At 39.1% G+C, this 288358-nt stretch overlaps 13 protein-coding genes and 1 pseudogene across 19 annotated transcripts in view; 11 read left to right on the top strand and 3 right to left on the bottom strand.

Annotated features, from left to right (window-relative positions):
* Positions 1–1205: 1205 nt before the first annotated feature.
* atp5f1d (ATP synthase F1 subunit delta) lies at positions 1206–9490 on the bottom strand. The gene is made up of 5 exons (XM_026929730.3): positions 9244–9490; positions 8211–8364; positions 5221–5309; positions 1477–1615; positions 1206–1313 (listed from the first exon to the last, which is right to left on the bottom strand). Exons 1-4 carry the CDS (start codon positions 9361–9363, stop codon positions 1493–1495), a joined length of 486 nt encoding a protein of 161 aa, XP_026785531.1. The 5' UTR covers positions 9364–9490; the 3' UTR covers positions 1206–1313; positions 1477–1492.
* Positions 9491–11645: 2155 nt separating this feature from the next.
* cbarpb (CACN subunit beta associated regulatory protein b) lies at positions 11646–30126 on the top strand. 3 transcript variants are annotated; one of them, XM_053237939.1, is made up of 10 exons: positions 11646–12993; positions 13952–14024; positions 15669–15814; positions 17612–17691; positions 19145–19307; positions 19778–19949; positions 21324–21470; positions 23360–23594; positions 25474–25654; positions 26187–30126. In XM_053237939.1, the coding sequence occupies exons 2-10, from the start codon at positions 13977–13979 to the stop codon at positions 27646–27648; spliced, it is 2634 nt and encodes an 877-aa protein (XP_053093914.1). In that variant the 5' UTR covers positions 11646–12993; positions 13952–13976; the 3' UTR covers positions 27649–30126. The 3 variants fall into 3 exon arrangements, with proteins under 3 accessions (XP_053093914.1, XP_053093915.1, XP_026783915.3); XM_053237940.1 differs by having other exon boundaries at positions 11646–11804; XM_026928114.3 differs by having other exon boundaries at positions 11647–12993; positions 25477–25654.
* A 26013-nt stretch (positions 30127–56139) lies between these two features.
* Positions 56140–62324, top strand: fstl3 (follistatin-like 3 (secreted glycoprotein)). 2 transcript variants are annotated; one of them, XM_026947079.3, is made up of 5 exons: positions 56140–56584; positions 57833–58018; positions 60120–60335; positions 60444–60713; positions 61076–62324. In XM_026947079.3, exons 1-4 carry the CDS (start codon positions 56509–56511, stop codon positions 60680–60682), a joined length of 717 nt encoding a protein of 238 aa, XP_026802880.1. In that variant the 5' UTR covers positions 56140–56508; the 3' UTR covers positions 60683–60713; positions 61076–62324. The 2 variants fall into 2 exon arrangements, with proteins under 2 accessions (XP_026802880.1, XP_026802121.1); XM_026946320.3 differs by having other exon boundaries at positions 56145–56584; positions 60444–60671.
* An 11432-nt stretch (positions 62325–73756) lies between these two features.
* Positions 73757–84256, top strand: bsg (basigin). 2 transcript variants are annotated; one of them, XM_053237941.1, is made up of 9 exons: positions 73757–74031; positions 78022–78372; positions 79218–79386; positions 79931–80016; positions 80224–80360; positions 81161–81428; positions 82578–82602; positions 82730–82804; positions 82926–84256. In XM_053237941.1, exons 1-8 carry the CDS (start codon positions 73968–73970, stop codon positions 82788–82790), a joined length of 1161 nt encoding a protein of 386 aa, XP_053093916.1. In that variant the 5' UTR covers positions 73757–73967; the 3' UTR covers positions 82791–82804; positions 82926–84256. The 2 variants fall into 2 exon arrangements, with proteins under 2 accessions (XP_053093916.1, XP_026769309.1); XM_026913508.3 differs by lacking the exon at positions 78022–78372 and having other exon boundaries at positions 73775–74031.
* A 2064-nt stretch (positions 84257–86320) lies between these two features.
* On the top strand, positions 86321–121329 carry hcn2b (hyperpolarization activated cyclic nucleotide-gated potassium channel 2b). Its single transcript, XM_026927396.3, has 8 exons — positions 86321–87210; positions 90193–90616; positions 94962–95123; positions 102929–103147; positions 110437–110583; positions 110703–110943; positions 114875–115039; positions 118412–121329. Exons 1-8 carry the CDS (start codon positions 86405–86407, stop codon positions 119299–119301), a joined length of 3054 nt encoding a protein of 1017 aa, XP_026783197.1. The 5' UTR covers positions 86321–86404; the 3' UTR covers positions 119302–121329.
* Positions 121330–122803: 1474 nt separating this feature from the next.
* On the bottom strand, positions 122804–171772 carry polrmt (polymerase (RNA) mitochondrial (DNA directed)). Its single transcript, XM_026924607.3, has 21 exons — positions 171553–171772; positions 170475–170573; positions 167963–168720; positions 167539–167672; positions 161555–161741; positions 158311–158460; positions 156389–156556; positions 155861–156031; positions 154703–154942; positions 150138–150929; positions 148978–149100; positions 148056–148178; positions 145489–145668; positions 143839–143925; positions 141825–141938; positions 130681–130733; positions 127155–127253; positions 126951–127023; positions 125206–125297; positions 124474–124547; positions 122804–123474 (listed from the first exon to the last, which is right to left on the bottom strand). Exons 1-21 carry the CDS (start codon positions 171692–171694, stop codon positions 123425–123427), a joined length of 3909 nt encoding a protein of 1302 aa, XP_026780408.3. The 5' UTR covers positions 171695–171772; the 3' UTR covers positions 122804–123424.
* Positions 171773–178979: 7207 nt separating this feature from the next.
* fgf22 (fibroblast growth factor 22) lies at positions 178980–207839 on the top strand. Its single transcript, XM_026925078.3, has 3 exons — positions 178980–180031; positions 202581–202684; positions 204120–207839. Exons 1-3 carry the CDS (start codon positions 179671–179673, stop codon positions 204312–204314), a joined length of 660 nt encoding a protein of 219 aa, XP_026780879.1. The 5' UTR covers positions 178980–179670; the 3' UTR covers positions 204315–207839.
* A 2911-nt stretch (positions 207840–210750) lies between these two features.
* Positions 210751–235620, top strand: LOC113538485 (granzyme B). Of its 2 annotated transcripts, none has more exons than XM_026933710.3 (6): positions 210751–210885; positions 232469–232551; positions 232807–232957; positions 233818–233959; positions 234769–235023; positions 235122–235620. In XM_026933710.3, exons 2-6 carry the CDS (start codon positions 232494–232496, stop codon positions 235278–235280), a joined length of 765 nt encoding a protein of 254 aa, XP_026789511.3. In that variant the 5' UTR covers positions 210751–210885; positions 232469–232493; the 3' UTR covers positions 235281–235620. The 2 variants fall into 2 exon arrangements, with proteins under 2 accessions (XP_026789511.3, XP_026789596.3); XM_026933795.3 differs by having other exon boundaries at positions 232474–232551.
* Positions 235621–250972: 15352 nt separating this feature from the next.
* LOC113538695 (kallikrein-7) lies at positions 250973–252763 on the top strand. The gene is made up of 5 exons (XM_026934012.3): positions 250973–251041; positions 251358–251508; positions 251593–251728; positions 251870–252130; positions 252221–252763. Exons 1-5 carry the CDS (start codon positions 250984–250986, stop codon positions 252377–252379), a joined length of 765 nt encoding a protein of 254 aa, XP_026789813.3. The 5' UTR covers positions 250973–250983; the 3' UTR covers positions 252380–252763.
* A 5531-nt stretch (positions 252764–258294) lies between these two features.
* LOC113532318 (kallikrein-7-like) lies at positions 258295–260033 on the top strand. The gene is made up of 5 exons (XM_026923653.3): positions 258295–258381; positions 258643–258793; positions 258878–259013; positions 259155–259418; positions 259510–260033. Exons 1-5 carry the CDS (start codon positions 258321–258323, stop codon positions 259666–259668), a joined length of 771 nt encoding a protein of 256 aa, XP_026779454.3. The 5' UTR covers positions 258295–258320; the 3' UTR covers positions 259669–260033.
* Positions 260034–266779: 6746 nt separating this feature from the next.
* LOC113527205 (piggyBac transposable element-derived protein 4-like) lies at positions 266780–268553 on the top strand (annotated as a pseudogene).
* Positions 268554–274860: 6307 nt separating this feature from the next.
* On the top strand, positions 274861–278712 carry LOC113533225 (mast cell protease 2). Its single transcript, XM_026925202.3, has 5 exons — positions 274861–276327; positions 276560–276710; positions 276799–276940; positions 277510–277776; positions 278182–278712. The coding sequence occupies exons 1-5, from the start codon at positions 276267–276269 to the stop codon at positions 278338–278340; spliced, it is 780 nt and encodes a 259-aa protein (XP_026781003.1). The 5' UTR covers positions 274861–276266; the 3' UTR covers positions 278341–278712.
* A 163-nt stretch (positions 278713–278875) lies between these two features.
* Positions 278876–282069, bottom strand: micos13 (mitochondrial contact site and cristae organizing system subunit 13). Its single transcript, XM_026922641.3, has 4 exons — positions 281893–282069; positions 280563–280719; positions 280280–280331; positions 278876–279355 (listed from the first exon to the last, which is right to left on the bottom strand). Exons 1-4 carry the CDS (start codon positions 281919–281921, stop codon positions 279258–279260), a joined length of 336 nt encoding a protein of 111 aa, XP_026778442.1. The 5' UTR covers positions 281922–282069; the 3' UTR covers positions 278876–279257.
* Positions 282070–283203: 1134 nt separating this feature from the next.
* hsd11b1la (hydroxysteroid (11-beta) dehydrogenase 1-like a) overlaps positions 283204–288358 on the top strand; it is a 5384-nt gene continuing 229 nt past the window's right edge. The window contains exons 1-7 of one of the 2 annotated variants that reach the window (XM_026927435.3): positions 283204–283327; positions 283802–283933; positions 284610–284740; positions 285470–285673; positions 286162–286255; positions 286335–286500; positions 287593–288358. The exon at positions 287593–288358 is cut by the window's right edge and continues 229 nt beyond it. In XM_026927435.3, the coding sequence (XP_026783236.3) occupies positions 283846–283933; positions 284610–284740; positions 285470–285673; positions 286162–286255; positions 286335–286500; positions 287593–287776 (867 nt within the window). In that variant the 5' untranslated portion in view covers positions 283204–283327; positions 283802–283845 and the 3' untranslated portion in view covers positions 287777–288358. Of the gene's footprint in view, positions 283328–283705; positions 283934–284609; positions 284741–285469; positions 285674–286161; positions 286256–286334; positions 286501–287592 lie in introns of those variants that run through there. The other variant, XM_053238378.1, reaches the window with a different exon arrangement.

Below are 288358 nucleotides of genomic sequence, written 5' to 3' on the forward strand. Positions count from 1 at the left end.
ATTGTCTTCAGAAACTCAAGTCAGCACATGATCACAGCTCTGTGAAGACAACCTGCATTTAAGAAAACCCCAGACCATTAAATGATAATTAATAAGAATTCCCACTTCACTGGACAGAAACACTGGTACTGCTAACGGATGAAATAAAACACATAGAACTATTAGCAGGGTGTCTAGCAGGTATAAAGTTAATTCTAATAATTTTTTTTTTGTAATGCTACTTCATGTGTAATTTAAGAAGGAATTTATTCAGACATTCCACATTTAAAACAGTTAAAAATAACTCATGAACAGAAGCCAGACCTAGAGTCTCTGGAAGACATAAATTTTAACCACCAAGTGTATTTGCTGTTGTCCAGCCACCAGTAAAAACAATTTAATTTTTTTTTCCGAAATTGCCAGGTCACTGCATATGCTAGCTCAATAGCTACGTTGTTGTCAGTTTAATGCCCCTTGAATAACCAGCAAAATTAAATGTTTTTAAAGCTGAGTAAATTGGATAAACGGGGAAATCAAATTATACCAGAGTAAGAATGACTGTTCCCTAAATTGTAAGACAATGCACATTCAACATTTCTATATTTTTGAGACAAACAAAATCTTTTAATGACCACTCCTGTATTAAGATTTTAAGAGTTGTGGAGAAAAACACCTTGGTAAAACTACACCTACACTGTGAGTCAGTTTATTAGGTACTATAGGGGTTCACCTATGCACAGGACTGGATTTCTGTAGAACAGTACTGCCCCCGTTCAGCACTCAAAGGTACTGCATGACCAAGCCTGTAAAGGTAAAGCACTGGAATTCACTGACCTGTGATTTTTAAAACATTTGTTACACTGGTCCAAATCACAAGCCACCATGTGGAGAGCATAAAGGCTGTTATATTTATGATTAATTCAGTTTGATTGGTCACCTGAATGGAATGGGTTTAATCTAAACCTCACTAATTGAAAAACAAACCAGGCTACAAAGAACATTTTGGACCTTTAGGAATTAAAATCTCCAGTAAATAGCCAGAATATTACTGTACCAAATCTGAACAATGAGCCGATTATTTGAATAGTTGTATTATGTTCATAAAATAAATCTGTACTGAGGGCAGTGGAATTTATTTTACAGTTAAAGGGGTCCCTGTTGTAGAGGACACACAACAGAAAACATGTCAAAGGGTTAAATGGGCAAAAAAAGCAGTAAACAATGAATTATTTCCAAATAAATTTATTGGTATATTCATCCACTGTACAAAGCAATCGGCTTGACTTGCGGTTACTGACTTCGTCTGGGTTCGGGAATTGATAAGAGCTTCTGACCTGGAGACAAACATCAATGGTGTAAATAATTCTACAAAAAATTCAAAATATTACAAATAAGCATTGTGCCTAAAGTATTATTTAGGATCTACATAGTGTCCTCATGATAGGATTACAATAAGGATGGAATAACACACTGTACAATGTTGATAGACAGACATACCATGAAGATGACAAATTTATTCCAGAGCTTTGATGATAGCTTCATTGGCTTCTATGCTGATCTGGGCTTCTGCCCTAGAGGCCTCATCTGAAGCGCTGACCAACTCGGACTGGGCCTTATCCAGATTAGCTTTAGCAGCCTGCAGGAGAAACAGACATCATTCATAAACTTTAAGAGCATTAGAGGTTTGGTTATATTGGTGTTGGGGGTGTGTTTTGCCATTAATTACAGTTTTTTACATGAACTTTAAAAAAAAAAAAAAAAAAAAAACCAACCACATCATACTTTTAACCATTTATAGTCATGTTTAATGCTGTGGACCAGCCATTAAACAAGTTAGTGCCTGTTACCACTTACAGCAGCTTTAAACAGTTGTTCTCTCACCAGACTTTTTTTGATGATAACATATTAGAACGAGCACTTGTGGTATAAAATCCAGTATCAATACTGATATTATGGATTTAACAATGCTGACAATACTGGTATAATTTTATACAGCTAAATATTATGCAGACAAAGTTGTTGACTTGACTTGTATGATTATCAATTTCCTAAACAGAAACATAATATGAAATAACCCCCGTTATAAATAACCTTATAACTTTAAAGCAAGCCATTAAAGAACTCCCAACATTGATCTTATCACTGGTGTTGTATGACTAATGTAAAACTGATGGTCAGGCCCTAGTTTAAAAGTTAACAGTTATGTCAGTGCTATAACAACTTTATTTTGCACCATGTAACAGATCAACTTAAACTTCCTTCCTGCCCCTATGTCCATAAATAACATCCTGCACATTACCTTTTGTTTTTAAAAAAGGTTTGGAGAGTCTCTTTTAGTTAAGGACTTTAAACACAAAACATTAGACCACAGTAGCATTTGTGTGGGGAGCGACATCTCTTCAATAGTCAAGCAAATTAACATGGCCTCTTTCCTGTGAGGGACATTTGTTATGGTGGTGATTACACAGCTGCAAAGGCCAAATATTGCTAGGAGTTAAAGGTCTCCCAGTGGGGATTTGACACATCCTCTGCACTTTAACAGGGACTGACCTTTCCTTCCTTATTAAGCACACAGACCCCTGAGCACTGCTATCACTCGGAAGAATAAAAAGTCATCCATTTCAATAGCGAACGAGACTGGCAGAAAAAGGTTGCATTAAAAAGGTTGCATTAAAAAAGGTCCAATAAGCATAATACACATAAAGGAGGAAATTAATAAAGGAGAAAAAGCTTTCAAATCCATTTAGGCAAGTTAAAATGGCACATCAGTCATGGGACATTTACAGCAATAGTATAGGTAGCAATGAAAATTTCTGTTCATAGACACTCAGCCAAGACATGAGTAATGTCATGAGTGATACAAGGCTTGTGTTACTAACAAGGGAAGGAGCCAGGTTTATGTTCACCTTTCATACATCTACAGATTACGTCCTCTGTCCACTGCACACTAGGGGGCAGATCAGAGCGACAACAGGCCTTACCAGCACCCAAATGCCTTCTTTGATCACATTTTGAATTTTACATAAGGTAAACCTTGAAGATGGTGGGAATTAAGGAGGCACAGATAATGTGTATCTTAAGAATTTAATAAACTCCAGCATCAAGATGGCAAATCAGGCCATCAAACTGCAAAACATCAACTGTCATCAGGACATGGAGAGTACATTTCTATCATGCTAAAGCAGAATTGGGTGAGACATGCACATCATTTTGTATGCTGCTTCACATACTTCCCCTGGTCTGTACGCTGGTGTTGAACCCTGTGCATGAGTCATGTTCATTTTTTGGATGCGCACAATCAATATACAGAATAACACACTATACATGCAGCAGCTATCTTGCATAAGATTAGTTAAAAGCAAGTATAACCCTGGGCATAGTCTCAGTTTAATATTAAAACACATTTCTAAATCTCACACACACTTGCCTGAAACAGCATTGAGTTGTTCAAACTGACTCAGTTGTGTTTGATATTTTTCAATGTAAAAATGTTACAAGACAAAAGAATTAATTTTGTCTCAGAGAGGAAGTCTAACTTTCTCAAAGGTATAAAACAGAACTGGACATTAAAGGTGTTTTGGATGATAATATAGTTACAATTTCATTTACATATTTAATTTAATAAAGTTGCATTTTGCTATAAACAGTAATACTGCACCAAGTATTGTATTTGGAGGCAAGCGTGTGAGATTTAAATGCAGTTTGCACAATGCCAAAGTGAAATCTATAGTATGTTTTAATTACATTCGTGGCTTCAGAACATTAATAAACAAAGAAACTTCAGAGCCTAAACATGCCTTGAGTTAAGAGAAAAATGTGTCAATTTAATTTTGATGGTACTATTAAATCCTTAGACTACTAAGACCCTGACTATGTAAGACCTGGATTAAGAACTCTATGAACACTGCATGCTATAAACAAACAAACAACCAACAACACTGATTGTTGCTGCCGTCTGTGTAAAACCCCCAAGCCTAAACAATGACCTGGACTTTCAACCTGGCAAAATCGTCTACTTTATGTTATAGCATAGTGGCTGTTTTTGATAAACCTGGTTGTTTGAGGCAAATTTGTAAGACAGCAATATAGTGCTAATATCTAGCTGCAATGCACAAAACTGAAATCTGTCATTCAAAAGACTAGCACAGTCAAACTGCAGGAAAAAGTGATTGAGTTTCTATCACTTCTATGCGCAGTTTTTACTGGATATACTGTTGTTCTGTAAAAGGCAAAGCTTTTGATACTATAGGGTTGTGCGGTTTCAGACGCTTTCCTACTAAAAGTACACCATGCCGCATCCACTTACAAGGACACAAGCACAGCGAGGTAAAGCACACCTGAGAATTGAGAAGCCTTGTAGGCTAGTACATAACATATAACACTATAAATGGTTTATGTTATATATTAATCAGTATCAGAGCCATTCAAGGCACACTTTAGTGAATTAGTATTGACTATGCTGATTAAATTCTGATCTGGGTACACTAGGGCTCCTTTCATTAAATGTGGTTAGGCTAGCTGTGTGTGAAATATGATCATATTTAAGGCAGAGAGAAAGGTGCAGCTTTTTCACAAAACTTGGCATACGAAGGAAGCATATTAACAATGATAACCATAAAAAGTTTTTCCAAAACAGTAGGCAGCAGCTGTGTCACACCCTGTACATTCTCCAAATAAAATGAGTTTATTCAGCCAAGCATATTATTACCTATATTTTACTGACTGTTGATGCGCAACATGTTTCGTATCACATGGCTGTATTATCTACGAAAAAAATCCTCATGAGCAACAGAAACTTTGGGGTGAAGCCATAGCAGACATAAGTGACTGAGTCCTGTGATTATGATATAAAAGTACCATGATGTAAATTAAAACACAGTAATCGGTCATCTTAAGCTTAAATTCTATATAGCCCTTATATTAATGTAAATTTGTGCCATATGAAACATGTACTTTTTGTTTTACTGTAAATAAAACTGTAAACAATAGAAGTGGAGTATTCGGGACGGGCAATTTGCTGGCTCAAAGTTTCAGAGTGATTCTGAAAAAGTGATCCTGGAGCCCTGCTGCATGGGTTTAGGATATGAGGAGTGTCTAATTTTCACATTCACAGAGGGTAAAAGTGCAGGTGCTGGTGTGTTTTTCTGTTGTCTTTTTTTTTTTTTTTTGTGGAAAGTTTTGTGGTGCCACCATTCAAATGTTTCAACAACTTTAAAGAAAACTTTGGGATGTGTTTCTTACAGAAAGGTCCAGGCTATCCAGAGGAACAGCCTCCTCAGCAAGCAGCTGCACCGAAGAGTCAGCATTGACGGTGACTGAACCACTGCTCACTGAAACACACAAAATACAACCAAACATCATTGCAGGGTCACTTATGACTTAACCGATAGTGTCATGTGCTTAACTCATGGAATATGGCGACCCATCTTTGTTCTACATCCTGTGGAACAGATTTTATTAAGTAGTTTTATTGCTTAAAGATAGACAATTATAACTGCACCTCTAAACATTTTCAGTGTCACTGAATTCATTGACTGTAAACTTCCATTCAATCTGCTGTTGAGGAGCACTACTCAGGAAGCACATTAAATGCAACTGTTCTAATTAAGTGCAAATGTTTTAATAAAGGGGAAAAAGTACAGCTACTTTTAGGAATGGGTTATTAGTAAGGATCAATTAGCAAACAGTTCCGAGAGTTAAATTCTGCAAACTCAAGAACAGAGTTAATACCATTTTGTTTCTTAAAGCATATAACAAGCTTTGTGCAGCTGTTTATCTGTGCATAATAAATCAGGGGCGGACAAATCATAACTTATCTCCAATATGATTCGCACTTCCATGTTTAGGAGCTAAAAAAAAAAAAAAAAAAAGTAATAGCTAATGTAATGTTACAACTAGAGAGCTAGTTAAATGCTTTAATAGAGACTAAGGAAATATATGATCGTGTAGCATTTGTGCCCCTAAGAAGTCAGAAAGTCCATGGCCAGAGTTTTGGCTATGAAATGTTGGGTTTTCTTTTCACATCGCATGTAAAATATGTTATTTGTGTTTGACTAGCATCTTTATTTTCTCCCTGCATATCTAAGCATGAGGTAACTCAGCAGGAGATTTATGACAGCTTCGCACCAAACTTTATTTAGCTCTCGTTTGTCAGTGTCTCCAAATGTTCCTGTGTGTTCTTGATTCTGAAATGATGGTCCATCTTCAGTGGATTAATCCACCTAGAAAAAAATAATTGTCAGCCAGCTCGTGCCTTGGACAGTGTGTGTAGTGCAGCAGGCATTGCGATTCAGAATGACCAGCTCGCTCAAAGTGCATTACGTTGTAGCAAATGAACACATTTGTTTTGCAAAAGTCAATAAGGAGTAGTTTTTTTTTTTTTTTTTAAAAAAAACAGGTCCTGGTTGTTGAACTTACTTGTCCATCGGGCATCTATAGACAAAAAAAATAATAATATCCTGAACATGCAAATGGTTGCCAGGGCTACTGATTTGGCCATGCATGATAAATTAATAAAAAGTATTCAGCACTTTCAACTACACAGCACCTCACAAAAAGAAACTGCTCCCTCAAAATATTAAATTTCATCTCTGCCACTGTTGAAGTAGTATACAGTAACTCACCTGGAAAAAAAAACCACATTATTAATTGTTAAGAAGGCATTAATAGTCATCAGGATTCAAGTCTGTATTTTGGCCACTTAGCTGGCCTATTAGAATTACGGCAGTTATAATGTCAGTGATCATTCAGACTTCAGGACACTGTTTTGAACAGTGCACCTGGGGAACAAACCTTCGAATGCTGACAGTAATGAGCTTTTTGGGGCAAAATGTGGTGACTTCCACAAATCTAGAGAGACTATAGCAAACTGTTTTTGTTGTAGAAAGGTTTTAACAGTTTTCTTCCCGTCATGCAAATGTCAGAAGTGCGGCTTGTAAAACTACTGCGGCTGAGCGTAGCGCTTTTTAGACTTGTGGTGATGTTCTCAAGTGATATTAGGCCTGTCACAATAATTCCTTTATCAACTTATCGTATGATAAATGGACATGACCGCGATCATTTCTGCTGACCTCGATATTCCCCATTGTGTTTACATGCATGTTTTTTTTTGTAAGAATGACATTTTAACATTTTAGCCACTTGCGCTGCTTCTGTCCTCTTGTCTGCTCTAGGACAGTCAAATTAAAATTCAAACTTCAAATATGCATCGAATTAAAGATAAAAATGCACAGTTGAATGCAGAAACTCGAATTGAATTCGAATTGAATTCAAATTTAAGATGTGTAGCAAGAACTAGCAATGATTTTACTATTACATACTATTGAAGAAAATGACGCTCAGGATATTAATGAAGCACTAACAATGTTTTTTCAAGAAGAAAAATCTAGAAAGAATAGTTCTAGTGTTTCCAGTCCTAGTCAATAATGTCAGAGATTGACCTGATTAAGCTGCGCGAGCTGAAGTTGAACAGTAAATGAACACCGCTAAACTTAAGCGCTTTACTAGCAGGTTAATTAACTCACCCAAACGCATCCTATACACATATGAGATTAATCAGGCATATATACATATATACATATATACATCATAGCCATAATATTATAACTTGCTTCTGCACAAAATAATGTGAACACACAAGTGAACTTAAAGTAAGGTGCAAGGTAGAATGCTAAATCATGTTGTGAATACACTCTTCCCGTAACAACACGCTAAAACATGGACAACAAAGAACTAAAGCATAAAAAATTCTAAATATTGTATTACGATAGTGTATTCATTGTAATATTTCAGGAGATCAGGTTTTCACAACAAGGGCAGTTTTCACATGTTTTTGTTGATACATGTTTAATATATAAAATGTGTGAATGTTTGGTTTAACTTTTGCATCTTCTCATCAACTAAAATGCCGTTGACTAATATTCGATGCTATTTTACTTATGTTTAATTTATTTAGAATATTTAATTTTTCTGACATGTCTGAATATTCTTAAGAATGAAAAGGTCATTGCTCTTTGAAAGACTGTACTTGCATTATTATGCTATTATATCATCATTAAATCAGTGGCACCAAATGGTCTTAAAATGACAATAATATCATTTGTTGCAATTATTTCAGGGACAATACATCGTCCAACAAAAGTAGTTATCGTGACAGGTCTAAGTGATACGCAAACTTAGCTTGAATCATGGAGATGAAACCTGTCAAAACCAACACTGCTGTGTAACCTTACCAAAATACTTAGCAGAGGAGCCGTCCTCGCTGAAGACAGTGACCACCCCGGGCCTCAGCACCTGCAGCGTGGGGACATGAGCTGGGAGGATACCGAAGGCGCCGGTCATCGTGGGGACATCGACCTGCTTCACACTGGCTCCATTGAAGAAGACCTGCAGAAACACATAACAGACCTGCTGAGTGAATACAGAATGCCTCCCTATAACTTATAATGTTAATAAAAACAAATACAGAATGAAGTGACTACCTTTGCACTTTATGTAGGGGCCAAGTTTTTCTTTTTTTTTTTTTGGGAGGGTTTGGGAAGGTCAAAGATTTTATTAACCTATTAACTGAAACAACTTCAAGGTGTAATATATACTTAAGGAAAATACTGCGAATGTAAACCAGAATGTAGAATTACTTCAGCTAAATGTTAAGTCAAGGTGAAGGGCTGTTAGCTTAGAAATTAGCTTGCTAGCCGTCAGTCTGCATGTCAGTGATAAACTGAAATGTGGATTTTAATAACTTTTAAACAAATTACATGGTCATAATGGATAAAACTGCTTCACATTAGCTGTAATTCATAAATTAGTGAAGTAAGAAAACATCTAATGTAACGTGGCTTAACTGAGTTCTAGCACGTTCAGCTAGCAGCACGCTAACTAACTAAAAATTATACGGGCTAACGCTGTTTAAAAACAAGCTTACAAAACTCTTTATACTGCTTAATAATATTATGCACAAATTGACTACTTAGTTATGTCAATTACTGAAATAACAACAACGGAATAAAACTCTCTTAAGTCAAAATTCGAGCTAATGACAGGATTAGCTAGCATGCTAGCTAGTTTACTAATAACAGCGCGCGACCACAGTTCACACACACAGTGGTTTTAACAGGTTAGAAATCGCAAGCACGCGCTATGTAACTGATTATATATTGAAGAGTAGTGTGGAGTGTGTGAATGTGTGAGTGGAACTGACTCCGGTGGAGTGTGTGTGTGGAGTGTGTGTAGTGAAGTCAGGCCGAGGCGGCGGAGACTCTGTACCTCATTCGGCGAGGCGAATGTGAAGGACATCTGCGGAGACCCGGCGGCCGCCTCGGCGTAAGCGCGAACCTGTTTCAGCGCAGGAGCCGCGCGGCGGAGCAGAAATCTCGCGGCCATCATTCTGTCTTCTAACTGTGAACAAAGCTCGACTTTCCAGCACACAAATAAACGAGCTACAGACCCCCGGGCCGAGCGAGCGAGCAGTCAGTCATTCAGTGAGCAACCGAGAGCGCAAGGGCACAGTGGAGTTACCCATAAAGCCACGCGCGCGCTTCCTCACGCATCATGGGAAATGAAGTTGTCTGTGCATTAACCCTTTCAGACCCTCTAGCTGGCTCAAAGTACATCACATTTTACTGTAATTTAAATTACTTAACAACAACAACAACAACAACAATAATAATAATAATAATAATAATCCAGATGATCTTACGTGTAACTTAAAGAAGTGCTTGTTTGTTACTGGGGAAAATTGCTTATGCTAATTAGCCTGAGTATTAACATACCAAAGACTACCAGAAACAAAACTCAGTGATGAATATAATACACTATATGGCCAAAAGTTTGTGGACACCTGATCATCACATGCATATTTAGTTCTTCCCCAAACTGTTGCCACAAAGTTGGAATCACATCTGGTATAGGACGGCTTTGTATGCTGTAGCATTACAGTTTCCCTTCACTGGAACTAAGGGACCTGTGCACAAAGCAAGCTCCATGAAGACATGGTTTGCCAAAAGTTGGAGTGGGAGAACTCATGTGTCCTGATCTCACAGAGCCCTGACTTCAACCCCACTGGATTCCTTTGGGTTGAACTGGAACACTGACTGCACCTCAGACCTCCTCAACCAACATCAGTGCCTGACCTCACTAATGCTCTTCTGGGGCCACTCTTCTGGGAAGGCTTTCCACTAGATTTTGGAGTGTGGCTGCGGTTATTATAACAGCAAAGCGGGGACTAAATCTGGACTGGGATGTTCAAAAAGCACATAATAGTGTGATGGTCAGGTGTCCACAAACCTTTGGCCAATAATTCATTCATTCATTCATTCATTCATGCTCTCATACATTCATTCATGCATTCGTCGTTAGCTACTGCTTTATACTGATCAGGATTTATCCCAGGAACACTGGGAACTGTGGAAATGCCTTCTGTATTGGATGCCAGTCTAACAGGGCACCACGCACACACAAATACACACACCCATTCACACCTATTAGCAATTTTTCAGCATAACATGTTAGGAGTTGGGAGAAAACATGAGAACCCAGAGGAAACCCACCGCTGAAAACGTGAGAAACCACACACACAGATGGTACCCCTAGCTCAGGATCAAATATGTGTTCATCAATATCATATTATTTATAAGAACTTCATTCAGGCACTTTTTTGTTTGAAGACAGAAGAAGACCAAGATGTTTGGAGAGTCAGCCATCAAGAGTTGTGTCTGTATAGAAAAAGAGTACTTGTTTAGGTACTTGTGGACAGTTTAATTGTTGCATTCAAGTGGGGGTGTGGTGGTGGGTCTGTTTCTGGCTGTGTAGGCAAGAAAACCATCCATCCATCCATGTTCAGCACCGCTTATCCTACACAGGGTTGCAGGGAGCCAGGGGACTCAGAGCACAAGGTAGAGGAGACCCTGGATGGGGTACAACTCATCGCAGGGCACACTCACACACTATGGACAATTTGGAGATGCCAATCTGCCTACAACACGTCTTTGGACTAGGGAAGGAAACTGGAGAGCCCAAAGGAAGGCGCCCAGAATCACGCAGAGACCATGCACACAGGGTGGAGGTGGGACTCAAACCCCCAACCTCCCCAACCAGCGTGCTAACCACTAAGCCACCGTGCCCTTTATAGAAGAAAACCTTTACAGGGAATACAGTGGAGTGACAGATGCGCTTACAGACACTGAAGACAAGTCACACAGACGCATTGTAGAACAGTGCATCCGGTTTACCAGAAGGTGGCGCCTGGTCACTGTCAAAGACTCCCAGGCAATTAGGGCTGACAGAATGTTGCTAAAATATTAAAAAGGTGACTGCTGTTTACTCATCATTCTTATCTACCCTTCATTAAACAGCCATAGATCAATATGCTGTGCCAGTTTGCTTTTTACTCTGACCACCAAATGCAGATGCACTGCACAGACTGACCATTATAAATGCATCATTACGTAACGCAATGACATCATCTCTGACTGATCATTAGGGTGTAAATGAATTGCGTGGGACTGCTTATAAAATAGCAAATATCTAATGTAATCTAATGTAAGATATAACTACTATGTTTAGTGTATTGGGTACTTACAGGGGGGTTATGTCTTTTCCATAACAGTGACAATGTTTGCATATGTAATTACGCATTCCTGAAGGAGCTCAATCCTCTTCGTCTCTCCTTCTACGTCACGCGGTGCTTTCCACAGTGGGCGTGTCCACAGCCGGCATATTTCATTCATAAATCTACTTAACGCCTTTACAGAGAAATAAAGGCGCTGCGAGAAGCTCGCTTGCTCTGGCTGAAACATTTTTACATGGATCCCGCAAATTACAACTAGGTAAGCTTGCACAGGAGTATCCTTTTAATGTTTCCGCATTTTGCACTGTTGTGATTTATTTGCTATATGCATTAGAGTAGCATTGTTATGTAATATATTTAGGCTATGCAATGGATGTAATGGGAGTTTTCTTAAAAACAGAGTTATTCACTTTATACTTGATCATGTGCATGTCAAGAATGTTAGAAATCTGGAGGCTCCTTATCATTGGTGCTGAACAGGACGGCATTAACCTCTAAAATAATGCCACCTTAGCTCATAAATCTTCTATATGATCAATATTTTTGGGGATCTGTGTGATTTCCATATTATGTAACATACATGTAATAGGATATGCCTTAACAGTATCTGGTTTTGGTTCCCCTGCACTGCAAAGCACTGCATATTTTAGTGATTTTATACAGATCTTATACACCTGCTTTAATACACTGAGATTGGTTAAAATGGGTGTGTTAGAGAAATAAACTCTGCAGTCAACTACAAGGAGACTCCAAAGAATGCAAAGCACTGCAACAAATGCAAAGTTTAGTAGGTTGGCCAATATTTACCATCTGACTGATGAGGTGGTTTTGATGTGATATAAAATTGACACAGTAGTTATGCTCAGATTTTACCTTTAAAATCACAGAACTTGTGAACATTCATGTGTTCAGCTCATTTAACTCATACAAGAACAGAAGACCTTCAATAAATAATTTCTGCCCCAAATCAAAACACATTTGGATTTATTAACAGCCATGGTTTTAATTACCGTTGGAAAATGTGCAGGAAGTCATTACAGTTTTTTTTTTAATATAACAGTTACATAATATTGTTTGATTAGATGTGGATCATCAGGCATCACTGAGGCAATAAAGCATCAGTCATTTTGTGTGTGTGTGTGTGAGAGAGAGAAAGAGAGAGAGAGAGAGCGATAATGTTGAGCTGTTATGAGCCTGTGGGTGGGCAGGGACAGGCTAAGTATGCAGCAGGAACTGAGAGCTTTGCTGCAAGACACACACGCTGAACGCTGCTTACTTGCACATTCACACTCACACACTCACACACACACACACACACACACACACACACACACATAAATACACTGACTTCAGACAGCATCTCAGCATTGAAGAAACACGGACTGCACACACATCGCTCTGCATGTTGCCTTTTCCCTGCTATATGAGAGAGAGGAAGTGCTTGGAAGGTGAGTTTATATGTGTGTTTGTGCTTATATCTATGTGTGCATACGTGTTAGGCAAATATAGAGATGAAAGGATAGTGCAAACCAAAGAGAGCGAGACATTTATGTGTTTTGAGCAGAAGCTGCAGCATTAATGGCATTATCTGATAAGGAACACATGCTGCAGGGCCTCAGCTGCAGAAAAAAGCTGGGATCATAATATGGCTTGTAATATGGAGAATGGGGGGGGGGGGGGGGGGGGGGGTGTTAAGAACAGGATTTATACATGATCATGCATAGCAGTAGGTTTCTTTTCTAATTTAATTTTAATTTAAAGCTAAATTCTTTAAATTAAAGCTTTTTTTGGCCACTGCTACATGGAGTCATAATAGGTCATGTGTTCTGTAGGAATCTGTATTGAGTTGAGGTGTATAATGAGATCATGTGTGATGCAGCATTACTATGTGCAATATATTATATATTATATGAACCTCATGATTATCTGTGATTGTTCATGATCATCTGTTTGAATCATATTGGAGAACTGGAAACAAAATGGCCCCATAGTATCCCTGCTAACCTTAAAGGTTAAGGTCAATGTTTTTTTAGTTAGAGCACTTTGGTAATGTTTGGCAAAGTTCAGTTTGCATAATGGTAGCTGTAAAAAATATCAGCTCAGAGACAAATGTCTAGTCCCTGTGGTGTATCAGACTCTGTAAATGGGAAAAAAAAAACAAGCAACGAGGACAACCAACAGGTAACCAATCATGACAAAGAGATGTCTACACTTGCATGTCAATCATGTTGCCTGTCAATTCAGAAAGCTCTCCCTCTGGCATTAGCATTCAGATGTTCTGTGTCTATTTCGGGGGTTTAGCCTTGCAGGGAACACTGAAGGCAGACATTTATGTATTCAGATTTCAAGTTTTAAAAGGTAGATTAAGTTAACTCTAGCTTTAAAGTGGCTGCATATCTTTCTCAGGAGGACACACCTGCTGACCTGGACCATGAGCAATGAGTCTGCCGTCTGGAAAAACCTAACAGAGGACCCCACAGTAAGTACATCTCTCTCTTCCTCTCTCTCACTGATGTGTCATTCGGTTAATCTCTGTCTCTGTCCTTCGTCCTGTACTGTTTTCCCTCATTGCTTCCATTCTCTCTCTAGAAGCATCTTCAGACATGCAAATAGAAAATATCCTGTTCTGTGTCCTCTGTAATTGAATTCATGGCCTGATGTAAACAGATTAGCCTTGCAAGACAACGTTCGGTCAGATTCAAGTTGGCTTAGATAGCCAATGTAATATACATCAATTGCAGGCTGTATCTTCAATTACCGGCATCATCTGCTTTATTTTATTAATGAGGGAAATCAGTGGCTGTGTTTAAGCTGGAGTTTGTTCAGTTATCAGGATTCGATGCCTATTGCTCAAGTACAGCACAAACACAGACTGTTACTTTATTCCAGTCTGTCTAAACGTTTGTCACAGACATTTTGACAGATGGTATCTGATTGAAAAATGAATTGATTAGGCTTATGTCATTTTGCAACAGCACATACAGTAGCCATCCAGCAACTTGACCAACATGATCTTTGCAGGAAGGTAGCCTAGGCAACATTAAAAAAAAAATGGTTTCTTAAAGATGTCAAAGTATATTACTGGGTGAAAGAAATTGAATCTTTACCAGAATTCAGCCACAGCAACATCTGATGGGTTTTTACAGACTGACACGCATATATTTTAAATGTTTCTTTGGTGCCTTTACACCTGCATTTTCATTTGGATAATCACAGCCTGAATAAAATCCTGACAGTCAAAATGCATTTGACCAGGTGTAAAAAGATCTTTTTCCACTGATCTTTATAGATATGTCCTGGAGCAGCCAATACTGAATCCATTTTTTGCACTGCATTTCTCATTAGAGCCTAGCTCCTTTCCCAAAGAGTCCATAGCAGTTTGGTGATTTTTCTGCTCAGAGACATGAGACCAGGTTTAGTAGGTGCATTAGATCAGGGAAATCATTAAATTATGTTGGAGTTGAGTACCTCAGGTATAAATACTGATTTTCATGCCTCTTCCTGCCTGATAACTATGTAACACATTCAGTTGCTAAGTTATCAAGGACATATTGTGCTATGAAATTGAAAAGAGGAGTAGGAGGGGAATTGAAGGTGTTATACTATATGTTCAGCCCAAAGAATTATTAATTTTCCAGTTATTGTGGCTGATTTCTATTTTAGTTACATGGGTACAGATGACAGATTCTTTTCTTTGATCCCTTTGAGAAAAGAGCCTTGTGTCTATTGTGCTCAGGTCTGCACCAGTGAATCTTCACAAACGCTGTCTCACCCTCTGGAGCAGCGAACACTGCATTTAACTCAACATGCACCTGTGTCCTCCTCGCTCTCTCCACCCACTCACACATGGAGAGATGAGACCTTGCCATGGTGCAGAAGTGCAGTGCTTTCATGCAAACTCTAAGTGACTTGTGCATCTCTTTGTTTTCAATGAAAATGAAAGTTTCAAGATCAAACAAAATCTACTTTTGAAGTTTGCAATTTAACAAGTCCATTCTGAGTTCATTTCCTGTGCTTTTAAATGACTGTTTGTACAGAACATCAAAATATCTGCATGTGGGAGTTTAGAGAAACTTCGTAAGATAGTCTGGTAGAGCAATCTTTCTCTGTGGTGTTCACTCAGGAGCTTCCTGTGGAGCGCGGGGTGCAGGATGGATACATACTCCAGCTTGTTCTTTTGTCCATCTTCCTCGCGGTGACGCTCGTCCTCCTGTCTGTCCTGTTGATTGCCTGTCGGCGCTGTTGCGAGGGGGATCGGAGCTATGCTCGGTGAGACAAAAGCCTCTCATATCTACAAATGCAAACATGTCATAATAATGATACTACATTTATTCACCATCGCAACAGAAACTTCCCAGCCAGTAATTAACTTCTATTTTAGTTAGAATTAATTCCAAATATTAATGACCTGCTTTTGAACAGGCTGCCTGACACTGACAACTGACTCACAGATTGACTGACTGACTGCTTTATTGACAGACTGGCTCACTGACTCTCTCACCAACTCAACTGACTGACTGACTGACTAACTCACTCACTCACTTACTCACTCACTCACTCACTCACTCACTCACTGACTCACTCATTCACTGCCTCACTGACTGAATGACTAACTGACTGACCTCCTCCCTGATTGACTGACTGAGTGACTGACTGAACAACCACCTGACTGACTGACAGAGTGAGTGACTGACTGAATGAGTGATGCGCTCACTGGCTCACTGACTGACTGAGGGAATGACTCACTGGCTCATTGGTTCATTGACTAACTGACTGACTGACTGACCTCCTCACTGATTGGCTGACTGACTGAACACCCAACTGACTGAATGACAGAGTGAGGGGCTGACTCACTGATTCACTGACCAACTGAATGATTCACTGTTTGACTGACTGGCTGGTTGTCTGACTGACAGACTCACTGGCTCACTGATACCCCACAGTTGAAATGCATATGTGCAGGGTTTGCTTGCAACATCTGTATTCTCAATCCATCATTGAATTCATAGAAGCTTGAGATTGGTTGGTAATTCTTATTTCGCATCCACTAACAGCATTCCTTGTATATAATGTCCATTGACCACACAGTCTTCTATGTAGACGATATGCATGGACACTGTCCACTTAATGGCTGGACTAAATACATGCATATGACAGCCTTGCAAAGCCAGTAGTGGAAATGAATGGTTGTGCAAAAACAATAGTGGCAAAGAAGGCAGGAACAATGTTGCTAAGTGAAAGAGCACAATAGTGAAGCAGAGCAATAGAATGACATTTTCTCTCCTTTTTCAGTCAGTGAAACACTAGCTGATCACGGAGAGATGTTAGACTTGTCCTCCCAGATCATACATTATCTGAGACACGGCTATAACATACCTTACAGTTACATCTATGGTACTGCAGTTTCATATGTGGTACCTCACATTTCTTTTATATGAGCAATAGAATGACGTGGTACATCACATTTCTTTATGTGGCATGTCATGGTTATTTATGTGGTAACTCACAGGTTTATATATGGTACTACACTGTTTCCTGTGTGATAAATTACAGCTCCAGATGTGGTATCTCACAGTTCTTATTTTGTTGGAGGCAGGAGTGTTACCGCCCTAAACATTTTCTTTTTATCCTTGTATGTTTGTATGTGTGTGTCAGTGTGTGATATCAGAGCGGTACTAACTGTGCCTGCAGTGCAGTCTCCCACAAATGATGAGACTAATGAGATCTCATAGCAGCTATCAGCCATGATTAATCTCTCCTGGCACGTCGAGTACTCTCCGACACTCTCTCTTTTGCTCTCTGTCTCTCTCACACACACACACACACATTGAGGAGTCACAACGTCGGGCTGGAAAAGCACCCCCAGTTTATTCTCACTGCTACACGGACCCATATGGACAGACAAACTGTCTTCTGTAATCAGCGTATCGTTTATGCAGATAGCACAGTGGGCTGAGTGCATCAGACTGAGCTCATTTGACTTGTCATGTAGACATGTAATGAAGGTGATGATAAAAATATAAAGCTTTAAATTTGGCTCTTTTCTTATTACTTGTCTGTATTAAGGTTCATTCCCTGCTTCAGGCGTAGCGATGATCCAGAGAAGACAACCACCTCCTATATTGAGGAAACGCAGCCAGTGCATGGTAAAACAGCCTTGGTTTCTTTAGTTTATCATACATAAAAAGCTGTTTTTGTGCTCAAATGGCATAATATTGTAGCACTATATTTGTGACTAGTGACATAAGCAATAACCTGACAGAAAGTGGTTTAAATGTAAAATTTTTGGGGGTGGGATGTGAATAGATGATATGCAAGCCTTTCACTCTACTTAACTGAGTTTTCACTCAGAGGTTATAATGATAAACAGTTAGATTTCACTGTGATATTTAGAATACTCTAGGACATAGCCTCTATATCAGCTAAATCCTTATCTCTGTGGTAGCATGAAAACTGGTGAATCTGGTACTTAATTAATCTTGTTAGACATTTTCTATTCTATTAATAAGATGATGATTGTTTAATTAGATATTCTGTACATTGTAAGGCATCAACTGTCTGATTCATATTCTGCAGCCTCAGATGAGTTGTTTATTTATATTTGTTATGTAAGAAATAAAACACTTGGGGCGTGTTCTTGTAGGAAAATAATCAAAGACGAAAAAAATCCCAAAGTGTTTTATTCCTCTTCTAATAAAGCCATTTGCCAACACTATTTATTTCATTTTCTTTCTTTTATTTATTATAGAATGACATCATATATTTTATACATCTATAGTTATATTTAATATTGTGAAATACCCCAAATTTTCTATTATTAGTTACATCCCTCACCAGCCTCTCTTTTTCTCTGTCCTGAAAATTTTCCCATGTTGGAAAACTTAAAGCTCTATCTTTACAAAGTGCTGACAATGAGGACTCCTTCCAAAAAAAAAAAAAAAAAAAAGTTAAATAAACAATTACACATGTTTTTAATCCATTTATATGGAGCAAACGCCAAACAAGTACCTGTGGACTTTGTTACTATAGAAACGATGACGTATTAGAACAAACACTATTAATAGAACTACTATCAGAAGTGCTGTTATAGAAATGAACACCAAAACCTTTTGACCAATAAGAATCGAGCACTCAACAGTGCAGTGTATAAGGATACAATCCATAAGTCTGTGGCAATTAGTTAGTTGGGATGAGCTTATTTATTAAAGAGGGATGTAAGATTGTAAGAAATGACACAGGACTTTTAAGGCTTCACCTGAAGTCAGATAAATAGCATTACCAGACAGGAATAAATTGTTTCCCACCCAACCAAATTAGCAATATGTTTGTGCCTGCATGAAACTAGAGCCCATATTGTTAGGTTATAATATGAGTTTATCAAATATCCATAAATACTCCTAAACCAAAATGAGAAAATAAAAACACGCATTCATCATCACAATGTTGCTGTTATACAACACACATTTTCTAATATCTTATTGATCTCCCCCTTTGCTAGGATTCATATTAAAGCAACAGTCGAGCACATTTATACATTCAGTATCATACAGGGTTTCATGCATAAATGAATCAGGGGGTATATTTGTTCTCCCCATGCAGAAATCACAATCCGTGTGGATGAGTCAGAGTGTTTGTCGGCAGCCAGCTCCCACGACATGGAGACTGAGCGCTTCCTGTCCACGGGAAGCACAGGTCGGCGTGTGTCCTTCAATGAGGCGGCCCTCTTCGACCACAGCAAGAAGGCACAGGAGAAAGGCCGAAGGTCAGTAACCTGCTCACACTCACCTCAGCAATCTCTGTTACCCTGTGTGTGTGTGTGTGTGTGTGTGTATACATATATATATATATATCAAATCCAAATATCAGTATCTATAATCTCATTTAAACCTGAAGGGGGAGCAGCCTAAACTGGAACAGTGCACCTCGTATTAGTATCTTTAGAACACACCTGTTCATTATGAATAATGTACACGAATACATATAAAATTCACTGATATATAAAAAAAATCATCTGTGCGTAAGAGCTGGCAGTCTGTATTATGGTAGCATATGTGTAATATATGAATCACCATGCAGCCTGCATTTAAGAAGAAGAACTATATGAAACACACACTCACACAATACAGTTCACATTTCTCTCAAGCATTAATTTTTGCTTTCTTTTTTCTCCATATAGAGAACAATAATTTTATTCAGTCATACATGTCAGCCCCTTTGTCTTTCTGCCTTCAGGTACACACTCACTGAGGGCGACTTCCATCACCTAAAGAATGCCAGGCTCACACACCTCCACCTCCCGCCGGCCGCCCTCAAGATCGTCACCATCCACGAGTGTGAGTCATCGGAGAACAACATTGCCATGACAACACGGCCTGTCGCTAAATCCAGCCTCTCCATCTTCCAGGTGACACATAGCAGGATTCAATATGACATATGTCACAGCAATGAAAACGCAAGTGGGTCAGTTAAAAGCAGCAGGTCCGTGGTTGCTGAAGAGGTTGTGAAGTAGTGTTCATTAAGAAGAGGAGTATTTGCAGTTCATGCTCTGATTATAGAATTACTCTGGGTGACAAAGGAATACTTCAAACTATATCCTCTACATTTAAAGTATATATATATATGTGAGTAAAATGGACAAAAATAAAGCTTTCCTATACTGGAGAATGAAATATAAAAGCTGTAGAGTAAAAATGACTTTATAATGGAAGTCTAAGGGTAGTTATTCAATTCCATCAGTGCATGTGTAAAATCTGAAATTCTATATGATGGGTGGCATGGTGCTGCAGAGGGTAGCGTCACAGCTCCAGGATCCCTGGTTCAATCCTGAACGTGGATTATTGTCAGAGGTGGATTAGCTAAGAAATTGCCTCAGGTGTGAATGAATGTGTGACTGTGTATGTGCGTGGTGCCCTGCAATGGTCCCCTCATGCCAACTTTCCCCAGTATAGACTCCAGATCCACTATGACCCTAACCAGGATAAAGTGGTTACTGAAGATGAATGAATGAACTTTATAAAACTACTAGGGCTGTGTTTGAAACAGTTGTAAAATCCTTGATATACACACATCTGTGACTGCATCACAATAGTTGAATGTTGTGTTAATGAGCAGGTTTTCAACCAATTAACCATTACACTACAGCTATTGTTCTGTCCATAAAATACCCTAATCTTTATACTGCGTAGGAAAAAAAAAATAGTGTTAACATGGTGGATGGAGGGTGGAAGGATTATTTATAGAGAATATTATTAATAATAAATAAAATTATATTTATTGAACACTGGATTTTATTGCATTGTTTTTGTCACCGTCTTATAAAAGCAATAACCCGTGAGATGGCATTATAGTGATTTTTTTCATCACTTTGTGTCATGCCTAAGAACACCCCCACACATCCTAAAATCACTATAACGCACAGCCTCTCGTGCCTTATTGTTTTAATATATGACTGAAGTATTCATGAAAGCATTTGTGTTCACATTAACATCAACAACTCTTCCAACAACTGATCTTAGACTTCCAAGTTGAGATGCAGTAGATACACTAGAGTATTCCTTGCATTTCATACTAAGGTTCTTGGAGTATATATAAGTGCTAGTATCCAGGTCAAATGCTGCTCATGTAAATTGGTAAAAACTCATGTAAATGGGTAAACTGATAACTTGGTAAAAACTCATGTAAATGGGTAAACTGATGCCTTAGCTACACAATTTGAGTGGAACATTTGGTGAGCTTTAGCTTGGTGTAAAACGCTGTGATGTCTTTTGTCTATACTCAGCCTCCAATGCGCCCACTGCCACAGACAGCTCTTAGTAGCCTAAGTCCCAGTTCAGCTCTGCCAGGTGATTCCTTCAACTCCACTGTGGATGCCAGCTTCTGTGAAAGCCCACCATCTCCAAGCCCAGAGCCTCCAAGACCCAGCCTGGTAAGATAAACACAAGGTCAAAGACGCATAACTACACCATTCACACACACCAACTGGTCCAGAACAACAAGTCTGCTATTTTAGGACATACAGTTAGGTCCGGAAGTATTTGGACAATGGCAGAGTTTTTGTGATTTTGCCTTTATACACCACCACAATGGATTTGAAATAAAACAATCATGATGTGATCGAAGTGTAGACTTTCAGCTTTATTTTAAGAGGTTCCACAAAAATATGGCATTTACCATTTAGGAATTACAGCCATTTTCAACAAAATACCTCCATTTTCAGGGGCTCAAAGGTATTTGGACAAAGTGACATAATTGTAAATATAACCATAATTTTAATACTTGGATGAAAATCCTTCGCAGTCAATGACTGCCTGAAGTCTGGAGCCCATGTTCTCAAAACTCAAATGCTGTGTTTCCTCCCTGGAGATGCTTTGCCAGGCCACCTTCAGTTGTTGCTTGTTTGTGGGGCTTTCTGCCTTCAGCGTTGTCTTCAGTAAGTGAAAAGCATGCTCTATTGGATTGAGATCAGGCAACTGACTTGGCCATTGAAGAATATTCCATTTCTTTGCCTTCAAAAAGTCTTGTGTTGCTTTTGCAGTATGTTTAGGGTCATTATCCACCTGAAAAAAGTCTTGAGTTGCTTTTGCAGTATGTTTAGGGTCATTATCCACCTGCACTGTGAAGTGGGGTCCTATCAGTTTTGCATAGCATTTGGCTGAATGTGAGCAGAGAGTATAGCCCTATGCACCTCAGAATTCATCTTGCTCTTCTGTCAGCAGTCACATCATCAATAAACACCAGTGAGCCCGTTCCACTGGCAGCCATACATGCCCATGCCATAGTATACCAGATGATGCGGCCATAGTATACCACATGATGTGGTATACTTTGGATCCTGAGCTGTTCCTTTCTTTCGCCATACTTTTCTCTTCCCATCATTCTGGTACAAGTTAATCTTGGTTTCATCCAAAGTCCAAAGAATCTTATTCCAGAACATGGGAGGCTTTTTTAGATGTTTTCTGGCAAAGTGTAATCTGGCTTTCCTGTTCTTGAATGTTACCAGTGGGTTGCACCTTGTTGTAAACCCTCTGTATTTACATTCATGAAGACGTCTCTTGATTGTAGATTTTGACAATGATACGCCTACCTTCTCCAGAGTATTCTTGACTTCTGTTGATGTTGTGAAGGGGTTTTTCTTCACCAAGGAAAGGATTCTGCAATCCACCACTTTAGTTGTCTTCCATGGTCTTCCAGGCCTTTTGATGTTGTTGAGCTTACCAGTGCTTTCTTTCTTTTTTAGAATGTACCCAACTGTTGATTTGGCCACACCTAAGGTTTTTGCTATCTCTCTTATAGATTTATGTTGTTTTTTCAGCCTAATGATGGCCTCCTTCACTTGCATTGAGATCTCTTTGGACTTCATATTGGTAGCTCCAATCGAACAGCTGCCAAATGCCAACTCAATACCTGATATCAACTCCAGACCTTTTATCTGCTTCATTTGTCTTGAAGTAACAAGGGAATGGACCGCACCTGGTCAATTGACTTCTTGTCAGTCAATTGTCCAAATACCTTTGAGCCCCTGAAAATGGAGGTACTTTGCTTAAAATGGCTGTAATTCCTAAATGGTAAATGCCATATTTTTGTGGAACCTCTTAAAATAAAGCTGAAAGTCTACACTTCTCTGTCATTGTCAAATACCTCTGGACCTAACTGTACATACCAAAATCGGAACAACCAGGAACCCAACAAGTTGGTCACAAATATTCTAAATGACTAAATTCCAAATAGGTTACCAAGTATTAATAGCTAAATTTTCCTAATTTGGCAAACTTTTCTTGTTTCACATTTTGCTGTAAGGTTATTTTTCTCACTCAGATGGAGGTTAGAGGTACAAGCTTGAGGAATGGGGGCAGCCCTGCCAGTGGCCGAGAGGCAGCACTCACTTCAGCCTCGAGTGTCTCTTCCTCAAGCGGTGCCCCTCAGGGTCCAGTATTGCATTTCTTCACCAAGCTGAGGCGGCATGCCAGTCTGGAAGGAGCCAGTCCTTACCTTAAGATCAAGCGATGGAAGTTTGACAGCAGCCAGAGAGCCTCCAGCCTGGACACCAGAGGTGAGATGCACAAAGCTCAGCTCAGGCTGCAGTTTCACTGCCCTGGAACCTATACTGTATTTAGAAACCCATTTTGCATTATGAATATTCAGTAGACTCAACGGAATGGGTGTTCAGGCACTGGAACACAGGGAATAAAGGGGATATAATTTTTAGAATGGCTGTATTATTTTTGTCCTACAATTTTTCATGGTGTTGGAGTAGCAGGTAATAAACCTTGGATGGACTTCACAATCGCACATGGCTACATCAATAGTTATATATAAATTCTTATGCATTATACTGTATAGTTACTGTAATACCTATATTAGTTTCTGTTATACCACAGTGCTGTTGAATTCTCAAATCTGAAGGTGTTATAATATATAATTTTATATATAGTAACAGTGGTCCCGACAGTAAGAGTAGTTCTGGCTGTAATTCAAATGACAGGTTTAAATTTATGCACTTGCTCTAATACTTTATTGTTTCTATAGTAACAGCAGTTTCCATTCACAGAGACTTGGTGGTGGACAATCTACATAATCTAAGCCTAATAAAAAATGGATAAAAAAGTGTTGTCATTTAAAAAGAAAAATGTATAATCATTGATATGGTGAAGCTTTATATCAGGAGATGTTTATGTGACATTTATGGAAGGAGTCTCCAGTGTCAGTGCTTTCTAACAGTCAGTTATTAATTATTAATTATTAATTAATTTTAAGAGAGAGAAAAAAAGGAGGGTTGTAAGGCAACCACAGTTTACAGCTGCTATAAAATAAGTGATAATAACAACAAAAGTGATAACCTGTCTAGTGGGCATTCCACAACATTAAATATACCTATAAACTGATTAAAAACACAATATGTGATTCATTAACAAATAAAAAATTGTAATAGTTGGCACATTGCTGTGGTACACAATCTCATCACACCACCCTGTCAAGGATTATTTTCTATAGTATATATACCCCATCATGTGGCATAATAGGAATCAGTGGCATAGTGTATTCATAAAAGAATTGGTGTTAAACATCTTATTGACACCATACTTTTACGAATGTGTTATAAGAATGTTATGAATGTTAAAATAGTAAGAAAAAATATTGTTTTAACATATTGTCATTAGTCACTGCACCCCCCCCCCATCATACTTTATCATACTGACAAATTTTTTATTTCAAATATTATTAATCTAGCCTTCAAATGATTAAATAATAATTAATTATAATTGTTATAATTATAATTGTTATAATTACAAATGTTATAATTATTTTATTATAATTGTAATATTTAAATTTATTTTTATTAATTTAAGAAATTAATACATATTTTAGCACAGTGACAATAATTAATTAAATTGATTAGATTAATGTCTTCCTCCCTAAAATAAGATGCAGTTCCTAAATGAATCAGATGAACTCCAGCTGAATTGGCCTAATGATTCCCTTTATTTGAAAGAGAGAGAGAGAGAGTGTGTGTGTGTGAAAGAAAGAGAGACAGAGAGAGAGAGAGAGAGAGAGAGGGAGTGGCTTTGGTCAAATGCCGGCAGATGGCCGGATGACTTCCTTCATTGGCGAACCAGCAGTATTGCTCTCAGCCAAACTGAACAAGAGAGACAGAGAGAAAAAAGAGAGAGAGAATGAGAGAGAGAATTAGTGAAACATTGATTTCACACAGTGAAATAAAAAGAATAAAGAGAATTCATTATATTGTCAGCCACTAATGAACTGCCTGGAGCACTAATGGCTATTTAATGCTGTATTTTTCCAAAACATTGTGATACAATAGAAAGGCTTTGGACAAACAGAATGATTAAAAAGAAGTACAGTAAACTTAGATTAACAGTGGGTCACGTAAAGGACCTGTGGCATGTGGTGATGACATGCACTCTGTCTAGCAGGCTCCCCCAAACGGAGGCCATTCCAGAGGCAGCGAGCAGCCAGTGAAAGCATGGACCAGGAGGAGAATGGTGCCCACCACATCGACCTCATCCAGTACATTGCCCGCACCAAGGACGTGGCCTATTGCCCACCACGTCTCCTTTCCCCCCCATCCACACCCCCACCGTCCCTCGGCAGGTATCTTTAATTCCCTCCCCCATCTGTCTGCTGCAGCAATCATCCGCCTCTCCTGCACGCAAAAACAAGTCATTCCATGCTGGAGCAATGTCAGTGAGTCTTAGAAGGGCACTCTGACCTTGCTGGCACCTATGATGTTTAGAAAACAGGCCAAATAGTCTTGTGGCACTTTTGAAGATTAAAGCTGCTTGAGAAGTGCCTCCAGTTTTCTCAAATAACCATAGATATCAGGGATATGTGCCATTGCTTAGTCCATGATGATTTCATAGGTTGCATCACTGCTTTTACATTGACACTTACTGAGACTGCTGGCTGTTTCTATTTCTCTCACATTAAACACTGTGTGCCATACTACAGTACACCATCTGTGCTTTGGCAGTAACATCTGCTTGAATCTCCTTTATGACTGTCTGAGGGACAATATTTACAGACCACCTACTGCATATCACCTGTATTTGTGCAAGCTCCCATCACACCATTTGTGTCAAGTGTGTGATTGTATCTGACAGGCTTTTTGCATTGCTCTTTGCAGGTTAGAGGTGGAGGTGATGGTGGAGCCAAGCTGCAGCAGAGCAATGGGGCCCGGGGTGATTGGCCTGAGTGCTGAGCCCCAAGACGAGGCTCCTGGCATGGGTTGTCGTCGGGAGAGCACAGATCACCAGAGCCTTTATCGTGACATCTGGAACTTGCGTGCTTCTTTGGAGCAGTACATCTCCTCTGACCAGAGCAGCAACAATGACAAAGACTCAGTGCATAGTGATGCAGACAGCGTGTCCTCACTTAGGCTTAGGACAGAGAAGGGTGGGTTGCCCAGTTATCCCTCCCAGGACATTGGGGATGGGATGGAAGGGGATGCAGATATTCCTGGGGGTGAGGGTCTGGAGAAAAGAAGAAAACAGGACAGCGTGGACTCTGAAAAAGGGAGCGATGAATCAGGTACCCGGAAACTCCTGCAAATGGATAGTGGCTACGCATCTATAGATGCCCCCTCTCGTGCTCCTGATGAGGTACGGCTGTTCAGGAGCAGCAGTGGTAGCAAGGAGGAATCAGAATCAGCCATGGAACGCAGATACTTCTTCACCAGCTCTGGATATAGAGGAACAGTGTGTGAAAGCTTTGACACAGATATCTTGGATGAAGAACTTGAAGAAGAACCTGGGGGAGCTAGTGGAGGTAGTGATGCAGTGATGGAACTGGACGAGGGTGGTTTGGTGTGGTCGCCCTATGGGCAGATGTTCACACAGTCTGATGCTCAGTCTCGTATTCCAGCCTTGTCTTGCCGGGACTACAGCATAGATGAAAAAACAGATGCACTCTTCCATGAGTTTCTGCGCCATGATCCCCAGTTTGACCAGCAGGAGTCACCGGTGCGCTCGAAGCATCGTTCTCGTGTGCATCTACGCAAGCAGTGGCAGCGCTCGAAGCAGTACAGTGATCCTGGCCAGCGCTTCCACTCCTCCTTTGACCGTTACCGCACCCCTCTTCGTCGTGGAGAGACTGTTAACTACCCTCTGGAAAGTAGCTACCACAGCACACTTCCTCGAATTGTCAGTGGTCCAGATGAGGAAAACAGTGATGGGACTGCCAACCTTGCAGAGAATCATTGCTTGGGAGCTGCTGAAAAGAGTCTTGCATCTCCAAAGGATGACCACATAAAGCACCCTTCCAGTACTGACACTAGTGGAGATTTGAAGGAAGAGGCAGAACTTGCACCCTCCAAACTCCCTCCGGTGACTGATAGTACTCTGGGTCAACCAGAAGTCCTTGCAGAAGAGTCCAGGCACACAGTCCAGCCTCTTGAGCCAACAGATGGGCATTCACCCCCACAGCTAGCCGAAACTGGGTACGGTCCTCAGACAATCACGGCAGAGCTGAGTGATAAACTATCTGTGACCCTTGAAGAGCGTCTGTATTCTGACTTACGCAGGACCAGGGAGCAACCTGAGTGTTTGCTGACAGCCACGCATGCCTCGCCCGACCACAGCCCAGTGTAGCACATGGCTCCACTCATCCCAACCAACTCTATGCTGATATCTCAACAGGGCTTCAGTGATCAAAAGTTCAGTGGAAATTACCCTTAGACACTGATCTGGGACCAGGTTTGGTTGTCATTTTAGGGTTAGGATCACAGCAGCAGAACACAGAGAGTGGATCCTTGGTCAGCTTTTAAGGGGAACTTCATTCTACATCATCTCCAGTGTTAAGTAAGTGGAGATCAAGACACTTACCTCACATCTGACATGCTATTAAATCATTTTTGAATGGTGTCTGTATGGTTTATTGCTTTATTCAGGCTCCATTTAGTTATGTGTTGAGTTCAAAAGCCAATATATTCTCTGCACTAGGTAATCCACTGTGAAATTGGGTGCTACTAGACTTGCGATTAATATCCTTTGGCTTTGATTTGCCATATTTCTACACAGTACATTGATTCAGACTCTTATTTTGGACACTACACTCCTAATTCAGAAGAGAGAAAGGACTAATCCATGATATAACCTTTGTCTCTGATATAACCTTCTCTTGATTTATGTGTGTTATAGATTCAGTTCCTCTTTTCCAAATCTTTCTAGCCCATTCTATCTGCTTGGCTTTAATCATGTTTGAATAATGACAAAATGAGCTATGTATGTTGCACTACAATGATCTGTGTATGCACTTTTCATGATTTCAACCACAGTGTTCTTCATTAAGTGTCCTTGTCGTAGTGTGGTGTGGTTCATACTAGAACTACTGGTATGGGAGAAAAACTGCCTTTTGTGCAATACATGTAATGAATGTTATGAGCTTTTGTTCTTAATCATACTATTTATTATTGCTTTAATATTTAATGCTAATGTATGTGTTTTTTTAAGTGTCTGAAGAAAGAGAATAGATTTTGTGTATGAGGTTTTAGACTGTAGGTGCCGAATCATTACGTCAGGTAAGCTAATTTTCACATTATAATTTAAAAAAAAAAAGAAAAAAAAGTATTTGTGATAAACAGAGGGTTTAAATGAGGCCTGTGCTCCAGTGTGTCTCCAGAGTCACTTGTGTTTTATTAGATTTGATGAGGGAGGCATGCTGCTTCCTGCATGCTTGTCACAGACCAACCACTATGTGTTCATTAACATTTCATTTTTATGTGAAGACAATGGGAGAGAAGCGTCCCCAAAGGCTAACCGCTCATCAGGCCTTGAGAGAGAAATTATAAAAGGGTTGTTTGTGGTAAATCCTATATCGACAAATAACCCATGCAAGTGGATCTTGCTACAGACGCCACAGTTCTAGTCAATATCAATTATCCAATCAAGGGGATTAAAGGCAGAAATTACAATTAAAGGATTCATGGGAAGAGTAGATGCGATTAGCAGCTGTTGTTGGTAAAAGCCATTTGTGGATTGTGTGGCAGAGCAGACTTTCCCAGACTACAGAACCTAAGTGATGTATTTGAACCTTTAAGAGCAGGATTCATCTCAGCTTTTTCCTCCCTCCTTTTTATATTGTCACCTGAGATGGTGAGGAGGAAAAAAGACCATTAGCCTTTATTTTAGCTGAGGGAGGTTGTTTAAAATGAGCTACAAATATGTACATAAAATAAAGAAAGATATGTTGGTTTAGAGTGGCATTGCATGCTTAATCTTGCTCAGGATTGCTAATATGACAGATAAAGCTTCAATAAACTGTGCTTAAAACATCATCTACCATTGATATGATGCCTTTGCCATCATCTGTATCTCTTTACGTCACAGTGTATAACTAAATTCACTGCATACTTGCTGCTTGCTCTGTTCCAGATGACATCAGCGTAATTTCAATCAAACATACCAAGAACAATTGTACAGAGGGCAATTCTGAGATGTATACAAGCACAATAGTTTCCTTTTGCAGGTTATAGGTTAGTCTTTACTTAGGTATAGACTTAAATGCCAGATGCTTGGGTGATGTTTTGTGTGTTATCAAGTAATCTGTCTAATGCATCGATGCATTACTGTGCATAGTTTTGCATGAGATGAAATCAGTTTTAGTAAAGATAACTGTTTTATTCAGATTTAAATTTCAGCACCAAATTAGTTAATACCTAATGGATGCTTATTTGTTTGAAGCATAAAATAAACAGAAATCAGAATGATATTTGTTCTGAGATAGTTTTTAAATATTTTATGGAGTCTATTTATTTTAAGAGTATGCCTTGGGAATATAGAAGAGATTTTGCTAAGAATATGTCCATCGCAGAAAAATATTTTTACTTTGCTAATATATTTCCACTGGAGAGATTTTTGCTTGCTGTATTTCCATGGAAAAACATATTTCTGTATAATTGCTTGATATTTAAATGGACCAGTTTAAAGAGGAATAAAATGTGAGGAACAATGAATAAAATTTTTCAGAACAATTTTTGTTTACCTCAATATCTTAAGCCCTGAGGGACCAACTGATGGAAATGTTTTGGGTTTATGTTTTCCAATTAGTCAATAAAGAAAAATGCATTATGTCTGTGCATAATGTGTCATTTTGTTAAAAAAAAATACTGTGAGTGATAATTCACCATTAGAGCTACACACTATCCACACTTCATGCTGTTTTTCCTGTTGGTCCTTCAACATGGTGCAATGTAACTATAGCACAGCTGCCATCCCTTCCTTCCACCTCCAGAAGGTGCCGAAACTCCCCATGGGAACATCAAATATTCATATCAGCCTGGCTTATAAATTAAGAATGGCTGTGCAGTAATTATGATGCTAAATCAATAGCAACCTGGGTGTCACCAGGCAGAGAGGGCCTTCCACTTCCACGAGAATGATTATCAATCAATGGCCCAAGAACACAAATAACCGATGCCATCTCTTGTACTGCGTACTTTCCATTCAGAAGGAAATGATTCATGATAAGCTTAAAGCAGTGTGGTATTAAAACCGTGCCATAGATTCAGAGCAGTATAGGCGAATAGGATTTATAATAATTTCACTGCACACTGACAGGATTGTAATATTTCTGTTCATATTTTCCATTGTATTATTTAATCTCTGATCTACGCAGCGTCTGAGCATAGTGGTCAATCCCTATAAAGCATGTTTGAAACATGTTTCGATCATCATCTGCTGGAAACACCAGTCACAATACTAAATCAGTCCTGTGTGGAATTTGTGCTTGAGCAGAAGACACAGAGAGAAGATCAAGGCCAGATAAATCTGCTCCACAGACCTGAACCTCTTCACTTATAAGCAGGAAATTAGTTCTGTGGATATGGCTGCATGGCTTTCATTTACAGCTTATTGTGCTCATCACCTCAAGGTTGTGAGTTCAAATACAATGACTACCAGGACAGGGCCATAACCTGCTTAGGATACATTGCCAAATATTGTGTGTCTTGCATTTGAAACAAAAATTGTTTTTCATCTTAAAAATATCAGTTGTATTCTTAGTAGAACAACATTATTTTAAGAAAGCTAGGTTTTATGGATAATTAAATGGATAACTAAATGGATTAGTTTAACACTGTTATTGGGCATGTAGTCAGAAAAATTGGCAGTGAATTATTTTTGGTAGCTAGCTTAGTATGATGATGCTATACAAATAAAATTAAATTGAGTTTTATAAAATAGATTAAACTTAAAAAAACCTTAAAGAGCCAAAGATATCAAAAGTAAACAACTTATTTTGGAAAAAAAAAATGGATGGGGGCTGGGGGGCGTTTGTCCTGGGTTAATTGCTGAACCCTTAAACACAGCCCTTATACACATATTTTTTATATCTGTATATGGAGAGCATATGCTATACAAGTTCCTGTGTAAGTTGCTACCATGGAAACTAATGTTAGAATGAGCACATTAAAGTAAACCTGTGATTTGGCTTGCAGCCAGCACTACTGTCTCTTTGAGGAAATTAGTGTTTGCAGCTAGCACTACTGTCTCTTTGAGGAAATTAATCAACTTCTGATCAATCAGAATCGACGCTTCAACAACACTGTGGTATAAATTACTTATGGTTTAGTAAAGCTGAACTTAATGTGCAGTAATGCCATTAAAAATTGTATGTAATGAAACCTTGATGGAAGCATTATCACTAACTCTTGCTACTAATTCAAATTCAAATTTTATTTGTCACATGCATAGTCATACACAGTACGACTTGCAGTGAAATGTTTTATACTGTTCTGACATAAAATAAGAAAATATAGAAAAATATTAAATATAAAGAAAAATATATACAGAAAAATATATAAAGTAAAATAAAAAGAAAAATATTAAATATAAAAAATATATATACATAAACAAATGTGTATAAGAATATATATATGGATGTATGAATGGTGGCAGCAGCAGTATGACAGTACAGATATAAAGTGCAGATATGTGCAGTTTTGTGCAATACATGCCATTTGTGCAATGTAATGTGCAATAATGTGCAATGTGCAATAAATGCAATATTAAATACTAGCAATACAAAAATAAATTAGTAACATTATGTAATGTAGATGTAAATGGAGGTTGGGTGTTTGAAGGAGATGTATGGGTGGAGATGAACGATTCTTAGTCCTTGGTGTTGTACTGGTTGAAGGCCCCAGTGGCCTGCGGGAAGAAGCTCTTCCTTCTTCACCAGGGTGTTAACATGGCAAGAACATGACAGGTTCTGCGTGATGTGAACACCAAGGTACCGGAAACTATCCACTCTCTCCACTGGGGTCCTGTTGATCGTGAGGGGTTGGTAGCTCCTCTCCTGCTTCGTGCTGAAATCCACAATCAGTTCTTTGGTCTTGCCAATATTAGATGTCATTATAATTTTTGATAACCATGATATTATCAGAAATTATGACAACATTATTAAAAGTATTTTTTTTGGTGAGCCTGTGCCCACTGTAGCCTCAGATTCCTGGTCATGGCATGAAAGGAGTGGAATCTGATGCGGTCTTGTTCTGTTGTAGCCCATTCGCCTCAGGGTTTGAAGTGTTCTGCATTCTGAGATGGTGTTTTGTTCAGCACTGCTGTAAAATGGTTATTTGAGTTACTCAACAGGGCATTTTCACTCGCAGTACTGCTGCTCACTGGATATTTTTTTGTTTTTTTAGCACCACTCTGTGCACTTTCTGGAGACCATTGTGCATGAAAAACCTAGGAGATCAACAGTTTCTAAAATACTCAAACCAGCCCGTCTGGCCAAAGTCACTGAGATCACACTTTCCCCCCCCATTGTGATGTTCTTGCCAAGAACATTCACTGATGCTGTTGACCTGTATCTGCGTTACTGTATGCATTGTTACTGCCACTTGATTGTCTGCTTGAATGAACAGGCGTACAGATGTTCCTAATATCAGGACACATGAGTGTATATATTTTAATGGATATGATACTGAAAATTTTTCATCATTTTCCATGCCTTGTGTGAGAGAACCCTCACATTATATCCAGAGCTCACAGCTGGCAGACAAATGCACAGAGGCCTTAAGAGGTCTTTGGAGAAATAAGATCAAAGATACAAAGAGATACTGAGACAGCACTCCTTATGTGCTCTGTCTAAGCTTGGCCCCCATTTAGATGATTGCCTGCTGGCTGGGAGCAGACATTTGTGCCATGCGTTATTTTTCTGCAGCGTAATGGCAGCACATATGCTCTCCATGGGGATTTCTTCTTGCGCCAGGCTCACTCTACAAGCCTCACTTCAGCATGCTTGCTTCTCCTCTGAGGTTCTTCTAGCTTCCAGTCTATATTTAAGGCTAGATAGCTCGTACTGCTTGTATAGCTTGTATATTATTCTAAGGCATGGGTGTCTAATAGTGGAAACAGAGGTGCTTTTGAAGCCCAATACCCAGTATAATCCATTAAACATAGGTGATGAGTGAGTCATTGGAAACACACAAAAGCACTTAAACTATTAAACAACAGCAACGCCACTCAACATCTCATCTACTCTAAAGAGATCTCTCTCCTCCTCGTTTCCATCCCTACCACCATCTCTCTGCTGATAACCCTTTTTAACAAATCAGAGGGAGACAGAGAGTGTGTGGGAGACATCTGTGACTCAGAGGGAGGATTCTGCACACACATTTATTGGAAGGCCGTTCAGTTTCTCCTTTCCAATTAAGCTGTGCTGAAAAATGTGAACCCATTCACCACTCGGCTTGAAAGCTTCATCTGTGAATAAACAATGCCTTCTTTTTGAAAAGTTCATGTACATTTTTCTTGATGGAAAAAGCTCATGAAAAACTGACATTTTTATGGGTTCAGTAGAAATATATTTAGTGTGTTTCAGCTAAAAGCTATGAGGCTAATGAAGCTAACAAGTCTGTCTTATTCGGAAATCTGACTCATCCACATCCACATTTGCCAGTTTGCTTTATTTTAGTTACTGTGAAATTCATAATAGCTACTAGGGACAGCTTTTATAAATATTCTAGCAGGGCTAAGCCCATCCTGTCTTACAGAAATAAAAGGACATCAATATATGGTTTCATTTTTATCGTCAGTATCAGATTACTTGCTGTAAGGCAGATTACTTCGGATTTTTCTAGAAGTAAACCCAACAGCACAACCAATAGTGATAAGAAAAATACACAGAATGGTATGAAGAAGTGAGGCTGTGGCTGATTTCTTTCTAGCCCAGACTGTAGATTCATGCAGCCTATCAGTGACAGCCATGGCAGGTGATTACACAGAGTGAAACACTGCTTAACATAACATAACATAACACACCATCAGCCGTGATTGAGAAGTCACACATGAAATACAGTCGTAGGTGTAATGAATGTGATTGAGGTGCATTATTTACTCATCATTTTTTCCCCCAGAATTTGTTTGGAGGAGAAAGTAAAAGTAGATAGACTAAACACGCATTGTCCAAACAGAATACAAATTACACAAAAGGACAGATAACATGTTCACCATGTAAACATGTTTTTTTTTTTTTTTCAAGGTTCTCAACCTATATCTCCATAGTTTTATGCATTGCACTGCTGCCACATAATTGGCTAATTGGATAATTGCATGAATGATCAGGGGTACATGTGTTTCTATTAAAGTGGCCAGTGAGCGTATATTGGCATTTATTCATGACAAGCTTTTTTTTAATCTAAATTTTGGCCTTAGATAGGCTTCCATCAGTTCTTAGTTACATTTCATAGAACCAGAGCAATATTAAGGAAAAAAAATGTCTGACATCATATGTGTTGGCTGTTAGACATTAGGGTGAGGGAAAAATTGTGTAAATTTCTTTTTTTCACCGACAAAGACAAAAAAAAACAAACAAAGGACGGAAAACCCTGTTGCTGTCAGATTTCAGTGCAACTATAGTGGATGTCTCGCTGTTGAAGCGTGGAGGGAAAGGGTGTTATTTTCAGTGCTGGATTTTGTATCGTTTGTGTGCGAGGACTGAATGCAGAACGTAGTGGGAGATTGTTAAGAAACCAAAGCCAGCTGTCGTGAATGAGTCATACAGCGTGTAGCCCCCATGAATGAGCACACATTCAGGGCTTATGACACCATGTCTGTGTGTGTGTGTGTGTGTGTGTGTGTTTGAGAGAAATAAAGAGAAAAAAAAACATCCCAGGGAAGGTGACTAGCATTGAGAATCATCCACCCACACACACGCCCACGCATCCCCCTCTCTTGCTCTCCTCCCCCACTCCTCTCCTCCTCCTCCTCTCTCCAGGCTGAGCGTGGGGCTCCTCTTCTCACCACTTGCGTCATTCAGCCCTCCTTCTGTTTTGCCGCAGCTTCCCCCATCCGTCATTAGAAATGCCGTGCCCTTGGGCTCTCTTTCAGCAGACAGGGGAATGGACTGTCACATCCAGATGTTTTCAAAAAAAATTTAATACAAGTGTGGGACATTTTTCCACTTTTAAAACGTCCTTGCCATCTACTGAAAGAGGAGTTTGTAATTATCAGGCAAGTCTATAAAAGCTGTTTTCATATTCCGCCTTTACTAACACACAATCATTAATGTGCATGCAAGCATCGATATGTCGATAATATCACATCGAGATATTAAACCCATAAAACAAATGATTGCAACATTCTAATTTGTGGTACCATTTGATCAATTATAATTGAACTGAAACAGAAAATTATACCAGTAAATTGTATATATTTGTATATCTTGTTTCACACAAAAAATACACACACACATATAAACATGCACACACACACACACACATATATATTCCATTCATCAGCAGTAACACTATCTTAGTGTGTGCGTGTGTGTGTGTATGTGTGTGTGGACCTGGTTTGATTGTAAGTTTTCCCTTAGACCTTTATCAAGAGAAGACATTTCACTTAATACTAATTTAACTTTATATATTTATTTTTGATCTCGGATTAGCAATGTATAGACAGTGAGTTTACTTGTTTAAATTTATTCGGGCTGACCCTCAACTGTACTGTACACTGTAGTTATAATGTCATGTTGTAGTTATAGTGTTACACTTTAGTTGTCATGTTACAACATAGTTACAGTGTTATGCTGTAGATATAGTGTTACACTGTATTTATAGTGTTAAACTGTAGTTGTAGTTTTACATTGCATTTATAGAGTTAAATTGTAGACATAGTGTTACACTGTAGTTGTAGTGTTATGCTGTAGTTATAGTGTTACACTGTAGTTGTAGTGTTACATTGTATTTATAGTGTTACATTTTAGACATAGTGTTATTTTTTTAGTTGTAGATGCTCCACAATTACATCATATTGTTTGAAGAAGCCAGCCAAACATTGTCTCTGCATGAAGGCCTTAAGGGTCTCTTCACAACCCCGCATTGTGTATAGACCACATGAACTATCCGTTGCAACACACTGGCAACTGTGGGAACTTCCTTTGACAGGTCTGCTTTTAACCTAACAAATGTGATAACACTTTTTTTGCCACTTTGTCCAACCCATATATCTGTCAGTACTACTCTTTATGCTATATGTTATGCACACTCTTCAGAGTCTGGCTAATAACTGACAATCTGGTTTACATTTGTCCAGGTCTGCAACCTACTGGCAATTTATTTAAGACACTCATATTGGTGGATGTGACTACAATTTTTAATAGAAATATATCGGTCTGCACCACATAACGAGTAGGTTACAAATCCATCTGAGTATCACTGCAACCATAGAAACCCAACTGTATCCTGCAGCGTGGTGGCGAAACCATAAATGTGTGCTGGCTAAAATCTAAATCTTCTGAACATCTCAAAAAAGCAGGCTTAAGTGCACAGTCAGAGTGGACATTGAGGTGCAGTTGCTCATGCTGCGCATTTATGCATTCACAATAAAACCTGAGACGTTTCTTTCTGTACTGCCTGGAAATGGACAGGAACGTAGAGAATGGCGAAAGAGAGAATGGAGTGAGAGAGTGAAAGATGTGTGGAGGAGCAAATTCTCCAGTGGAAGTGTGACTTAACCGACTGCCGCAGAATGACTCACAGTTGCTGTGGCAACGGCGCCACTCGGCTGCCCATAATCAGCAATGTGAACAGGCTGGAGGAGAGAGAGAGAGAGAGAGAGAGAGAGAGAGAGAGAGAGACATAGAGTGAGAGGTGTGAGAGAGAAAACACTACGTGCTGGATGTCATCAGTGGATTGCGTGGGCACAGAGTAGCCTAAAAGACCAGTGTTGGCTTAGAGAAGCTAGTGAAAATTCACCACACAGCTCAGCGTGGATACTAAGAAAGGAGTGTGTGTGTGTGTGTGTGTGTGTGTGTGTGTGTGTGTGTGTGAACAGAGAAGTGCAAATACAGCAATACACTGCAGATGGGTCTTTATGGGCTTATTATGAGCTTATGTTACCTAGTGCACACAAGTAATAAATCAAAGAATTTTATATATTGTTGTCCAGTTTTCTAGGGCTTATTTACATGTTTATATGTACAGCAATTTTGAGTGACTATACATTTAATAATCATTTAAAGCCTGTCAATTCTGAAAATAGATGAACATTTTTTAAGAAACGCTTTTAATTAAAATTAATGAAAGACACTTTCAAATACTGTACTTTTAAATAAATCAGAGAAATACAGCATTGCTACTGACAACAGAAGCCTTGAATAACTACTTCAGTAAGACCAAACATACCGTATAGTATAATACAAATAAATAGACATGTTCATTAATATATATTTATGCCAATGGTTGTTGATGACAGATGGGCTGATTTGAGTATTCCAGAAACTGCTTGGAAATCTGCTTTTCATGCTTAACAGTCTCTGAGGTTTGTACAGAATGGTGCAAAAAAAAAAAAAAAAACTTGTTGACGAGAGCTCAGAAGAGAATTGCAGACTAGTTCAAGCTGAGAGGGGGGCTATGGTAACTCAAATAACCACTCTTTGTAATCATGGTGAGCAGAAAAGCATCTCAGAATGCTGTCAGGGATCAGGCTTGGATGCAAGTGCAGGTACTTAATGTTTATTAAGAGCCATAGCAAACAACCAAAACATAATCCAATGACATGGTCAAAAAACAGGCACAGGACAGGTGATATACAAACAGAGTAAACAGGGATAGGCAAGATCAAGAACTGTAAACAGAATAGGGTCAAAACCAGAAGAGCATTCAATAAACAAAAGCTTGGTAACGACTAGTATGGAAAGACACAGAGCGTATACTTCGCACTGAATGAATGAATTGAATGTCCTTATATACTGTGAATGTGCTGGGATGGGATTGAGTCCAGGTGTGTGAAATCAGTAATCAGGTGAATGTGAACATGAGAGTGTTTGGGTGTTGTAGTCTTTAGTGGCCATTTGTGTAGGCCACACTGTGTGCTGGGAATTGTAGTTGAACACCGTTTCTGGCGCCGATATGACAAATGCACAACATGTCAACCCTTGAGGCAGATGGACTTCAACAGCAGAAGACCACATTGAGTTCTACTCCTGTCATCCAAGAACAGGACTCTGAGTCTAAGTTGCTGTGAGGAGGCAATGCTTCCCCCTGTGCCACCATCCTGTCTGTTTCAAAAGACTTTCATTACATATCCTATATCTGTGCTTTTCCTAGAGGTGTGATTTTATTATTTTCCTTTTCTAATGATGTACCAATGGTGGCGATCACTATAAGCTAATATTGTTATCGTTGTTATAGTTATCATTTATTAAGATATCATTCTTTATAATTATAATTGACTGGTCACTTGAATCGAATGGGTTTTGAAAGATGCCAGCTACAATAATGTGTGTATAAGCTGTTCAGTTTTTATTCTAAAGCTCAATCACTTTAAAAACATAATGTATTATGTTTTACTGCATAAATAATGTATTAATTTTAGTGTAATGTTTAATTTGTGTTTACACATGAAACAGGTGCAATTGGTTTTACTTCAGGAAGTTAACGTTAATAAAATGTTGTAATGGTTCCAGTAAATATATGTTGCTCAATTAGTATATCTAGTATATTAATTTGCACTATAAATAGCTGGCTGCAAAAACATTTCAGAAGCTATTATGATTAAGGAAAAAACAGGCATCTACCTTGTCCTGCCGATTAAAACATTAAGGAGAGGAAATGGAGAGCGGAGAGCCAAATTAATTTTCGCCTAGCTCTCATTCTGTCAACATTAATCAGCGAACTGGTAATGATTTATTATGCATAACTCTGATTCGATTTACTAAAGAATAATATCAATCTGGATCATCACACAAGACCATGACTTCCTGTTTCATATTGTGCTGTTGTGTTTGAAAGTTTAATTGAGTAAAAGATTAATTTCCTGTCTATGGGTGAAGTTAAAGCCCAAAATTGTCAATCTTATGCCCTGAGACTTCAGAAGTGCATTAAAGTTTGGACCATAGAGCAGTGAAAGTGTTTTTCATCACTGCTGCCTGCACAAAGTGACTCAGTGGTGCACAGTAACTGTACCTGCCCACACACTGATGTAATCTCATCCATCGCCTCTGGATGTCGGAACCGCTCAATGGTCAGGATGAAAGCACTTGCAGATTTCATAATTGAGCCAATGAGTTCAACGAATCTATCGGCGGCTTTGATTTTATTTCTGAGGCTGAATTTTGCTAATAAAAGACTAGGATGATCATGGAAACTTTATTCTCTCCCTATTAGCGTATGTTCTGGATTTTGTGTTTTATGTGTGCTGTGTACTTAGAGTGGGTGTAAATCTGAGTATTTGACCATCTTCATCCCTTCAGAATAAAAAGATTTGTGACAAGTGAAGTCTAGACTGTTACACAACATCAGCATCTGATGATTGCAAAACTTTTCCAGCAGAAGGCTAATAGCCACCCAGCACAGTTTGAGTTCATGTGGCACATCTCTCACAGCACTTTCTATGTCTATCGAGTGAAATAAAGCCTGTCAATGTTAGCATTCATGATGTATTTCTGCTTTCAATCAGCACCACATTCTCTTAAATTTAGTCTTTTTGTTTAAATAAAAGGGCCTAATATACTTGAATTTTGATAAGACTCAACCTTTTATATGTGGCTGTTTTATTATTTTTTTAGAAAACAAAAAGAGCTCATTATGCCCAGTGAAGCAGCACCGACACTTAAGGTGACCCATTACCACTTTCTTGCATCATTTAGCTTAGACACTGCATCACAGGAGAACAGGTAGAGCGTACCAAATCACCGCTAACAGATGCGAGGTTGTTTCTTTCTTCCCCATTAAAAGGAGATGAGTCACACTTTAAAGTCAAGACCAGCTCGGTGAAAAACTATTCAGGTTTTTTTTTTTTTTTTATGCATGTTGACCTCCGGCTAAGGAGTGAATGACAGGAAGTAATTTGCTAACCAAATTCAAAGCCAACTCCATTTACTTTTCCATCTAGTCTATTGTATTGTTAAATAATGCTATTTGCTAGTAGAACGCAATAAAATCAAGGAACATGTGAAGACAGCAGGAGGCAACCAAGGTCATCAAAAACTTCCTGTGTGTGTATGCTGTGACATTTTCTTGACAAAAGCGAGGATTTTTCACAGCTTCACAATGAGACATTTGGTCTTTCTTTGTACTTGCCTACAGCAAGGCCAGGAAGGTTGGTCTGTCTAACTGAAGGAGCTTCAGCTACAACATTCTTTATTTAACCACATCGCTGCTGAATGCTTGATTCTGATTGGTCCCAAGGTATTAATTAAATTTCTATAATAATACTTCCAATAGCTATTTAATATAAGGTTTATATTAATGTACTCATTCTAATTTGTTATCACAACATACACAGGAACTTGAATAGCTGACGCTCCAAATAAACAGACTAATGGTTTATAGCTGCTGTGACCTAAGTGATAACAGGAACAAACTTGTTTCATAGACATTCCTCAACAGCAAACGTAACTGTAAGTGAATATAAAAGTGTGAAATGCAGTTATAAATAAAATAATAAAATGTGAAGTTGTATTACATTTCTATTATGCTACTTGTATTACTTTGAAGGGTCCTTAGATTTTGGAAAATGATTTTATAAAGCAAACATATTTTTAAAGCTACAGCGATTTAATAATAATAATTCAAAAATTAGGTTTTTTTGAGGGACAGGACAAAATAATACTCTATAATTTGCTGCTCCTAGGCTGCTGTGAGTCACCCTGGCAATCCTGTAATAGTCAAGCACAGTCAGTGCCATATCAGAAGTGTCTGGTTGGAACTGGCAAGAGATTTGTATGCATACATCATACGCCAGCACAGATTCAAGCTTGAAAACAATCTGACTGCTTAGTGACAGACAGGAGCTGCCAGCCAATAAGAGGAGAGAGAGAGTAAACAAATGGGACTTAGAGTGTCAGTATGATGCTGTAAGAAAAATATTTATTCAAGACTTTTGCTGAACAGGTAAGGCATTTATTTATTTTCTGTGGTGGGAACCTAGCGAATGATTGATGATAGTCAGACAATTTATTCTTGCTGTGGAATTTGTATTGTTACCCAGTTGTGTAGTTGTTTAACTAGAGAACTCATGTTTGTGTTTGTGTGTTTCTCTGTATTTTTGTCTCTGTTTTTTTTTCTGCTCACACTCAGTGTGTAACTTATATGTTACTCTGTTTTTTTTTAACAGGGTAGAGAAAAAAATACACAGTTTCTCAATGAAATACATTGAGAAAAAATAAAAATGCACACATCAGAAGCGACCAGAGGTGAGAGTTTTGTTCTCTATGCTGTATTTTAGCTAGCTAGCTAGAGTTAGTGGGCTAGTTTGTACCTCTCTAAAGCAGATAGAGGCTAGTTTTAATAACAGTGCGTTGTGATATTACACCACTGAGAGGTTTTGCTCTTTCAGTTGACACGTAGTAACTGTAACAGACACACTGATGTTCACAATAAAAAAAAACTCTCTATACACAAATACTGTGTCCCAAACTGCATACTGCTGTACTAAATAGTTTGCCAGTACACCATTGCTGCCATTACGATTTAGGCTCTCTACTTAGTGAATTCTCTGAATGTATATTGACTTGGCACACAGTCATGAGATTAATCCACATAATGTCATTCTGCATGTAGCTTGTAATATCATTTTTCTACCAGAGATGATGAAATTCCAAAATCGTACATTCCATACCTAAAATATAAGGTAGCCAGAAAGGAAGCATCTTTAAAACTTATGTTTCATTGCAAGCCTCAGTTTACTTTTTGCCATCAGTTGTGATTTTCATCACTTCTCAAGATGAGAGAACTTTCAACAATGAATCATTAAAACTGCATGTAACAGCATGGCGCCATTATCCCCCTGCAGATCGCTTTAATGTTAATATCTGCACCAAGCTGTTCTGTTAATTTGAAAGACCCATCTGCCCTTTACCTTCGTTAAATATTCATAAAGTGTATTTTCTCTTCTTTCAACCTTTGGCTCATTACCTATATCTTGTTGAGTGATGATGTCACCCTGCATTTGAGGAGGAGATTAATTTTGTTGACATAGTTGGAAATAATAAGAGGACTGACATAATGAAGCAGGAAATAACCAAGAAAGAAAACTAGAAACCAAAGAAAATCAATTTCATGAATGTACACGCATGTGGTGCCTGAACAAACTGTGTAATTGGTGATTACAGGGCACATGTCTATTATTTTTATTTGATTAGATTTTGTTATTATTATTAGTATTATTATTATTAAACTTATCTATGTAGACCTACAGTATGTGCTAAATAACCTATATTGGCACTAACAGTAAAGGGTACATGCTACGTACTCTAAATTGCCCCTGTGAATGAAGGATGTGCATGGTGCACAGTGATGTACTGGCATCCCATCCAACGTGTATTCCTACCTCATGCCAAGTGTTCCCGGGAGAGGATCCGGATCCACCTTGACCCTGACCAGGATAAAGTGATTAATGACGATGAATAAATGATCTCTTGCTATAAATAGTATAGTGTAACTGCATGCATAATGGCTTTTGAGTATTTTGAACTATATAATACAGGCAGTGGTAGTATAATGGTTTAGGCTCTGGGTTACTGCTCAGGGGTTCAAGCACCAGCGCTGCCAAACTGCCACTGTTGGGCCCTTGAGCAAGGTCTTTAACCCTCTCTGCTCCTGGGCTGCAGTATCATGGCTGACCCTGCACTCTGCCCCCAACTTCCTAACAAGCTGGGATATGCTGAGTATATGACAAATAAAAGCTGCTTCTTCTAATTAATTGGACACTACACACACACACACACACACACACACACACACACACACACACACATATATATATATATATATATATATATATATATATATATATGTATATATATATATATATATATTGTGCTCTCTCTCTCTCTCTCTCTCTCTCTCTCTCTATATATATATATATATATATATATATATATATATATAGAGAGAGAGAGAGAGAGAGAGAGAGAGAGCACAAAATTATCATTAAGAATAGCTGTACATTGGTACTGTATATTATGCATTGTATCAGATACCTAGAATATTGGGTGTTTTTTCACACACCTCAATTTTCTACAGTTAAATTCACTGTAATTCATACAAAGAAATATATAGCTGGGTATTATTGTAGTGTGATTAATGTTTCATCATTATTTCTTTCACTCATCAGTGAAACACCGAAATGTGATAAGACTTTTTTGGGAGCATCGCCCACGGCATCGTGTGAAAATGGGAAAGGCAAGAACTTACACTACTACCCCACCAACCAACACCCACCTACACCTACACACACACACACACACACACACACAGTCAGCTTAAGTGGCTAGAGGACACACTTAAGGTTAGCCAAAAGCATAGTAGCATGACAATCTTCATTAATATGGGAAAAGCATGTATCTCCCACATAACAATAATCATTACGCTTTGAGGAAATGGAGCCCTTGTCATTTGTTGCCTAGGCAACTGCAGCCCATATATGCCCTCACATGGAAATTGCAGATTTTTAAGGAGCTGCATAAAGAACCAGACATTAAGGACAACATAACTGATTTTGCCCCCAAAACTGAGTACAAATTCAGGAAAAAAATATTTAAAAAGTAAACAATATAACAACAACAACAACAATGATAGTAGATATAATAACAATAATAATAATAATAATAATAATAATTATTATTATTATTATTATTATTGTTGTTGTTGTTGTTGTTGTTATTATTATTGGTGTTATTTTTATTTTAATTATTACTAAATTAACTTGCAGCTGTTAAAACACCCATATTTTGAAGATCAATACATTTTATCAGCATTATTCAAGTTTTAATGTGCCTGATGTGGCTGAGGTTTGTTTTTCTGGTGTTCCTGCTTTTTAAATGAAGCATAATAAAGTGCAATTTCTGCAAAAAAAAAAAAAAAAAAAATTAATTAATGTACTACACTGGACCCAACAGCAAACCCACAATCAGTAAGTGAGATATTTCATTACTATTTTATCTATTAATGACTATTTAGTTTGTTCTCTGATTATGCTATGAAGCCATGCCTGCTCTGAACAAGCCTAGCAGCAGTCTAGCAACTTGCAAGCAACAACCTCAGGGATCGGAGACTCAACCTCAAAGAAGTCAGGAATGTTGCCCTTGAACATCAAGCATGCACGAGTATTGTACAAAGTCAGGCCGGACCCACTTTGCTAATTCTTGCAAATTCCTTAGTCCATAGTGCCATTTGCCTAGTTAGGCGTACGTTTCAGCAGCATTAAACTAGCTAACCATGTTAGAGATTCATGATCTCACTAGTTCCTGGGTTGCCACTTTTAGAGATTTCTTGAAGCATGATTTATAAATTTGGACTGTTGTGGGCTTTGTTTCAGGGAGACTGTCTTTCATTTGTCATTCCAGGAGTACATTCACTCATTTCCAGCTTGCTAGTGGCTGTGTGCCTAGCATTCAGGTTAGATTAGCTACACTGTCTGTCACTGTGCTTGTGATTAGCTACCCTGGATTACATTAGCGTGGGGTGTCTCATTTTGCTTGTGAAGAGGTGAACCAAACAGAACCAAAGAGGTTATTTAAATCTATCAGTCTTAAAGGAACAATAATACAAAGAGCCTCTTCATGAAACATAAAAAAGAAGTATGAGTGTTTTGGTGCACATTATAAGTGGGCTTGAGGGGGGAAATAAAATCTGTGCAGAGTGTGCAATATAGGTCCTTTAAATAACTAGATGGCCTCAGCGAGGCCTTGGTTATTGTTTTCAACTTTTGAGAGGCAGCCTACATTAGCACTGTTCATTTAACATCAGGTAATTCAACCAAAGACCTGCAGTGTGACATTAATGTTTATTTCATCCCTCTCTGTTTCAGTTGAATAGCATCTTGCACAGGGTACAAAAGGTTTCTCAAGTGGGCCATTGTATTGCCTCTTGTGCTGTGCTGAAGATCACACATAAAACATGACATTCTGTAGTGATCCCATTAATAAATAACAAGAGGAAATGTAGAATGATAGCAAAATTTTGTTAAGCTGATACATTGTACATGAATAACTAGTTTTGGCAACTCTCTATACCAGTTATACTTATACCTATGATTAAAAAGTTAATAGCTGGAATTTGTGTGGTGGTCTGAGAAAACAGTGAACCAAAAAAGATGCAAAATGAGGTCAAATCAGGTTTTGGCCCAAGCCAAAGAGGCCAGTTTAACAAGTGTGCCATAGTAGAATGGACATTAGCTTAATCAAGTCAGTGCACTGGCTGTAAAAAAATGTCTCCGATGCTCCCTGTGCCGCAGTCAGAGTGAAATCTTAAATTTTTTACCAAATTTTAAAATGCTAGAACTTATGGTTCCATACCACAAGTATATGCAATGTGAAGTGTATTTTATTTCAGAACAGATGATAGCTTTCAGACAATATCAAAATTTCACCATGTGAAGGCCACCAGACATTTATTTAAATCAGGAGGAAACATTTCCATTTGGATTTAAAGCCTTCATATTGGGAACCAGTAGACTACTACATAGGAAAACGTTCAATCTAGCACTATATAGGCTTCTTTGGTTTGTCCTTTTTAGAGAAGTCCTTAGAACAGATGATTTCCATTTCAGACAAGGTTCCAAATAGATCCTCTTTAGAAAGCACCATTAACCACCAAGTCAACCCTTGAGCAACCATTTATTTCCCCTAGTAGCGTACTGAACTCTGGAAACTGATTTAAAAGGATCATTTTGGCATTTATCTCAAACAAAGGCAGAAAGTATACCAAGAAGCTAAACCGTTCCTCAGGGTGATCTAATTCCATCTTTAGAGCTCTGTTGATCGCATCCTGTTTCTTCTTGTTTCACACCCACTCCTTTCACTTGCAATAAGGTTCAGTATTTTTGATTTGCCAAGTGCTGCTGAATGAGCAGAAGTGCCAGAACAGTGCCATCTATAGCATAGCACAGGAGATGCACCGTTCTAATGAATGGTTTTAACTGTGATGCCGTTGTGTTGCACTAAACCTAACACTGTGGTTCTCGTAAATGTGGAACCAGACCCCCTCCAAACAGATATATTATATGAACATAATTCAACTATCTAAATATTAGGATCATTATGCAAATGTGTATTTATTGAAGCCATGGAAATGTACATATATAAATATACAACATAAATGTATAATATATTCCTGAACTTTCCATCAAAAGAACACGTTAGGCCCAAGTTGACATTTTTTGTAGGCTAGTTGTTTTTGAGTTATTGAGATTTGGATTAAACCCTTTCAATTCAACTGATCGGTTTAATAGCTTAACGACTATGAGAACATAATAGCTTTGGTCATGGTGGGTTGTGATTTTCTGTAACAAATTAAAACACACACACACACACAGTGTCTGAGCTATTCAATGAGTTACGTGACATCATCAATAATGTATAAATTACAGCTATAGGTATTGATTAAAATGCATTCCTCCTGGCACTTCCTTATCTGTGCTTGCAAGAGGGAACAGATATATCTGATTGTTTAATAACTGCCTCAGTGAAGCTCCATACTGCTTACAGTAAACACAGATGAAATGAACAGCAGCACCAAGCACACTGAGGTAATATCCACATCCAGCTCTTAAGAGCCCCTCTGCCACGGGGAGTTTCCCTTTTAGTCACGACTCTGTCAGTACGTGCTCCACATGGCAGGAGGGAGAGCCCAGTACAGGGATTAACTTCTGCATCAGAAGCAAGGAGCAAGACAGGGTTGGCGTTGCGGACTGAATGAATTTCAGCCTGCCACTTAGCGGCTCTCTTCAGCCCATACGATGACTAACACACGTTAGGAGTAAACTAGCTGATACAGTGGGTGGAATACAGGAGCTTTTAGTCTGACTGGGTTCTTGAGAAGGAGGCCACTTGCATCTGAACAGAGGACAGAACGATCAGTCTATTCAAAGGCTGCTTTCCACATCCATTTTAAAATCTGTTAGAGGAAAATGGTTTGGTTGAGATAGGTCTTATTTAACTCAATGAAATATAATTTAAAAGAATGATAAGGCTTCTGTATATCTGCTCATTCATGCAACAAGCCAATCAGCCAAGCATGTGGCAGCAGCACAATGCATAAAATCATGAAGATACAGGTCAAGAGCTTCAGTTAATGTTCACATCAAACATCAGAATGGGGAAAAATGGGATCTATGCTGGTTTGAGTATTTCAAAAAACTGTGGCTATCCTGGGATTTTCATGCACAACAGACTCCAGAGGTGACTCAGAGTGGTGCGAAAAACAAAATACATCCATTGAGCAGCAGTTCTGCAGGCGGAAATGTCTTGTTGATGAATGAGGTCAGAGGAGAATGGCCAGTCTGGTACAAGCTGACAGAAAGTCTACTATAACTCAAATAACTACTATTTACAACTGTAGTGAGCAGAAAAGCTGTGTGTAACTCACACATCCATAACACATCGAACCTTCAGGCAGATGGGTTACAACAGCAAGAGACCACATCAGGTTCCACTCCTGTCAGCCAAGAACAGGAATCTGAGGCTACAGTGGGCACAGACCTACTGACACTTGACAGCTGCCCAACTGCCTAGTTTGGGGTTCTTTTAATAGTTAAAAGTTCTTGTTTTTCAGTTACAAGCTGATGAACCCCATCATTTCTAGATTTAACCTTTTTTTTTTCTAAGTGTGTATGTACCGTATATGTAATTTTGGCAGTGTTTCAGCCTTGAGCTCTGCTCAGAAATGCCAGGTTGACAATTACATTACATCCAGTCATGTTCCTGAGTGCCATAATTTATAATGATTATATGGCACACTTGTTTTTTTCACATCTAAAATGCCATGAATAATTCACTGAGTGTTACAGTAGCTTGAATGTCGCTGTGTGCCTAGAGGCTTTAGTTTTTCTTTTATGTGGTGAAAACTGTTATTATATTGAAGCCATTTTTTTACACTGGGTTGTAAGGGACACTCTGAGGATAGAAGTTTTATTCTGTTCATTTGCAAGATTTTATTTCATATAAATGATAATGTAGAAAAGCCTGAATTGTGTGCAAATGTGTGTGAACATTTGGACTCTTAGCTTCAGTACCATTACTGAAAAACAGGGCTCTGGTCTATGCTGTAAGCCTGTCTATTAAAGGTGTAGTCTGATTTGAATGGAAGTTAGATGAAGATTGTTTAAAATCCAAAAAGATGCCACCTTCATTGTTCCTGTCAAAACTACAACACCTGAATGCTAGTACGAGAGGGGACGCTTTCTGAATACCAGGCAAGTATAAGCTGCCCCCTTGTCTTGATTGGTTGAATGTTGGTAGTCCATATCAATTTGTTATTATACCACTTTTATTAAGTATACCACAAATTCTCAAATCTGATTGGTCAGCAGGTGTTGATTCGTTTTCTATAACAGCCGTGGGTTTGTGGATATTCCACAACATTAAATGTACCTATAAACTGATAAAAAAAAAAAAAGGTATGTCATGTCGTTCATTGATAAGTTCACTAGCTGATGATGTGCTAGAGTACAAAGAAGTTGCACAGCAGTGGGATCTGAGGCCTGGAGTTTAAAAAAGTCCTTAGTAGAATGGACATTTGATCACAAGAATATTTGTCTGTGTGACTGTGTGATTGTTCGATTCTGACACACTTAATGTTTTAGCTGTGTCTGTGACTCTTAGACCTCATGGCTTTACTGACAGTCACACTTATTTAGGCCTTATTTTCATAGACAGATTTTCACATTATTTATCATTTAAAACAAATAATCACAGTGGAAATGCTAATACATAATCAGTAATATTTGATAGTGAAATGTTACAGTTTTGTAGTATTTGAGTAACCAGTAGAGAGCAGCATTGTGTTAAAGAATCGCATGACTGAAACTATCAGTGTCATGTGTAACAAAATTGTATAAAGGTAACCCTGTCTACACAAAACAAAGGTTAACTCTAAAAACCTCGAATCATATGGCTTGTCCCACTCCAGGAACCCATAAAGGTTCTATAAATAACCCTACAGAGCGTTTCCATATCAGATCTGGTTACAAGTAGAACCCTTTTAGAATGTTAACAACCTTTTCCTATCCAAAGAAACCTTTTTTTATAAAAACGTATATTAAAATTTTACTTTATTAAAATTTATGATGTTAAAATGTGTAGTCTTATCAGCTTATCAGTAGTCTTATCAGCATACTATTTTAATCCTCCAAGTTGATTTGTTCATTTGTGGTCCATCTGGTATTTAATATACTCATTTAGAAAAATAAAGCATTAGATAGTTTGTGAATAGGGGTCTTACCATTTAATCCTGAAAAAGGAGTTCTGAAAGAGAGCTCTGTGGTATGCTTTGTGAAACACTTTATTGATTCTACATAGAACGTTTAAGGGATTCCACCAGCAGGACAACCAAAAACTCTTAAGGGCTATGCTTTTTTTTTCTAAGAGTAGATTTTCAAGAGAATTAAATGTATTTTTAAAAAAGTTATATGATTATATGATTTATAAATTTATATGATTATATGATTTATGTTGTTTCATGTCTTACCTTAGCAAATACCACTGGCGTTTGACTAGTAAAATTATTAAATAACCTGCTGAATGCCTCTTTCAGCCTACATTTCCTTTAGCACAGTCCCCCCACCCCCCCTTTTCTACTCAGGTTGGTTTTGCTAATTCTCACCCATTAGCTCATTCTCCCATATTTCTCAACATCCATATTATATGGCCAATTTTTGCTCTCTTGACTCCTGGCCATCGATGGTTGTGGCATTATTGTGATTTAAACTCATGATCGCCCAGCGACAGGGTGAATGCTTTTGTGCTGCGCCACTTGGGAGAGTGTCAGGTTTTTACAGGATATAAATATAGAAGCAAAATACAATGGACACAGTGACAATCACTGAACGTCCTGTTGAGTTCAGCATAGTCATAGTGTTAAGATGCTTCTTAGTGAAGAAGCAGGCCTGCTATGACTATGAAAGAGTTACAGCACTCAGTGGCTGCAACAGAAGATAGTGTTCTTGGATCAACCTTCTCCAAAACATTCCACAAAAAAGGCCTTGGGAAACTGGCAGGGATGATCTATCATTCTCAATCCTTCATTAGAACCATACTCCTGCCTTAAAGGAGCTTGAAAATCTTCTTTTTTCAGCCAGTCTTCCGTGATAAATGTGGTGCCACAAAATATATTTATAACTAAACAAGGACAAGATTTAAATTTTAAAAAATGTGGAAAGTTGTAAATCTGTATTCAGCACAGCTTGGACCTGTAATATAATACCGTGTCCTTGCAACTTTAGCCTTCGTTTTCAATTCAAGCTTTTTACAGTGGCTTTGTGACAGTTATGTAAACCATCTATTCTTCAAAATAATGTCAACTGTGTTTGAATAGATTTTTTTTTTTAAATGCTCTGTTATTTTACTTTTAGACATTTAAAACAGTGAAAAGTGCCGCCAAGGATCCACAAAGTCTATATAGGGAAGCTAGGAAACCTAAAAGAGAATCTCTAAAAAACTTTGATGGAAACATTCGTTTAAATCATAGGTCGCATGAGCATCTTCATCAGTTAGGTGCCAGAGTCGTTTGCTCATAAGCATCAAGAACAGCATTACTAGGATAAGTGTAGACCCTGTGCGTTCTTTCTCCTTCCTCAGCGATGAGGCCCAGTGATCCAAACCATGTGAGCTGTATGATTGAGCAAGTGCCTCCATCGTCGGCCCACCCACAGCCAGCGCCCCGCACAAGGTCAGCATTCCACCACTGTCATGTGGATTGATGTACATCAACAGCACCCCCTACACACACTTTCATAACAACTCACAGAGAAACAACATGTGTTTCCTTCACCCCAGAAAGCCCCCAACCCACTCAGGCCATCCTACCCTCCCTCACGATCAAAGAGCCTTTGGCAAGGCCAGAGACAGATGGGAAGGCAGACAAAATATTAGCTGGCATGCAATATCATACCGGAGCAGAGCTGAGGCAGGGGAAAAGAGGGAAAGCTGCTGGAACTTTCTTCAGAAAAGAAATTGGCAATATGTGCACACAAGTTTTTATTCAGAGCTCAGAGTGCAGAGTGCTGCTCAGTAGACCTTAAAGGCTCTAGAAATTACAGGAGTCCTAGATTATTATGGGTGAACCCATTTTGTGCATAAGTAACAGAAAATCTAATGATAAATGACTACTAACTTACGCATTTACAGTTGCAATACTGTAGTGTTATTGGAGTTGGTTTACTCACTTAAAAAGTGTTGTGTTTTATTAGAAAACACGACATCAAAATACAGCTTGATGGGGAAAAAAATCCATGATAAAAATGCAACAAACCAAAGATAAAAGATTTCACACAAAAATGAATATTTTAAAGAATATGAAACACCAATGATCAGGGCTCCAGTATAAATTTTAGACCCTCAGCTCCTCTTAGACACTTTCCCCCACTATGGCAAATGATTTATATTTGCAGAGAATCTTTAAATAATATGTCCTTTTAATACACAATAAAAATACATTATATATTTAAAAAATAGATGACAACTGAAACTTTTCATCACTGATATAAGGAAGGCATGTTGTTATAGGTAAATAATCAACAGTGGTGAGGTATGATGCGGCCTGATGTGGCTCATACTACAGCAATTTGTCAACGCTAATATATTGTATTTATTAAGGAATGACATCATACTTTTTATCCATTTATAGTTACAGTTAACGTTATGGAATGTCCATGAAGCAAGTTAGTTCCTGTTATCACTTTATGGCAGCTATCAAATGTTATTCCCTCACCAGCCTCTCAGAAAAATGCAGCTTGTGATGTTACCAAGATCCCACAAAGCCCTCTGTCCTGAAGACTTTCCTGTGACACTGGAGACTCCTTCCATGTCCTAAATGCAAAATAAACTCCTCACAGAAAATTACGCCATATCGAAAATTTGCACACTGTTAAAAATCTGCTTATGTGGAGCATCCACCATAGAAGTCCCTGTTTTAGTTGTTACAATAGAAATGTTAATGTATTACAATGAGTACATTAATATAAACCTGCTTTGCAGCTGAAACTACTGTCAGAGCTGCTATAATAATAATAAAAAATAAATTAATCAACACCTTCAGACCAGTCAGTTTCAAGAATTCAATAGCGCTGTGGTATAAAACAATTTAAAATCTTCTGTTTCTTTGATTTTAAAACCAAAAGATGAATTCCTTGCACAGGGCTGCAACCTCTTAGCTGCATCTGTAAAACATTTTTATTTATTCATTTGGCAGACAATTTTATTCCAAGTGACTTGCAAGTGAAGCAGAATCCAATCCAAGCACAGAGCTGAGCTTGCTTACTGGATCAACTATGGCTCTTTAACAATCCTCACAAATTTCCAGTCTATTAAAATCACTGAGCTGCTACTATATCATGAGTGAGCTTCTATACTGTATAACATGGCTGAGTCACACTGTGGCTCACATTCTCAGTGGTTCTGTTGGCAGTGAGGTCTGTAGATGTCAAGCTGATTCAGGCCCATCAGAAACAACAGCAGTTGTGTTTGCTTTTTCACAGACAGATGTGCTGATTAATTTTCTATAACAGCTGTTAGCAAATCACAAGATTATGTTAATACAATCATTTAAGTGTTATAGTTTCTGTAATAACAACTTACACATGGACTTGTATGACAGACACTCCATGTAATCTAAGTCTAACAGTAAAAAAAAGCTCTCCCTTATCATATGATAACTACCAACCAGGGAGGGTGAAGGCTAACAAATGCTTTATTCGCCTCCTTTCGAAGTGCTGCTCTTGTTGCATGACGAGGCAGTATTACACACTCGGAGGAAAGCTATAATTGTTGCTATAATTGGTAATATGAACTAACTTGTCTCATGGATGTTGTAAATGGATAAAAAGCCACTGTAAATGGATAAAAAGAACAAACTGTGGTTCGTGGAATTATTGGAAAATGATCAGTTTTGGCGTAGTAACCCCACTGTGTTTTATTCCTTACATATTTAAGTCATTTGTCATGGTTATTTTGAGTCTACTGTTTCATCCACCTTTAGTCCAACCTCTTTCTTTCAGCCATGTATGACCAGACAAAAACCACAACTATTGATGGAGCTTGAGGTTTTGGCACTGAGGAACCACAGCATGGTGTGGCTGTGGAAATGACTCCGAATACCTTAGAGTCACTGTGGGAATGAAGCTATTAACTGGCCTGTGACATGCCTTCCATCTATTTTCTATGGTCAATAACACTATAAAAAACATGACCTATCAAATTCTTGTCCTTCGTCCCTTGGTCCAGTTTACAATACTTTCAAAATGTCTCTTAGTCACAGAATGTCTATATGAAGTATATTTGTTTTGACCGAGCTTTGTGACTCACGATGGTGAGTTTACAGACAGTGTTTCCAGTTGTTATGTTCTTTATGCTGCTACGCCCTCATATGCTGCTACTTATGATAGTTATGTCTGCTCAGCTTATTCTAATGCTGCTCTTGTTCAGTGTTGCAAGTTTCCCGTGTATTTATTGTATTTTGTCTTGACTATTTACACTGTTTGTAGTCCAATGTCCTATGTACACTGTATGTACTTTTATATTATATAAAATGTGCTATATCCAGGACAGAGTCTAGCACTGTTTGATGATTTCCCTGGTCAAACACACCTGATTAACTGGTTAGTACTGGTTAGTTTTATTGGGTGGGTTTGAATAGAGTTTTGAATTCTGACTATCCAGACTTGAAATATAATGATCCTTATAATATATGATTATGTACAATAAGTAACATGTATTAATTATGTCTATTACTTCTAGTACTTTTAATGCTTTTATTACTTATAGTCTATAGCAGTAGTTTTCAATTCAGTGATGGTACTGTAGGTGGTGATAATATCTTTTAAGCTGTAAAATAATCACTAAAATGATACTGTTAGCCAAAATTAGTCTAATTATTTTGCAAAAACAGAGTCACTATTTATTATTTGTACTATGTTGAGTGTTTACTGATGTTGGACATACTGTATACATAATTGTAAGATTTGATTGGGCATCTCCTTCAATCTATATCAATTACTGTGCTACAATTATAATTGCATTTTTAAAAGGTCCCAGAGGGAGAGATTGGCCTCCTAGTGTATGAGTGCAGGATGAAATCATATAGCCCTAACTACCAATGATATGCTCTAGATAAAATTCTAAACAACAATGTATTTTATAGTTTGGGTCCCTGGAGGACTAGTGTTTAGACCTCGGCACTCTCACTGCTGTGGCTTGGGTTCAATTCCAGGCCAGGGAACCAACCCCAGCTACTGGGGTTGCACACGACAGTGCGCTCCCAGAGCCAGTCCCAAGCCCGGATAAAACTGGGGAGTGTTGCGTCAGGAAGGGCATCTGGCGTAAAAACTGTGCCAAATCAAATATGCGGACCAACGATTCACTAAAGCGACCCCTAATGGGAGCAGCCGAAAGAAGAACAAGTGTATGTTATAGTTTAAAACATTCTCAGTTATTCTGTAAAAGTAAAAAAAAAAAAAAAAATACTGATTACGTCATTACTTCATTTATTTATGTACAAATATAAAGGTCTAAAGTTCTAGATGGTTTAGTCACCAAGCCTTACTTTGAGCATAAATATTTAGTTTCTGACAATTTACTTAGCAAATTAGCAGGAACTATTTGGTCATTTAACTGAGCCAAACCCATTGCGTACTTAGTAAAAACAAGCGAGGGAAACTAGACAGTTTAAAGTATCAGAGTGTGTTACTTTTTTTATCCATTCATTCATTCCTCTTCAGCATGGTCACGGCAGATCTGAAAATCATCCCGGGAACACCGGGTGGGACAGTTAACCCCTGACGGGACCCCAGACCCTCACACTGCACTATGCACACATCCATTCCCACAGGACCTGGAAGATACACACACAAACACAGGGAGGACAAGTGACACTCCACACAGATAGTAACCCAAGCTCAGGAAGGAACTGGAGACCCTGGGGCTGTGAGGTGGGAATGCTACTGCCTCGCGTCCAGGGTTCCTGTGACAGAATAGTATAAAGTGGTCACTGAGGATGGATGATTGGATGCATATATGAATGAATGGATGGATGGATGGATAGATATTCCTCACAAATCCTTGCAGTGTGATTACAATATTCCAGTGCCGTGTCTCTTGTCCTCTTGGTTTTTGGTGCTTGGCACCTGAGGCATCTATCATAGTGCCATTATCGGAAGAACTGCCGTTGCTTTGTGGGTAGCTGCGTGGGCTTCGACTTGTAAAGATCTGGGAGCATCTGCTGTATATTTTCCAAGGACATGGATGTGGTGTGAAGAAGTTTAGGAAGCAAATTGGTGGTGACCACAGGAGAGCGGGGATATAATGACACCCAGACTCAGCAACCTGAGGCGACCAAATAAAAGTTAGCAACAACCAACAAACTGTTTAGGTTCTGTATTCTGTCTGAAGGTGAACTACACTGCTTCTTCACTGTAACCACAAAGCACAAAAAAAGCTGTCAAGAGTGCTGTGAACTGTTTTGCCAGACACTTATTTAAAAGTTTATTGGATAAGGATGGAGCCTAAGTTAATTTAAATCACATGAGAGTGAGCCTCTTGGCTGGGCTACACTTTTATCCGCTTTCAGCAGCTGAGGTGAATGTTTACACCGTGGGAGTTGCGGAATTCAGACCAAGTAGCTTTAGACTAAACTCCGGTATATATTTTCGAAACCGCTTTTATCGTCTATCATGCTGTTTTCATTAACTTCGGCGTGAATGAGATTCGGTGCGTGGGAGTTTTCTGCCTCATATCCGAGAAGTTACACGAAGAGCGAGGTTTTAAAAAGAAAAAAATAAAACTACCCTGGAACAACCATCGCCCGTCCTGACTCACTCACTCAAAGCTAAAGTATTTATCTGGAGGCGGGCCGCCATCACTCACTCACTCACTCCCAGCCCAAACCATTCACGTAAACGGGGGCAGCGCTTCGACCAGACCCCCCTTTATCTGTGTAAATATTTGAGAGGGAGTCTCATTGCTCGAAACATCTGTGTGTGAAGGGTTTGAAGTAACTTCTCATCATCATGAACTTGTTTTCGGCGCTCCACTGTGTGCTGCTCATCTCGCTGTGTGGAAATCTCGCTAAGCACCGAGCTAACGGTGAGTTCAGGAGACTCCAGGGTTTTTTTTTTTTTATCGTCAGGAAAGTTTTGGTCAGGAATAAATGTGAGAGAAGTCAGGTAATTTACCTTCTATTCATCCAGTGCTGATTTATACCAGACTCAAAAACCGTAAATAATGAATAAATCAATGTATTGAGAGAAAGACCTACCTGTCAGGTGCAAGAAAAAAAGGTTAGTTAGGCTATGCTAACTCATTTTTACACTTTACTGCCAAATAGTGAGCTCTAAAGGTGTTCATTTCACTTATACAGTGTTTATCTGTGTCCTGAAGATGGGTATTTTTGTTCTTTTCATAATGTGACTACTGAAGAATAGCCAACATTATATGAAACAACTAACCAATTAAGCATTTTTTTTTTTTTTTTTAAATAAAGGCTATAGTTTTTATAAGGTTGTATTTACTGTGTACTTGTGAGGCAACCCCTGTAATCATAACCTCACTGCATAAGAAGTGAGGTTCTGAACAAGTAAGAACACAGTTTTCTAGATTTCTAGTTTTCTAATATATCTAATATTTCCTACAAAATATTTAATAATCAATTACGAATACAAATGCATTCTTTGACTTGGATATGTGTTGCAGGTTAGTATAACATTTTGCATCCTGTGTGATTCTTACATCTGTTTTACAAGTTATCGACACACATTTAAAGAGGACAACTCTCCAAAATATTTGGCAAACTCAGTAGAAAATAGTTTGAAAAGACGTTTTGCCAAGACCCTCCAGCTCTCCTGACCTGATTTGAAGAAAGCAGGGTTATTATCAGATCAGATCATTATCAGAATGGGCAAAGGCTGGCAAAGCAATCATGGAGTTATACCAGATATGGAAGGAAGTATTATTACAAGTGAAAGGATCTGCTCAGAGGATACAAAAGATGTTGGCAGTATTTATGAAGGCAAACTTGTATGGGTATACAAGTTATTAGAGAATATTTATATTATATTCATAATGGGAAATGCAAACGTTTGAACTGATAGCATCTTGTTTTCCCTAACACATTTTTGTTACTTGTGATAATGAAGGAACATCTGTCTTACATTTTGTTGTAAGGGTAGGCAAACTTTTCCACTCATTCAGACCAGTACTGTGGACTGTGTTATATCGTAATATTGGCAGTGATGAATTAACTGCATATTTGGAAATGAGCAGTGCATAGCAGCATGGAGTGATAGTATAAATATCTCTCTCTCTCTCTCTCTCTGTCCTTGTGCGTGCGTACAGCGGGCATGTGCTGGCTGCAGCAGGGCCAAGAGCAGCGCTGTGACATGGTGCTGATGCGTGGTGTGAGCAGGGAGGAGTGCTGCGCCGGAGGCCGTTTAGACACAGCCTGGTCCAACACCAGCCTGCCCATCAACGAAGTCAGTCTGCTGGGCTTCCTGGGCATCGTGTCCTGCAAACCCTGCAAAGGTAGGCCCTAAAACCTTTCATGTAAATCCATGAAATGTTTTTACTCTTGGGAGCTCTGATTTCTCATCTGTTATTTGTCTAAATTTACATTTATTCAGATTATTCAGGTGACTTACACCTGAGACAGAATTCAATACAGATATGTGGCCGATCATTTGTGGAATAAGATACTAACAGCATAAGTCAGTAACACACAACCTGGGCCACTACTGTGTATAAAGAACTGTATATATTTTCATTTACACTTAAAGGCACCATCTAAATCTCTTTGATAAAACTTCATAAGGGTTGGGCCAGACTTTGCTCACCAGGCATTGCAAACCCACTATGAACTATATGAAGGAAGATTTGTTTTTCATCCCGCCTAACACCATGAAGATTTTATTAGAAAGGCTGGAACAGCTCTGTAAACGAACAGTAAGTGTTTCAGAGGTCATCAGGGATCAAGGTGCAGCTACAGTGAAGGCAGAAAGAGGAAATTGAAGGAAAGAGGATAGTGTTTCATTCTCAGACACGCCATGGTCCAAGGCGAATCTGGGCCTGTTGACTGGGCTCTTTAAATTTTGTTCCTGCTCACATTTTTAAAAAAAGCATTTGATTTTAAGCCAGATGTTCTGTCTAACTCCATCCAGCTGTTTGAATACAGTCCACTATTGTAAGCCTTGGCCAGGTATGCAGGTTACTCAAGACATTGTGAGTACGTATCTTCAGGGATTGCCAAAATGATCAGGAATTTCATCCTAGGAACAAATCTTTAGAACAGACAAAAAGTAGGGAGTTGTGATATTATGTACCTTGCTTTATAGCCCATGCTGAAGATCAACAGGTGCCAAACGGCAGCTGTACATTTACTGAGCTTGAGTTAAATGGAATGTGTTCGATACAACAGAGGTTCTCTTCTTCTACCCTTCCCTTTCCTTTTCACGCTTTGAGTGCTTATTGGAAAGCAGGCTTGTTTTGCCTTCCTCCCGCAGAAACGACCGAATTCCAGCTCACCGCGGAGAGAAATGGCTGCCACATGCTCAAGAAGTCTGGTCCTCATAAGCCTAGAACACAATCAGTGCCATTAGATACGTCCAAAAAAAAAAAGCAAAGGAAAAAGAGAAAGTTGATTTTATTGTCTGTTCCAGAATTCTTCCCTTCCACTCCCATAAAAGTGTATGGACTACTGGACCTTTTCTTCTATGTATTCCAGATGGTCCAGCTCATACTTTCTGACTAACTTAATCTGTATTTTTCCTTACATTACAATGTCTGAGGTGATCGGTGGAGCATCCAATTCCAGAATCGTTGCCTAACCTAAATGAAATCATGCCTTAGACCTAGCAAAGAAGGAATGCTGGGATTTCCAGAGTGGGCAGCTGTATCTGATTGTGTGTATGAGATTTAGTGACTCCTCAGAAGACAGGATATTAGAGAGTTTTTTGATGACCAGGCATTTCAGGACCTTGGTATGTGTCAACACTCATTTCACAAAGGACACGAGTGAGATTGTTAGATGTTGTGCTGTAGCTATATCGGAGCTTTATGTGTTCCCAGCTATATGCACTACAGTGACACTGATGAGATTAACTGTGATGAGATTAAGATGCTGATGTGATCAGGGAGAATTATTTATTTTATTTCTATAACAGTTTTAACAATAGACATTGTCACAAAGCAGCTTTTCAGAAATTGGATTTGGATCCCTAATAAGCAATCCAGAAGCAACATGAGGAAGAAACCTTGCGACTCTGGATAATGGGATTATAAATCATTACAGTAGACAGGTGTAGAAGAATAAAGACAAACAGTGCTAAGCGTTGAAAGTATGAGCATACTGTCTTTATGATTACAGGAGCATGTCTTAGGTATAAAAAAAAAACAACAAAAACTACAGTATCCAGCTGAAATCCATTCAGAGAAGGGGGCATCTTGGGCACACATTGTTCTGGGGAATTGCAAATCTTCAGGGTGTCTATGTGGAATCATCCACAGCAGTACTCTATCACAATAGTCATGCAATCTAAGAGATGTTTATGAGTTCTGGGTGCTTTAATATTGTAGAAAATGCTACATAAGGGTTTTTTAAATGCCTGTGTTAATGCCCTGTTCCTCATAGAGACATGCGAAGGGGTGAAGTGCGGCTTGGGGAAGGTGTGTAGGATGAAGGGTGGCCGTCCTCAGTGCATCTGCTCGCCAGACTGTTCCAACATCTCCAGAAAGCATGCTGTCTGTGGGAGCGATGGCACCACGTATAAAGATGAGTGTGCCCTCCTGATGGCCCGCTGCAGAGGCCACCCTGACCTCGAGATCATGTACCAAGGAGAGTGCAAAAGTGAGTGGTTTTGAACATTTCTCTTAGATTTTGGTGTCTTTAATGAACTGTCTTTTAATGAATTGTCTCTAAGAAACTAAACTCAGGACTCCTGACGTTTGTTCTCAGAGTCATGCTCCAATGTGGTGTGCCCCGGCACCCACACCTGCGTGACGGACCAGACCAACAGTGCCCACTGTGTGATGTGCCGCACGGCTCAGTGCCCAATGCCCATGCTCAGTGGTCAGACCATTTGCGGCAACGATAACATCACCTACCCAAGTGCCTGCCATTTGCGCCGTGCCACCTGCTTCTTCGGTCGCTCCATAGGAGTGCGCCATTACGGCCACTGCAGGAGTAAGGACTAAACACCTGTGGATTAAACACCTTCCATATACGGTAGAGCAGATCATATCAGGGGTGCAAAGACATTTAAAACAGGGTTTTCTACATATGAAGGATAAACATAGCTGACAAAATTCAGAGAAAACAGATTTGTGTTGTGTTTTTATTGGATAAACTACTGAATCCTAAGACCAATCCTCTAATTTCTGAGCAAGGAAATTCTAGAAGATTCCCGAAACAAATAATTTCATACTTGGATTGTACCTGAATTTGTCGCACACTTCGACCTCTGGGTCTTATCTGTACTTCTAAAACAGACCAGCTCGAGATGGGTTTTCTTCTGTGCATGGTTTAAATTCAGCAGTTGGCATTACCGTAATAATCAGTGTTCCATTCTGTTTTTTGTTGTCTTTCAGGTAAAGAAGGTAGTGAGGAGAATTCGCTCTTTTAGGCATCTTGGCATTGCATGAGACCAGCTTGTACAACTGATGACAGCACAGTTTATGTGAGCGAGTCGTAACCTCCCGGCAGAGTCATACGTTCTGATAAATGAAGTGCTAGATGCATGCAGTACATACTTCAAGAGAAATGTGCACCTCTCTTGCTCTCTGGTATGGCATTTTAACAAATGAAAGATTTCAAGAGATAAACTGTTGTTCGATTTGGACCTGACCTTGTGCATATTGTAAATACATTACTGCTCTTATTTATTGGAGAAAACTGCTTCTCCAAACATTTGTTTTTTTATTTATAGTTCCTTTGGTTTGAGCTGCATATTCCCAGATCGACTGCTTTCAAATTGATATTTATTGTGTTTTCATGTACAGACCAGTTAGAGTATAATACTAGCTCATGTAAAAATTAGGTCACACTATAATGTAATGAAATGCCATGCCTTGCTATGCAGCTAACTCCAAAGATAAATCATATTATAGCATTGTATATTATAGCATAGCTTAAAGAAACGTCCCCAGATGCGCCTCTTTCAGAAAGCCATGCACCAGGAGAGCCGGCATTATTACACACTCTGGAGACGATTTATTACAGAAATAAAGCCAAAGAGGAGTGTGTGTGCTGTTCGAGTTCCGCTCCCTCACGTCTGGAGGTTAAAGAGTTTGCAGACACAGAACCAGAGCTTCTAGGCCTGATGCTATGCCACTTGCACGAACGCTACATTGGCATGAAACCTAAAGCAAGCTGCTCGCTGAGCAATGAAATTACCAGCTTCAGTCTAATGGCATTGTTTTTTTTTCTGAGCAGGCTGGGTCAGTCCAAAAAATGTTCGTCCATTGTACTGTTTTATGGTTCTGGCGTTATTGTTGCGTGAGTGTGCACATTTGTGAAGTACTTGAGTGCATTATTTTCGTAATGCAAACCATTCTTTTTTTTTTTCTTTTTTTTTTTTTAACAATGATATTTAGTGAACCTCCACATAAGTACTATGGTCATCTGTTATGTTTTGGAAATAAGTGACAAGACAGTGATGTAAGCCTACTCATTAAAAGTTGTGTACAAAACTAATTTTTATGAACCACATATATATCCTTGTAAATATATTTTTCTTTTTGCAATCCTTGTGTATCTACTGTGAAATTTCTTAATGTATCGACTTATTTTTGTATTTTAATACTGACATTTTAACTCTAATTAAAAGAGACTCCTTGATTCGCTGGTTATGTGTAATCTGTCCAATGCAAACCAAGACTATATAATGACACTTTTACGTGACTACAGCCAATTTTCAGTTTTCCTACTGATAGACACAGAGACTAAATGACACTCAAACATAACAGAGACTACTAATGAAATGTTTTCATGGTATGATCCACTGCAGTCCATCGTTCTCTGAAAGCCACAGTGCTCAAGCTGGGAGTTAATGCATCGTTTACAACTTTCAGCATCAACAAAGGCAAACCGCAGAGATTTCCCTGAGGTTTTGGCTTAAGGACTTTCAGAGCCTTGGTTCTGACCAAATGGAATCCAGTGATGCTATATACAGTCCAGTGACGGTGCAGTAAAATGCCATGACCCTTTGAGGTTCCCTGTGGGTGAGGTGAGACACCAGAGGACCACTGACTCATTTTCCAGTATGAAATAGCTCACTTTTTTTTTTTTTAATCCCTCAGCCGAGAGAGGAAAGAGGCACTCCCGGCTGCATGCCGCATCTGGTTTAACTTTGGAAGATGTTTATATTCCAATCCAAGCATCATTTTATAACGGTGGGACTAGAATTAAATGTTTGCTCAAACAGACCATAACAATTCTGTACCAAAAAAGTTGTTTTCTGTTGTGCCTCCCTGTTGTTTTGTGGGCCTGTTGCTTTCCTCTGCAGTTCTCACGATTGCTTCAAGCTCTTTGTCTGAATGGCACTGAGAATTTGTTCTCAGCACCAGTACATTGAGTGAGTTTACACACATTCTCAGGTTACACATATAAATTGAAGAACACCAAAATGGTAACATCAACTCTAAGATGTAAACATGAGATTATATTTTAAGATTTGATCTCAGCTTATAAACCTTCCAAAGAAGAACAGTCTAGAGGGATATGTTTACCACATACCATACAATTAAAGTAAAATGGTTTCTATTCTAGGAATCCAGTCTCCTTCAACATAGTAACGCTCCAATTGCAACTTGTCCAACTCGTCCACGGGGCATGAGGGCTCACTGAATGCTTTGATGAGTATAAATGATGTAAATGATATGCTATGGCCTTCACACTCACCAGATCTCAATGCAATTGAATATCTATTGGAGATTTTGGACCAGTGTGTTAGACAGTGCTTTCCACCAGCATCTGCTAGTCAAAGACTAACAGAGGGAATAACTTTTGGAAATGTTCATCTTTCCAGTACAGTTCCAGAGACATGTAGAATCTAGGAGGAGGAGCATTGAAGCTGTTTTGGCAGGTTGTGGTGGCCCAACATCTTCAGCCTGGTTTATATTTCTGCATAATCAGTTATTTGCATTTTTGTGTCTTTGCATCGCAATGCAAAGAGGGGATCATGGGTAAACGTGGCACGCAGAGACACAGAGCCATGCTAGCGCTCAGTCCTCCCACAAGCTAACTACGCGTTGTGTGTCTGAGGTGCAGTAAGTTACTAATACACTTTATGTTGGTTTTTCCTTTAATTTGTCACTCATCTGGTATACATACATTGCGCTTTTTAATGTTTCTAGTTACATTTTATGTTGTGGAATGTCTGCAAGACGAGTTAGTTCCTGTTATCCTCTGTCCCGAACACTTTCCTGTAGTGGAAAACGTACTGACTTTTACAAAGCACTGATACGGGAGACTCCTTCCATTAATGTTAAATAAGCATCTCCTTACACACCTCCTTAAGCTTCACCATATCAACAGATATACAGTATATATTTCTTTGTTAAATAACATATTATTTAAAATCTGTTTATTATTTGTCTGTTTGTATAGGTTGTCTAATGACAACAATTAGAAACCATTAGAGTGCATTAATATAATCCTTTCAGTTGAATTATAACTTGCACTATTGTCAAGAATTCAATTAAATGTGAAGTCTCTGAATCGGCATATAATGTTCTAGTACGGTTCACTTGTTCCCGGTAGATACCTGCATATCTTCAGATGAGGTATGGCCTCAGAATGGCAAAAGGATGCTTGTCCAAACAATCGTAATTATGTTTAGCATGAGTTTGACTGCTAAACCCTGTAGTGCAGTGCTGCTTGTTTTCCACATGCAGTGAAATTCTTCTGAAACTGATTAAGGCACTGAGGGAGAAGAAGCTGATGAAATGTGCCAACTCGCCCTAGTAAGCCTCGGATGACAAAGAACCTCATGTACCCAATCGGCGGTTACGCCAATAGACATTCACACAGCTCAGTAAATAATTTCTGGATATCCTTAGTAAAAATGAAGTTAAGGTTACATGTATTTTGTCAATAAACCTACATAACTGTAGGTCTGCATTATTGCTACCCACTGAGACGAGTATATGCTGCCAGGAACTTTCAGTTGACAACAACAATTTGAGGTTCTAGGAGACCACCCACTCTTCCTTCTGCTGTTTCATCCTCAACTGGAGCAGCTCCAGACCTGCATGAACTAAGACAGATGTGGTTTATATGAATGACGTCATTTTTGATTAAAAAATGCAAACAAAAGTTTTTGTTTTGTGTATTCAACTGACATTGTGGGTTTTTTCCTTCAGATTGTGACTGACGTAAGATTCAAAACATTGGCGTGTAATACACTGGAGAAATGCACAACAACATGTTTCGGCTATCAGTGTGATCACATAGCACCTTTATAGGTACAAATTTCAGAATAACAAAATGGTAGCAGTAGCACTAAACTCTGACTCTGAATGCGAGAGTTTATGCGAGCAAGCTGAAATAACTGGCTTAGGGGCACTCTTACCATCTGAGATATCGAAAGAGGAACTGCCTTAATGTTTATTGCGTAATGTTAAACCAAAATGGCTTGGAAAATATGCCATCTTCTAGAAGGTGTCCTGGAAAACAGATCTCATAAACAGCCATGTTTTCTATGAGGGAATTGGATTGAGATTCCTTCTTACGAGGAGAAAAACAGACTTCGGAAGTTAAGCAACCTCTAATTGTTCCAATTAAGTACCGAAAGTAGAGCTGAGATGTTATCTCCAGGCGGCCCTACTGGGACACTCCATCTGTGTGGTCCACTTCCACATCACTTACTGATTTGCTCCTTGGGTTCAATCCATTACAGATGACAAATTGTGCAGTAAACGTCAGCTTTTGATTGGAATTCTGCTTTGCAGGACAGCGGATATTTGAAGGCAAATTTCCTCAAGACAAGCCACACCACTGACAGATTAAAGTCCCCATGTAGGGAATACATGATGTTCTAGTAAAAAATGGAGGTCATTTTTCAAAGACTCAGGATATAACACATCCAATCCAAACCCACAAACTGAAACGAGTTGTTTTTCAACAGTTCAAATTAATGCCTGTATTAAATTACTGGCCATTTGGAAGAACTGGTCTCCAATCTAAAATTATGAAAGTACAAACGTGATAGAGGAAATACAAAGTGCCTGTTCCTGGTGATCTCATTTGACCATATGGAGTCCATTTCCTTTGAAATCTACACATCAACAGAGCTCGCAGTCCTAGAGCCCTTCTGGAGGACAGACCTCAGACATGATATGGTCATTAGACACACACGAGTGCCACCCAAGCAGTTCAACGCATCTCCTCTTATCTGCGATATCTATGGCATGGCAAGTCTGGGGTAGCCATATTGTTTTCAATGCACTAGGCCTTGACCGAATCCATTTGACACATCTGCTCCGGTTAATACCTTCCAGCAGACGATAAGGATCTAACTCTGGCATGGCATCACGCCGCCGTCCCTTATAATGGCTTAAATGGAATATTTCCAGGAGCACAGAGGCAGACACTGTTTATAGGAATGCCAATGTAAGTCCAGCAGCCCAATATAGCAGTGCATACTCCAAAACCTGGTTCACTTAATGTGCAATTAAGTGAAACAGCTAACAATGATTCGTGATATAATGGTGTGTGTGCGTGTGTGTGTGTTTAAGGGGATTTAAATTCTGAAAAAAAAAACTAAAAAATCTAAATAGATCTGACAGCAAGATTGAGACCTAATCACTGGCCATCACTGTAATCTAGCTGCTGCTACGTACACTGTAATTATCAAGGCAGTTTGACTTGTAACAGCTAGCTATTAGCAGAGTTAGAGTTATTATTATGTTAGCTAAAATTTGAGATATTAGGAATAAAGCTATTGTTAGCAATGGTAGAAAGGGTACAGAAACACTGTCTTGAGTAAAAGTACTGTGACTATAGTAATAATTCACATAAGTAAAAGTAAAAGTAGTGATCAAGGAAATTACTCAAGTAAATAAGTAATCTAGTGAAAAGCTACTTGAGTAATTACTCAAAAAAAATGACAACAATGTTCTATTCTATCTATTCTGATCTGATGTTAACTAACCATGTGAGTTATGCTGATGTAATGTTAGCTGGCTAGCTAACTTAGCCAAATGCTGTTGGGGTTTAGGTTGCTAGCTATGTTCATTATCTTGCTAGCAATCTCATGTTAATTCATACATGTTTTCATTTACATATTTAGCTATCAAGGAAGGGTGCCCTTTACACATTACCCTGAGTATTAGATATACTATATTTAAAAAAACAGGCAATTGCTACTGAACATCGACGTGACATCTTAAATTTAATAGCTTAAGAGCTTTCATACTGTAAACATCAAAAGATCAGGCTAGCTAGTCTAGTTAACTCAGCTAGCTAATGGCTTACCTGTACAGGTGGGATGTTGAGCACTAAAATGCCAATATCTCATTAATAATAATAGTATAATTTGCAGATAATTATCATTTCCTTTCGAGCACTTAAAACTGAAGACATCTAATCAATTGGGCCAGGAATGCTCATCTGTCTCCACTGTCTCAGACACTGCAGCTACTGACTGAAGCACTGGCACTCTAAGTGTAGACTTTCAGCAGGAAACTGCTTTATTAAGATTAAATCATTTAGAATTTGCTCTGCAGAATTGGCTTCCTGGATTAAATGCATATTTTTTACTCTGAAACACCGTTCAAAAAAGTTCAATATTTAAAAAATAGCTAATTAGCTAATTTTAGCTAAAATTTTAGCTAATTAGCTAATTGTCCCACATTCCTTGGTTCCTTGGTGAAAGGGGCACTAACTGACCATCAAAAGCTAAGATCATTGTGTGATTTGAGGCAAATGTCTTTTTATATCATGAATCTTTCTTGTACTTTTACCCTCACACTTTAAGTCAATTTAAGCGTTTTCACTTTACTGCTTTTACATGAGTGAGCAATTTAAATCGGTACTTAAACTTTTACCACAGTGTTTATTAAGATGAATAGTTGCACTTTTACTCAAGTAAACAGTTTTGGTACTCTTACCACCTCTGACGAATTCTGTACAGATGGTGTAATCACTTGTATTCACTCAATGTGCGACATGATCGAACTTATAATGATGAGATCATGTGATGTTTGTAATGGACTTCCCGCCAAACAGGATGACTGGCAGCACAAATAATGTGCACGTAATTGCACACAGAATTAATAAAAACAGTGTTTTTCCTCACATGTGTTAAACAACGCTCTCAGCTGGTGTTAAAACTCTCTCCCTGGCTCAAACCCAAGACATTTCGCAGTTTGGCCTGACGCATGACTGTAGTCAGAGTAAGTGTTAGTGATGGGAACCATTTGGTGAATCACACAAGATGGTCTAGGCCAGTATTTCTCAATCCTAGTCCTGGAGTACCATCACCATGCATATTTTGGTATTTCCTTGCTCCCATCTCATCAGATTGATGGGTTGAACTTGGTGAATTAGGGGAGGGAAAACACTAGGGCTGCATACTGATACTGTTATAAGTCCAATATTGTGTTCATTTACTTGTACTCGTAAAAAATACTCAGATACCAACATCCCATACCATGTGATGTGAGCCTTGTTGTACATTGTTGACATGAACAGATGATATGATCTGGATGTACTTCACGATTAATTATGGAAATTGTAAACTGTGCTCTGCAACAATATCATGAGGAGATGCTATAGCAGATGCTATATTGTTCTTGAAGATCAGCTATTATCGGCCATTGACAGCGAGGGATCCGGACGTAATGAAAATAATAAAACATACGTTATGTCCAGCTGTACAGAAGTAATTTTCAGAAGTGAAACAAAACCTGTTCTTCATTGTCGATTCAGGGTAACTAATGGAGCTAGCTAATACACTTCAAATCAACTAGCTAACATTATAAAGAACAAGACTAGCCATTTAAGTGCATGAACATTCATGTGTGAGCTTTTCATGGCCACTATTTAAACCAGACAAATATAAACTGAGCTAAATAAAAATGCACCATGGTGATCCTAATTGATTAATTCTAACCATTAATATACTGATATATATCAGTATCTGTGTAAATAAAAACTGACTTGTACTCAGTCTGAAAAAAAAATGGTACCAATTCATTCTTAGAAAACACCAAAATATGTAGAGCGAGGCACTCCAGGACTGGCCTGGGTGTTTTTTTCTGCTGTTATTGCACACATATTTTCTCTGCTTCGGACTTTCATTCTGCATCATCACTAAAACATGATGTGCTCTTCACAGTTTACAGATTCAGTTCTCGCTTTGGCTGTACTGTCATCGTCGCCTCATTATTTCTTCCTGGGTTGCAATGATTAATGCTTTCACTGTAATGTTTTGAATATTCAACAGTATGAAAAAGAATGATGTAAGCACCATAATGTGTAAAAAAAAAAAATTAGGAGGCTGAAAGCAATGCATAAGGGAATTTCTAAGCTTGCATAGCTGCTGTAGCCACATGACCCGGTTCTAACCCACGGGTCTGAGCCGCTGTCCAGACACAACAGAGAACAGTGAAGCGGCTCATGTAGTGACGCATTTAGAACTGAGGATACAATAACTTTGTTCATACTGGCAGACACAGCAATCCTCCGCTATCAAAGCCTCCTAATCAGAGTGTACAGGAGAGCAGCGTTGCTCCCACAAAAGGCCTGAACCAGTTTATAACTGCTATCCATTAGCGGTGCATGTTTTTCAGTCCATTAGTGTTTGCCACATTGCCTTGTAAGCAGTAAATGATTAAATCCCACACTGAAGCTGAAAGCTTGTCCTGTGTGTTGTTCCTTGGTGTGTACAAATAAAGTGCTTGTGCCATTATTTTTATGAACACTGGCAATAGCATGTTAAAACTGTCCAACGCCATAAACATCTTTCGTCTGTTTTATGTTACTGTTTCTTCAGGGTATTGTCCATTGTTCTGTGTATATAACTAATTGGATCCTGGTACATTTTTGTTGATTTTAACAAGCCGTTATGGTCAATTAACCTCATATTCTGAAGGAGCATGTTTACAGAGCCATTCAACAGTGGATGTCTGAAGTTCCTGATGAAACTGTAACATTTTACAGAGTGTGGATCTGTTGTTTTACCTCTGTCAGTGCTTTTCTAGGTCAAAAACTTTTTTTTTTTTTTTTAAGATATGTGAAACAGGGCTCGGGTGAGCTGACAGGAAAGACCGGATTGGCTAATGGAAAGTCATGCAGAACCTCCTACTTGCCATCTAGCGTGAGTTTCAGTAGGAAGCAGAAACACAGTGTACTCTAAGTCTGGATGGATATCTTATAAATATGTCTCTGGAGTCTTAAATCAGCAATTCTGCAAGGACTTAAGCTACCTAACCAAAGGGAGGACCACATGGTTTATTACCCATGTCCTTTCTAAAAAAAAATATATATATATATGTATGTATGTATGTATGTGTGTGTGTGTGTATATATATATATATATATATATATATATATATATATATGTAACAATTCTTGAATAGTTTATAGTAGTCAAATAAGGTTTCAAAAGTGAAATGAAAGCAACATGCCTATTACAGCTAATAAACAGATATTAATAAATCAGGGACACCCAATTCTAATCCAGGAGGGCCAGAGTCCAGCACATTTTGGTGATTTTCATGCTCAGTGTCCTTTAGGACATCTATAATAAACAGCATAATGGCAATAAATGTTATTGTATATGAAATTTTAAGGTGACAATCCAACTTTCTGAATGATGAAATGCAGTTAATGTGCATGAACTTGTACACATACAAGTGTAAATACAATGGGAAAAGTGAAATAAACAGGTGAGAAGGAATGCCACATCAGGTAAAAGAGCATTACTAAGTGAGATGGAGGTCCAAAGCAAAGTACTGTGTTTTCGAAGCAGTAAGCATAAGCACCACCTTGTGGTCATGTGTTCCAACACAGCAAGAATAAATGATAGGTTTAATCCAGATGTTCACATATTTCCTGTTCCATTATTTGAATTGGTGTTTTGGCTTATTATGTCAGCAGTTTTTCAACTGATTACATTATCTTAGGGTGTGAAGACAATTAATCATGCAGATAGGAGATGTGTATTTCAGCCCACTGTTCATTATAAGTGTGTGAAGATCACACATATCATGTATTCATCTTTTTTTGGGGTTTGTAGGATGATAGCTTTTGCTTTTATAATTGAGTCAGTCTAATCAGATGTTCTGTCCTTGAGTCCTCTTAAGTACGACACCAGCTTTCACAAAAACACAGCCCATCGTGAATCAAAGAGGTCATCAGCCAATAATTCGTTCATTCTACCTCAGTAACCACTTTATCCTGATCAGGGTCGAGGTGGATCAGAAGATATTTGAAAAACCTAAAATGGTTAGCTGTGATATTTCAGCATTATGCAATAGCTCTTTAATAAAATCCCTCCTCTGATAGAATTGCAATGTATCTGTCTGTTTCTTTAAACACAGATCTTTAATGTACACACACATAGAACACAGGCAGAAGTTAAAGTTCTATGTTAGTGACCAGAACATGGCCTATTCATTATATTTATTTATTTAACCTTTATTTAACCAAGAAGTCCTTAGAGATTAAATCTCTTTTTCGAGGAAGACCTGGCCAAGAAGGCACACCATTACAGAGTAACAAACTTAAGAGTCAAACACACAAAAACAAACACAAAAATACAGACAAAAAAAGAAAATAATACAAAACACATAATACAAAGTCCAGCTTATGAATAACAATTACACTCTTCAGTTACACATTTTTTCAGAGCTTTAAACTCTCCCATTGTAACAAAGTGATTAAGCTGTAATGTGTTCTGAAGATTATTCCATGACCAGGGTGCAAAATAATCACAAGCTTTTCAGGCCTTTCTTGAGTGTTTGAGCAAGACCCTAATCTCTCAACAGCTCAGCTATAGGGTTGGATTCAATTCTCCATCATTTCTGAGTCACAATGGATAAATGGATCTGCCATATTTAATAAATGTAAATGTTTTAAAATCCAAAAATTACTAAACATCAGTAAGTGCATCACTTTCTAATAAGAGCAGTCAGGGGTTAAAAGGAAAGTTCATGTGGAAATCATAAAAAATTGTCACTTGCTTTCTAAGAGTGTGAGACTTAATGTGTACTTCCTGTTTCTGAAATGAATGGAGCAAAATCTAGAACACATGATCTCTCTGCGCAGTGTGTTTTTTTTCCACACAACATAATAGCCTTATGTTGTCTGGAGTTTTTCTCTTGCAGTGTTTTTTACCTGTCTCCTGGCCTCATGCTGGACCAGGAGGTAAACACGAAATTTATACTACAGAGGGAGAGGGAGAGAGAGAGAGAGAGAGAGAGAGAGAGAGGTAGGTCTCATACCCTGGATTGAAGGTTATAAACAGTTTGATCCTGTTTCACAGAGAAAATCTCCCTAGTGTATTTTAACAAAAACCTTTTAAACACTGACTGTGCAGAGAGAGTGGACTACCCTCTTTTTAAAAAAAAGGACAAATCTAGAACCCTTAAGGTTTCTTCTGTTGTCCTATTGGAGAACCCCTAAAGGTTCTACGTAGAACCCTGTTTCCCTCTCAGGAATGATTCTAGGATGTTAGTAGGAAGGATTCTATGAAGCTATGAACTATCTTAACCTAACAAAGAGCACTCAATGAACCTTTGCAAAGAGACCTTTTTATCAATTAAATTTGTTAATTTGGCAAACACTTTTATTCAAACTGATTTATGTGAGGAGTCTAATGTAAATACACAGGAGTCTAATCTAAATACACAACTGAAAGCTATGGGTTTTGATCAAGAGCATAAAGTGGCTCAAAGGCAGTTCTGGGATTTGACCTCACAACCTTCAGGTCATTAGCCTTAACAGAGCCTTAACTACTTTAGTCGACTGATGATTTGTTGCATAATATTTCAGACTAAAGCCTGGCACAAAATCATGATACCAAACACTTAAATAGCCAGTATGTATGTCCTTTTTAAGGGAAAAGCTTCAAGGATAATCATTCACTACTGCAACATCCAAAGGATTGCAAAATAAATGAGTCACCTTCTTATTTTACAGTCAACCTTTAAACAAGAAAGGACATTGTCACTCTCTAAACAGGAGATATACCTCAACAGGTGTGACATATGTGTGTGTGTGTGTGTGTGTGTGTGTGTGTGTGTGTTGCATGCACTTTCCTATAATAAAGCTGCAACATGAAGCAGGCATAATTTGTGCTTTTTTTCATATTAATATATGCATTTTATTGCTTAGGTATTCTCTGTTCATTGGCTATAAAAAGACTGCTGTGTCAAAGTAAATATTTTTTTCATACAGCAAGTAACTTTTTAGATTGATTTTCAACGTTCAAAAATAAGGTGTAGAACCAGTGAGGAAAAAGTGCTTAAACCTGAGTTTGTCCATTGGTGCATAGTCCCAGAAACCAAAAGCAGTCTTTCAAAATTTGATTAAAGTGAATAAATGATATGCCAAAACATGACAGTAATACAACTTGTCATAATACTGAGTATGCAACTGGGTAAAAACCTGCTAGCTGTTAGTATGTGCTTATATCAGAACTTGTCACTGGATGGCAGTATTGTGTCTTTTTTTTTTTTTTTTTTTTTTTTTTTTAAAGGCTGGGCTGGAAAATAGCCTTAGGCTCATAGATATCATTTGGCAGTGTGAGTTCTGACTGCTTTATAATGGACTAGATGGTGATGTCGATTCAATCTGTGAAAGGAAAGCAGTACACTTCCTTAACAATAATGGACAGTGGAAAAACAATATCTGCATCAGATTCACTCTCCACAACAGCCATCATTTCATTTTTAAAGGGTTCGACCTGAACAAGGAATAAAGCAGTAAAATAAAGTTTGATCACCTGAAATGATGGCACTCTAACGCCAGAAGATAGGCACTGTTAATGCTCTGTAAAAAGCAATAGGTTGTGCAATAGTCACAGGGATCAAAGTGCAGTTTGGTTTGTATTTGTGCATAAAGAAATAATACTCTCAGGCCATTATGGAAGAATATGAAATACAGCTGAAAAGAACTTTTGTTGATATTTGCGATTCACATACTATAAAAACAACAAAATAACTTTTTTAAGTGCACCCCTCGGGTTATGCAGCTTCAGCTTCTCCGCCTATAGTAACGCATACATCAGTTTGTCATTCAGTCTCGCGCACGTCCCGAGCGACGGGACCTGATGACGCAAACACGTTTTCCTGTGTGCGTACGTGCGCATTCTCGTGCGCGTCAGGATCAAATAGAGGACGACGAGCGAACGGCTAGTCAGAAAAATACCGAGCGCTTAGTAGTCGCTCGTGTTTTGTACATTCACGGCAAGTTTTACACTTCTACTACAGCGTTTCCTTCGAGATAAAGAGCTAACAAGCGTGAGGAGGCAACATGTGGCTGTTGTGGGCGTTTGGTGCTATTTTATTTAGTTTTCAGCAGGCCTTTGCGGGGACAGGTAAGACTGATGTCTTTCTTATCGCTGACCAGCCATCACTGAATGCTATACACTGTAGCCTGTTTGCTTCGCGAAAACGTGCTGTTAGCTGTTTAAATTTGTTTTAAATAAACATTGCGTCGAGTGATTTTTATTGTACACGAGTTATATGGAACATATTAGACTAGATACGACAGTTTCATGGAGCTTTAAAGGTTTCTCAGTGTTAATTAAAGGATTTCCTCTCCAGCAAAGTCGCTCGCGTGAGCTAGCTAAGCAGTTTGCTAGTTAGCAACTTGGTTAGCGACACCTTTTTATTATTTATTAGTTAATTCTTATTTTTACTTTTTTTAAACTACTAGTGTCGTTCCAACATTAATGTTCTTGATAATGATGAATATTAATCGTCGACGCGTTTACTAAGGTGACTAAATAATTGTTAGTTAAAATGTCTCGCTAACCCACCGGCTGTTAACCTGATTAGCTTAAAAAGATTTAATTCGGCTCCTGAAAGCAACACGCCAAGTATAACACGAATTAAATGAACCCAAAAACTCACAAAATGAACCCACTAAACTAATTTAGCTCACAGTTAGGGAGAGACTTGATGCTCTTCTGTGGTTTAGAGAAGTTGATCATTTCTAGGTTGTGGAAATGTTGTGAAGTTAGGGGGTAGTCTTGCTTTTGCACGCCTTGTGGCTGCCTACATTACAGCCCTTTAAAACCACCACTTTATGTTTTACTAATGGCATTTAATTAATATTTACATACATGGTTAGACCGGTTTAGACCAGTTTTCTATCAGCCCCTATCTTGTAGGCTTTTGGAAATTTCTCATATCAGGTTAAACATAAAACCTGTTTTTTTCAAACTGTTCTGTTTCACCAAATTGCTGTTATTAACCAAGTGTGTACTGTATTAAAACAAAACAAAAAAAAAACTGGCTTAACAGTGAAGAAATCTAACCAGTTTGGTGGACATTGTACCTTTCAGGGAGGCCTCAGTCTTTACAGGATTTAGTGTAAGCTCATTATAACTTTCCAGCACCGTGGTGCAGAAATCCACACCGAACAAAAGGGGAGCGGAAACATCCGGACACTTGCTCGCCAGTAACTCGGCTGAGAAAGATTAATTTTTTAAAAAAAAGTTGTTTTTTTTTTTGATCATGAGTTCCCTGTGTCCGTGCCATAGGACATGTTTTGCCACTCGGGGCTACAGCTAAATGAATGTCATCGCCTGTTAATCCCCACCTAATCAGCCTCACGGTTAGAAATAGAGCCGGGGCATGGCAGGGGTGGCTGTGTGTTTTGCAGCTGAGCTAAACCTGCACTTAAACTCAGACACTCTATACACACTGCTATTAAATGACACCCAGTTTTGTTTTTGGCATCAGTTTTTTTTTTTCCCGTCTGTCATTTTTAGGTCCACCTTTGCTCTAGTTGAGTAACAGGTAAAGGTTGAGGCCGTCACAAGGAAGCACCATTAGCTGAGAGGAGTTGTGCTGTAGCAGCTCTACATCAGAATTAAAATTAGATTTTCCCTCGGGCCTTCTGTCTTCAGCTCAGCGCAGCCTGGAAAATTAGGTTAACAAGAGCAGGCAGGTATTTATCCAGAGCCGAATGAGTCTGGTATTGTCAGCATGATGGCTGACTAGTGACTGCCATTTTGTTCACGGGAGCGTTTCTCACTCTGGGGCAGATTTACACAGAATTCTTGTGCAACGCGATCAGGAAATCCTGTACTTCATAACTGAGCTGTTTAAGCAATGAACTGCATCATTTAGTTGTGGTTTAGTCACCGATGCCGTAATCGTGACGTATTTAGATGCGTTTATGTACTATAGACACTTTTTACATTATGGAAAAAGATAATGTGGCAGCTGACTAACTACAGTATTACTGAACACGATCTTGTTAAAACATTAGTTCAACTGGATTAAATTTGTTTCTCTCTCTGTAGGGATGAATATATTTCTCAGGACTGTTTTGTGTGTGAAACACAATCTGTGTTCTGTGTGTATTTTATTATCGAATCTCTGTATTTGTTCTCCAGCCTGTCACTCACTCAAAAAAATTCACTCACTGTCTCGCAGTATAACTGAGCTTCACACACACACATTTATATATAATATATGAGAGATGAGGGATTTATATTTATTTATTTATTATAAATCAAATTCATGAGTATGAGGTACAGTGGAGAGAACACTGAGATTTCGGTTATTAATAATTTTTTATTTTTATAAACTACATCATTCCACACCTATCCTAAGAAAACACACATTGTCTACACCACTTTGAGTCCGTGTGATGGGCTGCTGCTCATTTTTCAAGTTCCTAGAAGCCTATACAATTCTGTCAGGCCAATGTTTGCACTCAGTTTACAGTCTTTTGTAATTTGGCTTTGTCAGTGTGGAAAGGAGAGTTTTGCTGTCTACAGAGTAAATAAATTAACTGCCACATAGCAGACTTTGAACTCGCTGTATTCTCATAAACGTCTCTGAAATCAGCTAGATTTGCATGCTCATCCCTGTTGATCATTTTGGAATTGTCATGTTAAGATGGCTTTCTACTGCCGTGCTTGTATTAAGCATGTGCCGGTTTGTAGTATAACGTACTTTGATATTAAATATATACAGTATTATAGACTTTTCAGAATACTGTAATAACCTCTGCCTTCTATTCAAGATGAAGTAGGCCACATCCTAGCCAGCATTTGTGATCTCAAGCTACATTTGAGGAATTGTATATATTAGAAGGAGCATTGCATGTGTCCTTTATTTGACAGAAATCATAATCATTATCTTAATTCATAATAAATTGATTTCTAGTCAGAACATTTACAGATGAATGCAGGAATTTTTTTGATGCTCCTGATCTATGATGAGTTAGGTGATCACTAGGATGGCTAATAAATATTTTACTTTAACATGTGATAAAACAAATTGAACCTTTGCAACATGACATGAGGTTAGTAAGTTTGTTTAGTCAGATTTGACCTTATGCTATTAATGCTGTAAAGATAACCTTTAGTAGTGGTTAGTACCAGATGCAGCCCGCTCCAGTTTAAAGGCCAAATGATATTCGATCACATGCACCGGCTGCTTCTGAGTTTACTGGTTGGAGTGGGTCAAATGAAAACGTGATATGGTATTCTACTAATCCTGTGGTCATACACCTGAGATTTGTATTATTTCAGCTGTGAAATATAATGGAGAGCATACATGGACTCGGCACTCTTGTTCTGAGAAAATATACAGTTGGACTATGCTTAAAGAAAAAAACACATTTTGTTAAAGTCTCAGTGTTCTCAGCATTGATGTTGAAGTTTGTTTATTAATCGGACAGACATGTGCTTCAGGTTGTCCACTCTGTATATTGTTCTGAGGAGTTCCATTGAAATATCTCCATAGGAGTTTAAATCGAGCTCACCTTTTGCACACAGGCATTGTTTGCTGAAACAAGAAAGAGGCCTCCAAGAATCATCGGAAGAGTGCTTGAGCTTCTGTAAAGCTGAAACAATATTGCTAAGGCGTGACTTTATATTCTTTAGAAGTTACTCAGTATACCATGAGCCATATCACATCAGTTCTTTTTATTTTCCTCCTAGCTTTTTCATTTAACTTGTTCTCAGTGCCTCCACAACAAAATGTTTTCTTTCAGGTTTTACTGCATGTCCTGACTCACTTGTTCTCATTGCTTTTCAAGATCTACTTTTTTCCTTTCATGAATTTGGGTATCGTGCAGTATCTATATTCATGCAAGCCAGCATTTGTTCTTGCATAGTAATGCTTGCTTGGTTTTGGGCATTAAGTTATACTTTGCATTACCTTTGTTCTAACAATCTCTTCTTGTTGTTTGTTCTTTGTTACCTTTTTTTTTTTTTTTTTTTTTTTTTTTTTTTTTTTTTTTAAACCATCAACATTACCATCGCTTATTATTCATCTTTCCAATGAACTGCTTGCTCTGAATCTAAAACCTATCCTTGCCACTTATCGTCATTTATGGACAGCGGGCTTCATAAAGTCGCCCATGTCTCAGACAAAGCTGGTAGGTGACAGTGCTGTTATGCACTGCGAGGTGATAGGGAACCCCATCCCAGAGGTGCAGTGGTGGTTTATAGAGGGCGACGAGCCCAATGAGACAGCTTCTCAGCTCTTTGAAGGAGCTCTGCATGATCGTGTGCGCATCAACACCACCTACATCCAGCATGGCGCCAGCACCCTGCTTCTCTACAATCTCACATTCAACGACACCGGTGTTTACGAGTGCCGTGCTTCCAATGACCCCGACCGCAATGCCCTGAGGACGCTGCCCAAAGTCAAGTGGATCCGCTCACAGGCCAATGTTATTGTGTTTGAAAGTGAGTGGTGAGGTGTAGAAGAGCAGCCCACAGTTAGAGGATGTGAAGCCCTTAGATTCCAGTTCTTACCCTTGTAATTCTCCTCATGTGTCTTCCCTTCCACCACAGACCAGCCCACCGACATTACTGTACCTAAAATGGCAAACCGATGCTCTGTTTGTTTTATTTATTTTTTTTAAACTGCAGTTGCTACAGGAAGTGTGAGATTTCCATTTTGTTGTCTGTGCGTGCTAACACAGGTTATGTAGATGGTGTTCAGGGCTCCCTAGTATTTCCTTTTTAAACAGTGCTAACTTCTATTTCTTATGAGATCAACTTATGCCACTGGAATATAAGAAAGTGGCCTGTAAATTATTTGCTTCACACTTCATTGTTGATTGAAGCCCCTTACTCCCATCATCGCCTGTATTTGTTAGCACTCCATTTTGTTTCCCTCTAACTCATAGTCCCAATATAACTTCCCTTCTTGACCTTTAGAAATCTTCTTTCAGGAGAGTTCCCCTCTCTTCAGTGTACTTTTTACTTCTGAACATTTGACAACTTTGTGACTCTTATTTGTTATTCATATTTTAAAATCTGAAATAATTATACTAGTAGTTATATTACTGTATGTAGTAAATATTTCTTGATCTAAATAATTTGAACTTAATTCAGTGAGATTTGTCAGATGTTAAAGGAGGCATCTCTTGTTGGTTAGTCCATGCATGTTTTCATGCTTATTTGTTAGTATTAGCTACTGATTGGTCTGTCCTATGCAATTCCGTACTAGCAGATTCATTTAAATATCTCATTAATGCACAGAATAATTTTTTTTTTTTTTTTTTGATGGACTTGTACATCTTCAGGGCCTGTGATTGTGGTTAAGCCAGAAGAGGTGAACAACCAGACCTCTGCAACACTCAGCTGCAACTTCACCAACCCAGCATCTCCAATCACAGGCCACCACTGGGAAAAAAACGGCAAGGTTATTGAGACCACCAAGAAGGATGGCGCTGATCGCTACATTGAGTACACGTATGTTCTCATCACACTTACTAACCACACTGCTCAAAGATTTGGCCTGTTACACATATGGAATATTGTAATGTTATTTAGCCCTAGAATGCAAAAACTGATTCTAAATGAGCAGTGACGAAAGGGTGAAAATATTTCAAGCAGTTCTATGCATTAGGTTGGAAACACACAGCCTAGTTGATTCCCAGTGAGGTAGGGATAGTACTGGTGTGCAGCTTTGCGTGTAGACCAGAGCTGGCAGGGTAAAACCACCCCAGCACTGGCTGAAATTCCTTCACTGGAGCACAATAGACCTGTGAATGTTGTAACTATGGGGATGTGATGGCAGCCTGCCAAATGGAAGCCATTTATTTTTACTTGGTTACCGCCCTCTGTCTGAACCTACCTTAATCAGAGGGAATATTGTGCTTTGGCCTATTCCAAAAATCAACCAAATCACTCCAGGCCTTCCAGGACAGGGTTTGCGCCCCTCTCTGGGTGTATAAAATTTTTAGGAAGCTCATGGAACTGGATGCTCTTATTGTTTTCTCTTCACTGTTGGCAGCGTTTCGAAGATTGAGACCAACTCTGGAAAATATTCTTGCGTCTTTCATTCTGAGCCAAATGCTAAAGGATTCATCGAAGTAAAAGGTGAGAATGTTTGACCTTGTTAGACAAGTAGGCTTCACAGAGCAGTACAGACATTATAGTGTAAATTGGACATTTAAGTATTTATGAAACACTGAGTTCTGGTCACATACAATTTCTTACAAACTTGCAGGTGATACTCTTTTGTAAATTATTTAGATTTGGAGATTGTAACCAATACTTTAACTAATGCAGTGTTTCCCTCCACAGGTCTCATTCATGTTGTGGCTCACAAGCGCTCTGAGAATGCTAATGAGAATGATAAGGCGGTGCTGGTGTGCGATTGCCACAGCTACCCCCCGGCCACTGACTGGAGCTGGTATAAGGTCACTGAGCTTGGCCTTCAGGTATGACTGTAATGTGCAGTGTATACATATTGAGATTATTGTCAAGTCTGAGAAATGTTACCTTTTGCATTTTGAGTTCTTGAAGTCACTGTTTTCGAACTGTTTTACATTGAGGTAAGAAGTAGTGTTGGTGGGAACACTTATTGGACAGCATAATTCAGTATAAGTTTTTTTGTTTTTCTTTTTTTTTTTTTTTTTTTTTTTTTTTATTATTATTATTGTTATTACAGTGAATGTTAGGCCAATAGCTAATGATGTAGAAAGCATATTTGTTTAGATGAACAAGTTGTATGTGTGTGTTTTTTGTTTTTTATATATATATATATATATATATATATATATATAATATTTTCTTTAAAGTATCATGATATTGATGATAGTCATAAGTTATGATGACTTGCACCATTTTACTGAGATGATTAACATTGTGAAAACTTACTAGTGCTGTTTGTTAAAAGAATTAGTACTTTTTGGCAATGCTGTAATGATTTCAGGCTGTAGTAAGTGCCTTTGTGTACAGTTTGTTCGAAAGTGTTTGCTATTATTCATGATTTTGTTTTAGCAGCTCTGGAAGTGTTGGAACTACTTTTTAATTAAAAAAAAAACCATCACTAGGTTTTCAGTTTCTGCTTTTAAAAGTTGAGGTTTACTGAATTTTGGTTTCATTTCAGCCAGTAATTTTCATTTTTGTGTGACTACTTAATGATTTTGAGCATTTGGGTTGCACATTCGCTGTACTCTGTACACACCTTCTAGTGTAAACTACTGTAAACATTTTTCCGATCTTTACTGTTACTCAGGACGTCAATGGTACTGAGAGGTATTCAATCAAGAGCACACCCAACAGTTCCTCGCTGATCATCATGGACCTGAATAATGAGGATGCGGGTGACTATGAGTGCAGTGGGAGCAACGAGCTGGGCCAGGCTACCGACACGATCCACCTCCGTGTGCGCAGCCGCTTGGCTGCTCTCTGGCCCTTCCTGGGCATTGTGGCTGAGGTCATCGTCCTCGTCACCATCATCTTCATCTACGAAAAGCGGAGAAAGCCTGACGAGATTAATGACGGTATGTATCGGTCACCTGATTTAAATAACTCTGCTTGTAGCCCACTGAATGTCCAATGAATGTATGTATTATCAGTGATCAGATTTTTTTTTCCTTCTTAGACATACTTTTTAAGGATGCCTGATCTTGTTTCATCACTTTTTTTTTTTTTTTTTTGCATTCTTGTATATATTTTTGTTATCTCTTGGAAAACTACTTGCAGTGATTTAGTTGGGTCTGTGTTTTATTATTTACGTTGTTTATTTCTCTGTTCGCTGCTGCTTTTACGTTGTGGTAAGTGTTCAAAACTGCATGTCAGGCTGAAGTGGTTTTACTCAGGCTAGGAACATGGAGCAGTTTTTTTTTTTCAAGTCCAGATGCGCTTCTTGCTTAGAGTAGCCGCTGCTAGAAATGGTGAAAAGAAAACAGCTCTTTCATTGGTTACTGGGGAAAGGGGGTTAAAAAAAAAAAAAAAAATTGTGAACTTCTGATCAAACGATTACATCTCTAATTGTTTGTGATTCCAACTACATCCAATGAAAGGGCTGAATAAGTCTGACCTGACCCAGGCCAGATTTGTTTATTTCTCTATCCAGGCATTTGGTAAAATAACACGTGTAATATTTCAGGGTTCAGGAGAGGTTTAGCAGCATCGTTGTGCATGCTTTCTGCATCAAACTTTCATTGCATGGGTTACGCTGGTGAATTGCAGACTTCCTCACTGCTCAGAGACAGTATGTAACAACAGTGTGAAAATAAAATAAGTGGGGATGACGTTTTCAATCATATGGACCGCTGTCTTGGCTTTTGAGGTTGCATGGAAAGTTTACACTGGGTCAAACTTTTCATATTTGTTTAGTCATTATGATGCATGAGTAACTGCATTGTGCATGGAATATTAATAGTGTTTAAGTTATGCCACACAAATCATGGGTATAATTATCCTTTAATTATTGATGGCCAGGCTAATAATTTAATAGATTTCTTGTCATAGCTAACTTAAAATGGTAGACATACATTACTGTGTGCTGATTTGCTTTCATATAACAAGTCCATTCATCTGATAACATTTCTAGATGTAAAACTTGATCAAATAATTCCAATTGCTTACCAGAATCTAACAAGGTTGTGTATATTTTCCCCCTCTGTGTGCTTTCCTGCTGACTCTAGATGATGACTCAGGCTCAGCCCCACTGTAAGTCTCTCATTACTTTCAACAAAGTTATTGTACACTTGTGTTTTTTTTTTTGTTTTTTTGTTTTTTTTTTTAATGAATTAAAAAGGAAACTAAGGAAACACACTGCTGATGTTCTGTGTTTCAGGAAGAGCAACTCTGCTACAAACCACAAAGACAAGAATGTGCGACAAAGGAACTCCAACTGAGAGAGGACATTGAGGTAAGTGGACTCGAGGCAAACCAGCACACGCTGTTCCCTAAAGATCTTTTTGAGATCAAACGACAATATTTCAAAGCACATCACGTACAGATTTTTTGTTTTCTTTTCACTCCACCTGTAGGTATCCTGATGACTACTAATCAAGATACAAGAAAAGCATGAAGTTGCTGTGTGGCTCCTCAAGATTGTGCTCTGCAGTTTCTGACTAATTGTTTTCTTCTTGAGTGTAAAATGTCTTGAGATATTGATCGCTTTGTTTTCATTCTTTCCCAGTATTCCTCTCTGTATTGTGCTGCCAGCGAATGTGTTCTAAAAATCGGGTTTTGGGGTGGGGGGTGTAGGGAAATGCATGATTGTATTCTTGCTGTAGAAGTGTGTTGTTGTGAAACCCTTTTCATGTGGGAATGAACAATTGATGGTTTTTCTTGTGTCGGCTTCCTCTACTCTGCCACACAACTTTAGCTTGGATACCAAACTGTTAGCAGCGTGATCAGCTACGTCTTGCCAGCTCGGATTCTGATTGCTCCCTTAGGATTTTTTTTTTTTTTTTTTTTTTTTTAAAAAAAAATATTGGGGGAGGGGGGGGGGGGTTGATTTTAATACAATCTATTTCATCCAATTTGAACAGCGTTTGATAACAATTTGATACCCAGGCTATTATAATTCTGCATCTACTCTAAAAGCCTATATATAATCTCCTCCGTTTGGCAGCATGGGATTTGCAGAGGTTCAGTGTCTTTAGCTATTCGATGTCTATATTACTACTGCAAAGCAATGGTTTCAAAGGTTCTGTTTAGTTCACTTTTTTCAGTTCTTTTTTTTTTTTTCTGTAAGCCTTAATGTTTATCTACTTTGTTGTATATGCTTAATTTTTAGTCATAGAAATATTAACTATTACACACAGCACACAACCAACTTTATGTTGTTATTGCAGTATAGCTAATTGCACTGTTATAGTTAACTACAGAATGCCACTTTTCTTTGCTTAATTCTTGCCCGTGACTAATGTTTTAGTCTAGGACACAAATTCATCCGTGTTTTAGGGATAATGCTTTTTAAGTAAGGGCAACACTGGTTTTATAATAACAGTATATGAAGAGGACCAAGCATGAACAGTTTGTGCCATTTACTACTCGGATGATAATCCAGAATCTAATACAGAATCCAGTACTAATCCAGATTAAAGCTAATTTTAGATCTATAATGATTGAAGTAAATGTGCCATTTAGTTGATGTATTTTTCAAGAGTATTTATCCTCCCTGTAAGCAATTCAGAAGCCATTCTATACCCAAAATTATGACTGAATTTGTGCCATTTCTTTAAAAGGCATGTTGATTACTAAGACCTGTATTGAGCTGGTGTAAATTATTTTGCCTTAGAGACATAGGAAATCTTAAACTGTCAGCTTTACTGACTTGCACACTGAATAAAGTTATTTGGTTTGATTTTAACATCAGGCTGGTCTGTTTGCTCTGATCAAATACTAGATTTGTAAAATATTTGTTGACATATTTGTAGACATATTTCTGTTGGGACCTAATGTGTTCCACTTTAGCAGTATTCACCCTGTTAGAGGAATAAAAGACTTCGGGATGTGCTGTTATTGGATCTTTGCTGTGGTAACAGTAACTTCGCTTCATGTCTTGCCCCATAACACCACTCAGTTGTTGATAAGACAGGGTGTGCTGTTATAAATTGTTTTATTCCTTAGTTAATACACATGGATTCCCTGTGCAGCCACTTACACATTACACAAAATGGTTGAGAGGAAAAAAATTATATAATAATGATGCAATAAAACTTCAGTCATCTGCTCAAGCCGATGAAGAACTCTTATCAACACTTTGCATGCAGGCAAATTGTCTTTGGATTTACGGACACACCCGCCTGCAGAGACCTCCCTTGTAATCTGAAAGAGCCAGATAAAAAAAATTGAGTTTGAAAATAAGTTTTATTTCACAGTTGTTACCAAAAGTTCACTGGTGAGCTACCCAACAACTAATCCACCCAATCTAGGAAGTTACTAGAACATCTTGTTAACACTATTAATAATGTTAGCATCAAGTCAATCTGTCCAAATGAAAAGCACTGAGGTTTACACTCACTGTCCACTTTATTAGGAACACCTGTACACCTGCACGTTCATGCAGTCATCTAATAATGTGGCAGCAGCGCAAAGCATAAAACCCTGCAGATACAGGTCAAGAGCTTCAGGTAATTTTCACATCAAACTTCAGAATGGGGACAAAATATGATCTCTGATTTTGATCGTGGATGGCATGATTGTTGGTGTCAGACAGGTTTTTCATGCACAAAAGTCTCTAGAGTTTACCTCAAATGGTGCCTCAAATGAACAGACAAACAAAAACCATTCAGTATGTGGCAGTTCTGTGGGCAGAAACCCCTTGCTGATGAGAGAGGTCAGAGGAGAATGGGCAGACTGGTGCATGGTTAGCAGAAGCCCACACTGAGATCCACTCCAGTCAGCCAAGAACAGGAATATGAGGCTACAGTGGCCACAGGTCTTTTTTCCAGTCTTCAGCTGCCCAGTTTTGGTGATCCTGTGATGTATGTAAGTGCTTTTCTGCACTGTAGATACATGTTTGGGCTCCCACCAAAATAATATCTGGAAAGTAGTTTTAACTGTGATCCATTTTCCATTGATGGACACAGTAATGACTTTATCCCCCTATGTATTCATCTTAATTACCCAGATGCTCCACTTTTTGGTGCAGGTATGATGTGCATGATACACACTGATTCTTAACTGCACCTGCTATAAGCATGTTAGAAGGATGCAATAGCCATATTCAGGCCAGATCGTGCAGCCACAGTAAAGGCTCCAACACTAATGACACATGCAGTTATTTTACTCCCCACCAGATGTCGCCATTGACTCACAGATGAGTCGCTTCTGCCTGTATGGAGACACTCACTGAGTATGGCTCAGTGCAAGGGCCATCATCTTCTGATCTAAACTTAATAAAATAACCATCATCTGAAAAGCTGCAGCAACACACTAAATGATCACCAAAGCAATGACTTTACTTGGAAATATTGTTTTAATTTTATTGTGTTAGGGTTTATTACTGTTTTTATTATAATATTATTTATTGACATTATGTGTCATGTATGATATTATTGGTAAGAGCAGGTGCTCTATTATTCTATTATTAAAAAGATTAACTAGATCTATGTTCTATAAATTAATATCATTCATAACTCTATTATTGTTGTTATTATTGTTGTTATTGTTGATGATGATGATGATGATGATTATTATTATTATTATTATTATTCTGCCATGTTACTACCACCAGTTGCTCTCTCTCTCTCTCTCTCTCTCTCTCTTCCACTCTCTCTCTCTCTCTCTCTCTCTTACTCTAAAATAAATATATTCAGATGAACAGCACGGGTTTTGGTTTGAAGGCGCTCCGGGTTGTGCAGGCAGCGCACGGATGCCACTGTAGCCATAGCAACGCGCCGCGCGCGCGGTCTCTCTGCCACAGTTGGTGTCGTCGGGAAGAAGTAAATCCGCGCCGCCGCGTCTCCGCCTTCACACTCTGATCTCCGCCCGCCGGAAGAGCCGTTTCACCGCCATGGACGAAGCGGAGGACGGCGACGAGGACCGCGGACGCGAGCGGCGTTCGAGGCTCGACAGCGGAGGCTTAGCTGACCCTTCCAGGACCAGGTGTTCAACGCCAGGAGGGGGAGCAGCACCGAGCCAGACCTCTAACAGCAGCGCCGGCGGAGCTCACGAGCTCCGCGCGTCGCGCGACACGGACCGCGCGCCTGTCTCTCTGTGCCAGGGCGACGCGTGCGGCTTCGGCTTCGGCTTCAGTTTCACGAGCAACGACGACGACACGAGGACCTCGGCCACTAGTGTTGATGTGGAGCAAGAAGACGGAGGCGAGGAAGAAGAGGAGGAGGAGGAGGAGGAGGAGGAGGACGTCGGCATGAGACGCGCCGTGAACGGAGACTGCAGGAGAGACACGAGCTCACCTTCACTCCTCTCCAAACAGGAGAAGCAGACAGGTGGCTCGGTCACACCTGAGGAGAGAAGAGCGGGTAGCGCATGTCCTTCCACCACCATGGACGGCTCGATTACGCCCGCAGGCACCGGAGCCGTCGAGCCGGAGAAGAAGGACCCTCGGGTGGCGTTTTCGAGCTCGAATCCCGCGCAGCCCGCCGCGCTCTCCAAGGCCGAGGACGGACAGATGACAGCGGAGGACGGAGAGGCCAGAGACAGTCAGACCTACATGCAACGCCAGTTCAGCTCCATGCTGCAGCCCGGAGTCAACAAATTCTCCCTGCGCATGTTCGGCAGCCAGAAGGCGGTGGAGAAAGAGCAGGAGCGGGTCAAATCTGCCGGGAACTGGATCATCCACCCCTACAGTGACTTCAGGTATTTTTGAGCCTGCATGCATGTATATTCACAAAGAAACATATAGTCTAATTGTTTGCTGTAACATAACTTTGTAAATAATTTATTGATCATTTATTGCCAGTTATTGCAAGTCTTACTCAAATGCCTTCTTTGGAAATTCACAATACAGGCAAAAACTATGGGCTTGCTTACATGAGCTAAACTTTTTAATCCGAGCCACAGGCGCATTTGCACTGCATGCAAGTAAGACAAAGATGCGCGTGAGACGACAACAGTGATGACTGCAAGCAGGAAAAGTTGTGCATGTACGCTAGAATACATTCCTGCCTTGCTTGTGCGTCTTGTTAATATTTCAGTGTGTTTCTGAGTCGATATCTTGGCGCATTTCTCATTGCAAAAATCAAGCTGCTTGTGTTACTTATTTCTCCTTTGGATATGTGTCTATGCGAGCTTTGCTTTGGAGGAAGGAGTCAGGTTTGACCAGACATCAGAGGCACTCGTGCTTCCTTTTTACCAGTGTTTGTCTGAACTTCTAATGCCTCCGTACTCCCTCTCTGCACGAGGAATAAAAAAAAATCCGACAAGGATGGGCTACTGGTATTCAGTGGCATACTAAATAGTCTCTCAAAAATAGTACGCCACCTACGGTAACTATGGAAACCAGGGGTGGTGGTGTATTTTGACATAGTATTTAGCATGCGGTTTGGGACGCAGCCCATGCCGTTAATTAAAGCGCGATCACGGTGTGTGTAAGGGTACAATTTCAGCACCGAGGACAGCACCATCTCGCCATTGCTCATCAATATGAAATAAACTGCTATTAAAAGAGGATGGCCCTGTGTTACTGTCTCCATCACATCACCTTTACTGTGGATGTCCTTGTGATGACCTTGCTCAGGGACAAGATTTATAGGGACCACATGCGAGATATATACAGGCTGTTAAAATTGCATGACACACGTGACACATCTCACTCAGAATGTGTATATTTGTGTGTAAGACAGCTCATTTGCACCCTTTGGTGATTATGCTGCTACATACACCGATCAGCCCTAACATTAAAACCACTGACAGGTGAAGTGAATAACATTGATTATCTTGTTACAGTGGCAGCCTTCAAGGGGTGGGATATATTAAGCAGCAATTGAACAGTCAGTTCTCGAAGTTGATGTGTTGGAAGTAAGAAAAATGGGCAAGCATAAGGATCTGAGCGACTTTGACAAGGGCCAGATTGTGATGGCTAGACGACTGGGTCAGAGCGTCTCCAAAATGACAGGTCTTGTGGGGTGAACCATCCTGCCACACTGTAAAAACTGTTCAGGAATGGTTTGAGGAACATGACAAAGAGTTCAAGGTGTTGTCTTGGGCGCCAAATTCCCCAGATCTCAATCCGATCGAGCATCTGTGGGATGTGCTGGACAAACAAGTCCGATCCATGGAGGCCCCACCTTGTAACTTATAGGACTTAAAGGATCCACTGCTAACATATTGGGACCAGATACCACAGCACACCTTCAGAGGTCTTGTGGAGTCCATGCCTCACCAGAGCTGTTTTGATGGCACAAGGGGGACCTACACAATATTATTCAGGTGGTTTTAATGTCATGGCTGATCAGTGTATTTCTACTGTAATACGCATTCACAGAATATTACAAAATATTAAAATCATAATAGTGAAGCTTTGATGTAGATTGTGTGCAATACAATCATCATCATTTCAACAACAAATTGATTATTCAACATGCAATTCTCATGAGTTTATTTAAATTTTCCCAGACCTGAAATTACCTTAGCACCCAGCTGAAATGGGGCATAGATCTGCCCCTTTTCTTCAACCCTTAAGTCTTGACTCTTGTGAATCATTCAGCAACTCCAGTGAAAATAAAGAAAAAATTAACAAACTGACATGTTTAAGTCTGAGAGGTCTTGATGTTTTAAGGGAATTCATGAGGCATACATAGTCTCAAAAGCAGTCAGTGTGGTTGGCTGGGAGGAAAAAGAAGGCTTGACAGTGTTTTCATTCTGTAAAACCACAAACCACTACTTTAAAGATAGGCCTGCATTATTTTCATCAAAACAATTCCCACTTGTTGGATCATGTGAAAGCTGTGATTCATACATACTCATTTGAAGCGTTTAGTATTGGCCAAGATGATCCCAGCTCCCAATAAAGCAATTAAGGATTGATTGGAGGGCTTTTACGAATGTTTTGGCCTTCTGCACTGCAAAGGCAAATATTGCAGTGATCAGTAACAATGAATGTAATGTGCAGCTCTCTGATTACATGAAAAGAATTACACAGTTTATGGCCTTTAACAGTTTGTCCCAGTTTGATGAGCTATTTAGAGAGTGTAAAGCATATTCCCCTCATGTGTACATTAGACCAGAGATTTAACATGTTGAAGTAAAAGTGATTGCTAATATTTGATTGCATATCATTAAAAGGTGTAAGATTGCAGGTCTTGGTGGTGCTATTAGTGGAGTCTCTCCATATGTTTGTGTTGCATGTGCCCCTTTCATGACATGTCATGTACAGGGTGCACAGGGTTTTGGCAGAATAATTGCCACAGCATGTAGTACATGGATGCACTGTATGAGTAATAAAGGTGTATTTACTAAGTGGTATGGTCTGTGTCCTGAGAGTCAGTCTGGTACTTCCTGGAATGCAGTTATAAATAAACCTGTAATTTGAGTTACTCGTTGAATCATCATTTCATTGAGTCTGCTCAGTGACCTTCAACTTTTGGCCTCTGTGCCATCTTTCTAAGTCAGCGTTTTCACATTTGAATCATTTTGACATAATTTGTCTTGACACATTTTTTGCTGTTTCTATTATTTGGCACATTTGTGGGTCCTGAGTGCAAAATCCATCTTTATTCAAAGCACAACCTCCTTTCAACCATGTACTGTATTTGACTTCTCCCTGCAGTTTTCAGGTAATTATAACACCACTTGTTTCAGTTCCACACAGGCCTGTGTTTCTCTCTCTGTGCTCCGTAGGTTCTACTGGGACTTCACTATGCTGATGTTTATGGTGGGCAACCTAATCATCATTCCAGTCGGCATCACCTTCTTCAAAGACGAGACCACCACCCCCTGGATTATCTTCAACGTGGTCTCAGATACTTTCTTCCTCATGGACCTGGTGCTCAACTTCCGCACGGGCATTGTCTTTGAGGACAACACAGAGATCATTCTGGACCCTAAAAAGATCAAGCAAAAGTACTTGCGGACTTGGTTTGTAGTGGACTTCATCTCATCTATCCCTGTGGATTATATTTTTCTCATTGTGGAGAAAGGCATCGACTCGGAGGTTTACAAGACAGCGAGGGCGCTGCGGATCGTGCGCTTCACCAAAATCCTTAGTCTGTTGCGGCTTCTGAGACTTTCCAGACTCATCCGCTACATCCACCAGTGGGAGGAGGTAAGTGCAGTTGTGATAGAACTGGAAGTGTCTAAAGCAACAATAAGATTAAAAATAAGATTTTAACATTTCATTGGTCATGATGGTGGCCCCAGTTCAATCCTGATCTTGGGTTACTATCTGTCTGGAATTTTGCATGTTCTCCTGTGTAGGCTCTCTGGTTTCCTCTCACCTCCCAAAAGCATGCCAGTAGGTGGCTTGGCTACTCTAAATTGTGTGAATGGACCGGTATTCCATCCAGGGTGTATTCTAACCTCATGCCCAGTGATAAACTTTGGAGCCACTAAGACCTTGACTAGGATAAAGCGCTTACTGAAGTTGAATGAATGAATTTGTCATGAGCTGGTGGACACATGTTTGGAAACAAAGTCCCAAGTGATGTTTAGTCATGTTTAGTCAGTGTGCGAATGTAGAACTTTTAGATGGTAATGATCCACATAAATTAAGACTCTTGTCTGAATATAAAATTGATGGTACTTTGAATAATGTTAAAAAAACATTATTATTATTATTATTATTATTATTATTATTAATAATAATAATAATAATTTGCATTTTGTACTGTTGAGTACTTGCAATAATTTATTTGCTTTTTGTGTCTTTGAAAAAAATTTATTAAAAACATTCATTAGTTAACACTTAATTGGAAAAACTAAGATAAGCTAATTAAAAAACATTTTATTATCAATATGTCAGTCCTTTCAATAGGACATTACTGCAAAAAAATTAAGAAAAATATCCAACAAAGATACATGGTCAGTATATTGACTGAAATGTTGTGTTGTCAGATATCAAAGAGTAATTTCTAACTCTCTCAGCCGAACAAATCAAAAGTGTCATTTTTGTCAATTTTGCCCGGGTAAAAAAAAATTCAGTGTTTATTACCCATAATCCTATGCAAGTGTGAAATGGCGGTGAGCAGCAGGTCTGTTTAGCATCTCCATGCCCTCTGTCAGGCGCAGCTCAGTGTGGTGATTTATATAAAGCATTAGTTGATGTGTGTTATCACACACTAACTACCTCTTAGACAGCAAGCTATTTATACTACTGCTTCGTATAAGCAAACTACACCAGTTTATGACGTCCTCTTTTCTAGTAACTCTTTGTGCACTCCGTCTCAATCTTTAAGATTAAACAATATCTGTGAGTAGCATTTAGGGAAGGATGGCCTTGTTTCCTTGTCCTCTGCTAATCAGAGCTAATCATGGGGGTCTGTGTGGAAAAGAGGCTAAGCACGCGGGAAAGAAGTCCCTTCAGTTTCTGTGTTTGGGGTAAAGCAGGGAGCTGATGTAAACTGGTGGCTAATGCTGATAGTGGGTTAGCTTATGTCACCTAAACCCAACATAGTCCTGCTTAACTTGAACTGAAGAGAAGAAAACATTAGGAAAAAGAAATTCAGTAATCTCTCTACATTGTTCTTTTCTTTTGCAGTTCATATTAAATTCAACATTTAACAGTGCACTGAAAGGGGAGTTTCTCAGCGTCATGTGTTTAAAAAGCAGAAGGTTTAGACCTGCCTAGACATCAAGTGTCCTGAATACTTGATCCAACTTATTAGCCATTAATTCTAATTCTAGCTAGGTATATTCTAAAACCCTGTTCTTATTTTACTGGATGACGTCCTTCAAGAGCTGGTCATCAAATTTCTTATGTATGCACTAAAGCAACTAGGTTTCCTAAATTTTGCAAGGATTGGAATTTCAAAGTCAAATCTAAATTATCTAAGTTACATAAAAAATCTAAGTTACAAATGCTGAATAGTTTATTATTGCTTTTTTGCGGGTTTAATGTTATGCAGATTGAAAGAAATCTGTTTAATACAAAGTGCAGAAAAATAGGGATATCCCCAATGAGGCTAGTAATTATAATCATGCTAGTGTCACTGTTAATAATGGTGTCTGTATGCTTTAACGAACACTTATCTAGGCATAGTTTCCATATATTTAGATACAGAATATTAGGACCAAATTAAGTTGACTTCTATACTGTCCTCTCTGGGACAGAGAATGCCCTGCTGTTTCTGTCCTTGAGCTGCTCGTTTTTAGGCTACTCCACTTAGGTTTCTTCAATCAGTTCACAGTAAAAGCCGCCCAAAGTGACCCCAATGAACAAAATGGCTGAATGGCCAACTCCTTTGCCCTTTCTTTTCCTTGTACAATAGGTCTAAATGTAAATCTGTCAATCATCCAAGTGCTAACAGCATGAGAGGAAAGAAAGGCATTTATCTCATTCATGAGCCTTCACCTCTTGCCACTTCATAACGTTCTACAGAGCTGCTGTAATGGAAAATTCTGCCTATTGTACCCCCTTTGCTTTACATATCAAGAGAAAACACAATGCTAGTCTCAAACAAGCAGGAAAGGTCATCTGCTAATGCCCCCGGGGCTTTTGTGATAGGCTGTCCATGCATGTCTCCTTTAGAAGCAGACTTTCACATTGCCTGCAGTTACAAGAGTAATATTTAATGAGCTCCAAAATGGGAGATGCTTTAAGAAAAAATGCATATGAAATGCACATCTTTGCACAGAAAATTGGTTGTCTATTTTTTCCCATGCCTATTTTTGATAGCTAGGATTTATAGTCAATAAAAATATGCCCATTTCAAATAGATAAGTGGGGTTTTATATATATTTTTTTGTGCGATGATACACACAAACCCGTTGCTGTATGACCAGGCTTAGGATTGGTTTAGGGACCGAATAACAAACCATACGATTGGTCAAAAAAATCTGTGAACGTGTTATTCTTGTGTCGAACAGTGAATATATACAAAACACAAAACCTCTGCAGAGTGCTCGTTTATAATCTAAATAAAATATGCAAAGTATGAACTCTGACACTAATTTCCATTTTATTTCTTTAACCTTCAAAACCCTTAAAAGTTAAAGAAATAAAATAAAACAGAAGATAATAAAACTGAACTGCTGTTTCCCATGACGACCATCTCAGCCTTCAACCAGAAACTGCTCAATTATATTTTGAAGCTCTGTGCAGCTGCAGTAACCTAAATTGCCCTACCGCTTTTTCACTGGGGCGTTTCTGTTTGGTTAAGGGTCCTCTGTGGCAAAATCTAAGAATGCACTACACTTTAAACAGGCGAAAAATAAAACCACAAATCCTCCTTCATACCTAGACCTTACTCTCAGGAGATGATATTTGATCAGTAATGGTATTCAACAGTCTCCACTGCTGCAATATTTGGAGTATTGGAGATTCAGGTGAGTAATTAGGCTTTAGGGGTCAATTAAAATTTGAAATAATTACGTGTCTCAAAGATTGAATACATGATGTGAAAAAAATCTCAAAGAAACAGAGCTGGAAAAATCAACTCTGTCGTATTTGGTACTTTTGCAGCAGCTATTTGTTATCATAAATTGATTGTACTACATGTTAGACGTTAATACATTTATGAAGAGGATCTGTCTGTGCTGACGCAGCTTTGAGTGCTCTTCTGATTACAGTGGCAGCATGGCATGAGCATTAATTACTAACTTAATTATGTACTCCACTTTGTACTGTGGCTTCTCTCTACTCGGCTACATTTAAGACAAATTCTTTTTAAAATATTCCTGGGCTCTCAAGAATGTTGGCATGATATTGGGCTGTCAAATATTTACTTTCAGTCCAGAAGCACTGGACAGTGATTGTGGTCTGCAGGTGCCATGTTTGACACCGAGCTGTAATAGATGTTCACGGTCAGTGTTTCTAGGGCTCATTAGTCCTGAGAATGGTTTGGATGGCTGTTCAGAGGGCCAGAAGGGTTTCTACAGAGTTGTCAGACTGACAGGCCCTTTAGGAAGCTCTGCAGAAATGGGACCACTAAAGTCATGCAATACACACCCCTCATAAAGGCCATTAATGATCATGTGATTAATGATGATAAATGTGCTGTAGGGGGATTGCCCTTATAAATACAGAGATATATACAGAGATATACTGTGTTTAATGTACTATCCTCATGAGAAAATACAAAACCAGAGGCTGCTGCTAGCTATAGATATAAAGAGAATCTGCTTGCCTTTTAAAATCAATGTTTTAATATTTGACTACTTGACTGGTACACACACACACATGCATTATATATATATATATATATATATATATATATATATATATATATATATATATATATATATACACATATATATCTATCTATCTATATATATATATATATATAGATATATATATATATATATATAGATAGATATAGATATATATATATATATATATATATATATATATATATATATATATATATAGATAGATAGCTAGATAGATAGATAGATGCAAATGGATTTCTTCCTGAGCTCTCTCTCTGAAATTGCTCACTCTTGTTTCCCATCAGATCTTTCACATGACCTATGACCTGGCGAGTGCTGTCATGAGGATCTTTAACCTGATCGGGATGATGCTGCTGCTGTGTCACTGGGATGGCTGCCTGCAGTTTCTGGTGCCCATGCTGCAGGACTTTCCCTCTGACTGCTGGGTTTCCCTCAACAAGATGGTGGTAAGTTTGGCTTCTAAATTGATCCTTCTGTGTGCGTAATTTATGTCCTTACTATTTGCTTGAGTTGATGTGAGAATACGTTGTTTAAGAGTTTTAAAAATAAGAGTTTTCCACTATCACTATAAAAGTACTTACACTAAAAGTATTTTAGTGTAAGTGTAAGTACTAGTGTATCAACTTTATTGTCATTATACCAGTACAGTCTGTTATTTTGTGTAATTTGTACTTTGGACTATCTACGTTTAGTTTCTGCTCCAAAAAAAAAAAAAAAAAAAAAAAGGATTATAGAGTAACAGATGACTTCTTCTACTGTAGAATATACACCCAAATGCATGAGTGTGTCAGGCTTATCAATATAATTGTACATCATCCTGTGATTCTATTTATATTTCCTCATCCCTCCTGGAATTAATTCCTGGCTCTGTCACTGAGCCAATTGGAGATCAAATCTCAGGGAGTGTTTCACTCTGTGTAATAACCTGAGATGACTGTCACTGGTAGCCTGCAGGAATCTACAGTCCGGGCTTGAAAGAAATAAGCCCCAGCCTCTTGGTTCAATGAAGGTTCAAAATAATCCACTTTAATAGCAAATAATCTCATGTGGGTACCAAAAACGAAAACATACTAAAGTCTGAAGTCTTTCAATCTTTGAAAGACAGGGAGGCTTAGTCACGCTAGCTCTTCACCCTACCAATCTCAGAGGGCGAAGACTAACATATGCTTCTTCCGAGACAAACGATTAGATTATTGTGGCACTTGGGAGCCCTGAAAAATATTTTGTCACAATTTTAGGACCTAGTGCAATATGCAGTGGTTTTCATTGTTATCCAATAGCATCAGATGAAGGCTTATTAGCCAGAAAATCACTTTGCTTTGGTGACTGTGCCTTCATTATTTGTCTATCATCTCACTGTAAAACATAATGAGCTTTCACATTTCAAGAATGGCAACACTTCATTTTGGACATTGATAGGTCTGAATGAGCAATGGAGTTACACTACAGTTCTGATGATGGTTCATTTTTCACCTTTACTCCATTTATTGTTGATAGGAAATGCACACACTTCTGCTTGAGTAGCATCACAGGCACTCGAGGATGGTTTATGATTCATCTCCACACCTACGCTTAGATTAGTCACTATCTTCTGATGGATGAAAATAAGTTGAGACTCAGTCAGAGAAAACTCAGAGTAGAACGTACCGCTGTCACGCTGTGAGACATGGACAAACAGAAGTGTGTGTGTGTGTGTGTGTTTGAGTCTTTCCCCTGTGTATTGTGTTTGTTTAGCTTTTGCACTGAATTTAGAAACAGCTGCTGATGCCCATCTGCTTTTGTGAGGATGCTGGAGGTTTATATAGTGATATCAATTCCAAAATTTTAATGTCATTTTCATAATAATAGGAAAAACATGTCTATCCATCTTTCTGTTGCTCACTTATTTATATATGTATATTCAATATGATATACTCAAAAAGGTACTCGAAAAATACGGTAGCAGCACTGATCACTGTATGGAAAAAAATAAAATAGATGTAGTTCAGTGGTACTAGTTTTCTAAATATGAACCATTTTAGCTTCTGCAGCAGACACTCTGATGCCTCTGTTGACCTTCATGGACTTTTCAACTTCTTTTTAATCTCTCTGGACTGATTAGTGAAGTGATGATATGGCTTATTTTACATAGGTAGATAAATAAATAAATAAATAAATAAATAAATACATGTGAAGCCAACTACTCCATGTTGCATCACAGAGCAGTGTAACACACTCAAGTGCTGTCTACCCTCTTCCACATCAGGTTTTTAAGAAGAGCTGCCTTGCCTCCATCCATCCATGAAAAGTTTGTTATAATTTATGTTTAAGTAACTGTCACCAGCTATATGGATTTCCTGTTTGAACTAGCAGGCTAATAGGTACCTGGCACCTTTTGCTGCTTCAGTGGTTTTGTTGCCTAGTTTACAGTTACAGTTAACAATACTGTATATAACGACAGCTGTGTTACAGTAGACACACAATAAGGTCCTTTAATACAGTATATTCCTCTAGTACTGTACATATTTTCCTATAATCCCATGCAAGTTGCTGTATTAAACTGTAAAACACATTTAAAGTATTATACTGTTTTGAACACAGTATTTTTTATTTTTTGCAGAAATTACAGAAATTCTATACAGTGTGACATGAACATAGATATCCCCCATTTTACTGGCTTTCTAGCACAAAGGTTCAGATTTCCAAGCACTGTTCCTAAGTCTGCAAAATTTATTCTTAATGAACTCTCCACCAAACTTACTGCTTTCATTCATTTCAGACTACAGCCATGTTATTCTTTGGCATCACTTAGCAATCAGTTAGCAATCAGCTTCAGCAGCTCTGTGGAAGAGAAATGCTTTAAACAAATGACGCAGTGTTGAATGATCTGTCTGATGAATCTGGCCTCTCCATGCTTCTTCACTTCAAGTGCCTGGTTGCTCTTAGGTTCTTTACTACACGATTGCACGATTCTACACGACTGCACATGTTCATTGACATTAACATACAAAATTGCTATTGACTTAAAAACGACAAGTGGCCTGAGTGGTGTTCTGGCTTAAGAGGTTAATAGCTGACTTGCAAAAAGGTACAGTACAGATGTAAACTATCTGTCCATGTATATTCACATGCACTACACTAATGTCAAAATAGAGCTTATTTAGTATCTAAATAATTTTGTTTATCATGCTTATTGTGTCAGGGACCATTTTGGTTCAGCCTTGACTTATGACTTGTGAAATATCTGAGAGATTTTATAAACTTAGCTGGCCAAACGCTTCAGAATCTTGAATATTTCAATCAATCTGAATAACCTGAATCTTGAATAATCTGATTAGCTAGTCACACTTCCAAGTGTACAAACTTCCGTACAATGGTTTCCAATGGGAAAACAAAAATTTAAACACTGTGACACAATTAATCTTTCATAGCAAGATACAGTGACTGGATGGACAAATTCAAGGTGTCATATGTTTAAAAGTTATTTGTGTGAAACAATGGCAAGTAAACATGGTTGGACATTTGCTATGACAGGCTTCCTGTGAAAGTAGGTGGTTCTTAGCCACATTTACTGATGGAAAAGTATCAGACTCAGTAAAAGTACCCAAGTACTAGAATCTGGCTAGCGAGAGAACATGTACAAAATCATTACTCTCAAGTTAGAAGAGATGATTTGCACTAAAGTTACTAGCTAAGTTCCATCTGCTGTCCTTGGCAAGGCAAACATACAGTAAAGTGGATTTAAAAAATAGCAGAAAAACACACAATTATAATCACAAAGGATCTTATCTCTGGTTTTTGTTCCCTCCACCCACTACTGAGGTATGTTACACACTCAAGCACATGCATGAACACAATAATCATCACCTATACAATATGTACAGTCATGAAGATAGACATGAAGCTAGAATCCGAGTGGTTTTGCTCATTATGTTGGTGAAAACATGAGTAATTACCTTGTCAAATTTGGCAAGAAGCTTTAATGAGTGAGACTGCAGCTCAATACAGGCACAATAAATACATGTTCAGAGATTTAAACAGATATTCAACATTTCCACACTTTCAGGTAGATGAAAAAGAAACATGAGATGTTCATCTCAAGGGTAATACAGCAGTGAGAAGAATTGTTGTCTAAGAGTAATTGTCTTTTCCCATCTAATGGCGTGACCATGAAAATAAATCAGAAAAAATGGAGGAGTTTGACATTGGACAAATGACAGAGGTCATGGCTGTACTAGCAAGCTAATCATATTAGAATTTCATTTAGTCTGACATAAATAATATCCAGATGGTTTGGATGTAATTCCTGCAGGACCTTATTTCCAGCCTGACAGGTCAATGCAACCATTTCATCCCCTTTGATCCATCTGTACCATGTGATCTGTGACCCGGCTTTCTCTAATCCCTGCAAAGAATCCAGAATAAACCATCTAGTACCAGGAAGAGCCATGTGACTAAAATATATTTTGTCATATTGATTGAATGCTCACCACACATGAACGAAATCTAACATGCTGCAACATGCTAACATGGAGCAAAAAAAGGCCACGCTCATTAACAAGAACATACACCATTCATTCATTCATCCTTAGTAACTGCCTGGTTTGGGTCACAGTGGTTTAAATTAGGCTAAACCTCCTTACAGTTTAGGCCACACCCACTTTAAATCCAGGTTTAAACACTGGTTTAAATCCATATACAGATATAGATATGAATATGTGGCACACTAAACATAGTGGCATTGCATTATACTTCTAATGTACAGTACCTTTTTCTGACAGTGTATCAGCAAATCTTTTGCTACCTTATGCACATAAATTCCAAAAACAGCTGCTTCCTCAGCTCCCACACTCACAGTCCAGTAGGCAAAAAAAAAAAATCACCACAGAAGTGCCCTCATGCATTACAGCTAATTAGGCCCCTTTATTTATTCAATTACCATTGCAGTGCCTCGCTGAGCTGCCACAACATGAGAGACATGTGGACAGTGCTTGTTTTCTTTCTGTCTTTCAGTCCTAAGCAGAGGCTTTCAACACTTTTGCCAGACCTTTAATGATGTGAACTAGCTTATAGCTAATCCTTGCTAACAGCTACATCAGCAATGGTAGGGGATGCACTAGCTTTCCAAATAACAGCTTAGATTTTTGACCTGTTCAGCTCATGCTCCAGTGTCCAGGATTTCTACTAATGCTTCATTTAGCATCAAGCTAAGTTTATACATCCTGCTAGCTGTTCTAGGACTGATCCTGTTTAAACCGATTATATGCTTATTATTCTTCTTATTTCCCTTGAGAAAATGAATTTGAATGCTTATTCACTATTTGTCTGGGAGAAAATGTTGGCAGTAGACAAAAACATGGGACAAATGTTATAAAAATAAAAAAAAAAAAAAAAGGCAAATGTCTTCAGGGGAAAGGAGTGCTTTCATGTAAGCTAACTAAATGCAGGCATTAGCATGTCATTGTCCCTGTGCCTCCCTGAGGCTTTTTTTAGCTGTTTACTGAAGCACCACATTGCAGGCATTGGCCTGGTGGCAAACTGATCGATGTCTCCTGCACGACTTCGTGAAACAGTATCAATCAAATTGATCTGGTCTACGGATGAAGTGAATGGATCTCAACTGTGTGTGCTAGATCAGTTACAGAAGGTGAACAAACTTCATGTCAGTTAGTTCAGATTTGTTTGCACATGCCTGGTGGACCTCACAGACACTTCCCTGCCCAGACAGTATTTAGCTTTGGATGTTCTGTTTATTCTTTCTTCTCCAGAACCAGTTCTCCCCCCACATACACACACACGCAACTGGAAAGATAGATGTTCTCTGCAGCCTTGTAAATTGTGTCATAAACCTGGTAGGAGTCAAGGGAATATATTGAGAACTACACACACTTTGCTGTCTCTGTTTTCTCTCTGTCATACATATTAATCCCTGTGCTGAGTCTGAATCAGACTGAAATTTAGTTTGGTTTGAAAAACCAAAAAAAAAAAAAAACATTGGTTGAGGAGAGTATAGGGCTAAAAAACATACTCACAAAACTCTTTCATTCACTGGTGAAATAGGTGAAAAAAACTTCTACTACTACCAAGTGAGTGTAGAGCTCATAAAAATCGCCTGGGCATTGAGAGCACAGAGTTGGCACTAAATAAATGGAAAAATAATTATACAATGCCTAGATTTAAAAAGTTTTGTGTATCTCATCAAGGGTTTATTTTTCCATCTGTCCAAATATCCAGAACACTTCACATTTCTGCAGCACTACAGCTCTGTCATTTGGCTCCATTTGCAATTTGTGGCTCGGTGTAGCAGCTGGAATCTATAGAAAAATGCTGCATGCTACCTATAACACATGACATGTATGGTTCAGTTGTTGCAGTTGTGTCAATTCAGAGATCAATCGCTTGCTGCAGTTGAACTGCACTAGAGTTAGATTAGAAGCAGAACGGTACTACCTTGACTAGTTGTTTTGGTCTGCATCCGAGTGTGATTGCTGGGTTCTCACCTGCCTAAGGACCCCCACCAAGGAGGAAAACACACCAGGATTCCATTCAAAAGAACTAAACGCTGCATATGTGAAAGCACCTTATATCCAGTAGCCATCCAGACTATGTGGATAGGATTGGAGTTTGTGTCTTAAAGAGTGCCCCTCCAGCTAACTTGCATAGCTTTTGTGCATAACTGAACCCCATAAGCCAATGTGCCCAGTGGGCTCTGGGCATTCATGACAGTGCACGTTGTCCTCCCTAGGAGGTGATTTATCATGCTGACATGGTCAGTTCTGGTTCTTATTACACGATAAGTGCTTCCGTGATTGACCTGAAGCAAATTAATGAAAGTCTGGACTGTTCAGCATTTTTCAAAGCAGTAAGAGGATCTTAGCTATTTGCAGGCTGCTCATCAAACAAGAGGATGGAGTAGTAAACAAACAGTTGTTTTAGATTAAAAAAAACAAACCTTAGCCCCAGATTTCAGGTGTCACCTCATTTGAGGAAGACAATACAGTCACAGCTTCTCGATAGTGTGAGGACAAGATGGTTTAAAAATAGATGTTACTACAAAAACTCCATAAGATACAGCTCAATTTAGTTAACAAAGCTGTCAGGCAAATGACAAAAAATAGACCCTCATAACCTAACGGATTAAAAACCTGGATTAAGATTAAAAAATGAAACTACAGTTTGCAGTATTTATTAATACTACAGCACTACTCACAAAAATTGTTTAATTCAGTTGTGATGTTATCAGCTGAGTAATGAACAACATAGTTAAAACACTGTTCTACTTGTAGCAACACTTCACATCATGTTTTTGGATAACATCCTTTCAAATGTGTTCATCCTGCAAATTCACAGGCCTTTATACCATAACATTGTGTTACTTAGCAAAGGAAAATGTATAATTGTTCATATAGTGAAGTTTTTTTTCAGAGATGTTTTATTTAACATTTGTGGAAAGAGTCTCCAGTGTCAGCAGTGTAACAATCAGTCAAGTTTTCCACCATGGGAAAGTCTCCAGGACAGAAGACTATGCTTTCTGATTTCTCTGTAACATGATAAGATGTTTTTTTTTTGTTTTTTTTTTGGCACAATAACTTAGGGAAAAAAAACAGGCTGGTGAGAGATCGACGTAACAGGACCTCACTTGTCTCATGGACATTCCACAGCATTAAATATAACTAAAAATATTTAAAAAGCATAACATTGTTGGCAAATTGATGTGGTATAAAAGGAATAAAACACATGCTTATGCTTATAAGTGGAAAATAATCCACTTTGGAGTAGTAACAGTAACTGTTTTTTTTTCATGATTATTTGCTTTGTAACCGCATGCCTTGTCATGTTTTATTCCTTATTTATACATCAGTGTTCTCATCCCGTCAACCAACCTTGCACTCAGTCAAACTAAATGCAAATAGTAAAAATTGTGTAGAACCAGAATCAGGTCAGTCCTAGAGAAATTCCAGACGGATAATGGGGAGCACAACTGATATAAGAAGAAAGACGTCTTATGCAGATAAAAGAGAAAGAATGCTAGAGAGAGGTGCAGGCCAGGACATAAGTCTGCTTAAAAAGATAAATGGTGCTACGCTTCTTGGCTGCCAAGAAGAATAAGAGAACATAGATGATGAATCTATCACACTGGAACTACACACAGATAACAGACTTTAAGTTTTCTAGTCACAGGAGCTGTTTTATAACAAACAAACTGCTCAGTCTGTCTATTGAGAACTAATAACCACTCGTGCCTTTATTTGTTTTTTTTTCCTCTGTTTAGAACGACTCATGGAGCGAGCTGTACTCCTTCGCCCTGTTCAAGGCCATGAGCCATATGCTGTGTATCGGCTACGGACGCCAGGCCCCGGAGAGCATGTCTGATATCTGGCTCACCATGCTGAGCATGATCGTGGGAGCCACCTGTTACGCCATGTTCATCGGCCATGCCACTGCGCTCATCCAGTCGCTGGACTCGTCACGCCGCCAGTACCAGGAAAAGGTAGGTAACTGTTTTCCATGCGCAACACACACCTGCATGTGACTGTTTCATGTGCCATCTATTGTTTGATCTCGGCAGATCAAAGTCAGCAGCTATCGCCTGTTTAGTGAGAACGGGTCCACTCTGATTGACCATTGATGCAACACAGGACTCTGGGTATTCTCGATCTGGCACCCCTCCCGTCTGATCCACCCGCCGCAGTAATGGGTAGCGCTTTGATTCTCATAGTGGCATCTGCTGGTTTGTTTACTGCAGTGTCCCCGCTTTGCAGCTCATCTCCTCATGTCACCAACCATTTGGCATCCTATCAGATCTCTGTGTGGTTTGTTTTGATCCTGCTCTTTTTCATACCTGGACTTTTTTCTCTTCTCTTTTCCTAAACAGAGAATCAATGTTTTCTGGATCGCAGTGTGACCTAAAAGAGAAACAAGTTTCAGCACACTGTGCTTCCCAGTGAGTCCATGAAAAGTAGAAGGGGTGTTCTGATATTAATGGAAAGTTCTTCAGGCCAGCAATCAATTCATATCACAGAAGGTGACATTGACGAGGACAACAAAGATATATATATATATAAAAAAAGCACAGGCATTAGGTTCTTCTATTGCTTCACTACCTAAGGAAATAGGGCATGCAGGTTCAGAGAACATTCAGAGAACGCTCAGGTATTTCCATTAGCCTCTGCATTAGTTTGAGCCATGATTTAACCCAGAAAATACTGAAGATTAGCACCATGTTTAGGTCTGACCTTCCAGGTTGTGCAGCTGTTTGAGGGATTAATCTGGATGTGCTGTTTACACAGATCATACAGATTAAGTAGTAAGGACATGTTTGAATTGAAAGGGATAATACAAGCCCTCTGTGTGTCTCTGAAGTGGAAAAGTTAATGTAGTGTGTAGTATATATAGACCAAGGTTGAGGTATCCAGTGAGAAAAGTCTGATATGAAGTTATGAAAAGTACTATATGGATAGGATAAGATTTCTGGAAATATGCCTGTTAAGTAATATTACTGTAACAACTTTATAATTGTTTATGTAATTGCATGGGATAAGTGATCTGTGTTTAAATCGAAGAGATGGGTGTGTCTTCATGATGTCTGTATTGTATGCTCAACATACTAAACATTTCCACACTATAAAAAGCTCTTGTTGTAGAGTTTGTGGCTGTGCAAGTAACATGTATAGAGGCTATACTTGTGCTTGGAAATTAATAGGGTGCCTAAGACCATTGCACAGACAGTAACCTGAGCCCCGAATCAAACTAGGGACCCGTGAGGCAGCAACTCTACCATGCTGCCCTAACAATTCCAATTATTTTTATTGTTAGATTGGGTTTTATCTGCACCATCCAGTCTTCTATAACCATAATATTATGAGTAAGTTTCCCTGAAATCCCACTTGACAGTTTTTAGATAGCATCTGAAATAACAATGTGACATAGCACAGCAAAGGGGCCATCATGAGTGCTCATCAGATCTCCCCACAGGCGGCAGACATTCCTCATTTTAATCATTATTCTGCAGCGCTACCGAGTAGCACAGAGCCAGAGAGCTGTCTAATGCGGGGATGGTTATGGCAACAGAGCCATGGAACACACTTACGGGCCTGACAAAAGCCATTCTTTGAACAAGATAACATGTATATAGGAAAAACCTAGCAGCTTTATTTCCATGAAACAGCGCAAACAGACTTTGACGATTCCTGTGTTGGGCATGAATGGAGCTGAGAGACTTTGGTGGTGCAGGGATTAGTTTCAGATTCGATGGTTATGAAAGCTCTGGTATAGACTAGGATCCACAATAATCGTGCACTTCAATATCAATAAAGCACAAATGAGTAAGTTATTACAGATATGGCCCAAGGCAATGAATGAAATCCTGGGACTACGGTGGCCCAAAAGTGCGAAACATATTAACAAACCAAAAACGCAACAGCAAATCAAAACACCCAACAGCAAAACCAAAAACATGACAACAAATTCAGAAACACATCAACATTAACTCAAAACAGAAAGAAGAGGTCCTTACTGGACATCACATGCTTGTTGCTGATTGGACAATGTTTGGTGATCATCAGTTGGGCTTAGTTGATGCTAGTTCTTGGGTGTTGGCTCGGTGTGCCACAGGACTAACAAACAAGTTCCTGTGTACCTCTGTGAACTCTAAGTCATGACATACACATCAAAGCTGGGAGTGTGCAAATGTCAGTATGTTCTACACACTTTCACACACTTACATGTATGCACATCTTCATATACACTCACACATACAAAGAGATATAAATAGCTATGTCCTATCTATAACCTGAAGTGGCCTGAAGGTGCTAGTTTCCACTTCACCACAATGTGTATGTGTGTGTGTGTGTGTGTGTGTGTATGAGGGATTATGAGGGTTCCTCTGTGGTAACTGTTTTCACACTTGTGATCACAGTGTCCCTTGTTGCCCAATCAGTCGTACACTATTTTGTACAGCGTGTTTCCCTGATTCCCAGTACAGGGGTAGAACACTAAATATTATGTAGCAGCGTTACTCTCTCCTCAGACTGCTACTTAACACTGTTCTGTTCATAATGTCCACAGCGAATGTGTCTAGAAGGTAAACAATCTGCCTTGGATCTATTTATTTTCAGCTTTTATTCGCTATATCACAAATTAAGTGGGTCAAAATTTTAAGCACACCAAGTTGACTGTCTCTTTAAACAGTCTGGAAGATTTATGTAATGAGTTTTGGAAGCTTCTGATTGGCCAATTGTCATAATTAGGAGTTAATGAGAGCGCATCTGTGTCTGTAATAGAGCCTACAGTGAGACAGTGCCTTTTCGCCCTTGATAACACGGAAAAACCCAGCAACTCAGCCACAAGTTCCAGCGGTCTTTTACTATTATAACTTGTCACACTGTACGAGATGAATAAAAAATAAAATCTTTGCAGAAACAAACGTTTATAGCTGCTATAATGTAAGCGATAACAGGAAATAACTTGTTTTGTGCACATTCTACATCATTAAAAGCATCTATAAACTGATAAAAGGTTTGACATGTCATTTATTAATAAAGTAATAAATTGTAATTGTTGGCAAATAGCAGTATAAGAGGAATAAAACATTTCGGGATGTGCTGTTACTGGAAAGTAATCTGCTTCACATTGGCCTGCATCATACCACTGCATCTTTAATTATTTTCAGCGCACCTGATGTCTTTCATTCCTTACTTTATTACAGTTTAACCACTAATATGACCTGTTAACAGGCCGCTCTCAGATGCTAATGGTACTCGGAGTATTGTGTTGTGTGCAACAATGTCTTAATTTTAGGGATCAAGATCTAAGTTATTTTTTAAATGGATCTAGATTGTTCCAGTAAAAAAGGCACACTATTTCTTACACTCCTGCTTCCTTTTTTTTAAAAGAATGTTTTAAATGTGTCCATTGTTAAAGGTTAAAATATAGCGTGGTCAAAACCTGACTCACAGTGTTACTGGTGAGCTGCTTCTGCTGATAAAGTGATCTGTCATGATGTACCAAATATAAACATGTTAATCAGTCAGTTTTTTTTTTTACAAAATAGTTGACAGCCAATATGGCTAGATCCAGACAAGATATTTATTTCAATATATAGTGAAATTAATTATCATCAAGTTAATTGCAATGGCCATATAAAGACCACAGAATACAGAAACAGCAGACGTACACTGTTATACCTGCAGAATAATGAAGACAGCACCAGGAGGCCCTGAGCACCAGGGGTGAAAAACATCGTGCACTTTTTGTGAGCCAGATGTTTCATATAAGTGGCGTAAGATGATGAGGTACATGTGCCTGTCATTTAATGCAGAGATGCAGAACCATTTCATTTCCTGTTCTTGAGTGACAGACGGACATGACATCCATTAGTCCATCATTCCTGCCAAAGGTCAGCCTTACATCTCATAAACATGGGTGTAAATTCATTTAGAGCATAATACTGTGTGCTCTGATATGTAGGCAGTTACACTGCTATGATACAGCTGAAGGTTATAGCCAGATGGATTTACTGTAAAGATGGTTTGCAGCAAGGATAAAGCGGGTAATCTGTAATATGTCTGTAATAATTGCGGCGAGTGAGCTTTTAACCTATTGCATAAAAAGAGTTTGATGGCAGCACAACACAGCACTCACGGAATAAGGCTGGTGTAAAAACGGTCACCGTTCAGTTAGTAAGCGCGGCCTGGGCTAAAAGGCAAATTACATGGTGCACAACTGAAGCTTATATTTGCCACGGACAAGGAAAATACTCCTTTCTGATTCACTGGCAGGTGTGTATCAATTCCTTACATTTCTAACTCAAATCTGATACTATGGAAGCTTGTTGGATTGTAACCATGACAACAAGCATAAATAATGTTATTACTAGGCCCATATTACACTATGCTAGTGATTTCGATATCACACAGCTAACTGACATTAAAATGAATAAATATCTGTCACGAACAGAGTGGTAGATTCGAGTTAATTCTTTAATAAGAATCCAAATCAAAAGGCAGCCGTCGTAGTCAAACTGGCAAAAAGGTCAGGCGATCGTACAAACAACCTGTAATAAGCAAAACCAGGATCAAAAACAGAGTAAAGAGAAAAAGGTCAAAGCCAGAGAAGCTAAACATGAAAATGCTCAGAATAGCAAATCCAACAGAAATAACAAAACCTCACAAAAGAACAGAGTGGAGAGCGGAGTCGAAACAGGAAGCAGGTGTGTTAGAGTTCATTGGATTAAAGAGCTGCAGTGTAGCTCTAACTGGGAATGGACTGGGATTAGGTGGTGGAGCTCGATGTGGCACTAACTAACTATCTTTCTTTCTTTCTCACTCTTACCTTTTCCTTCCTTCTTTTTTTCTTTCTATTCATTCGTTCGTTCTGCATTTATTTTGCAATAATAGTAAAACTCAGATTGAAGAGTGTGGTAAGAAACAATAAACTACATCGCTGGAGAGAGGAGAGAAGAGGAGAGATGAGATGAGAAGAAGGGAGGATGAAATGTAATTGCGTTAAGGCCTGATTGAATGAATCACACAAGAGGGAAACATATGCTGATCTGATTGCAAGCAACAAACAGTAAATTACTGCGACTTTGTCCAGCTTGATGAAAAACTCGGCTGTGCTTGAAGAAAGATCCGCTGTTACTGCAGCAGGGTGTCTCCTTTCATTAGCCAGTGCTTATTTAAGACACTTAACTCTCATCGGACACATTTTTATGTTGTAGAAAACACCTTCTAACTTTTTGTATTTTCTGAGCTCAGCTGTGGGATTAGCAGGCGTGCAGAGCTAAAGGACGAGTGGATAAAGAGGAAGGGCATTTTGGAAGCCTCTTAACTTATTTCACTCTTATCCCACTGCAATGAATTGAGATTTAATTAGATTAGGATTGGATGCGGATTACAGAAACAAAGGGTTTTGTGAAATTGTTTTGTAATTGGGGATTTCCGGCATTTCACCTTCCGACATCAGCTCTCTCTGCTGGAGGGGATGATGCGTAATACTGTGTGTGTGTGTGTGTGTCCATCTATAGTGCATACTTCATAAGCCTGCAAGTATTTGTTTAATGCAAATGAGTGTTTTAAAGGGAGAGCTAATTGCATTAGCTTTCTCCTTTAAAAGTTATTAAGAAACATTGAGAATTATCAGATATTATGTGCAGCGAGCAGGCACAACTAACATTCAGCATGCATATATGTTGTGGAGAAGCAATTACACTGGTGGAAAAACATGAAATACAACAAACAAAAGGTTTTGCTTTTCATTAGTGACACCCAGGAAATGCACTACACTGAAAAACAAAACCTTCATTGCATTGCTGTTATATAGTATCTTGATCATCTTAAATGTTCAACAGGAGAATTCTTTTTAAGAATTAAATGCTGAACTTGTATCAGAAGTGAATGTTGAGTTGCAGTGCATATCACTTTTGTCACTTGTGCCACACTGAAATGCAATCACAGTCCAATCTCAGTCCAAAACTGTACGGAGAAGGGCAGAAAGGCATAAAAGCTTCATTTTCCAGGAGGTGCTGCCTTTTCTTTCTCTCATTCTTTGTTTCGTTATGACTGGTGCATTGATTTTTGAACCCTTAATCACAAGCTTTCCTTCTTACCTTACTTCTATCCTTCCTTCTTCCCTCCCTCCTTTCCTTCCTTCTATCCTTCTCTGCTTCTTTCTTTCCTTCCTAATTTCCTTACTGCTTTCCTTCTGTCCTTCCTATTTTCCTTCCTTTTTTTCTTCCATCTTTTCTGCTTTCCTTTCTTTTCTTCCTTCCTTCCTTCCTTTCATCCATCCGTCTTTCCTTACAATAATTGTCATAATAGGCATCTATCAATAACCAATTAAAGAAAAATAAAATCAGGTAAAACAAAACATTTTTTAAACTGAGCACCACAGGAAATTTGGTTTAAGTCAACATTTGGGCTACTTATTAGCTTCAACTTCAAAAATAGTCATGTTTCTCTTTTGCCTGAAAAAAAGAAGGAACGTAGCTTGTGAAAGGAGACAGGTTCGTGACCTGAAAGCAGGGCTTCTCTGGAGCCAGTTACAGAGCTGTTGCCAGGCTTGAGGGATTGACCTTTCACCTCGGTGTGTGTGTGAGTGCCACAGCTATGCGTGACAGATTGAAGCTTATTAATGTTCTCACTCACACCATCCCTCAGCTTGGAGAAAGAATCCTGCACCAAGCCAGGGCTTTACTGGGGTTTTGGCACCAAAAGCAGAAATCGAGTAGCATACCTGTTCACTGCTGCAGAAATTCAGACTTCAAGTGCATTTGATGGAAACATTGTAAGGATATTTAATTTTAGATGGATGGTTTGCCAGCTCAGGGTTCACACACTGAGGTTATTTATGGCCCTCACTAATCACATGATTGCACAAAAACAACAACATTTGGTGTTTTAATAGTTTTTCTGTGTACTATGTTATGTTTTATTGCATCTCAAAATACACCAGCAGTTTATCAGGGTAGCAACAGAAATAGAAAAACGCTGTTTCACTTGTGCCTCACTACTGTCACAATCTCGCATGCTCCTGAGTCTATCACATCCACCATAAATAAACCAGTCTGATGTCTCCTAACATAGTAACAAAGCCCAAACAGTAAAGCCCTGCTGTCTTTCTAATTATGCAGCCTTATCTGTATGTAAGGATCAACATCACCAGCATGGTTCGTGCTGTAAATAAATGAGATGGATGGAAATTGGGAGATGGAAATGAACAAGCTGTTGCTCTGACACATATAACCGAATGCATCTGTCTTTACTGTTTTGTTCTTTTCAGTACAAACAAGTGGAGCAGTACATGTCCTTCCACAAGCTTCCCGCTGACTTCCGGCAGAAGATCCATGATTACTATGAACACAGATACCAAGGCAAGATGTTCGACGAGGAGAGTATTTTAGAGGAGCTAAATGAGCCACTGAGAGAGGTGAGTCCTACATTAATCATAATAAACTAATCAGGGAGTAGAATAACTATAAATTACATTTTTAATCTAATGCTCGCGTCAGCCAGTACATTTTGCTCAGTGATGACTTTCATTTCCAGGAAATTGTCAACTTCAACTGCCGTAAGCTGGTGGCCTCCATGCCGCTTTTCGCAAACGCTGATCCCAACTTTGTGACGGCTATGCTGACCAAACTCCGATTTGAAGTCTTCCAGCCAGGAGATTACATCATTCGTGAGGGGACCATCGGCAAAAAGATGTATTTCATCCAGCATGGGTTTGTGAGCGTCCTTACCAAAGGCAGCATAGGCATGAAGCTCTCTGATGGCTCTTACTTTGGAGGTAAAGACCATACACTGTAGGCCAAGACTTAATGTACATCACTTTCTGTGATTTTTAAGAAGAATTCCTCTTTTGACTGAAGTGAAATTAGAACTAAAATACAGTTGAGTGTCAAATCAAATAGGAAAAAGTTTTTTTTTTTTTTTTGGTGTGGGTTCCCTTACAGATGACTGATCATGGTGTGGGTTCCCTTACAGATGACTGATCACCTTTATCTACATTTCTGTCCTTCCAGGATAACTCCATCTCATGTCTAGATACTTCTTAATTATACATTTTTATATAAATTATTATTTTCGTGGTATCTTGTATTCATGGACATTTCTGGCTAAACCTGGGTTTATATAGTAAACAATTTTCTGCCCAATTTTGCTGTTACAGACAAAAAAAGCACATAGTATATAGTAAAAGAATTCTTTAGCCATGAGTTCAGTAGCCTTAGAATGCAAGTGAAGTACTCACTGTGGGCTGATTTAGTGTCACTGCAACCAAAGATGGCCGACAACAAAGTTCTGGCAGCCAGACACTCTTCTAAAAGCCACCAATAGGAAGAAAGCATAGGATTACATGAGACTCACGGGACAGCTACAAATATAGTAGTGACAATGGTATCACGTTAAAAAAAATGCTAATGAACAGAAAAAATGTGTGTAGTACCTCATGCTCACTGCGAAATATGTTTCTGTTTATGCTACCCAGATAGAAATAATCTTAAGACTGCTGTAATCACACAATGTAATCTTTAAAATGATTGCTTTAAACAGCTCAAATGGCTGTATATATTTCACTGTTATTTAATTGCTTGGTGTCCACCTACATTTTCTGAGAAACTCCCAAACGCATCAATATCATTGTATGAACAGAAAGACAGAAAGATCAATGCTGACATTTGAATATAATTACTTTGGCCCAGTTTAAGAAACCATTCAAGTCTATTTGATGATACTGACATTGTTGATCAATGAAATAGTTCAGCCTCCTTCCCACACCTTTGGCCCATAGCCCTAGAAGTTCACTTCAGCTGGGAATGTGCCAGAAACTAGGAGCAGCAAAGGAAGGCCAAGGATTCAAAACACAAGGCCAATTAATTACACCTAATTAGCAGGACCAGACAATAATGACAGAGTAATTTGTAATGTCAACCTTGGAGAGTCCCTATCCCAAAAAAAAAGAAAAAGCACTTTAGATAGCCAAGTATGAGGATGCTGAGTATGACTTTAAAAAGATGCTAACTCATTTACCATAGTTTCTCTTTAGTGCCTGTACAATCCATTTTATAGAAACAATCCTATACCCTTTCTTTAAAGCCAAAATGATAAGAAAATTACATTACAATGGGTTACGCATGAATTTAAAAGGCACAATTTCTTCTCAGGAACACATGTCTTTTTTTGCATAGTTTAGCCTTACTTAAGAGTGCAGTATTTAAGGGGAAATGTGAGGCAAGCTTGAGTTGGGATGCTTTAGTCAGTCATACACACTGGGTCTCATTCCTTGTGCAAAAAAGATCATTAATCTCCTCTGAGCTGTGAATATCACGTCTGACAGACTGACACATACTTACACACTCGCATATGCATGACTCATGCAGACGGTCAAGGTCATATGCTAATGTTCCCCTTTCTCCTTCTAAAGAATGAAAGAATAATGAAGAAATATAAAGCACTGCCTCTCTATCTGCCTCTCTGGTTATCTATGCAGGAATAATACACTATGTGATGCTGTGTGACCTGTGTGTAGCTTTAAGTCTGTTTGATGTGACAATATACTGCCAGGAAAATTGATCAATTAACATTTATAACTTTTTTTCCAGTTTGTGCATGTTCAAGTAGAAATCTGGATTGTAATTGTAGCATAGTACTGTATGATATTGTAATTGGTTAGCAGGTCTATAATCAATATTATAATTGATTCCCAGAATTCCACAGATGGTAATTGCTTCATTAGAGTTTCATGTCCAAGGAGAATGCTGGTTTTCCAGGCTACATACTTTAAAAAAATATGAGTTTGTTAACATTCTGGAATATTCCATAAAAAAAGCAGTGCTGTTAATAGGAAATAATCCATGCTGGAGTTGTGCAGTAGAGCCTAACATGAAGCAGACTGGATTATTTTCCTCTAACAGCGTGTCTTGAAGTTTGTTATTCCTCCACTGCGGTTTGCCAATGATTACAATTTTTCATTCATTAGAGAACGAAATATGCTTTTTAACTGTTTACATTTGCATTTAATATTGTGGAACATCCATGAGACAGGTTAGTTCCTATTATCATTTATCTAATACCAGCTATAAACAGCTGTACCCTCACCAGCCTCTGCTTTTTCTCTTTCTAGAAGAGACAAGACAAAAAAATTAAGTAGTTTGTCATATTAATTCCATAAATGTTACATAAAAGTTTCCTAACAGAAAACCTCACCATATCAATGTTCATATGTTTTTCTTTGTTAAATAACAACACATTTTTGTAATCTGGTTATTATTAGGCTTAGATTGTATGGTGTGTCCACCGTACAAGCCTCTGTGAATTAGCTGTTACTATAGAAACAACAACATATTAGCACGAGAGCATTAATATAAACCTATCATTTACATGTTACAGCCAGAACTACTGTCGAAGCCATGCTGTTATAGAAAATTAATATGTAAGGTATACGCAGCTCTAATTAAGATATTATTTCAGAATCAAGTGTAAAGTCAGCTGCAGTGAAAGTGAGCTCTGCTTTTGTTCATTCTGAAGCACGGCCACGTCTCTGGCCGTATGACACCCACTTGTAAGGCGTCTTCTTGACTGAGTGATAATTGGGCTGGTGCTTCCCAGCCCTGCGGTGTTGGCTCTCTGACCTTGAGGGAGAACAGCATGCCCGGAAACACGAGGGATACAGTTCTTGACCCTTTCAGACACCAGCTAATGTGGTGCTAAATATAATTAGATGTATTAATTAATGCACAGGCTGTTAAATGCCAATAGGAGGGCATTTTGAGAATGCTCTGGAGCCTATTTCTGAAGAGCACAGTGTTAAGAACATCTTAATTACCAGACATGTACTGTACCAGAATTGGCTGTCTAGTTCACAACATGCAGGAAATATCATTATGTGCATAAGAGATACAGCTTCACAAAAAAGGGGTAAAGGAGATATACATATATATATATATATATATATATATATATATATATATATATATATATATATATATATATATATATATATATACATACATATATATAGTTAAGCAGCCAATCATGTGGCAGCAGTGCAATGCATAAAATCATGCAGATATGGGCCAGCACCTTCAGGTAATGTTCACATCAACCATCAGAATGTGGAAAAAATATGATCTCGGTGGTTTTGACCGTGGCATGATTGCTGGTGCCAGATGGGCTGGTTTGAGCATTTCTATAACTGCTGATCTCCTGGGATTTTCATGCAGAACAGTTTCTAGAGTTTATTCAGAATGGTGCAATAAAGAAAAAAAGTCCAGTGAGCAGCAGTTATGCTGATGGAAATGCCTCATTGATGAGAGAGGTCAACAGAGAATGGTCAGACTGGTTCGAGCTGACAGGATTATAGATTATATATATTATATATATGTCGAGCTGACAGGAATATTTTTGTGGTTTGTGCATGTTACAGTAGAAATCTGGACTGACATTACACTGTGTTGGTTAGTGTTAGGTCTATTATCAATGTTATAATTTTTCCCATAATTCCACAAACGATAATAGTTTCATTAAAATTTTCTGTCCAAGGTAATATTGGTAGCTATGACACTGGCTATGTGCTTATTAACATAATACTAGTGTAAAGGATATACAGTATAAAGCTACCAGCATGCCGCTTTTCATGACACATATCTGTAAAGGTTTCTGGTGTTTGTTATATTGTAATTGAGGTAGCATGATGCTGACTCAGTGTCTGTGACTCTCAGAGATTTGCCTGCTGACTCGGGGGAGACGCACGGCCAGCGTTCGAGCCGATACCTATTGCCGTCTGTACTCGCTCTCCGTGGACAACTTTAATGAAGTGCTGGAGGAATATCCAATGATGAGGAGAGCCTTCGAGACCGTGGCCATTGACAGACTAGATCGAATAGGTAAGCATGTGTTTATCTGTTGATCTAATCATCCATCCATCAACACATGGGTTGTTCATTCAACTCAACAATTTGAGGTAAAATGTCCTTGTTCAACAACCAATTTCAAACTTCATCCCCCTTTGCTTTTATAACAGCCTCCACTCCTCTGGGAAGGCTTTCCGCTAGATTTTGAAACATGGCTGTGGGGATTTGCCCATTCAGCCACAAGACCATTAGTCACTAATGTTGGGTGAGGAGGCCTGGCGTGTAGTCAGCATTCCAGTTCATCCCAAAGGTGTTCAGTGGGGTTGAGGCTCTTAACAGGTCACTCGAGTTCTTTCACTCCAACCTTGGCAAATCACGTCTTTAAGGGCCTCACTTCATGCACAGGGGCATTATCATGCTGGAACAGGTTTGGGCCTTTAGTTCCAGTGAACAGAAATCTTAATGCTATAGATATTCAAAGATATGCAAATGCAAAGATATTCTAGACAATTCTGTACTTCTAACTTTGTGGCAACAGTTTAGAGAAGGCTCACATATGGCTGTGATGGTCAGGTGTCCACATACTTTGTGCCATATAGTGTACATACAAACGGTACAAAAGGTTTACACTTTTGACAGTACCACCCCAGCAAGTATGTTTTCAGTTAAGTAGTTCATCATAACTTGTTATTAGTATGCTTAACATGTAAGGTAACAAATCTAGGTACATTACAGTGAACTTGGAAGTAAGTGGGATACAAGTATCACCCAAAGGCTTGCCAGAAATACATATACTGTTTCATTATGATCACAGAACCAACTGTCGTTTCTCACAAATCATACCTGAATGTTTACATTTACAGTTATGGCATTTGACAGATGCCCTTATCCAGAACAAATTACAATTATTTCATTTATACAACTGAGGGTTAAGGGCCTTGCTCAAGGGCCCAGCAGTGGCAGCTTGATGGTGCTGGGATTTGAACCTTTCAATCAGAAGTCCAATGTCGTAACCACAAATGTGTATGCTCATTAAGTAATATTTTAATATTATTATATATATTAAATAATATTTTAAGTACTCATATTAGCTAGGTAAGATAGATGCAGTTGATGTTTCCAAGAATGGTGCAAAACTGAATCGAGGCAATACCACAACTGTATCAAGTCTAAATTATAAGTCTAAATAACATTTTAAAAGTTTCCTAATAGGAGCGTATGCAAAAAAAAAAAAAAAAAAGGGCAAACAAACAAACAAAAAACTAAGCTAACTTGCCTACTTGCTAGTCAGATTCAGTTACACTGCTATTTAGCTAGGTGGCTTAAACAGTTTATCTAATGAGCTACAGAACAGGCGCACATTAATAATCAGCTAGTATTTAAATGCTTTAGCTATCAGTCATCGCTATTTAAAATCATATGTATTTTAAAGCCCATTTAAAACACTTTAAATCATGCCTGTTTGTTTTTGAATGTCAGCTTTCCGACATTTCCTGCCATTGGATCGATACACCTGGTAGTGTTGGAAGAAATAAAGCAGGCAGTCATATCTAAATTGTTTACACAAAAACTATTCAGTATTGTGGAAAAAAAAGAACCAGACCATTAGACTCAATCCAGCATTCAGATAGATATAACAATCTAGCGTTTCTAGAGTGTCAGTATGTCTGTATTACATGAGCACTTTATCTGTGTGTGCTTGTTTGTATATGCCTTTTGGCCATTGCACAATGAAAGGTCAAAGGAGGAGATTCTTTCATCAGAGTCGAGTCCGTTTTGCCTTTCATTTTTTTTTTTTTTTTTTACAATGGACATCCAGAAACAGTATGTAAACATACAATCTGCTAAGTGACACCCCTCCTCCCTACATCCCATGCTCCTCTCCCAAGGTCGGTGTGCTGCTGATGTCACTGTGTCACATGACCACCTCAGCTGTTTACAAAGCGCCTACATGGCCGCTTCCCGCCCTGCTGTTGCCATGGCATCCACATTCCATCTGAGATCAGTTCTGCTAGCAGATGAGTTTGGATTCTACACACAATGACAGCTCATCCTGCCATGCCAGCCCTGTGTTTGGACATTTGGACATTTGGCATTAGAGAGACTGGGATAAAATTAGCTAAATGAACAGTTATGTCATTTTGGGAAATGTGTGGTTTTCCAACAAAGAAGATATGCCACTGGTGCTTCATTTTAGATAAAAAAGTAAAATAAGCTTGCTTATTTTACAGGCTTTTAAAATGCTCCAGAATACATCTGCTCACACATATGAGAACATACCCCTAGCTGTTACAGTGTTTGCTTTAGAAGGGCAGCAAGGTGGATATGGAGGGACTAGACCCCCTGGAGTGGTGCGAGTCAGCACTGCAGGCTATACTGAGATGGAAGAGGGATGGGGGATGAGCATAATATAGAGAGATGGTCAGGCTCTTGTCTGTGGGAGGTAGGTCATTTCACCTGGAGAATTGCTTTCTCTCAGCAGTAGGGGTGATGGGATAGGGCTACAGACACATGCTCCATATCATGTTAGTAGAAGTGGCACAGTGACTCAGCAGAAAATAGAAAAGAAAAAAAAAAAATATCCAGACTGCTCCTGCTACACTGGGTGGGGCCACCACTACTGCAAAGCTTCCTATGTAAGTTTGGGTTATTGGACAAAAGATGAAGATAAGTTATTATTTGCATCAGTAAAAACAGATGCTCCTATCACTGTAGTTACTGGACATGTGAACCTTGAAAATCAGTAAATTTGAGTGTAATTATTGTGCAGACAGTGTTGCAGTCTTTGAAATTAAAAGGGCTGTGTGCCATGTTCTGGATTAGATATTTTAACTACTACTGCTCCACTAAGCAAAGCAATCTGTTCAAAGCACTGCAATGGAACAGTCCTAATAAAATGTAATAATGGTGGTGTAAAGATGTCAATCACTTACAAATAGGTTTGATAATGGAGAACAGCCTGGCAGTCTGATAAAGGATGATGTTATGACACCAGTATTCCAGAACCATATATGTTGTGTGTATAAATGTATACTAATATATACTATGTTGCGACTTTATTATCTACACCTACCTTGATCTGGCACAACTGTATCGGCTGTCTTTGCCGGGATCTAATCACACTGCAGTCCACCAGCCTCCAAACAGGAATGGGGCATGGAAAAAGATAGGTGTACCAGGACAATACCCATTAAGATGTTAGTGTGATTGTTGCTCTGAGAATAATATCTGATCAGTGGTGGACATGATAGAGTGTGGTTGACAAATTGTGCATAGCAAAAGATAAGCTACATCATGTAATGGTGTATCTATAAAGTGTACATATATAGTGGGTTAACCTGATAAACTGACAACTGAGAGTATAATATGCAAATAAAAATAAACATTGCTTCTCTTTATTTCCAGGCAAAAAGAACTCCATCCTGATGCACAAAGTCCAACATGACCTAAATTCTGGAGTTTTCAACAACCGCGAGAATGAGCTAATTCAGGAAATTGTGAAGTATGACCGGGAGATGGTGAAACTAGTTGACCTGCAAAGACCCAGGGCCATGTCGGCCACTCAATCCACTCATGGAACCATGTTTCCTTCCTCCAATCAGCCTCCAACAGGCTCCGCCATTGCCACACTGCAGCAGGCTGTAGCCATGAGTTTCTGTCCCCAGATGGCCAACCCTCTGGCAGCCCACGGAGCCCTCCAGTCCCCCCGCATGGTGCGCCGTTTCCAGGTAGTCCAAAGCCTCTCCAGCCCTGGGACCCAGCAGACTCCTTCAGGCTCACAGTTATCCAGCACTGCTCTGCCCTCTGCCCTCACCAGCACGCCTGTCCAGAGCCCGTTGGCTACCGGTGGTCGAACGTTCCAGTACAGCTCCAGTCCCATGGGTGCTCCTTCAGGCTCCCAGCTCTCCCTGGTGCAGCAGCACATCTCCAGCCCCACACACCGAGCAGCAGTTCCCAGGAGTGCAATGACCCAGGATGCCAGGGCCCTCTCAGCCTCCCAACCATCTTTGCCCCATGATGCCATGCAACCAGCTGCCCCAAGCCCACCCCAGTCCACAAGAGTTTCCTCCACCTCCATTGGACCACCTCACAACCTCCCAGGGCCCACGGGCTTCAGGGCTGCCATTCCTCCTAGGATGACACTTCAACACCAGATGTCTGTGGGAGCTTTCCCACCTGCCTCCCTACCACAAATGAGGCCAAGCCAGGACTCGGGACTGCCCAAGAAAGATTCGGTAGTCAGCCTTCCAGACACGGACCATCACGTTAGATCTAGATTATCTTCCAATTTGTGACCTTGATGGAGCTGGGTGTGTAGGTATCTCTTCCTTCAGCAAGTACATTTCTCAACTCCTTGTCATGTCCTGGATCTTACTTTAAGAATGTACATGGTTCAAACTGTGACAAGGGGGGTGACTAGAACTGCCATACTTGACAACATACTATTAACCATACAAAGTCTGTAAAACTGAAGATTTAAATATCACAGAGATGTTTCTGTTGTACCCACCAACATAAATATCAATGTAGCTTCTTCCACACAGTTTGCCTCTTCATAATTGCTTACTTCTATTGTGGTTGTATTCAAACATTGCAAGAATCAGTTCCCTACTGTACATGGTAGTTTAAATAATACAGTGAAGAGTGGAATGCAACATGGGGAAAGGTGACATGTCTCTGATTACTATGTAACTCTTTAGAAAAGTGTTTTTGCAAGTCTCCTCCACCCTACTTGGAGTGGTTAGTTAATAGCGTTTTTACTTATGATCGAGCAATATTTAAACTGCTATAGAAAATGCAAGAAAGGTTTATTTGACAAGGGTGTATTTGACAGTTGATCAATTTGGAAGCATTGGTACAGAAATGGATTTGATTTCTTCCCTCTGGACCAAAGTATGGCAGAAAAAAATGTCTGTTTAAACAACTGAAATGAAAAGAGGGGAACATAATTTCATTGCCTTGATTTCCACCTAGAAGCCATATTTTCGTCCAGGCCTGTGTGTGTGTGTCTGTGTGTGTTTTAAATATACAAACAGTTATTTGTTCATATTTACAGTCCATGGCAAATTTCTACATTAAAGTATTATTATTAACTATAAAAAAGAAAGAAAACCAAAAAATAACTTTTTTTGGTTGATTTAATTACAGTGGAAAGAAGAAATGTAGGTGGAGAGAGACACTGCAGACTGAGAACCAACAATACTGTAAATACATTTTTTCCCATATTGGTGGCTTTTGTAGTGCTGCATCCAAATGAGTTTCCAAATTTAACCTCACATGTGGATATCAGTGGGAATTAGTCAGCTATTCAGAAAAGATTAAACTGAGTTAGATATTTCCCACACTAATGTATAAAGGATGTAGCAGCATACAGCGTGTGCAGTCACTCTGTATTAACTCAACACACAAAAGTCATATGGGCTACTATTTGTGAAATGCTCCTTAGCATTGCACAAGCAGAGGCAAGGTTATGTGAACCGAATGTGAGATATCTGCTGCTAGTGATTTAGTGGTTATATCCAGTAAAACATGTTAGCACGCATTATGCAACAACGAGTCTTTCTGTGCTCATGTGCTACCCATCTTTCTGCTTCACGGAATAATCGACTCTGCGTAACTCCATGATAAGTTGACTTCCACTCTGTCACTGTTATTGATTTGAATGTGTTTCTTTTCATCACTGCACTGTTTGAAGATGGCTGGCTGTAATCTCCCCTGTGGCTCTCCCCTTCCCCTTGCTTTAGTAATGTCGCTGGTGAAGGCCTGTTACATGTAATACTCACAATGTGTCGTGTGGAGGCTTCCTGTTTGAGGGCAATATAAGCCAGCGTTTTCTTGTTCATGAATTTTGAGGGCGGCTAATGTCTGGATACATGGATAAAAATTGTTTCAAATCCCTTATATAATTTTTTTACAGCTTGAATTTTAATATTCTGGCCCTGTAAGATAAATCTGTTAAAAACATCCCCATTTGCCCCTTGTGTATGAAGGTTAAAGTGTAAAACCGTTAAACCTGCTGGCTGGTATTCTACCACCTAAAAATTCTTACAACCCAATAACACTGCAAGAGAACATTTTTTCTTTCTTCAGATATTCGACAATCTCCCTACTCTTGTATACTGTTTGCCAAATTCAAAAAATCTTTAAAGCAATAAAAATCTTTCCATGTTTTGACCAAAAGAAGCAAGGAAGGTTGACTGAATTGCTGTTCACCATTGTAAAGAAAACATGCCACAGGTTTTGCTATGCATTCAGGCTGGGGATGACTTCTGTTCTGTGGTTCAAGCTCATCTTTCAATAAACAGAGGAAGAGTTTGGTTTGACCTTCTTGTTTCTTTTTTTTTGTTATGTGTTTCACTAAAGTTAGTAACAGTAAATAAAAAAAAAAAACAACCTATGATTATGCTACTGAAGAATGCTGAGCATTTCAGTCTTACAGAAAAGGGTATGGTAATGGTAACCAAAATTTGGCTGGATACTTAGGTAAGGTACTTTGGGTCACTTGGCAGTGGAAATAATGACAAAATTTGGGCATGCAATATTGTTACGACATCATCAATTAGCAAGTCTGCAGCTTTTACAGTTCTGGCATGCCTGAGTGAATGCCAGGATCATATTCCAGTCCTTACTGCAGTAAATTATTCAGTTTCAGAACAACCTCTACATTCCTAATCCCAGAACAATATAGCAGAAAACATGACCAGCAATACAAAGCTATATAGCTGCTTATAATGCATGAGTGATCACATGGAATAGATTTTTAAAACCTTCTCATCTTCTGTTTTCGTGAACTTGTGACCTGTTGAGTTTAGGGAAAGTGAATATGGACGTACAGCAGCGATTGAGATTCTAAACACAATGTGATTGTTCTGGTGCAGTGGGTGGAGTGGGGTGGGGAGCAGTACATTTCAAAGTCCGTTTTCGATAGAGCCCTTTCACAATCCACATGTATAAGGTGGAAACTGAAGTGCACAGGGTTGTATGGTACCCGCCAGGAATGTTTACATGCAAAAATTAGAAAAATTTACTTTCTTTCTTCCTATTCTAGGAAAAAGGTGTTCTGTACAAGCAATTATTAAGAACATGTGCCTGTAAAGATTTCTAGCATTTACATCTTTACTAAAACAGACAAAAGGAAGCTTGTTTTTTTTTTCCATGATGCGACTGATGATTACCGTACAACTCTGTATATATGTGCACTCCAGTCTCTACAGGCTTGATTGCTCTGTTTGAACACATCTACACTTCATCAAGTAATGGTAGCACTTCATGCTAAGCCGATTCTTTTAATCTTTTCTTCTTCTCTTTTATTTTTTGGCCAAAATTTTTCGATGACATGCCTAATGTCTATTGTTAGCCTAGTCAAACATACATTGATAAATCGTATTTCACTTTAATGAAATCAAAACATTCTCCATTTACCCTGAAAGCAAGGCCGCCTCTTTCAAGCGAGAAAATCAAGACGAGAGGAGAGATTACTGATGTGAGATAGGGAAGGGGGCAGGGCTTCCAGGATGTCAGTTAATATTGGCAATTTCTTAGCACCTACGCAAGTCAGTTATTCCAGATTCACATGTTGATTGGCTCATCTGCCATTTTTTTACTGGGGGGAAAAACAAAGGCTGCTGTTTTTGCATATTTTTCAATAATAACTCAAAGCAATGTTTATTAAAATCAGCGCACCTACGTAAAATGTGTAAAGGTTGGTAGTTCTCCAAAATTAAGAAAACAGACAGATATGGAAAAAAGGACAGTCCCTGATGGATATCATTAAAGCTTACGAAAGTCTCAACAGCATAAAAATACATTTTTTATTAGACATTGATCAATATGTATACATTATAGCTTTTGCACAAAAGTTTTTTTAAAATTCCATTAAGTGCCTATTAAGTCCTGAACTGTGTTCACAGCATTCTGTAGGGGACATCCTTTCTCCCTTCTTGCTCTTCCTGGCTCTGAGTCGAACAGCAGCAGGCTAGATGGTAAATGAGAACAGCGTAGAAATGGCAGAGTGGCCTGTTTACTGTGCGAGCTCTGATATCGATGAGAGCCTGGGCTGTGTATTTAATCAGCCTAGCGGAGTGGAGGAAAGTGATCAGCCCTACTGAGACCAGAAAAGCATCTTACCTCCATACAGACTCTTTACCGTGATTCTGCATGGCTGTGTTGTCTTTATGAATAGAAGACACACACTAACCACCTTCAATCACACACCTAGACACTTCACCAATCATCCATTGCACCACCATTCCTACTCTATCTGGCCCATTTCTTGAAATTGTCACAGTGTGTGCAGATGCCGTGAGAGCGGCAGCAGTAGCAGCAGTTGATTCAGACTCTCAGTCTCGGTGCCCAGGATGGAGAGAGCATGGAGAGCACTTCCTCTCCGGTTCAACCTGTGAAGGTTCTTCATCTACATCAACTGAAGAAATATGTGGATTCCTTCACCCTCTGCAGATCAAAATCACCTGGGAGAAAGAATACACAAATATGCTGAGGCAAATATAAACCATACACAGGAGGTGTTTTGTTCATATAAATATACACACACTGCAACATGTGACCCCATTCACATTTGGTCCTTTCATGTGTCTCGTGTAACTACACTTTATCTGGGTGGAGATTGTCCATTTACAAATTAAAGTGTAAATGCATCGATCTCTCCATGCCACATCTGAAAACCAAAACTCCTCCTAATAAGGGACACACAGGCCCTCTGAAAGCTGTAAGGAGAAGGTGGAGGGTTATAGTCACTGACATTTAAGCAACAAGTATAGATCAAAATGAATAAAAAGACAGGGAAAAAGAAAAAAAAAAAAAACACACACACACAAACATATATACACATACATGCGTAAGGAATAACACACACAAAGGACCATGCTGTTATATGACAATAATCCATGTCAGGGTGTGTGAAATGATCCAATGTAAAGCACGGCCTGAAGTGTTTTATTCCTTTAATTAATTGCCAGAGTAATTTGCCAACGATTACAATTTAATTTATTAATGAATCACGTCTTACTTTTTAATCATTTATAGTTACATTTTATGTTACAGAATGTCCGTGAGACAATTTGGCCCTTGTTATCACTTACATTATACATTACATTAGCACAATTATTCATCCAGTTTAGGAACAATGAATGATCATTTTTAAATCAACAGCAATAGTCCTGCTCCTTCCTCATATTGAAAATAACAAAATTAAATATAACTTTAAAGAAAGCCACTCTACAGACAGTTACAATATAGAAATGTGATGTTTGTGATTTAATGCACCAAAGTTAATAATAAACATTACGTGATGTTAGCCAATTAACCAAGCAGGTCAGCTATCTAACATAACTGTCATCCATATAATGCAATCTGTCTCTCTGTTGATATCCTCAGACAGAGCTCATCATGGCACTGCGGTCCGACTGCAAGAGTACAACCAGCCGAGCTGTCAATCAAACTGCACTCACCTGTTTCTGGAACCTTCCCCAGCAGCTGCGACATCTTCCAGTACTCCAGAAACTTCTTGCTCTTGGTGTTGCCCCTGGAAGCAAACAGACATAATTATACAACGGACTGATCTCATAGTGCTACCTGAAACAGACTGTAAAATGAAACGTACATAGTGATGGCTCAATCTCATTTTTCTGTTTTCAGTAGAATACTGATGTTAGAGATATGAGTACTGATATCCTCACAGTCACTCAGCCTGCTCTCTGCAAAGCTCTCAGCAACAGTGAGATATCTTACAACAGCAAACTGAAATCAACCCAATAGAAAGTGCATTTAAAAACAATAAAAATTATCCTGACATCACGCACATTTCTATGGTATCTATCACCCAGATAGATGCGAGTGTCTATGTGTGTATCTATATGTGTCTGTGTGAGTATCTGTGTGTGTCTTTGTGAGTTTATGTCTGTGTCTCTGCCTATGTTTGTGCGAGTGTGTGCATGTCTGTGTCACTGGCTGTTTACATGTGTGTGTCTGTGCCTCTGTATACATGCGTCTTTGTGTGTGTTTGTGTGTGTCACTGTTTGTGTCTGTGCCTCTGTATACTTGCGTCTTTGTGTGTGTTTGTGCCTCTGTATACATGCGTATTTGTGTGTGTGTGTGTCTGTGCCTCTGTATAATGCGTCTTTGTGTGTGTGTGCGCCTCTGTATACATGCGTCTTTGCGTGTGTGTGTGTTTTGAAACTCACGGTGGTCCTGAGCAGTATTTTTGCAGCAGGAACTTGGAGAGGTTCTGCAGAATGGGCTGACTGTGCAGAGCCACAAACTGCTCACGACACACCTGAGGAGAAACAGGAAGTATTTACTTAGTGGCCACATGCACATCTGGCTTTCCAACACACACGAGCAGTTTTCACAAATTAAGATTTTAATCTATTTTCTTCATGTGATCATCAGCTAGAACTGGAAACAAAGGAGGAAAAACAGCGGCAGAGAGAAAGTGAGCTGTCTTAATTCAGCAAGACAAAGACTGTACACACTGAGCTTCTCCTCTCCTCCTCTGAACCAATTTTATGCCTGCCTGGAGACATATAAATTACTCTCCGACAGGGTACAGAAGATTTCATTCAAGTGTGTCCATGTGTTTGTCCAAACAAACAATCTATCTTCCTGTTCCATTCAGGTCAACCGCCTGCTTACTGATGAATGAATACATAAGCTGTGCCTCAAATCGCATACTGGGACCTAATACTTAAAAGACTGTTTATTGCTGTTGAATTCTTCATTCTGATTGGTCAGAAGGTGTTGATTAATTTTCTATAACAACAGTTCTACAAGAGCTACTTCTAATACATTATCGTTTCTACAGTAACAACTTCCACGAGACTTGTATGGCAGCATACAGCACTCCACATAAATGCATTAAAATGAAAAACATTTAGGATTTTTTGGAAGGTGTCTCCATTGTCAGTGTTTTGCACAAGTTAGAAGTAAAGCTCTAACTTTTCCAGCACGGGAAAGTCTTCGAAGACTTTTTTTAATGCTTTTTGGGTTCTCAGTAAGATGACAAGCTGCATTTGCTTTGTTAACTTCATGAAAGAAGAAAAAAAGAGGTAAGGGACAACACAATGATAGCTATAACTCTAACAGTAAATGCAACTAAAAATGGATAAAAAGCATGATGTGTCTATTTATTTTGTAAAAATTGGTGCCAAAGTGCCAAAGTAATGTGGTTTAAATGAAGAAAAAAACCCTTTGGCGTGGGTACAGTAACTCTACTTCATCAAACCACCCTGGCGCTGATTGTTTTCCTATAACAGCATGCCCTGAAGTGGTTTTTCCTCTTAAACCATACCAGTTTGGTACTCTTTACAATTAAAAAAATAATAATAATACACCATGACTTTAATCTGTTCATAGAATAAAACACAGCATGATATTTATCTGTTTATAGTTATGTTTAATGTGTAACATGCACAAAACATGCTATTTCCTGTTATATCTTATGTTATACCCATCCTGTCATTGATTATTTTCCACAAACATAATCAAACAAAATCATTTTAATATATATATATATATATATATATATATATATATATATATATATATATATTAGTTCAGGAAGAATTCCATCTTTAGCTTTTACACAACTAAAACTCCATGCTGTATTATATTACCGCTTCAATCCAAGGTCCTGCCGAGAGACATTCTCAAATGGTGTTTTATGGAATCAGACATGTTATATGGTTTAAACACCAATGTCTCAATTGGTGTGAAGAGTGTACTACATCCACTCAAGGCCAACAGAAGCCAATTACAACTGTGCTGAGCTGCTGCACAACAGATGGTGCATTCACCAATTTAACAGATGCTTGGTGAGACTGAGGTGGCAGCCTGAGGTGCAGGGTTCACGAGAAGCTCAGGATCCTAACAAGCACAGGGTTCCACATGGCATGGCAGGGAACGAGAAGGAACCTCATTTTGTACGTACCTTGTTCATGATGTCTACTGAAAGAGCATGGGTCCAGTAGCAGTCATGCACTGATACGAATGTCAAACCGGCACTGAAAATACAGAACATCAGCTTTAGTGCCAGAGACACACATACTTATATGTATACATTATTCAGAAACACCTGAACAGAAGAGCTACAACTTTTTAAAGAGAGTAAAAAAGTATGTGGCCAGCATGTTACCTGTAACAGTTGAGTGCAGTCAGCATCATATGTGTGGAGTCCAGAGAATGGATGAAGTTTGGGGGAAATGCATTCTTTTGCTTTACTGTGTCTGGCCTCCTAGAAAGGGTTAATAACAACAGTGATATATGTAAGGGCCAGATGCAACAGTTCTTCTGTTATGTTCTTTCATGATTGTTGGCTTCATGCGCCTTAAAGATAATGAAAACGAATGGATACGAGAGCTGGCAGAAATTTTACTCGTCAAATATTTGAGATCGCTTAATGATTGCTGGATCACTTGGGCTGTGAATAGTGTCAATAGTTATTACACATTATTTCTACATATTTATTAAAATGATGCACCCATTTCATATTTAAATACAATGTTTGTACTGGATGGATCTCAAAAATCATTCAAATAAGCAAACAGTGCACTATGTAGGGTCTACAATGCCAGTATGTTAAACTCTATATTGTGAACATACATAGTTAATAGGATTTCTTTTGAAATTTGGCCAAACTGTGTTTTGGCTTGGATTTAAACTAAATTACTTGCGTTTAAAGATTTTACAGAGCCTTGCATAAGTAGTGTTAGAACCTGGAACTGAGATGGTTCTAACTGGGGTTAAGTTGTGACTGCATATGTATTCAGAGGTAAACAAAGCTTTGCCAAGAGCACATACAAACCACAAAAAATCACGTGAGCACCAAGAACACAGTCTGAGCTCGAAATGAGTAGATAACTACTCAAATAACTAGTTATTTCTGAGTAATAAGTTGTACTTCCCTACTCCAGTGTTACTCCCGAGACCAAGGACGTTGTGGCAGTGTAATATCATGTAGAAACGATTAAATCATTTTAAAACAGGGCTACCAGGGACATGAACTAATATAAAAAATAGGTCACTTTTGATTTCAGGCTGTCGATAAATTGACAATTTTCACTCATGCCCATATACACTGGTAAAATGTACATAGCTGTGGAATAAGGGCTTGTTTCTAACCTCAGACTGTATTCCCTCTGACAGAGTGGTGCAACCACTTTAGGTCCTCAGTCACCAGAGAGCTGCTGCCAGCCTCTTAAACTCATCATTAATTCAGGTCGCAGCACTAATGAAGCTCTTTTCAGACTGTAATCATCACACTTAATGGATCTTTGAGTCCTTCAAATGTCTATCCATGGCTTTGGTGTTTATACTTTGGTGAAGGAGGATCTGCATCGTAAGATGTTTCATTTGAACAAATATTTGCTGTTAGTTATATTTCCCTCGTGAAGAGATGTCCTCTATATCATCTAGCATGCTGGGGAGGGCTTGCAACTAGAATTAGAAAAGCTCAGTAAGTGCTTTCCTGGCACCGTCACATCACTCTTGAATGATAAAAGTAAAAAGATAAGAAAATAAATGAGACCAATACAGAATTAATAATGATAATTAACTAGTAAGTAATGATAATGGGTACAAATGAAAGCTTTCGATCAAATGCACTTGAATTCCTAGACAACATGCAGATATGGGGGTCAGTTTAAGACAATAGAATCCTGTATAGGGTCGATTTACCTTTCAAATGACTGTTTATAGATTTTAGGTTTCGAATTACTGTGTATAGTGGGATCCATTATGCCCAGTGACAGGCGATACAACTGTAGAGCAAATCAAATGTCTCAAACTGATGTTTATATGCGTTACTCTTTTGTAGCAGGCGTGTTTGTAAAGACTGAGTTGAAGTGCATTTTGCGCTAATCCAGTGCAGTGCACGCACTGATAGTGTCAATTTGACGCGTGTTGTGAGCTGTTGGAGAGTGGACTGAAAGCTGAACTGCTATTAATTTCTCCTTCATCTTCCTCAGCACTGGCATGAAAGAGTGAAGCTTCACTCAAGACGTCTTGGCAGGACACATGGCCACTTCAGAGTAGGTTCTGTTAACTTTGATAAACTTCTTTTTAATGGACAACGAGCATAATTTTTCCACATTGGCATGTTCAGTTGTTCTAATTGAAAGGCAAGAGACTGACAGATAAGTCAGTTAAATGAGCCTATACTAAGCACGGATATTTTAGCAGATAGCTTTGGTATTGATTCCTCTATCTTTGCATCTCATCCTTCATCTCATCTTGCATCCTTTCCTCCTATCCTTAGAGGGAAGAGCTAAGGCTTGTGTCCTAGATGCACAGAAAGGAAACATCGAAGCACAACTAGGAGAATTAAAAGAATGGGGGGTCTGTAAGTATATATTTCCATCTCAGCTGAACTACTTGATTTCCCACACTGAGGAGCAGGTTTGACTTTGTTTTGAGTGCTCTCTTTACACTTCCTGTCATGACAAACTGGAGAGGACTGTCACCAAGATTGTAGAGGCTGTCAGTTGAGATTGTTTCTGAGACGTGCCTCTCTGTCTCCACTCCAGCCCCCGATAATGTGATCCCAGCCTTAGCTGTCTCAGCAAAGGCAGCTGTCTATCAGAGGCAGTGGTAGATGGCTATCAGTGAGTACAGAGCCATCTTATATCCCTCTGAGACCCAACTTAAGAAGTTTTTTAATCAAATGTTCATGGTGACTGGAAAGGATCAGGTCACGGAGACTGGCAGGTCGCTCTGAGAAAAACACGTTAATAAATAACAGCAGGGTTGGAGTTGGAAAGTCATTAATGTCATAAAGAAAACCAGTGGTGTGTTAAGTGCATCGTCATTGTGAACTCTATCTGCAAACTAAAATTTAGGCTGCCAAATGTAAGACTATCTGGTTTAGACATTAGAACTATGGGTGCATCAATACCAAGACTAGTATCGGTTCAATATCATGCTTATTTATTTGCACTCGCAAAGAAAATAAATAAATAAAAATGCCCCATTACCATCATCTGATACCATACGGCAGCAGCCAACATAAACAGAGCTAATTAAAATGTTCCATGACACCCCGATTGCTTAATACTAAGAGGTTATTAACTTCAGTATCATTATACGGATCAATAACAATGAGTGCTAAAAAAACATGTACTTGTACTGGGGAAAAAAAAAAAAAAAAAAAAAAAAACACCCAATATTACTGCATTCCTAACCGGAACAACTGCTAAATAGCACAAGATGAATAACATGCATTATCAAATCACAGTCAACTAGTTGGCAAGACATTGGCCATTCTGCATGATACTCCATTGGGTAAATGGTATGTATGATATTCAGCAGTGACATTTCAGCATAAATGCCATCCTCCTCCTCTGAGGGACCTTGTGCTGCCTCCATTTCCACTACTGTTGTAACGAACAGCGCTTCTCTTAGCTTTCACTCATCTCTCCTTCCACTTACTTTGTTCACATTCCACCACACAACCCATCACAGGAACAAGATTCTCTTTCTCAAAGGTTTGTCGCTACATTAGAAAACAGCAACTTTAGCAATGTTAATGTCAATGTTAAAAGAGCAGGAAAAAGATGCCCTTGTGATAGAATGAGAATGTGTCTTTGCAACTGCTGACTAGTCAGTGGATAGGAAATAGTATGCAGCAAAGATTGAAAGGTGTAGGTTGAAGCTGGGGCACTTACTCATAGACGTCATGGCTTATCTGGAGACTCAGAAACTGAATGTTGCTCTTGAGCTGTAGAAAAAAAATAGGAAAAGGAATCAAAGAGATGCAATAACATGACAAAATTGCAAATGGCCATTTTGGCAAATGTTATTTTGTAGATCTGTTTTTTTTTTTTTTTTTTACAACTGACCAAATTCATTTTGTACATTGCACACAGATCCACACTGGTTGCTATAACAACAATACAGGAGAAAATAAGCTGGTTGGATAGATAGCTAACATAGGGATTTTGCCAAAAAGTCATGTTTCTGAATGCATGTTTCTGAACGCATTCATTTATTCATTCATCTTCAGTAACAGTTTTGTCCTGGTCAGGGGTGTGGTGGATCTGGAGCCTATCTGAGGAACACGGGGAATGAAGCAGGAATACACCCTTGATGCGACACCAGTTTTTTAACAGTTAAAAAAGCCGCTTCTCAGGTCCAGACCCATGAACTCTCCTTTCTCCTGATCTGCGAATCTTATTGCAAATATCAGACAGAAATGGACAGAAAATAGAATGCATTGAATGATGCATGGAATTTGACACAATATTTAGTTTGACTGGTGAAAATGAGCTGCATGTCCAGAAATCTGCTTGAAGTATGTTTCTGACTCGTATCCTGTCTGAGCCTTACAATCTCAGGACAAGTCATATATGTTATAATATCAATCTTCTGCAGTAATCAGGTTAACAATAACAATGTTCTATTCATCTTCTTACTTAACCCATAATGTTCTATTCTTCTTCTTACTTAACCCGTGTCTCCTTCTAAGCACCTCTCTGAAATTGATTACCTGAACTCAAAGTCAATCTGATGCTTAGCCTTAATGGTCCAGACTGCACTGGGAGTGCTCCAGTATTGATCTCAGAACTCTTCAAAGATATAGCAATAGACTTCAGAAGCACAGGTTTACAGATACACATATCAACCAGTGATATGAAATATGTTAGTATCATATTTGTGTGTAAAACACAACCAGCCAAACCAGGATAACATTCTCTAAATCTATATTAGAGGCAAAATCCACTCTTGCACGACTTGCATAGTAATCTTTATAATTAACATGTGATCTCCAATGGCATCCATGATTTATTTTGTAATGAAATTCTGAGTTGTGTCTTTTTTTTAGTTCAAACTTCATCAACATGTTAATATATTTCCACTTTGGTTAATGGCTTCCTACATTACCCATTACCCAATGCCATTTGACTACCTGCTCATAGTGGTGCTAGTGAGCTTTAGCCCTCGCTCTACTTAGAGAGAGTGATGCAGCAGCACTTTAGTCCATTAGTCTGTCCGGCTCACTCACCTTCTCATCTGTACACTTTAAAAAACAACCTTCATGCCATAACTCAGCTCAACTGCATCGTATAGCTCCATTCTGGAACTTTGAGACACAAGTTTGCTGTTTCTACTCTCTCATTATTATGATATCAAATGTTGCTGATAAGTGATGAGTGAGAAAGCAGTGATTGCGCTTTAGTTTTCAGGAGCTAACAGTGAAACCTGAGCATTATCCCTTATGCTGAGTATGTTAATTAAAGCATCAACCAGGAAACCAGCACCAGAATTGGAATATAAGCCTGAGTAGAAAGTTCATACACTGAGTAGAAAAATTGTAGAAAAGTGTTGTATGATCTTTTCCCACTTCAGCAGTTGAGGTCCTTCAGCACTTCAACTCAGACAGCACAAGTCCAGTTACCATGACTACAAGTAGACATTTCAAATGACCTTAATGACATCTGCTGAATAAGTTCCTCGAACTTCTATGCATTCCCTCAAAAATCGCTGCTTAAAGGGTTTTAAGCTCATAAATTCTTTTCAATCAACAAGGCCCCAACTAAAACACAATTTAACCTAGCGGTTTTTGAAAACCTGAGATTTTGCTTGTGGCTGTGCTTATTAAGGAAGAGCAATTAAGGAGATGACTTTCTCAAACTGGTAAGTGGATATGAGTGTAGGGGGTTTCCAGTGTATGACAGAGAGAACCTCCACAGAAGGCAAAGTGGTAATCAATCACAGTGATGTATGACTCCATTAACTAGGTTAATTGGGGAACAACTTAATGCTTGGAAAAGTGTTACAGCAAATTGGAGAAGACTTGACTGCTGGACAGCTAGGACTTCTAGCTCTAACAAGGCCCTATGCTGCATCCCATTTTATCCCATCCATAATATCAATCCCGGCAGTAGAGGAATTTACATCTGTTCATTTTAAGACAGTAGGTTCAATGTCAGGCATTTGTACTACGTCCTGTATAAAAAAATCTAATTTAAATTGAATATGACCAGTCACACTGGAGCAACAGGGTCTTTCAGGATGTCATGCTGGCATAATGTCTGCACAATACATTATCTACAACCCTATTAAGATGGTATTAATTTCTCCGGGTGATGTCTCATAAAATATTTGAAAGTCTCTTCAGTCATAAAACTCTAACATCAATTTGCAGTTTCCTACCCAGATATGTGTGTCATGCATGAGCCTCACAGCAATATGATTGCATTAATGGTTATAAATTTATTCCCACGCCACTACAATGTTAATATTAGTAAACATGTGAATATAAAGTGATTATTTATCCCTGTGGCTGTCATTATATTCAACCCATTTAAATAGCCTACATGATTGCTCTCTTTTGACTGGCTTTCTTTTCTCTTTTCTTTTAACAGGGTTCCTGAGGTGTTCTTTGTGGATTCTATCATTAAGTTCATAAATTTCCAGGGTCTGTCAGCTGGTCTAGTCTCATATTCACTATTGTAACAACATATCTTTAGCTATTAGTGTCACTGCAGTTGCTAAATAATTCATAATTACCAATTAATATGCTTTTATGTAGTTAAGGGTCCTTCGCTTCTTAAAAATGTGAGATGGAGGAAGGTGGCAGGGTTTCCAGGGGAGTCAGTTCATATCAAACACCTGCGCAACTGTCAATCATTCCAGATTCGTACGTCAACTGGCTCATCCTGCTATTTTTATTGGGTGCATTGTTTTGGTGTATTTCTGAGAGATAACTTGTAACAGAAGGCTGTTAAAATGCAAAGCTCCAATGCAAAATGTGTAAAAATTAGCAGGTCTGCTATTATTGTCCAAATATAGCTTAAACACACTCTTAAATAAAAGAACTCCTAAAAGGTTACGTGGATTGTTAACAGGTCTAACTTTGTAAATGGAAGATTTTCTGAAAGGCTTTACAGAAAAGTGGAACAAACCAAAAGTTCAGTTAGAGTAGCAGATAAAACCCAAGTGAATTTCTCAAAAACACTGCATTCCACTATTGCAGGTTTATATAATTAACACTGAATATAACTAATTTTCCACTCCAAGAAATGTCTGTGACAGGACCTTTTTTAAAAATGTGCTGCCTCAGGAAAACCAGAGAAGCTGTAATTAGTGTCATGGCGATGTGGATATCGCAGGCTCTCTACTGTGAATGTGTCATGCTGAAGGTCAAAATAATTTGTTAGAGAAAATCACAAAAGACCCTTAAAATAGAAACACAAACCTATAAATCGCAAGCAGCTGCCACACGCACAATACACACAAAAAGAAATGGCAACTTGAGTCAATCAGCATGGTGTATGACTGCAGCAGCTCATCTCGGACATGAAGACAGAAAGAAAAGCTCTAAGGCCAACAGTAATAAACCTGCAGTCATGTTAAATCTATATCTCTGATGATAATTACATTGTAAATCTAGATAGCAGCTAACCATCTCACATTAGTAAATTTAAGTTTTCTTGTTACGAACAGAAACCTGATTCCAGCCTGAGTGGTTGTGTTTTTTCCCCCCTTGATTTGTCTGCATTTTCAAAGATACTTAATTCAAGATCACATTTTAGAAGGATGAAAACAGTCCTGATCACTGGTCTTTGCTAAGCTGGAAGATGAATGTGTTATTCAGCGAATCAGACAGTAATGATTCCCTAACCAATACATGACCTGATTTATAAACTTTAAATAAACAGATTTTCACAGATTTGATTTGAACTTTAAGGAATACCCAGTTTTTGTCTCAACCTAATCACTGTCTACTGCATCTGTAGTGTATATGCAGTTATCACAGACAAGTATTAACACAGTTTCATCAACTAAAGTTTATGCAAATACTTATTTTTGTAAAACCTTTTCATGAACTCCACACAATTTGTCCTTTAAGATATGGCACTACTTTTTCAGAAATAATAATTTATGGTTATGTGTTATGTATATAGCCTAAACACACAAGTACCTCAGTTTTCTAAAAACCCAAAGTAATTGGACTTCAGTAGTTTTGCATAGTTTTATTTTATGCTCTTTTTATATGATTACACAATTTTAGTGAGAGTTCAACAACTGTTCTTAGCCTTCCATTAAAAGTGTTTTGAGTACATTTTAACATACTTTCCTATACTGAGGGACGTATAAATAAATTTACTCAAAACACTTTAACAAAAAAAAAAAAAAAAAAAAAAAGTATTATTTACAAATTTTCTCCCAATTTGGTCATTTGTCAATTCCCTCTCATTAGCTAGCTAGCTATCACACAACAGCTACCAATCAGAAAGGACGAAGACGAGGACGTATTTCCTCTAAGACAGCCACACCTTATTCTACCTGTTTACTTACTTGATCTTGGCTTTCAATAGACTATCATGTGTGGCTTCTGTTTGATTGGAACGAAAACCTGCACCCACACTGGCCCTTTCTGGATATGATTGGACACCCTTGTTCTAAGACGTGAAGCCACTGCATCTGATTGATGAGTTGCTCATGCTGCATCACACAGTAGCTGAACACACTTGGAGGAAAGCACTATCTACCCTCTTCTGCATACATGAGCTCACAGAAGCCTACAGTTAGCTAGTGTCGCTCTGATTGACAGGAGAGAGTAATGGCATCTCTCCCGCACAAAGCGCACAGCCAGTTTTGCTGTCCTCAAGTTCTGGCCATTGATGGTTGTGGTATCTCATGGCAATAGGGCAAACACTTTTCTGTTGTAGAAATTCCTGTCGACAACAGAAGTTGACATGGTAATCACACACATACTACTGAGGAAAAAGAAAGCTTTTGTCACATATACACATACAGTACAGTGAAATCCCCTTTTCTTTATATCACAGCTTGGCAGGAAGTTGGGGTCAGAACATATAATCAGCCATGATACGGTGCTCATGGAGCAGAGTGGGTTAAGGATCTTTCCCAAGAGCATGACAGTGACAGCTTGGTGGTACAGGGGCTTGAACTCATGACCTTTACTACAACCAAAATTCTACAACCAGCTTTCCTGCTAATAAGCACCAGATTGGCCACTTGCCTTATGAAGGCACCAACCTTGGCTGTTGGTGTCATATTCTCAGGAGATTAGGTGCAAAGTTGCTTGATTATTCAGCAACCCCCAGGGAGACACAAATATTGACCAATTCTGTGGTTTATTCTTGTCCTTGGAACTTCCTCTGCTCTGATCACCTCAACTGTTTAAAAAAAACTGAATCAGAGGCAAATATTGACACTGACATGAATACTGACAAGCGACGACAAGATAAAGGATCAGCCAGTTAATTTGGCTGTAGAAATCAAAGAACAGCCTGTAACCTGTAGCCTGTAAAGAACATTTGTAAGTTGGGTGTCCTTGCTTTGTGGCCTGAATATACGGCAAGCTCTCTGGGGTAATCACATTTACTTTTGCCAAGGGCAAAGGGATTCTGTGACACCTTCTTGCAAGTAGGCCAGCTTTACAGAGTAATCATCAAAAAATACCCATACAACCACTATAAAATGTGACCCATGAACTGACTAACAATGCATAATTACATTAGTTAGCCCTATTGATGTATAGCCACTGCCTGGAACATCCCCAGAGCAATTTCCTCTCCCTTACCAGCAGGGATATGACAACTCGGACGTGATTAAGCGTTGGCGATTTCACCCCAGCTTAATTTGTTTACATACAGTATTGACATGAAGTTTTTTTCCTCCCATCCTCCCAATCATCTAATTAACACTGCATTTCCTATGGAAAAAACAGTCAAGGATGGATGGGATAAGAAAGGAAGAATTAAACTGAGGTGAACTTGGCTTAGGTGCGTCCCGTTGTTGCTGTATGGTGATCCATTTTGATGATTAGATTTAAATTGCGGCTGCTGTTTACATCACCGCCATTTCATTCATTTCTATTATTAATGCAGGTTTTGCTGCTCGCATCAATATTCCGTGAGGTTTATAAGAAATTAGAGCTGCATCCTGGAGTGTATATAGTGCAACCATGTGGCAGGGAGTGCGGAAGCCACCACTGAGTATCTTCTACCACAAAGCACTATAGATATAATGTAATTTAACACAAACACTGTTACTGCAACTTTGATTTTCATATCATATTGGCTGGAACTAACAATTAGAAATGCCCCCAGTACTATGCCAACATGAAGCAGAGTTACTGTCACCACCAAGAAGTTGATTATTTTCCATTAACAGAGTGTCCTGAAGTGTTTTATTCCTCTAAGACCTCAGCAATTTGACTATATATATATATATTTTACTTATTAAGAGAAAACACATTGTACATTGTCTCCATTTACAGCTACATTTAATGTTGCAGAATGTCCAGAAAACAAGCTAGATCCTGTCATACTTTACAGCAGCGATAAACAGTTGTTCCTTCACCAGCCTCTCTTCGTCTTTCTTGTAGGTAATAAGTTTAAAAAAAAAAAAAAAATGCAGCGTGTCATGTTACTGCCAAACTACAAAACCTTATATCCTTTCCCGTGTTGGAAAACTTGAAGTTCCAGCTTTACCTCTGACTGTTACAAAGAGCTGACACTGGAGACTTCTTCCAAAAACTTCACGCCATCAACAATTACACACATTTTTACAAATACAAGTCCCTGTTTAAGTTGTTACTACTGAAACAGCAAAGATGTCCTGTAAAGAAAGTTAATTAAAACCTTCAGAGCAATCAGAATCGAGCATTCAACAGCAATGTGAAGAGAATTATGAAGAAAATTATGGGATTGCCTTCACTGGCAAGAAGACATAAAATAAAGAATTCTCTAAAATGGGAATCTCTAAAATTTCTTCAAAATGGGGAATATTTCAGAAGCATAAATTTGGCCTAGCTATACAGCCTCACCCCAAGTGGACAACAGGCATAATATGGTATACTATGCAACCACAGCATTTATATTAAAAAAAAAAAAAAAAAAAAAAAAAAAACATCTTTACCAAATACTGGTGCAAAAGCTAACATAGAAAAATCAGGTTCAACCTTCACTGTGGGATGGTGAGGGCACACAGATGGAGGCAGAGAGGGAGGCAGACTTGGAATTGGGACCCTGTGGTGATTAATGAGAGTCCCAGGGTTGCTACATTAATCTAGTTAGTGTGACACTCTGCAGAACCCCAATGAGCATAGGAAAGGTCCCTCCACCATCCAGGGAATTAAAAACAAGGTGACAGGTGGAACTCAGCTGACACCTGAAATTGAGGAGAGATGTTTTACAATAGCAGCCTTCACCTTTGACCCCACAGGCCACCCACTTAGAATAACAGGGGTAAGAATGATGGTGCTCTGTACGGTTAACTGGATAGCTTGTGTTCCAATATATCGCAACCATTACTGGGAGGCATATATTGACGAGGGGATACAATGCTTCCTAACACAGAGCTCACTCAGACTCAAACAATCTTTCCTGAGAGAATGGCTCAGGAAAGCAAGCAATGGTTCTGAGTGAAGAGGATTTTGCAGTTTGCAAATTAAAGGCTAACCACTCACACTGTTATACTGTGAGGCTATATAACCTTAAAGACAAATTTTCAAAGACACAATGTGATTAATGAGTATTAGGTTAATACTATAATGAGAGTAATAGGGCCTGCCTGCTTTGAATATCACAGTAACATACAACTGCCTCATACTCAAGTTCCAGCAAAATCAATACAAGTTTAATTTGTATTCATTTAGAAACTACACACACAATGACGTATCACTCTACCAGCCAACAGCTTCAATTACCCTAACCAGGTAATAGTATAAGGATATGTATAAGGGTAGAAACATCCCTGCTGAATTTTAAATCCTATTCTGAGCAGATTTGAGCACATACTCTGAAATTACGAACATCCTAAATAAAACCTAATGTCTGGTGGCTGCTCTGTGGTTCAGCGCTGGGTTTGACTGTCCGAGTGCATGATTAAAGCCAATTAAGTGGAGAAAAATACGTGAAGGGGCACTGCTCACTGGTTAATGATGGCCTTCATCAGAAATTCCATAAAAGTCCAATAAAAAGTAATGACCTGAAATCACAAAGCCGAGTTATGATGTTTGGCCAGGGGCAGTATATTGGAGGAAATGAGGCCTGCAATTGCCTTCGCCATCACTCCCAGACTTTTTGATAAAAGCCACTGAGCAGAAAAAGGCACAGGTGCTCCTCACAAACAGATACAGTAAGTTGCTAGACAAGGATGACATCCAGACATATTGCCTGTTTCTACAGAAGAGGCAACTCTCACCTCCTTTCACGCTGCCGATGAGCTTAACAGGGGCCATTAGGGAGCAGTTCCACATCACATCCACTGCCTGCCTAGGAAAAGCTGAAAGGTAGGAAGCTGTGAAAAAGATTGTGGCACAGCACTAAATGAAATTCGGAGATCAGGTGTGAGAAATGACGAGAAGAATCATGTCGCAGACACGCACAATACGACAAGATGCGCTAGAATGATCTCCACACATGTCTGTGCGTTCATATTATCAGAACCTCCCCGCTGACTTTATCTATATTTCACACCGGATGTGTCACATAAACATCCGATCCACACTGCTCTACTGTGTTCTCTATGCAATAGAGAAACAACAATGCATAGCTTATATCTAATAGTTTAAATGCGCATAAAATTACATAATGGAGCATACAGGTGGAGGACAATCAAGCTGGCTAGCTACAACACCACTTCCTTAAAAATTCCTTAAAAATGATGAAACAGTCAGACAGTGAACAAACAGCATATTTGTGATTTAGCATAATGAACATCGTTGTCATCCTCTGCAACTACAGGCTAGAGCTATACATCAGGACTGGGATCCTGTGGGACCTAACTAAAGAGTGGCAGAAGGCGGCGGATATCCTGCAGGCAGATATTAAGCTAATGAAACAAATGAATGGTCAGAATTCCTATGGGAGTGGAAAAAAACAGTACTATAAACATCTCTACCACAGGCCACCCCATCACAGCATTCACATGATTTATAATTTCAAGTGTGCAAAAGTCTTGAGCATCATACAATTTCAATATAAATTGAAATGAAGGACTGAAATGAAAGTTATTGGTATAAAAATGAATATGTTTTTGTTCCATGAGACATGAATTGGTCCTGATTTTGCTTCCTAACCAACCTCTGAACACCACTAGTATCATTCATTCATTCATTCATTTTCAGTGCCTGCTTTATCTTGGAGTCACTGAGTTTATCAAGAATCTAAAGCCTATCCCGTTAACTAGGTGCATGGCAGGAATATACCTTGGAGAGCAGTCCATTGTAGGGCAACATACACACATTCACACACTCAAAAACAGAGTAGTTCCTTGCCACTTTTAAGAATTGAGGCAGCTGCCCTGCTAATACATTCACAAATATTAAAACACATCCACTCTCCATACACCACAAACACATGGGAAAATAAGCTAGCAATAAGCCAACTTTAAACATCATGTTCCATTATGACTTCCTGAGGCAGTGAAATATCAGCCTTTGTTTGCATACTCCATTCAAACAAGGTAGAGTAACAAAATCACTTAGCCATAGGGTTAGATTTAATTTTCAATAGTGCTGAGGCAAACTCTTTTCAAAACCCCAAAACCAAAGACTTTCCGGGCCTGCCTTCCAACCCTGGCTCCTACAGCAGCAGGCACCCTAGTGAGGATCAAACAGACGGGTTGCCAGATGCTCTCTGCAGGAGAGGAACGTTGGTGTTCTGGATCTCCCCTACGCTCTACAGGCCACCGCTGTGCTGCTGTTGCTGCTCCACTAACATTGCTAACACTCTTTGACAGCAGTTCAGGGTTGCTCTTGTGCAAAACTGCTAAATCCACAGCTCCCTGTTTTACTCCCGGCTGTGAGAGGCAGCAAAAAAGCTGGACATGGGTGGGTTATAGAAAGCTGTGTAGGCCTTTTGTCTTTCGTCGTGTGGCACAGAATGTAGTCATGGAAAGCATCAGTGTGACTTGCATTACCGGAAGAACCGAGTTCTCTTATTAATATCAGTAAGACCTTGAATTGATGAAAGAAGGTGAAAATTACTGTAGTTCAGTATAAATCATTATCATAAGATTTTCACAGATCTTATAAACTCAGGAAAGGACAAATCAGTAGCCCTGGCACCCAGGACAAGCGGCTTTCATATCCGGGCTGTTACTATTTTATTCATAGTCTTGACATCATCCCTAGGAACACCCTTACCTGTGATAAAATCACTTTAACAAAGGGGGGGACCAACGTAGGAATGGGATGTTCAATAAGCACATATGGGTGTCCACATACTTCTGGCCATATAATGTAGTTCTTCTTTGTACTTCAGTGCTACAACACTTTAAATGCTAACATCTTTAACTAGCATCTTAAAACAGCAGGATTATTCATAAAAGTTTTTAACTGTTTAATTATTTTTTCCATTTTGGTTTTGTTTTCTCCTGAATTTAACTGTGTGTTTGTATTCTGAGATCACTAAGAATCATCTGCCTCAGCATGCTTTATTGCTTAATAAATAAGTTTTACATGAATTACTTAATTATATGAAGTAAACAATGTTGGATTAGACAGCCGGGGTAGAAAAAAATATCCTGAAGCTGCGATTAAACTCCTGCTGCTGTAATTTCTCTCCATGATATCAGAAACCCCTTTTTACCCAGAAATGCATAGAGAGTGCAACAGTTCAATAATGAGCAATATCATTTAGCAGTACTAAACTGCCTTTGGAGAAACCGATTCACTCCTGTGCATTTATTAGTGTCTGGGGAGGTGAGTTTATTTCCAGGTCAGACCCTTTTGACCTTTAACTTTGAAAGGTCCAGAAGGTTACATTTAAACAAAAAAGGACAAATCAATAACAGACAGGACCTTAGTAATGGACATTACAACACTCACCACGTGGTTCCTGGTGCGGTGGTAGGGCTGGACGATGGGCAGTCCCAGAGGGGTCACCCACTCCACCGTGCTGCCAGACTTAGCGATTAGCCTAGCACTCTCAGTTAGCCAGTCCTGCAAATAGACAAATGCACAGCTGTTACCTCAGGCACAGTCAAAATAACAGCCACAGTCAAAATAAGCAAAGAAAAATAAACAAGCACTACAGAAATGTTTATGAATCTGCTCATTTCGAATGTTTGAGTAAATAGCCAAATTTGAGGCCAGCATTTCATGCCCCCTTCTCATCCTTTGCAAAATGAAAAGATTTTCACCAGTGTGAATGCATTCATTACCATAATAATGAGAATTGCGTGATCACGGTCAGTACATTCAGCTTTTTAATAACACTGCTTGTGAATTTTTAGTTAGTGAATTTTTTAGTTTCAGCAATGCGCCATCCAAGTGTAATTTTTAAAGAGACAGTGAGAAGAAGAGTTTGTGATTGCAGTAAAGCTGCTCAGTATTTCATATTTGCCTGACATTCAGAAACAATGATGCTCTGGTTGTTGAAAATAACAGATATTGCACAGTGAGTATTAGTCTAGAGCATTAGGTGTCTTAAGTTTGGGATATAAGTTTGAGTGAATAAACAAATGTTTCTGCATAGGGTGCTAAAAATTGCAACACGCATGTCGGCATGTCGGCATGTCGGCTCTCTGGAAGCTATGAAGCATATCCGTTTATGTGCTTCGTCGCAAAAGCACAAACTCAAGGTCCTCAAGGCATTCCCCAAATAGAACACAACCAAGTTCTATTGCCTTGGATTACCAACCTCAGCAAGACAACAAAGTTTATCTTACTAAAGGTCTTCTCTTTGCACAATTGTTTTTCTAACTAGGGCTGAGGAATAGTGATAAAACAGGTGGCCAGCTGTTGCTGAGCTTCATTTAATAAACCTGCTGATTCAGAGCAAGAGCGCTGGCTTCCCAGCATGTCTGACTCGCAGCATGGCTCCCAAAAGGCTTTCCTCCAGAGTGCTGGGGAGATATAAATTCCTCCTTTCTCCATGCATAAAAGCAGTTCAGGCCCCATGCTGGCCCATCCATCAGACACCCCCCCCTCCTTCCTGCCCCAGTTATTTTCCCTCCTTTCCCCAACGCAGCCAGGTGTGGGATATTAGCGAAAAGATGTACTACCTTCCACATGCCTCACTACTTCTCTGCTTTCCCTCGCTTTTTTTTCAGGGCCTGACCCACTTACAGGAGACAGGAGCGTCTGAATGCGAGATGGGGTATTTTTCAGTGTGTCTGGGCCTGTCTGGGTTTCTCCCACAGGATTTTTCCAGAAGCATCCATTCCCCTGGTCGCTTAACCATGACCAGCATGCAGGTGCACAACCTAAACAGTGCTACTGCATTAGGCAGCTAAACATATGAATGAATCCAGCTCATTCATAAGAATGAAAGAAGCTAATCGCAGGTGTTCTAGATCATTCTGCATCTGGGATGTAGAGATATGAGTGTAAACCTACATTCACACCAGTAAGCGACAAAATGACAGGTGACCATCCATTTTCTATGTAAATGCGCAACACGCATTCGCAATTTCAGTGACAAGGCAACAAGTGACATGTGAATTGTTATTTTCCCAAACAATTTGGAACTTGTTCCACAGGCCAATGCTTTTTGGTCTGACCCGTGTGGCTCAGTTCCCCACACCCCATAAATTTAGTTCTTACCTACAATTACTGTTTGATGCCCAAAAATGTAAGAAAAACAGTACATATAACTTTGGTTTCACATTATCCTGTCATACACAACTTCTCAATAAATGTGCATAGAGACATTACAAAGAAGCTTTTAAGGAAGATTATTGGTACCTCAGGTGAGAGTATGTAGCTTATAGAGTTAGCTTACTTTGTAAATTTGATCATACTCTGGACAGTCGCTTCACGCCCCATGAGAGACAAACTACAAATGTCACAAGGACTTGATGCTTTATAGTGTGAATTGTGTCGAGTAATCTTGGTGTACCTGGATCTCTCTTGTCCCAGTGAACATTTCCTTCAAGCTGCTGAAGACCTGGTGCACTAGGTAGTGTGAGGCGTCCCAAATATACTCCTGGAGACAAAACAGCCGAGAAAGGTGTATAGTCAAACCAATTAAGATAGGTGCACTTAGCCATTTTAGAGTGCTGGGATTTGTATTAGAGCTTCAGGAACACTCTCCCTCCCCTAGAGGACATATTAACGCAGAGAGGAGCCGCTGCTACCCGGTACCCGCTGGCAACCCACAAAGGTGCTGATCCAGTGAGTCTGGTTCCATTCATACACACACCTGCATACATAATCACACACTCTAATCACATACACACACACACCTTTCTCGCTGACTCACTCAAGGTGATAATTACATGCTACTTTGCTGCTGATCTCGAGTCACTTGCTTGTTTGTCCACAGAAGAAAACAATTGGGAAAAGAGGGCTGAGACAAAGAAAGATGAATTAAATCATTTTTCTCACTTGCACACAAGCACAGGATGCATTTTATGAATTAATAAGGCACTGACTCAAAGAATAAGAGGGAAAACCCATAGCATGCTAGAACCAAAACGTGGTAAGCAGCCCCTTTAAGGCTCTCTAGTGTACATACACCAGTGAGGTTATATTACACACCACCATTGATGTAAAATTCTGACCTGAAAATTCTGGCCTTTGTAATCTTTACTACAAAGATATCACCTGTCACAGAGCAAGGGAGAAGAAACCGCTAGCTCAGGCACCCAGGACAATAATATGACATTAGCTGTTTATTTATAGTTGCCTGGTTGACAAGTAGGCTCAGTAGGCTAGTCTCCAGTGTAATGCACTTGTTTTCTGCTTTATTTGTTTTTTTTAATTTGCTATTTTGAGTTCTCGAATTAATAAAATTATTTCCACATTTTGCTTTATTTATGCTCTCATCTACAGAAAACAAGCACAAGATTTAGTTTAACCACTACATTAATATAGTTTAAGCTCTGTTATGGATCAACCCTCGTGAAAGAAAACATTTTAAAATGGATGTTTTAAGATAAAGTCTTTTAGATTAATACCATGTAATGTTTCTCAATATGTCTCTGTAATGAGCCAAAGCATACTTTAATTTAAAAAAGTGCTTATTCAGTCTGCTTGTTCAGTTCATCCATTAAATTATGGGCACAAATCAAAATGTGGCCACCATTTTTAAATTTAGTGAGCATGAAAACAATCTTATGAAAAAATAACAACTGGCTGTTTTTGGCATCAGCTTTAAAGAATAAAAAACAGGGAGCATGTGATTTCATGCGACACCCTCAACGATCCGAAGTCGCTAATCTCAGTAATTCATATACTAAAAACAGGATACAGAAACAGACCTAATCAAACAAAACCCTGGAAAAATTTTAATAGGTTTAAAGACAACATTTGTGTAGCGGTCTGAGGAACAAAAGTGTTGTTGCTGTGGCTGAATTCTTGAAAACAGCCAAAAATGACACAAAAATTGGGTTCTATATACAGTAAAAAATTTTGAACATGTGAAGAGTTTTCCCAGTGCACCACATATATACTGTGTACATTAACAGTACTCAGACAAAGATTTAAGACCACATAAGCCAATTGTGGCCCTTTTCAGACAATCACACTCCCACACACCCCTTCCTACCTTGGGGAAGTCATCGATCTCCTTGAGGCGCTTTTCGATCTGCAGTCGGCCACCATAGCGCGTGACCCCATAGACCACCGTCATCACAGTTTGCTTCACTACCTTCCTGCTGATGAAGCCCTCCAGCACCTGTGCAATCTTCATGCCCTTAGCAGCGTCTCGGGCCCGAAACTCCTCCACCTGGAACACACAGCAGGGGAACGGACTCAAGTCATCTGCTTCATCTGATTCTCCTGATAGACAATCAATTAGATGACAGAAAACACCACCTCCTGCCACCTTCACGCTCCACAGCCAGTGCTTTCATCCTTAGCAAGAATCAATGATGAACATCAAACAGCTCGACAGGATTATTTCACTCATTATGGAGTTAGTAATCAAAATACTTTTGAATCAACCAAAAATAAACTGAAGTGAATGCAGAAAAGCGTCATTAATACTGCCATAGCTACACTATATTGCCAAAAGTTTTGGGACGTCTGCCTTTACATGCACATGAACTTTAATGACATCCCATTCTTAATCCGTAAGGTTTAATATGGAGTTGGCCCACCCTTTGCAGCTATAACAGCTTCAACTCTTCTGGGAAGGCTTTCCACAAGGTTTAGGAGTGTGTTTATGGGAATTTTTGACCATTCCTCTAGAAGCGCATTTGTGAGGTCAGGCACTGATGTTGGACGAGAAGGCCTGGCTCGCAGTCTCCGCTCTAATTCATCCCAAAGGTGTTCTATTGGGTTGTGGTCAGGACTCTGTGCAGGCCTGTCAAGTTCCTCCACACCAAACTCGCTCATCCATGTCTTTATGGACCTTGCTTTGTGCACTAGTGTGCAGGAACAGGAACAGGAAGGGGCCATCCCAAAACTGTTCCCACAAAGTTGGGAGCAAGAAATTGTCCAAAATGTCTTGGTATGCTGAAGCATTAAGAGTTCCTTTCACTGGAACTAAGGGCCCAAGCCCAACCCCTGAAAAACAACCCCACACCATAATCCCCCCTCCACCAAACTTCACACTTGGCACAATACAGTCAGGCAAGTACCGTTCTCCTGGCAACCGCCAAACCCAGACTCGTCCATCGGATTGCCAGACAGAGAAGCGTGATTCATCACTCCAGAGAACACGTCTCCACTGCTCTAGAGTCCAGTGGCGGCGTGCTTTACACCACTGCATCTGACGCTTTGCATTGCACTTGGCGATGTAAGGCATGGATGCAGCTGCTTGGCCATGGAAACCCATTCCATGAAGCTCTTTACGCATTGTTCTTGAGCTAATCTGAAGGTCACATGAAGTTCGGAGGTCTGTAGCTATTGACTCTGCAGAAAGTTGGCGACTTCTGCACACTGTGAGCCTCAGCATGCACTGACCCTGCTCTGTGATTTTACGTGGCCTACCACTTCGTGGCTGAGTTGCTGTTGTCCCCAATTGCTTCCACTTTGTTATAATATCACTAACAGTTGACCGTGGAATATTTAGGAGGGAGGAAATTTCACGAATGGACTTATTGCACAGGTGGCAACCTAACATGGTACCACGCTTGAATTCACCGAGCTCCTGAGAGCGACCCATTCTTTCACAAATGTTTGTAGAAGCAGTTTGCATGCCTAGGTGCTTGATTTTATACACCTGTGGCCATGGAAGTGATTGGAACACCTGAATTCAATGATTTGGAGGGGTGTCCCAAAACTTTTGGCAATATAGTGTATATTGTAATTGATAGCCCTGACAAAAATACCTCTGAGAAACTGTGTTTCATAATAATGCCATGTAATTTAAAGCTTTTGTTTATACATTTGTGGCCCTGACATGTGCTCTGCCCCCAAGTGCAACAAAGCAGCTCCTTTTCCTTTAAAGGCAAATTTTAAGGAATTAATAGTTTTAACAGAGGAGGAGGAGTCAGGTTCAGGGAAGAAAGGCTTGTCAGTGTTTTACTGCAGTTGCAGCAGAGATCTCTAAAATTACAAACTGCTCCTTTAAACGAGTCCAGACACAATGAGATTGTGTTCCAAACCCTGACTCGAGACTTTCCCTGTGACGCCCAGCCATCATGCTTAAATCTGCTGTGTGGTTTGATGTTTCTGGCCAGAACTGGGTGAAGCTTTACTTAGCGTTCACACTTGCACTCCCAGTGGAGATGAAATCAATAAGGCAGGCCATTAAAACTTTGCAGTCTTGCTGGAACATGAGCCTTTTTTTTTTTTTTTTTTTTAAGTCCCTCACTCTATTGCTGCTTTCTGAACCTCAGGCATCATTAAATGTGAGAGCTTAAAGATGCTGCAAAGCTACAAAACAGAACACACACAAGGGCTTTTAGCACTCAACAACAGCTGATGTGATAAGAGGAAGTGGGAAGAAAGAGCTGAGCCTGGATCCGGCTCTGGAGGTTTGTAGGAAGAGCTGAGCCTGTATCCGGCTCTGGAGGTTTGTAGGAAGAGCTGAGCCTGTATCCGGCTCTGGAGGTTTGTAGGAAGAGCTGAGCCTGGATCCGGCTCTGGAGGTTTGTAGGAAGAGCTGAGCCTGAATCCGGCTCTGGAGGTTTGTAGGAAGCTTTCTGGTGGTTTATTCACACTGACCTGCTGAGCCACACCACTGTAGACATCCTGCGGTTCTTCACAGGGCATTAAGTTTACCGACGTTGCACCAATGACGTCACGACCCAGTGCAGCATAGTGCTGGAGGCCATTACAGGAGCCATCCTGAGTGAAATATAAAAAGACAAGGAAAATGACACTCAATTATTAAATAATACCTAACAATCCATGAAGGAATAGGTTACAACAGCTACATTTACTTTTTTAATAATTATGTCTCTCTCACTCTTGTTTGCATTGTTTATGCTCTCACTCTTGACTAGTTGGTGTCTCATACTTGTCTGCAAAAGAAGTCAGACTTCTTTACTGCCTAATGTTGGGGTGTGGTGACATTTGACATATCTAAGCTGGTGTATGACATATGTGTACAAATTTCCAGCCAATTCTGAATCAACATTTATAATACCTTAGAGTGCATGCAAACACTTCTGTTGAAATCTGCAGTTGGAATAAATTTATAAAATTTAAATTATTTAGACTATGCATTATAGTGCAGGAAGGAAATGAGACATTGCAATTTAAGATGCATTTTTGCTTAAATAAGCAACTGTAATGTGTATAAAGAGCAAAGCACCATTAAAGTTCAATATACAAGAACAATTAATTTCAAAAGCACAATTGCTGTCACTGTGTTGTGCTTCAGCTGGACACTCAATAATGAAAGCCCAAAGAGCAACAACAGTAAGTTTTAATGGGGCGTCAAATCCAAATTATAGCGAGCCAAAGTGTGTTGGTGTGGCAGAGACAAGGTCAGCCCTGCTCTTTAGAACAAAAAACAAAGCCCAGTTTCCAATTTCTCACTCTCTCTATTACGAAAATGCAAAACCCCATCCAGCCCACCCGCGCACATGCACACGCGCACACAAACACACACACAAACATAGAAATGGATGATATTCTGTACCTGATGTACAGGGAAATGGGAGATGAACTGCGTGGGGTCATGTGATCTGGAGGCATTTGCTATTTCCATGCAGCATGCCAGAGTCTGCCAAGGCTCATCAGCATTCATCCACCACTTCCTCCCCTAAAAAAACACAATGCAAGGCAGCTCTGTCACTCTAGGGACATGACACACATCCACATAACATTATCAGACCTGCCAACTCCAAAGAGGAAAAATGCATAGTGCTAGCATTGGTTATTGGAGGTAAAAACAGCACATTTTCACTGTATGGTATTTAAGGCTCTTGGGGTGTTTTAGTTACGCTAGTTAAGCAGGCACTAGAAAAGTTTACATGCAGTAAGATAGAAAGGTTTATGCCCGTTCATTGGCTAGTGACATATTAAACAGTTACAAAAATAATCAGTGAATGTATTGTTTAATATGTTTTTTTATTCCCAAGATGAAAATGACCTAGGAACATCTTTATACACTTACCCTCAATAAAAACTGCAGTGGTCCATGAATATGCACAGTATACAAATTAGAAACCAACATGTCTAGCCAGCCAGATATCTAACTGCTAGTATATTACTCAGCCAGATATCATCATGACAGCTAGCCAGATATCTAACTGCTAGTATATTAGTCAGCATTTGTCACAGGCACACAGGAGGAGGATCCTCCTGTATCGAGTCTATATTGGCTTTGTCAGATGCTCATAATGAACATAAATAGCCAGCTAGTTAACTGCTACAGAACTAGCTCACAGTTTGGTTTCAGTATTTGCATCCTGATTTGGACAGTCATATATATTTGATTTTTATACAACAGTAGCCAAACCTGTCAAAACACACCATAACAACTATGATTTGGTTTATTAGTAACAAAGATAAGCTAGCTAGCAGGTAGGTTATGTGGCTAAAGTTTTCAGATATCACATAATTTTCTAAAGCTTTCATGCCTATTTTGTGAGATCACAAACTGAGCTACATAAAAGCTTTCAGCTCAGTTATTTACGGAAGTACTGAAAAATCTCAGTTTTGAAATTGTGAAATTACAACAATGTTTAAAAATCAGTTTAACCAGAATCGGCCATTAAAAAGGAGCCATTTAAAACCACGTTGAGGGCAGGGGTACTTTAGGACTGTATAAAACAGAAATTTAAAGTTACCACCCACCATTAAAGGGTTGTCTGCAGAGTCTAGGATATCATCCATGATGCTGTTGGCGTATTCCAGTCTCCCAGCTAGCGAACTCCGCTTCTTCAGACCCGTGAGGTTCACCAGGTGGATCTTTAACCAGTCCAGGCCTTTAGGACCCAACGGCTTCCCCTCAGCAAACAGCAAGATGGCTCTGGTTACATCACTTCCCAGATGATTAAAGTAAGGTGGGCACGGGTAAGTACGCCCTCGGAAATCCATGTTGTGAGGGAACCAGAAGATCTCATCCCTCATGTGGTTGGCGATGGACAGCTTGTAGAGTGCATCCATGCGCAGACTGTGCATCTCAGCCACCTTCTTCTTGGCCCTTGTGGCCTCACGCTTCAGGTGGGCCTTCTCGGCGGGCGTGTATGCCGGGTCGTGAGGGTTGAAGCGTGGGATTTCTGGCGCCTCGGAAATGGGTGGAGGCACGTCCAGCTTCTCACTACCCTTATCGTTAAAGATGGAGATGATTATGTCCAACAGAGGTTTGTTGATTCTCCAGGCACAGTTGCCCAGCTGGCTGAGGGAGTCCAGCACAGCATGCAGTTCCTCATCCTGGCGCTTCTCCAGCAGCAGCTGGTGCTGGATGGCACCCTCAACTGAGCGCATCAGCTTGGTGGGAGTTAGCAGGTAAGCTCCACTCTTGGCTGATGTCCAGGGCACTGGTGGGCACAGCATGGGCATCACATACGAGTCAAAGGTCAGCTTGGTCTCCATGGCTTCTGACTGTATTTGGGTCAGGATTGGGTGTGGCTTGATAAAACCAATCTAGGATATCAATGAGGAGAAGAAACAAGATTAAACCAGATGATCATTTCCAGTCCATTAACTTTATCTATACATACACCTGTCATACATGCCTTGACAAGCCAAGAGGAATGACTTGGCATACAGTTGAATGGTGCCAAAAATGAAATTCTGATATCCTGATACAGATGCCAAAGCAAGATCACCCCTGCTGTGGTTTCTTTGTCTTGGAGCCATTTGCTCATACAAATCACCTTCCTGCTACAGTGAATAATCCTACCTGCATGCTCCACAGACCATACTTCCCAAGAAGTGCTGCCAGGATTGTAGTATATAGTTTCATGTGTAAGATGTTATGGCGTTTAAACAGTATCAATAAAAGAGAGAGCTAAAATGGCCAACTTGAGTGGGCAAAGCAGTATCAGCAAGCATGATCGCAAGGTGATGTGAATTGCTCTTTGACTCGCGAGCGAAGTGCAGACCCTGGCAAAACGGTATGTGTATGTCTTGCTCACAAAACTGAAGCACTCTCACATGTGACAGGTTTTCTGCACTTCCCAGCACCCCATAGTCATTTTTAATGACCACGCTAGCTGATACTGTTCTTAGTGCTCAGGTCAGCCACTCTTATGCTCTCTATTAAGTATACTGTTTAAACGCCATAAAATGGTTTATGGCGGCAGTGCAGCAGTCTGGATATTTTCACAGAGCACAGTTTGAAGTCTGCTTTGCTTTCAATTAATTGTAAATATTTCCAAATTACTGTCATTTTATGTCATATGTTCATTTGCACATAGTATCACATGGTATTGAATGTTGGTAGTGGAGTATGAGTAAATGAGTGTGGTATTAGACACCACTATCAGTTTTGATGCATCCCTACATATAATCAATACAAAAATACTTTTGTTTGCACTTGTCTCTATTATTTTTAGCTCATATGTCCTGATTTGCTTGCATGCTACCTGGTACCACAAGTCCTTAAATACAACACGGCTCGCTTGATGGTGGGAATCGCGACAACTTGGACGATTGTTGGTAGTTTGCTGAGCCAAGCCGCACCTTCTAGTGGAAAAGCCCCATTAGATGATGGTTTGAGGACATTAAAGTTCAGAGTTGTGAGAAATTGTGTGTAATTTGAATAGAACATGAGGAACACCACATTTGTCCAGTATGTGTGATGCCATTTTTTTATGAAATATATCAATTGATGTTCAAGTGGAGGACAACCTTGCTCTCCACATTTCAGCAATGTTCAAAATAAGCGCTTTTGAAGTGCCTCCTAGAGCTCCTGTTGTCATTAAAGGCACCAGGTTCTGATTTTTGGATATAAAACAAGAAAAATGAGGGTACTTCTACAGGAAATACAAGCCTTCATAAGGGCTGTCAAAAATCAGTGGAAAGCACTCGACAAAGCAGCATGACATGCACTCCAACTAAAAATAGCAGTATAACCATACAGCGACAGTCATTATTCCTCATTCAAAAAACTGCAACGAAAGTAGAGGGGCCCTGTTTTCTGAACTGATGACCTACATCATATCAGTGCGACCCAGCCTAAGTCAAGATCTCCTTCCTGCTGCTCAGGCCAGCACAGGGAGAAATCCAACCTCTCACTCTATCCATCATCCTCCTTCTAACCTCCCCCACCACACATGTGCACCCCTTAGCCTGTAAATCACCCGGCCAATTAAGAGCGCGGTAAAAAAGGAATTAGTTTCAGAGTGATTGGTCTTCTCCGGCTGCCCTGTGTCCATTCTAGCAAGAAAAATGGTTCCATAAATCATACCGGCATATGTGGCTGTGAGCTGGATAACTAATGTTAACCTGTAATATAAAGGGAAAAAGAAGGGAGAGAAAGAAGCCTGGGATGAAAAGATTTGAAATTTAAACTGGCCTCATCACACAAGCAATTATGATGCAGCCTGCTGAAGCTCTGCGCTCCAACAGACAGGATGTAGAAAGAAATAATGACTATGATGTTGAAGTAACATTTTAAGAACTTAGTCCGTCTATTTATTCCCAGCTGTTTCTTGGCCAACTGTTTCTTCATACGCAATAAGCTGCGATGCACTGTGTGTTCTGACACCTTTCTATCATAGCCAGCATTAACTTTTTTAACAATTTGTGCTACAGTAGCTCTTCTGTGGGATTGGACCAGACGGGCTAGCCTTCGCTCCCCACACGCAGCAATGTGCCTTGGGCGCCCAAGACCCTGTCGCCGGTTCACTGGTTGTCCTTCCTTGGCCCACTTTTGGTAGGTATTAACCACTGCATACCAGGAACACCCCACAAGACCTGCCGTTTTGGAGATGCTCTGACCCAGTCATTTAGCCATCACAATTTGGCCCTTGTCAAAGTCACTGAGATCACTGAGTCACAAAGTCAAAACCGAACCACTACCTAACCACTTCCAGTTGACTTATTTATAGCCATAAACTAACCATTAAAGATTAAGAATTAAAACGTAACTGCTGTCACCATTCTTCAAGTCTTGTTAGTAGATTTCTGGATCTTTGTAAGCAAGAAGCTTGATACAGCTGGACCTTTACAAAGTTTAGCGGAATACCCTTAATTTAGAAAAAGAAAAAAAAAAAATCTGAATAAATCAATCCCAAAATAAATGTCCCAAGCACTGCCAGCAAAAAAGGGATCAACACCAGACAGTACCGCAAACATGATCAAATGCTGACATGGGATCAGCTCCACAGACATCATCCCAAACAAACAAACACACATGAACCAGAGCAAGGCAGAACCCAACCACACGTTAATAGAGGCTTCTTATGATTCTGAGTGCACCCAGCTGGCAGCTGTACAGGAGGAGCATGAAAATACAGAACGCAGAGAAAAAAAGCAAAGCTGACGGATGAAAAGCCTCGAATTACTCACTGACTCACTTTTTTTTTTCTAGTGGCTCATGCTCCAGACTGGCTTAAAGATGAGTATCTCCTACTCCCACCTCTTGAGAGCAGTTCAGATCACTTCACCTTTCCTTTTGTCTCTCATTACCCCATGCTGAGTAATAAAGCTCAGAGCACTTTATTAATCAGAGTGCTGATTGTATCACAAAATATAACAACTGTATCAAAGCATTTGATTCGTCCAATTACTTCTGGTCTCCAGAAATTGGAAAGGGCTGTGATGAATCCTCTAGGGTTTATCCAAGTTAAAGCTTGACATTCTGTTCTGTTAATGCGTAGTCATTATTATATTTAAAAGCTAATGTGCTGGATTACAGAGCCAAAAGATCAAGCTGTGCATCATGCTATCAACTATTAACTTCTCTCGCTTGTTCTGACTTTCCATGGTGAGTCTGAAGAACATTGTGGACTAAATCCTTAATCCTTTGTTTTGTAACTAACTTTGTAGCAGTTTGACTAAATGGGAATTAAAATTGCCTGCAGGAACATCAATTCATTTTAACAGAAATGATCACGGAATGCAAAAAGGAATTCTTTTTATTTTAGAGGTTAATTTTAATTTTAATTTTAATGGAAGGGCTTCACAAACACACACATGCATGGGGTGATTTAAAGTAGCCACCATGTTGTTGAGAGGTGGTAGAAAACCAGCGTGCCTGGAAGAAACTCTCACAGATCCAGGGAGAACGTAAAACTCCAAACAGACAGTATCCTAATCTCATCATCAGTACTGCCTACTGTGTTTTCTGCTTCTGTATTTATTCTCTTACTTTGCTTTCTTTTTACTATTTGTTATTGCTATTTGTACCAAATCTGTTTTTCTCTTCTTTTTTTTTTTGCTTTGTTTAGCATCTGAGATGTGAGTCTCACCTGCCGATTGCTGCGGAATGTGTACATGTGATAGAGCACAGGGATGAGCTTGTTCTCCAGGGTGGGGTTCAGGATGTTGTTCGGGATTTTGAGCTCGCGAACCAGCAGATCCACCAGGAAGCTGCCCAGCTGAATGACCAGCATGTGCGGCCAGGGCGTGTCATCGCTCAGGAGGGAGGGGCCAGCAGTTCGCTCCGCCTCCATAGTGCTCCATTGCTCCCGTGGCAACACGTTGCTGGGCTAGGATTGCACAGAACATGACATGATTACACGCAGTCTTGTATTTAGACACCCAAGATGATATTGACACTTCAGGTAAGTGTTACTAAGCGTTTCAGGGTTTACTGCAGAGTAATGTTGTTACAGCGTCAAGGTGTATGACTGGACAGTTACCTCACCACTGACTTTTTCAAAATGCAAATTAAAATGCATTTCCATCTAATACCGTCAATTTATTTTACCCAAACAAGTCTCTTACTTCAGTGGTTCTGATCAATTTTGTATCCACCTATAACAAAAAGTTCACAACCCCTCCCCTACCTCTGCTTCCACTCCTAGCATGTTCATAACTTTATTATACATGACAGCTTTCAAACCTACAGAAGAACATGGTATTGCTGATTAGAACTACAAACTTACAGAAGAACATGGTATTGCTGATTAGAACTACAAACTTACAGAAGAACATGGTATTGCTGATCAGAACTAAACCAAACTGCTGTTTATTCTGGCTAACCAGCACGGCACACTGCTGTTCTAGTTTTTTTTTGCCAACTTTCCTCACAGCCACTTTCTCTTTTGGCTTATAACTACAACATGATAAATACTGACAATGTAAGAGATTTTATGGAAAGGTCATTCACAAAAATATCATTCTAAGAAAGAAGAACACTTACGGGATTTAACTGTTTGGCAGCCTTTAGTTTTTTTTTTTATATATACAAAGTGTGCAAAATATATTTGATTTTCACCACCGGCTTGTTTGTTTTTAAAACCTTGAAAACCGTGATATTTTTAGACGAGATTATCACACCATGAAAAGTTCAAACTATACCACTACTACCCTATTCCTGGGTTAATGTTTTGATCAAAAACATTAATAAATAGGAAAAATCAAGGTTCTGATAACGCCCTTTCTGCAGAAGGCAGGTTCGATACCTCTGTGTCTTTTCCAAGCAGTTTCACGTATGAGTTGTAGATGTTGCCCAGTTTCTCCACTATCTGGCTGTGACTCTTCTGTTGGATGCAGTACACGTTGTGGACTCTGTTGCCCAGTTCCTTAGCCAGGAATAGCAGAGACTCTCCGCTGGGTGGCAGGCTGGCCAATCCCTAAGCATCATGAGTGCAACACAGAAGGTATATAAACAAATGAACGTAGGGCATTTTCAGCAAGGTTAAGTTAGGTTTTGAAGAAGTAAAGGCACGTTTTTTTTCCCCCGCTAGAACCTTGTGAGGAACCCACAAAGGTTATCATAAGCACAGGAATTTTAAGCATGGCCCACAGGAGAAACAGGGTTGGGTCATACCGCCAAGACCCATTTTAGTTTCACAATAGCTACATCATGACAGACTAGTGGTAGCTAAATGAGTTTTGTGATTACTGTTGTTTCTATTAGTTTCATTGCCAATATTGTGGTCAAAGCACCAGCTGAAGCTCTCACAGGGATACACAACAGAAGCACGTACCTGCAGCATGATGTTGACGTAATCCTCATCGCGAAGGATGCGCAGGAATGGGTAAATGCTGATCTTCCAGTTCCTCTGGTTGCTGCTGCCTAAAACCATCCGGCTCTCTCTCAGAGCCTGTAGCAGCGCTTTGTGCCAGTGAGAGTGCTGCTCGGCTAACAGCTTCCTCTGAAACACATCAGGGTGCAGAATGAACGTTCAGAGCAATGGAAAAATGTGGCATGACAAATATTTCAGAACCTGCTGTAATGACTAAAGCCTCTCAGTTACTACTGTTAATATTATTACTAATATTGTTGCTCCTGTTGTTATGACAGTTGTTACTATTGTTACTATTATTGTTGTTACTATTATGGTTGCTACTGTTATTTATGGTACTGTTCTTACTACATTTGTTACTATTATTGTTACTATACACAATTATAATATATATATACACAATTATATACACAATTGTTACTATTATTGTTGTTACTATTACTATTGTTACTATTATAGTTATCACTGTTTTACTTATTATTGTTGTTACTATAACTATCTTTGTTACTTTTGTTACTATTATTGTTACTATCGTTACACAAAGAGCAGCAGAATCAGACAGCGGCTGAATGTAGAAAACACACAACAATACTGAACACTCCACATTTTAAAATTTCTTCTCACTGTATGGAGTTGTGTTAACTACTGCATGTCTCCAACACACACTGCATGAAAGTGGGTTAGACAATCAGCAGGGTTGCTCTTTCCCTCGACCCAGCAGAGTGAGCAGATGACACAGCACTGATAGGCTGGCCTCGATGCCCAAACGTGGGGGTAGATTATATAGCATTAGTATTCTATTCAGCGCTGCAGTAAATGCTGCTGGACCACCAGGGAGCCCCTGACCTCTCCGATCTGAGACCACAAGCAGGAGAAGCTGAGCAAGTAAATGCCACTACAGAAAATATCAGTGAATCTCAGATAATACTTTCAAACTCAGAGATATGACATGATATTTTTTGCAAATGTTGCTCCTTTTACAGAAAAATATTAGTAAGGAAGGAATATGTATTCTAAAGTAATTATTTACAAAAATAAAGAATTACCAGCCATTAACTGTTGTTTTTGTTCTTTCGGCTGCTCCCTTTAGGGGTCGCCACAGCGGATCATTGGTCCGCATATTTGATTTGACACAGTTTTTACCCCGAATGCCCTTCCTGACGCAACCCTCCCCAATTTAATCCGGGCTTGGGCCCGGCACTGGGAGTGTTTTGTGCAATCCCAGTGGCTGGGGTTGGTTTCCTGGCTGGGAATCGAACCCGGGCCGCGGCAGTGAGAGCATGAGGCCTAACCACTAGTACTCCAGTACTCCACTAGTTAATTACCAGCCATTAACTAATGTATCAAAATTTGTCGAAAGCTCATATAAAAATTATTTGTCCCTTAAACATAATATATAATATAATCTGTGATTTGATTTGCAGCCAGAGCTACAATGACTTTATAGAAATTGTCAGCCATTTTTCTGAGAGAATGATGCATAATCATCCCCAAGTTTGTTTCAAGTTTTCCTCATAAACTGGACTTTTAAAATCTATATTCGTACTGATTGTTTCACATTTTTGTCCTTGTTAAAGATGATACCATCTAAATTACAGTTTCAGTGGTATTGAAAATCTCACATATCCTACCACTTTTTTAAATGAACTGCGCTCTGTTTTCATTGCTCACGTTTTTTTTTTATTATACTCATATCAGTGTGTTTGGGTTATAGTAAAATGTATTATTATTGGTATTACGTCATTTGAAGGTGGCTAAACCTGCTCCCAAATGTGTGCCAGTCCACTTATAACCAGTTTAAGTCTGTTAAGAGTGAGAAGCAGGGTTGGACTCCCCTGAGCCTAGTTAGTGTGCATGTGCATGAACGAGAGGGAGCCACGTACCATCCTGGCCATGTGTTCGGTGACAGGTTTAATGGCCTCCACAGAGTCGATGGTGATGGTGTTGGCCTGCTCCATAGCCAGCTGACGCCTGAAGCGCTCCTGCAGCTCAGCCACACTAAAGTCTAGCTTAGGATAGCTGGTTTCTTCCCTCTGAAACAAGGTAAAGAGAACAGCAAAGAATTTTAATTGCTAAAATTCAATGTTAATCAAGAAACCTGGAATCAAATCACACTTAACAGGGGTTTACTGTTATACTGCAACACTTGGAAGTGGACCTGAGGTTCACTCAGGTCATAATTAATAACACTATGTAATTTGTGTATACATAAGCTACATTTACATGCAGCCTAATAATACACTAATAAACTCACTGATGGCTCAGTTGGAATAAAAACCTTTATGTATATATTTCAGTCAGACCAGAATAAAACAACTGAGGCCAGTTGGAATGGAATCCTATCCAGCTGAATGAATTCAAATCTGCATGCAAGCATAGCCCTTGTGTACACAGAGCCTGTATCATTTTCGTGCAAAATGAATAAGCGGTAAAGCTGATTTTCACCCGTCAATCTAAACAGACTGTTTAAATCAATGTATGGTAGCAAGACCACTTACTCTAACAACATGACCTGCTGGGACAGCAAACAGAAAATGGCTTGGATTAATGCATGGTGAACACGTAGATTACATCTTATAAATTCACTCATGTTTAATTAAAATGAAATGAGTTTTTTAGTCATGGTCAAGGTCTGACTTTCAGGGCACAACAACAGCCTGGAAACCAGCCACATCAAAGCTGTACAAACTGCAAATATGCTGTACACCACAGGAGAGGCTTGGAAAGTGGTGCTGAGAAAACATTTTTATAAGGAGCTGTATGGAAAAGGAGCTGTATGGACATCTGGTGCCACACTATATGGCCAAAAGTTTGTGGACACCTGACCATCACACCCATATGCTGGCCAAACTGTTGCCACAAAGTAAAAGTACACAACTGTATAGGATGTCTTTGTACACTGTAGCATTACAATTTCCCTTCACTAAAACTAAGGGACCCAAACCTGTTCCAGCATGATGGTTTGCCAAAAGTTGGTGTGGAAGAACTTGATGAAATTATATATATATATATATATATATATATATATATATATATATATATATATATATATATATCTCACACACAAACACACACATTAATTTACTGTGTAAAAGCACTACATAAAATGAAATTATTATTATATAAAATCAGAAAGTGGAAGCTACACTATATGGCCAAAACACACACACACACACACACACACACACACACACACACACACTATACTGAAACCCTACTCCAGAGTGCTGAGAGCATGGCAGCCACATGCTACGGGTTTGCAACATTAAATACTAACGCAGAGTGATGAAGGTGGATGCGTTTATGAGAAAGTGTGAAATAAATGTGTTACAGTAGTACACATTATGTAGAAACAGGAAGCTTTAGATACGAGTCCTTCATCAGCTGTGCAAACAGGGTGCTTATGGCACTTTTCACTACTCTGCACTATTCCTCCTGAACATTCATTCAGCACTGATTACATCTCTCTGTATATTATACACGTATGGAGTCTGCTGTCACGTACTAGCTTTCTAGTGGCCATGTATGTGTGTATGTGTGTATGTCTGTGTGTGTGCGTGTGTGTGTGCATGTGTGTGTGCGGGTTCAGCTCTGCAGGAAATGCACAGATGAGACCTTCCTCCAAGCCCTCTATTTTTAAAGTGCATAGGGATGCATCAATATTGATACTGTGCTCATTTACTCATATTTGTAAAAAAAATGCTGACATCAACATCCGATAACATGTAAGCAAGCAGAAAAAGCAGAGCAGTAATTATTATAAAAAAAAAAATAACTAAAAAAAAAAAAGAAACAAAAGGTTTCATAAATTGTGTTAACACAAATGTATTCGCGGGTGTGAAGCAGTGTAGTGAGCTTACAGAGAAATCGTCGCACATGAGAAGGAGTGAGCACCAAGCACTGGAAGATGCACACTTCGGGTCTACACTTCAACATGCAAGTCAAGGTGTGACTCAGCACCCTTTGCTCTTTTTTAAACACCATAATCGCTGATACTGCTCTGCTCCCTATTAATGATACTGTGAAACACCATAAAATCTTAAACCTAGAACTCAGCAGGAGTTTATTGCTAGGAGCACACAGCAGAAGCCAACATAAACAGAGATAAATAAAATGTTCCATGATGCACCTGAGTGCATAATACTGACGAGGTTACTCATTTTGATATTAGTATTGCTATCAACAAGTACCAAAAAACATGTACTTGTACTAGTCTAACTGCTTCACCCAGTGTGCTGAGAACAGCAGTAATACATTCAGCTTAATCAAGTAAAACTGCCTTATGTTCCAGTTTCTGACTTTTTCAGCACAAAAAACATGTCGTGGTGCAGACGATGCTCTCAGACATGCTTGTTACTAGTGACAGATTTGTTCCTGCTGTCTGCTACAGCAACAGGAATGCAGTGTGTGGCATGACGGACGATAAATGGGCTGAGGTGGACCACAGTAATGAATCATTGAGGAGGAAAAGCAGGGCACAGAGTCCTGATGGTAACATCTCCTCTGGTTAAAAATAGCCTGTGTTGCGAGCGCTCATTCATAAAAGCCAAGGCCTGTTTAGGCACTTTTATAAACCAGGTCTGCCATCCCAAGCCCAAGACGGCTGGTATGAAATAAACAGCGGCCGTATGACGCATCTGCCTTTCATTGCAATCTGTCAGAGGAGAGACTGTGTGGATAATTTGCATCGTCTAGTCACGTCTGTGTGCTGACAAGTGATTAAAAGTAGAATGTTAGTCAAGAGCACGTTTAGCATATGGCCAGGGGGTAGCATTGCCACCTCGCAGCTCCAGGGTCCCTGGTTCGATCGTGAGCTGTGGTAACTTTCTGTGTGGACTTTCTGTGCATGTTCTCCCCATGTCCATGTGAATTCCCTCCAGGTTCTCCGGTTACTTCCCACCTTGCAAAAAACACGTTGGTGATTCAGCTACTCTAAACTGCCTCCAGGTGTGAATGTGTGTGTTCACAGACTGGCATCCCATCCAGGCTGTATTCCAGCCTTGTGCAGTGTGATCCAGGGAAAGGCTCTGGATCCACCATGACCATTAAGGATAAAGAGCTTACTAAAGATGAATGAATGATGGATGAATGAAGATAAATGAATGGATGAGCTGTCAGATTGGGTACCTGTGTATAAAAGCTCTCCGCCAGTGGTAATGAGCAGTGCAGCCGTTCAGTAGGAGAGTGTGGCTCATAGTCGGGTTGTACGGTCCGGATGGCCTTCAGCACCATGTCTCGCTCATCCTGTCTGAATACACACTGTCTGAACATGTCGTCCAAACACAGGCCACTTTCAGCCATCTGCTGCAGACACCTACACACATATACAGTGAAGAAATGGGAAGGTGAGTATCTTCTAAATACAATGGTCAAAGTTTCAACCTCATTATTGCTTTGTGGCCTTGATACTTTGGCTAATCTGTAGGCTACATTGTTGTAACTGTCTTGCTAATGTTGCAGAGTAATGCTGCTCAAGTTAGCTAACGTTAGCTAGTTCATTGTGCATCGTACCATCTGATATGTATTGTACACTCACTCTCTTCCTATGCAAGTAAGCAGTTCTTGGCTAGATTAATTGATGAAAACTAGCAGATGCTATACTGAGAGCCCGAAGGCTGGCTTGCAAGACTAAACATTAGCTAGGTATTTGCTAGTGAGTTCACAGTAATAATACAATATATATAGACTTATTAAGGAATTAAGGAATTATTTCCTCTTTCTTGGCATATAAATGAGGTTTCACGCATGTTTAAAAAAAAAAACTTTCAAGAAAAGAGTCAGATGGTTGCCTCTGCCAGGAGGTTAAGACTTAGCCATAGATAAAAATTTCAACAAGATGACAAGGCAAACACATATTTCTAAATCAACAGAGTGGTAAAAGTGAAGGAAATATGAAGGGGACCAAGTTCCCTTTACAAGCACCTCTAACTTTGTTAGATATTACAGGAAGAGAATGTTATTCTCTTCAGGGAAGCATCCCAAAATATTCATTGTATGGGGGCCAAAAATTTAGCAATCAGTGTTTTGTACAAAAATTTAACTACGTAAAAAGTTTTGATTTGAAAAAACAAATCAAATAAATCTATACATGCCCCTGTAGATTTAAGCTCAAAATACTTTTCACATTTTGAGCTATATCAATTTTTGCTTATTTCCATTAAGGGTATCTCTAAGCAGTTCTATCTGTGCTTTGGTATTGGGATATATTTTGGAGGAGAAAGATCTCATCTATGACTTGACATAGGCCTGGGCTGTTCATAGACTCTAGAGCCGTAAATGGAATAAAGGAGAAACATTCTGTTGGTGCTACAGTATGTCATGTTATGATTAAATATAACAGTCATACACTTACAATAAAGTGACCTTCAGTGATGCCGAGCAGAACGCTTTGAACAAAAGTGAAATTTGCTATACTGTACTTCAGTGACCTCCAGTTTATGCAGATTTATTCAAGTAGCATGAGGATGAAAAGCTTACAGTGGACAATTTGAATCTTTCCCTTATTCTTTGTGACAGTGCAGAACTCTTGCTCACACGTTCTTGCGAAACCTTGGAGTCTTGAATTCCAAATCGTGCCTTAATGCGACAATTCTGACAACGACTGTGACTCGTGGCATCAGAATATCAAATATTTGCACTGACACCGAGGGGCTTGGGACAGAACATGTTCTCATCTGATAGACTGCCTCCATATGGCCAAGAAAATGCACGAGTATCGTTGTTCAAATGAAAAGGACCCGATGGCTCGATGTGGCCGTGGGTGGAATTCTTAATGATATGACTTAGCAGGAGGAATCTGGACTGGAGTTCTTTGCAATTCACTCACAAGTGAATAAAGGGCAGAGTGGAGCTGGCTTATAGATGTGGATATCTTACACAGGAAGAAGACAGAGGGGATGGAGCTATTGAAGATTCAGAGAACTTTTACCTGATATTGCCTTTTGACAGATGTTTATGAAGGTTTATGCTAATGCAGGTCATGCTGAATTCACTAGTAGTAGAAACTGAATGCATATAACTGACCAAGCGACGTTTTTTTCCAATCTTCAGTTGTCCAGTTTTGATGATCCTGTGCCCACTGTAGCCTCAGATTCCTGTTCTTGGCTGATGGGGTGGAACCCGATAAGGTCTTCTGCTGTTATAGCTCATCCATCTCAAGGTCTGGCACATTATGCATCCTGAGAAGCTTTTCAGCTCGACACGGTTGTAAAGAGTAGTTATTTGAGTTACCATAGCGTTCCTGTCAGCTCGAATCAGTCTGGCCATTCTCCTCACACTTCTCTCATCAAACTATCACATTTAGATTTCCTAAGAGTAGTGCAAATTTATTTTAACAAAAAAAAAAAAAAAAAAAAAAGGTAGAAGTTTTTAAAAACCCTTTAACATTTATGAAAAATACACTATTCAACAAGGAGCAAGTGTAAAAATAAAACGAGTGGTTAAAAGCATATGGTAAGTCCAAAGCTGCACCCTATTCACTAAAGTGCATTATTTTTGGTAGCATTCCTGCCAGAAAGATTTGTGGAGAATATCCAGTGTGTCTGTAAAAGCCCACAATGTACTGCAACAGGTTCAAGACCAAATGATGTATCCTAGAGGGCGGAGAATACCCATAATGCACTTAGTCAAATGGGAGGAAAAAATAGTTTTTAATGCAGATTTTAACATCCCATCATCCAAAGTTGCTCAGTGTTCTAAAACTATTGATGACTATCTATGACTGCATTGTGATATATATTGTAATTAATAATACATCACGTCACCTCCTGTTCTCTGGCCTTTAAAGAGTTACACGTGAGTCACACCTATGATGTCATGAAAAACCTTAAGGAACAAGACACTGGACACTTTCTTTGAGGACATATTCATGGCAGAGAAGATAAAGAGGACACAGGGAAGCTATGTGAAGCTGGATCAAGCCTGTAATCTATTAACAATGCCATCTCAATCTAGACAAAGGGAGATGCTGGGCCACGCAGAGACAATCCTGCACTGCAATTTCTAAAGAGTCTCGTTTCAGCCAGAACAGAGCACGCACTCCCTCTTGTGGGCTTTAAGTGAAGGAATGGAGCAGACACAGGGAGGGGCTGGTCAGAAAAAGCTGATCGACCATCCCGTCTGCCTGTGACTCAGTAACAATCACATCGCTGGCTCCTTGGCCTTTCATACACAAGCTCATTATGATGCATACGTGGTTATCAACTTTCCTCCATGACCTAATCAACGTGACTCCTTTGTTAAATTTCTTTGTTCACCTACATTTAAACTAAAAGATGATGATTAAAACCACGAACAGTTAATATGAGCGTCAGGCCGTACCATTTTGGAACATCAAATGTGTCATTTTTATTCAGTGAACGGCTGACACACCCACTGCCTCGGTCTGTTTGAGGCGTAGCCTTTGTGTACTGAGAAATCAGGATGACACGAGGCAGGTAGCAGACTGGCAGCGCAGGAATGTCAGTTGAGGAAAGGGGTTAAATTTTTAAAAAAGCAGAACGAGAAATGCATGGATGAGTGGAGTAGATGACAAGAACAGAGAGACTGGGAGCTGGGAGGAATAATAAAGTAAAGGGAGCTGAGCTGCAGGAGGACAATGTCATTACTATTGCCTTACAGAGATCGATTGGCTAAGCAGCAGCACCTGCCCCATACACCCCCCTCCTGTCATTGGACTGAATGCTGACAGTCACCTTCACATCTACTGAGCAGAATGAGGAATGAGTGTTGCTCTGCCCATCAAAAATCTGTGGGGTTTTTTTTGGCTACAGTGATGGAAATCATGACGTGCTTTATCAAAGCCGAGTTCTTACAGTTATTAGCCTGTTTGACTGGTCACTTGAATTGAATGAAATTTTTAAACCAAATTTCAGTAACTTCAAGTCTATAAACAGTGTCTCTTGAACCTACCAGATGTTATGTCGGTAAAAATTTCAGGAATAACGGCTCCAATAAAGAACCAAAAGAGTATTGCACAGATTTATAAAATGAGCCTAGTATTTGGATAGCTGGATTTATTTATTTTACAGTTAAAGAATTTATTTTACAGTTGCATGTTTAATGTGTGCCAACCACAGTAAGAAAACAGCAAGGCAAAACTTCAGTGTGATGCTTCTTAATAATAAGCAGCTCCTACTTTTTTACTGACCAAACAGATCATAGTCTTGCTCACTTGATTTCTATGGCTCATAGTATCGAGGCTCATGAATTCACAGGTCAAAATCCACCTAGATTAAGTTGAAGTGGAAGTAACAACTACCCAACGCCTTTCACATCACACGTCCTTTCCCCTTCAATGAAGTGGCTTTTCTGTTTGCTCAAATTTTACCTGCGTTTGGTTTGACAGCTAAAAAAGGCAGAAATGTCTCATTTTCAGGTGGCTTTTATATTGCAGTAGGATGGGATCAAAACTCAGCTTTTCCAACGTGATTTTCCATAAACTGCTTGAGTGTCAATTTTTGCCCTTATCCACTAGTCTGCACATTCAAATGAATTCCTGTGAAGGATTTTAGAAAGTTTATATACTACATATTAGTCTGGGGGGGAAAATAAATGCCTCATTTGACTTCTGAGCAAGAATCAGTGCGAAATGCAACAATGGTTAAAGACCGACCTGCAAGCTAGTGGCTTTGACATAAACTCATTCTATCCAACAACTATTCAACCACCCACACTTCTGCCTGGAGAGGAGAGCAGTGTCTACAACAAACCACAGTCACAGAATGAAAGACATACACACTCTGAGCAGACACTCTCCTGATCCATAACAACAATTTCCATTTCTATTTTTGGGCATTGTCAGGGTCTGCTCAAAATCATCTGTCAAACACCTTCACGCCTGGGTCAACTCTCTCTTACAGCTTGCTGGAACAAAAAAAAACTGCTTACACACCCATGCAGAGGGGATCCTCTCAGGAGAAAGAGATCAAGGTAAAGTGGAAGGATAGCTTTATTTTTGTCTACATTACACGATTTTATGAAATTGTTGCAAAGCTTTGGAAATATGCAAAGAGAAACACTGACCCCTGGAGGGCATCACCATCACCACAAAACACTTCATGAAATATATTTATGTGACAAGACCTGAAATCTAGGCAGCATTTTCCCTACCGAGGAAAGCACCTAGACAATTACGGAATTATTTATTAATCTGTATCCAAAGCAGATCACACTGACGAAATAATTAACAAGCTAGTGTTTTATCTCCCCTAAAGAATGAATTATTTAAATTTTGTGAAATGATTATTAAACCATAGCACAGCTCTCCTGCTTTCCTGATTCTGATAGGGCAAATGGTGTTGATTAATCTTTTGTAACAGTGAACAGTAGTTGAAGCTACAAGGTTTTTATTAATGCATTCATTCTAATAAGTACCAGCTTATGCAGGGACTTGTATGGGGGATGTTCTACATAAATGGATTTCTTAAAAAATACATGTAATCATTGATATGAAGTTTTGTGGGGAGACGTTTATTTAGCAAATTTTAGAAGGAGTCTCCAGTGTCAGCACTTTGTAACAGTCAGACGTAAAGCTGTACCTTCATGAAAGAGGACTTTGCATTTTGCAGATTCTCAGTAACATGACAAGGTGCGTGTTTTTTTGTTTGTTTGTTTTTTTGGGTTTTTTTTTTTGCCTTACTAACTTCAAGAGTGAGAAAGAGAGAGGCTGGTGAAGGAAAGGCTGTTTATAGCTGCAATACTGCGATAACAGAAATGAGCTTATATATATATACTTATTAATATAACTATAAATGGATAAAAAGTATGATGTGTCTATCATTAATTAACAAACAACTACACACCGTTATAGGAAAATAATTGACTAAGGTGGTAACAGTTCACTGCATGTCAATTTACATCACACCACCCTGTCATTGGTTATTTTCCTATAACCTCATGTCGCATTGCGTTTTATTCCTTACATAAATTGTTACAAATCAAATCTTTAAAATAATTTTTCTGATAACTATTAAACTAATCACTAATGAGTCTGACCAACACATGAACTGCCACTAATGACTTCTTATAAATTTGCTATTAACATCATTCCTGCTCAAACATAGCACAAAGTAGTAGTTTAGAAAATCTGCCTCGGGCGTGAGGATGTTTACCTGTTAATGGTGCGTGAAGAGGTCTCAGGATTGCGGCCCATGCACTCCAGAGCCGTGGCGTATGACACCAGGTTGGGCTTCAGGCCTGCTTCCTCCACCAGAACGAATAAGCGACCAATGTGATTCACAGATCCCTACAACACACCAAATAGAAACTGTGATTACAAAAAGCTGCAATAGACAACTTCTGCGTTGTCAACATGAGCATGTGAGCATTTCTGGTGAATCATGGCATTCATTTATAGATTACAAGACTACAGAGCACCCTTGCAGTAATAAGCTTTTGTGTTTGTTCTAACATAACAAGCTCTGACTGTAATATATTATATTATATTATATTATATTATATTATATTATATTATAGTATATTATATAAATACTCATAACAATGAGTTTGCAGTAGATGCTCGGGGTTTGCTCTCACCTTCTTGGCCCACATCCTCATCATGATGTTGTAGGCGCTGATGGAGAGTGTTTTGCGTTTGCTTAGGTGCCGGTGGTGAAAAAACAGGCAGCGCTGCGCTCGCTCCACATCACCCGTAAAAACACATGCCTCCAGGTAGCAGCGCAAGTTTAGCTGCGCGTCGCCATAACGGTTCCCGTCTTTATCTTCCAGAAGTTTCTCGGCGTTCGTCGGACTCCACTCACCGATCATCTCTTCGAGCTCTTCGACTTCAGCCAGCTCTTCAGCTCTGGAAAGTTCTTCAGGATCCTCTTTCACTGTGGTTGCACTTGTACTACGTTTAGACACCTTTGGTTTTAAGTGTTTGGACTGAGGCGTTGGACCCGCTGTGGACTCGGGTTTGGCTTGTTTGCTCCTTTTGGCAGTAGTGATTGTTTTCATGGATGTTCCAGGAGCCATCAGATTTCCTTTACTGCTTTTCGCTGCTGCTGTTGTTTTGTCACGGAGTTTCTGCTGCAGAGACGACTGTTTTTTAGTTTTGTTTGACTTCTCAAGCTTTAGTTTTTCAATCCAGCGGCTCGTGTGTGTTTTGGAGGGTGAGTTATCTGACGTGGCATCTTTTTTAGTGGACTGAACAGCTTTAGGAGTTTCTGCCACTGTCTTTTGACTCTTCACAGGAGTGGCTCTTTTTTCTCCTTGTGGCATTTTGACAAACTCAACCTTCAAATGATTTACATGTAAAACATCAGACTGCAACTGCTGCATCCGAGCCTCGAGAACTGCAATTAAAAACAACCAACAATACAGTTATTCCAAAAAATATGAATAACTGCACCGCCAGAGCTATAAACATGTCACTTCAATATATTAAATAAACAGGTAAATAACAGTTTTGGTTATAAACAATAATACGTTTTTTTTTTTTTAATTTACACATCATGAGACCAGCACTAAGCTAGTACTATGTAGCAAAATAATAAATGATAAGCGAAACAGAAAAAAATTCCATTCGTTGTTTCTTTAATGTTGAATTTAAAATTGAATTTTAAAAAAGGCAAAGGCAAAATTTAAAAAAAGGCATAAGGCTAAATTATACGACATATACTGAAAATTAAAAATATTGTATTATTTTAATATTCAGTAATGCTGAATATTAAATATTAATATTCAGCATTACTCTCTAGTATAGGATGAAAAAGCCTTAATGGACTGGTCAAAAAAATAATAATTTACATGATCATCAGTTAGATTCTTTAGGTTTGCACTGGATGTACAAGGCTAATATCCGTAACAAGTAACTCATCAGCCTTAGATATTCCAGCTGCTCACTAGCTTCAGGATCTGATCGGCCCCTCGCACGTCCACGCTCTGATTTTCAACGAGAAAAACATTTGAACACTGTGACACAATAAGCTTTTCAGAGCAAGATAAAGTAACTGAATTGAAAAAAGTTCACAGAATCCCATCTTTCAAATTTATTAATTAATGAGAAAAGCAGTTGAGTTAATTATATAGTCTTACGCATTTGCTGATAGGCTATGGGAAAAGGTCTGCCATGTCAGTCAAACTGCCTCCATTTGGGAAAGTAAGGGTTTGGTGGCTATATTTATTGATTCAGACTCTCCTACAAATGCTAGGGAAAAAACATCTTTTCCTATATACCTGTACATAACCCAGTCTTCACAAACCTGTTTCAAACTACATTATCAAACATCGCAATCTCATCTTTACATAAATGTTCCTCTTTCACCTGCTCCCATTAGGGGTCGCCAGAGCGGATCATTGGTCCGCGTACGACTAAGGTGAGACCCTTGAGCAAGGCACCGAACCCCCAACTGCTCCCCGGGTGCCGCAGCAAAAAAAGGCTGCCCACTGCTCCGGGTGTGTGTTCACTACTGTGTGTGCGTGTTCACTACTGTGTGTGCGCACTTGGATGGGTTAAATGCAGAGCACAAATTCCGAGTATGGATCACCATACTTGGCTACACGTCACTTCGCTTGATTTGGCACAGATTTTACACCAGATGCCCTTCCTGGTGCAACCCTCCCCAGTTTTTATCCGGGTTTGGGACCGGCACTGAGAGCGCACTGTTGCACGCAACCCCAGTTGCTGGGATTTTGTGAAACAGCAGTCCATATTTATATATTTAAGTTTAAAGTGCAACCATATCATATTAATAAATCCTGCCTCTTGATGTGCTGCAAGGAATGAAAACAAACTACAAAAAATTAGGTTCAGCTCCACAGTAAAGTTTTGTTCATGATTAGAGTTTCAGTAAGTCATACTGTGTTCTGAACCTGTCGTAAAGAGTGTGTGACTTTACAAAAAGCGCAGCTTTAGGCATGTGTGTGGGAATATATTAGCAAAAAAGATTCTGATGCCAATTACCTGTTTGCTAGATTAGCCTCATATTTCTAGGTCAAAACTATGCAAACGTCAGACAGCAAATAAGTCCTAGCTGATCGACTTCTACACTTCCTGAATATTAAGGTCACATGGCCAAGAGGAGAGAATAATAGGAGAGAATAATACCATCCAACAAATGAGACTGTTCCCACACTCGTCTCTTTCCATCTTCCTTCTTTGGAATTGCAGAGTAGTGCCTTTGGTGCAGTGTTGTCCATGGGTTATCTGAGAAAACAGAGACAATTAAGATTAAATGAAAGGGGAAAAAAATAGAAAAAATAAAGTGTGACGAGGTATCAGGGGGATGTTTCAGCCATAACGGGTTCTGGTGGTATTTAGTACTCACCAGAAAATTCCTAATGAGCACCTGCAGGAATCTAATGGAAACTATTGAGCCAAATCCAATTAAAGTCCACTTGATTGAAACCATGAGATTTTCTCAGTAGATTGCAATGTTTCTTTTTTTCCCCAGCATGGCTGTTTCCATGTATAACTTTATTTATCCAAGTTCTGCCCTGTCAAACAATGAAAAGGGACCATGCTAGCACCACGGCTAACCAGATATTATTTGGGTGGTGGATTATTCTCAGCACAACTAAGATACTGACATGGTGGTGTATGTTTGGCACTCGTCTCTCCATCCAAATAATATCTGGACAGTGGTGATCCTGCTCCATTGATGGATGGGGTAGAAGTATAGTGTATAGAAACAGATGGGCTCAAGTCAGTAATTGAATAGCAACAAAGTGCACCTATATGGTGGATTTACTTGATAAATCTGCCAATGACTGTAACTACATGGCAGCTGCAGCCAGGAAACACATCACATATAGCTTTATTATTCTTAATTTAAGAAAAAGATACAAATTATGTGAGTTTAGCTACAACGCTAGTATAGTCATACCTTGGCAAAAAAAAAAGACTCTGGTGAATATAATAAATGGGTAAATCTAATTGTTGGCTATGTAAATATGGGTTAAATCACAATTTGTCTACATTTTCACATATAGTGTCCTACATAGAGGGCACATGCCCCTGTTTAATGCACTGTGTAGTGTTTTTATACCGTGACTACGAAGCCATTTGCGATTGAACTTAAACTAAGACTTCTCATTTCCCACCTGGAAGAATAACACACAGTAAGCAGCACGTGCCCTGCTTCTACCCTTGGCTACAAGTTAATATTAATAGTCATGTTAATTACCTCTTGTTCCTCTCTCGCAGTTATTCCGGAGTCTGAGGCAGATTTGACAGTGGTCGACATTTAATGTAAAACGAGCACTTCTTTCAAACATGAATTTACCGCTCAAGTATTTCGGAAAAGCGCACAGTCTTAAAAGTGACATTTCGACATGTTCAAGAGTTCACAACAACCGCATTACTCTCTCAGCAGGCGGCCATTTTGATTCAGACGCGATCAGAAGACTGTCGATGCTTGGAGTTCAGGACAGCTAGAAGATCACAGACATATCGAGTTCCAGATATTTCTAAGCTGTAGTGTTAGCTACACCTAATATTAAAGGCTACACGATGCTCTAGCTGAGATCTTCTCCATTACTGAGAATTTTGTTTGGATATATTTTTGAATAAAACGTAGATATATAGAAATAAATAACGTGTAGTTTACCTGTATACCTGTAGGTGGCAGTCTTCCCTAGTATGCCATTATGAGTTTATCCAGCTTTAGAAATTCAAATGCAGTTGGTTGTTTGATATACATTAAATTAAAAATTTTAAAAAATGAATCACACATATATACACTGCTTATGATTATAGTGTAGTAGTTAAAGTGTACTAAGATGCTAGTAAAAAAAATGAAAATTTTTTTGGCCAGCGACCCCAATGTAAGGACCCCAAATTCTAGTTAGACTGCCTCCATGGCAAATACTTCCTATTAGTGGCATTTAGTAGAAATTATAGGCCTACTATTTAAAAAATGCACAGCTCATTACTGCAAATAAGTGGACAATCCACCCAATGCTAGCAAATCAATATAAAAACACATAAGAACACAAAAACATATATATATATATATATATATATATATATATATATATATATATATATATGACATTTAATTATTATACACTGTATTAAAGAGGAGAAAAGAGCACATAGATTCTTTTAATTATACACTCAACAATGCCTTTATGAATCACTGTGTGTAAGAACCCACAACCGCAGGCACTCTGAATGTGTCTAAAGAGCGGACTGGGCTTATTCATCACACTGCAGCTTACTGAAGTCAAGAGATGTAGTCAAAACCATACAACTCTGAACTACATCCAACCTAGATTGCTATGATTTGATGTACACAAGAGCAATGAACCCTGCATACCAAAAAAAAAAAAAAAAAAAAAAAAGTGTAGTACCAAATTGTTGGGTTCTTCATGTTCACTTATTGCATTTCATGTAATATTTTCATTCACATAAAGCCCATTTTATACCATAAGCTACTCGGACGTGAACGTTGGTGTGTAGAGGATTGATTTCTGTACTTTCTTTCACTGGTTTAGTAAACGTGCAAGTATCTGTAAATATTATAAAAATGAATCAAATATAAAATTGAGAATGAATGTAATAATATAAGACCATTAAAGCCCTTAGTTTAAGACCTACTGAGGTTAAAACTGTGGTTTATTATTGACACAAAAGCAATAGAGTCACAAGTTTATTTCAAGCCAATTATTTCTCACATAACAACTAAATGGATCACTCAATCCACATACATATGTTACACAGGAACAGTGAGAAACACAACAACACTACAGCATGGCTCAAAACCCCACCACAAACATTCCAAACACTCAGCTTCAAACAGGAAACTGAAAGTCAGCCTGTATTTTAAACAAATCAAAGAACTATGCCTACCTGCTAAGCATGCTGGGAAGTATTCAAATGAACAAATCCCTAATTTGACTCGGTGATGCCAAAGGTCTTACTTGTAAGGTCTTACTTTCTTAATATTACAAAACATTTGGCACTGATAGTCTTGATGTTTGGTTGAAAGGGCCATATTTTGTATATATTTATGCTGGGATGGATTCTGGACTGGTTTTTGGTTGGCCACTAGACCATGTTTCCACAAACATAAATAATTTAGCTGATGGTTTTTATATACAAATCAAAGTCTGTTTGTAGGCGATCAGATATGATTGGCTCTGGACCACAATTTGAAAAGAAATATAGATCTATGGCTTTTTAAATATGTAATGAATTGAGCTTTGAGGGTATTGAGCATTGTATAAAACAATACGGTTTTTCTTGGGCTGTCTAAAGAGGCTTCAGCAGAATGTTACATTTTAGAAGCATGTGAAAACACTCTCTAACACTAGTGTGAAATACAGTCTCAACACAACTGTTACTGCAAGTCACATTTAACTGTTATAAGAGTACCTCACACTGTGACAGCTCAGACAGTCAGTAATGGTGGTCAGCAAGTGTGTGTGTGTGTGTGTGTGTGTGTGTGAGATTGTAGGTGGCAATCCGAGGGTGTTTGGTGTCACGGTTCATGAGCTTGCCTCCTTTTCTGCCGGGTCCGTTTGAAGTTTTCTGGCCCTTGTCGGCGGCTGCCACTTAGCGCTGGTGTGACAGTCATTGCCCGGGGAGAGACTGTCAACAAAAGAAGAGAAGACAGGCATTCAATCCTGTAATAATAGCTCGACCAAGGCAGGTCCACCATTCTCATGGACTTTGATCACAGGACCTGCATGCACACCTATGTGGGAACTATTTATTTGTTTTGCAGATTTGAAGACATTCAGCTGGACAGATGAGACTTTGTGCATGGTTGTTGTTAGATAATGCTTTTGACATCTGTGACCCTCAAGAAAGGAAAAAAAAAGGGAGCTTGGAATACTGTAATAGCTCTTCACAGTGACATGAAGTCTGTGTAGACACCTGAAGTCTGTCTAAAACTCCTTTTTTTAAAAAAAAAAAATAATAATAATATAATCATTTACATAGATTCCTTTATATCCTTAATCCTGTAATTCCATGTCTCAGTATAGCAAAGGCAAATTAATTATGGAAATTAACCTTGCTTTTTTGGTTAGAAAAAAAAAAAAAAAGCACTGAAGTAATATTCACACTCATTTACCAGTCTTTTAACTGTTTTTTGTAAGCCAGTCCAAATTAAAACTAATAATTGAGTAACTGTACTTCCTTATTATACTTAAGTATTACTGTGGCATATTTGGCATATAGTTTACTTGAGTATTACTGAAATTTCCAAGAAAAAAACTTACTTTTTACTCTTGCTATTTTTATTTAGACTTTCAGCATACTTATTACAAATCTCTTCTCTTATCCAGTTATCTGTATGCAGCTGAAATTGGATAAGTCCCTGGACTGCAGTGTTGAACTTGACTCCTACTCCACATCATTAAAATGTACACCACACACACACAGAGGAAAGAAAGGACATGAGTTATATAGGGATCGTATATAGGGATCAGTCATTAAAACCACACCATAGTTACCATAAAGTACCACAGTAAAGCCATAGTGCATTCATGGTTCAGAGACTGACCATCAGTTTCCATCAAGTGCCATAATAAATTCAAAGTGTATCATTGTCTCTGAGTGAAGTGAGGTTTAAGTGGGAGCAAACATTTAGACATCATGTTTGAGAGATGCGTGGCCTGAAGTCAGTAAAATGCTCTCTAGTGTTTGCTTGCTAGATATCTCACCTATCAGCAGGGGTGGCTTGTATCAAAAGGCTCAAAAATTTCAATATAAGGTTTCGTTTTTGGAATCTACATCATCTAATTTGTGGTTAAAAAATGTTTTAAAGGGAATTATTTTGGATTTTTTGAATCTGAGTGCCACAGGACAAAAGGACAGTTTTGTAGTGTTTTTTGGTTTGAACAGTAGTGTTTCAGCTTTTCTATTTACTTTCTTCAGAGGAAACATAGCATGGACCCAGTAGAGCACTACAGGCTTGAGACACTGTGTGTGTGTGTGTGTGTGTGTGTGTGTGATAATTTGCCCCAATTTTATTTACATTACTTACATTTAACAAATGCCCAGAGCGACTTGCAGATGTTTTTACAGTTACATTTACATTTATGACATTTGGCAGACACCCTTGTCCAGCGCAACTTATGTTTATCTCATTTTTACAACTGAGCAGTTGAGGGTTAAGGGCCCAGCAGTGGCAGCTTGGTGGTGCTGGGATTTGAACTGATTATTATTATTATTAGTAGTAGTAGTAGTGGTAGTAGTAGTAGTAGTAGTATAATATCTTTTTTATTTTATAACTATGGGACATAATGTATTGGCCAACCCTAATAGTTTAATTGTTAGAGCTATTGATAGATTTTATCCCTCCAATCTAATATCACCAGCCACCACTGCCTATCAGATAGGCCATGTTCACTCTTTTCTCTTTAAAAATGTCTCACTCTGAAATCTCTATTCATTGTAGGGAAGAAGCGTGCCGTTGATCAGACAGATTGCCCTTATCACTGATACCACAGACAATAGAGCATGGTCACGAAGCAGGAAATGCAAATGGTGCACAGTGGTGGCGGTGGTGGTCAGGTCCTGAATTAGAAACGGATGTTCATACTAGCAATCCTGCAGTGTGCCATGGAACTTCTCTTGGGCACCTGCTTTGGAGGAACAGCAGGAAGTCAATGAGACTTCCTGAATAACTTCACTCAGATATTATACACAGTGCTTTTTTTAATTAAAGAAATGCTTTAATAAAAATGGCTGTAAAATTCACAGCGATTGAAGAGGGCAGGACAGTTTGTTTAGTGTAGTGTTCAGGAAAACCTGTCAAATATTTAGCTGTGAAGGAAGATAAAGCAATAAAATAAAGACACATTTCAACAATACACTTGCAGCATAGGTGATAAATGGAAAGGAGAGACAGAGTTGAACAGTGAGTCATGGGAGTTCTAGGATTGAAACGGTGAGTTCACAGGAGAGAGAGAAAACAATAATGGAAGCTGTTTGAGGGATATTGTCGGTACTAAGAGGGAGGTCGGGTTTCAGGCTCTTTTTGAGGACTTCGATGATACAAAACAGGCCTCATTACTGAGATATTATCTCCATTCATACACTTCCAGAGCCGCTCGGAGCCCTGCTGGGAAAGATTAGGTTGCTTTCGCTTGTGAACATCCTTCCCAGCTGCGGAGGTTTTCTAAACTTAGGGCACACCCAGACATTCTCAAACACTGTTGTGCACACGGAGCTATTTAAGACCTCATAACGTAATATGTGTTTATTTAGGACTCAAACATGGGTGTGAAATGGTGATCCTTAAAAATCTATTTAATATACCAAAATCTCTCTGGTGGAAATCTTTCTGTATCAAACACGAGTCTAGCATTTCAATACAAGGCACAATCATTTACATTTCAAAAATGATAATATGCAAAAAGTGTGATCCTTGTACTAAATCTCAGGGATCTCACTATACAGTAGTATGCTAAATGAAACAAAGTGTCCTTGTTTGCACCATGTTTCTCAGAGCAGTGACCAGAGTGCACGGCTGAATGTGGGGATATCTACAGCCACATCTGACGTTCAGATGGACGACCAGACTTTGTTCTTGACCCCAAGGGCACGCAGGCTTTAAAGTGAAACATCTTACAGTGCCCAGAATGATTTTAATTACCATTAATTTCCAAAAGGAAAGGGGCACAGAGACTTCCGGGGTGGTTTAGTGTTCCGGAGGGGTAGAGATTGCCTGCATGAAAGGGTTTCCTGCTCATATGGGATGGCTGAAAACAGACATCTGCTCATAGGCTAGTGGAACGATGACATTTCATTTGTTAATAGCACATAATAAAAGTGAATCACCCACAGGTCTTCGCAGGATTATTGCGTACTTCCAAAACATTTGGACTCATGGCGCTAAACAAACTTCTTGATAGTTTTGGTCACCTCTAAGGAACGAAGAGTACGATTTCCATCCCCAGGGCCTGATAAAAAGACCTGAACATCCTTGAACAATTACACAGACAGCCTGTAATCACTCAGCTCTCCTGAACACAACTTCAAGTCATTAATTTTTTTAAACAGACGGTAAATTTAGCTCTGGAGTAACCAAACCACAGTCAGTCCTACTTAAAGGCTGTTATGTTCCTTGCGCAACAAGAAACTAGCGTGAAGCGTGGCAATTACGATTGCTCTGTCCTGCTGTTTTTTGTGAGGACAGAAGATGCTTGGGGATGCCGAGAGCGCTCAGGGAACACAGTGGTGAGGTTTAATTGGGGGTAAAGGACTGTGAATTTTTTATGACACCCCAAGCTGATGAAATGGAGTGGCGCTAAAGACAACCTTTGATGCCCAACACCCAGAACCCCAAAGGCCAGCCAACACAAGTGGACAGGAATGAGTGAGGGGCTGAGCTCAGACACTCCAGACTGCTGTCTCCACAAGGTTTTATGAGTCAAGCATGAACCCCAATGTTTTTTCATGATGTTTGTTAACTGCCTAGTAAGTGTGAAGTGACTGTGACCCCACACTCCCTGAAGCACACTGCTTAAGTCCCTTTTCCACCCCTTTCCCCTCTTCATCCTCAGTTCTGCACAGATTACTGGAACCTTTTAACCTTTACTGGATGAGCAGAGGCTTCATTAAGAACTGCTGCTGAAGCATGCAACAACTAGTGTAAGTAAATGGTAAATGAGTAGTAAATATTTGATATTGTGTCTCTGTACACGATGAGAAATGGGTTTCATTCATTTATTACTTTTTAAAATACGTGTTATATTATTTGCAGTAGGGATTACAGTCTACATCAAAATCTAAAAAAAATGTAGTATAAACTAAACATGTTAAAATGTAATAAATAAATGAATGAATAAACAAATAGACAACCAAGTAATTAAATAAATGATTTTTTTTTAAAAAGTTAACCAAAACAAAATAAATACAAAATAAATCTGTTTTCTCCAGTTTCTTCCCACCTCCTAAAAATATGCTGGTAGGTGGAATGGCTATGTCAAATTTCCCCTAGGTGTGAATGAGTGTGTGTGTGTGTGTGTGTGTGTGTGTGTGTGTGTGGTCTGCAATAAACTGGGTGTCTTCCCGCCTCACACCCAGTATTCCCACGATAGACTCTGGATCCACCATGACCCCGACCAGGATAAGGCGGTTACCTAAAATGAATGAATTAATTAGGAATGAAGGAATGAAGGAATGAATGAAACTGTACTGGAATAACAAACAGACGAGCACAAAACTCATAAGTTAAAGTTAAATTTGTACCAAAGATTATATCACATCAAAGCAGCATTGCATGTTTATCTATAGCTTTGTATATAAATGTTATGATTAATTATTTTACAGTTGCATCTGGATAAGTCAAAGTGTGTGTAGATCATTAGACACATGGGTATGCAATCAAGAGCAATAACCTTGGGATAATTTTATATATTTATTACTGCAATTTTCATTCAGATTTTGTAACATTGTGGCATGAACCAAGGCAACAGAAGCATACTTGATAAACAGTCACATTCTTTATAGTCCTCTGTGATGTCCTTGGAGCAATTGATATAATACACACTACTCTTGCCAGATGCTGATTATCCTTAAGGGCATGGCAGTACAGGAAAAAGGTAATAAATGATTGAGAGGGTTATACTTCTGCAGTGATTATGAATCAACCTGGACCCACCCATCTTCATTAGTCCCCCTGATACAAGCCCAGCCCAGGATAAAATGCAAGGGAAGAGTGAGCCACCCCACCAAAGAGCAGACAGCAGGGCAAAGAGAAAGAACTTGGACACCCAGCTACAGCTTTACAGCCTCTTTCGGTCACACAGACGTGCTCTCACTGCTTGTTCTCTCTCTCTCTCTCTCTCTCTCTCTCTCTGTCTCTCCTGCTCCACTCTCACTCCCTCTCTTTGACACACACACATAGACACACAATTTGCTCAACTCATTCACAGACACGGGTCAGGCGGCCTCACGTTTCACCTTGCTCTGCCTCTGGCTGAAAGGAGAGGGAGCCTCTGCAAGGTGCAGCCATCCCACAGTGGTTTCACAGCCGGGTAAAGTTAAGTCAAGAGACCTGAGCACTCCAGGGAAACTTGAGAAGAGCTAGAACCTTCTTTGGAGATGGAATTACAAAGAGCTACATCACCTCTGCAGTGAAGGACCAGGACAACCAGGCACACAGACTCAAGATCTCTGTACGTCAAATTCTGACTCACGTCAATTTGTTTTGCTATGCTCTTTCCGAATGGTTCCTGGTGAAAGCAGCTGCTGCTCACAGGGACTGTACGCAGTGGGGTGGCGAATGGGGAGCAACATCATGCCAGCTGTTTGTGCAAGGTGCACCTTGGGAGTGTGACCCACCATGTGCAAATGGTCGGCGGCCGTTGCTGCTCACTGCGCCGACCTCACCTCTATCGGCCCAGCCCATATCAGGCTACCTCTTCTGCCCGGTGCTCTCCCTGTACGCTTTGCATGCCTCTCCTTGCTCTTCTTTCTGGCCAGTGCAGCACTTGCAGGATGCCCGGCCGGACTGGGTCATGACCCACTGCACGTGCTGGCACGGAGCACAAACTGCTCATGGACTCTTGAACGCCACACACGCAGTTACAACCACCTGGAGGGCGACGTGCGGCTACGGCGCCTGTATTCCGCTAACAAGTTCTTCCTCTGCATCGACAAGACAGGCAAGGTGGATGGCACACGGCGCAAAAACTATCCTGACAGTGAGTACCCTGCAGTGTCCTTTCCTCTTAGTCACCTAGAAAGGGTGTGGAGCTTATTATGTATCAGTCTTCACTTTTACTACAATGCATGTTCTTTTATGGCTTTTTTTATCACTTGGGATTCCTCTGCATTTGCTTGGGTCAACAGATTTTACCTTCAGTTGGTGTCATGATCTGGTGGTGCAAAGCACTGCTAGATATCCTTTGGAATATCCCTAAGAAAGCCATGGCCATGTTTTCAGTGGAGTAGACTCGATGGCAGAAATGTGTGATGGCTGGATAATAATACAAGAGCAGGGAGTGAGAGTTCTGCTTTTGAGGAAACTCGCCAAAAATTTGGCGGCAAGATATTATATTCACTTTATAATAAGAGTGATATGATAACGTATGGTAAGAATAGTACGATGCTGTATTTTCCATTACTCTAATATTTCACCTGTATTTCCGAATTCCGGTTCCGAATTATCCACGGTCATAACTTTCCCATAACTTTTCCCCTTTTGAAACTGCAGGTGCAACAGCTCATTCATTTTCCACAACATTTACTGGGACAAATTGCCCACATTTTCCTGTTGTCATTGGGCTTGCATGCTTCTAGTAAATCATAGCCACACATGACCTACCACATTTATTTCTCAGCAACTGGAGATTTGACAATATGAAATCATATCAAGAGGTCAGTGGTCCGGCTTTGGCTTTTAATGATCATGAGACTAACACATTGTAGTGGTTTGGGGGTCTGACCTTAGTTTGACCAAAGTCTTACTTTGTGTGTTTATATGTGTTGCTGAGTACCCTTTTTGCAAACAGTGTGAATCATCTCTTCCAGACCAGTCACTCCAGCTGGGAGCACAGCTTTAGTCTGTTGGTGTGCAGCTGTCTAGATTCAATAGAATTACATGGACTTGCAAGTGAATATCACTGCATGATACTAGGTGTGGAACAATGAGAAACTTAGGCAACACATGACAAGCAGTATGATAGACTTCTGATTTCAGGCTTAGGTTCAGGAAAACAATGTGTACATACATGTGACCACAGCAATTGAGTTAATATCATACAACTCTAGGTTTTGGATCCTTTAAGTGTGTCTGGTCATTTCTGTGGCCAGTATTGTGTTGTTATAGACCCAGGGAATGTCTGTCACCAACAATTGCTTTCCATAACTGTGGATTTTCTCAGTTTCTAGTTTCCAGGGCTCTGTCAGGTCTGCTTAGATGTTACGCATGGGTTTGGTGAGGTGAAAGAGTGCAGCCCTCCAATGCAATTTCCACGTGCATTTACCAACCATACTCTCATTTCCTGCACCTAAATTTCAAAAGTGCCCCTTGAGTAGCAAGGGCCTCCTTTGCCATGGTATAATACGGCTTGCGTAATTCGTGAATTGTTCTTATAGGTGCTAGTGAAAAAACACCTCGGAATACTCCCTAGCATAATAGATGCCTTGAATTTATTGAAGGTTTTACTGAGAATATAAGGCAAGGCCAATGAAAGCATGTTAAACATTAATCAAATCAAATGAAACTACTGAACAGAATGCACCTAAACATAAAACTGGGCATATCTGATCCTTATTAATAATGTATTCCTTAAAAATGCCTTACGTAATGCAGCAAAATACCTTCATACAACAGCCTTGAATGAGCCATTGTGTAAGTGTATTCTCATTTACACATCATATCTTATTTCTTACATATACACTTGTGCTGCACTCATGGGTGGAGGGTGCTGGTAATGGTGCCATCCACCTTCGTGCCATCCACCTTTATCCTCAGCATAGCCCCCGTGATCTGTCAACACACTGCCATAGCCCAAACAGGGGATGTTCATGCCCACCCCTGGCCCTACTCACTTTTTCCCTTTTTCCAGCCCCCGCTCCCAACTGCTCAGGTGCAAAAACAGTCGGAATTAGTCAACGAGCCCTCGGCTAATTGAGGTTGGAAAATATTGTATCAATCCCAGTGGAGTGGAACAGCAGAGGGGAAGATGCAGAGCCATGAATTCAAAGAACAGAAACAGAGAGAGAGAGAGAGAGAGAGAGGAACACAGGTTTAAAATATAGAAAAGGCGGAATGAAAGAAGAGACAGGAGAGAGGGAGGTTTGTGTGGGAATGATAGTAAGCCAGAGCAGCTTTTGTGTCAGAGAACTGATTTGGTGAATGGAACAGTACCCATCTTGACTATCGCTGGCAGTCTGAGCTGAATTAAAATCTGGCCATGAGTTGAAGCAAACACATTTTTTCAAATGTTCTGGTTTTAGCACTTGTTTGTTGGCATGTCTATTTGAGGAAAGCTCTAGTTTAGCCAGTATAGAAGACAGAACACTGACTCTGGGAAACAAATAATTTCAATTCTGTGCTTTTGAACATCTTGTGCTGGCTATAATTCCTGAACTTTAGCTTAGTCTGAAGTTTTGTAGTACAAATTGGTTTAGCAATGAATGGTTGAGATAAGGCAATTGTAAGGTTGATGGACAATCTGTGCAAATCAGAGAAGTCTTTCAGCATTTGATAAAGTGGTTATTGGTGGAACTCAACTCCACTTGTTCTGTACAGAACATAAAAACTCGCAAGGATGAATCATGGTTTAAGAGGTTGTTCACTAAACAAGAGATTTTTGAAGAAACATAGATCGTAAACTCTATTCTGTTCTCTCAAGGATCAAGGGATCAAAGAGCTAAAAAGCATTATCTTTGTTCAGATGGTGTGTTACAGATGGCATGGTTCTGCTGAGGGAAAAAAACACACCTTATCCACATTTTTTTTTCTCCAACAGCAGTCCATTTGGAAGATTTTGCTTAGCCAAAGTTGTTTTCCTTTTCATTATTCATGTCACAGGTACTTATGAAATATTGGTGGCAAGCAGGGCCAGCTTGCACAATCTTTTTTTTCCTCTTAAATGGGCCTTTAAAAGGACACACTGTTAAAGTCTTGGGTGTGTGTGGCTAAAGACATCAAATGTTTGATTCAGGTCCAGACGGTGACACTGCGCTCAGCCCTGTGGAAATAAAGTCATGTAACAGGCATAATCAGAAAAGTCACTTGTGTTAAAATATGCTCACTTTGCTGTGTGCCAGACCCTGTGCCTCTCTCTCTTTCTCTCTCTCTCTCTCTCTCTCTCTCGCCTCTGTTTCAGCTGTATTTCTAGGGGCTTGTGTCATGTTTACCAAGTTTCCCCGTCGTACTTCTGCATCTCCCTTTACATGCTGCCCTTTTCCTTTGCTGTGATTTCATAGGCGTGTTGCGCTTGGCCCCAAGTCACAGGAAGAAAATCATCCACCCGTTCTGAATATATTGTGGAATTATTTAAAACATATTTCAAGAAGCAAGACTGTCAGTCTACTGAGGCACAGACAAGCCACAGAAGGGAGATTGTACACTGCTAATGCTGGCGCATAGGACCTTTAGCAGTCAGCAGAGGTGAAAAGGAATGTATATAGAAGTTATATTCATTATTTTGGCTCAAACATGTCAAATGAATCTTATTTTCTGGAAGAGTGTGTTTTAACATGCATTAAATTACTCATGTCCAATAACAAAGTGCGTCTCAGATTCACAGACTCATGAATTCAACACAGAAATGACAGTAATTATGGGAAATACTTCACTAGTAATTTAGTGGTCGAGTATTGTATTTTGATGGACAACACTGAGGCTACGTACAGGCATATATGAGGATTTTATACAACTTTCCATTGATTCAATCGGAGAAGTTGATATTGATATTGTAACTTCATACTGCCATATAGTAGCACAACATTATTTGTTGACACGTTGATTTTGGAACAGCTTTCTTTTAGCCAGGTCTTGCTATTCATACCAGTGCCAAAGTAGCATTCCTACTTTGCACTATTATGACCTCTGCACCTTTCCTCACGAGACATAAGCAATAATCTTTATTATTTTTATTTATTAAAATTACTAGCCATTTTACACGTGCCATTCAGATAATTCTTGTGTGGACCTTGTCCCATAAAGATAATTAAATCATTATATTGCACAACCTAGTCCAGACATGATATTTCCCTTCCTAAGTCAAATTTAATAGGCATTAACTGTTTATTTCTAAAACATATTGCAGACCCTGAGAGTGTACTAGAGATTGTGGTCCTGATTAAGCAGACTTTCATGCCAGGTGATTTCAGACGCTTCTCTGAAATCTTAGAATGTTGCTTACTTTAAGCCCAAAGAGAGTTCCTGGGGCATATGGTGCCAAAGAGATGGAGAAAACTGCCCATTTAATCCTTTCAAACAGGGACATTGGGTCCAACTATAGTGGGAAAATGCAGAAAGTTCATCCTTGCCAGTTGTTCTTGGCACTGAATAGAGACAAGGGAGAAACATGAAAGACACACACACACACACACACACACACACCTTGTAGGAGAAGTGTAGCAATAATGTTTTAATTAGTATAACTTCTGCTAACCAAGAGCCAACTTTGATACCATGAATGGAAACAAAAAGTCGCAATTAGCAATTCCACTTTTTTTCCAACTTACAGTCTGCCTTTGGCTCAATAGGTTTTACTGGGTTCATCGATATGTTTATTGAGTCTGACTTTGAGTCCAGAAGGCTTTCTGTCTGCTTAATATACTGAGCACTTAATACAAAGAGCTGTCTTTACCAGTAATGTTTGAATTTTCACATACAACATCAGGGGGTCAGAGCAAATTGTACACCACATATTTAAGCTTTGTGAATAAGGTCAAATAAATTTACATATTTAAAAGGCTAGGCAAGCCTATTTTAGCTTTGGTGTTTTAATCAGCTTTGGCATTTTAATCAACTACAAAAACATTAATTATGTATGTAGTTGTGGTTCTGTGATCCCGGAAAACTGCCAGAGGTGGATACTTCCTCCGGATGTACGCACATATGACAAGACCTTCCAAGAAAGTAGCAAAGTGACAAATGTCACAGTATTTGCAAGAAATACCACTGGCATACAGCTATCTTCTATGGAACCTTTTCACTAAGCTTTGGCCAAGTCTGGTTCTGAATGAAAAATCCCTGGCAGTTACCACAGTTACATATGTTACATACATTCTGTTTCACCCAACTTATCCACCATGGGTAGTGAGAATCACCTGGATAACACTTGCCTCAATGAGGAACCGACTAACCTTAAGATTCTCTGGAATAGTTTTTGGAGATGACTGCCACACTCTAGCCAATGGGAGGGATGTTAACCTTGTAGAACCTGAGGAAGGTGCACAGTAATGGCCAGGTAGCAGCAGTGCAGAATCCCTGGACTGGCACATCTCTAAGTATTGTGCAGTCCTCCTACATGGTCTGAGCATCCAGCCCTCCTAGAGGTCTTGGTGATGACATCCACAAACCAGTGGAGTACTGTTCTGTCTAAGTAGGGCACATCAGAAAATGTTCTGCATTTTTGCCTTTATAGAACACTCCATGATTACTTGGTTGGTTTACAAAATTGGGTAATATGACCAGACTTGGGCTTCTTCCATCAGAAAGGACAGAAACTGCTGTCCTTCTTCTGAATGAGAAAGCACACTGAGTAATTTTTGTTCTGAACTGTGGTGTCTTCCTTTTCAATCACACCTCTGTCCAAGAAACAAATTTCTTGGATTAGAGCGACAATCTTGACGGGGTCTGATATCTTCGAGGTCCTGTGCTCTGAACAATGGGTTCCAAGCACATAACTGTAGTTTGTATATGCCCATTGAATCGATGTCTAACATTCATTGAATAAACTAACTGTGCATAAAATGGTTATATAAGCAGGGAGGTTAGCTAGTTAACCACAGAGCAGCTTCTAGCAGCTTATAGCATCAATACAAGCAATTCACTTATTACTCCTGGGTCTGGAGACCAGTATGTTTGTCAAACCTTTAGAGAACTCTGATCCAGTGAAGAGAATTGTGGGGTTTCCTACAATGAGATGGATACTTGTAATGCTGCACTCAAATTTAAAAATAAAGCACCTAAGAGGGCAGCTGCCTTCCGAGTGGGACGGCCAAAAGTGGAAATGCGCAAAATAAATATATCTAAATGCTGCCCAAATGAATAAATGTATGCACGTGTACACAATCATTGAAGTAATATTACATTAGAATGGGTATTCCTCCACTATACCAACAGTGTGCTAAACCAGCTAAATGGTAATGTTCCCCTCAATGAAAAGTCATTAGCGCTGTTATTATAATGTTTTTATGCAGGATGTAAAACAACTATTAATTAGATCAGTTGGGAATCTACAGCTAGGCTTACTCATGCAGCACCATATGCTGACTAACATCTGCCAAAGGAAACATTGTCGTTCTTTCTGCCTGCTGAGGCTAAATGAGCGAGAGCAGACAGGCGCTGACAGTCTCAGCCTCGCTGTGTCAAGACTGTGGTACTGGCAGCATCTCTTTAGAACACTCTGTGGGAATTTTAGGAGCTCTGAATTGACCTTTTGATTAAGACGCGCGTTAACCCAGACAGTACGGTATTTTTTGGAAGCTGATTTCTCAGGACTACTGGGGATTCCCTTGTATTTGCTTATGGGATTTCTGAGTTGCAGGTTCTCAGACCTACTGAACAAACTGAGCCTAACAGAAGATTGTGTGAACTAGTGATTTAATGTAAGCTTCAGGAGAAGAGTGCTGAAAGTGCATAGGTTTATTACACCCATTAATCTTGAGCCATAACATGCATGAAATGGCATGCATGAGGCATGGTCGTCACACTTTTCCTCGATATAGGAAGTAAAGCATTTCAGGGGTTGAGAGACTTAACCCAGGCTCTATAACACATGCCCTATTTGATCATGCAAAATGGCTCCATTGAAACCAAGTCACAGTTTCATTGCTGACTAAGGACATATATGACATTACAGATCTCAGATAGCCAAATGATAATAAGAGGTTGGCACACCCACAATTCAGGCGTTCACATTTCAGCCAGGATTGCACAGACATTCAGCTGATTGAGCTGTAAAAGGGCACAAAAGGCACCTATAAAAGTCATAGTCATATGAGTCATATGAGTCATAGCAGGCATATATAAAATATCTCCAAAGCCACATTTTGCCAAAAAAAATAGAGATTTCATGCCTCAAAACAAGAACTGAGCAATGAGTATATACTTCAGATAATATATACAATGATCCTCTATAATGTGATGTCCCATGTCTGATGTCTTGAATTAGTAATTGTATGGCCAGTACATGCAGCCCATCAATTTATTGTCTAAAATTTACACCTAAATGTGAATAAATTTATGCATTTGATTCACTGTGAAAACAAACCCAGATGAACATAACTACTAAGAAGGAATCAGAACTACACATTTTTTCCTCTCTAAGAACAAAATAAAACTGTATCCAAGGGAAGAGACAGGCCTGTTTACCGGTGCCGTTCATAAGGATCTTTGCCCAGCTGTCTCACCCACTTATCCATGTTCATAAATAGCATGTAAGGAGGTTATAAAATTTCCAGAATATGCAATATAACTTCTTTATAGCTTCATCAATCAAGTGCACAGGGCTGACCAGACAATCTGCAGCTTGTATTAGAAGTAATTGCGACCTGTTGGAATTTATCTTAAGGCTGTATATTAGTATCATCTTGTTTGATAAAGTATAATCTCTTAATGATCCTAAAGGCTAGTTTTGCATACACCCATAACCAGGCACTTAAAAAAGCTGCTACCTGACAAAAAGTGTGGTTAACAGAGAGTTAGTCTTCAAGGAATCTATTAAGTTGCTTGCGTACCTGACTGTGACTAAAATAGAACAGTAATTGATTCTAGGAACTACTAACTTATCAGTCATAGGAATTGTTCAGTAAATGATACTTAATACTTTGACACTTGATACAATGACTTCATAGTTTGCAACCTAGGTAAAAGGATAATTCATCACATGTACTGTGACAAAAGGTATATGTCAGTCCTGTATAATTTATTGAATGCCGCTTGCTATTTGGAAATCAGTTGTTAAAAATATTTAGTATTGATGCACACTTCAGTAGCTTTTTCCTGTGTAGCTAATTACCTGAACAGGTGTCCATACTGAGTATATGTGTTATCTCTTATGCGAAAAATAATATTTTGCCATTTTTTAAACCTAACCTTGATGACATCTGCAACATATTTGAGATTACCACAATTTATATAGTGAGAAAATAACAAAAAGTAAATGAGATTGAATATCTCTAACAATAAAGGGCTTTGAATGTGAAAGACGTCCCAAAGTTTTTTTTTTCCTCTTATATCAAACCAATTTGCCAACAGCTAATAAGGCCATTCAGAAAAGTAACACAGAGTAAAATGCAGTCTGAGGTCTTCTGCAGCAGAATTTTTCCAAAAAGAGCCCTCACTTGACTTCACTGGTTGGTTGAGCAGGTCTCAGTCACCCCCTGTGGAGGATAGGGTTAAGGTCAAGGCCTATGTCACTGCTGAAGACATTTGATGGGGCTGACAGGTGGCTGATGGTACTGTTGTGTCATCTGTCACCTCCCTGTCTAGTTTGTCTCATTTCATTACTGCAGAATAGAGGCTGTCCTGTGTCTGATCAGCCGAGCGTAACATCCTAGACCTTGCTCTGCTGCCCTTCTCTTCTCATATATCTGGAGCTGTTTTTAGGTTCTAAGATTTTGGCATAATAAAGGAAGTAAGAGAGATGTAATTTATGATAATCTGGTTTGTAGCTTCAAACATGACCAGTTTCAAATTAGCATTTCATGCTATGCCATATGGGCAGTGCAGTGATGACAAAGGAGTAACAATGTGTTCCCCAAATCCGTTTGTGGACAGGCCAAGCAGCTGCAGAAGCAAATTGGTGCAATTAAGTGCTCCTGAGCAATGAGCTCCCTCTGAGTCTGGGCCTTTTGAGAGCTGCTGGAAACAAGCAAATCTCATCAAATCTGTCCTAAAATGTCAGAGCAGGCCTTTTGATGCAAGGCCACTCTCTCCTTGATTAAAGAAAGGTTCCTTCTTGGGCCTGATTTCCGTCCCCCACAAATCATTCAGTACTACACAGGAGCAGGCAAACTAGACCACAGGTTCCTTAACCTCTTTCACCTCATTGGCCCTCACGGCGAGATCCCACTCTAGACCTCCAGTACTCCAAAGGTTGGGGTAAATGATTTTTGGTAATTTAATTTACAACAGATTTTTGCAGTGATTAATGACCAAGCTCTGATAAACGGGTCATTCCTGTAGGGTCCATTTGCTAGACAGGCACTTCAGAACTCTTTAAATGCTGAATGTGATAAAAACTCAAGAAAAGTTACACACATTGTTTATGGATGCAGACAGAGAGACAGCTCTCCACCCTACTCAAGGTTACATATCAGCATTCATCCAGAGTTACCTCAGCCAGCGTGAACTGTTATGAGGCACTTTTCACAACACTGATAAGATTACTGCCCTTGTAATCAGTTTACGCACAGTGCAGATCAGATTCCCTTAATATCACCTACAGAGCATTACAAATCCCTGTCTTTAATCTGTAGTTCAGGAAGTCCCTGGATGAGTGCAGACTGATTGTAAGAGTATAATTCTAAGAGTGTATAAATCTGACCGAGTGTGTTCATCTGAGGAAACGATGGCCTCTGACCCCGGGAATCACTGACTGTGGAAGTGGCCTATTTATCTGGCTCGGTAATTGACTAATGAAAGACTTCCTCTGCTCTCTGAGTGTTCCTCTCTGAGGGTTTGCGACTATGGGCTGTTTTTCTGAGGGACTGTATGTACATAGAAAAGCTTTGCTGAGAAGCATTTCTTTAATTAATTAATTATGTGTAGATAGTAGGGTTGTAACAGTGTGTGTGGGAATACTTTTTCAATCCTACTTGATCTCTTATGATATTTCTGCCTTGCTGTGGTATTTTCTAACAAATTTAGTTGGTTCTGTTTCCCAAAACAAACAAAAGTAAACTAACTAATAGGCAGTTACTGAGACTGCTGTAAATGCATCATGTTCATATTAAGCCAAGAGCACACTACACAGTTTTAGCCCTGATTTCCCACTACCCATCCCAGCTCAACGACTACTTCCACAGCAACCACTAGCAATATTTTCAAACATGTTTGTATTTTCTTGCTGATGAAGGTAGTTCTTGCAGTGCATCTGCCAAGGAAGGTACTTTATGCAGCCACTAGTGCCAATTACTCTTCTTGACTCACATTGCTAAGCTGACTCGGTCTTGCAGGTTTCTCCTTTACAAAATCAGGAGGATCTGTTGTTTCCTGTCCTTAGAGGCCACTCAGGTGTTTGTTCAGTCATTGTCCTTTCAAGATTGGATTACTGCAACTTGCTCCTGGCAGGTCTTCCATCCGACCCTTGCTTCTGATCCAAAATGCAGATGCATGACTTATTTTTAACCTCCCCAAGGTCTCCAACACCACCTCATTGCTGCGTTCCCTGCACTGGCTTCATGTAGCTGCCCGCATCAGATTTAAAACACTGATGCTTGCCTACAAAGCCAAAAATGAACCAGCGCCCACCTACCTTGCAAGCTCTTATCACACCCCGCTCTGTACAATGCTCTCTCAGAGCTTCTAGCATGGCTCGACTGGACCCACTATCCTTAAGGATACAAGGAAGACATGGATCAAGACTCTTCTCTGTCCTGGCACCCAGGTGGTGGAATGAACTTCCCCTGGCTGTCTGAACAGCTGAGTCACTAATGGTCTTCAAACGAAGACTAAAAAAACTACTTCTTCACCATGCACTTGAATTAACACTTCTATTTAACAAAGAATAAATAAATAAATAAATCCCTTGTCTTGTGTCTTTTCTTTCATGTTATACTAACCTTCTCCAATAAACTGTTAGCTTGTGGTATTCTGGTATTCTTAGACCCTGACCTAGTGAACTAGCATGAGGAAGTTTTTGACAGAGACTACAAAGCACTTCTGCAAGTTACTCTGGATAAAGGCAACTGCTAAATGCTATAAATGTAAATGTAAAAACAACAGTGAGAAACAACCAATGAGTGCAAGAGGAAATCAAGTGGAAGTGCAAGAGTGTAAGAGGAATTCAAATTAATCTGCTGACATGCACAGCAGATCCCTGAATCCAGTTTATCAGCTATCTGTTTTGGCAAGAGTAAAATGTAAGCACAATAATAATAATGCTTTTATAAGAAGTTATATGACATACTCAATTGGTTGTTATGATAAGCAAAAACCAATAAAATATACAATAAAGGAGGTTGTTAGGAGAAGTAAAAACAACAATAATAACAACTGTGACATGAATCCTGCTGGAACACTGTATAAAAATAGGTTCTTTTCACTAAACCTCTGGTTCTCTTTGCAGAACAGCAATCCTCACTGCCCGCATCTCCCAATCCAATAATTCTTCAGTATTTTTTCTCCTATTATTTTCATTAATATCTTATTATTATTTTTCTTGTTTCCAAACAGAGTAGTGAAAAAATCACATGATAGATAGCTCTCTCCAGGTGAAATATGTGCAGTGTGTGCATCTAGCCTGTGATTGATTGTGTAGTGTGGACTAAGCCTTAATGAACGTGTTCTTTGCTTGCACAAGCTTTATATCTAACCACTCGCTTACACCAGCATGAAAGTCAACCCGTCCACTATGGCGTTTTCTTGTTAGGTTCCATGGGATCCTAGTCCTGATGCACACATCCATGATGGATAGTTATACCTTACCTGCCTTTATGAGTCCTAAACACTCACTTTTTGCATGTTAGAACCAAAATAAAGAGACATTGACCTCTTTTACATAGATCATAATGGGACTTTTAATGGGAAAACAACTAGGTTTATGACAGAAATGACTAGACAACGCTGTGAAAAAGACAGAAAGAGTGAGGGATGTAGGTGAGGGGGTCCTTGTCCTCTTTGTCCTCGTCTGACCCCTGCCTCTGTCCCTCTCACCTGGCCTATCTGTGTGTGCGTGTACGAGTGAGTATATGTGTGTGCAGGCGGTAACAGGATACCTGTCACTGCCACTAATGGCCTTTGAAGGACCTGGCTAATCCCCAGAGCCTGCATTCAGCGAGGCATAAAGGGGGAACGGGGATCAGGGCAGGCCCCTGAAACCGTACAAGCAGCGGATTGTGTGAGCAGGAACGTCACCCAAGTGTGCAGCAGTGTGAGAAAAGAGCACAAAGAGTCCCGCTGCCAGTGGTGCCAGGTCACGCTGCCCTAATTACTCGCCTAATTTATACAAAACGTCATCTGAAATGTACCATTTTATAAGCAAAACTGATGACCTCTATTAATCATTTGCTGAACAAGCAGCATAAAATCGCAGTGATCGCTACCTTACTGGAGTATGTAATAAGTTCAGGTAAGGAACACAATGATAGACATGGAGATGGAAAAATTGACAGCGTCAGCGTTAAATGCAGTTTCCAAACCGGACCTCTTTGGTGCACTGACTACTCCTTTCACTGTCAGGACAGCTTGAGTGAATGTGACATATGTTTTAATATATTGTAACATGACGAAGGACAAAAAAAGAAATAGAAACTGAGTCTTTGACAGGTGTTCCATATTATAGCCCAACGACATTTATTAGGTAGGACAGAATGCTCTGCAAAGCTGTTAAACTTTACTGAGTGTGACATTGTCAAAAAAGTTTTTTTTTTTTTTTTTTTAAAGATCAAATCACTATGGGCTGTAAATTCCACAAGATAAAACTTGGACCACTGGTCTTATTCTACCGGTAGACTGAGTGTTGCACAAATCTGCATTATTATATCTGACATTGTCTAGCAGTGAAATTTGTTAAATCTCCTTAGGATGTCCTAAGTCGATATTATTGCCTTTAAGTAAGGAATAAAACATGACCTACTGTTATAAGAAAGTAAACATCAATGAGGTGGTGTGATGCAGCCCGATGTGAAGTGGAGTTACTGTTACCACACCAAAGTTGATTATTTTTCAATAACAGCATGTCCCAAAGTGTTTTATTCCTGTTATACCACAGTGATTTGCCAATGATTACATTTTTTTTTCAATTTCCTATTAATTAAAGAATGTGCCATGATTTTATGTTACATTTAATATTATATTAGTTCAAAAGTTCTTCCCTCACTAACCTCAATTTTTTTGTTAATAAGACAAACAAAAAAAAATTGCAGCTTGTCATGTTATAGAGAAACCACAAAGCATTTCTGTCCAGAAGACTTTCCTGTGGTGTAAAACATGTAGTTTTCAAGTCTCTGTGAATGAGCTGCTATTATAAAAATAATAATATTAATGTTTATTATTAGAGTGCATTAATATAAACCTTGCAACCAAGCACTACTACAGAGCGGCTGTTATAGAAAATGACACCTTCTGACCAATCAAAATCGAGAACTTAACAGTGCAGTGGTATAAGTATAATTTAACTCACTCTAGCCTCTTGTGCAAGTGAATAGATTTACAGGGAGAGGGTATCATCCGTGTCAGCGCTGTTTATTTCCCCCATGAGATGGCAAGTTTTTGGGACAGAGAGGGGAAATCAGGCCACGCAATCGCTGAACTCCTTTCATTTCTCCTTACATTTTGTCTTTCACTCTTTCACTCTTTCCTTTTCTTAAGCCTGAGACAGAATCAGTGTGTTTTTCTTGCAGTAGGATCTGAAAAGTCTATTATCAGTCCATTAAAATCCATATCAGAAAAGATTTTAATGTCACCATTTTTCAAAATCTCATACTGAGCTGAAACAGTTAATAATTTTTTATTACTCAGTATGCAGTATACGTGTTTGAAAAATGGTTTGAACATTCTACTTCTTTGAAAGAATAACAACAAATGTTTTTGACAGGAAGAAATAAATCTTGCTTGAGACATAAAACAAAGTTATTTGTAATTAATTTTTTGTAAATTATATTTTTACTTATTTTATCAGTGAAATTAAACAGTCTGTATACTTTGGGACCCTACTGTATATCTTATTAGTAAAAATGACAGTACATTACACAATTATATAAAAAAAAAATTTAATTTAGAACTTGTCTTTTAGGAAGCAAAGAACCCTTAACTATCCTTGAGAACCATTAAGAAACTAATTTTTCTAAGACTGTAACTCATTGGTTTCACTTAAATTGCCTACATTCCCTTTCTACATCAGCCACAAACTCAAACACGAGTTCACTTCCTCTCATTTTTCCTTCCACTAACATTATTCTTGGTTGGCTTCTGTAAGCAGTGAAAATTATAACATCATTAATTATGAGAAGTTGTGTTTATTAGTGCTGTGGGGTGTCATAAGCCTTCATTGTAATCATCGTAAGCTGTGAAGAATTACCTCATTTGAAGAATTGAATGTGTGACCAGCCCATGGCAACTGCAGTACAGTCAATACTGAGTTTACATTAACCAGGATGGGTAAAAAGGTCAGATCTTAAATTCCCAATCAAACTCTGAAGGTAATAAAAAAAGTATATGGATTTATATGTGTGTGTATGTGTTGGGGGTGTGTGTGGGAATATCTGAAAGTTTTGACTTGTGGGGACATTTGGCTGGTCCCCAAGCTTACAAACCACAGCTTTTATTTTAAAGAAAGAAAGAAAGAAAGAAAGAAATGAGCCAAATAGTTTCAGGTTACTGAGGTTAAGGTGACAGTTAGATTTAAGTGTAGCTGCATTAATAATGATGTCAATGGAAGGTCCTCACAAAGACAGTAAATGTGTGTGTGTGTGTGTGTGAGTGTGTGTGTGGGTGCTCGGTGAGACATGTCTCATAGCCTGTTGGGTGGGATAAATGAATCTCGCTCGACTTCAGAGGCTTACTGAGTATGATGCACATTCAGAAATGCACGTTTTTTTTCCTCACAGCTCACCCCGTCTAACGTCTCTGTGGAAAACTCCGAGCTACTCATATGAACCGTTTTTAAGGAGTTGTATATTTTGTAACTCCAGCAAACCCCTTGATGGAAAAATCACATACATTTGATTAAAATGTATATGCACATGTATATAGTATGACTTACCTTTTTGAGCAGGTAGTGCTGAGGCTAGAAAAGCTGCAGGTCTGCAAGTATAGTGCAAATTAAAATACTGTACACTGATATGAGCTCATAATAATGCTTCTAAAAAGTGTTAATCCCCATAAATGGTGAACACTATTGGTGAAATACATCCAGACTGCTGTCATTTTGTGTCATCTGTTCATTAGGGTGACAGCTTACACTAGGTTTACATCACATAGCATCATGTGGTCTTGATTGTTGGTATCATAGCACTGTTTATGAGTACAAGTAGATGAACATGGTATTGGACTGATACCCGATACCAGTATTGGTACTGATGCATCCCTAGCTGAAATATATTGTAATGGATTCTGAACAGGGATCTATAAAATAATCCTTAAATGAAATAAACTTATAGCTATGCAATCCTTTTTATTTAAACTATGCAAAATAGTGTTGCAGACCCAAAAGCTAGAACAGTTTTTGCAAATGTTACCCCTGGGTTTGTGTGTCAAACCTGACAAACCAGGTGAAGACATTACAGAACATCTTTTTTTTTATCTCTGCTCCCCAGCAGGACAGAGCAAGCTTCACTTCACAATGACGCCATTCACCTACTCATTGTCACGTCCGTGATGATGTCACCGCAAACCCAGCTCATTCACAGAGATCATGCTATCATGTTGCAGGTTCACAAGCTTGAATACCAAGTGTTACTCAGCACCTCAGCAGCAGGAATGCTGCCATTATGGACATGATATGTCAAATTGTGACACAGGAAAGCTGTGATGAGATGGTGCATGACCTAGAGATTAGCAACAGTTTGGCCAAATAAATTAAGTACACAATTTTCCTTTTGCTCCAAATGAAGTTCAAATAAGACAAGAGGAGATTACATCTGCTAGTTTAGCATGGTGGCTAAATCACATATCTACGTTATCAATAAAAATACGTAAAAGTAGTATTATGAAGAGTATTATGAGCAACCATTTGGGGGCGTCACTCTTAGCAAACAAAAAAGATATTTGGACAGTTAAGTGTTTTTAATTTCCGGAAAAAAGCTCTTTTGCTGCCCTTTGTTATTTGTCAGTTGTTTACTATAAAATGATTCTTGTTCACTTATGAAGATAAGAAATTTGTCTTGGTAATTACCAATACAGAGTGTCATAAAAAGTCTCCATACATAGGAGAAATTAACACTTTTTAGCAAAATGTCTTCCAAAATTTTTTTTCAGATAGCCTTTAAGAATGCCTTTGACAAAAGAAGAACGTTTTGAAATCATTCTCATGGCTAGATCGGGAAGCTGTCGATGGTTGCGATGGATTTTAACAGAAAATATGGCAAGCACATCACACACGACACTGTCGCCAAACTTGTCGTGCCAAACATGTTTTTGTGGCAAAAAAAACAAGTAGGATTGAAGTGATATTGTCAATCTTTTAGTTTGTATAAATGTTTTCACAAGCCAAACCAAACAAAATTTCCACCAGATTTACAAAAGTTTCGGTTACACTGATTTTCTTCATACTCATATACATGATAAATGCTAATCAATCTTAAATTACCAAGCACATTCACTCAGAGAATTCCAAAAAAGGCAAAGCTCACGCAGAGCTAAAAGACAAACAAACAAAAAATTACGACTAAAGCAAAAGAGCACCTCTTAAACACGTTCCAGTAAAGCAGCTCAGCCACTGCAGTATGAAAACTATGACAGACACTTACTAACTCCTCCTCCTTTTAAACAGCGATATTACTTTTGTCCTCATTCAATGGCTAGTCTTATTTTTTTTAATGAAGGCTATGGATTTATTTTGGATTGCTTTCTTCCAAGTCATTAATATGAAATGATTGAGTTTCGTAAAAGTTTAGTTAAATGTGTGTGTGTGCATTTGAAATAAATACGCTATTTAAACATGATAGCCTAATCTGTATATAAAATTGAGTACCTCCTGCTGAAGCCGATCAACTGAATTTCACATTAGTGAGTATCCTTATACATAAATTTACACAAATGAGTTCTTGTAGGATATGAACTTTTTTCTAAGCTTAGTGGATTTTCATGAATCCCACATTTCTTGTGTAAAAGCTCCTGAAAATGATTTATGAATAAATTTGTTCGTATCCAGCTTGATAAATAAGGACCAATGTTCTCAAGTCCCCGAGAACCCTGAAACAGTAACTCTCATGAGTGGGCACCAAGCTGTTCATAGCGGTAACTGGTGTGGCCTTTTTATGGTGTGAGATCTCACCACACACAGGCCGAGACAGGAGCCGGCTCGAGAGCACATCCGCGGAGGCAGATCAGATCAAAGGTCCTGGTCACGGCCATTAGGGCCAGCAGAGAGGAACCCGACATGAAAAGCCTGTGTTTTGAAAGGGAAGCAAAGAAGAGAAAGAGAAGGAGCAGAGAAAAAAACAACAGTGCCCTCTCTTAGCAAACTGTGAAATAATTGAAAAGGTATGTCAATCAAGGGCAAGCGTACCGTTGGAACCGAGAGATTCCCAGGCTTTTTTTAGAGGGGGCGACAGGCCAGGGAGAGATGCTGAAGGGGACGACCTTCGAAATTAAAGACCTCCAGGCAAGTTGGGAAAAGCTAGAGAAACTCTGCCCAATCTTTCACCCGGTCTACCCCCTCCTTCCCTTTTAATTGAGGTGGGAGGAACCTTGCTCTTTGCAACAAAAGCCGGGTCATTAATAAGTCCTTGTCGGCTTCCAGATCTCAGGTAGGTAACAAAGGCCTATTCGGAGCAAAGGGCCAGTTGAAGGAAACATAATTTTATGACCCCCCTGACCCATGTAACCCCCCCCCCCCCCACCACCACCACCAAGACCTTCTTACTACCATGTACAACTCTTAGCCACCCCCCCACCCCCCCCTTCTCCTTATTCAACTATAATTTTGACAAAAGAAACCCAGTGAGAATTCTCTTTTCTCCCCCGCTTCTCTTTCTACCTATTTTCAAGGTCAAAAAAAAAGCCCCAATGATCTGAAGATGGGCTCACTTCCAAAAAACTCTACAGACTGGGGGGCTGAAAGAGAAGACTGAATGAGGAGACAAATGAATAAAGAAGACTAAGCACAGGACTTGTTCCACGCTTTGAGAAATCCCATGCAAGATCAGAAACTGTCTGGTCCACAGTTGACTAAGCAGAAGCGAGGATTTGCTTAATTGACAGTTTTGGCCAAAAGGTTAAGAGAGCACAGACACACAAAATGACCTTTTTGAACGATCTTTGGCATTGAAAACCTGTAGCATAGGCTACAATGCTTCTTCCCTGCTCATAATCCAGTTTAGTTTAAGATGGATTATGTGGGCCAAGACAGAGATTAGAGATGTACAAGCTTAAGAAAAAAGGTTCCATCTGACACCCTAAAGGGTTTTTCCACTTGTCCCTCTAGGGGAATCTTTAAGGTTCCACCTGTCTAGGGAGTGAAGAAGCAGCAAACTCCAAGCATTTTGTTAAGCATTTTTAAAACTTGGTTAGAGTGGTGGAAATCATTGTATAGTTATTAGCTGCTTTGACTAACATTTGTACTGAAAGGGTTTAATCCAAATCCCAGTAACTAAAAACACTTGGACCTAACTAATGTCACTTGGACCATGTATTCTGTTGGTGGAAAGTTCTGGAGTAAAATGCTCAGTGGCTGTAATAATTTAATTTGCAATTAAAGGGGTCCCTGGCTGCAAAACATTTGAGAACTTTTTTCCTAAACAACATAGAAAAATGAAGAAAGTTCTACAACGACTAAATAAACCTGGCTGAGGTCAGTAATATTTATTTAATCCTGCTTTCCATCCTTTTTCATAAGATGGTACTAAAACATAAGTGGTACTATTTCTTGAACTTTTTAAAAAAAAAAAATATCCAATGGATGTGTGGATTCTTTGGGTGGCATGTTGTGAAAGCATGGTGTGTTTGCCGATGTAATAGACATATCTTAAACTTAAGCTAATGTAATGGCCTTGAGTGCATTTGATATAAGTTTCAAAAGGAATTAATGCTGGTATTAAACTATTCTGCCTTTACAGAGTGATCCCCAGCTATGTTTGTTTTCTCTTTAAGAATCCCAGAGTATGACTTATTTCTCTTGAAGCATCTTAAAGCTAATTCATAAGAGGTCAATTATATGCCAATGACTCCCTGTACTCATACCTAATTACAGAAATTAGGAGTAGCAGCACTTTCAGACACCAGTACTTTTCATTTGACTGGCTCAGTCCTCATAAACTCATTGTGAACCCCAGTCATCTGGGACACTGTCAGAGAGGATTACGAGCTGTACACATGCTTCCACCACACGATGTTTGCAACACACTAAGGAAACATAAACAGGAAAAAACACACTGGTCTTCAAAGCACGGGCATTTCTAATGGAGATGATGAGCTGGCTCTGCAGCTGGTGGAAGCTACCTGCATGACCTGCCAGTCTGGCTTCAAGCTGCGACTGGGCCTCTTTCACCCGCATGTCAAAGAAGAAAGCCGCTCAATTTGTTTATTTACTTTCTTTCTTCACCTGAAGAGGGTGATGTCTTTAACTGGCATGCATACACGGACACTTGGCTGCTCTTCTTTTGCTGTGTTGAGAGTCATTACAAATGGAGCTAGTGACCACCTAAGATTAAGGGTTCCATGTGATATACTATATTCAATAATAAAACATGGAATAAAACATGACGGGGTATGTTGTTACAAGAAAATAATCAAGACTGGGGTGGTTTTACAGTTACTGTTACCACCTCAAAGTATAATTTTCCAATAACAACACATCCCAAAGTGTTTTATTCCACTTACACAATGATTACCATTTTTATTTATTAAAGAATGACGCATCATACATTTTATTCATTTATAGTTAATGTGGAACTTCCATAAAACAGGTTATTTCCTTTGCTCATCAACAATTTAAGCTAGTCCTCTATAATAAGTTTTTGCATGCACAAATGCTGATGAAATGATTTATTTGTGTAGAAAGAGTGTGCCATGTCTGATACCAGCTTTCAGCATAACCTGATGGTTAATTTTCTGTTTGGAGAATTACTTTTTATTGAAGTTGAATCACAAGTTATTCAAAGATTCTTTGGATAGTTAAATTTTTTTTTTTTTTTGCATCCTAAAGAGTTCTACAGGGAAGCTCTCTGTTATAGAGCTTATTTAAGGGATTCCCCAGAATGATTTTACCAAAGAGCCCTTAATTGGTATACATTTCTCCTAAGAGTGTAGTATTTACTTTGGTTTGACTATCAGGACTAATACCATTTGCTAGAGAAAAAACTGTTTGTAAGTGTTTGATGTGACTTTCAGATGGGACACAAATCAAACTCAAATTCTGCCTGGGACATATCAGCAATGTTGTGAGCCCTTGAAGCCCTAAGGCTATTCATTTTACAACATATTATTATATTTTCTATCTGTTAACAGTAAAAGCTTGACTCTGAAGGTTGCACAGGATGTTTCGAGGAAAAAGAAGAAATAACAGTAATTATTCAACTGTATGCACTATTAGGCTTAGGTGATAACATGATTAAACAGATCACATTTTTACGTTTTTACAATTAATTTTTTTAAAATTATATTTTCACATTCTCTATGCATCCATGTAAATGTCTGTCCATCCATCCAAGTATGAATCTCAAGTACGAATGCTTGAATGTTTATGGGGTTTATATGGAGTTATCTTTGCAACCAGCAGATGAACTGATTAGATTTTGGAACTGATCCAAACAGGATCAAGGTCACATCAAGGTAAAATGTCTGAAATAGTTTTTCTTTAGTAGCTTCCTTAATGTTTGATTAATATTTTAAAGATATTTGTGGCATACAAATTAGTAACAACAAGGACTAGACTTTTTTGGCATCAAGTTCTACTTGTTTAAATATACAGTATATCTGTTTTCCAAGTATCAAAAATATACAGTGTTAAGAATTTTATTTAAGAAGAACTTAGACAGGTTTAACTCTGGCAAGAACATAAATGTCTCTGAATTATGCCTCCCCCAAGTCATGCCCCATCATCTTTTCAAATTACACTCAGTTGTAAAGAGTGATTAGTTTAATTTAGGTACTATTGCCTTCATGTCAGCTCAAACCAGTCTGGTGATTCTCCTCTGACCTCTCTCTTCAATGATGCATTTGTGCAGAACTGCTACTCAGTGCTTTTTTTTTAGTTTATTTTTTTGTTTTCTGCACTGTTCTGTGTAAGCTGTAATGCATGAAAATCCCAGAAGATCAGCAGTGCAGTTTCTTATACTTATACTCAAAATGTCTGCAAGCAAAATCATGAAATGGTCAAAGTCACTAAGATTACATTTTCCACCATTTTAATGGTTCATGTGAACATTAATTGAAGCTTGACTTGTATTTGCATGATTTTATGTATTGTATGATTGCCACATGATTGGCTGATTGGATAACTGCATGAATGAGCAGGTGTACAGGTTCAGTGAATCACTGAATCACAATGAAGGCCAACACCAAACATGTTTCTGAGCTTTATTTAGACATGGGTCTGATTTGCATCAAACCCAGCAGAGAGGTGTTGATTTTAACCTGAGTTTCAGCACTGGGAGATGCTATCCTATATGCACTGTACATTATGGGTCTGGTGTGAATTCTAGTGTGAAAATGTTGAGTAGTAGGTATTACTGGGTGTTTCAGTATTAATATTTATAATATTATTATGTTGGTGAATGAAACTAGGCAACGGGCCGTGTTTAGCCCAAAGGTCTTGGGTGGAACACGTATAATCTAATGGTTTCATGCCTTCAACCAGAGCTCAGACTCTAAAATCCTTGAAGTGGCCTCTGAGTTAGTAACTGCATTTGCCGCCTGCATTTCCTTACTGGCGCTGGGTCAACATCTCATTCAGCACCTCTATGTGATTCTGTATTTACAGTCCAGTGCCAGCAGCTGATTTGTCTGTGTCATTTCCTCTCACAACCCTCAGCAGAGACTGAATGTTTCTTAGGGTGTTTGCGTTTTTGATCTTTGAGCTAAGTAACACAGCCTTTAGATAATTGGGATTATCCGAACAGATAGCATGATGCATCAGGGTGCCTTTGTAGGTGAAACCTGAAACAGTGTTGAGAAGAGAGCCTCCCGTACAGCAATCAGATCCCATTCAGATGTTGATGGACAAGCACTGAGGTTTGTAGTGGACTATCTGCTTTATCGTCATGATCTGACTTCCAGTTTTAAATAAAATCAGATCACCAAAGAACATGGGCAAGGTCTGATTTCTAAGAAGCAATTAAAGATAGATTGTGCTCTGTTAAAAGATCAAATCACATGAGAGAGTGTTCACGAACCAAGCGTGACACATTTAAAAAGGTTTTAAATTATTTCCACGCAATGTATTACTATAACTGCAGGATACAGGTGGCTCTCAGCTGCAGGTACACAAGGAGACACGTAGCTGAAATATGCTGAACTTCTCAATAAACAGAATAATTCAGAAAGGGCAGAATAATTCAGAAACAGAATAAAAAGAAAGCACTATTGTTGCTTGTCCTGTCCTTTTCTACTCTTTAGGAAAGAAATATTCCTAGCGCACATGGATGGCTGTTTTTCTAATCGGTAATCATAGAGTAGTTTTTGATGGGGAAACTCCCCCATCTCTAACCCAGGCCTCTATTTTCTGTTTTCTTCTCCAGGTCTGATGGAAATCCGATCTGTTAGTGTGGGAGTTGTCGCCATCAAATCTGTCAGCACCGGCCTGTACTTAGCTATGTCCAAAAAAGGCACACTCTTTGGATCGGTAGGTACATCTTCAATCGTTTTACAAGACATTCTGTAAGGGCTGCAGTACAATCTCGTGAGAACTAACAAAATATTTAGACCAATGGTATATGGTTTACTTTGTAATATGGAACCTCCTATTGCTTGAAGTGAAAATAATATTTACCTTCATCCACACCTGGATGTGGTTGATTTCTGTCCTAGCCCAAAAGAAAGAATGAACCTAGCAGTAAGTGTCACTGAAATGCTGCTGAATTTACCAGAAAATACGTGCACTGACATAAATCTCATTTAACTGAGCTCAGTGAGCTGCCTGAGGTTTACGAGAACTCCTTGAGGGCTCCTGCTGGTCACAGTCCAGCTCCTGTGAACCTTGTGCGTGCCATCAGACAGTTGTTTGTGCCTCATTAAATGAGCGTGTGGTGCCTGAGCACTTTAAGCGCTCTATGAGACCATCTCAACGTAACAATCAGTCACCCAACAATGATAATTCTGCCTTTCAGACATCGCTAGTCCAAAAGTAAACAAACAAACAAACAATCCATGTAGCACGAAAACTTCTCATTTCATCCCTGTTTGAATCTCACCCTAATGACTATTAATCACAACGCTCACTCAGGAGCTGATCTTATCTAACTGCAGGCAGCGGGATGGCCCTGATAACATCCCCTGAGCGGAAATCTGAACCACATTGTCATTGTGCCATCTCTTCTTCTTGAGATAAGAGCTCTATCCAGCCGTAGCAGAGGAGCAAAATATCACTATAGTAGGGGTGTAACGAAATACCACTCTCTGTATCTGTTTAAAGTATCTGTATTCAGATTTAGAAATGCCCGCACTGATTGTGGTCTGTGAATTCTGGCTATGACACTTCCTCAACCTCAGCTACATCACTTTAACTGTTTTTTTTTGTCACGCAGTTATTTTTATTTGTACCTGCCTGCGATATTTTCTAACTAATTTATTTGTTTCTATTTCCCAAAATGTACGTAAGTAAGCTAGTAGCCTGATCAGGCAATTTCTAAGGATGAATGCAGTGACTCATGTTCACATTCACATGCTCTTGTTGGTTCAATCTTGTTCTGTTGGCAGATAATTTTCCTAATTTTAAGCATTTTTTCTTTAAAACGAAGCTAAATTATCTGCCAACAGAATAAGAAAATTTAAACCTTGAAATTATTAAAAATGTCTAGAAGTAGGATTATTATTCTTATATTTGGGTTATTGTAATCACATGATAGGAAATATTAGATAAAGTCAACAATATTCAAGATGTTTTCACCTGCTAAGATGTCATTTTTGCAGTGTAGTCATATTCAGAGGCAGAGGAAATGGTGCTCTTTCAGATCACAATGTTGAAATGTATCGGATTCAGATGTCTGTGTTGAACTTGAGCTGAGTTCTCTGTAGTCTGAAAATGAATATAGTTGTTATTTATCTCCTCTTTTCTGTAGGTAAGATATAGCCCAAGCTGCAAGTTTAAGGAGCGCATTGAGGAGAATGGCTACAACACGTACGCGTCCCTGCGCTGGAAGCACGGCGGGAGACAGATGTTTGTGTCACTGAATGGTCGAGGGAAGCCACGGAGGGGCCATAAAGCTCGACGGAGACACCCTTCCACTCACTTCCTCCCAATGCTCCCAACATAACTGCAATCTCTAATTAGCTTTTTTTTATTATTATTAATGTCATACACATATATAGCTGTATATGTATGTTTGCAGAGGATTCTTTCTACATAATTTTTTTTTTTTGCATTGTCACATAGTATATTAACTTATTCCTCCATCCCTCTTAGCTTAAAGCCTCATAAAGCTTTTATAAGGTGTTTAATATTATACATAAACAATTACCTGCCATATTTATGTTCTTGCTGGAGAAACTAAGCATTTACAACATCTCTAACCAGCTGTTGTAAAACACATTATCATATTTACATGACAGCAATAGACTAGTAGTTAACATTTCAGAAACAAAACTTCCCCAAACCCCTTTTTTTCTCAGATATAATGGAAAGGTATTTGTGTTGTAACATTTGTGTCTTCAGTTTTGACAAAAACACGTGTTTTTTTTTTCCAAGTTTTTGGTGTTTGCTCAGATATGTATTTTTATGCCATGTGTATAAATAGGAGTGGAAGTGCTTCTAACATCTTTGCTACAATCAATCTACACTTAGATTAAACAAAGTTACATAGAATCTTAAAGGGTTATCAGGTTTGTCCCTTTGAGGGAACCCTTAACAGTTATATGTAGAACCCTAATTCTTAGGGTTTTTCTTTCAGCTGATAAAAGTATTTGAATATTATTAGTATTTGAATATTTGAATATATTTGTACATTTGAATTATTTTCCTAAATTTCATTACATAAAATTCCACTTTTTTCTGTGGTTTATTTAATGTATTTACATTTTGCCAATGTTTTTCTTTGTTTTGAACTTGTCAGAGAAAGGATTTACCTTTAAAAACATATCATTCGAAGTTTCAGGTTATGGTTTTGTGATTATAACCATAAAAACAAATCATAGAAATGCAGATTTTACATAAATTAGGCCAAAAGTGAAGCGTTCTGGATTCCCAGGGAATGGTCAAACTCATCATTTAGCCAGTCACGCTCACACCATGACCAGCTACATCTGAATTTTTTATATTCCACAGAAATAGCTAAATTCCTGTTAAGCAGCTCACTTTGCCAGCAAGCTAGCATTAGCATAGACTAGGCAGATCATTAGCTACATAGTTAAACTGGGCATTGAGTTGTTAAGATCGCTGTAGAAATGTAACTATTTTAGTAGAATATAAAACTTTTTTATTTGTTTAATGACTCATCTAATTTTCTCTGGATGATTCACCTTTGGCCTATTTATATAAATTCTGTATTTTTGAGTTAAGATTTTGATTTTTTTTTTAATCTGAAAAACATAACCTGTTGTTCTTCAAATTATGTTTTTAAAGAAAAATCTTAATCAAGTTCAAAACAAAGAAAAAAAAACATTTAATAAATGTCATAAAAACACCACAGAATAAGAGAATTGTATTTAATATTATGTTTTTATATTTCAAATATACAAAATTCATCTTCACATACTTTTGTCAGCTTCTGAGCTCCACATTTCCAAGTATCGTTTTAGAGTGCTAGTTAACCATCCGAAAAACACTAGAGGAACCTTTTTTTTTAAAGACTGTAGAGTGATATCAGGACTAACCACAACACACACATAGATTGTCTAGATCAGGAGTTTATAACTTTGTAATGTCGAGTTTTCTCTTCTGTAACACACTTCATTCAGCTGATCTGGCCTGATAATGAGATGATGAGCTGGAACAGGTGTTTTAGGAGCAGGAAAAACACTAATCAGTACTGCGTTATGTTCACTGTTAACTTTTCTCAAAGGACTGTTGCTGGAATGATGGAGGTCAGACACAAACATTGTTCGAACCTCCACAGACAATGGATCATCCCTTAGAAAAATGGACTGGACTGACAGCTTGTGTACTGGACTATTTCTCTAAATGACACTTTGTATTATTCATGTTTAAATCACACTAACATTTCCCCCCACACCCTGTTGCAAATGCAGCATTTCATATATTTCAACCTTTCACATTCTTGAGTTTAATGGTGGTGTTCCTGTCAATCGTTTGTCTTTCCAAACTGCTGGTCTGGTCCATGAATTACTGTCTTCATGCCGTAAACCACAACGTGCTGATCTGACAGCTAACGCTGAACATCATGTGACTGGCAGAAAGAGGAAATCTAAAGCCACTGGCCACTGGCTGAATTCTAGCTGTGCTAATAAAGTATTTATATGCTGGAGTGCAAACAGAACCCTGCTCACAGCTGTTATGTTACCTGGCTTCTATGAAAAGCTTTAGAGTTGTGTTTGTCTAATGCTAAAAAAAAATCAGAAACAGAATTCTTGATTAATAGTAATAATAATAAAACCCAACCAAACGATACCTATTGCGAAAAAGACATATATTACACTAATATTTTCTTTAGTATTATTCTGTCCCCTGATACATCTCCATGCTCCATCAAGTGCACTTAGTAAATGTCAGGTGAATAGGAATGTACAGTTCCATTCACTGGTAAAGCATACTGATCTGAACTGAAATAGGGCCTTGAAACTATATAGGTATGCTAGACAAACTGTTTAAATTAGTCATTTGTATTGAATCCACAGGTAATAAGGAATAAAACACTTTAGAATGTGCTGATATAGGAAAATAAATAATGACAGGATGGAGCAATGCAGCTCACAGTTGATTATTTTCCTATAACTGCACTTTCTAAAAAGTTTTATTTCTCTTATACCACAGCAATTTGCCAATGATTATACTTTGCTCTTAATTAAAACATGATGTGTAGTACTTTTTTTATAGTTAAATGTTTATAGTACATTTAATGTTGTGGAACACCCAGTAAACAAGTTAGTTCCTGTTATCAATTACATTATAACAACTACAAATTCATATATAGTCATTTCTTCACCAACCTCTCTTTTTTTATCTGTCTCTTGAAGCTAATAAGACAAAATACAGCTTGTCCTGTTATAGAAAAAGTGGAAAGGTCCTCTGTCCTGAAGACTTTCCAATGGTGGAAAACTTTAAAGTTATTTAAAGTTACAGCTTTACATCTGACTGTTACAAAGCACTGACACTGGACACTCCTTCCCAAAAAGCTAAATAAACATGTCCTCATAAAAAAAAAACTTGCAACAATTATTTCAACAATTACACACATTTTACATGAAGTGTCTGCCATACAAATCCCACTGTAAGTTGTTACTATAGAAATGATAACATATTAGAATGAGAGCATTAATAGAGAGTTGCTGTTATAGAAGATTAATCAACATCTTCTGATCAAACAAAATTGAGAATTCAACATACAGGGCCATGGTATAAGCCTGCTTTAGTTAGTTCAGACCATGTCTTCAGTGAGTACTCATATGAGGTGTGATTGTGTAACTGTAAGAAAGGATGGAATTCTTACCCGTTTTCCATCAACCTGTTTGAGGGTCAAACCATTATGTAATCAGATGAGGGAGCTTCTTAAGTTGGCTGAATATATCAAAGAAAAAAGATGTCCCCATATCTGTGATTGGTCCAAATATCACATGGTGGATTATGTCACTGCATGTAGCAGCGGTTGGAGCAGATTGAGTCCTAGTTCTGGGTGTTTGCTCGCAGCTTTGTGAGCAGCAAGCCCAATATGTTCAAAGAAAAAGTTAATAAAACCACAATTTTTCTGTTTTCTGTTGCTTCTGTACTAAATAAGTCAACACTACAGCCAACATCTCTCTGCCAAATGTTGCCTCTTTTACCTCCACCCACCCACTGCTGTTCATTGTATATTTGTTCTGTTTACAGTGTTGCTAGGTCAGTGTTACAACAGTAGCAAAAAAGGAGGCAAATGATCAAAATTTGCAGCTTCTGAACTCTGCCTACACTGCCATTAAAGTCTAACAGTTTGACCACTAGGGCTATGCCTATGACCATCACTGTCAAATCCAAGACAAGTCCAATACCAGGCCTAGCTGAGACTGAGTCTTAAGAGGGGCAATGACAACTCCAAATGAAAGACAGTCAAAATCGAGACCAAAAACCAACAAATCCTTGAGGCCAAGCCTTTACATCAATTTCATATACAGTGGATATAAAAAGTCTACACACCCCTGTTAAAATGGCAGGTTTTTGTGATGTAAAAAAATTAAACCAAGATAAAAATTAAGTGAAAAAGCCATCAGATACATTTAATAGGGAAGAATAGGAAAAATAAAAAACTTACAACGACCTGGTTGCATAAGTGTGCACACTCTTTTATAATTGGGGATGTGGCTGTGTTCAGAATGAACATAATTATCATACAGCTGTTATCAATGAAATTATTTTGATTAACCCCAAATAAAGACCAGCTGTTTCTGTAGGATTGTCTTCACATCTTCTTGGTTTCTGAAGCAATGGTCTGCAAAGAGCTTACAATGCCTGTACAGGGTCCCACTGTCTAAAGGTATCAATCAGGAGAGAGGTACAAAAAATTTCCAAAACTTTAGATGTACCATGGAACACCATGAAGGCCATCATCAACAAGTGGAGAAAATGGAGCACTACAGTGACATCACCAAGAACAGGACGTCCCTCCAAATTCTTTAAAAGGACAAGACAAAACACTTAACAGGGAGGCTGCCAAGAGACCATTGGAGCTGTAAGAACATTGAAGGAGCTGTGGGAATATCTGACAAGTATTGATTACTGTCTGCATGTGACAACAATTTCTCATATTCTTCATATGTCTGGGCTATGGGGTAGTGTGGCTAGACGGAAGCACTTTCTCACAAAAAAACATCCAAGCACAACCAAATCACCCCAAACTATGTGGCAAAAAGTGTTATGGTCTGATGAGACCAATTCCATAAGGTATAATCAATCACCAAGGTATGTTTGGTGGAAAAAAAAGCACATCACCAAAAGACACCACAGTGAAGCATGGTGGTGGCAGCATCATGCTTTAGGGCTGCTTTTCTTTAGCCAGAACCTTTAACAAGGGGCTTTTAACAAGGTGGAAGGAATCATGAATAGCTACAAATACCAGTCAATTTTAGTGCAAAACCTTCAGGTGTCTGCTAGTAAGCTGAAGATGAAGAGGAATTTCACCTTTCAGCATGACAATGACCCAAACAACATACATCCAAATCAACAAAGGAATGGCTTAACCAAAAGAAGATCAATGTTTCTGAAGGACCTAGCCAGAGCCCAGACCAGAATCTAACTAAAAATCTGTAGGGTGACCTGAAGCGGGCTGTGTACAAGAGATGCCCTTACAATTTGATGGATATAGAATGTTTCTGCAATGAAAGAGTGAGAAAATATTGCCAAGACAAGATAGCCAAAAAGTGTTGTAATAAAATCAAAAGGTGATTCAACAATGTATTAGTTTAGGAGTGTGCATACTTATGCAACCAGGTTATTGTAAGTTTTTTTTTAATTTTTTCCTATTTTTCCCTAAAAATGTTTCTGATTGTTTTTTCACTTAATTTTTATACGTTGTAATTTCACATTGAGGGTGGAAAATGTTCTGACATGATTTATCTTTGTTTCATTTTTTTACATCGTAAAAACCTAGCATTTAACAGGGGTGTGTAGACTTTTTATATCCACTGTATGCCATATTCTCTTCTCGTCAAATTTTCTTGAGAATTGCCTAAAATCCTGCAGAATCATTCTGGACAATATATAATTGGGTTACCACTAGAAGACAACACAAACATTAGTTTTCCAAACTCTTACTTGAGACCAAGACCAGTCCATGGATAAATGTCAATATGTCCAAGTCAAGTCCAGTCAATACAAACGTCTCGAAACTGGACTCGAGGCCAGCAACCCTAATGACTACTTTAGAGAAATTACTATTTTATGTGTCAAAAATTGTAAAATACAGTATACTGTACATTTTAACAAGGCAATAATGCAAACACTTAGTTTCCATAAACAGTTCTTTCACCAAGGTCCTAAATATTCTTGTCTCATATTACTCGAAATATTATCATAAATAAAGAATATCTAATATGTAAAACAATAGTCGTTTTTATTTTTAATTTAATTTAATGTGATTTATTAGTATTTATAGTATTTATATTTATATTATTATTTATATAATTCAAATATCCAAAATTCATATGCTTTTGTCAGCTTCTAAGCTTCATACCCCTACAGCTGTATTTACTGGGATTCCAAAATTGGGACCTGATCTTAGATAAAGTTTCTTAATCCTGTTCATATACAATCTCTCTGATCTACAAGTTCTTAAAATTGAACAGAGGTTATCAAGGGTAACTAAAGGGCTTGACAAAAGACTGGTACTTACAGTAGTAATTATAGTTCAACTGCTGTATAGTTAATGGCATAAAAGTGGTGCCTCCGCTAATGCTAACCTCTTACATCTACAAATACAATGTGAAGTAGAATAGTGACAATGGTAACTGTGTGGTATGAATATGAGCAGGTGTAAGGTGTTTGATATAATAGACCTCCCAGATCCTGTAAAGAGCCACTACTTCTGAGCTGAAAGAGCACCACAGGAGTGCTATTCAAACACCAGGTCTCGCAGCATGGGAGGGCACCAGTCCTTTAAGATCTCAGAGGAATCAGAGGAGGAGGAGAAATCAAAAGGCTGTATGTAGCGGGGAAGATCCAGCCTGCCTATTAGGTCTGCTCTGGTAAGCTGGTGTTCAGTTTTAGAAGCCTAAGAGATTATGTTCATATCAGTTTATAATTGTTGCTTTGATTAATCTCAATCATTGCCTTTTAATTTGATGCATTGATCCAAATCGTCAGATCGTTGCATTCCTAGCTAAAAAGAACTGAAGAAATCGAGAGCTATGCCTCCAAATAATGAACATTATTAACGTAAAAATGTTTGACCAATGTTTGTTTGGTGTGGTGTGTGGGGCAAGGGAATCGTTCGTTTCTTTGTTTGTGTTTCTGTGTTTCGTGTTCGTTTCTCGCCATTGGACAATGATGGAATTAACTTTTTCAAATTTCCCAGTGATTAGTGTAGCATGTTCTGTTATTATTCAAACTAGCCTACACAGCTAGATTTGCCAAGTTGTTCAGTTTTGCATCATATGACATTGGTGGCTGCACTAATAATAATAATAATAATAACAATAATAATAATAATAATAATAATAATGAAGAGGAGAAGGCCACCCCTTAGCTATGCCCATAAGCTGTGGGCAAAAAAAGTGACTTCTATTATTGTCTGAAGTAAAGTAATTCCCCTAGTCTTTAAAGCATAACTACTGAGTAAATAAAGGCTATAGAAAACTGGCCAATGTTACAGCATGCAATTCTTCATATTAATCCTATTTTCCACGACTTTAGTACCTAGCGTAACTGCCTTCTAACCTCTCTTGCTTCAACCCTTATGACAGTCAAGGAATTCAAGTCCTTCTTCTTGGCTTTAAGGTAAAGCCATCTGTTCATGCCAGTCCTTTGCTCCAGACGCACAGAAACAAAACGAGGAGCCTGTAATTATCATTGTTGCGCTACTGTCCTGTCAGTTCCTTCGCCAGAGAGACCGGAGTGATCTCTTGGCAGCACTGGGGCGAAAGATCAAAGCGGCGGACCTTTGATCATCAGCTTCTGCATGGAAAATCAAGGTGGAATGCTTTAAAGAGAACAGTGCAGAAGGGCATGGACAGTTCTACAAAATGTCCTCCGCCAGCATTAGAGTTGCATGTCAGTACACAGTACTCAGGTGTTGGATTTTAAATTTAGGCTGTCAGTTGACAGGCACTTGAAGTTCTCTTATTGTGTGAGATATGATGGAATGTCAACAGTGGTTAGTAGATGGAAATGTTATTAGCAGATGGTGGACTACTTGAGAGGCTACAAATGACCTCTACTGCACTTTTGTGCCCCTTGCTGGTGCAGATGGAGCATTATTCTTTTGGGAAAATATCAAGTAGGTCTTTTCAGTGTAACCTAGGTCTTTTATATGAGACCCACAAATATGGAGGCTTAATAAAATGCTATATTTTTAAATTATATTTTGAAGTGGAGTGCCTCAGTGAGCTTGTGCTCTGGAAGTCGACAGCCTCATAGGCCCTGAGAAAAGTGTAGACCCACCGAAGATCATTAGTGAGACGCTGTGTTTCTTAGAAAGCCACACTAATCCCCCTACTGCTTCATCACCATTCAGTTTGATGAATTTAGGATTAGTTGTGTTTTGTTGCAAAACCAGACAAAGTTACTCCAGAGAATAGCTGTGCCTGTGGCAGCAAACTCAACTCTTCTCTTCTCTTCTCATCCCTTCTTGTCTCATCTCTTCTCTTCCTTTTTTGTCTCTTCTATTCTTCCCTCGTCTCTTTTCTCTTTTTTTGTCTCTTCTTTTCTTTTCATCTTGTCTCTTCTCTTCTTTTCGTGTATCATCTCTCTTCTCTTCTCTTTTCACTACTCTTCTTGTCTTTTCTCTTCCTTTCTTCTCTCTTCTCTTCTTTTCTTTTTCTTTTCTTCTCATCTTGTCTCTTCTCTGCTTGTCTTGTCTCTTCTATTGTATTCTTGTCTCATCTCTCTTCTTTTCTTGTCTCTTCTCTTTTTGTCTTTTCTATTCTTGTCTTTTCCTTTTTCTTGTCTCTTCTCTTCTAATCCTGTCTCTTCTCTTCTTTTCTAATCACATTCTCACTTCCCTTCTCTTCTTGAAGGCATGTGCTATGTGACCAGCACACATTAAGAAAAGGAAATGTCCTGACATTCATGTTCAATATCAAACTCCAAAGTCTCTGCGTTTGTTTACAAGCTGGATTAACTGGATTAAATGTAGCACAATTGGAGTCATTTCTGTAACTCGGTGCTTGGGCAATCTATAACAGAACACATGCTGGGTTAATTTGACCACACACTGTTTGGTTATGTGTAGAACCCAATGTGGTGTGTTGCTTTAATTACCCAAAAATTGGTTCATTGTGACACAGTCACGGGCCATTTTTACCCTTATTTCTGGGTTGTTTAGCATATTATGATTATTTATATGCCATGTTGAGAACTTGAATACATTGTAATTAAAAAAAATAAAAAATTTAATTAAAAATAATAATAATAATAATAGGAAGCTTTCTTTTGCATTTCTGGAATATAGTTGATTGTCATAAATTTATTTTAAAGAATCTTTTACAAATATTACAATAACAATTAGTGTACTTTGCCTTAAATAATCCATTTAATATTAAATACATAACCAATTGTAACATTTTATTAACACTGTTTAAATACTGTGTATGTAACTTATATGCTTTATTATGCATTAGATTAAACAGGGCACACTGAAATACAATAAAATTTCACTTATATATCAAACAAAACAGTTGTTTATATCAAACAAAACAGTTGTCAGTCATGAATACATCTTGCTGTTCATCTCAATGGCTTCATTGGTTCTATGTGACAGGAAAATCCCCACTATTTAATGCTGCATGCTTCACACCTGTAGCATCTCGTCATGACACTGGAGTTTAGAGCCGCCAGGACGGCGCTGTTGGTAAGTTGTGTCACAGACTTCCCTGCTGTTCAGGGATGTTCACATCATCCAGTTAACTAGTCCTGCCGGAAAAGGCAGACTAATTTTAACTTACTTATTGTGTTACACTAAGTAAAAAGCAAGAAATAAGGAACTTGTTCACATTCTCTCAGTCGTGTAATTCACCTCTGACTTGTTGTCTCAAATGCTTGGTTATTGCCATGTTTTAGTGGAAAACTTTACCCCAGCTGCAGCATTATAATGTATTAACTACACAAAATGACCCAACCCACTCAACCCAGTGACTGGGTTATGTAAATAACCCAACGATTTTTAGAGTGTTTATTATGACACTACAAAGTCCCTACATGTTATTATGCCATTACAAATTCTCCTTATTTGTGTTCATTCCAGTAATGCAAAGTAGGGGGTGCATGACTACTGATTTTTTCCTAGTCAATGAGCATTTAAAAAAGTAGTCAACTAGTTATATTTCCCATAAAGCAAAAACTGTTTCATGGCCCAGCTATTTTCAGTCTGTTTTATTTGTGCAGCAAAGAACACATCAACCTGCACTTCAATTAACAGCCATACACAGGCCACAAATTACATTTCCAGCTTCAATGCTGCACTGTTAATGATGAAACTAAATAAATTGGTGCAATAAATGTGCAAATTACAGTATATAAGAATATATCAATTCTTAAAATGTACTTGTGTGGAAAAGCTGGTGGCTCAGCTGAAATCTCTGATTCTGAAACTGAGAATGTGCAACACGGCATGGAAGCTCCTTACAGCTTAATGATGGATGGAGGTAATGATGTCTATAGCAGCATCTGGGAAGTTTTCCTGCCATGTTCGACTCTAGCCTCATTACCATCCGCAAATGAGTCCGAATCAGTCTCTTTGATTTCATATGCGCTGCTGATCTTATTTTATTTAAATTTTTTTGCTTTAAAGCACAATTTTGAAAAAATGTGGGAGGAATTCCTTCAGGAGTTCAGGGGGTGGGATTAAAAAAACACAACTCTCCACTTCACGCAAAGTGATACCAAAGTCATAATGTTCCATTAAAGCAGAATCAAAATAATTTTTTTAAAAAGTTGTAGTCTTGTGCAGCTGACTATAGAATTGGCTTCATCTATTCTGAAATCTGTTTCAGACTAACAAAGTACATTTAGCCTGCGTTCTTGACATTATTAGGACATTGCATAGTACCTGTATGTGTTTTCAGTACACTACTGCAGGGTCTCCATATTTGCGATCATTATGTCACTGCAAAGTTCCTACATTTATGTTTATTACACCACTGTTAAGTCTTCATATTTGTGGTCATTGTGTCATTGTAAAGTTGTTATGTTTGTGTTCATTCCAGCACTGCAAAGTCCCTATGTTTGTGTTCATTATTTCACTGCATGGTCTTCACATGATGCTTATCATTTTTGTACAAGGAGAGGCCAGTATTCAAATTCTACCCCCTTATAATAAAAGAATTCCAGCTATAATGAGACATCCCCAGTTCTCATGCTCCAGAATGTCCTGCTCTCTTGTCCATTTTGGCAGACACAAGCATATCTGTCACAACAGCGCTTTTCATCGCATTGTGGATTAGTGTGTGTTGTCTGAAGCGACTGGAGGCAGATGAGAAGCAGCGGTCTTCGAGGCACACGCTCTCCGTGCCCATTTAAAACCCCGGAGTGCCCCTGCTGAGGTATGTGCCGCCACTGTAAAGTCCCCTCAGCCTTCGGCCCCGAGCTGCCATTCCCTGCATGCCTGCGGCTGAGTCAAATGATGGCGGATGTGCTGAGTGTAGAGAGGAGCCGGAGTGCCTTTCACTCTCTGCTAGACAGCTTTGGCCAGCTGAAGCAGCCTGGATTTTGGCTGCTGTCCCAGTCAACATCACAAGGTTGTCTTTGGCTTTTGGGGGACTGGAAAAGGTATAAGTCAGGATGGGTTCAGGCAAAGCCAGAGCTATGCCAAACCCTTGTCTACAACGCACCTCAAAAATAGTGTGTGTGTGTGTGCGTGTGTGTGTGCGCGTGCAGATTTGTCCAAGCATAAGTGGTATCTGTTTTTTATCATTGTATTGGCTGTGATATTTTCCTAGAGCTGCAGCACACACTTGTAGCTCAAAGACTGCGCCAGTATTTTTTTTCTTTTCTACTCTACAACTCATTCAGCAAATGATTTGTGTGGGACAATTTCCATAGTATCTATAATTACACAGTCATGCAGTTTCCAGTTGTCAAACGTGCCATCTAAATTTACACCCAAGTTTCTCCCAATAGGCAACATTGCACTAAAACTGATACCCCATACACACAAATTCAATGCTGAAGCACTAGTATCACTAGTATGCTTGCACTATTAATATGCTAACATTCTATAACTGTTGACAGTGATCACCAGTGTTGGCAGGTTTTAATATTAGATGGGAGAACTAAATTCTGTCTAATCTAATACCTTGTCAAAGAATCTATTAGGATTGAGGTCTCAGAAAAAAGACATAAAAAGAATAATAGATAAACTATTACACATACATGAAGGCAGCTGAAGTCATGTTTTCTAATTTTTTTTAAGTGTTTCAAGTCCATAATGCTCATTTGTTTCATTGCTTATTTCTTCCAAATACCATATATGGTAAACAAAATAGTTGTAACCCTTTCTTTCTAACAACAACAAAAACAAAAAAAACCCACTAAATTTAACTGTTCTGTCATCAGTCTTTTTGAGTAATTCATACTTTGATTGGACAATGTGTGCTTAGTCTGTCTCTTTTAGTTTCTCCTCCAAAGGAATTTTTGAATGAAAGAGTAAATTATCAACCTTGTTCATGGTCATTACACCTGTGATTGTATTTCACGTGTACTTTCTCAATCACCGCTGATGATGAGGTTATAGATGTCATGAAAATATCAGTCCAAATGGAGATCAAATCTAGAGAGTTTTTCAGTCTGTGTAATCACCTGACATAACTGCCACTGATAGGCTGCATGAATCTACAGTCTGGGCTAGAAAGAAATCAGCCCTAGCCTCACTTCTTCATACCATTCTGTGTATTTTTCTTAGGACAGTTAGTGGTGCTGTTGTACTCAGTTCTACAAAAATCCAAAATAACCCTTGAACCTTTCATTAACAGAAAATATTCTGATGTGGATGTGAAAAATGAAATTTTATACTGATGTCTTTTTTTAAATCTTTGAAAGACAGGGGAGGCTTAGCCCTGCTAGCTCATTTATAACAGTAGCCCCTGGTTATAACCACTAAATCCAAAAATTACCCAGTGTTCATCTGATATTGACATCTTTACAGCGCTGAGCTGAGTCTCTACAGGTGTCTAGCTGTACATACAGTGAATTTATGTCCTATGTTCAAGTACAATATCCTAAGTATCAGGTCTGTACCTCCTTAGCCATAGTTTACGGTGTGTGCAATTTTATTTGTTTGTTTGATATATATTTTAATAATGTTGCTGTGGTGAAGATCACTTTGAGCTACTGTAAAAGTTCTTATAGTTATTATAGTAGAGACCTGAATGGATATATTACTTGAATATAACTACTTTTTACAATAAAACTAGGAAAACTATTGTGTATCATGACATGAATTATTTTATCCGTATTGGTTTGACTGAAAAGTTAAGGAATTCAATGAGCCAATAAATAAATATGATGGCACACATTTCTCTAATATCTGAATAATTGAATTATGCTCATAAAATAAATCCCTGCTGTTATCATAAGGGGGTCTGTGGAAATGTATTCACAGTGGAATGAGTCTCTGACCACAAAAACTTAAGAACTCCTGAGCTAAGCAATATTTCCAACAATGTAAGCACTGTCTCTATAAATAATGATTTTAATGTGTTGCAGTAACAAGAAACAAAACATGAGTGGACGGCACTCATCAGACACTTAATGGGATTCTGGCAGTATCAAAGCTTGAGATAAGAGAGAAAGCCTCTCCTAATCTATACAGCCATCCAATTATAGTATTAGAGGGCCTTCTATTTGCGTGGAAAGAGTTTGGAGATCAGAGTAAGAGAGAGAGAGAGAGAGAGAGAGAGAGAGAGAACCTGTGCTTGTGTATGAAATGAAAGGACAAGAGAGAAAAGACAGGAGGTACTTCTGTGCTGCTGAACTGCCCTGGTATCTTCAGGTCTTTGTGACCCCCATGCTCTCTCTGGTGTGGCTTTCCAGATGAAAATAAGAAGCCTACACTGAAAAAGAGTTATCAGGAAGGAAATAGCTTTTAGATAAGCCGGACTTAAGTAGACCTATAAAGCTGTACTGCGCAGTAAATACTATATCAATAGCAACCATGACATCTAACACCACAGAGCATTGATCAGTATAAAATACAATAAGAATAAATATCTCAGGATTACCAAGTCATAACAGAGTGAGAGATCTTCAGGTAATAGGTTTCCACCTTTTTACACAAATAACACAGTTGTTTTTTAGTGGCATCGTTGCTTTTTGAATTTAAACACATAAATAAATTCTGATGCCAAATGAGGGTCTTTAATCTTTAATGGGTCCTTACTCATCAAAGATTCAACAAAAAGTGTTTTTCTCTAATCTCACAACATGGCTTACTGTCTTAAGTTGATTTCTTACTAATACATAATTTCACTCATGGTGCTGTAAGTAGTGAGGCATTCTTCACCTTCTCTGTGGCTCCATCCTCTGGCACAATCAGTGTGTTACATTTCAGACTGCAGCTGATATTTGGGTGTTGTTTTCACTTACGCAAAGGACTGACTCGAGCCGTAACACGTTACCCTGGTACAGGCTGGGCAGCGTGGAGGATCCTTCCAAGATGGCGGAATGAGTGGTTGTGCTTTTCCACTGAGGAACGTTGAAAATACTGTCACACACAATTAGCAATATTTACATAGCATAGTTGCATAGTTGTTGTTTAACATATGTATATAGTCGTTCATTTAAGATAAATTTCGTAAGTTTGGTTGGCTCTTTTATAGTAAGAAATTAGCTTAGAATCTGTCAGACTCAGATATGGATGAAAACCTGACGTGAGTCATGTACTATGGAAGAAATGGAAGTTGTCACCATTAAAGATAAAAGAGTGATTCACGACACACCCTCCTACTCATGCAAGGCTTACAAAGAATATGATGGAACTTGTGCTTCAAGCCCTAATACACCGGATAAAAAAAACTTTCCAAGGTCAGCCATTATTCTATCACCATGACTCATTTTGCTGATGCTGTCTCTTACCTCTTTTAATATTTCCACCGTTAAGAGTGGAATAAACGCAATAAACAAATGCAAATGTTCTTGTCACATTAGTAATTTATTTTGGTGGAAAAAATGGATCTTTTGGTTGGCTGAAAACCTAAGTGACTAGGATAAAACCTGGTAGTTAACGTAATATAAGAATGTATGGTGAATAGCAAGAAAAAAAAATTATTTGATTCTGGCTTATGTCTCTCTTTTCTCTCAATCTGTTTAGCTGTGAGGTGACTGCATGTTGTGCTAACAGGAGACTTATATTTCAGATTTGACTTCTGAGTTGCCCAGTAAATATTAAAGGTGTGATCAGGACTGGATTCTGAGGCTGTGTTTGGGGTTTGGGGTATGATAATCTAAAACTTAAATATTTTTAAAAATTTTTAATTTTGTCAAAGCCAAAAACAGATTCCTTGATTCATCTTAAGAGATTCTGTACACATCTCGAAAAGTGCTAGGAGAATATTACAAAGCCAGAGGTAAAAGAATAAGCGTATTTTTAAATTAGTTCTGCTCAGACACTGAATAGTGTATGTATTCTAACTAGGCATGAATTACACCTAAATTACTTTGTGTAACTAGGAAAGTACTGGAATATTACATACTGTTGTTTGTGTAAATTGTTTGACGAATCTGCCCAGTGGTGGCTGGTTTTTAAAATTGGGGAAGCACAGCTATTGTCAGCAGACAAGCGGTATATGTGCTTGGTCACAGCACTATCAGTCAGCCTGTCAACTGTGCCGAGAGAGCTGAAAGAATTTGTTTTTGCTCTAGGACTTCTCAATTAAATCAATCTTAGGTGTTGGTCTGCTTTTCTGTTCAATTCTCTGTCTCACCTCATAAGTAAGAGCATTAAAGGACAAAGTCAGTTGGACAACATTAGTAATGTCTGTCATGTTCCGCTAAAAAGTAGCCAAGTTGCTAGTTAATATAGCTAAATTTCACTTACAATGGTAGTGAACAACTAGCTAGCTAGAACTATAAATCGACAACAAATTTCCTAAACGAACACAAATAATCAAACAGAACTTAATACTTTCAATTGATTTACAATATGTACAAATTACAAAGATAAAATAACAAGCTGTAATAATTGTGTAAAACTCTTATGGATTAGGTTACTCATCTGACCAGTATTGCAACTCTGGGCAACTGAGTCAATATGACATGTTTAAGTTTGAAATGCTCTCATTCACGTTCCCTGAGTCTGTCATAGGATTCTCTTGAAGCCGTGCATCACTGGAGTTCTATCCGTGGTGTGTCTAGTGACTTTTCTGCACATTTTCATGCAGGCTGCATTGTCCACTGAAAACATTTTGCGTTAAATGAATGAACAGTGTGATATTGATAGATCTGATGACGTCACATTCTTTATTTTTTTCCAGCAGCAGCCAGTCAATCTCTCTTCCATGGCCTGGGTTCTGTTGTTCTTTAGATCCATCATGTTCCAACCACATAATGAAACAGGGTCTGATTGGAAGTGAACTTCCTCTGATATTGGCAGACACTGAGTTTTGGCACCTTCTCTGATCTTTTTCCACTTCTGTGCTCTGAAATAGAAAAATTCTATCACATCTATAGGAACAAACTGCTCTCATCCATAAAATGTCATTTGTCTTGTAGCAAGGCAAACACTGTGCATTCTCCATGTATTGGAAATTAACTTTCAGTTTATTTATGCTGCAGCTAATAATGTAATGCCTACAAACTTCTCCTCTTGACACTTAAGAGTTAAAAGCTACTGTGAAATAGTGTGAATTGCCAAATACAGAGCTTTAACAAACTCAAAACTAAAGAGGAAAAGTTGGTTTGTGTCTTTTTATGCTGTGGCTGTACAATTTCCCTTCACTGGAACCAAGAGGCCCAAGCCTGTTCCAGCATGACAGTGGCCCTGTGCACAAAGCGAGGTCCATTGTTTGCCAAAGTTGGTGTGGAAGAACTTGGGTGGCTGGCAGAGACCAGAAATCAACTCCACTGAACACCTTTGGGATGAAATGGAACACTGACTGCACCCCAGGCCTCCTCAGACAACATCAATGCCTGACCTCACTAATGCTTTTGTGGCTGAATGGGTACATCCTCACAGCCATGCTCCAAAATCTAGTGGAAAGCCTTCCCAGAAGAGAGGAGTTTATTATAATAGCAAAGGGGGAACAAAATCTGGAATGGGATGTTCAACAATATTATATTTGATGCGAGTTTGTCTTTTAACTCACATGTGCAGAATACTCTTAAAACGTCCTTCTTTCATCTCAGAAATATTGCAAGATTGCAGCCTATGTTATCTTTTTCTGTGGCTGAAAAGTTGATCAATACTGTTGTTTTCTCTCGCATTGATTACTGCAATGCACTCCTGGCTGGGGTCTCTAAGTCTATGATAAATAAACTGCAGTATGTACAAAGTTCTGCAGCTAGAATCCTGACTAGGTCCAGGACAAGTGAGCACATCACTCCTATTTTGGAATTCTTGCACTGGCTCCCTGTCAGGTTTCGTGTAGATTTTAAAATTCTTATGCTTACTTACAAGGCATTGCATGGTTTGGCTCCCCAGTAACTGAGCTTTTAACCTATTACACCCCAAAACGTGATCTCCGCTCCTCCAACTCTGGTCTTTTAACTGTCCCTCAGACTTGTTTGCATACTATGGGTGATAGGGCCTTCTCTTCTTACGCTCCAAAACTGTGGAACTCCCTTCCATCTGATCTTAGAGAAGCCCAATCTCTTAGTACATTTAAATCTTCTCTTAAAACTTATTTTTTTAGGATTGCTTTCATTTGATTACTTTTTTTTGTTTTATTATTAAATTATTGTTATTACTGTTATTGTTATTTTTATATACTCTTATGTAAAGTAAAGGTGCTTATTTAAAGGTGCTATATAAAATAATGTTTATTATCATTATTATTAACAAACACATATGGGTGTGATGGTCAGGTGTCAACATACTTTTGGCCATATAGTGTAAGACTCAGAAATGAGCACACAAAGTTTAATGTCATAGGATTCACTAGTGAGTTCCTGAGAAAGTAAAAAACAATTGCAAGATTACCAAGGAGTAAAAATAGCTTACAATAAAACGGAAACCTCAGCAAGGATATTATTGCTTATATTGCTTATATGGAAAATCTTTTAGCATGTAGGGGGTCAGCTTAGGGAGTTGTAGGCTTTTATTCTGACAGGATCATACCTCTAGTTCAGTAGTTTTAATCACTCAGAAATTTTCAGTCACAAATTTTAAACTATAAAGCACATGGTGAGTTCCAGTCAACACTGTCTGCCTCGTTGCCTATAACTGTGATATGCTGTGTTTAGAATTACTGCATACGACTCATGAAATTGCATTTAGACCAAGTGTAGTCTTATCTCCAGCCTGCAGGAGGTGGGCTCTGCTTACACCTGGGTGCAGACTGAGGCTTAGGAAGTGCTTTGGATTGGTCCTGAGGAGGTGGCTTTCACACTTTGCTCTTGTTTATCTCATTGAAATGGTCTATATACTGTTTACATTTATCTGAACACCAGCTGAAGTTACAAGTGCAGTGCATAGAAATAATTCCATTGTGTTCATTTGGCCCTGAACACACTAATCACGGGAAACCTTCATGCTCAAATAAGATAAAAAAAATTACCTTTGCCACAGTAGAAGTTAAGCTTACACCATGATTGTAATCAATCATCAATCATTTGTTTTATTTAAATCATTAAAGACTTCTTGCCAGAATGGGTCAATGGTAGTATCATCAATGAGAGTAAGCCTGAGCCCCTGACAAGTGAAGAGTTCTTTAAAGTTATTGGCATTCCTCTTGGTTATAATTTTGGCATTCATAATTAAAATGTACAGAAAGTCACAGTATGTGGAAGGCATGTATCATGTGAGTATACAGCTTTCTTGATCTCTGTCCTGTACTGAGCTACCTATCTATAAACTTAGTTGCATAAATGTGGTGAATAACAGGACCCTCTAAACTTACGTACATTAATTTAGTGAGCATTTCAGGGGATTAATTAATGCTATAATCTGACTTCATTCTCCTTGATAATCTTAACGTTAACATTAGCATTAGCATGCATAGTTACGAAATGTTACCTTACCCTCTACTAGCAAGATCAGTACAGTATTGGCTACAGGTTAGCGGCTAGCTAAGAGCTAATTTTCAGTTCCATACGAGATGACAGAGATTTATCATGGCACTCAAGAGACTGTTTTCTAAAAGTAATAGTGCAGACAAAAAGACCCAGTTTTGTCTGCCTTGTTAGGGTAAGCTCTACAAACTGTTCAAACTGGTAGGAAAAGTCAAAATGAATCTTTGGGTGTTGTTTGCACTTGCGCAAAGGACTGACTCGAGCCGTAACACGTTACCCTGGTACAGGTTGGGCGGCATGGAGGATCCTTCCAAGATGGCGGAATGAGTGGTTGTGCTTTTCCACTGAGGAACGTTGAAAATACTGTCACACACAATTAGCAATATTTACATAGCATAGTTGCATAGTTGTTGTTTAACATATGTATATAGTCGTTCATTTAAGATAAATTTCGTAAGTTTGGTTGGCTCTTTTATAGTAAGAAATTAGCTTAGAATCTGTCAGACTCAGATATGGATGAAAACCTGACGTGAGTCATGTACTATGGAAGAAATGGAAGTTGTCACCATTAAAGATAGAAGAGTGATTCACGACACACCCTCCTACTCATGCAAGGCTTACAAAGAATATGATGGAACTTGTGCTTCAAGCCTTAATACACCAGATAAAAAAACTTTCCAAGGTCAGCCATTATTCTATCACCATGACTCATTTTGCTGATGCTGTCTCTTACCTCTTTTAATATTTCCACCGTTAAGTGTGGAATAAATGCAATAAACAAATGAAAACCAAATAAAACGTGGTAGTTAACCTAATATAGAATGTATGGTGAATTAATTAGCTAGCATAGCAAGAAAAAAAAATTATTTGATTCTGGCTTATGTCTCTCTTTTCTCTCAATCTGTTTAGCTGTGAGGTGACTGCATGTTGTGCTAACAGGAGACTTATATTTCAGATTTGACTTCAGAGTTGCCCAGTAAATATTAAAGGTGTGATCAGGACTGGATTCTGAGGCTGTGTACTAAGTTTGGGGTATGATAATCTACAGGGGGCAGGGTTAAATTCAAATACCTGTTTCTCATGAAGCATAAGGCAGGTCGAGCTGAAATTCAGTGTACGCCATTGGTGTGCTATTCTGTAAATGGATTTCCAATGATGAGTGGGCTACTTAAAAACCTGGCCACTATTAGCCAATCAGCTTTCAGCAGGCATTTCACATTACAGTTAACATTGAGCTACTGTCATGAAACTTGAACAGTAAGTTCATCTGGTCTCTTTATTGTTATGTTTCACTTGGCAAGAACTGGCCACTGGGGGCATTGCTTGGAAAGGGTGCTTGGACCCCCGTGAGCTTTCAAAGGTAGAGTTTCAAAATTTAAACTTAAATATTTTTAAAAAATTTTAATTTCATCTTAAGAGATTCTGTACACATCTCGAAATCTAAGCTAGCTAAATTTCACTTATGAAGGTAGTGAACAACTAGCTAGCTAGAACTATAAATCAACAACAAATTCCGTAAAAGAACACAAATAATCAAACAGAACGTAATACTTTCAATTGACTTACAATATTTACAAATTACAAAGATAAAATAACAAGCTGTAATAATTGTGTAAAACTCTTATGGATTAGGTTACTTATCTGACCAGTATTGCAACTTCTAAACCCAGGAAGATTTCCTGCCCTGCACCTTGGCTATCGGATGTGTTACGCAGTAATCGGAGAGAATTAAGAACAGCAGAGAGGAAGTGGAAGAAATCGCAACTCGACACAGATCTTGTCTCTTACCGTGCTCTCCTGTCCAAATTTTCATCTGAAGTGACTTCTGCTAAGACTGCCTTCTACAAAGAAATGCTGGAATCCTCTGCACAAGATCCTCACAAGCTCCACAACATCTTTTCTTCACTACTCAACCCACCGGCTCCTCCTGCTCCATCCTCCCTGACTGCTGAAGACTTTGCCACTTTTTATGATGAGAAGATTGAAAAAATCTGCCAGACATTCACTTCTACCCCTACTCCTACACCACACACTGAAGATTCTCCTTCTCATTCGCTGACACAGTTTTCTAAACTAACAACAGAAGAGATCCTGCAAATCATCTTATCCTGCAATCCTACCACCTGCCCATTGGATCCAATCCCTTCCGCAATGCTCCAGACCATCTCTCAAGACCTCCTCCCCTTCATCACCACTATCATCAATGGCTCCATAACATAGGGTCATGTACCAACCTCATTCAAGAGAGCAAGGGTTATTCCCATCTTGAAAAAACCCACTCTGGATCCCTCTGACATCAGCAACTACCGACTGGTATTACTTCTCTCTTTTCTTTCTAAAACCCTTGAACGAACCGTCTACAATCAGCTGTCTCGCTATCTCTCACAGAACAACCTCCAAGATCCCAATCAGTCTGGCTTCAAACCGGCACACTCCACAGAGACTGCCCTTTTGGCCATCACTGAGAAGCTACATGCTGCTAGATCAGCCAAACTGTCTTCAGTCCTCATCCTCCTTGACCTTTCAGCAGCGTTTGACACAGTGAACCACAAGACTCTCTTGTCCACCCTCATGAGCCTAGGAATTTGTGGCGCAGCATGGCAATGGTTTGCTTCCTACCTGGAAGGTCGGTCATATCAGGTGACATGGAGGGGATCCACATCTGCTCCCCGCAGACTCTCCACTGGTGTCCCACAAGGCTCAGTACTTGGTCCTCTCCTGTTCTCCCTCTATACTCGATCTCTTGGTGCGGACATATGCTCACATGGGTTTTCATACCACTGCTATGCAGATGACACTCAACTCATCCTCTCCTTCCCTCCCTCAGACACTCATGTTTCTGCTCAGATATCAGCATGTCTGGCAGACACCTCATCATGGATGACAGCTCATCAGATGAAACTTAATCCCACCAAAACTGAACTGCTGTTCATCCCAGGTGATTCATCCCCATCACAGGATCTTGCAATCTCCCTAGACAATTCTCTGATCTCGCCTTTGGTTACTGCAGAACAACCTTGGGGTAAGCATGGACAATCAACTGTCCTTCTCCTCTCACGTTGCTAATCTGACACGCTCGTGTCGATTTCTCCTTTACAACATCAGAAGAATCCATCCATTTCTTTCCACACAGGCCACACAGGTGCTTGTTCAGTCCCTGTCATTTCAAGACTGGACTACTGCAACTCACTCCCGGCAGGTCTTCCTCTGAGCACCATTTGTCCTCTGCAACTGATCCAAAATGCAGCTGCACGACTGGTTTTCAACCTTCCTAAATTTTTCCACACTACCCCATTGCTACGCTCCCTCCACTGGCTTCCTGTAGCTGCCTGCATCAAAGCCAAAAACGGACCAGCACCCACTTATCGCAAAGCACTTATCACACCTCGCACGGCACCACGCTCCCTCCAATCCTCTAGCACTGCTCAACTGGTCCCACCATCTCTCAGGGTACAAGGAAGGCATGCATCGAGACTCTTCTCTGAGTCTGGCACCAAGGTGGTGGAATGAACTTCCCCTAGATGTCCGAACAGCTGAGTCACTGGCAGTGTTCAAACGACGTCTAAAGACTTACCTCTTCACAAAGTACTTACGTTAGCACTTACCAAAAAAAAAAAAAAAAGTATTGTCTGAGCGCTTGTCTATTACCTCCCCAACAGAGTTTTGGACAGATGGTATTTCTATTTTGTGACCTAGTGAGCCAATATCAGAATGTATTTTTGATAGACTTCAAAGCACTATTGTAAGTCGCTCTGGATAAGGGCGTCTGCCAAATGCTATAAATGTAAATGTAAATGTAAATGCAACTCTGGGCACTCTGTGAGTCTGCAGTTGATTGACTTGATACGACTTGTTTAAGTTTGAAATGCTCTCATTCACGTTCCCTGAGTCTGTCATAGGATTCTCTTGAAGCCGTGCATCACTGGAGTTCTATCCGTGGTGTGTCTAGTGACTTTTCATGCAGGCTGCACTGTCCACTGAAAACATTTTGCGGTAAATGAATGAACAGAGCAATATCGATAGATTTGCTGACATCACATTCTTTATTTTTTTCCAGCAGAAGCCAGTCAATCTCTCTTCCATGGCCTGGGTTCTGTTGTTCTTTAGATCCATCATGTTCCAACCACATAATGAAACAGGGTCTGATTGGAAGTGAACTTCCTCTGATATTGGCAGACACTGAGTTTTGGCACCTTCTCTGATCTTTTTCCACTTCTGTGCTCTGAAATAGAAAAATCACATCTATAGGAACAAACTGCTCTCATCCATAAAATGTCATTTCTCTTGTAGCAAGGCAAACACTGTGCATTCTCCATGTATTGGAAATTAACTTTCAGTTTATTTATGCTGCAGCTAATAATGTAATGCCTACAAACTTCTCCTCTTGACACTTAAGAGTTAAAAGCTACTGTGAAATAGTGTGAATTGCCAAATACAGAGCTTTAACAAACTCAAAACTAAAGAGGAAAAGTTGGTTTGTGTCTTTTTATGCTGTGGCTGTACAATTTCCCTTCACTGGAACCAAGAGGCCCAAGCCTGTTCCAGCATGACAGTGGCCCTGTGCACAAAGCGAGGTCCATTGTTTGCCAAAGTTGGTGTGGAAGAACTTGGGTGGCTGGCAGAGACCAGAAATCAACTCCACTGAACACCTTTGGGATGAAATGGAACACTGACTGCACCCCAGGCCTCCTCAGACAACATCAATGCCTGACCTCACTAATGCTTTTGTGGCTGAATGGGTACATCCTCACAGCCATGCTCCAAAATCTAGTGGAAAGCCTTCCCAGAAGAGAGGAGTTTATTATAATAGCAAAGGGGGAACAAAATCTGGAATGGGATGTTCAACAATATTATATTTGATGCGAGTTTGTCTTTTAACTCACATGTGCAGAATACTATTAAAACGTCCTTCTTTCATCTCAGAAATATTGCAAGATTGCAGCCTATGTTATCTTTTTCTGTGGCTGAAAAGTTGATCAATACTTTTGTTTTCTCTCGCATTGATTACTGTAATGCACTCCTGGCTGGGGTCTCTAAGTCTATGATAAATAAACTGCAGTATGTACAAAGTTCTGCAGCTAGAATCCTGACTAGGTCCAGGACAAGTGAGCACATCACTCCTATTTTGGAATTCTTGCACTGGCTCCCTGTCAGGTTTCGTGTAGATTTTAAAATTCTTATGCTTACTTACAAGGCATTGCATGGTTTGGCTCCCCAGTAACTGAGCTTTTAACCTATTACACCCCAAAACGTGATCTCCGCTCCTCCAACTCTGGTCTTTTAACTGTCCCTCAGACTTGTTTGCATACTATGGGTGATAGGGCCTTCTCTTCTTACGCTCCAAAACTGTGGAACTCCCTTCCATCTGATCTTAGAGAAGCCCAATCTCTTAGTACATTTAAATCTTCTCTTAAAACTTTTATTCTGACAGGATCATACCTCTAATTCAGTAGTTTTAATCACTCAGAAATTTTCAGTCACAAATTTTAAACTATAAAGCACATAGTGAGTTCCAGTCAACACTGTCTGTCTCGTTGCCTATAACTGTGATATGCTGTGTTTAGAATTACTGCATACGACTCATGAAAATGCATTTAGACCAAATGAAATGTGTGTAGTCTTACCTCCAGCCTGCAGGAGGTGGGCTCTGCTTACACCTGGGTGCAGACTGAGGCTTAGGAAGTGCTTTGGGTTGGTCCTGAGGAGGTGGCTTTCACACTTTGCTCTTGTTTATCTCATTGAAATGGTCTATATACTGGATACTCATGTTTACATTTATCTGAACACCAGCTGAAGTTACAAGTGCAGTGCATAGAAATAATTCCATTGTGTTCATTTGGCCTTGAATACACTAATCACAGGAAACCTTCATGCTCAAATAAGATAAAAAAAATTACCTTTGCCACAGTAGAAGTTAAGCTTACACCATGATTGTAATCAATCATCAATCATTTGTTTTATTTAAATCATTAAAGACTTCTTGCCAGAATGGGTCAATGGTAGTATCATCAATGAGAGTAAGCCTGAGCCCCTGACAAGTGAAAGGTTCTTTAAAGTTATTGGCATTCCTCTTGGTTATAATTTTGGCATTCATAATTAAAGTGTACAGAAAGTCACAGTATGTGGAAGGCATGTATCATGTGAGTGAACAAGTATACAGCTTTCTTGATCTCTGTCCTGTACTGAGCTACCTATCTATAAACTTAGTTGCATAAATGTGGTGAATAACAGGACCCTCTAAGCTTACGTACATTAATTTAGTGAGCATTTCAGGGGATTAATTAATGCTATAATCTGACTTCATTCTCCTTGATAATCTTAACGTTAACATTAGCATTAGCATGCATAGTTACGAAATGTTACCTTACCCTCTACTAGCAAGATCAGTACAGTATTGGCTACAGGTTAGCGGCTAGCTAAGAGCTAATTTTCAGTTCCATACGAGATGACAGAGATTTATCATGGCACTCAAGAGACTGTTTTCTAAAAGTAATAGTGCAGACAAAAAGACCCAGTTTTGTCTGCCTTGTTAGGGTAAGCTCTACAAACTGTTCAAACTGGTAGGAAAAGTCAAAATGAATCCTGGAAACTTTTCCATGAGGGAATAAAGCTTCGGAATCACTTAGCCTCATACTCCTGTTTTGCTCAAATTTTGCTGCACACAAATTACATTGTTTCATTAATAGACTGCTCCCTGTCAAAAACATGAACTTGACAGTCCAGGAAAGTTATTTTTTATTCTGCTGTCCTTTTACTTCCCCTGGGCTTTCAGGCAATCAACAAAGGTTACTGTCGAACCTTGACACTTTTCGGTCATTCATTCATTCATTCATTTATTTACATTTGTGGCCATTCTGATACATTTAGATAGTGATTCAATTAACATGCCAGTTACAAGGTTCAGTAAAAAGGACACCACCAGCGCACTGTGAAGCGGCGTCCTATCTGTTTTGTAGCATTTGGCTGAATGTGAGCAGAGAGTATAGCCCTATACATCTCAGAATTCATCCTGCTACTTCTGTCAGCAGTCACATCATCAATAAACACCAGTGAGCCCGTTCCATTGGCAGCCATACATGCCCATGCCATAACACTTCCTCCACCATGTTTGACACATGATGTGGTATACTTTGAATCATGAGCTGTTGCTTTCTTTTCTGGCAAAGTGTAATCTGGCTTTCCTGTTCTTGAATGTTACCAGTGGATTGCACCTTGTTGTAAACCCTCTGTATTTACGTTCATGACAATGATACTCCTACCTTCTCCAGAGTATTCTTGACTTCTGTTGATGTTGTGAAGGGCTTTTTCTTCACCAAGGAAAGGATTCTGCAATCATCCACTTTAGTTGTTTTCCGTGGTCTTCCAGGCCTTTCGATGTTGTTGAGCTCACCAGTGCTTTCTTTCTTTTTAAGAATTGTTTTGCACCCAACTGTTGATTTGGCCACACCTAAGGTTTTTGCTATCTCTCTTACAGATTTATGTTGTTTTTTCAGCCTAATGATGGCCTCCTTCACTTGCATTGAGATCTCCTTGGACTTCATATTGGTAGCTCCAGATGAACAGCTGCCAAATGCCAACTCAATACCTGCTATCAACTCTAGACCTTTTATCTGCTTCATTTGTCTTGAGGTAATGAGGGAATGGACCGCACCTGGGCAGTTAACTTCTTGTCAGTCAATTGTCCAAATACCTTTGAGCCCCTGAAAATGGAAGTACTTTGCTTAAAATGGCTGTAATTCCTAAATGGTAAATGCCATATTTTTTGAATCCATTGTGGTTGTGTATAAAGTGTTTATAATGTTTTCTGGAATACAATTACATGGTTTAGAGGTGTCCACTGGTTGAGTTGTGACTGATCATGGGGAGTTGAAATGCTCAGGATGGTGAAAACCAAAACACAAAAAATTTAATCCAGTTGCTGAGAGTAAACACACAAGTTTACTTGTTCTCTTAAAAAAAAAAAAAAAAGTATGCCAAACCCTGCCAAACCCACTTCTGAAATGAAGAAACTCCTTAATATCAAAGTTCTGCAATTGCTTATACTTATACTTTGAACTAAAGTTCTATACTGCTGTAATATGATGCTTTTCAAGAGTGTGACTTTAAAATAATACCATTTTCACTTCCCCATTCAGTTTGAGATACAGAAGCCAACTTGAGACTTATAGTTCATTTGTTTTATTACTAAAAACTGCCGCTATACTATGGTATTTGTGGGGAGGAAACAGTAAACCATAGGCCAGATCAGATATGATTGCAACTGTGCATCATCAACTGTGCATCTTTTTTTAGAGTCTCGAGTACTTTGCAAAACAAACCTCATGTATGAAAAGCCAGTAAGAAGTTCTATATTCACCTCTGGTTCCTGATTTATTTCTGTTCATTTCAGCTTACAAACTTGCTTCATACTTGAATAACCTGGTGGATATTTAAGCCTCAATTATACTTAGTTTATCCTAAATCTTTTCATATGAGGTCAAGACTGTAGGAGACTTTTAAAAAGTACCCAGGAATGCTTAAACCCAAAGAATTGAGTCATTGTTGAAAAAGACACTCAGTCTTCCATTAACTGTCATAAATGTTCCACCTGCTCAGGTACTGACTAGCCTACTTTTTGCTGTGTTTTTCATTATGACCATTTGAGAGCCTGTTTTATAATAACATTCTGGTTGTATCTGTTATATACATTATTGTCTGTTGCCTCATTTTACATTCTTCTGTTTAGAAAGGGTTTCATAATAAATATACACAGCCTACAGATTTCCTGGTACTATGTGGTTATGAAAGAAATGAGTCAGCATGTTAAAACTAAAGATAAAAGCTCAGCAGTGAACCTGCTCAAATGCTGAGAATAATAATCAAAGAACAATCAATCAAACAAATCAGTCTGAATAAAACTAATAATTCTCCATCTTTCTTAATAGTCATTGGTACTGATTCATTGGTACAGATAATTGTATATGATGTCTATGTATGTGTAGCATTACAATTTCCCTTCACTAGAACTAAGGGGCCCGAACCTGTTCTAGTATTCTAATGCCCCTGTGCACAAAGCAAGCTCAATGAAGACATGGTTTGCCAAGTGTTGGAGTGGAAGTACTCGAGTGGCCTGCACAGAGCTCTGACCTCAACCCCACTGAACACCTTTGGGATGAACTGGAACACCAGATTTGTGCCCAATCTCCTGTGGCTGAATGGACATAAATCCCCCTCCACACTCCAAAATCCTCCTTCCCAGAAGAGTGAAGGCTGTATGGTCAGGCGTCCACATACTTTTGGCCATGTAGTGTAATTTCCACTCGCGTAGTATGAGTGGAAATGTTGCACCAATGGGGGCTCTACAACGTCAATTCCCTGTAGAATGAAATGGTCTATAGAAAGTGTCAATAAGTGGGTTTTGTGGTTAGCTGAATTGTTTAACACAGTATTTAAACTTGTGTTCTTCTGAAGAACAGCTCAGAGTCTCTGTTGCACCATGGCACTCCTCTCACTGTTTCTGCTCACCTCTCTCTTGTGTCACATAGGACACTGTGGTAAGTTTTTTTAAACAAATTTTTTGATGGTGAATAGAATATAGCATGCAAATGGTGAATAGAATATAGCATGCAAGGTCTTTGGATAAATGTAGAATAAAATCTACCCAGGAATTTCTGCTAACTGCTTTGAAGGAACATTTCTGCCTGCTTAATATCTGCTCAATATACATTCATATTTTATGTATGTCATTACATCTAAGAATTGAAAGAATCAGGTTTTCATTAGCAGTATTTTTCTATTGCTTATCACAGCTTACGTCAACATGGGCATAGTGAACGGCTCTGTGGTCAAAGCACATTCCAGACCCTACATGGTTTCTGTCCAAAAAGATGGAAGTCATACTTGCGGGGGCTTCCTCGTGTCAGAGAACTTTGTAATGACGGCTGCACACTGCTGGGAACCGTAAGCTTAGTAATTTGCTGAGTAATGGTTACACACTGAGTCAGTGAAGTATCTCAGAGGGTCCCGTCATCTTTTTATTTGAAATGAAGTGGCTGAGGATTTCTGAGAAAAGGGTCTTCACACTCGTGCAATCACTTTCATAATGACATGTTATGTCATGCAGAAATATTTGATAATTCAGCTAAAATAAATACAATAAATAAGTATAATAAGTATAACAACAATAATAAGTAACTAACTGGGGTTAAATTTATATTTATATTCAGTATGTACTGTTACAGTTCAGAATTATTTAAGCCCACCACAAGCAAGCTTTAATAGCTTATACACACTCAATAGCTTATACACTTTATAGCTTATGATATGCACTCTATAACGTATACACACAGTAGTTTATACATACTTTATATACACAGTTTATAATATACACTTTATAGCTTATAATATACAATTTATAGCATGTAATATAACTTATAACTTATGCACTCAGTAGCTTATACAGTCTATAGGTTATACACTTTATAGCCTTTGATATGCACTCTATAACATATACACTCAATAGCTTATACACACTCTGTAGTTTATAATATACGCATATTGAACCAGAGGCCAAATCAGTTCAGCTGTGTTCATGGGTAGTTTAATACAGGGTTGTCTGTAATAAAATGTCTGCTTTATGATGAAACTCTCTTATTCAGATGGCTATAGATGAATATATACCATCAGGGGATGCAAACTTTTGCACTCAAATGTACATTCATGCAGCAAAGTATAAAATCTCCTCATGCTTGACCCTCATTTACTTATAAAAGTGTTAAATACTGGCAAATAATATGTTGCCCTCTTGTTCTTTCTAACAGAGGGGTGAAGCTGACGGTTGTAGTGGGTGCACATGAACTGAAAAAGAACAAGTCAGCTTTGCGCCATATGGAGGTGAAGCTTTACCACATCCATCCGATGTTTGACTCAGAGAATCTGCTCAATGATATTATGCTGCTGCAGGTAAACCCCCAGGCACAATATGTTTCTCAGTATGATGAAAATGAAAGAGAAATATCATTTATGGAAGGTGTGATCGTTTGTTGTAGCTGGCTGTGGGCTGATATACTTTAAAAGCACAGAGTTTCACAGCATCTGCGGTGTGGTTTAAGGGTGTGTGTTCTCACTGGCTTACACTTTGGCTAAAATTGCCAATAGTTTATCCCTATAATGTTAGAATATTTTAATGATTGCAAGTGCATGTTATAATTTTTATAATATGCACAACAGTACCACATGAGTGTTGAATTTTCCATTTTGATTGGACTGAAGGATTTGATTATTTTTCTATAACAAAAACAAATCATTGATATAGTGAATATTTCTGAAAGGAGGCAGTTCTTTAACATTTATGGAAGGAGTGTCAGCGCTTTGTAACAGTAAGTTTTCTGCCATGGGAAATTGTTCAGGACAGGGATGTTTGCACTTTATAGTTTCTCAGTAACTTGACATGCTGCATTTTCTTTGTCTCATTAATTTCAAAGGAGAGAAAAAAAATAGGCTAGTGAGGGAATGACTATTTATAGCTTCTACGATGTAAGTGATAACAGGAACTAACTTGTCTTGTGAACATTCCACTATATAAAATGTAACTACAAATGCTTAAAATTAAGCCATGTCATTTGTTAATAAATTAAATAATGTTCTGAATGGCAATGGTTGATTAATTTCCTACAGTAGTGCTCCCTGCTGTGTTTCATTCCATAGCTGAAAAATCAAAATCCACTAATAAAGACTTTAATAAAGACACTAATTTTTTTTTTTAATCACAGTTGAAAAAAAGCATCAAAAAGACAGAGAACATCAACTGGATCTCCATACCAAATGAAAAGAATCAGGGCATTAAGGCCAAGCAGGTCTGCAGCATAGCAGGCTGGGGGAAACGATCTGAAAATGGTGGAGGAAGTGATCATCTCCTGGAGGTCAATGTCACTGTCATTGACACAAAGGTCTGCGAGAAATCCTGGGGAAAGCCTTTTCATGTCTCCAGTTTGGTGTGTACTAAAGGTCACGGAGGGTTTTGTCAGGTAAAAAGCCATGTACCTTACACACTTTAAACACAGACATTACACTTATCGCACAGGCTAAATGGAGAGAAATTTATGACATGTGCATCTTGTTACAGGGAGACTCTGGAGGTCCTTTGGTGTGTCAGAACAGAGCCGTCGGTATTGTTTCATTCTACGATTCTAAAAACTGCAAATCACCAAATTTGCCCTATGTCTATACCAAAATTTCAAACTTTGTGCCTTGGATTCATTGTATTTTAGGACGCAAGGAGTGAGCACTTGGTTATTATTTTATATTTGGTGTTTAAGTCCCCCCTCCCCATCCCACCCCCCATTTTTTCATGAAAGAAACTTAAGCCAGCATGTGGGTTTGTATTTATCTCTTGTATATGGGGCAGCTTTCTGTCTATACTCTGCCTACTCTGCCAACCTCACAGGGACTAGATATGTGTTTGCTCTCGAACCAAATAAAATGTGACAGTAAAATAAAGTCATTGTAAAACAGAGGAGCAGCAAAAGAACTTCACAAATCATTTTGTCACTGTGTTGTTACGTATATGTAAGCTTGTCACGATTAAGAATAAATAAACTAACTAAAAATGACTAAATAAAATATGCAAATATTCCTTAAAAAGTCTGGATGTTTTATTTGTCTTTATTTTCCTGCATTTATTTATGTATTTTTTATTTATTTCCTATACTTATTTTTCTATATATATTTTTTTCTATACTTGTTTGTTTGTTTGTTCATATGCTAATGAAGGGTTTGTTTTTACATTTAGGCACAGAAATCAAAACCAGATATGATAAACCAGTAGTTTTTCACCCCACTAGTGGGCAGCTGTGGTACTGCACAGGAGCCGTGGACATTTTAATATCTTTTTTGTTTGTTTGTTTGTTTTGCTGTTTTTTTTTGTTGTTGTTGTTGTTGTTGTTTTTAATGCATTAGGTTAATCTTGGTGTCCACTATTATGGACGTTTATAAATGGGCTATTATTTGAACTCATAAACAAGTAAACTGGTCTCAGATTTCACTACACAATTCCTGACATATTAATAAAAGAAAATATTATATATTATATAGACACAGAGCACTTTATTAGGAGCACCTGTACACCTATTCATTCATGCAGTTATCTAATCAGCCAATTAGATAAAGCAAAAAGCAAACAAAGCAAAAGTCATCTCAAACTGGTTTCATGAACATGACAATGAGTACAGTATTCTTCTGTGGCCTTCCCAGTCACCGGAGCTGAATCCAATAGAACATATTTGGGATGTAGTCGTACGGGAGATTTGCAGCATGAAAGTGCGCCTGAAAAATCTGCAGGAACTGTGTGATGCAATCATGTCAACATGGACCAGAATCTCAAAGGAATATTTCCAACATCATGTGGAATCCATGCCATGAAAAATTGCTTATCTTTAGTGTACAGAGTGTAGCTCAAATGAATAAAAGGAGAGAAGCAATAACAAAATGTTCACCACAGAGGACACAAATGAGTAGGCAGTAGGGCTGAATAGGGCTATTTTCATATTGTATATTGACTTTTCAAAAATAGACAAATCATTATTTGACTAGGTGGCACAGTGGCCCAAGGTTAAATCCAATCTGGTTTGTCTGTGTACAAGTGGGTTTCCTTCCACCTCCAGTAGGGGAACTGGCTATAATAAATCGCCCCTATGTGTGAATGTGTGTGTGTGTGTGTGTGTGTGTGTGGTTACCTGCGATGGACTGGCATTGCATCCTGGGATCCACTTGACCAGGATAAAGCCACTACTGAAAAGGAATGAAGGAATTATCTGAGTAGAATTGATATAAGAATGGTCTAATCTAAGTGGTGTAATGACTGATTCATTTATATGTAGCGCCCCCTACCCTCAACCTTCAATTGAGCGGAGCACCGGGTTCTGGCTGTGTGTCTCTCGACTTAATATTAATATCCCTCCTATTACCCTATCACTTTACTGTAGCACAAATTTAGTGGATTCGGCCTTCCTACAGAATTATTTCTATAACAAATAACAGTTAACAACAGGGGCTTAGGAAACAACAATAACCAAGCAGGGAACAAAGGCAAAAGGGACGGCTTAAATACACAGAACGGGAACAAGACACAGGTGAAAGCAATGAAACCAATTACAACAAAGAAAACTAAGGCTGGGCGACATCTAGTGGGGAAAAAAAAAAACATGACACAACAAAAAAAAAAATGAAAAAGGACCCGAAGACCCGGGCCAGCGTGCATTAAAGTCCCGAATGAGCCCAGGGTCCAGGATGTCCCGGGCCGGGACCCAGGAGCGTTCCTCAGGGCCATAGCCTTCCCAGTCCATGAGATACTGCCGGGAGCCCCGTACTAGCCGGACATCCAGGATTCGGTGGACTGTGTAGGCAGGCTGGCCGTCGATGATGCGCGGAGGGGGTGGTTTACCTGGCACAGAGAATGGAGAGGACAAAACAGGTTACAACAAAGACACATGGAAGGTGGGGTTAATTCTTAGTGACCTAGGGAGAAACAACTTATAAGTGACGGAATTGACTTTCCTGGCAATCCTGAAGGGTCCGATGAACCTCTGGGCCAACTTGCGGGACTCCACCCGCAAGGGAAGGTTCTTGGTGGAGAGCCAGACTCGTTGACCGGGGCGCAGTGTAGGGGCCGGTCTACGCCGTCGGTTCGCCTGCTGTTGGTATTGCTGCGAGGTTCTCAGGAGCTTAAGTCTGGCCTTCCTCCAGGTTTGGCGGCAGCGCTTGACGAGCTGTTGAGCGGAGGGAACAGCCATCTCCACTTCTTGCTCCGGGAACAGTGGAGGAGCATACCCAAACTGGCACTCAAAAGGTGACATGCCTGTGGCTGAGGAGCGGAGAGTGTTGTGCGCGTATTCCATCCACATGATGAAGGTGGACCAGGAGGACGGGTTGTTGGCAGCCATACACCTCAGGGTGGTCTCGAGATCCTGGTTGATCCTCTCAGTTTGACCGTTGGACTCGGGATGGAACCCGGATGATAGGCTCACAGAGGCCCCCAGCGACTCACAGAAGGCCCGCCAGAATCGCGAGGAGAATTGGGGTCCCCGATCAGAGACGATGTCCCGTGGTATGCCAAAGGTGCGGAGGGGTCCACTCCTCCAGTGCTGACTTAACAGCCAGAAGCTCTCGATCACCCACATGGTAGTTTCTCTCAGTCGGGGTAAGACGGTGGGAAAAGAAGGCGCAGGGGTGCAGCTTGCCGTCTTTACCCCTTTGAGACAGCACCGCTCCGACTCCTACTTCAGAGGCATCAACCTCTACGACAAATGGAATCTCTGGATCCAGGAGAACCAGAATGGGAGCCGAGGAGAAGCGGGGCTTGAGTTTGCAGAAGGCCGACTCAGCATCCTGGCTCCAGTGAAAGCCGGCGGAGGTGCCCTTGGTGAGTGCTGATAACGGGGCTGCAACGGAGCTGAAGTTCCTGATAAATTTGCGATAAAAATTGGCGAACCCGAGGAAGCGTTGGACCTCTTTTACTGACGAGGGGGTAGGCCAATCAACGACTGCACTCACCTTTTTTGGGTCCATTTGGATTAGACCGGGCTTGATGACGAATCCCAAGAACTGGACCTGGGTTACGTGGAAATCGCATTTCTCCGGCTTGACATACAGGTGGTTGTCCAGAAGGCGTCTGAGGACTTTGCTGACATGGGTAACATGCTCCTGCAGAGAGCTCGAGAAAATGAGGATGTCATCCAGATACACGAAGACGAATTTGTTGAGTCCCTAAGTACGTCATTGACCAGGGTTTGGAAGACAGCAGGAGCATTGGTGAGGCCAAAAGGCATAACCAGGTATTCATAGTGCCCCGTAGGCGTGTTGAAGGCCGTCTTCCATTCGTCACCCGGTCGGATATGCATCAGGTGGTAAGCATTACGCAAGTCCAGTTTGGTAAAAATCGAGGCCTCTTGAAGGACCTCAAAAGCGGTGGCCATGAGAGGTAGGGGATAGCAGTTGCGCACAGTGATCTTGTTGAGCCCCCTGTAATCGATACACGGCCGCAGGCCCCCGTCCTTCTTTCCGACGAAAAAGAACCCCGCCCCAGCTGGGGAAGTGGAAGGACGGATAATCCCGGCTGCGAGGGACTCTTCAATGTACTCGTTCATGGCGGCCCTTTCAGGAGGGGACAACGAGAAGATGCGACCTCTAGGGGGACTGGAGTCAGGGACGAGGTCTATAGTGCAGTCGTAGGGGCGATGAGGAGGCAATGAGGTGGCTTTCCTCTTACTAAAAACTGTCTTGAGGTGGTGGTACTGCGGGGGAATACGAGACAGATCTATGGTCTCTAGGGACTCGGGAGCAGGGTCAGGGACTCTCTGGCCCAAGCACGCAGTCTGGCACGATGCACCCCAACTGAGAATTGCCCCCGTGGACCAGTCGACGTGTGGGTTGTGCTGGAGGAGCCAGGGGTACCCAAGGATGATGGGAATCTCGGGAGACTCGATGAGGTAAAAACAGATCTCCTCCTGGTGCTGGTGGACGGCCAGCTGAAGGGAGGAGGTAAGATGGGTTATTTCACCAGGGGCTAGCGGCCTACCATCCAACGCCGTCAGTCCTGGGGATCTGGAGTCTCTGGGCTAGGGAAATGTCCATAAAGTTCCCAGCAGCGCCGGAGTCAATTAAGGCCTGCACCGGGTGTTGCTGGTGACTCCAGGCGAGAGTGATGGGAAGGAACAGCCCGGAGTCAGAGGGAGCGGCAGTGCAAGTTACTCCCGTGACAGTCCTGCCTTGCCTGTACGGGACTGGGCGTTTCCCGAGAGCTCGGGGCAAGAGGTACGGAAATGGCCAGACCGACCACAGTATAAGCAGCAATGTTCCCGCATACAACGATTTCGCTCCGCAGGGGAGAGGCGGGCCCTGCCCAATTGCATCAGTTCCGAGGGGTCTTGGGGATCAGAGCGCCCCTGAACTGCGATAGGGCTGGCCGGCTGGGTGGGAGCGTGGGAACGGCTCTGGTCTCTCTCTCCGGCGATTATCCAACCGGACAGCCTCTTCAGTGAGGACCCTCAAGGTCCTGGGCAGGCTCTCTAGTAGCCAGGTCGTCCTTGATAGCCTCGGATAGCCCGTTCAAGAAGCAAACCATGAGGGCTTCGTCGTTCCAGCCACTGCCAGCGCCTATGGTTCGGAACTTGATGGCATATTCAGCAGCACTGTCATTGCCTTGCCAGAGGGTGAGGAGCCTGGTAGAGGCTTGCCGGCCGCTCAGAGGGTGGTCAAACACTCGCTTGAATTCCTCTACAGGCTTGCGCCTTCCAGACAGCCGTTGCCCACGAGAGAGCCTTTCCAGAGAGAAGGGTAATCACATAGGCGATCGTAGCCCGATCAGATGGGAAGGAGGAGGGCTGCAGCTCAAACAGAAGGGAACACTGGGTCAGAAACCCGTCACAAGCACTAGGGTCACCTGAGAAGCGCTGTGGGGGAGGTAACCGAGGTTCAGCCACTGGAATGGGGGCTCGATACTCAGGAAGGGGCACAGAGGCTGCCAGTCAGAGATCTGGCAGATAGCTGCCAAGAGATCTGTTAACAGCTGAGAGTGTTGGGCCATCAGGGTCTCCTGCTGACTCATGCTGGGCCACAGTGGCAAGGAGCTCCTGTCGTGTTTGGCGTTTCTGGGTTCATTGTGGCTTGGTTATTCTATCAGGACCGGGGATCGAACCCGGGTCGCTGGCGTGAGGGACGGACGTTTTACCGTTGAGCCACAGGGAGGCGGTAAACCCACAATGCAAACGCCGAGGTAGTGCACAAGAATATTTATTAAAAGACAAGAAAAATAACACAAGGGCAAAACGGGGAGAAACAAGAAGGTAAAGAATCTCAAAAACGAAGACGAGGCAGGGGAACTGAAAATGGCCAAAAAATGAAAAAGAGAAAAAGGGAAAAAAAGACAAAAACAAGACGATGGCGCTAGGGAAAAAACACAGAAGATATCTAGCTCGAAAGAGGCGACGAGAAAGACAACAGGGGCTTAGGAAACAACAATAACCAACCGGGGAACAAAGGCAAAAGGGATGGCTTAAATACACAGAACGGGAACAAGACACAGGTGAAAGCAATGAAACCAATTACAACAAAGAAAACTAAGGCTGGGCGACATCTAGTGGGGGAAAAAAAAAACATGACACAACAAAAAAAAAAAACTGAAAAAGGACCAAAACTTTGACACACACACTCACACGCTAACCTGTTGCAGGCCTGTAACGTTGCTGGGGAGCGTGGGGGCCTTGAAACAGCAAATGGCCTCTTCACTTGTATGAGCCAAAACAAATCAAACAGATCACCTGAATGTCTTTTGGATAAACTGACATCCGTGAGGTACTTCTATGAAGCGGCAGATCGTCCTGTAGACCCCCTGTCCATCAGCAGAATGGTAGCGCAGTCCGCGCTCACCAGGCCAGCGATACGCCAAGCCTCGTGGGATGCAGAGTGAAGTCCGGTCCAGGAATCCCACTCAATCACGTCCTCAAACTAAACTAAATTCAGTTGACTCTAAATAAGAGTTAAAAAAAACTCTCTCGCTCTCAGTCACGATAACTGACGTAGCTTTTCGCTGCGCATAGGAGTAAATTCAAAAAAACAAATAGAAATTTAAACTCTTGTACAGAGTATAAACACAAACCAAATGAACAGACGGGGTTACAACACTTGTCACACCCAAACTCTCCCTTTAACACACTTTGCCAGCGGTTATATCCTCCATTTTTTTAGGCTCAAACTCACAGAAAAATCTCTCTTTTCCGATCGGCAATTCTCTCTCTCCTCTCTCCTCTTAATCCAATCAGCATTCTTATTACACTCACAAGGGCGGGAACACATCAAAAAATATCCAATCACAAATTAAATAACAAACATGCTAGGCAAATACACGTTTTGTACAAGTGTATCACTAACAAACCTCATAGTTTGCCATAACTCTTAAAGAAGAAGTACACCAGTGCATCAATAGAATACACAGACACTGTTATGGAATGCTCTGAATCATAAAACCTTACAAATACCCCCATTACATCGGAATAAGTGTAATTGTGCTTACCTAATAACCCTAGCTGGGCTACACTCTCCCCCTTCTTAATGACTCATGTCCCCATGAGACCAGCCCCCTACACCGTTATCATGGCTTGGGTTTTGGAGTTTGTACTCAAGCTAGAACATTGGGAACACTGGGCCACAGGATGGCACCACCATGTTTTACAAACATGCTTCACTCTTGGAGAATCTTCTATTTGTACCACCATACCCCTATATACAAGAGTTAAGGGCCTCGCCGTGGATTTCCCCAGCTCGTCATAACTCAGTTTTTTCACTGGTTTTACCTCTCTCTTTGGACGAGGTTCAAATCTTTCTGCTTTGGATTCTCGTGAACCACTCATGCCTTGACTGTCTCTCCCTTCTATTTCCAGCTCCTCTACCTGATTAGGAGTTGGCGAAGAGATGCTGTCTGCTTCACACTCAGGTAGATCTCCCATCACTTCCATTTGATTAGACACTCTTTCATGGCTTTTATAGATCTCTACATTCTCTGTAGCTAGTGATGGGGTTAGAATCTGCCTGAATGGTCTCCTCTGGTGAACTGGAAAGTAGTCACACAGGCTACTTTCACCACTATCAGGGGCTTGATCTACTGACTCTCTACGATCTTGTGTAGATTGCTCTCTTGTTGCTCTCTCCACAGCTCGTGCCCTGGTTACCACTGGACGCTGGATATTTCTCCCCTCGTCAGGTAAGTGCATCCTCACTCTATCTCCAATAGGTAACAAATGGTCTCGATGCAACGTCCTGACACCTCCTGTGCCAGTCTCTGGTTTTATCCTATATACAGGTAAATTCGGCAGCTTCTCCATGACAAGGAAAGGTAAGGAGTTCCAACGATCCTGTAACTTTTGTTTTCCTGTAATAGCTAGGTTCTTAATAAGCACACAATCTCCTTTCTCCAACACCTGATGTTTCACTCTGCGGTCATACAGTCTCTTATTCCGTTGCTGTACCCTCAGAGAACACTCTGATGCTAGCTGATAGGCATGCTGCAGCTCTTTTTTCAGCCTCTCGACGTACTGTTGATGTTTCAACTCGCCCTCACCATCCCCCGACGTCCCAAAGCACACGTCCACTGGAAGACGAGCCTCTCTGCCGAACAACAGGTAATAAGGTGAATAACCCGTAGCTTAATTTTTGTACAGTTGTACGCATGTACCAACTGACTAATGCTTTGGCTCAACCTGTTCTTCTGGGCAGGATTCAGAGTACCCAGCATGGACAGAAGGATCCGATTGAAACGCTCCCGCTGGGGGTCTCCTCGAGGGTGATATGGCGATGTCCGGGATTTGCGGATTCCCAGAGTTCCAAGGAGTTCTTCGATTAGCCTACTTTCAAAATCACGCCCCTGGTCGGAGTGGATGCGTGCTGGCAAACCATAGTGTACGAAAAACTTTTCAGCTAGGATCTTGGCTACTGTTACTTCTTTCTGATCCCTCGCAGGATATGCCTGAGCATAGCGCGTAAAATGATCTGTGATGACCAGAACGTTGGCGATCCCCTTCAAATCAGGTTCAATGGACAGGAAATCAATGCAAATCAAATCCAGTGGGCCACTGCTCGTGATGTGATTCAAGTAAGCAGATCGTTGTGGCAAAGTCTTCCTAGCAATGCATCGTCCACATTCTTTCACATACTGCTCTACATCTTTGTTCATGCCTGGCCAGTAGAAACGATCTTTGCAGAGTTCTGTGGTCCTTTCTATTCCCAGGTGACCTGATTCATCGTGCAGAGAATGCAGCACCTGTGCCTGGTACTTTTCTGGCAAGACTAGTTGCTGCCTATACTTTCCACAGGGACTTTTCGTAATTCGGTACAAAAGGTTGTGGCGAATCTCCAACTTTGCACCCTGTTGCCGCAAAAGAGTCTCAGTGGGGTTAGACCTCTTTGTAGTTGTAAGTGTATGTCCTTTCTCCACTTCTTGTTTCACCGGACCTATAGTGGGGTCTTGCTCTTGTGCTTGCCTCAATTCAGAGTTGGACATTTCCATTGTCCCATTTCCAACTGTATAGGACAAACATACACGGAGGGAATGGTTTCGGAAGTAGCACCCAGCTGATCCACCAGCCTGCTGCTGAACTCCTCGGAGTGGCGAGTATCAGCCAGCTGACAGATGGCCCTTACCCCCGCTCTTGGTAGGTCTACCCATTCTTGTGACAGGTCAGTGGGATAGCGTGACAGTAGGTCTGCATCAATGTTATGACGCCCTGGCTTGTACTGAAGGCTAAAATCATAAGTGGCTAAAGCAGCCAGCCACCGATGTCCAGTAGCACTAAGCTTAGCACTCGACAGGACATAGGTGAGGGGGTTGTTATCGGTTCTAACGGTGAACTTTGCTCTGTACAAATAATCGTGGAATTTATCCACAATGGCCCACTTGAGTGCCAGAAATTCCAACTGATGAGTTGGATAGTGTCGTTCAGTAGCACTCAATTTTCGGCTGGCATATGCGACAGGTCGCAGTCCATCCGGGTGTTCCTGATTCAACACGGCGCCTAACCCACTCAGGCTCGCGTCAACATGTAGAACATAGGGTTTAGCTGGATCTGCATAGGCCAAAACCGGAGCATGCGTAAGGCAATAGATAATGTTATGAAAAGCCTCAGTGCACCGTTTGTCCCACCGCTCACCAAATGGCTCTGACTCACAATAGTACTTGCCTTTCTGTACTGCTTTATTTTGACTTTTGACCGGAGGATAGCCTTTGGTCAAGTCAGTCAGGGGTCTCACGATGGCAGAGTAGTTCTTAATAAACCGGCGATAGAAGCCACAAAACCCTAAAAAGGATCTCAGTGACTTCAAATCATGCGGCATAGTCCAATGAGACACAGCCTTCACCTTCTCAGGATCAGGAGCTACCCCGTCAGCAGATACGATGTGCCCCACATATTTGACTTGGGGTTGGCAAAACTGGCACTTGTCTATTGAAACTTTGAGCCCATATTCCTCCAGCCGATCCAGCACTTTCAGCAGCCTTTCCTCATGCTCTTCTAGCGTATGCCCGAAGACAATGAGGTCATCCAGATATACAATCACCTGGAGAAGATGCATATCTCCAACCGCTCTCTCCATTAGCCGCTGAAACGTGGCTGGAGCCCCAGTGATCCCCTGTGGCATGCGTTCCATCTGGTAAAAACCCAGAGGACAGATGAACGCTGTTTTTTCCTTGTCCTCATCGGCCATCTCAATCTGATAATAGCCACTGCGCAAGTCCAATACAGAGAACCACTGGCTTCCAGACAGACAGTCCAAAGCGTCATCCATCCTGGGAGTGGTGTACTGGTCAGGAATTGTTCTGGCATTCAGCGTCCGGTAGTCTATGCACATCCGAATTGCCCCATTTTTCTTCCATGCAATAACTATTGGTGAGGCATAAGGGCTCCTGGACTCTGTTATGATGCCTGCAGCCAATAGTTCTTTTATGTGACATCGCACATCATCAATGTCGGCGGGTGCAATCCGTCTGGAGCGTTCCCTAAATGGTCGATGATCACTCAGTCTGATATTATGTTTCACCCCTTTGGCTCGTCCCACATCCCACTCATCGAGGGAAAACACATTTCCACGCTCTGCTAATTTCTCACTAAGTCTTTTCTTCCATTCAGCAGGAACAGGAGAGGCACCAAACTTGAAAACTTCGGGATCTAATCTTTTCGGAACAGCTGGAGCATCTTGTGTAACTATAACTGTGTCTGTAGAAAAGACTTTAGCAATTACTGTGTGAGATGGGATGCTGATGTCTTTAAAAGTCTCATTGCAGACCAGAACTCTGAAGTGGTTCACATCAATAGCAGAGGACGACAGAACAGTCGGAGGGATAAACAGGCCCGCTGGAAGTTGACATTCCACTGGAGCTTTTACAAGAAAAATTTCTTTTCTCAGCGGCTTCTCACACTCCACTTTGCACACTGCATACTTTTCGCCTTTGGGAGGGATAGTCAGCATTCTTATTACACTCACAAGGGCGGGAACACATCAAAAAATATCCAACCACAAATTAAATAACAAACATGCTAGGCAAATACACGTTTTGTACAAGTGTATCACTAACAAACTTCATAGTTTGCCATAACTCTTAAAGGAGAAGTACACCAGTGCATCAATAGAATACACAGACACTGTTATGGAATGCTCTGAATCATAAAACCTTACAAATACCCCCATTACATCGGAATAAGTGTAATCGTGCTTACCTAATAACCCTAGCTGGGCTACATATACATGGAAAGTTTTCGAGTGTTGTGTGAAGAGCTGTGCAGCCCTGATCGGTGTTAGCATTTATGAAGTTTGCTTGTGTTGATTTGTTGTTTTCTGTTACTAATGTCCTGTGTCAGTTACTGTCTACAACTGTAATTGCATTTTTAATGGTTGCAGTTGGCTCTGTGCTAGTGACTGAAATGTTATGAGATTAAATCCTAGCACTGTTGGGCCTTTGAACCCTTAACCCACAAATGCTTGCTTGCATATGTTGGTCTGGAAAAATGTTTCTACCAAATAAATAAATATGTTTGGGTTAGCTTGAAAAGTAAACTTTTTAACTTTCACTATTTTTTTATTCCCTAAATCCAGTCTGCCATTTCCCCAACTAGAAGCCATTTCCATCAGTTAGCCTCTTCTGATTAATTTAAAGTAAAATGATCCCACTGATGTGGGAATATTAATATATAAATGCATTAATGAATACATTTTCATTTTTTTCAGGCTAAGCATGCAAGGCCCTTTCACCCTTTTCTGTCTGTCACAGACCACCACAAGACTTCTCCAGCCACGTCATCAGAAGCTTTGCGTTGGAAACATGTGGTTGGCTTTGCACTGCAGGGTCTTTTTTTTTAGGTTGGTGGTCTAGGGTCAGAATGTCTCAGCAAAGATGTGCTGTTTACCGTAAACCTTTTCTTTCTTACAACAGGAAAATGGTGTGTGGTGAGAAATCCTTACTCAGCAAGTCGTGGTAAAGGGTCTACAGATCAGCAATAAGCATTCTTATACAATCTCATTATTGATAATTACACAATGATAATGTATATTATAACACATGTAGGAAGTAAAAAGACTTCACACTAATGGTTATTAGTTCTGTGCACACAGATTCAGTTAATTTCTCCAGAGGCCTCTTTCAAGAAGCTCCTGTTCTGAGATAATGACACAGTAGTTAATATGTTTTTATATTTAACCCTTAAAGTTGTAGTTCATTTTCCAGTGAAACCACTTGCAAAAGCTATGTACTTTTTAGACTAAGAACTATCACGCTAATGGGTCTTAGGACTTTATGCGAATACATGCAACCATTTAATGAACAGACAGTACCTTGCATAAGTATTCACATCCCCCCACATTTTGTTTGTTACAACCTGGAATAGAAATGTACTACACAAAACAGCCCATAATAATAGCTTGCAAAAAATAATTTACAGATAAAACAATGTGAAAGTTGTTATTGCATAACCATTAAAACTCGTTGCTGTGAAACCCATAAAAAAGTCAAAAGTTAAAGCAGACAAGTTAAAGCAGACAAGTGTACATGCTCTGCTTGAGTTGCTACTCTTGAAAAGAATTGAACCTTTTAGAGTCAAGGAGGAAAGAGTAATTTTAAACTATAAAAATCTACATAGAATAATAAATTGTCTCATGTTTTATGGTATTTGTGTTATTTGATGCCCAAGTAGGTGGCATATGCCACAGCAGGTAGCATTGCTGCCTCACAGCTCCAGGAACAGGTTTGATCCTGAGCTTGGGTTACTGTCTCTTATGTGGGTTTCCTCTGGGTTCTCGGGTTTCCTACCACCTCCCAAAAAAAAAATGCTGGTAGGTGAACTGGTTATGCTTAATTTGCACCTAGGTGTGAAAGTGTGTATGCATGTTGCCTGCAGTGGACTGGCATTCCATCCAGTACGTATTCCTACCTTATGCTCAGTATTACTGGGATAGGTTCCAGATCCACCACAACGCTGAACAGGATAAAGTGGTTGGCAAAGATGAACGAATGAATAATGCCCAAGAAACTAAACTATAAAACTGACCTTTTTAACATTTTTTAATTCAAACCCGGAGATATGAATATGCATGGATATATGAGTTGTCAGTTTATTAGGAATACCACATGGCCCTGTGTGTGTGTGGGTGGATGTTTGGGATTGGTCCAAGTGTATCAGTCACAGAAGTGTTGATGGGTTTTTTAAGCATTGTGCACATACTGCACTGTTGGTCTCCTTGACTGTGTTTTCTTTCCATGCACACATCATTGCCCACCCATTGTCCACCCATGTTCATCATCAGTCACCCTTCATCTGTGTCATGGATAGATCTGGTTGGGGCAGACTATGCTTAACCCAGCACTGACAATGGAGTGTGTAAAAAAATTTAAACAAACCCCCTATGCTGAAATCAGTACTGAGAAAATCTCTATTTTTCAAGTGAACCAAAAGAAAAAATAGTACTGTAGTATCCTAAGAAGCAACTTGTAGCAAATTTGACCCAAATAAGTTAAATGGGGTGAAAAGTACCATCAAAAAACAGGTCATGCAATGTGTATGAGTAATAAGTAAGAGGCGACAGTGTGTTTGTGGCAGGATGAACACTGCTGCTTGCTGCTGCTTGCTGCAGCATTCAGTGTTGTGACCTTTAACAATTGTCACAGTGTGGGCTCAGTCTAAGAATAAAAACTGCTGCATTTATCCACTTAATATGCTAAGCATTCTATATTGTGTACTGTGCATCTTATACTGAACTTTGCACAAATTGTAAATATGATCCTATGCATCCTATATCTGTAAAATACTGCAGATCTTCTAACCCAATATCTGTACTAACTCCTTTTACTCTTCTACATTTTTGATTGCTATAATGTATATGTGCATACAGTGAAGCTTGCTCAAGCAATAAAATATTTTCTGATTTTACCTGTAACGTATGAAGAGGAAATCATCCATGGCAAAAAAAAAAAAAAAAAAAAAAAAAAAAAAAAGATGAACTCACAGCAGTACATGTAACAGGGATAATGCTGCCTTGTGCACAAGGCTATAGCTATGGAGCAGCAGCTCTAGAAATAAAATCATATTTTTTTTGTAAATTTTGGGACAATCTGTATAGAAATGAGATAGAAATATGGCTCAATTTTCGAGTTAAGTAAGGCAATGTGGAGCATTGAGCATTGTGGATAGGCAATTGCTGCTAGCAATTCTAATCCTTCTTGTTACTAATTTGTATGTCTGAAATACCCATTAAAATATACTTCAAACAGGAGAGACGCTGTTGAACTACAGGCGCCCGAATGAGGCTGGTCAGCATTTAGCTTATCTTTGTGCCCGTGCCTGTGGTTAGATTAGTTACTGTTTGCGCTGTGTATAGTTTTCTTTGGTAGGTTAGTTCCCTAGCCTTGTCTAGCTGTGGCCTAGCCTTTGTGTCCTGTTTTTTTTTTTTTTGTCTTTTTCCCTGTGCTTTGCTTCCATTAAAGAAGTTCTGCATTTTTCATCTGTCTCCCTGGACTCTCCATTATATTATATTCTATTATATTCTATTATATTCTATTATATTCTATTATATTATGTTATATTATATTATATTATATTATATTATATTATATTATATTATATTATATTATATTACATTATATTATATTATATTATATTATATTATATTATATTATATTGCTTTAACAAATCTATGTAGCACACCTAAAATCTACATCAAAAAATGTGCTAGCTAATGTTCAATAGCTGGACATTGTTCTTACAGAACTCTAATTCTAGAAGCCAAATTCTAGCTAGTTTTAAATGTTGCAAACTTACAGAGATTGAATCATGTATTCAGGCAAAACATGTAGTAGATTTAATACAAAAATCATCTTCTAACAGTTTTAGATAAGTAATAAAAGTTACTTTTCACATGAAAACATGACATTAATTAATTTCATCAGTTAAAAAATGTTTACTTTTTACTTTTCAATATTGAGTATATTTTAAAAGTAGCTTTTTTAAAATTGACTTGAGTACATTTTTGGCTGGATACTTCCAGACATTGATACATTATCTATATATTCACTTAAGTATAATTTCTCAGTATTTTGTCAGGGCATTTGCTTAATGCTGTGAATGTAAAATGTAAATTACTCTGTTCCATGTCCGATCAGAACCCTGGTTTTTGCACATGTGTAACAAATTTGGCAGCGCTCTGCCCAGAAATCCCAGCAGACCCAGGGCAGTTTTTTCAGTGAAACTATTTATTAAACACTTGTGCTTCTTGAGGTGTACAGGAAGACCGGAGTCATTTTAAATAAAACAAAACAAAAATGCATAGTTTTCCATCACATACTTGCAACTTAACTCGGACCACACGAAGACACCACCGCAACACTCTGGACAGTATACATTTGAAAATAAGGATCAGATGCGCCACATCAGCCTTGGTGCAAACCTGTGCTGACTAAAACAAGCTGTTTCAGAAACAATTTATTTCCTTCTGCCATCAGAGAACTTAAGTCTTAACTGTTCTTCAGAGGCTGCTGCAAACCCCTGGTTCTTTCAGTCTGAACTGCCACCTTTTGTCATTCTCAATTACAATACACAGAGGCATAAATTCAAACCAAATGTTAAGGAGCAAGTAATAAAGGTTTTATCTCAGTTAAACCAATATAGAATATTGTAACACTATTACACTCAACCTACCAATATGATTAACTATACAGTGCACATGCTTGAATGAATTTATAGTTGAATTTATAGTTTCATCAATGCTTGGTCAGATTTTTGGGGTAATTTAAGTGACAGTTCACATTTGGCAAGTCATATTCACATAATTTAACAGCACTTGACTCTAAGCAAAGTGGGCTGAACACTGTTTCCTAATAAAGAAAACCACAATCATCAAGTCATGAACTGCAACTATATAAGAGGAGTGACTCTTTGACTGTGTATATTTATGGCACAATGAAGGTCTTGCACATACTGCTGATTGCTGCAGCTTGCAGCATCCTCACTTTTAATGGTAAGCACTCATTTCTGAATAATAATAAAACATACTGCACAGATTCTAGCACAAACTAATGTAACTGGACATTATTTTTTCCATATAATGAGTTCTTTGTATGTTGTGTACTTTGTATATTTTTATACTTGCACTAATTGCACTAAAATGCACTAATTGTGATTTAATTTACATTTAATTATTAAATTTAAATTAAATAATTTAAATTTAATTTACTTTCTTAATCTACTCCTCTTCACTTTTGTTTCATTGGGTGTGAATGTGAGTAAATATGTAGTCAAACTGAATCTTACTAGACTAATCAAACTTTTCTCAGCCACAAATGGAGAGGAAATCATTAATGGCAAGAAAGCAGAGAAGAAATCAATGCAGTACATGGTATCCGTGCAGAGGAACAACAAGCACTCATGTGGAGGATTCCTGATAAACCCCAGATACGTGCTCACCGCTGCCCACTGTGAGAAAAAGTAGGCTACACATTAATAAGCAGAATTGTGTGGATTTATTTGTTTCAATGTGTCACGATATCTAACTTGTTCTAAAATACACAGTGACCTTAGTGTGGTTCTCGGGACTCACAACATCGATCCGGAAAGGAATGATCTGAGAAGATATGCTGTGGAAAGCAAGTACAAACACCCATCATACAAGAGTGTCCAGTCTGGGTTTGACATCATGCTCCTGAAGGTACAGAATCATTTAATCTATATTCACTTAGAACTCATAGATTGGCCTATATTCATTATAACTCTAGATAACTATCATTATACTGCAAGCTCTGTTGTATTTTAATCCTTACATATAACATGCATTCTGTTCAAAAACAAGCTTTCAGAGAAAGTCAAGCTGAAAAAATATAAGATCATCAAAATCTCAAGCAAGGGCAAACCAGTAAAGCCCAATACCAAGTGCCAGGTTGCAGGATGGGGAAAAACTGAAACCCAGAAAATGGTGAATGACCTCCTGGTGGCTGATGTGTCAACTATAAATATCACAGACTGTAAGAAGCAGTGGGATGAAGTGAAAGTGCCTCTCCCAGCTAGTGTCCTGTGTGCAGGAGGCTACAGAACCAAAAGTGGAGCGTGCCAGGTACGATAACAGAGGTATGTTTGCCTCATATTTTTCTTGAACAATGAGAAGGCTGGAAATTTTTTTTGTGCTGTTTGTCCTGTTTTTCAGGGTGATTCTGGTGGGCCTCTGGTGTGCAGTGGTCTTGCAGTGGGCATAGTGTCCTTCAATTATAAAAACAACTGTAACTATCCAAACATGCCTAATGTGTACACAGAGATTTCAGCATATGCAGACTGGATTAAGAAAGTGATGAAGGGAGATGCTTGAAGTGTATTTTTTTATGTGTTTAAGATCATGTGATTGCATAAAATTTGTAATCCTTTAATTATAGTCTGATGCTTCTTCTGTGTTAATGTTGTCTGAAAAAGCTCAAATTCTCACAAAGGTAGGGACACAGTGCTGTTGTAATGAGCTAACAGCCTGATGAAACAGACATTTGACACCCAGACTGTTCAGCAGAAACCACAAAAAAGTTACACCACATCCTTTAAACAGCTTTCAGGAGTAGGGTGAAATTAGTTATTTAATATAAACTTTCACTTTTGTATATAAACAGAACAACTGTTATGACATGTTATCTTGTATCACTATCGGCTTAAACAACCACATTCTGCTTTCTTGAAGAGAAATAAATGTAAATGTGTGAAATTTGCCATTTGTCCTCACAGCGCTGCAAAAGTTCTATAAGTGAACACACACATACACACGTTGTGGACGTGATGGGCTTTGCATGAGCTCTGGTAATGTGCACATCTGATACTACCGTTCACACAATTTCATGCATTCATAAAGCACATGATAACTGTATAATAAAAAATAGATATAACAATAAAGAAGTACAAATTAAATTAAAAAAAATGTAAAAAAATACACAAGGATAAAATAAAAGATAAAATGAAAATATAAGCAGATATAAAATGAGCACAAATATATCTGTGTGTTACTGAGACATTCAGTAAGGTACTCGGTTACTAAGCCATTTAAATTTAAAACCCAAGTAAAACAATTTTAAAATCTATCCTGGAAGATACTAGTAGCATGTTCAGTATCGACCCAAAGCACAAATCCAAGTCAACAATGTCAAATATTGGATTCGGATGCAAGTGCAAATGATTTACTGAAGGAAACACAAAAGAAACAAATAAAACAGAAAGAAGAATCATGAAAGTGTCCGAATATGAGCATGTCTGAAAACGTGATACACAATGGAATGGCTTCAGAAGAAGATCAGAAGAATGGCCCAGTCAGAGCCCAGATCTGAATCTTACCGAAAATGACTTGAAGAGGGCTGTGCACAGGAGATCCCCCTGCAATTTGATAGATCTGGAGCATTTTTGCAAGGAAGAGTGGAATTAAATTGTCAAATCAATGCTAAGTAGATTATTACCACAAGTGCTGTATTACAAACAAAAGGTGCTTTAGCAAAGTATTAGTTAAGGGATGGGCACAAAAGTTTTTTTCCCTTATTTTTCACTTGAATTTTGTTGGTTGCTAGATCACATTTAAAGTGGGAAAGGTTTTTCTTTATTTATCTTGCTTTAATTAATTAATTTATTTATTTATTTTACAGCAATAGAACCTTTAACTTTATCAGTGGTGTGTAGACTTTTAATATGTGTGGAAGTCAGAACAGGGGTAAAAACGTGAAGCCAAAATGTCTCTGAAGCCCTCTAGTGGCTGGCTGGAGTACAATTTTTTGGCCCACCGTAGGAATGGAGAATGAGCCAAATTTACATTTCAAGTTACTACATCTCCACTAATTAATTTCAGAAACAGTGAATAAAAACAGCAATGAAAAACAACCAATGTGGGTGGGCAAGAGGTGGAATCCATAGACCCAACCTGGCTTGTGTCAACAGGTCAGGCTGCTGGTGGTGTTGTAATGGTGTGGGCAACGATTCCTTGGCAAATATTGGAATCGTAAATATGAATCAAGCATTGTTTGAATGCCATGAACGGGACAGCATGTACATCAATGGCCTCTCCAGTCATCAGATCTAAATACAGTAGAGTACCTTTGGGATGTGGTACAGTGGGATATTCACAGCATCAAAGTGCAGCTGATAAATGTGCAGTGATTATATGATACAATCCTGTCAACACTGACCACAAATCCTTGGTCAACACCAAAGAATTGAGGCTGTTCTGAGAGCAAAGGGGTCCTACCCAGTATTCATACTCATAGCGGTCATGAAATCAAGGGAGTCAGATGCAAGAACAGTGTGTCTTTAATAATGAACAACTAAAAAACAAACAAAAGGCAAAAAAAAAAACTAGAAAAAACTAAAACAAAAATTAGACTACAGCAAGACAGGGCAAAAGGAAATATAACATGAAAACAAAAGCTACTCACAGTGCAAATACAACATACCAGTGACTATACAACATATAATGCTTGGCCACTAAGGAGGAAAACACAGAACTTAAATAGGGTAACTATTCAGAGGAACACAAAACAGGAAGGACATGGGGAAGACAACACAGGAAGAAATTCAAAAATTGTGAGTAAGGGTGATCTCTGGTGGTCTGGGGGAAATTTTCCATAGTGAACATGACAGTAGCTTCCATTTCTGGGGTTTTTTCAAACTTTTCCATGGAGACAAATTATACTATATGGCCAAAGGTTTGTGGACACCTGATCATCACAAACATATGTGCCTTTTAAACACCCCATTCCACATTTAGTCCCCCTTCGCTGTTATAATAACCTCCACTCTTCTGCGAAGGCTTACACTAGAATTTGGAACATGGCTTTGAGGATTTGCCCATTCACCATTAGCATTAGTGAGGTCAGGCATGTACTGATGTTGGGTGAGGAGGCCTGGGGTGCAGTCAGTGTTTGAATTTATCCCAAAGGTGTTCAGTGAGGTTGAGGTCAGGGATCTGTGCAAGCCACTTGAGTTCTTCCACTCCAACCTTGGCAAACCATGTCTACATAGACCTGGCTTTGTGCATAGGGGATTGTCATGCTGTAGTGTACTTGCGTGTGTGTACTAGTGCTGAGGGGTCAGAAGTCAATTTAAAAATGTAATTTTCATATGTGCACAACCTCTTCAATAGACTTTTTTCATAATTCACCAGAACAAGAATGACCACAATCCATTGCTCCTCACAAGATGGCTTCAGATGGAGAGACAGAAAAAGCTATAGGGTGGGTAACATTATAACAGGTAACATACAAATATAAATGTATTAGGGAAAAAAGAAAAAACTTATAATAACCTGGTTGCATAAGTGTGCATAGTACTTGCATTTTTTGCTTGTAATACAGAAGTCAGTCTTTTGGGTAAGAGTCTACCAACTTAGCACATCTTGATTTGGCAATTTTATTCCACTCTTCTTTGCAAAAATGCTACAGATCTATCAAGTTGTGAGGGGATATCCTGTGCACAACCCTCTTCAAGCCTTTCCACATATTTTTGATAGGATTTACATCTGGGCTTGGACTATTCCTATATGTTGAGCTTCACCATGTTTCACTGTGGGTATGGTGTTCTTTGGGTGATTAGCTGTCTTGTTTTTGCGCCACTTGACTTGACCTTTCTCCACTTGTTGATGATGGCTTTCATGTTCCATGAAAGAGGTGCATCTAATGCATGGTGCATCTAATGTTTCAGAGATTCTTTTCTACCCCTATCCTGATTGATACTTTTGTACAGGGAGATCCCATACATGCTTTGTAAGCTCTTTGCAGACAGGAAGATGAAACATGAAAGATCCAAGAACATGTCAAGAAAATAATACAGAAACAGCTTATCTTTTTGGGGGGTTTAATCAGAATCACTTGACTGATGTAAAGCGTATGATAATTACTTTTTGAACACGAGTTTGAATGTAACTGGTTAATTCTGACTACAGTTACATGCTCCAACTACTTGAATTTTGTTGGATGTTATATATCACATAAAGGTGGAACAACAAGGGTGTGTAGACTTTTTACAACCACTGTATTTCTGTTCTGTGATAATAAAATAAACAGTTGGGAATCAGGTACACCTATTTATTATGTGTTTGGGTTGTCCGTCTGTCCAAGATTGATACTTCAAGAATAAAGCCACTTGACTTGACTTGACCTTTGAAAGCAATACATTTTTAAACCTAATCTCCATCCAGCTCCATCCAGTGTAGATACTGAGACCAAAGCAATAATCAGAAGTTAGTTGCCTGTCTGAAGTAACTTCTAACCATACAGGACAGACTGCTGATATAATCTGGCCTTACTCATAAGTAAACTTTTGTTTTGAGTGATACTGCACCTGCCAGGCTGAACATGCAATTTTATCTGCATAATAAGGAATTAACAAAACAAAGAAGGCTTTCATAAAAATATAAATCGCATTCTTAGTGCGTGAATGTATGTGTGTGCATGTGTGTATGCATGGTGCCCTGCAATGGACCAGTGTCTGTATTTCCGAAGAAACAGTACAGTACAGAAAATTATCTTCAAGTCTCTCTGCCGATTAAAACCTGTGAGTTCTAACTATAGTAAGTAATAACGATTATGAATACAATTATAAGACACGTGAAAGACGTGATCTGCAATGCATCTTGTGTCTGAGAAGTTGAACAAGATAAGAAATCAGCTAATACACTGAGGTTTTCCTTGATAAGATAACAGTGTCTGAGGTTTTGTTTCTAGCTTTATGCATGCCAGTGCAGCACATTATGTTCTTTAAACCTATTTGAAAATAACAGGATATATTTACGATTGCCTTAATACATTTCTGAAATGAAATAAACCACTGACAATCAGGTACACCTCTTTCTTTCTTTTCTTTCTTTCTTTCTTCACTTATTTTACCCCATTTTCACTTCAGTTTTGTCATTTGCCAATTCTTACCCACTAGCTATAACCTAGCATACAACAGCTACCAACCAGGGAGGATGATGGTTAGCATGTGCTTCTCACCTATAATAGAAGTCTGAGGGTAGTTTTTGTCAGACCGTTTGATGACAGTGAATCACACTTAGTATGTCAAGATTAATCCAGTTTCACAGGTTGTCTCTGTCAATGTCAACTGTTTCTAACAGCCAAGGAGGCATAGAGTAGCAAACAATAACATTAAAGTTTATGCAGAGTTTACAAGTTTGAATTCCAGTGATGCCATAGCCAGCCATGGAAGGGACACCAACAGAGCAAAACTATCCATGCTCACAGGGAGGGAGGAATGGTATACGTTCTATCATAGTGACACTAGCAGGTCATGGGTGTCTGAGATCATGCATGTGGAAGAGGGGAGGAATAGCACTGTGTGTTACGCTGTCCTGTGCTGCAACATGAGCAGCAGTTCGAAAAGATGTGGTTGGCTGGCTTCAGGTGTCACAGAGGAAGAAAAGTGAAATCCAGAGCAAGGGCAAACTGGTTGCAGGATGGGGAGACACTGAATCGGAGAGGAGGGTCAATGATTTTCTGGTGTCTGATGTGTTAGAAATTTGCCAGTCTACCTTCAGGAGTGGGCTACAGTGAAAGTTCAACTCTATTTGTGTGTATGCTGAAGCTATGTGACTAAAACTAGAGTTTGTAAGGCAAACATGTCTCAGTATTCCTCTTCATTGTCAACCTGGCCACTGACACCTCAGCCTGTGCATACATCCTGTTGTAGTTTTTGCAAGCTGAGGAAAGCCTAATGTTGCTGTTCCTGCAGGTTTACTGGTGACTACGTGGGCAAGAGCAATCACTAAATCAGCCAAATTGTCCTTAGCCCTCATCGTCCTTGACCTTTTTAGCTACCATCAACACAGTCAATCATAAGACTCTCCTATGCCTCCTTGAATCATAAAACTTGAATCATGCCCTCACTACTACAATATAATCAAGAATAAGATGTGTATAAAGGTACTCCTTAGTAGTTGCTTTATGCTTTGGGGCAACAGTGTGAAATTTATTTAATTTGGTGTCTTTTGTCATCAGTTATAAGATTACATCACATGCAGTATATTGCCTGAGGCACAAATTCACACCAGACATTAAGGAACCAGTGAAAAATGTTTTATCCCAATTAAACATAAATAGCATATTATTTGAATATTTATTTGAATTTGAATATATTTGGATATAGGATTTCATAAATGCTCGGCACATCACTCTAAGCAAAGGGGCAGAGGCGTGAACAATACTGACTAACAAAGACAACCACAATCAGAAAGTAATGAAATGCAACTATAAATATAAGAGGTGTGAGTCTTTGACTCAGTGTGTGTCGGTGGCATGATGAAGGTGTTGCACGTACTGCTGCTTGCTGCAACTTTCAGCATCCTCACTTTTAATGGTAAGCACTCATTTCCGAATAATAATGAAGAATACTGCACAGATTCTAGCACATACTAATGTAACTGCACATTACTTTTTTCCATATGATGAGTTCTTTGTATGTTGTGTACTTTGTATATTCTTATACTTAAAATGCACTAATTGTGTTTTAATGTCTACATTCTTAATCTACTCCTCTTCACTTTTGTTTCATTGGGTGTGAATGTGAGTAAATATGTAGTCAAACTGAATCTTACTAGACTAATCAAACTTTTCTCAGCCACAAATGGAGAGGAAATCATTAATGGCAAGAAAGCAGAGAAGAAATCAATGCAGTACATGGTATCCGTGCAGAGGAACAACAAGCACTCATGTGGAGGATTCCTGATAAACCCCAGATACGTGCTCACCGCTGCCCACTGTGAGAAAAAGTAGGCTACACATTAATAAGCAGAATTGTGTGGATTTATTTGTTTCAATGTGTCACGATATCTAACTTGTTCTAAAATACACAGTGACCTTAGTGTGGTTCTCGGGACTCACAACATCGATCCGGAAAGGAATGATCTGAGAAGATATGCTGTGGAAAGCAAGTACAAACACCCATCATACAAGAGTGTCCAGTCTGGGTTTGACATCATGCTCCTGAAGGTACAGAATCATTTAATCTATATTCACTTAGAACTCATAGATTGGCCTATATTCATTATAACTCTAGATAACTATCATTATACTGCAAGCTCTGTTGTATTTAAATCCTTACATATAACATGCATTCTGTTCAAAAACAAGCTTTCAGAGAAAGTCAAGCTGAAAAAATATGTTAAGATCATCAAAATCTCAAGCAAGGGCAAACCAGTAAAGCCCAATACCAAGTGCCAGGTTGCAGGATGGGGAAAAACTGAAACCCAGAAAATGGTGAATGACCTCCTGGTGGCTGATGTGTCAACTATAAATATCACAGACTGTAAGAAGCAGTGGGATGAAGTGAAAGTGCCTCTCCCAGCTAGTGTCCTGTGTGCAGGAGGCTACAGAACCAAAAGTGGAGCGTGCAAGGTATGATAACAGAGGTATGTTTGCCTCATATTTTTCTTGAACAATGAGAAGGCCAGAACAAAACTTTTGTGCTGTTTGTGCTGTTTTTCAGGGTGATTCTGGTGGGCCTCTGGTGTGCAGTGGTCTTGCAGTGGGCATAGTGTCCTTCAATTATGAAAACAACTGTAACTATCCAAACATGCCTAATGTGTACACAGAGATTTCAGCATATGCAGACTGGATTAAGAAAGTGATCAAGAGAGATCCCTGAAGTGTATTTTTTTATGTGTTTAAGATCATGTGATTGCATAAAATTTGTAATCCTTTAATTATAGTCACAACTAATGTCTGATGCTTCTTCTGTGTTAATGTTGTCTGAAAAAGCTCAAATTCTAAGCTAACAGCCTGATGAAACAGACATTTGACACCCAGACTGTTCAGCAGAAACCACAAAAAAGTTACACCACATCCTTTAAACAGCTTTCAGGAGTAGGGTGAAATTAGTTATTTAATATAAACTTTCACTTTTGTATATAAACAGAACAACTGGTATGACATGTTATCTTGTACCACTATCGGCTTAAACAACCACATTCTGCTTTCTTGAAGAGAAATAAATGTAAATGTGTGAAATTTGCCATTTGTCCTCACAGCGCTGCAAAGGTTCTATAAGTGAACACACACATACACACGTTGTGGACGTGATGGGCTTGCATGAGCTCTGGTAATGTGCACATCTGATACTACCGTTCACACAATTTCATGCATTCATAAAGAACATGATAACTGTATAATAGAAAATAAATATAACAATAAAGAAGTACAAATTAAATAAAAAATAATGTAAAAAAATACACAAGGATAAAATAAAAGATAAAATGAAAATATAAGCAGATATAAAATGGGCACAACTATATCTGTGTGTTACTGAGACATTCAGTAAGGTACTCGGTTACTAAGCCATTTAAATTTAAAACCCAAGTAAAACAATTTTAAAATCTATCCTGGAAGATACTAGTAGCATGTTCAGTATCGACCCAAAGCACAAATCCAAGTCAACAATGTCAAATATTGGATTCGGATGCAAGTGCAAACGATTTACTGAAGGAAACACAAAAGAAGCAAATAAAACAGAAAGAAGAATCATGAAAGTGTCTGAACATGAGCTAGGAAAATGTGATACACAATGGAATGGCTTCAGAAGAAGATCAGAAGAATGGCCCAGTCAGAGCCCAGATCTGAATCTTATCGAAAATGACTTGAAGAGGGCTGTGCACAGGAGATCCCCCTGCAATTTGATAGATCTGGAGCATTTTTGCAAGGAAGAGTGGAATTAAATTGCCAAATCAGTGCTAAGTAGATTATTACCACAACACTGAGTGCTGTATTACAAACAAAAGGTGCTTTAACAAAGTATTAGTTAAGGGATGGGCACAGAAATATTTTAAGTTTTTTTTTTTTCCTAAAATTCAATTCAATTTTATTTGTATAGCACTTTTAACAATGGACACTGTCACAAACCAGCTTTATAGAAATAAATGGATTCAAATAATATTTTGTAAATATGTGAATTTATCCCTAATGAGCAAGCCAGAGGCGACAGTGGCAAGGAAAAACTCCCTGAGACAATATGAGAAGAAACCTTGAGAGGAACCAGACTCAAAAGGGAACCCATCCTCATCTGGATGCAACAGATAGTGCAATTATAAATAAATCCCTTCTATTATTGTGTACTATATGGACAAATAGTGCAAATGTGCAACCAGTAAATTCATCACAGTTTTTGCAAGAAGTCCGGTTGGTTAAAATCTATCCACTGTCCACTGATGGAGTCCTGAGTACGAAGGTGCTCGTGGCAACTGCAGCTCCAAAGCCACCACAGCAATCGCAGTCCTAAGCCATTACAGTACAGCTCCCCATATGTGATCCCCAAGCCATCTCCACAGCCCCCAGGTGGCACCATCCCCAGCAATCCAAATGGTTCTTCAGGCCGTCCATATGGGGCCACCCCCAGCAGCAGCGAGCAACCTCAACAGCTGAGAACTCCAACCAGAAGTAGGGCATCAGGATGGGTCAGGGAGGTCCGGAAAGCAGAAGGGATCAGGATCACTGGCATCTCAGAAGTAGCATGTGTAGCTCGACAGAGAGTGAGAAAGAGAGAGAGAGAAAGAGAGAGATGGAGAGATTGTTAGGTAAGCTTTTGTCCTCTCATGGTTAAGGACAATGTGCTTTCTAAGTAGGCGTGGCGGATCATAAAAGACCAAAAGTTCGCTCAGGTACTGTGGCACGAGACCATTTAGTGCTTTATAGGTCAATAGTAGTATTTTATAATCAATACAAAATTTGATTGGGAGCCAATGCATTGTGGATAAGATAGGGGTGATGTGGTCATATCTACTGGTTCTAGTAAGGACTCTCGCTGCTGCATTCTGGACAAATTGGAGCTTGTTTATGCATCTACTGGAACATCCAGACAGTAAGGCATTACAATAATCCAACCTAGAGGTAACAAAAGCATGAACTAATTTTTCTGCTTCGTGTAGTGACAATATATTTCTTATTTTAGCAATATTTCTGAAAGAAAGCAATCCTAGTGATATTTTCAACATGAGCTTCAAATGAAAGACTAGAGTCGATAATCACACCCAGGTCTTTTACTGCTGCACATGATGAAACCGAAAGGCCATCCAGAGTTACGACGTAATCAGGAAGCTTACTTCTAGTTGCATGTGGTCCTAGTACAAGTACTTCTGTCTTGTCAGAATTAAGTAAGAGAAAGTTAATAAGCATCCAGTTTCTAATGTCTTTTACACATTCCTCAACTCAAGCTGGTGTCTGTCATCTGGCTTTGCTGAAACAACAGTGGACGCTAATACCATGTTTACGAATAATTTTGCCCAGAGGTAGCATATATAAAGAAAAGAGCAGTGGGCCTAAAACAGAGCCTTGCGGGACACCAAACTTTACCTTAGTATGCATAGAGAAGTCACCATTTACGTCTACAAACTGATAACGACCAGTCAAATAAGAGCTGAGCCAGGAAAGGGCCGTTCCCTTAATGCCTACAACATTTTCTAGTCTATCGAGGAGAATAGCATGATCAATGGTATCAAAAGCTGCACTAAGGTCGAGCAGCACAAGCAAGGAGACACAACGCTGATCAGAGGCCAGTAGTAAGTCATTTACCACTTTAACCAGTGCTGTCTCTGTGCTATGATGAGGCCTAAATCCTGACTGATACATTTCATGAATGTTATTCCTATGTAAGTATGAGTATAGCTGCCGTGCTACAACCTTTTCTAGGATCTTGGAGATAAAGGGGAGGTTTGATATTGGTCTATAGTTAGACAGCTGTCAGGGGTCAAGGTCAGGTTTTTTTAATCAAGGGCTTGATAACTGCTAGTTTAAAAGATTTAGGTACATAGCCAATGCTAAGGGAAGAACTGATTATCTTTAAAAGAGGTTTAATTATTTCAGGAATTATCTGTTTGAAGAAACATGTAGGTAAAGGATCTAGTATACAGGTTGATGATTTTGATAATTAAATTAGTGAAATTAGTTCGGTCTCTCAAAGGGGAGTAAAACATTGTAATTGTTGATCTGATATTATTATATTATTATCTACAAGGTTAGTTATAAAACTGTCTGGTTTTAAATTAATAGTCTGAATTTTTTGCCTGATATTTTCAGTTGTGCCAATGAAAAAATTCATGAAGTCATCACTGTTATATAATGATTGTGTGCGTGTTTCTATTGCGGTCTTAATCCTAGTTAATTTTGCTACAGTATTAAATAATAATCTAGGATTATTTTTGTTATCTTCAATTAGGGTGGAGAGATACCTTGATCTAGCAGCACTAAGAGCTTTTCTATAGCTCAAAAAGCTCTCCTTCAATGCTATTTGAAATACTACCGATTTAGTGTGACGCCATTTACGTTCTAGTTTTCGAGTGGTCTGTTTTAAAGTTCGTGTGTGATCGCTATACCAGGGTGCTAGCTTTTTCTCCCTAATTATTTTTCTTTTAAGTGGAGCTACCTTATCTAGCGAGTTGCAGAACGTTGATTCTAAGCATTCAGTTGCCTGGTCAAGTTCTTCGGGATCAGACGGTGATCCAATCATGGTTGATAAATCTGGGAGATTACTCAGTGCAGTTGCTGACGTGAAAGTACATTTGACACGGTGGCGTGACAAGGTGCATATATTATGATTAAGACACATTTTAAATGAGATGAGGTAATGATCTGAGATAGCTTCAGACTGTTGAAATGAGACTATATTTTCTATATTTAATCCGAATGTTAGTATTAAATCAAGAGTGTGACCACCACTATGGGTGGGTCCTATTACATTCTGATTAACCCCTACTGAATCAAGAATGGACACAACTGCTGTTCTTAGAGGGTCATCTTGATTATCAAAATGAATATTAAAGTCTCCAACAATTAATACTTCTAAGGAAACGTCTAAGGAAACAAATCCACAATTTCACATAGGAATTCCGAATATGACCCTGGGGGTCTGTAAATAATAATTAGTGGAATCACCTGGGTAGACTTATTTTTAGTGGCTACGTATGTTATGTTAGTATAAAGAACTTCAAATGTGTTGAATTTATGACTAGGTGATGCGTAGATTACCATTATAAACGACCGTGACGCCACCTCCTCCTCTGCCTGTTAGACGGAGCTGATGCATGTAACTGTACCCGGGAGGACTAGCTTCATTTAATGCTACAATCTCGTTTGGTTTAATCCACGTTTCTGTTAAACACAGTACATTAAACTCCTGATCAGGAATGGTTTCATTAACAATAAGCGCTTTAGACAAAAGAGATCTAATATTCAAGAGTCCTAGCTTCAATGCTGGCTACGCATTCGGTTTGATTTAATTTTATGTTAATTAGGTTACTAAAACAAACTGTCTGACTATTTCTACATCTTTGTTTAGCTCAGAGAACAGACACAGTCTCAATACGGTGGAACCTAAGTGATGACTCAGTGCAGCTAGCAGACGGTCAGTTTAGCCTGCTTGTCTGCTTCCTGGCCTTGGCCCTGGATTGTCACCGATTGGGTCATTCTTCAACTGGGGTGGCAAATCAGAGGCAGAATTTGTAAAAATGCTTGTTCTTTTTTTTTTTTTTAAATCAAATGTATTGCTATGCATTCAAAATTGGTTTAATATGCTATATCCATTAAAATAGACGCTTAAGAACTTTTTGATTTTTAAATAATTTTAATCAAACACTGGTGACACAACCACTTATGTCTATGGTGTTACCAATATTTGAAGTAAAATTTTGGTTTGTTCTAAAATGAGCAGGGATATGCAACTTTAGGTAATAATAAAAGAAATGTTTAATTGTTCATCTTTGCCCCTATTTCTGCCAAAGAAGAATAGTTTTTTTTTTTTTTATTTCGATATACATCACAAAAATATACATCTTCGATATACATCTGTAGTATCTTTATAGTCTTTATTCTAAAAGATTAAAACCACTTTACAGTCTAAAAACATTAAATTATAAGTTTAAATGGCTCTGAAGGAAAGAAATTTCAGATACATTTTGAAGTAACACCACAGACATCATATTGCATCTAAGGGTTTTTTGACCAACGATGAGGCATTGCTTCCCTTAAGAATGCTTATTGTTTTGGTTGTGGGGCTCTCAGGATTAATTTTCAGGATTTTCTTCTTTAGACGGACACATGTTGTTCTGTATTTCAAGTTTTCCTTTCAAGTTTATGTTGCAGTTTTTTCAGTTGTCGGTAGCATTGCCTTCTCTCGCGGTGGATTTTCTTTTTTCCATGGATTTTTTGTCTGCAATACATCAAAATATGATTAAGCCACATGCCGTCACTTACAAATGGTTAAGTATATAATTTGAATTCTTTACATACAAAATATGATTTACAGTTACAATCCCTTTTATTCGTCCTAAAACCTGACCTGGATGTGCTGGGTATCCTCCTTGGACTATCTGAACTTAATGGTGTGTCTGGTGGAGTCAAGGTGCCCTGTTGTGACTCTCTGCTCTTTCTTGCCCTGTACTCTGCCTTATATATTCTCCAGTTCTTCCTTCTTCTTTTCCCTCTCTGAGAGACCTCCTATTCTCAGTCTTTTTTTGCACTGAATGTCTTTTAAAAAGGTCTGCTTTTTCTTTTGAAGGTACTCTGCTCTTCTAACTGGGTCTGCATCTCTGCGCTGTCTATAAAGACGCTGCTTTTTAGAAGCAGCAGTTAATCTTGCCATACCTGACAAGAGAGATACAATTATATGATTATGAATGTTCTATGTGTTTTATTAAAAATACAACATTTCTGTATATTGTCTGTGGAGTTACTATAGAGTCTGTGGTGTTACCAGGAAAGACAGTAACACCACAGACAGTAACCCCACAGAGAAATTAGCCTAAATCCAGACTTTTCTAAAATGGAGGCTGCCATCATGATGATTTAAAGATCAGGGGACATTTTGGAAATATTAAGAAGTATGTATTTATCAAAATTTTGATTAAAATATGTCAGATCTGCAAGTTATCAACATAACACCACAGATAAATAACGTGCGACACATGAAATTGTCAGAAGTGTAGCTAACTTTAAGAAAATTAATAAGAAAGAATGTACTCACCATGTACCCCTCAGATCAACCAGCACCTGCAATGACCTTTACACACAGGAAGGAGTCCAAATAGATTTCCCCCTTTTCTTAAAGGGGTGACATCCATTGTTGTAACACCACAGACATGAATTTGGGGGACACAACTTTTGTCTTAGATATAACAAAATATGTATTTTTTTAAAACATAAAAATTTAATAACATTGTACATGTTAAATAAAATCTATATTCACAATATAACCACTTTATTTGTGTTAACCCTTATCTTAAGGGTCAAAAATGACCAGTGACCATTTTAACAGCAGAAAAAAAACCCTCAGTGTTGTTTTTTCAACTTGAAATTTGATGACTTTTCCTAAAATGACCCCAACATTAGAAAAAATGAACCATTTTCTATTTTCATATTTTCATGAAGGCTTTACACAGCTAGGGTACAAAGATTGTCTTAGGGGTCAATTTTGACCCGCCAGCTATAAATCCATTTATGCACCACAAAAACTACAGACTCATCACAGACACACACTGGCACATACATGCACACTCCAACACACACACACACACAATAAGAAATTAAGATTGTGTGCTACTGATTGATCTCTCTCTCATCTTCCCTCCATGCCCCCACGCAAGACTCAAGCTCAGACAAAATAAAAAGAATTTCAGACAAAATAAACATGTCTTGAAAGCATTATTTACTAATAGGAAATGCTTATATATAGGTGCTGTAGATTGCAGTACCCTAGTTGTCTTTTTGCTAAAGTCATGAGTGCCTGTTTCAGTGCCCAGCAAATTGCAGATCTTCTTCAGGTGTCCTTCCTGCAGATTACTTCAGGTGTCCTGGAGGAAGAAGATAACACTGATTTGGAAGAGGAGGAGGTATCTGAAGAAGAAGATGGGGAAGAGTACAACCCAGAGAATGATTCCTCATCTTCAGATGAAGAAGAAATCCCCCAAGCTGACAAAGAAACTTTTTTGTCAAAGAACTGCAAAATATCATGGTCTTCTTTACCATATGGCAACCAGGGCAGGATGGCAGCAGAAAATGTCATAAAGATGACCCCAGGGCCAACAAGATATGCTGTTTCCCATGCCCAGGACATCGTCTCAACATTTTTCATGTTCATTACACCAGCCATCGAAAAAATCATCCTAGAAATGACCAATCTACATGGTATCCAGAAATATGGAGACAAATGGAAAATCATGGATGAGACTGACCTGCGTGCCTACATAGGGCTGCTAATCCTAGCAGGTGTGTATAGGTCCCAAGGTGAGGCTACATGTAGTCTCTGGGATGCAGAGCGATTTTCCGTGCCACAATGTCACTGAAGGTCTTTCACACTTTTTCAAGAATGTTACGGTTTGATAACCGTGAGTCAAGACCTGCAAGACGAGTGACAGACAAACTGGCTGCCATAAAAGAGGTCTGAGAGAAGTGGGTGGAGCGCCTGCCGTACCTCTACAACCCTGCGCCTGAAGTGACAGTGGATGAGCAGTTGGTTCCATTCAGAGGTAAATTTTTATATAAATTTTTATTTTCATATCTGTAATGTAAATTATTTTCAATGTTGATTATCTTTTGTCAAAAGGTCGCTGTCCTTTCCGGCAATATATGCCCAACAAGCCAGCAAAGTATGGCATCAAAATATGGGTGGCCTGTGATGCACAATCCAGCTATGCTTGGAAGATGCAAGTGTACACAGGGAAGCTGACCAGTGGAGGCCCAGAGAAGAATCAGGGGATGCGGGTTGTACGTGATGTGACAGATGGACTGAGGGGTCACAATGTCACGTGTGACAATTTTTTCACATCTTATGAACTTGGCCAGCAGCTGCTGAAGAGTAAGATCACCATGGTTGGCACAGTCAGAAAGAACAAGCCTGAGCTGCCCCCTGCACTACTTGCAACAAGGGGGAGAGAGGCCTTCTCCTTTAAGTTTGCCTTCACCCCCACCACCACTCTAGTTTCTTACCTCCCGAAGAAGAACAAGAATGTGGTCCTCCTGAGCACACTGCACAAAACAGCAGAGATCAGTGATCGTGAAGACAAGAAGCCAGCTATCATTCTGGACTACAACCACAACAAAGGAGGTGTGGACAACCGGGACAAGGTGATTGGAATTTACAGCTGCAGGAGGATGACTGCCCGCTGGCCCTTGGTCATCTTCTATAACATCATTGATGTGTCCTCAAACAATGCCTTTGTGATTTGGAGCCAGACTGACCCTACCTGGATGCCTGACAAGCGGAACAAGAGGAGGGTGTTCCTGGAGCAGCTGGGAAAGTCACTTGTAACCCCCCATATTCAAAGAAGAGAGCGTCTCCCTCACACAGCAGCCTCTGCAGCACTTGTGAAAGCTGTTCAGGGTGCTGAATCTTCTTCTGTTCCATGTGAGGCTGCAGCTAGGGCAGGCAAGAGGAGGAGATGCCAATTCTGTCCCCCCAAAAAGGGCTGCAAAACAAACACTATGTGCTCAACGTGTAAAAAATATATCTGCAAAGTCCATGCTCACACACTGTCCTACTGTTCCACGTGATAATTAGGTCAGATGTTCTGCCAAAAGGTTGGTAGATATTGTAATTGTATTTATAGTCAGGCTGTTGTTTCCCTTCAATAAAATGCATACAGAACTCCTTTCTGCTGCTTTAACTTTTATGAATACTGTCTTGCTAAATACTTTTTACACCTATGTAGGTACCTTTACCAGTAGAAAAAATGAACATGTACTTTATTAAAAAACAAGTGGTGACAGAGTTTGTGATGAATGATGAGGTTGTTTCTTCATGCAAAATAGATTTGAGGATTGAAATTAAATTTAGCTGCTTTATTCAGAGGTTTAGTGAAGGCGGGTCATTTTTGACCCTTAGGACAAGGGGAGTATACAGAATTCTAAGACCACACAAGGGTTATAAATGTTATATTGTTGCAATTACATTCCATGATACCTCTCTGAGGTATGGCGGGAACATGCATATTTTGTTATAAATGCAATCTCTCAAACTCAATTAAATACGTATTTTAAAACAAAAATGTAACTATTAACAGTGCACAAATTGTGTTTACCCTACAGAGTACAAACATGTAAACATTTTATGATTTACTGGTATTTAAAGTTTATTTTAACTGTTGTAAAGTAGAGGGACACCACTTGCCACCACAAATGAAGAATGACCCGATTAACTAGGCCTGTTCTGAGACTATGTGCTATACTGCAAGAAATGAGAGCAGCACCTTCCCGAGTGGGATGAGCACCGTCCCGCCCTAAAAGGCCAGCCTTGCCCTCAAAACTAGTCCAATTATGTATAAACCCCACATTGTTTTTGGAGCACCACCTGGACATCCAGCAGTTCAGCGACCATAACCTGCTGTAAGCTACATCGCTACGCCGCACTGGGATGGGGCCAGAGCATATTACAGCATCGGACATTCGCTAATTTACACACCTCTACAGTGTTACTCTTAGTAACCTCAGACTGACGAAGGCGTATATTATTAGCTCCTACATGAATAACTATCTTTGAGAACCTGTGCTTGTTTAAGACCCTAAGATTACCTGGCTATGTCCGGCGATCTAATGCTGCGATCTTCTCTGTCAGAGACCTAACTAACACGTATTTATCACAAATAAAGCTATTACTAACGACGGAGGAAGACTAAAAATCCTGCACTGAACACACTGAACAAGCTGAATGTTTGCCTTGCTGTTTAACGCATCTTAGTCGAAGATTTGTTGATATTATTTTAGACGGCGTGCATCCGGTGTGGATGGCCTCCGCTTGCTGTCTTGACAAAATACAAAAGCGCTCTTCGAGAAAAAAAATTAAAATAAGGTAGAGGAGAAAGTGAAAAATACAACAGACAAATTTATTTATTTAAAAAAAGAAAGAAACAGTATAGTTAAGACGCCAACGCAGGCAAGAAACTCCCAGCAAAACAATTTGAAAACAGGAAGTGAAACATTTCTAGTAAAATATTTCTATTCATTTTTCACTTGAATTTTGTTGGTTGCTAGATCACATTAAAAGTGGGAAAAGATCTGACATTATTTATCTTGGTTTTATTTTTTTTTTACATCAACATATCCACTTTTTTGTGTGTGTGAAAGAGAACAGGGGTAAAAACGTGAAGCCAAAATGTCTCTGAATCCCTCTAGTGGCTGGCTGGAGTACAATTTTTTGGCCCACCATAGGAATGGAGAATGAGCCATATTTAAATGTTAAGTTACTACATTTCATTACTAATTTCAGGAACAGTGAATAAAAATGACAATGAAAAACAACTAATGTGGGTGGGCAAGAGGTGGAATTCATAGACTCAACCTGGCTTGTGTCAACAGGTCAGGCTGCTGGTGGGGTTGTAATGGTGTGGGCAACGATTCCTTGGCAAATATTGGAATCGTAAATATGAATCAAGCATTGTTTGAATGTGAAAGTGCAGCTGATAAATGTGCAGTGATTATGTGATACAATCCCGTCAACACTGACCACAAATCCTTGGTCAACACCAAAGAATTGAGGCTGATCTGAGAGAAAAGGGGTCCTACCCAGTATTCATACTCATAGCTGTCATGAAATCAAGGGAGTCAGATGCAAGCACAGTGTGTCTTTAATAATGAACAACTAAAAAAACAAACAAAAGGCAGAAAAAAAAACAAAAATTAGACTACAGCAAGACAGGGCAAAAAGGAAATATGAAAATAAAAGCTACTTACAGTGCAAATACAACATACCAGTGACTATACAACATGTAATGCTGGGCCACTAAGGAGGAAAACACAGAACTTAAATAGGGTAACTATTCAGAGGAACACAAATCAGGTGTGTACAAACAAGGAAGGACATGGGGCAGACAACACAGGAAGAAATTCAAAAATTGTGAGTGTCAAGTTTTTTAGGTTTTCCCATTCAGCTCTGCCCAAACTTGATAAATGGCTTTTAAGTTTTGAAGGGCGCAAGAGGACAACTCATCTTTACTGTTTTTTTAATTTTTCTTCTGCTTGCAAAGGCTTAGCAAAGCAATAGTAGAAGCAGCAAAGTAGCTGTAATTGCAGTACAAGAAGGTTGATAACCTTTAAAAGAGATACAAACACAAAATATGCATTAATATAAATAAAGATATTTAAACTAATATTTCACATTCCATTAAATTCACAATCAACATATTAACTATAATCAATTAAAGCAGAACAAATAAATGGGTTTCATTTATAACATAATAAACTATAATGTTGACAAACTTTTCAAATCATGTAATTCTTAAATTTCAACATAAATCAAACATCAAACTTAGCATCAATCAACACTATCAAATTCCATCCAACAAAATCTACATAATTTAAACACAATACTGACATTTCCCAACTTCAAAGTTGACATTAACACAGATGAAAATGTTAACAATATTCATACCAGTTGCATCTTCAGGGTTGAATTTGAGCTGAATGGGTGAAAGCCCTTCCTTTGCCAATAAAGACCTTCTCCAAACTTTTCACCTCCATGTGCTCTTAGAGGTGCACCATTTTTATTACAACCACACTGCTCTGCCCTCTGCAGGAATTTCTTGATGCAACAGTGAGTAAAAGTGACCTCTGGTGGTCTGGGGGAAATTACCCATGGTGAACATGACAGTAGCTTCCATTTCTGGGTGTTTTTTTTTTAAAACTTTTCCATGGAGACAAATTATACTATATGGCCAAAGGTTTGTGGACACCTGATCATCACAATCATATGTGCCTTTTAAACACCCCATTCCACATTTAGTCCCCCTTCGCTGTTATAATAACCTCCACTCTTCTGGGAAGGCTTACACTAGAATTTGGAACATGGCTGTGAGGATTTGCCCATTCACCATTAGCATTAGTGAGGTCAGGCATGTACTGATGTTGGGTGAGGAGGCCTGGGGTGCAGTCAGTGTTTGAATTTATCCCAAAGGTGTTCAGTGAGGTTGAGGTCAGGGCTCTGTGCAGGCCACTTGACCACTCTTCATAGACCTAATAAATATGTCTTCATAGACCTAATAAATATGTCTTCATAGACAGGGCCATTGTCATGCTATAACATGTTTGGGCCCCTTAGTTCCAGTGAAGGGAAATCTAAAGCTACAGCATACAAAGACATTATATACAATTTTCTGTTTCCAACTTTGTGGGAAGGCCCACATATGGGAGTGATGGTCAGATGTCCACAAGCTTTTGCCTATATAGTGTACTTGTGAATAGAGCTGAGTGGCCAGAAGTCAGTTAGAATTAGCCTGCGATATGGGTATTGATTTAAAAATGTAATTGTGATATGTGCACAACATATTCAATAGAATTTTCTCACAATTCACCAGAACAACAATGACCACAGTGCTGCCCCCACCATGTTTCACTGTGGGTATGGTGTTCTTTGGGTGATAAGCTGTCCTATTTTTGTGCCAAACATGTATTTTAGAATTATGCCCAAAATGTTCTACCTTGGTTTCAATAGAACGTAACACATTTTGCACCATGTTCATGGAGAAACAACATTTCGTTCTGATGTGTACAAGTTATACTGTACAGAGGAATGACAATGAAAACCCACTTGACTTGACTTGAATTGACTTTGGAGGGACTTGGTAATGTCACTGTGTTGCCTGATTTTCTCCACTTGTTGATGATGGCTTTCATGTTCCATGGTGCATCTAATGTTTCAGAAATTCTTTTCTACCCCTATCCTGATTGATACTTTTCTACAATGAGATCCCATACATGCTTTGTAAGACAATGGGTTCAGGAGTCAGACGAAACCAAGAAGATGTTAAGAAAATCCCTTAGAAACAGCTTATCTTTTTGGGGGGGGTTAATCAGAATCACTTCACTGATGTAGAGCATATGATAATTACTTTTTGAACACGAGTTTGAATGTAACTGGTTAATTCTGACTACAGTCACATGCTCCAACTACCCGAATTTTGTTGGATGTTATATATCACATAAAGGTGGAACAACAAGGGTGTGTAGACTTTTTTACAACCACTGTATTTCTGTTCTGTGATAATAAAATAAACAGTTGGGAATCAGGTACACCTATTTATTATGTATTTGGGTTGTCCTTCTGTCCAAGATAAGCATCAGGAGCAGATGCATCACTGCCTGGTTTGGAAATTGCACCGTCTCGGAACGCAAGACCCTGCAGCGGATAGTGAGGACAGCTGAGAAGATCATTGGGGTATCTCTTCCCTCCATCACAGACATTTACACCACACGCTGCATCCGCAAAGCCACCAGCATTGTGGATGACCCCATGCACCCCTCATACAAACTCTTCACCCTCCTGCCGTTTGGCAAACGGTACTGAAGCATTCGGGCCCTCATGGCCAGACTGTGTAACAGTTTCTTCCCTCAAACCATCAGACTCCTCAACACTCAGGGACTGGACTGAAAACACACACACTCAACTGAACATCACCCCATCTTCTTTGCAATTTTTGCACATACCTGTATTCAATTTCTGCTGCTACAAATATTTATTATACTGTATATTATCTTTACATTCTCCACTGCTACTCCCTATGTTTACATTACAGCAACTTATTTTGTCAATCTTCTGCACTACTGTCATATGATTCACTTTTTTTTTATTAGAACTGCGTGCTAGTCGGCGCTGCACTATAACTCACCGTGCCCATTGTCTTGTTTTGATAGTATTGTACTGTCTTGTGCCGTCTGCACATGTTTGCACTGTGCACTTTATGTAAATATATGTAATGTCTCCTGTGGTTCTGTGTTTTGTTTTATGTAGCACCTTGGTCCTGGAGGAATGTTGTTTCATTTCACTGTGTACAAACTAGCTGTATATGGTTGAAATGACAATAAAGCCACTTGACTTGACTTGACCTTTGAAAGCAATACATTTTTAAACCTAATCTCCATCCAGCTCTATCCAGTGTAGATACTGAGACCAAAGCAATAATCAGAGGTTAGTTGCCTGTCTGAAGTAACTTCTAACCACACAGGACAGACTGCTGATATAATCTGGCCTTACTCATAAGTAAACTTTTGTTTTGAGTGATACTGCACCTGCCAGGCTGAACATGCAATTTTATCTGCATAATAAGGAATTAACAAAATGAAGAAGGCTTTCATAAAAATATAAATCGCATTCTTAGTGCATGAATGTGTGTGTGTGCATGTGTGTATGCATGGTGCCCTGCAATGGACCAGTGTCTGTATTTCCAAAGAAACAGTAGAGTACAGAAAATTATCTTCAAGTCTCTCTGCCGATTAAAACCTGTGAGTTCTAACTATAGTAAGTAATAACGATTATGAATACAATTATAGGACACGTGAAAGACGTGATCTGCAATGCATCTTGTGTCTGAGAAGTTGAACAAGATAAGAAATCAGCTAATACACTGAGGTTTTCCTTGATAAGATAACAGTGTCTGAGGTTTTGTTTCTAGCTTTATGCATGCCAGTGCAGCACATTATGTTATTTAAACCTACTTGAAAATATCAGGATATATTTACAATTTTATTAATGCATTTCTGTTCTGTGATCATGAAATAAACCACTGACAGTCAGGTACACCTCATTCATTTATTCATTCATTCTTTTTTATTTTACCCCATTTTCACTTCAGTTTGGTCATTTGCCAATTCTTACCCACTAGCTATAACGTAGCACACAACAGCTACCAACCAGGGAGGATGAAGGTTAGCATGTGCTTCCTCTATGTTAAAACTCACCTATAATAGAAGTCTGAGGGTAGTCTTTGTCAGACAGTTTGCCAGCCGTGGAAGGGACTCCAAGAGAGCAAAACTATCCATGCTCACTGGGAGGGAGGAATGGCATACGTTCTATCATAGTGACACTAGCAGGTCATGGGTGTCTGAGATCATGCATGTGGATTAGGGGAGGAATATCACTGTGTGTTATGCTGTCCTGTGCTGCAACATGGGCAGCAGTTCGAAAAGATGTGGTTGGCTGGCTTCAGGTGTCACAGAGGAAGCACATGATCGACTTCAGCCCAGATGGTAGCTGTCATATCGTACGGGAGACCCAACTAGTGAGTGGGAATTGGCCAAGACAAAATTAGGGAGAGAAATTGAAATCCAGAGCAAGGGCAAACTGGTTGCAGGATGGGGAAACACTGAATTGGAGAGGAGGATCAATGACCTTCTGGTGTCTGATGTGTTAGAAATTTGCCAGTCTACCTGCAGGAGTGGGCTAAAGTGAAAGTTCAACTCTATTTGTGTGTGTGCAGAAGCTATGTGACTAAAACTAGAGTTTGTAAGGCTTGATGAAGGGATTATATTTCTGCCTCATATGAAACTTTGAAACACTAAAATATTTTTGACATGTTGATTCTTGTGGGTGTCTTGTGTACATTGCTCTCACATTGGGTATTATGACCATCATTTATCAAAATAAAAATGTAAATATCCAAATATGCCTGATAACACGTGTCAGGGTTCATAGTGTACTGGATTAAGTCTGTGATAAAGGGAAGTTTCCCTTGAAAATGAAGCTTTTTTCACGTGTCGCTTAACTTGATATTATGGGAATGTTATTCTAGCCAGATTCAAATCGGAATCCAGAAGCTTTTAACCCTGCAGCACACTGAAGCTTCAAACATGTCTCAGTATTCCTCTTCAATGACCTGGTGTGTCAACCAGGCCACTGACACCTCAGCCTGTGCATACATCCTGTTGTAGTTTTTGCAAGCTGAGGAAAGCCTAATGTTGCTGTTCCTGCAGGTTTACTGGTGACTACGTGGGCAAGAGCAATCACTAAATCAGCCAAATTGTCCTTAGCCCTCATCGTCCTTGACCTTTTTAGCTACCATCAACACAGTCAATCATAAGACTCTCCTATGCCTCCTTGAATCATAAAACTTGAATCATGCCCTCACTACTACAATATAATCAAGAATAAGATGTGTATAAAGGTACTCCTTAGTAGTTGCTTTATGCTTTGGGGCAACAGTGTGAAATTTATTTAATTTGGTGTCTTTTGTCATCAGTTATAAGATTACATCACATGCAGTATATTGCCTGAGGCACAAATTCACACCAGACATTAAGGAACCAGTGAAAAATGTTTTATCCCAATTAAACATAAATAGCATATTATTTGAATATTTATTTGAATTTGAATATATTTGGATATAAGATTTCATAAATGCTTGGCACGTCACTCTAAGCAAAGGGGCAGAGGCATGAACAATACTGACTATCAAAGACAACCACAACCAGAAAGTCTTTGACTCAGTGTGTGTTGGCAGCATGATGAAGGTCTTGCACATACTGCTGCTTGCTGCAACTTTCAGCATCCTCACTTTTAATGGTAAGCACTCATTTCCGAATAATAATGAAGAATACTGCACAGATTCTAGCACATACTTATGTAACTGCACATTACTTTTTCTTTTTTTCTGAAATGCTGAGCTCTCTATATGTTGTTTACTTTGTATCTTATAATAAATAATGCACATATTGTTATTGCGATTTAATAACTCTATTTAATCTACTCCTAAAATGGCAACTGAATCTTACTAGACTAATAAAACTTTTTCCAGTCACACATGGAGGGAAAATCATCCATGGCGAGAAAGCCAAGAAGAGCTCACTGCAGTACATGGCATCTGTGCAGTTTTATGGTGTGCACATATGTGGAGGATTCCTCATAAACCCCAGCTACGTGCTCACCGCTGCCCACTGTGGCATAGAGTAAGCTGCTCATGTTGTGTGTTTCTTAATGTACAGAAATGTGTGGATTTATTTGTTTCAATGTGACAAGATATCCCTCAATACACAGTCACCTTAGTGTGGTTCTCGGGACTCACAACATCGATCCGGGAAGCAATAATAATCTGAGAAGATACAGAGTGCAAAGCAAGCACATACACCCATCATACTGGAAACAACCCTCTCATGGGTTTGACATCATGCTCCTGAAGGTACGGATAAATCCATTAAACTATACAGTATTCACAGTGCATTTTTACAATAATTAATAATGCTAATTAAAAAAAGCAATACTGCATGCACAATTGTGCTGTTGCACTGAATATCAGCACAGCTGTGATTACCTACAGCCAAATCACAGGCATGCTGATATTCACTACAGCAGCACTTGTGCTTTGTACGGTATTGTTTAATTATGGACGGAGTCTCCAGTGTCAGTATTTCGTAACAGTCAGCAAGTTTTCTGACAACGGAAAGTCTTCAGGACAGAGGAGTTTGCACTTTACAATTTCTTTATGAAATGTAAAGATACTTTGTTTTGTCAGGGAATGACTGTTTATAGCTGCTATAACATAAGTGTTAAAAGAAATGAACCTGTTCCATGGATATCCCACAACATTAAACATTTTTTTAATAAATAAAAATAAAAAACACAAAGGTATGTGAAGTTATTGGAAAATAATCAACTTAACATACATCACTATTAATTATTTTCCTATAATAGCAAGCCCTGTCATGTTTTTTTTCTTACGTATAACATGAATTCTCTTACAAAAACAAGCTTTCAGATAAAGTCAATCTGAATGATGAAGATGTGAAGATCATCAAAATCCCAAGCAAGCACCATCTGGTCAAGCCCAATATCAAGTGCGATGTCGCAGGATGGGGAAGAACTGAAAACAAACCGCAGGTGAATGATCTCATGGTGACTCTTGTGCCCATCATAAATATCACAGTCTGTAAGAAGAAGTGGGACGAAGTGGATATTCAACTCCCAGCTAACGTTCTGTGTGCAGGAGGCTACGAAACAGGAAGTGGAGCATGCCAGGTATGATGACGGAGATACACTCACTGGTCACTTTAATAGGAACACCTGCACACCCGCTCGTTTATGCAGTTATCCAATCAGCCAATCATGTGGCAGCAGCACAAAGCATAAAATCATGCAGATACAGGTCAAGTGCTTCAGTTAATGTTCACATCAAACATCAGAATGGGGAAAAAGTCTGAGCTCTGTGACTTTAACTGTGGCATGGTTGTTGGTGCCAGATGGTCTGGTTTGAATATTTCAGAAACTGCTGATCTCCTGCGAATTTCACACACAATAGTCTCTAGACTTTACACAGAATGGTGCGAAAAACAAAAAGTGTATATGTTTGCTCCATTTTTATTTATTTTTTTTTTGAACAGTGAGAAGGCTGAATCATTTGTGCTATTTGTGCTGTTTTGACAGGGTGATTCTGGTGGGCCTCTGGTGTGCAATGGTCTTGCAGTGGGCATAGTGTCCTTCAATTATAACCGAAATTGCAATTATCCAAATGTGCCTAATGTCTACACTGACATTTCAGCATACGCAGACTGGATAAACAAAGTGATCGAGGAAGATGCTTGAGACGTATTTTTTCATGTGTTGCTTAACTTGATATCAAGTCATTTTATCATTGCATAAAATTGTAATCCTTAAATAAAGATACCAAGGCAGAACAAGAGACTGATTTCTGGAGTCTTTTTTAAAGGAATGTTAATAATTTCTGATGTGTCACTGAATTTAAAGTTGTATTTCAAGCATGATTTTTTTCCTAGTATGGTCATCACCAAAAAAAAAAAAAAAAGCACAGGAGTAGGCAAAAGGCAGTTACTTAATATAAACTCTCACTTTTATATATGAACAGAACAATTGGTCTGACATGGTACCTTGTTGCACTTGTATCACTACATAGCACTTTTGATATCTGGTAGCTCAAAGTGCTGTCCAGATGTGCTGTATAGGAATTAGGCTGAAAAACAATGGAGTAGATGTAGTGTGAGTAACGTTTTGTACACTCAGTGCTGCTTTGTGCATCACAGTCTAACATGCTGCAAGTAAACCAAAAACTATGATTTAGTTTTAGCTTAGATTACAGTATTAACATACAAAAATACACACCTTCCAAATAAGATTAAGGTTTATTTTACAGTCAACTAAGTTAACATGTAATTACATTACATACCAAAATGCAGACGCTCCGATAAAGGGAAAAGATAAATACAATAACAACAATATAGCCTTATGCCATGTTCATATTCATAAAACTATACTTGTTTTACTTATATACCTTTAGAACAGGTATTTCACAGAATTTAAAAAAAAAAAAAAAAAAAAAATTGCATTGTAATTTGACTATGTCTTCAGTCTTTCCCTTGAATTTAGCTTTTAAAGTATTGGACTTGTACATGAGGGATTTTCCATGTGCACCATTCGACGTTCAGCTTCGACCAACACACAGGAATCATAATTAGAGTCATCTATAAGCATGAAGATGTAAGCATTCATTTAATAAGGTCCTTAACGTACTGCATGCCTTGACTGGTGTACTCGCACACCACACTCGGAGCAATGGATAAAGCATGGATGGTCTTCCGCACTCCTGTGTGAAAAATATTTGAAATCCATATTTCAGCACACTTCAATTCCATGGTTAACAGTACAGTCCAAAAGTCTGAGTTATCACAGGACATTTTGAGAAACCTTAAATAAATCAGTCTATGAAACAGAACTATAGCCAGTTCTGTCGTGCATATAATGTCAAACTTGCAAGATATACAGAGACCCTCTGCATATGAGGAAATGTCTATGATTAGAGTTCTCAGTGGGTGCCAAAGCTCTTATCTTGATAATACAGCAGACCAAACCATTTTACAAAACACCAGAAATATCAACTTAGCTGATGAGTTAAAAGTAATGTATAGGCCTAGAGCATCGTAGTTACATCAAATAGATGTATGTCATGTATGCATGTCAATGGACTGCTAAACCCTCATGGTGTTGAGACAATGAGGCTGACTAGAGCTGAATAAATGTTATACTATTACCTTCCAAATTGTTAGGATTTTTGCCCAAACTTGAAAACCAGAATTAAGCTTTTGACAGTCTATGACCTAAACCCCACTGAAAATGTGTGGGGTGAGATAAAGAAGAGAGTCGACATGAAAAGATGTCAGATGTGGAGAGATTGTGTATTATGAGTGGTCTCAGATTCCTAAATTCCTCTATATTCTGCTCTCATTTTTTAATGAGATTCTGCATCCTGCAATCTCATCAATCTCACTGAGCATTAATATGTTCACAAGCTCTGAATACAAAGGTACCAATGATGAGGGTTTTTTTTTTTTTTCTTATTTCTTACAGTATTTCAGCATAAGATTAAACTTATTAATCACAAAAGCACTTTTTCACATTAAAACATTCAACAGTTCTGGGCTGTGAGCTCAGACTTTTGGGTTCTATTGTACAGCAGAACATTTAGACATAAACCACATCTCACAGAGCAGAATAGCTGATGGGTGTTTACCTGAGTTCCAAGCTTCGCCTGGGGAAAACTCGATTTTGGGTGCTGCAGGAAGCTGAAATGAAAAACAGATGGAAAAACCTGTCCTTTACCAATATGCCCAGTATCTTTCAAAATAAACTACAAACTGGATATTTTTTATATTACATCTGACTTGTTGTTCATCTATAAAGTCCTATTGATCCTACATGACAAGAGTTTTATATCAAAATCCTTTGATAATTTCTAATAAGGCACAATCAGATTGGGATGTAGCTAATGCATGATCATTTCAAGTGTACTTTACCTCCAAGCCAAAGTATTTAGTCCACTCGTCCACAGCGGGAGGGATGGCTGCTTTAGCTTTGCTTAGCGCTTCGGAGCCCTCAGCACTCCCACTGAGGAGTCCTGAATCGTAGGCCACGTACACAGCCCCTCCAGCAATGCCCACTTTTGTGGCTAACCTTAAAAGGAAAATGGGAGTTTTTTACATGAGATGCCCAATCCAAGATGACAGTCATTAAGGGAACCTTATTTAGCAGTTGTTCTAGGCAGCACTGCCATCTAACTGACTTTGTTGCTTGGTTTGGTGACGTTTTATGGTGACTTTATGTCAAAAAAAGAGCCTAGCGACAAATCTAAGCAACTGCCCTGCACTCGATAAGGCTCTCCATCTCACAGCACTGCTGCTGGTTATACGAGGTGAGGGAGCAGGTTCGCTCGAATCACCAGCTGTGTGTAATACCTGACTGAGACAACAACCAATAACTGATCACCACTATTCCCGATCACCAATCCCTGATCACAGGTTGTCCAACCTGCACATGTCTTTCTTCTTTCCAGCTGCTCACTACCAATGCTTCATTTCAACTGCGTTCTTGATAGCAATTATTTTTTATTTGTAAATATAAATAGCTGTAAATAGCTGATTTGTTGTGCAATGACCAAAAGTTTATTGTTTCTATAAGAAATAAGGTGTAATCTGTCTACAGCTATATTCTATTCCAGTGTGGTCTATGTAGCTTCAGAAAATCCTCCTTCTCCATGTAACACGATATGCAAATGAGCATGATGATTTCATGAATATGTAAATTAGTCTGTGGCGTCATCTGGCGACTTTTTGAGCAGGCATTAGCTCCTTTCCTCTGAAAAGAAGTGGCAACGCTGATTCTGGGGTTTTACCCCCTCTCTCTCTCTCTCTCTCTCTCACACACACTCACACACACACACACACACACACACAGTGAATGCTCTTATTTGGTTGTGCACTGATTCAGATTCACATCATCAGTTCCATCGGTTAATGGAATGGCAGACTGAATCACATAAAAAACAATGCATTTGTAAAATGTAGTTTACAGGAAATACATGTGTATTACATTATAGTGTATATGGGAAGTACAGACATCGTCCTTGAACTCCACTTAGTAAACATTACTCAAATAAGACCTTAATTTACAATAAAGCTACATTACTCAACATAAAAATATAACATTATTCCAGTCTATAATGGGACACTGACTGTCAGACTGTCTATAGATTATTTCGACACCTAACAACTTGTTACTGATTAGCTAGCTGGCTAACTGCATAGCTACCTCCTCTGTGACAGTTTACAGTAAGATAAAAACACTTACTTGACTACTGGCAAAATCCTAGCTGCCATGACGTCACCAGGTCCAAATATGTGTATCTATAAACCTATGTAAAGAAAACCCGCAATACAGAATACTTCCGTACACAACAGCTAGTTAGCTAGCTTCCCGGCTAGCTCCATCCACAAGGGCAGGACCTGCGACAACCGGATGTAGAAATAGAGTTTAAATAAAGTTTTTTTGTGCAACTTTGAATGGCGGAGTTAAATTTAACGTCTTTAATAATAATAATAATAATAATAATAATAATAATAATAATAATCATAAATATTTATTCTGTTGTATATTTTGTAATGCTGCTTCTTGAGCTTTGTTAATTGTCAAGGTGTTGCTTTCATTTGCAATAATAAAATTTTTAATAATAATAACAATTATTATTATTGTTGTTGTTGTTGTTGTTGTTGTTGTTGTGGATTTTTATTCATACTGGAGTATTTTGCAATAGTATTTTCTAACCATTCGTTTATAAAATAATACTGCTATTTTAAATATTATTTTAAAATACCCCTTACACTGTGTCAGTAAATGACGGGCAGTATCTGCTCGCGTGCTGAACTCAGGTGTTAGCTGAACAACGACTCATAATGAAACTGTACGACTAGAAAAACATTACTGCAAATAAAAGCAACAGTTCGACAATTACCAAAGCTAGAGAAGCAGCATGGCAGAAAATAGACGACAGAATAAAAGTGTAAGAATATATAATTAAAAAAGCACAATATAAAAGACAATTTAAATAGGTTCTATAATTAACACGGTTAATAATGTACATACTTGATCTCCAAGTACAAATAGTGGATTATAACAAACTCACCTAACTGAGGTTTATTTATTTATTTATTTATTTAGGCTTTTTTGGTAATTGGACTAATTTTAATTACTGTACCTTGTTCATATTATTTAACAGATGTTTAGATGTTACACTGTCTATGCTTTGACTGCACTGAAGGAAGAAGTGAGTTTACTTGATGCAGATGAGCACATTGCTCCAGGTGAATGCATTGTGTTGCAACCGACACGGTGTGATCATGTATTTTCAAAGCTCTGGAATAAAACCAACCACCACACTCTCACTGGAGTTTAACCTCGGAGCTGTGAGGCGCTAACACTCCTCACTACACTGCACACTCATCACTGGATCATGTTCATACCCTGCCTATTGAGCCTGCATAATTTAAAGTAGTAGATTGTTGTCGATATTTGCTGATTTTAGCAATGAAATCACATTTTGATGAGAAGCTAAATCTATTTATGTAAACTATACATTTACATAAATATATTTAGTTTATGTAAACTATATACGATATTTAAATCTGACCGACCACATTCATTTTTTTCAGTCTGCACTAGGGCGGAACAATTTGTAATGAGTATTGTTTCCGCCCGACGGGACTACGAAAGCACAATAGAATAGAAGGTAATTTGTCCTGCAAAAAGGGTTACTTGCAACACTGTGATAATAATAATAATAATAATAATAATAATAATAATAATAATAATAATAATAATAATACAGACGTTTTGCAGATGATATTATTATTATTATTATTATTACTACTGCATTTCTTGTCTCTGTACTCGTACTCTGACAATGACAATAAAGTTGAATCTAAACTAACTTAATTATTATTAGTAGTAATATTATTAATAATAATAAGAAGAATTATTATTAATAAGAATTATTATTATAATTATAATGCATACAAATCAGAAAAAGTCACAAAAAGTATCCTGTTTAAAAAAAAAAAAAAAAAAAAAAGATTGGACCGATGAGATTGGGAGCTAGTTTCAGCTCCCACTGGGCGGGAGTGTAAGCAGCATGCAGACACCTGACACTCTGGCCTGTGTGCAGATTGTGCAATCAGAGCGGTTATTATGCTCTTTTAAACAGACCTGATCACAGCAGCCACAGAAGCTCCACTACAGCTCTTCTCAATGAAGTTTCCTGTTAAAATCTTTCTATTCGGGAGTCTGAGTGCAGCTTTAATTGCACTCCAGTGGAGTAGCCCCACTTTTAGTGAAGGTGAGTCTGGGTTTACTTTGTTTTTAAACGGTTTTTTTTTTCGTGTTTCACTTCCTGTAAAACAAGACGCACAACCTACTCGATTATTGATCAGTGATTATAAAACAATACAGTATAAACTGAAATACAGGAACATTTTTAGAACTGAATTCCGGTATAAATCACACAGTACTGTAATAATGAGTACAACTGATAGATGTATAAGTGAAGTTACTTTGTGACTGATATCTTGCTAGGATATTATGACAGATTAGTAGCTTTAGAATAGTTTACTCACAAGATTTACAAAAATGTGACAACTCACCCCACTCTCATGTTGTATTGTATTCTGTCACTTCAAATGACTTAAAAAAAAATCTTTTAGGTTGGTTTAAAATGATGTTCAGTGTGGGAAAGAGGAGGACTGTGGGAGATTTTAATTCATTCACCTTAAGTACATAACAGTTATAAGAAACAGCCAATCACTGAATATATTTTCTTTAAATGATAAAAAAAAATCCAGACAAATGGTATGTTACCCTATGGCAAGATCATGCAGTACAGGTTAAAGTTCATTTATTTTTTGTCCAGCTGGTGGTATTTTCTGTCAGACATGACGCAGGTCCATTGCAGAAAGTCACTTTTGCATATGAATTTGTAAACCTGAATGTCTACATTTCTGTTGTTTTTTCCCCAGAGTCTGTGAAAGGCATGAGGGTGCTGGTGACTGGTGCGAGTACTGGCATCGGGGAGCAGGTGGCGTACCATTACGCTCGCATGGGTGCTCAGATTGTCATCACAGCAAGAAGAGAACATGTATTAAAAGAGGTTAGTGGTTGGGACATTAATAACATATTACAACATTTCCTATTTGCATGTGATTAAGATCTTCCAGAATAAAATCCAGCTAGAAGGCATGTGGAAAAACAAAAAAGGTGTAACCAGGTTCTGCTTTGTGGTCAATTAAGAACATACGGTGCCCTCAAATTATTGTCACTCTTCATAAAAATCAGCAAAAGGATTGTACACAATCATTGAAAATTTTCATGTAAACAATAGGGGGAAACCAGTTTTCTCTGCTGAAACACAAATATTTATCTCACTAGAAATTTTAAACATAATATCTTCTCTCAGAAATGGATGTGCCAAAATTATGAGCACCTCAAGAAATGATGTAAAAAAAAAAATGCAAACAAATTCTTGAAAAATATATTTCTTTTGCTCTGTTGTTGCCTTTAGCCAATTCCTGTTTGCCTGGAGTATAAATACAAGTTTGTGTACATGTAAAAATCGCTATCATCTATTACCAAGGGAAAAACAAAAACAGTCGAAATAGATGGTTTTGACTTTTACAAATCAGGTAATGAATACAAAAACTACCAAAAAGTATAAAATATAATGATATATAATAATACCATGAAGCACAATTATGGGCAAGAAAAAAGTGTCACATGTTAGTTGCAACAGTTGGAAATTAACTTAATTTTTGCTCATTTTTTGAATGCTGCCAATAACTCTGGAAGGCACAGTATATGCATGTTGCTGATCTGATTGCAGGTTGTAAAGAAGTGTCTGGATCTGGGAGCTCAGAAAGCCCTGTATATTGCAGCGGACATGGCTGAAATATCTGATGCAGCCCGGGCGGTGGAGTTTGCTGAAAAGCAGCTTAACGGGCTGGATTACCTAGTGCTTAACCACATCGGGCCGAGTCCATATGGAATGTGGGATGGCGATGTGGATCACGTTCAGTGGCTCATGCAGGTGAGGCAATGTAGTGGAGCTACATTACAAAACAGCCAAGTGCAAGCTACATGACTCTCAGAAACTCTGACCGTTTCATGCTACGTGACTTGAATCACTTGTGGTCATTGTTTGGTGGTCGTAGGGGTGTGGACACTACGTGATCACTCGCAGATGAGGTCATTTCACCTGGGAATATCCCTACTGATTCCCCAACATCATTAAATGTAACTATAAATGTAAAACATGTCATTCTTAAATAAATTGTAATCGTTGATTGCTGTGGTATAAGAGGAGTAAAACACTGTTGGACATGCATTTATTTTAAAATAATCACACTAACTAAATCTTCTTGCTCTAACACGTCTTAGTCAGAGCATTAACTTATTATCCTGATAGGTGTGTAAAAGCAGGGAAAAAACTAAAATGATAACGTAACGTCATATGTAACCAGTGCTTTGTACTGTCTAAGATTTATTACGTTTCTCCTTTACTTGTACTGTGTGAAGGTGAATTTCCACAGTTATGTGAAAATGGCTGTGAAAGCTTTACCAGCCCTGGAAAAGACTAATGGATCAATAATAGTCGTCTCTTCCTTGCTTGGTGAGTGAAGGACTTTTTAAATCCTACTCAGAGTTCTGTTCTGATGAAGCAGTCATGTGAATGTTGTTGAACTTTGCAGGTAAAATGTGTTTACCGTTTGCTCTGCCATACGCCGCTACCAAATTTGCCCTGAATGGCTTCTTCGGGAGTCTCCAGCATGAGCTGGCTATGAAGCACAGCAACGTAACTGTCACTATCTGCACCCTGGGCCTCATCGACACGGAGTCGGCCATGGAGAAAATCAAGTGAGCCATGGTTAAATACAGCAGATTTGTTCTGTTTAGAGAAAACTGCTCAATGCTGTACTGAGTCATCCATGATGGTGCACTGTTTACCAGTGTATAGATGTGGTGGTGGATTGAACAGGAGTAAGACGTGAGTCTTAGTGGGCAGGAGCTCATTTCAAGTTGTTTTCACTGGCAGAGAACAGTGGTAAAGTTTCAAGACAACAAAATAGCAGTTGCATTTCCAAGGCATACTGTGCACACAAGCAGAAAAGATTCTTCCATCCACCCACATAGTGAGAATGGCCCAAAAGATAAGTAAAAAATACATTGTTTAAAAAAATCAAATGCTACCACCACCATGCTTCACTGTGGGGATAGTTTTTCTCAGGATAATGAACCATGTTGGGTTTCTACCAAAAATAGTGCTTTATGCAAGTCTTCATATATATATATATATATATATATATATATATATATATATATATATATATATATATATATATATATATATGAAGTTTTTGTTATTATATATAATATGGGAACAGCTCTTCCCATCTGAGCTATGAATCTCTCCAGCTCCTTCATAATTAGTCTTGGCCTCTTGGTTGCTTCTCTGACTAATGGCCTTCCTACTCGGTCACTGACTTTTGGTGGGCAGCCTCCTCTAGGCAGATTCATGGTTGTGCCATATTCTTTCCATTTTTTAATAATGGATTTAATAGTGCTCTGAAGGGTGTTCAAAGCTTGGTATATTTTTCATAACCAAACCCTTGAGATCACGTAACACTATAATTACAGACAGTTGGACTCCATTCGATAAATTATGTCACTTCTAATGGCAACTGCTTGTGCCAGAACTAAGGTCATAGCAACGGGAGTGAATACTTGTTTTTTATTTGCATTTGTATATTTTTTGTTTTAAATTTTTTTGCAAGCTCTATTGATTTTTCATCCCACTTCAGAATTATGGGTTAATTTGTGAAGATTCATGAAATATGTATATCCCAGTTAAGTCTATTTCAATTCCTGGTTGTAACACTACAAAATGTGGAAGTTCAAGGGGAGTGAATACTTATGCAAGGCAATGTATATCTTTTATGTTTGATACAGAGGCTACATTGACATTCCTGCTTACCCTGCACATGAGGCTGCATATCAGATCATTAAGGCTGGAGCGCTTCGTCAGAGCGAGGCCTTCTACCCCTGGTACACCTACTACTCCACATTAATCAGAGACTGGTTCCCTTACTACAGAGATCAGGTCATTAGGAACAGTTACAACTACCAGCCATGAGTTGGTGCTGATCACTGGGCACTTACAGAGCTTGTGGAGTGTTCATTTGGTGCTCTGGATAAATATGGAAGAACAATTATGTAGCACAATATGAAAGAACATTTCTTGATAAAGTAAGTAGTTAGGAATATTTTGTTTGAAGCCATTGCTGTCAAGGTTCTGAATATACAGAGTCCAAGCACCATGACAGCCCTAGAAATTACCTTTATAATTTTCATTCCTTTTAATTACATGTAATTTTAAGTTTTAGATGGTATAAATATATGTGTGCTGTGTTATAAAATACTTCCATCAAGTACTGCATTGTTGACATTTATTCCACAGCCACTGTTGAATGTTTGGTTCTGATTAGTCAGGTGCTGATTCATTTTCTGTAACAGCAATTTTTTTGGTCTTATTAAGTTCCCAGAAGAAAGAATGGTGAAAGAATGACTGTTTATATCTGCTATAACATAAGTGATAACAGGAACCAACTTGTTTCATGGACATTCCAAAGCATTAAACATAACTACACACTGACAAAGTTGTTAGCGTTGGAAAATTTGTGGGGGGTTTTGCCAAGGTGGTAAAAACAGTAACTCT

Source organism: Pangasianodon hypophthalmus, chromosome 11, assembly GCF_027358585.1.
Source record: "Pangasianodon hypophthalmus isolate fPanHyp1 chromosome 11, fPanHyp1.pri, whole genome shotgun sequence".
NCBI lineage: Eukaryota > Metazoa > Chordata > Actinopteri > Siluriformes > Pangasiidae > Pangasianodon > Pangasianodon hypophthalmus.

Bases quoted from the DNA above. Each gene is read 5' to 3' on its own strand.
- polrmt (XM_026924607.3), bottom strand. From the start codon at position 171,694: ATGTCACTTTTAAGACTGTGCGCTTTTCCGAAATACTTGAGCGGTAAA. The intron at 149,101-150,137 runs GTGGGTGGTAAC...GTGTTTTTTTAG, and splicing joins CTGCAGACAACCCTTTAATG to GGGAGGAAGTGGTGGATGAA. The intron at 127,024-127,154 runs GTAACATGCTGG...CTGTATTTTCAG, and splicing joins ACTGCACTCAACTGTTACAG to TGCCGGTTTGACATTCGTAT.
- atp5f1d (XM_026929730.3), bottom strand. From the start codon at position 9,363: ATGATGGCCGCGAGATTTCTGCTCCGCCGCGCGGCTCCTGCGCTGAAA. The intron at 5,310-8,210 runs GTAAGGTTACAC...TGTGTGTTTCAG, and splicing joins CTCCTCTGCTAAGTATTTTG to TGAGCAGTGGTTCAGTCACC. The intron at 1,616-5,220 runs GTAAGAAACACA...TTTCTCCTGCAG, and splicing joins TGGATAGCCTGGACCTTTCT to GCTGCTAAAGCTAATCTGGA.
- fstl3 (XM_026946320.3), top strand. From the start codon at position 56,509: ATGAACTTGTTTTCGGCGCTCCACTGTGTGCTGCTCATCTCGCTGTGT. The intron at 58,019-60,119 runs GTAGGCCCTAAA...TGTTCCTCATAG, and splicing joins GTCCTGCAAACCCTGCAAAG to AGACATGCGAAGGGGTGAAG. The intron at 60,672-61,075 runs GTAAGGACTAAA...GTTGTCTTTCAG, and splicing joins CCATTACGGCCACTGCAGGA to GTAAAGAAGGTAGTGAGGAG.
- LOC113533225 (XM_026925202.3), top strand. From the start codon at position 276,267: ATGATGAAGGTCTTGCACATACTGCTGCTTGCTGCAACTTTCAGCATC. The intron at 276,711-276,798 runs GTAAGCTGCTCA...CTCAATACACAG, and splicing joins GCTGCCCACTGTGGCATAGA to TCACCTTAGTGTGGTTCTCG. The intron at 277,777-278,181 runs GTATGATGACGG...CTGTTTTGACAG, and splicing joins CAGGAAGTGGAGCATGCCAG to GGTGATTCTGGTGGGCCTCT.
- cbarpb (XM_053237939.1), top strand. From the start codon at position 13,977: ATGAGCAATGAGTCTGCCGTCTGGAAAAACCTAACAGAGGACCCCACA. The intron at 19,308-19,777 runs GTCAGTAACCTG...TTCTGCCTTCAG, and splicing joins GCACAGGAGAAAGGCCGAAG to GTACACACTCACTGAGGGCG. The intron at 21,471-23,359 runs GTAAGATAAACA...TTTCTCACTCAG, and splicing joins AGCCTCCAAGACCCAGCCTG to ATGGAGGTTAGAGGTACAAG.
- bsg (XM_053237941.1), top strand. From the start codon at position 73,968: ATGTGGCTGTTGTGGGCGTTTGGTGCTATTTTATTTAGTTTTCAGCAG. The intron at 74,032-78,021 runs GTAAGACTGATG...ATTTATGGACAG, and splicing joins GCAGGCCTTTGCGGGGACAG to CGGGCTTCATAAAGTCGCCC. The intron at 81,429-82,577 runs GTATGTATCGGT...TGCTGACTCTAG, and splicing joins GCCTGACGAGATTAATGACG to ATGATGACTCAGGCTCAGCC.
- LOC113532318 (XM_026923653.3), top strand. From the start codon at position 258,321: ATGATGAAGGTGTTGCACGTACTGCTGCTTGCTGCAACTTTCAGCATC. The intron at 258,794-258,877 runs GTAGGCTACACA...TAAAATACACAG, and splicing joins GCTGCCCACTGTGAGAAAAA to TGACCTTAGTGTGGTTCTCG. The intron at 259,419-259,509 runs GTATGATAACAG...GCTGTTTTTCAG, and splicing joins CCAAAAGTGGAGCGTGCAAG to GGTGATTCTGGTGGGCCTCT.
- LOC113538695 (XM_026934012.3), top strand. From the start codon at position 250,984: ATGAAGGTCTTGCACATACTGCTGATTGCTGCAGCTTGCAGCATCCTC. The intron at 251,729-251,869 runs GTACAGAATCAT...TTCAAAAACAAG, and splicing joins TTGACATCATGCTCCTGAAG to CTTTCAGAGAAAGTCAAGCT. The intron at 252,131-252,220 runs GTACGATAACAG...CCTGTTTTTCAG, and splicing joins CCAAAAGTGGAGCGTGCCAG to GGTGATTCTGGTGGGCCTCT.
- fgf22 (XM_026925078.3), top strand. From the start codon at position 179,671: ATGTGCAAATGGTCGGCGGCCGTTGCTGCTCACTGCGCCGACCTCACC. The intron at 180,032-202,580 runs GTGAGTACCCTG...TTTCTTCTCCAG, and splicing joins GCGCAAAAACTATCCTGACA to GTCTGATGGAAATCCGATCT. The intron at 202,685-204,119 runs GTAGGTACATCT...TCTTTTCTGTAG, and splicing joins AAGGCACACTCTTTGGATCG to GTAAGATATAGCCCAAGCTG.
- LOC113538485 (XM_026933710.3), top strand. From the start codon at position 232,494: ATGGCACTCCTCTCACTGTTTCTGCTCACCTCTCTCTTGTGTCACATA. The intron at 232,552-232,806 runs GTAAGTTTTTTT...TGCTTATCACAG, and splicing joins GTGTCACATAGGACACTGTG to CTTACGTCAACATGGGCATA. The intron at 232,958-233,817 runs GTAAGCTTAGTA...TCTTTCTAACAG, and splicing joins GCTGCACACTGCTGGGAACC to AGGGGTGAAGCTGACGGTTG.
- hcn2b (XM_026927396.3), top strand. From the start codon at position 86,405: ATGGACGAAGCGGAGGACGGCGACGAGGACCGCGGACGCGAGCGGCGT. The intron at 87,211-90,192 runs GTATTTTTGAGC...TGTGCTCCGTAG, and splicing joins CACCCCTACAGTGACTTCAG to GTTCTACTGGGACTTCACTA. The intron at 95,124-102,928 runs GTAAGTTTGGCT...TCCTCTGTTTAG, and splicing joins TTTCCCTCAACAAGATGGTG to AACGACTCATGGAGCGAGCT.
- micos13 (XM_026922641.3), bottom strand. From the start codon at position 281,921: ATGGCAGCTAGGATTTTGCCAGTAGTCAA. The intron at 280,720-281,892 runs GTAAGTGTTTTT...TTTCCTTTTAAG, and splicing joins AGGATTTTGCCAGTAGTCAA to GTTAGCCACAAAAGTGGGCA. The intron at 280,332-280,562 runs GTAAAGTACACT...TTTTCATTTCAG, and splicing joins CTAAATACTTTGGCTTGGAG to CTTCCTGCAGCACCCAAAAT.